At 40.1% G+C, this 232,345-nt stretch overlaps 2 protein-coding genes, 1 long non-coding RNA gene and 1 pseudogene across 4 annotated transcripts in view; 2 read left to right on the top strand and 2 right to left on the bottom strand.

Annotated features, from left to right (window-relative positions):
* Positions 1 to 3,838: 3,838 nt before the first annotated feature.
* Positions 3,839 to 139,738, top strand: PIGK (phosphatidylinositol glycan anchor biosynthesis class K). Of its 2 annotated transcripts, XM_072834115.1 has the most exons (11): positions 32,409 to 32,566; positions 37,686 to 37,739; positions 42,404 to 42,495; positions 68,896 to 69,031; positions 70,898 to 71,009; positions 74,121 to 74,217; positions 76,747 to 76,864; positions 77,866 to 77,976; positions 81,900 to 82,072; positions 103,295 to 103,379; positions 139,384 to 139,738. In XM_072834115.1, the coding sequence occupies exons 1-11, from the start codon at positions 32,471 to 32,473 to the stop codon at positions 139,498 to 139,500; spliced, it is 1,191 nt and encodes a 396-aa protein (XP_072690216.1). In that variant the 5' UTR covers positions 32,409 to 32,470; the 3' UTR covers positions 139,501 to 139,738. The 2 variants fall into 2 exon arrangements, with proteins under 2 accessions (XP_072690217.1, XP_072690216.1); XM_072834116.1 differs by lacking the exons at positions 32,409 to 32,566; positions 42,404 to 42,495 and adding an exon at positions 3,839 to 3,914.
* LOC140637706 (serine protease inhibitor Kazal-type 2 pseudogene) lies at positions 27,441 to 30,342 on the bottom strand (annotated as a pseudogene).
* LOC140637814 (uncharacterized) lies at positions 128,988 to 138,068 on the top strand. Its single transcript, XR_012034860.1, has 2 exons — positions 128,988 to 131,688; positions 131,727 to 138,068. It is a non-coding gene; the product is annotated as an uncharacterized lncRNA (long non-coding RNA).
* A 23,678-nt stretch (positions 139,739 to 163,416) lies between the features above and the next one.
* The window catches only part of ST6GALNAC5 (ST6 N-acetylgalactosaminide alpha-2,6-sialyltransferase 5), a 162,936-nt gene continuing 94,007 nt past the window's right edge, over positions 163,417 to 232,345 (bottom strand). Inside the window, exons 3-5 of the mRNA XM_072834119.1 lie at positions 182,550 to 182,959; positions 176,274 to 176,381; positions 163,417 to 168,398 (exon numbers count right to left, since the gene is read on the bottom strand). Coding sequence (XP_072690220.1) covers positions 168,167 to 168,398; positions 176,274 to 176,381; positions 182,550 to 182,959 — 750 coding nt within the window. The 3' untranslated portion in view covers positions 163,417 to 168,166. The remainder of the gene's footprint in view (positions 168,399 to 176,273; positions 176,382 to 182,549; positions 182,960 to 232,345) is intronic.

Genomic DNA, 232,345 nt, shown 5'->3' with positions numbered 1-232,345 from the left:
GTTTAAGTATCTGACTCAAAGTCACACAGCTAGGATACAGTGGAGACAAGTTTCCAGTACCCCTATTCTAGCTCTCCAGTCTGAGATCTTAACTACTTTGTTGTATCATTTCTCAGAAAATTTTACCTTACTGTTGGATAACTTTAAATAACCAGACATTTGTATAATGGTTTTACTTCATCCTTTTCCTTTGATTTATTATTTTAGAAGATTTTTTTGAAACAATCATGCTTCAAGAAGAGTGGAATTCAAATTTGTAAGTGGACCAAATAAAGAATGTTTCTTTCTTCTTGGTATACACAGTTAGGATTGAGAGGTTTGTTTTTAGCCCAAGGGCATCAAGGTGTTCATGGCCATTTGCAATATTAAAAGACTGGATCAGACTTCTCAGGTCAAAGGACCAGAACTTGTGCCTGTCAGACCTTGCAGTCTGATTTTCAGTGTGGGGAATATTGTCAAGTAGTCCTGATGAAAACAGAATAGCCTTGTTGGGTTTGACGGTCAACTCTGCAATTTGCAAATATTGTGACACCATGGGAAGAAAACTAATTTCCTCATCTGCAAAATGAGGCTCATTACACACATCTTGCCTATGACATTGTTGTACAGTGTGATTCAATGTAAATCATTATTACCAATGGATAATACATGAGTCAAATTGTTTTCTGGCTGCTGAAAAGATTAGAAATGAAATGGAAATAGACAAAAAGTATAGGCTGAATTCTCTCCATCAAGAAGTGATTTGTTTCTTTTAACGTTTCTATACACTCCCAACGACCTATCAGAGAGAAAACTTAAGGGTGCCTGAATGGCTCAGTCAGTTAAGCATCTGACTCTTGATTCTGCTCAGGTCATGATCTCAGGGTTGTGGGATCTAGCCCCATGTTGGACTTTGGGCTCAACAGGGAATCTGCTTGAGATTCTCCCTCTCCCTCCGACCTCTCTCCCTGTTCTGTCTCTCTCTCTCTCAAATAAATAAATAAATAAATAAATAAATAAATAAATAAATACATCTTGGAGGAAAGAGAAATTAAGAAAGCAAATCCTATTTACTATAACATTGAAAACAATAAAATACTTAATAATAAATTTAACCAAGGAGGTAAAAGATCTATACACTAAAAACTCTAAGATATTGATATGAGAAATTGAGGAAGACAAAACAAATGAGAAAGTACTGTATTTTCATGGATTGAAATAACTAATATTGTTATAAAGTCCATACTATACTACCCAAAGCCATCTGGAGATTCAATGTAATATTTATCAAAATTGCAATGGCATTTTCCCACAGAAATGGAAAGAAAGAATTCCAGAATTTGTATGGAACCACAAAAGACCCTGAACAGCCAAAGCAATCTTGAGAAAGAAGAACAAAGCTGGAGGCTCACTATTCCTGATTTCAAACTATATTACAAAGCTATAATAATCCAAATAATATAGTACTGGCATAAAAATATATACTCTACAGGCTAATGGAAAAGAATCAAGAGTCCAGAAATAAACCCACACGTATAAGATAACTAATATTTGACAAGGGATCCAAGAATAATGGGGGAAAGATGGTCTCTTCAATAAATAGTGTTAGTAAAGCTGGATATTCACAATCAGAAGAATGAAACTGGACCTCTGTCTTACACCATCACAAAAATTAACTTGAAATACATTAAAGATTCAAATGTAAAACCTGAAATCATAAGTCTATCCTAGAAGGATACATTAAGAAAAACTTGGCACTGGTCTTAGCAATGGTTTTTTGGATATGAGACCAAAAGAATAGGCAACAAAAGCAAAAATCAACAAGTGGAACTACATCAAACTAAAGAGTTTCTGTACAATGAAAGAAACAGTCGACAACATTTGAGAAGAAACCTACAGAATGGGAGAAAATATTTGGAAACCACAAATCAACATAATCACAAAACAATAAATAATCTGATTAAGAAATGAGCAGAAGACCTGAATAGACATTTTTCTAAAGAAGATCTGCAGGTGGCCAATAGGTACATAAAAAGATGCTCACCATCACTCATCATCAGGGAAATCCAAATCAAAAGCACAATGAGATATTGCATCACACCTCTCGGAATGGTTGTCCTCGGAAAGATAAGAGGTAACAAGTGTTGTCAAGGATGTGGAGAATGCTTGTGCACTGTTGGCAGGCAGGTAAATTGGTGCAGCCACTGTGGAAAATAGTATGGAGGTTCCCCAAAATATGAAAAATAGAACTATGATATGATTCAGCAAGTCGCCTTCTCCGTATATATCCAAAGGAAATAAAATCAGGATCTTGTAGAAGTATCTGCATATTCATTGTGGGATTACTCATAGTATTCAATACATGGGAACAACCTTAAGTGTCCATAGACAGATGAATGGATAAAGCAAATGTGGTAAATATGGAATATTATTCAGCCATAAAACAAAGAAGGAAATCCTGCCATGTGTGACAACATGGATGAAGCTTAAGGGCATTTGCTAAGTGACCTAAGTCAGACAGAGAGAAACACATACCGTACGATCTCACTTGCACATGCAATCTGAAAAAGACAAACTTACAGAAACAGAGAGTAGATTGGTGGTTTCCAGGAGCTGGAAGATGGGAGAAATGGGTATAAGTGGTCAAAGGGTACAAACTTACAGTTAAGATGAATAAGTTCTGGGATCTAATGTGCAGGGCAGTGCCTATAGTTAATAGTATTGTATTGTATACTTGAAAGTTGCTAAAAGTGTACATCTTACCACACACCCATAAAAGGTAATAATGTGAGGGGATGGATGTGTTAACTCGCCTTATTGTGGTAATCATTTTCAAATACATGCATGTATCAAATCATCACATTGTACACATTGAACTTACATATTGTATGTCAGTTATCCAGTTACATCTCAATAGAGCTAGATGAAAAAAAGCTAAAGCCTCAACTAAAACCTGGCAAGTTATTTATTTAATTACAAAACTGCTTGAATCTTTTTCTTAATATAGTAACCTCAATAATTATTTTTAAACTAATAATGTTACCTGTTAATATCTTTGCACTTTGATTTAGAAATTTCCTTAGAATGGATGTTTTTTTCTCTACATTTTGCTACTAACTCAATGTTTTCAGATGTAGCGAATGATGACATATTTCCTTTATTTTAAGTAATATGGGTTTTTTTTTTTTTTTAGAATTTCCAGCATTAAAAAAAGTATTTGATCCATTTAAATTACTAATCATGTATGTTATATGTATCGTTCACTTAAGATATTTTAAGTCCTGGTAGGAAAAAGCTCAAGCATTTCTAACTTTAATATCCCATTTTATCACTGAATTCTCTTATCCTTTCTTCCTACCCTTGTCTTTCTGCTTTAACTCCCACCCCCAACCCCACCCTCAGCCTCCTAGCACTGGATTGATATTTCTTTTTTTTTTTCTTTTAGAGTGGGGAGGAGGAAAGAGGGAAAGAATCTTAAGCAGGCTCTCCACCCAGCACCTCAACCCAAAGTGGGGCTCAATCTTAACAACCTGACCCAAAATCAAGAGTTGGACGCTGAATCAACTGAGCCATCCAGGTGCCCCTCCCCATGATATGTCTACATGTGTGGAAAAGGCAGTCTCCTGCACACAGTCTTTCAATCTCCTCTCAGCTGCATAAGAATGGCCCTTATCATACTTCCTTATCAAGTGATAAAGAGCACTCACAGATCATGCTGGCCTTATCACCTCATGCAAGAATATCTCTCCCTGTTTCACACTCCATGCGTACTCCTTTTTTGCATGTGCGTCAAATGGCACCTGGCCAGCCCCACTACTGGATCTGTCCTGGTGGGAGGGAGAGGAGGTCCTTCTGTGGTAGCGCACAAGGGGTGCATGCAGGCCAACCACCCTGCGGTGGCTGCTGAGAGCTGATCCTGCCTGTCTCTTCCCTATGTGAGTAAAGCACATGGGGGGGGGGGGCGGGGGGAGTCATTGCTGACTGCTGATTCTTGTAAATCGCATTTAAAACTCTCATCTGAAAAAAAAAAAACCTCTCATCTGTAGGGTTGGCACTGTGGGAGGGGGGGTGGTTGGGATCCCGCTCATTCACTCCCCCCGCCCCACGAGTCCATCCTTGGCACTGTGGGAGGGGGGTGGTTGGGATCCAGCTCATTCACTTTTTTCTCCCCCCCCCATCCACTCCCCCCCCCAGTCCATCCTTCTCCCCCGCCCCCCCAGGAGAATGCCCCCTCCCCAAGCCTTTAGTGTGTGCCGACAGGGGAGGGTGGGTACTGGGATGGTGAGTGAGTTCCATATATCAAACCCTTCAGTGGGCACAAGATTGAGTGCTTGGTTTTAGGTTTTATTTTTTTATGAATGTCCAAATCTGTGTTTCCCCCTGCCTTCCCAGACTTGTGTGGCCAGTTAGAAATGTCTGGTTTGTGTCCATCTCTCCCTCATTTCTGGAGCAGGGGCTCAGACCCCACCATATCTCCTATGCTCTGCATCCATGCCTCTTTTGGACATTAAAGGTCGATTGATGAAAAAAAAAAAAAAGCACTGTTCCATCCAGTGCTTGACTGTGCTATGTTTTCCTTGGTGACTCTGAGAGTAAAATGCACTGGACAGAAGTGTTTGGGCTTCTACTCCTGGTGATAGGCAACAGATGCCACTTGCTTGACGCCAGATCTTTAGAAAAATTACTGCTTCTTTGTTTTGCTTTATTTTGTTTTCATGGAAAGTATTGGTAGGCTGGAACTTTGTGTCCAAGTGCAGGAATCTGAGTAGAGACAGAGGAAGGATATAGAGAGGGCCTGTACTCACATAAGCCTTGAAATTAGGACATCAAGCCAAGTTTCCAGAAATCCCCAAGGGAAAGACAAAGCCTCAAATGATATTGAGTTACAACAATCTTATTGTAATCTCAAAAGAACAGTGAGAATATGCACTTACAGAGGGACTGCTATAACATCTTCGTAGTATTATGGCTAGCACCATCTTTTTGCAATCCAAAAAAGGGGAACTATGCCCTAGCCTGCAGTCCCCAGTCCTATCAGATTGCAGTTTGTATACACACTTCCCCAAACTAAAAATAACTCCCCAAGTATAATATAAAGCAAAAAAGGGAAAGCAATTCATAACAAGCTAGCATGTGGAATAGAATTTATCTAGCCAAAAGTTTACTTTGAAAAACTTAGGAGGAACTAGGTAAAAGTCATCTATTCATTTCTTTATTTTTAATTCACAGAAATGTATTTTAAATTTTTGCATGAAAAGAGAGGTAGCATAGCCTACTGGTGAGGAGGTGTGGTTCTGGAGTCTGAGGGCCAGGGTTTGAAGTCTCATTCTGCTCTTTCCATCAGGTTACTTAAATTCTCTGGCAAGTTACTCGAGCTCTCAGTGAAATGGCTTGAATGAGACTATTAGATATAACAACGAAGTAACAAAGTACTTCTACAAAGATTTATGCTGTTTTACCCCTAATTAAGCTATTTTCAAAGTATATAATTGACCCTTCTTCCCAAATTGAAGACAGCTTTAGGCCAGGGCTCTGGATGGAGAAAGAGAGGAGCTCAGATCACAAGGACATGCAGGCTAGGAAGCAGAAGTGACCACTAAGCCTGACTAGGAGGGACAATTTTGAGCTCATAAACTCAGAGTCAATGATTTAAAACTTCAAAAGGTGTAAACATGAATAGAAAAAACCTGCTTTTTTGCCTTCTATGCCAACATGCTATACCATCACCAACATGCTATACCAAGGATTACTACTATTAATCATGTCTTATTTTTCCTTCCAGAAAGTACCTATAAACACAAAAGCATATATAGTTTTATTTTACATAAATAACATGAAGTTTCTGCCTCTTTGTTACTGTAGTGTGCAATAACACTGGGATGAGATTCCAACGTGTCTGAGAGGAATTCATTTAGGATGGCTCGACATAAAATACAGACTTCATGACAGAGGCTCACTTTGGAGAGCCTTTGGGTCATCCCAAGAAGCCAGGTAGTATCCTCAAAGCAACTGACACTGAAGTGCAGGAAGCTTGTGTGCTGCCACCTGGGATAAGAAGTGCCATAGAGATGAAAAGCTCAAGGACTGAAAAACCAAACTGGGGATTCAGACATGGATCCCAAGTAGAAATTCACAGAAGGAAGCACTCCAAATTGCAGGTGTTGATTTTTGAGGAAGCTCTTTATTGTGTGATAGTTTTTTGTGGTATCCTTTAGGGTAAGTAGCAGTGGGGATTTATCTATTTAGTATCAGTTAATAAATACATTTCTCAAGCCACCCTGGGCAGGTTCACTAACTCTATATGGATCCTTTCCTCCCTCACATATGGTATTTTGCGGTGTACACAACAAATACAAATGTATTTGTACTCTATACAGGCATCATATTAAGTGATAAGGTTATAAAAACAACCAACACTTTGTCCTTGACCTCACAGAGTTCAAGTCAAATTAAGAAAAAATTTCCACCAATGGTCTGGAGAATATGTCAGGCATATTCCACTCTGAGCCTGAAGCTCTTAACTTTGTAGGGAAGAGAGCATAGAAAGGGCATCTTTGGATGCTATGGATACATTTTTAGAATAGTTTTTTATTGGTAGATATTCACTTATTTTAGAATTGTTGTTCCTCCAATTGTTGTTCCTCCAACAAATAATTACTTAGTACAAATATTTGGTTGATAGGCCCTGGTAGGTCATTTTGAGGACTTTGGCTTTTACTCTGGTAAGAGATTAGAGTTTTGTGAGCAGAGGTGTGACATCATCTGACTTACATGGTAGCAGGTTGCTGTACGGAGAAGAGTCTAGGGAGCAAGAGCAGAGGAACTTGGTAGGAGGCTATTCCAATAATCTCGAGAGAGGTGATGATGGCTTGGACCAGGGTAGTGATGGTATAAGGGATAAACATCATTTGTATTCAGGATATATTCTGAAGACAGGTTTGGTGATGGATTAGAGGTGGGGGTTAAGCATATTGTCGATGGAGAGCTGGATTTATCGGGGTTAGGCTTTAGGCAGGCAGATATGCTGTACCCTGGAATAGGATGAAGTGAAGATGAACACAGGCGAATTGATTGTAATGATTGAATATGGAGTATGGATAAAGGGGGCTGTGAGCACCTGAGATGAGGTGAAGGAAAGTGAAAAGGGGATAGAATCCACAGATCGTTGGTTTTGATATGGTCAGAGATCTTTGGAGACAGGGTTCTAAGAGAGTGAGCTAGGAAAGCGGGTGGTGGTGGAGAGATGGATGCTGGAAATGTAGATGACAGAGGGTTGCATGTTTGGTAATAATGAGGTCTAAGATCTACCAAAGGACTGAGTCACTGATGTAAGGTGATAGGCAAGGAGGAGAAGGAGTGGAGGAATATAGAGGCTAGACTATTAGAAGATCATCTACCTGGATTTTGAAGTTCTCAAGAATGAAGGCAGTAGTAGCGTTCAAGAGAGTGACAGTGGGCCGGGAATTAAGATCTGGCGAATGACTGCAACACAAAGAAGTACTGGGTGGTACAGTCAGGTGTTAGGAGATTCAAAGGCAGAGGCTTTCAGGGAGAGCAAAAGAGAATGACCTGGAGGTGAAGCAAGGGGACCCGTCCCACATCCTGTTTTAGCCGCAGGCCCATTATTTCCAGGAACATGGAGGGAAAACTGCCGCCATATGAGAGGATCTCAGGGGATAACCAGGTTTACAATAAGGCAAGAAGGTGAAGGAAAGGGGCACCTGGGTGGCTCAGTGGTTGAGCCTCTGCCTTGGGCCCCGGTTATGATCCCAGGGTCCTGGATCCAGTCCCACATCAGGCTCCCCAGAGGGAGCCTGCTTCCCCTCTGCCTGTGTCTATGCCTCTCTCTCTGTGTGTCTCATGAAAAAGTAAATAAAATCTTAAAAGAGAGAGAGAGAGAGAGAGAAGAAGGTGAAGGAAATGTTGAAAGAAGAGATTGGGGAAATAAGAAAGGTTGCTGATGATAATCCATGTGAACCCCAGCAGGCACAGGACCCTCCTCACTTTGGCCACTGAAAAGCAGAGCCTGGGAGCATGGTGGTCTTATTCCAGGAGGCCCTCCGGTGGGCATAAGCTTTCTAGGCTTTGGTAAATCATGAATCCGTGTTAGTGGAATATCTAATACTGTGGATTTTTGAAGTAGAAATGCCTTTTGCATTTTAGAATTAATACTCTGTGCTCCCAGGAGGCCCTAGATGGTGAACCAGTCCACGGGCCCACTGCAGATTTTCTGTAATGGGCACCTGAAGGGACTCATTAGGCACAGAGAAGGGACCCATTTGGGTTGATTAGCCCCCTAGGACTAAGAATATTAAGCAATTATCAGGGAACAGAGACTACCTGAAAAACTCAGTAAGAGCTCGGTTTGGTAAGGAAATTAACCCTAAGGTAGAAGGAGTTGTGGTTCCTGGAACATTCTGTGGTGCAACACTGATAGATCTCAGCAATTCTGCTAAGTAAAGTGCAGATCCAAAGACTGCATTCATTACCTAGTCTTTGCATGCTAACTCCCCCTTGATTTCTGCGATCTGGCTGGGGTGCCTGGAATGCCAGGACTGCATTCTTAAATTTGTCAAATCCAGCAAAACCTGACACTAAAGCAACTCACTGCTCTCTCTCTCTCTCTCTCTCTCTTTCTCTCTCTCTCTTTTAATGGAGTTAGGTTTTCTTTATAAAGCTTTTGTTTTTTTGGTATTAAAATAAAACATCACTATACTTCACTCACAATCCTCAGCTAGAATGATGTAATGGGTTTTTAAAAGCATTTTCTTTCCTGATACACAATTTTGGGGTAAAAATTGATCCTTTGTCCAAGTAATTTCAAAAACATTTAATTGACTTGTTTCTGGAAGATTCCTGCATTCTTAGAATAGAAATTAAATGGTATTCAACACACTTAAACTGTACAGATGATATTTATTATCCTTTATAGCTATTGTTAGGAGAGCAGTAATAAAAGTTGAGTGGATGTGACACTTAATTATATACAACAGAATAAAAAACTTTATTTTTCTCTGACACCCAGATCTTTATATATAATTCTCGTGGCATTATTACATTATTGCTTAAGTAGAATTTTACTTTTAAGTTTTAGCCTTTTTGTGCTTTTTGGGTCTGTATCGAAAGTAGGATATCGTAATTATTTAAGGAGCAAAATAGTTGTTAGGCTTGTATGTCCACAGGTGTCACAGACAAACTAATGTGTGCAAAAGATAACTCACTTTTTTTTACCCCATAACTAAATTTAATTTCCACTTCTAGTACTTGGTTCTATCTGATGACAGAAAGCTTTATCCTGTAATTTGAGGTTAACTCTGGCAAGTACAGTAATTTCTCAGTCATTTAGGTTTTTAATTTTATTTATTTATTTGAGAAACTGAGAGAGAGAGCATGCAAGAGAGATTGGGGGAAGACCAGAGGGAGAGGGATTAGCAGACTCCATGCTGAGCACAGAGCCCAACCTAGGACTCAGTTATGACCTGAGCTGAAACCAAGAGTTGGACGCTCAACCAACTGAGCCACCCAGCCACTCCCATGTAGGTTTAACATAATCCAGTTTAGAGTGCTGTCTCGTCTTCAACTTCCCCAGGATGGCATCTCAACTGAGCATGGACAGAAAGGAAGCGGCTGCTGGAAGGTCATATATAGTATCGTGGCATCGAAGAAGCAGAGAATTCTGCTCTGGATTTCTCTAAGGTGGCTGGTAATTGCTCGTGCTGACACGTACCAGGTCCACATCTGGTTCCCTGTTTGTTCGGTCCACACTGATGTCTGCAGATGGGATCTCTCTTCAGGACTCTAAGACTCTTTGGGCCTCTGGCTGTGTGCTTGGTATACTTTATTCTCTGAAGCAAGGAGAAGGTATGGCCATTGCCCCTGTCTTCTCCAGGGCTGATGAATGACCCAGAGCTGTCACTGGGCCTTTCTGTGCTATTGCCTTCACCCAGTTGTGGCTCAGGGCACTGCTTTGGGATCCTTTGTGTTTCATTTCTAGAGCTTTGACGTGAAGCAGACATAAGTCTCCTCTACCGAACCCCCTCAAAGTTTATGTGGCAAGTTTTTATCTGCCACCTTTCTCCAAGACCAGCTATCAGAAGGGGCAAAAGCTCTGTTGATTCTACTTTCAAAATGCCTCTTGAATACAACAAGGGAAAAGACCTTTTGGGAGGACTCACCAGAGTCTAAGCTTTTTCCTTTCCCTCTTGGAACTCTCCTCCCCGAGGACTGTGAATGGGTGTTATTCTGGCTCTTTTTTATTTTTTGGGAAAAATCTTAGGCCCCAATTCTTCTAGAGCTCAGACTTTTAAAATACAAAACCTACAATTTTAAAGAACCTACTTTGGAATTAAACATATGAGCGTTGACTACTTCTTTTTATAACCCTACTATCCTCTGAAGCAATGGGTGCCCTGATCATCCATCTTTAGCCTTCCTTCCTCCTGCCATGTCTATGCCTTTGCATATCTTGGTTACTTTTATCCTGTTTTGACTCTACACTTTGGCTCTTACAATTGATCTTGCTTCTTAGGTGGGTGAATAGATTTGGGATGTTCTAGTGGGCTCTGATCCTGAATGTCTTGCCGAGTATTTTTTCTTCAGTTTGTGTCCCAATGCTGCAGGCTGTCTTATTGGTGAGGATTCCAACAGACAGAGCCTCATCCCCACCTGACCCCTTTCTAACTGGAAAAGGGTTTCAAATGAACACATCTTGCTGCCTGCAGTTGGCCAAACACCATCCTTAGATTAATGGTAGTCTTATTTTGGCTCTTCCTTCTTTCCTAGTCCTCAGAGCTTCTTCATACCTACAGGAGAAGACTCAAACATACTGAATCTTGCATTTAAACTCCTCCATATTCTATCCCAACCAGCTTTCTAGCTTTATTGTTAATGACTGTCATAATAGGAATCCTTAGTCAGCACCACTAAATTGGCCCAATTACTGTATCTCCAGCATTTTGCGTTTAGACATCTGTAATTTTCTTTGTCTTTTCAGATATCTCATGACCCTCCCCCACCCCATTCCACCTGTAGAAAACATAGTCTTGTTTCCAATTTTGGCTTAAATTCCTTCCCACAGCTTTCCTACCAGCTTCCTGTATCTGTCCCAATGAAAACACAAAAACAGTCACAGGAACTGAAACAGTGAATCACTATAATCCTATAAGCAGAAACATGAAATATAAAGATATCCATACATAATAATTGCATGCAAATAATTTTACCTGTTGTTGCAGCAATTGGATCAGCAAGGCCCTGGATAGGTTTCCATGGAAAATGAGAGATGATTTTTCAGTTGCTCTAGCAAAGGTTATAATGACCTCTGAATCCCCATATCTAGCCCTTCTTCCCAGATCTCTTCCTTCAGGATGTTTTCTGCATTGTTCTCCCCAACCCTCTGCCCATCCTTCCCATTTCCTCCCTATTGATCCTTCTTCTTCCTCACTGACTGCCCCTTCTCACTAGTTTTCCACCTTTCTTTGCATTAAACCATGATCTGAAGATACTCCCTGGGTAATAGTACTATTGATTTCAAGGACCAGCTTATGACTCATACATAAGGAAGTCTATCCTTGACTCTTCTACTAGTAAGCACAGTTGAGATCTTTCTAGCTTGGAAGTTCTGCCAATAATTCAAGCTCTTAGTATCCCAAACTGAACTTACTGTTAGCCCCCACATCACCAGATTGCCCCTCCTTCTGTATTTGCCATCTGTGATGGAAACAGCATCATCTTCTCAGTCACTCATTCTGAAAGAATCCTCAACCACTCATCTGCTCTTCTTCCCCCAACACCAATTCACTCCTTTTCTTGAAATTTTTAGGAGCATCTCATTACACTCACACATTACATTTTGTTACCTTGGGCCAAGTTTCACCATGGCCTTCAACATCCTACACAAACTGGTCTCTGCCTTTCTCCAGCATCATCTTGAGCCATTCTTCTCTGTTTGCCAAACACTAATAATTTAGATGGTTAACCTCGGCTGGCTTGTTAGGATTCTTCACATCTTCATTTAAAGGCTATCTTCTGGGAGTCACAGTTAACCTAATTAAAGAGGTTCCCCTTCTATTTACTTTCTATTACCTATTATTCTGTTTCATTCTTTTCTTTGTACTTGCTATCAACCACATATTGTCTGCTCTTCAACTGGCAAACAAGCTTCATGAGAACAGTGTCTTGTCTTTTTTTTCTTATTGTTTAGGCTTCAGGTGCTTGCCATAGGGTAGGAACTCTATCCATCTTTGTTAAATTAAAATTAGTTATCAAAAGCTCTGTTGATTCTACTTTCAAAATGCCTCTTGAATACAACTTCCCTTTCCGCTCCTTTGCTTTTTCACTAGCTTGATTCTTATTACCTGAAAAGCAGTGAAGGGTAATGGTTAAATATGCAGATTCAAGAGTAAGACTTTCTGGGTTTGAATCTTAATCTCAACATGTACTAGCCATGGAACCTGAAGAAAATTATTGAACAACTGTATACCTAAGTTTACACATCTGTGAAATGGAGCTAATAATAGCATCTGCCTTATATGGCTGTTATAAGCATTAACGCACATAACTAGGTAGGCAATTAGCATATGTGCGTAATAAACAGTACGTCTTAGGTATTACTTCTTTTATCATAAACTATTATTGTAGCCTCCTAACTATCTCTAGTATCTTTACTGCTGTCTTTCTTTCTTTTTATATATATATATTTTTTTTTTTAAATTTTTATTTTTTTTAATTTATTTTTTATTGGTGTTCAATTTACTAACATACAGAATAACACCCAGTGCCCGTCACCCATTCACTCCCACCCCCCGCCCTTCTCCCCTTCTACCACCCCCAGTTCGTTTCCCAGAGTTAGCAGTCTTTACGTTCTGTCTCCCTTTCTGATATTTCCCACACATTTCTTCTCCCTTCCCTTCTATTCCCTTTCACTATTATTTATATTCCCCAAATGAATGAGAACATATAATGTTTGTCCTTCTCCGACTGACTTACTTCACTCAGCATAATACCCTCCAGTTCCATCCACGTTGAAGCAAATGGTGGGTATTTGTCATTTCTAATAGCTGAGGAATATTCCATTGTATACATAAACCACATCTTCTTTATCCATTCATCTTTCGTTGGACACCGAGGCTCCTTCCACAGTTTGGCTATCGTGGCCATTGCTGCTATAAACATCGGGGTGCAGGTGTCCCGGCGTTTCATTGCATTTGTATCTTTGGGGTAAATCCCCAACAGTGCAATTGCTGGGTTGTAGGGCAGGTCTATTTTTAACTCTTTGAGGAACCTCCACATAGTTTTCCAGAGTGGCTGCACCAGTTCACATTCTGCTGTCTTTCTAAAACAAATTTGATCATATTACTTTGGGACTTAAAAAATTGTAATGGCTATAAACTGTTCATGCGGTGAAGTTGAGCACTCAGCATTGAGTACAAGGTTCTTCACAATATAATACCATTTCCCACCACTCAGAAACATACTCTTATGTTCCAGCTGCTTGGGCTACTCATCCTTCCTCAAAAGCCTTTCACTTATTCTGTACATTGGCTCATGTCCTTACCTCTGCCTGGAATGCCCCTTGCCCCTTCCAGACAGCCAAGTTCTTATCCTTCCTCCCATCTCTGAACACCCTGTTCCAATGTTGCCAGCCATAGCCATAACCTTGCGTGGCTCTTCCTAGTGATTGTAGCAATACCAAAAGTGATGACAGTTAAAGTTAAACTTGAATACTTACCATATGCCAGACACAGTGATAACCACTTCATATTTATTATCTCATTTAATCTTTTTAATGACTCTAGAAGACAGAGATAATGTACTTTCCATATACACATTGAAAACCTCGGGTTAGCAAAGTTACCCAGAATTAGCAATTTCTCTGTATTTCTGTAGGACTTTAAAGATTTTTAAAATTTATGAGAGAGAGAGAGAATAAAAAAAGCAAGCACAAGCTGGGCAAGTGAGAAGGATAAGCAAGCTCCACACTAAGCATGGAGCCTGATGTTGGGCCTGATCTCATGACCCTGAGATCATGACCTGAGATCTTAATTGACTGAACCACCCAGACTCCCCCAGTAGGACATTAGATACACCTCTGTGATAGCTCCAGAACCCTGTCACACAAGTATTTATTCAAGCAGCTGCTCCCTGTCTCCTTTCCTGCAGAATGAGCCCCTTACAACTAAGAATTGTGTTATTCAATTCTTCATCCTTTAGGTTCACTGTGATGCCTGGCACATAGTAGTTGGTCAGAAAGCACTTTCTTTTGCTAGAATTGAGTCCTTCATTAAGGTGTCCTAAATCAGTTTTCGACAACTTTCTCTAATTATTTCTAAGGTTTCCTTTAAGTCCTCGAACCTGGCTTAAAATGATCTCATTAGCTTTTTCTGAGATAAATAATTATAAACCTCTTAAAGAAGGGATGGAGGGGCACCTAGGTGGTTCAATCAATTAAACATCTGCCTTTGGCTTAGGTCATGATCCCAGGGTCCTGGGATAGAGCCCTACGTCGAGCCCCACATCAAGCTCCACAGTGGGGTCCCAGCTCAGTGGGGAGCCTGCTTTTCCCTCTCCCCTCTCACTCATGCTCTCTCTCTCTCTCTCTCACTATCTCTCTCTCAAATAAATGAATAAAAATTTAAAAATCTCTTTAAAAAAAGAGATAAAGCAAGAGAGAGTCACATGAGGACATTAAAGTTTTACTGATTTGAAAATCAACTTAGATCTCAAATGATGAAAAGCCCCAACTATAAAAAGAGATAAATGTAAACAGAGCATTCATATTCATTTTCTGGTACTGACACAAAAGGAGTAAAAGTGCCTTTTATTTTGATTAAATTTGTTTAGGGACCTCTTTACCTAATGATGTCCTTAAGATAAAGTAATTTTTGTCTTGTATTTTCTTTAAACAGTAAGATGCAGCTATACAAGTTTACTGACATCATAACGCTACGTATCTTTCACTAATGGTTACTTCTCTATTCAAAACAATTTATGTCTTGTTTACAAAGAAGCTTTTGAAGTCACATGTGAAAAGATTAGGATTTTTCAGCAGAACTAACAGATAAAATTAGAAAAGTTGTGATCTATTTATGTGAAAATTTTAGTTAGTTTTTTTTATTTCAGAATAAGCCACTGTATAGAAAGAGATGTCTGGCAATGTGAATTATCACTTTATTTATTTGACTTTCCCCATGGACAGAAGCATTAGAAATTTTAATTTTGCAGAGATTTTCTTGAAGTTATGGAAAGAAACAAGAACATTGAAAATAAATTATTTTATTAATTAAGTGAAACTCGGGAAAGTAGCGGAAGTTTGCAGTGCAGTTACCAATCAGGCTACCAGAATAATTTCTCCCCCGTAGTCCTGCAATTTGGTTTTTTACTGGGGCAGAGAGAGAACATGCTAGAGAACTTGCTGGATCCCAGGAATAAGGCTAGTCCTAGGGGCTGGGAAGAAGGACATGTTAATAACTAACATTACTTGAGTACTCATTACGTATCACATGCTGAGCTGAGGGCTGTAGCACACACGTATATGCAGTGTCTCATTTGGTGGGCATTATTATTACCTCCACCTTATATTTGAGAAAACCAAAGCTCATAAGAATTTTGTAACTCGCCCAAGGAGACACAGCTAGTGATGGATGTCTAGCTGAGACCAAAACCCATGCAGCCCTGACTCCATTGCATTTTTAACCACTGTGCTGTAAATAGACTCAAGAGGCTAAAAGGTAGGCTCCAGAAGTTCTGTGTTCAGCTTTAGGATCCACAAATAGTAATTTGTGGTGATTATGTGTAAGATTGTTAGGTTCGACCTAAGAAACTGAACAAATAGAAAGTCGAGAAATGCATTTCTAATCAAGACTGATCCTCTTGGTCTTGGGGACCTTGCAAGGGCTACACATTAGGTAAGTTCCTTAGACAATAAGCAAAATTAATGTAATTAGAAAGAGTAAGTTGTACATATAGAATCACATGATTTTTGATGACAACTGAAGAAGTCTTACCGCCAAAACCATTAGGAAGATACAGTCTTTACAATATTCTCAAACATCTCCGGGGGAGGTAGTTCACAGCCTCCTGAAAAAACATTACAGTTATGAAATTCTTTCTGACGTATAACCTACATCTATCAAATTGAGACTTAAACCCTAATTTCCTTAAATGTAAATGATGAACAGTTGTTCATCTATATACACTCAAGGAAACTATACAAAATGCTGAGTATAACTCTGCAGGGCCATGATAACGGTAGGGCAAATTCAGAGTCACTACTGGGAAGAATTTTTAGGCTGGCGAGATATTCGATAGGTCTGAAAGAATTTGTTGTTGATGAATCTGTTAAGTGTTGCTGTATCAAAGGTCTAGGTAATGATTATGCACTTATGGATTACCCGTGTCTCTTTTCTCCTTCTCTCCTTGGCTGGCTGCCCCATATAATTACTCTGCTTATTTGTAATTAAAATCTACCATCTTGCTATTTGTTAGCTGCTGTGGTTAAAAATATTTGCTAGTAGTTGAAACAACCCTTAGTCAAAAGAAAAGTATATATCATACATAGAATCATCTTTTCAAAATAGTCACTCTTTTTCTTACAAATAATGGACTAATTTTGCTTTTTTTGACAGATTAATTCACTGAATTTGGCCCTCACCATTTGTCTTTTCTCATTTTGTGACAATGTCTTTTTACTGATGTCTTCTCTTCTTAATGGACTTTATTTCTTCAAAAAGCTTTAGGTTCAGAGCAAAACTGAGTGAGAAGTACAGAGTTCTCATATATTCTGTGCCCCTCATCCCCTTATGTACAACCTTCCTCTCTACTGGCATTCCACACCATAGTGGTACATTTATTAAAATTGATGAACCTGTATTGGCACATCCTTATCACCCAAAGACCATAGTTTACACTAGGGGCCACTCTTGGTGTTGGGCATTGTACAGGTTTTGGCATGTATAATGACATATATCTACCACCAGTATCATGTAGAATAGTTTTATTCTCCTAAAAATCCCATTTTTCCTGTTCATCCCCCTCTCTCCCTAATCCCCAGCAACTACTATATTTTTATAGTCTTCATAGTTTTTTCTTTTTCAGAATGTTGTGTAGTTGGAATCATATATTGATTTTACATAGTCTTTTCAGATTGACTTTTTTTTCACTTAGTAATACACATTTAGGATTCCTCTGTGTCTTTCCACAGTTTGAAAGCGCATTTATTTTCAGCAGTGAATAATAATATTTCATTGTCTGGATGTAACCACAGTTTATTTATCCATTCACCTACTGAAGGACATCTTAGTTGCTTCCAAGTTTTGGCAGTTATGAAAAGCTGCTATAAATATTCATGTACACATTTTTGTGTGAACATAATCTCTCAATCCATTTGGGTAAATACAAAGGAGCTCAACTGCTGTGTTGTATGGTAGGAATATATTTAATTTCGTAAGAAACCACCAAATTGTCTTCCAAAGTAACTGTACCATTTTGCATTCCCACTGGCAATGTATGAGAGTTCCTGTTGCTTCACATCCTTGTAAGCATTTGCTGTTGTCAGTGTTTGGATTTTGACCATCCTAATACATGTGTGATGGTATCTCATATTGGTATTTTTTTAATGATATTTTTGTTTATTTGGGAGAGAGAGGGAGCATGAGCAGAGGGGAGGAGCAGAGGAATAGGGAAAAGCAGACTCACCGCTGAGCAGACAGCCCAATGCTGAGCTCCACCCCAGGACCCTGAGATTACGACTTGAGCCAAAAGCAGAAGCTCAACCCACTAAGCCACCCAGACATCCCTCTCATTATTGTTTTAATTTGCATTTCCTTAATGATACATGATGTTGAACATCTTTTTATATACTATTTATCATCTTTGTATCTTTTATTGGTGAGGTGTCTGCCCAGGTGTTTTGCCTAACATTTTCTTCTGTAAAAAAAAAATTTAAGATTTTATCTATTTGAGAGAGAGAGGGAAAGAGAGAGAGAGAATGAGTGGGGGAGGGAAAGGAAGAAGCAGATTCTGTACTGAAAGCAGAGACCGACATGGGGCTTGATCCCAGGACTCTGAAATCATAACCTGAGCTGAAGGCAGATGCTTAACCAACTAAGTCACCTAAGCATCCCATTAGTTTTGATTATTCAAATGTCTTTGAAGTCTTATTTATTTATATATTTGTTCAAATACATTTATTGATCACATTTTAGTGGGTCCTATGAATAGGGCCAGGTTTTTGGCCTCAGAGAGCAAACTGTCCACCATGAGAGACAATCTAGCAATGGCTACCAGAGGTACATGTAGGGCGTTAAGGTAGCCAAAGATACTTAGGAGTCCTTCTGCAGTACAGAGGGTCAAATAAGTAGCTACAGCAAAAGCAATAATAATACCTAACATTTATTTATTAAGCTCTTATTTTGTACCTGGCACTATAGCCAAGAGTTTTATATACATTACCTTTTTATTTATGAGCAAGAGCATGAGAGTGCACAAACATGCTAGTGGGGGAGGGGAAGGGGCAAAGGGAGAGAGAAATTCCCAAACAGACTCCTCCTGAGCACAGAGTGCGTCACAGGGCCAGATCTCAGGACCCTGAGGTCATGACCTGGGCCAAAATAGAGAGTCTGATGCTCAAACGACAGCCACCCAGGCTCCCCAAATACATTATCAAATTTAAAGTTCACAATAATTCTGTGAGGTATGTCTACTTTAATCTCATTAAATTAAGGACTTCTGGGGGTGCCTGGGGAGCTCAGTGGTTGAGCATCTGCCTTAGGCTCAGGGCGTGATCCCGGGGTCCTGGGATTGAGTCCCGCATCGGGTTCCCCGTGGGGAACCTGCTTCTCCCTCTGCCTGAGTCTCTGCCTCTCTGTGTGTCTCATGAATAATTAATGAAATCTTTTAAAAAATTAAGGATTTCTGTTCAGTGAGGGACCAATAGACAAAGTTGAAAGACCAATAAGAGGAAGGGGAGAACTTATCTGAAATGTCTAAAACCAGTGAAGGATTAAATACCTCTACTTTGTAAGGAACTCCTGCAAATAAACAAGGAAGAGATAGAAAAATCCACCTTTAAAATGGGCAAAGAAAATGAGGAGGCAGTTTACAAAAGATGAAATTCAAGAGGCTAAAAAATGTCTGAAGACACATTCAAAAGTACTAGTAGTCAGAGAAATGCATATTAATAGATTAAGCTATCACTTTCCTCCTATAAGAATCGGGGGAAAAGTCAAGTGTGTTTGGAGGGATAGGAAGCCTCATGCACTACTGGTGGTAGTTTAGATGGAACATCTATTTGGGGGAGAAACCTGGCCCCACCTCACCAACTTAAATATGCAGATACTTTGCCCAAGTGATTTTGCTTCTTCTTTGCTCACAGAATCTTAGCTCTTTTTCTGGAAGCAATGTTACTAGCCATTAGGCACGAGTAATGATTGATCTTTGCCAGTCCTATCAATCCTGTACTTTTTTGCTGGGTCTGGAAATGGACATGTATTCAAGTCCTGTAAAGCATTCTTAAGGGAAAGCCTCCTGGAACAGCTACTAAGATGCTTTCCTTGGGATGCCTGGGTGGCTCTGTAGTTGAGCATCTGCCTTGGGCTTAGAACGTGATCCCGGGGTCCTGGGATCAAGTCTTGCATCAGGTTCCCGGTAGAGAGCCTGCTTGTCCCTCTGCCTGTGTCTCTGCCTTTCTCTGTGTGTCTCTCTGAATAAATAAATAACATTTTTTTTAAAAAAGTAACGGAAATAATGAATGTAGATAGCATAATACTAAAAAAAATATTGGCTATGAAAATAGGTACGTCAGATCCTGTTTAGGACTGCCATGACAAGTTACCACAAACTAGGTGGCTTAAAGCAACAGAATTTACTCTCACAGTCCTGGAGGCTGAAAATTTGAAATCACTGTTGGTAGGGCTATGCTCTCTCTTCCTGAAGTCTCTTGGGAAGAGTCTTCCCTTGCCTCTTCCAGCTTCTGGTGGTGCCTAGCAGTCCTTGGTGTCCCGCAGGTTGTAGTCACATTAACCCACCATCTTCTGTGACTCTGATCTCTGTGTAAGTCTCACTTCTTCTTATAAGGACACAGTTATTGGATTTCTTTTTTTAAAGATTTTATTTATTTAGTCATGCAAGACACACAGACAGAGACAGAGACATAGGCAGAGGGAGAAGCAGGCTCCCTATAGAGAGCAAGATGCAGGACTCGATCCCAGGACCCCAGGATCATGACCTCAGCTGAAGGCAGACAGGCAACAGCTGAGTTACCCAGGTGTCCCTAGTTATTGGATTCTGAGGCCCACTCTAATGCAGCATGATTTGTCATTTTCTTTCTTTCTTTTTTTTTTTTTTTTAGATATTATTTATTTATCCCTGCAGGAGCCCAATGTGTGACTCGATCCCAGGACTCCAGGATCATGCCGTGGGCCGAAGGCTAACGTTCAACCATTGAGCCCCCAGGCATCCCTGTCATTTTGATTCTTATCTTGATTAGATCTGCAAAGATCCTCTTTCCAAATAAGGTCACATTTTTTTTTAAAGATTTTATTTACTTATTGAGAGAGAGAGTGAACGAGAGAGAAAGAGAGCATGAACAGGGGCAGGGGCAGGGGCAGAGAAAGAAGTGGACTCCCTGCTGAGCAGGGAGCCCAATGCAGGGCTTGATCCCAGGACCCTGGGATCAGCCAAGGGAGAAGCTCAACCCACTGAGGCACCCAGGAGCCCCGTAATGTCACATTCTGAGGTTCCAAGCATTCATAAATTTTGGGGGGACACTATTCAACCCATTACAGATCCTAGATGTTTTATTTATTTCATCAATAGCAGGAATATCTGAACTCAATTTTATATAACATTCTCATTAATAGCTTTATTTATAGTCTCTTATTTGCATTTTAGCTGATATAAATCGGTTGCAAATAACATCATTTCTCATTATCTCATTTTTTTTAAAGATTGTATTTATTTATGATAGACATAGAGAAAGAGAGGCAGAGACACAGGAGGAGGGAGAAGCAGGCTCCATGCCAGGAGCCCGACACGGGACTCAATCCCAGGACTCCAGGATCATGCCCTGGGCCATAGGCAGGCGCTAAACCACTGAGACACCCAGGGATCCCCTCATTATCTCATTATTCTAAGTCAGTTCTAAGCTATGATACATTATTTGTTGAAAATAGGTCCCTTTATGCTGATTCTCATTAAAGGACGTTACCACTCAAAATGTTACAGACACCTCAGTGTACTGAGAAACAAATAAGCAGACAAAAATGATCACTTAAATAAAATTGGCAGTATTTTACTTATTTAGCGATTATGATGACATGGTATTTATTAATAGATTTGCCCTATTTTTCTTCCTTTTGGTTTTTCTAGAAATGTTAATCCTTAACAACCATCATTACAGCATATTTATTATAGATGTTATTCTCTCCTCTCGCCTTCCAAAGCTATCTCAAATTATAGTTTGGAAAATACTTGTGGAAATTGTAACAGAAGACTCTTATTTTGAGCAACTTGAAATTCCAATTTTTAATATCAAGTTATTTCATTTATGAAATTCCTTTGAGAAAAATTCCTTTAGTGATATATTGTGTGTTGATTTCAAAATAACTTCTGCCCTTTGTTCTTTCACTTGTGTTCCTTAATTTTGATCTGCTCAAAATAGAACTTTAACTAGCAAAGAAACTGGATCTTCTTTCCGTCAAGGTCAATGTTAAGTGCATTTCACAAACTCTCCTTGGTAGATCGACTATCAAAATTAATAAATTTAAGTTTTCTAATACAAGCTTTAGACAAGGAGGCTATTTAATCATTGTTTTATTTAAATTTTTTGTCTAGTAGGCTTTAATTTATTAACTTAAATATTTTATTTGAACGAAGTATTTGAGAGAAAGAAAGAGAGAGAATGTCTGATCATTAAACTAAATTTGGCTAAATCAATCAGTGAGCAGAGCATTTCCAGAACTGAGCAGCTGTTGTTACCAGATATAAAGAGAAGGAGAGATGTTAGTTATTCCTTTAAAAAACACTAAAAGTATTTATTTTTTATGAAAATAAAAGTGATATTTGCTCTTTGTAGAAAATTAAGAAAAGCGGCACCTGAGTGGCTCAGTGGTTGAGCATCTGCCTTTGGCTCAGGACATGGTCCTGGAGTCCCGGAATTGAGTCCCACATGGTGCTCCCCTTGAGGAGCCTGCATCTCTCTCTGCCTATGTCTCTGCCTCTCTCTCTGTCTCTAATGAATAAATAAATAAAATCTTAAAAAAAAGAAAATTAAGAAAAATTGTATTTTCCATTTCTTCCTGGAAAATTTCCACTTATCCTTGAGTTCTCAGCTGAAATTCCTCAGGAAAGCATCCTCTGACTAGGTTAGGCTGCCCTCCTACATGATGTCACCTGTACTTCTCCTTTATTGAACTTACCACAGTATAATTATTTAATAATTTGTGTAATTGTCTGTTTAATATCTGCCCTCCCTGCTATGTCTAAATTCCATGCGGGTGGAAATTGTGTCTATCTTGTTCCCATCTACATCCTCAGTTCTTAGCATATTCTCTAGCACAGAGTAGATGCTCAATGAATAACTGTTGAGTAAATGAATAGATAAATAGAAATAGAACATCCACAGTCTCAATACCCAGAACTAGAAACTGATAACATTATAGTAAGCTACCTTCTTATTTTTGTCTTTTCTTAAAGATGGTTAAGAAATTATTCCATATACAATTTTCTATATTCTTTTCACCTAATAGTATCCAGTTTTTCTTTTAATGATTATTTTTATTTAAGATGCTGTGTAAAGCCATGATAAAATAGAGAAATTCAACTAATACTGAGGAATAGAGAGTAAAAGCCCTCAAAGACCCCAATCTTCCTTCCTTCTCAGGTCTCCAGGGGATAATCACAGTTGATAGTTTAAGCACTAGTAGTAGTCCTCTTACTGCTATAACAAAATACCACAAATTCAATGACTTAAAACTAACAAATTTATTACCTTATAGTTTTGGAAGTCAGAAGTCCAAAATGGGTCAATAAAGCTGAGTTTCTTTTGGAGGTGCTAGGGAATATCCATTTTATTGCCTTCTCCACTTCCTAGAAGCTGCTCTCATCCTTGGCTGGTGGCTTTTCATCACTCTGACCACTGCTTCCATCACCACATCTTTTCCTCTCTGACATTCTTGCCCTCCTCTTATAAGTACCCCTGTGATTACACTGGGCCCACCCAGAAAACTCAATATAATCTCCCTTACTCAAGAATGTAGTCACATTTGGAAAGCCCCCTTTGTCCTGTTAGGTAACATATTCACAGGTTCTAAAGATTAAGACGTGGACATCTTTAAGGAGCCTTTATTCCTCTTATCATAGTATGTTTCTAGCAAGTTTCTGTAAACACACAACTCCTTCCTGCTCCTCCTCATCACCCCTATGTCTTCCTAAGAGAGGCCTTCCAGGATGTCCCACACATTATTAAAGAGTATATTTCAAATATTTATTAAATCTTTCTGGGACTTCAGAGAATTTCACAAGATGCCTATTGAATAAAAGCAATAGACAATTGAATAAAAACCAATTGAACAAAAGCGATTGCACTTACAGGAAATTTTCAGCTCTTGTAAAGTTGAACTCTATCAGTTAGTGTGGTACCCACAGAACCAGTGACTTCTTGATTGACAAGAGATGATTACACTACTGATGAGATACCAAGTTTTACATCACTAAACATTCAACATGACTTTCTGTCCAGGTCATTATGGCATTTTAATGACAACACAGAATTTCCAAAAATGAGACTCTGAAGGGCAATTGCTCTTACATTGAAGCAATGTTATTATGAGTTAGTTCTGAAGCTAATGAGAAGGTCATGAGATGGAAATTGATTACAACAGGACGACACGCTATTATTAAATGCCTTACTGGAAGGAGAGAGGGAAAGTATTTGAAGCCAAACTGAAATGGAATTGAGGGTGGTCCAATGTCAAAATCAGTACCAGGAAATGATACAAATACACTGGAAATAAAGCCCTTTTGCTTTATTTTAATTGATTTTTTCTATTTATCTTTTATTATATATCTCATTTCCTTTCTGAAGTTTACATTGCCCAAAGAGACATTTTGACTGTCAAATATGAAATGTACACATCAAATCCTTGTGGTGCTGATTGTTGTAGCAAACAGTTTTGCCTGAAGCAATTAAACTATATATAGTAAAAACCACATTGCAAAATCTCTTTCTGGGGCTGTGTTCTGATCTTGATTACATGTTTCCTTTCCACCCATTTTATTTTGTGACATTTATTTAGTTGCCACAAAAGTATTTAAGTTTATGGAAGTTCATCTTCCAAATTGTTTTGGGTAAATATTTAAACCAGATCTCGCTTGTCTAGTCATCCTAAACCCAGTTCACTTCCTGTGATCCTTATGTTAAACAACAACAACAACATGGCACTCTTAAACATTTCGGTGTACAATTTTGATATCCAAAAGTCATCCTTAAAATTGTCCTGTCTCCTGCTTTCCAAATATCATTCATCATCATGTTCTGTTGGTTGTGATCTGAAAATTCTAATTGGTCCTCTCCATTTCCATCATTTCCATCCTTCTTACCCTGGTCCAAACTCCCTTTGCCTGGACTGTAGCCAAGGCCTCCCAAATGTTCTACTTGCAGCCATTCTTACTGAAGCCAGCATGATTTTTGCTATTCCGAAGCTTTCCTTCACGTAACCCCCAAGGCTTTGAAGGGACATGACACCTGCTTAGCAATGCAGTTTCATCTTGAAGCATGCTCTCTTTCATTCTTTGAATTGCATGCGTGAGGTCATTTAAAAACTTCCTCTAATAACCCAAGCTTCCTTTGGTAGGTTCTTTTTTTTTTTTTTAAGATTCTATTTATTTATTCATGAGAGACACAGAGACATAGGCAGAGGCAGAAGCAGAGGGAGAAGCAGGCTCCATACAGGAAGCCCGATGTGGGACTCGATCCCGAGACTCCAGGATCATGCCCTGGGCCAAAGGCCAGGGCTAAACCACTGAGCCACCCAGGGATTCTTTCAGTAGGCTCTTTGTAAGAGCTGGCTCCCATCTTTATTTTATTTATTTATTTATTTATTTATTTATTTATTTATTGGCTCCCATCTTTAAAGCTCTTCTCGACATCTTTACCTCATTAACTCATTAATTTCAGCTTGATCCATTTCCTCAGGGAAGCCTACGCTGGTTTTTCTTACAAGGCTGGGTTCCTTACTAGGAACTCCCTTGTTAGACTTTTACATTTATTTAAGTGCTTCCACTATTGATATCTGTTTCCCCTAGACTGTAAGCTCCAATGAGGGCAGCAACTTGCTAAGTTTTGGCTCTTTCTCCTCTTGCCTATGACTAGCACTGTGCCCGGTACAGAACTGGTGCTTAATAAATATTCGCTCAGTGAATGAATAACACAATGGCGTTCTTGATGCAGATAGGAGGAGAGAGAAAAAGGTAACAAAAAAGTAGATATAGTAGGGGCATTAGTTAATAAAAGAGCAAGAATAAACACTGATATAACTCTAGACTCAATTGAATCAATTTGAGTAATAGCATGGATAGACTTTGTGGTAACTCCCTGTGAGAGTCCTGCATAAAAAATTTTATTAGAGATGCCATGAATGTGTGTGATTTTGATGTGATAATCAAATGCTTGTTTTCTCTTTTGGTTGCTAAGTACTTATTCACTAAATGAGTAATGTAATTGAATTCTAGTCTAAATGCAAACTCTGGTTAACATTTATTTTTTTAATTGAGATATAATTGACATAATGTTGCTATAGTTTTAGGTGTAGTTTTTTCCTTGTGATGAAAATTTTTTTTACATGTTTTTAAATTTAAATTAAATTAATTAATGTTTAATGTACTAGTGGTTTCAGAGGTAGAGGTCAGTGATTCATCAGTCTTATATAACACCCAGTGCTCATGACATCACGTGCCCTCCTTAATGTCCATCATCCAGTTACCCTATCCCCCATGCACCCCCCTCCAGTGACCCTCAGTTTGTTTCCTAGGATTAACAGTCTCTATGGTTTGTCTCCCTCTATGATTTTACCCTGTTTTATTTTTTCCTCTTTTCCCCTATAATTTTTTGTTTTGTTTCTTAAATTCCACCTATGAGTGAGATAATATGATAAATGTCTTTCTCTGACTGACTTATTTCACTTAACATAATACATGCTAGTTCCATGCACATCATTGCAAATGGTAAGATTTCTTTTTTGATGGCTGAGTAGTATTCCATTGTGTGTGTGTGTGTGTGTGTGTGTGTGTGTGTGTGTGTATCTCATATTTGTTGAAGAGACGACTGTCTTTTTTCCATTGGATATTCCTTCCTGCTTTGTTGAAGATTAGTTGACCATTGAGTTGAGGGCTCATTTCTGGGTTTTCTGTTCTGTTCCATTGACCTACACGTCTATTTCTGTGCCAGCACCAGATTGTTTTGATGATTACAACTTTGTAATAGAGCTTGAAGTCTAGGATTGGGATGCCACCAGTTTTGGTTTTCTTTTTCAACATTCCTTTGGCTATTCGGGGGCTTTTCTGGTTTCATACAAATTTTAGGATTTGTTCCAGCTCTGTGAAAAATGTCGATGGTATTTTGATAAGGATTGCATTGAATTTTAGTTTGCTCTAGGTAGCATAGACATTTTAACAATATTTGTTCTTCCAACCCATGAGCACAGAATGTTTTTCCATTTCTGTGTGTCTTTCTCAATTTCTTTCATGAGTGTTCTATAGTTTTCTGAGTATAGATCCTTTGCCTCTTTGGTTAGGTTTATTCCTAGGTATCTTATGGTTTTGGATGCAATTATAAATGTGATTGACTCCTTAATTTCTCTTTCTTCTCTCTCATTGCTAGTGCATAAAAATGTAACGAGATTTCTGTGCATTGATTTTATATCCTGCTATGTTGCTGAATTCCTGTATGAGTTCTAGCAATCTTGGGGTGGAGTCTTTTGGGTTTCCATGTAGAGTATCATGTCATCTGTGAAGAGTAAGAGTTTGACTTATTCTTTGCTGATTCAGATGCCTTTTACTTCCTTTTTGTTGTCTGATTGCTGAGGCTAGGACTTCTGGTACTATGTTGAACAACAGTAGTGAGAGTTGACACCCCTGCAGTGTTCCTGACCTTAGGGGAAAAGCTCTGAGTTTTCCCCCATTGAGAATGATATTCGCTGTGGACTTTTCATATAAAACTTTTAAGATCTACTCTCTTAGCAGCTTTCAAATACACAATACAGTATTGTAGCCAAGAAACAAGGACTTTTTGTGTTTGCTTGAATTATCAGTCACTGCATATAACTCTCTTCCACACCTCCTCTCAGAAAATGTTGTCTAACAAATCCTGTGCAAAGAAACACAGGAAAGGGAAAATGGGAAAATGGAACTCATCTAGCATTCTGATGAAGGTGGATTATCCAATTTCTCTTCTATAAACTGCTCCATCAACATGGTCTACTCTGGATTATTTTAATACCATGACCATCTTCCCTGATTTTCATGCACAGAGTACACTCATTGGGATAAGTGGACATGTTGTTTCCAAACACAGGGCTAAAGTCTGTCTATAGGGCATCCTGGTAATTTATACTGATCGCAGTTTGGTGTTTTGTATTCTTAAGGCAGGCCAAATGGAAGAGTTCCGAGTCCAAAGAGGCTGCCCAGTACCTGGCCAGGATGCCAAGAGCACCATGCTCCCCCTGTGGCTGGCTGTCAGGTTGCTGTCTACTTCAGTGCCAGTGGGACATGCAGTGTGACCCAAGGTTGGACAGGTGACAGGCTGGGGTGGGAATAGGGCTTGGTATTGTTTTTTTTTTTTTAATTTTTTTTATTTTTATTTATTTATGATAGTCACAGAGAGAGAGAGAGACAGAGACAGAGACAGGCAGAGAGAGAAGCAGGCTCCATGCACCGGGAGCCCGATGTGGGATTCGATCCCGGGTCTCCAGGATCGTGCCCTGGGCCAAAGGCAGGCGCCAAACCGCTGCGCCACCCAGGGATCCCCAGGGCTTGGTATTGTTAACTATAGTCACCATGCTAAACATCATATTCCCAGGATCTACTTATCTTATACAGTAAATAGAAGTTTGTACCTTTTGAGTGCCTTTGCTCCTTTTTTGTCTACCTTGCCCCTCACCTCTGGCAACCACCAACCTGTTCTCTGTATCCATGAATTAACAGTTCTAACCAAATTTTAAACAATGCAATTTCACATACTAACAGATAAAAAAAATTATTTCCTGTGTTGAGTGGTGTTTAAAACTGCTCGTGTGTCCTACACTTGGGTATGAAGCTGGCTCTTTTCCACACTTGAAAATCAGTGGTTCAATGAAAAGACAAAGAGAAATAGAAATCTACTTCTTTAACATGACAATGAGTATTTATTCTAAGAGCTAATGATAGACTTAATGGAAAAATGCTAAAGCCATCCTTTTAAAAACAAAATGAAACAAGAAAATCTTCTTGCTATCAACATTAATTCTTCTTGCTATCCAGACATAATATAAGCTAGAAAAAGAAATACAAGAAATAATATTGGAAAGGAAGAGACAAAAAGGTAAATTGAGGATAACATTACTTAAAAACTAGAAAAACCAAAACAATTTGTCAAACAAAAATCTTAAGTAATTATTAATTAATTCTTATCAAAATAGTGAAAAAGTACTTGGACAGAAAATACTATTTGAATATCAGCAATAACCGATCAGAATACATAGTATTATGGATATTACCTATTTATAATGATATATATGTATATATTTCCTATACAGTGAAAAAAGATCCATTAAGAATAACAACAAATGTTAACAATGCTTAGGAAGTTGCTTAATTTAAGTACCTCTGGCTTAAAGTTCTACCGAAAAATTAAAAAGAGGAACCGCAAATAGAGAGTTCCATATTCTAGGGTGAAGGACTAAATATGATAAAGATGCAGCTTTTCTCAAATTTATCAATAGATTCTGTAATAATCTCATTAAAAGTCAAAATAGTATTATTTTCTTATAACTTGGAAAATTATTATAAAATTCACTTGGAAAATGACCAGGCAAAAATCATAAAAATCAAAGAATTTTTGTGAAAAATTAAGTATACTGGGCAGCCCCAGTGGCTCAGGGGTTTAGCGCCACCTTCAGCCCGGGGTGTGATCCTGGAGACCCAGGATCGAGTCCTGCGTCCGGCTCCCTGCATGGAGCCTGCTTCTCCCTCTGCCTGTGTCTCTGCCTCTCACTCTCTGTGTGTTTCTCATGAATAAATAAATAAAATCTTAAAAAAAAAGAAAAATTAAGTTTACTAAAACGGTTAGCCCTAATGGCCAAATAACAAAGCATATTAAAGCAACAGTGATTAAAATAACACAGTACTGGCCCCAAAGAAAGACATATATTTTAACTGAAGTGGACAGAAAGCCCAGAAATACTGTATTTATGACAAGTGTTTAATAACAGAATTATTATGAGTCACTAGGTAAGGTAAGCATTGCCTGTCAGATGATGGAATACCAATTTTGATAAAAGTAGTAGATTGCTAAAGCAATGGCTCCCTAGAATCATGTCTCCATTTCTGCACCCTTGTGTCTCTTGCTATGGACACACTATAAAGTTTTGGGTGCTTTGTTATGCAGCAATAGATATCTCTTATAACATCTCATGGCATATACCAAAATATAGTCTAGATAGTTGAATAGTTAAATAAAAAATCAAAAGAAAATAAAACTTGATCTGAGACTTGCATGAACTTGTGACATTTCAGGTGTAAGACATTCTGGTAGTGTGCTCTCTTTACAAGGGAAAGCCTAAAAATTGAGCACCTAACATTAAATACCTCACGAGATATAGTAGCAAAGGAAACAAAATGGAAAGAGAGACAAGAAACTGGGAAAAGCAGTAGCATAAAATATGAAGGCTTAATGTCACTTCTTCATAAATGTATTCAAATTCATGTGTATAACAAAGCTATGAGCAGAATAGTTACATCAGCGTACATAAGACAGTTTATACACACAGGGAAAGACGTCAGATCTTGAGAGCAATCAAGGAAGTAGAAGTAGAACAACCCTGAGGTAACATTTTTGTAGCAAGAAATTTAGAGGGAAAAAAAGGTATAATTTGGTGTTAGGTTGTATTTTGATAGCACCATGAGTGTACATTTTGGAAAGCAATATATTGAAAGGCACTAACATTTTTCTACCTTTTGACTTAAGATTCCTGTTCTAGGAAATTATCCAAAGAGTATAATTCGACAAGTGTAAAAGGCCAAATGCACAAAGGTACGCTTTACAATATGGTTTTTATAGTAAAACTCGGAAACTTTGTATTGTCCAGTAAAGGGGCGATTACCTAGAGGCATTATGATTATATTATATTATTATTATTGTTTGAGGAATTATGATGATGATGACGATGATGATGGATATCCAAGTTACCATTCAAATACAAAATCATGAAGATCACAAAGTAGCATAAACATGTTTATGTCATGCTAGATACAGATAATTTAAAATTGAATGCTTATAATGAACATAATGGAACGAATCCACATGATCTTATCAAATTCTCAGACTCTCTTCGAAGTAAATTTTAGCTCCACAATTACAGAAGATACAAAAATTTAAACAATTTCTCTATGTTCAAGCTTTTAATGAGAAGACCCCATGCCTGTTAACTGCAGCATCCACCCATGTTTCCAAGTAACTCAATCCATCATCTTTGTGTGGCCAAAGGCTTGATCTTCCCACTATATCCCACTTTATCACTTCACATAATTCAAGGAATTGGCCACACTATGCAAACTAGGAAATAGCTTCTTAAGATTTATGGGGGGGAGGGTCACAGGTTTTTCTCCCCCACTTTTCAAATAGCCATTTAAGCGTTCTATTTTACAATACAAACACTGAAAATGCGGTTAAAGATCAAGGATCAAAGAAAAAAATTAAAAAAAACAATAAAAATAAGTAAAACTCAGTTACATGGGACCTACTCTGTACTGGGCACCGTACCAAGTGCTTCATTAATCATTTAATGCTCACAATCATCCTAGGGGTAGGAAACAAAGGTAGAGGAAAAATTAATAAATTTCCTTACTGCCTACAGCCCATTGACGGGTCCTTGAGATAGGCAGGGAGACCTTTCTCTAGGGACTCAACTGCCTCCGTGTTGATACTTTGCCAAGGGCAAAAAGAAATCTTAGCTCAACCCCCAGGACCCTGTAAGTCTACTTCAACATATAAAAGTTCTTTTGAAGACTTCTTTTATCTCTGCTCCTCCAAGGTATATGTTGGAAATCATCCCCCAAACATATGACCCACCAATATTCATTCGAAGGGTGTCATGACTCAGGTTTTATTAGACAGTAATAAATGAGATTTCCCCTAGAATAGCTAGCCCCCTCAAGGTCCTGGAAACCTTGCTTGCAAATTTCCTTAGAAACTTAATGCTGGGGCAGCCCGGGTGGCTCAGTGGTTTAGCACCTGCCTTGGGCCCAGGGTGTGACCCTGGAGACCCGGGATGGAGTCCTGCATCCGGCTTCCTGCATGGGACCTGCTTCTCCCTCTGCCTGTCTCTCTCTCTATGTCTCTCATGAAAAAATAAAATCTTTTCAAAAAAATCAAATTAAAAGAAAGATAAATGCCTGAGGGATTCAGAGGAGGAGTTAATACCCGTAAAGGGGTTTCTCCAATATCAGTAGGACTAACCACAGTGGGTACTTAGTATGCATATGAATCGTGAGTGAAGGAGGTATTATCTAAAATGCAAATGTCCAGGGATCCCTGGGTGGCTCAGCGGTCAAGCACCTGCCTTCAGCCCAGGGCGTGACCTTGGAGACCCTGGATCCAGTCCCCATAGGGCTCCCTGCATGGAGCCTGCTTCTCCCTCTGCCTGTGCCTCTGCCTCTCTCTCTCTCTCTCTGTGTCTCTCACTAATAAATAAATAAAATCTTTTAAAAGCCTAGGGGAGGTGGGTGGGGGGTGGGGGTGACCGGGTGACAGGCACTGAGGTGGGCACTTGATGGGATGAGCACTGGGTGTTATTCTATATGTTGACAAATTGGACAGCAATAAAAAATAAATTTATTTTTTAAAAAAAAATTTAAAAATTAGGCTCTCGGAGCTTGCAAAAAAAAAAAAAAAAAAAGAAACTTAATGCTATCTCTAACCATCTCCCAACTTGAAGGTACATAATGGGTCACTCCTCATGACTCTAGCGCAGCTCTTTCTGCCCATGAGTCCTGTCCCTGTGCTTTAATAAAACCACCTTTTTGCATTAAAAAAAAAAAAAAGAAAAAAAACGTCCCATCCACCCTGGCCCCGCGACCCGGGGAATCTTGAACTCAGAGCAAGCACCTGTTCACTGAAGGCCGGCTTCAAGGAGGTGCGGGTGGCGTCGCAAAAAAAAAAAAAAAGCGACGCAAAACCGCGCCGCGCTGCTTTCCGGCACTGGCTCCGCCCCCTCCGGGAGCGGGAAGCGGCGCCGGGATCATGGTGGCCGCCTGCCTTCCCCGCGAGCGCCTGAGGCCCCTGGCCGGGTGGTTGTTGCTTTTGTCCGTCGGCAGCGTGGCCGCTGGTCGGATCGAGGTAGGCGGAGGCCCCGCAGAGCCGATGCGCGAGCCCCGGCCGCCGCGGGAGCATCCTCGGGGCGCCGGGGACGGCGTCAGGCGGGGCGGGGCGGGGCCGCGGGGCTGTGCCTTCGCCCTTGACCCGCGACGAGGGGGCGGGGCGCGGGGTGAGGGGGCGGGGCGTGGGGTTAGGGGGCGGGGCGTGGAGTGAGGGGCGGGGCGCGGGGGCGGGGGCGGGCGCGGGGGCGGGGCGAAGCGCCTGCTCCTGGTTCTGCGTCGCGGGAGGTCGGGGCCCCTGCGCGCCTTTCCTCCCCCAGGACTCGGGGTCGGGCCTGCGCCTCCCGGGACCAGGCGGGATCATCTTCCAGTTCGAGAACCGTCTTCCGCCGGAGCCCACGTCCTCCGGGGTTGCTACTGAGTCACACACCTGTTTTGAAATTATTATTATTATTTTTTGCAAATAAATTTTTTTTTCTTTAATCGCACTTGGTGATCATGGCTAGATTGTGTTCTCAACTTCAAAAATTGCTTTCACGGAGTCACACACCTGTTTTGAAATTATTATTATTATTATTTTTGCAAATTTTTTTTTTATTTTTTTTTTTTATTTTTTTTTTTTATGATAGGCACACAGTGAGAGAGAGAGAGAGGCAGAGACACAGGCAGAGGGAGAAGCAGGCTCCATGCACCGGGAGCCCGACGTGGGATTCGATCCCGGGTCTCCAGGATCGCGCCCTGGGCCAAAGGCAGGCGCCAAACCGCTGCACCACCCAGGGATCCCTATTTTTGCAAATTTTTTTTAATCGCACATGGTGATCATGGCTAGATTGTGTTCTCAACTTCAAAAATTGCTTTCACTGTGTCACCTGTTTTGAAATTACTATTATTATTTTGCAAATAAACTTTTTTTTTAAATCGCACATGTTGATCATGGCTAGATTCTGTGTTTTGAACTTTAAAAATTGCTTTCAGGGAGGATCCCTGGGTGGCTCAGTGGTTTAGCACCTGCCTTCGGCCCAGGGCGTGACCCTGGAGTCCCAGGATCGAGTCCCACGTCGGGCTCCCAGCATGGAGCCTGCTTCTCTCTCCTCCTGTGTCTCTGCCTCTCTCTCTCTTTGTCTATCATAAGTAAATAAATAAATCTTAAAAAAAAATTGTTTTCAGTGCGGTGGGGCTCAGTGGTTGAGCACCTGCGTTTGACCCCAGGGCAAGACCCTGGAGTCCCGGGATCAAGTCCCACGTCGGGCTCCCTGCATGGAGCCTGCTTCTCCCTCTGCCTGTGTCTTTGCCTCTCTCTCTCTGTGTCTCTCATGAATAAATAAATTAAATCTTTGATAAATAAATAAACAAATAAATAAAATAAATTGCTTTCGCTTTCCCAGTTCCACTGGCTTCATGGGAGCCTTGGTCATTTCTTGCCTAGACTGTTTGCAAGAACTATCTCGTCTCCCTCCCCCCCCCCCCCCCCCCAGGCTTCTAGAGTCACTCACTTGTATGTTACATTAGGCTTCATAAAAGGCAAACCCACTCAGGTCATTCTTAACCATTTAATCCTTTCAGTGTTTTCCTGGTTGCTCACAGAAGAAGGTCTAAACACATCATAATCTGGTCTCTGCCCACGTTTTGATCTTTTTTTTTTTTTTTAATTTGATTTATTTATTCATGAAAGACAGAGAGAAAGAGGGGCAGAGACACAGGCAGAGGGAGAAGTAGGTTCCTCGCAGGGAGCCGGATGGGGGACTGGATCCCAGGATCACGACCTGAGCCAAAGGCAGGCGCCCAACCCCTGAGCCACCCAGGCATCCCCCAATTTGAATTTCAAAAACAAGCAAACTATACTAATGTATTACTCTCTTAAGTTCTTAGGTAACGAATCTACCAAAAAGTCAAAAGGAACACAAAATAATTCAACGTCATTAAAACCTGTTGAACAACCAATGATTTTCATGCAGCTAAATATCCAAAACACAGCAAGATTCTAAATTATAGGAATAATTAATTCAGTTTCGCTTTGTTTTTTGTTCTTTTTTTAAGATTTTATTTATTCTTCATGAGAGACACACAGAGAGAGAGAGAGAGGCAGAGACACACAGGCAGAGGGAGAAGCAGGCCTCATGCAGGGAGCCTGACGTGGGAACCAATCCTGAGACCCTGGGGTCACGCTGTGGGCCAAAGGCAGACATTCAACTGCTGAATCACTGAGAGGTCCCCGTTTTGATCTTATTGGAGTCCTTTCTTTCCACCTCCTAAGTACCTTGAGTTTAGACCGGGTTTTAAAGTTTTTAAATACATACCCTCCAGTTAGAAAAGCTAGAAAAGCACCCTCTCTCTGTATCCATAAATTACTGCTAATCTAGATAGTTCAATATTTATGAGGTGTATATATATTTATTTATTTATTTATTTATTTAAAGATTTTATTTATTCATGAGAGACAGAGAGGCAGGGACATAGGCAGAGGGAGAAGCAGGCTCCATGCAGGGAGCCTGATGTGGGACTTGATCCGGGGTTTCCAGGATCACGCCCTGGGCTGCAGGCGGCGCTAAACCGCTGGGCCACCCGGGCTACCCTATAAGGTATATTTTTAATATAATACAAGTATGAATAGAAGTTAGCTATTTTCCTCCTTTATTTTAGTGAATTATCTTGTATCCTTCATTTTGGATACCATTTTTTTTATAGTTACGTTGTTGCTGTGGTTTTTCACATTAACCATTAACCATGTTTTTTTTTTTTTTAATGCCTTTTGTTCTTCCCTTTTTTTTTTTTTTACTAAGATGCAGTAAAAGCATAACCTCTGTAGAGCCTTTCCTTATCCCTTGCCTTTGCTTATACTGTTGTTAATTTGTACACTTAGCTAGTATAGCACTCATCTGCTATAATCCATACATTATAGTACCTGTTATTCCATCATCGTTCACTTAAGAATGGAAAGGCTAGGAGCACCTGGGTGGTTCAGTCAGTTAAGCCTCTGCTTTCAGCCCCGGTCAGGATCGCAGGGTTGTGGGATGGAGTCCCGCATAGGGTGGGCTACCTTTGGGGAGCCTGCTTCTCCCTCTCTTTCTGCTGTTCCCCTGCTTGTGCTCTCTTTCTCTCTGTGTCAAATAAATACATTAAAATCTTTAAAAAATAAAAAGAGTGTAGTAGCTCCCTAACTGGTCTGCCTCAAGTTTCTCTTCCTTCCAGTCTATTTTTCAAGCTGCAGCCAGAATAATTTTTAAAAATGCAAATCAGATCGTGTCACTCATAAACATCTTAAAGCTTCCTTAAGGATCAAGAACAGAATCTTCAGTATGACCCATGAACAAGGCCCTGCATACTTTGGCCCCTGCCTTGCCTGCACTTCCAGTTTCTCTCTCTCTCTCTCTCTCTCTCTCTCGATTTCTTTGACTTCTAGTTACTCTAATCTTTCAGTTTCTCAAAACCTTTTAAGTTCCTTTCTGCCACTAGGGTGGATTTCCTTTTGTCTGAAATTATCTTCCCTATTCTCTTTATCTTTTGGATCCTAACCTAAATGTCACTTCTCGAAGGAAAACTTCCCTGATGCCTTCCCACTTCCCACTGCCAGAATCAGGTCAAGTCAGGTCTCTCTAGGAGTCTGTTATACTCTTTCATGATACTGTGTATCTTTTCCCTATAGGATTTATAGTTTGCCCTCATCTGCTTAATGTGTGTCTATCAAATTGGATAGTAACCTCTGGAGGCAAGTACTATGACTGTTTTGCCCATCATTATATTCTGAGCACTCAGGACAGCAGCTGGCACATGACAGCCAATAAATGGGATGAATGAATGCTACATTGGCGTGGACATGTTTGCATGCTTCTTTATTGAACTCTGGGGTTCTTGAGAGGAAGCAGCATGCTTTTTAGTGATTTTTGTATCACCGTACTTTACGTGTACCTGGCACGTAATGGGCCCTCCATTCATGAGATGGAGAATGAGTGAGTAACTTTGCAGTGCCTGTATTGTTTTGTTTAAACAATCACAAAAGAGTTTTGCCATATCGAATTCTTCACTGAAGTCTTAATGATGTAAGAATTTCCAGCTAGAAGGGACATTTGAGACTATTTGAGACTATTGAGTCAGATCTTACCTTCTGCATGAGGGAAGTCAAGTGACTTAACCCCAGTCTCACAGCCGTGTGTGCAATAGGATTGGGGCTGAAGTCCAGATCTTCAGATTTTTAAACTAATGCTTTATCTATTGTAGTGCATTGTTTTCTTTTGCATCTAGGTATCTGTTGAAAAAGGTTAAAAAATACATGTATATGTGTATATGATCCACAGATTTGAGGGAATTTTTAATTTTTTTCTCCCTAAAATTTTCTTGCCAGCTGAAAATTAAAACAGCTAATGTTTGTTATGCGATTATTATGTTCCCATCACCATTCCTACCTTCTATGTGTTGGGTAATATTACTATTTTATAGATGGGAAAATGGAGGCTCAGAGCTTTCCTAAGCTTTTAACGCTAGTAAATAATAGGGCCCAGATTGGAATCCAGGCAGGATAACTTCTCATAATTAATACTGTTTGGTAGCAGATCTGGGGTCATTAAGGCTTATATCCACTATTATTTTAATATATAATATCATGCTCATTAGGTATTTGGATGTTGGCTTTTGAGGTTTTGTAATACTCCACGATGGCAAATATGGTTCAGACTTTAACAGATTAGCCAAAGGATACATAACAATGTGCTAGAGAATGTGGTTAATCAAATATTTTGATGTGTTCAAATAAAGTAACTGGAACCATCTAGCACAGAGTAGGAAGAAGTAATGAATGAGACTTCAGTAAGAAGGGTGTTAATTTTTATGTGTAGCATCAAGGCATGAAAATAAGATGTTCGCGGTTTGAAGACTGAATGGAAAACTAGAAGCATATGAGGAAGAGCTGGTTGTGTTCGAGATAAAATGTATAAAAACAAGCAGTGCCCTAAGACCCCACTCCAACAAAAAATAAAACTTGGGTTCTTTATAAGATCAAAACACTAGAACCTTTATAAATGTGCATAGTGATAACTTACTCTCATTATATTATTACTGAAGACTCCATGAATCTTAACTGTTCTTTTTCAGTCTTTATTCTCAGAAATGTGGTTTTTCTAATGTTTTTGTTCTTATTTGACTTGTAGGATCAAACAGAACAATTCTTTAGAAGTGGCCATACAAATAACTGGGCTGTTTTGGTAAGTATGTTCTGTAAAGGTATATGTTGCTGTTCACATTAGATAGGTGAGAAAATTTTGTGTGAATCAAATTTCTGAAAAAAAAGTTTCTCATCTTACACGCCTTATTTGATTTGGCTGTATTTTAAGTTGTATGAACTAGTATTCTGTGCCTTCAGTATGCTGTGTGGTGATATGTAAATGAATATAAGAATAAATAGGGATGCTATTGTTAAAGGAATCATTTTATAAAATGTACAATTCATGATGGAAACTAATAATTGTATTATCTGTAATGTTTGTAAATACTCTCTACTTGGACTGTTTTTTAATTGTTTTCTTTTCTGGCTATAAAAATAAATGATCGTCATAGAAAATTCAAATTATACAGAAAAGTTTAGAAGAGGACAGATTAATTTTATATTGGGTGACTATCACCTCAATTTAAAAAAACGGAAGACAGAGAAAATATGTTCAAGTCCCACGCATGCCAGAATTAACATTTTGATTCCTCTAGCCTTCTTTCCCTCCACATATAAGCACAAAGATAAATGATTTTATGTAACTAGGGTCATCTTATACCTGTTTTTTTGCACCCCATAGCAGTATATCTTGGAGGTCTTTCCCTGTCAATGTAGAGATGCATAATCTACTTCCAAAGGCTGCGATATTTTCCATTTTATCAATGTACCATAATCTGTAGTTCATGGGTATTTAGATTCTAAATCTTTAATCATTTTAAACAAGGCTATGTTGGACAGCCTTATACCTACGCCTTTGTGAACCTGACTGATATGCTCTTTAGGATAAATTCCTAAGGCATTAATTTGGGAAGTTATGGAGCATAATTGCTCTCCAGAAGCACTGTACCTACCTCTTTTCTCTAATCCCAAAACAGCTATGTATTATGACTCTCTGCCTTTTCTTTTTGACTGCTAGGTAACAAATTAAGTTTTGTTTTAATATCATTTGTTTTGATTCTTAGTAAAGTTTACTTATTGGCCTATTTTTTTCTTCTGCCCTTTTTTTTCTTGGTGTGAATTACCATCTTAATTTATCTGGATTTATAAATTCATATTTTTAATTTCCCTAATAGAATAGAATACACGTCATCAATTCTGTTTTTCTTGCACTTGGAAAGTATTTGGATGATAGTTCCAGTCCCTGCTGGGGACTTTTTCATGACATTTATATGATTAGAATATATAATAAATTTGACTTAATGAAAGAAAATATATGAAAGGGTTGACTAGAAGAAAGAATGAGGAAATAAGGAGGCAAGAAAGAAAGTGAATTTTTGTGAAAAAGGAAGGGGGAGTAGATGACGCACTGCATGTCAAAGCCAGTAACTCATGTTGGAAAAGGAGAAAAACCGGATAATGAATTGTAGGACTACAGTGGGAGCGTAAAGGAGGTGGGTGGGTGGGTAGAGGACTTAGACTAAGAGCGTAGAACAACCGCATAAGACTATAATTACCTTTACTAAGGCTAAAGGATGACTGCATGTTTGGGGCCTTGTAGTTTTATTGAGAATAGTTTCATTAAAGTATGTAATTATCTCTAGGTTGCTAAAAGTAAATAGTGATTACATTCGCCATATATATCTGTATTACATACAATTTTATTGTGATTAAATAGAATACCCTAACGTGAGTATATGGATCGTTTTATTGTTCTTCAACAAACAACACCTCTGTGCTACTCCTCCAGAGAGATTTTATGAAGAAATTGAACAAAAGCTGCTCAAGATAAGGAGACAGGTTTTTGGTGGCCACTTAAAAGAGGAGGTAACTTACCAAGAGGCAGGCCACACTCCACCATTCCAGAGGATAACTTGCTCTCCAGGAAACTAAGAGTTCTTTAATGACTAATCTCTCTATGGGAATTCTTAAAAAAGGGTGTACCTGTCTACCTTTCAGACAACTAATTGCCAAAGGGCTCATCCTATGGAGTAAGAGCCTATTACCTATTAGCTTATACAGCATAAACACTGAAGCTTTTTTAGGCTGGGAAACCTCTAACTGAGCCCCTCTTTGGTCTCAGTAACTTGGGTCTCAGATAAGAAATTAAATGAGGATGAGAAAGAATTACTACGGAGCATTTCACAACAATTGCAGTTTTGTATTGTGTGTAATATTTTACTCATGGACTCAGACTTCGTAAAGTGAGACTTTAGTGAATTGTGCTTTCTTAAATGGAAAATTCTTAAATTTGACCAGGCCCAAGTTGGAAATACTAAGCATGCATTTTTTTTTTCAGTGTTATATAATTCACATTTAAAAAACATGTGTTTTTATTCTCTACCAATTTGAATTACTTTGTTTTTAGTCTTGACTAAATGATCAAACATAAATGAATGCCCTTTTGCCATTGTACTATGACTGAGAAACTTTGCCACCATAGGGAGATAGAAGGAAAATTGAATTTCATTTTAGTTTCAAGATCTGCTTTCAGTAAATCATTTTTGCTGCTGTTTATTTATTTTTAAAAGATTTTATTTATTTATTCATGAGAGAGAGAGAGAGAGAGAGAGAGAGGCAGAGACACAGGCAGAGGGAGAAGCAGGCTCCATTGCAGGGAGCCTGATGGGGGACTCGATCCCGGGTCTCTAGGATCACAACCTGGGCTGAAGGTAGTGCTAAACTGCTGAGCCACCCGGGCTGCCCTTTGCTCCTGTTTAATAAAAAAAAAAAAAAAAAAAGCTATAATGCTAATCCTTACTCATGGTTAAAAAAAGGTACAGTGATGAAGGGTGTAAACTGAAAAATCACAATATCCCTCTTTGACTCCCATTTTTAATCTCTGTGATCACTATTATTTTCTTGTGCATCCTTTCAGAAATTTCCAGTGCATATAATTGCATTCCTATGTACCCCTCCCTCCTTTTAAAAAGGCTAATGGATCATATCACATGCTCTTTTACAACTGGCTTTTTTTTTTTTTTTTTTTGTATTTCATTTTGAGAATATGAATAATTTATATTAAGTTGGTATGTCCTGGTCCTTCTCTTTTGCCACCTTCATTTCATGTCTAGTAAGTTGCTGGTAAAAATGAAGGCAGTCTCTCAGATTTATGCTTAAATAATAGCTGAGAAAAGGCTTTTGGGTATGATAAAGTGCACTGAATATACTGGTTTTTATTATGACTAATTCAGATGTAAATTAAGCTATTTCTGCTCAAGTTATGGAATCAGTAGATTTCTAGCTTTATTTCAATTTTTCCTAGTATAGGCAGTGTTATAGTGAAGATTCTTGAATATGTATTTTTGCATACTTATCTAAGATAAATCAAAAGATAAATATATATTCAAATTTGATGTATGTTGCAAATTACCTTCTTAGAAGGTTTATATTAGTTTAAATTCCCAACAGTAGAATATGGGTTATTCATTTTCCCACATGATTGCCAATACTATGAATTGTCATGAACTTTTGAATACTTATCAATTCGATTTGTGTTTTTTAAGTTATGACAAAAGTTGAGCATCATTAAGAGTTTTATTGTCCATTTTGAATACCTTTATTATGAAATGATTGCTCTCATCTTTTTCCCATTTTTGAAAATTGGATTGCTCATTTTTTTCTCATGGAGCTACAATTATTTCCAGTTTTTCATTTCATTTAGGACTTTATGGTATTTTTGACACATGGAATTCTACATTTTAATGTAGTCAAAAATTATAATCTTTTCCTTATTGGATTCCAGGTTGAAAATTCATCTTAATAAAACCTTGTGTTCTTTTCTGTTTGCAAGGACAGGAGTATTTATGCAATTCTCAAAGCTGTCATTATACCTACTACAAGCAGAGGCATGTTGTAGGAGGTAGGGAGGGTCTTTGGGTTATTTATTTATTTATTTATTTATTTAAAGATTTTTACTTATTCATGAGAGAGAGAGAGAGAGAGGCACAGAGACATAGGTAGAGCGAGAAGCAGGCTCCATGCAGGGAGCCTGACATGGGACTTGATCCCGGGACTCCAGGATGACGCCCTGGGCTGAAGGTGGCACTAAAGTGCCGAGCCACTCAGGCTGCCCTCTTTGGGGCTTTTAGAATGGATTTTCCAGAGGGCTGATTTTTGAGGCATGGCCTTAGATTTGCCCGGTACCTTTGATATAATTTTTAGGGATCATTTTTTTTTTTTAATGTAAAACTTATTTAAATTGTTTCTAGTTTTCTATCAGTTCAATAGTTTCTTTATGATGCATTCTCTTACGTCCATGTGAAAGTGGTATATTACCTGTCTCACATTTTTCATAACTAGAATTAGAAAGCAATTCAGAGTGAAAGGAATATTATATAACCCAAGGTAGTTAGTTTTCTATTTTATAAAGAGATTATGGGCTTGCTTTTGATTCTAAAGAATTTAATCTTTTTAAATTTAGGAACGTTATAGAATCATATAAATTGAGAGTAACTAAGTTGGTTAAGTACTTGATTAAATTCTTCCCAAATTTGGTTTCTCTTGAGCTGAATGGTCTTTTTAATTTAATAGCAGTTATGAAAGACTTCTTTCTAGAGAGATTAGTTTTATTGACAATTGTTCGTATGCTTTCCTGTTTGTAAGTCTGAATTATGATGTACTCTTTTTTAAGGGATCTGTAAATCCTACTTAAAGGGAAATAATTCTGTAACTTGGTGGCTTATTTTGATTCATAACAATAATATATTTGTTTTAATACTTCAGGTATGTACATCCCGGTTCTGGTTTAATTATCGACATGTTGCAAATACTCTTTCTGTTTACAGAAGTGTCAAGAGGCTAGGTATTCCTGACAGGTAAGAATTCTTAATAAAGCTTAACTCTGAACCTCAGTGAAAATTACTGTTAGACAGTTGTTATTATTTTTGCATGTTTATGTTGCTTTCAGAGATAAAGTGATTTGAAATTTTATTGTTGTTAGAGTATACCATCATGTATATAAAGTGGCTGTTACTTAAGACTGTTTGGCAAATTACATAAAACAACAATTAATACCTTAGAAGGTAAAAAGATTTAAGTATAATTGTTTAATGTCATTTATTTATTTATTAAATTCTTCAGTCTGGGTTTCTAATTGTAGGCAACAGAAAACAATTTTGACTGATTCAAGTAGAAAAGTAATTTATTGAAAGTATATTGTTAGTTCACCAAATTGCTGGGAAGGCTGTATACAGTCTTAAGTCAGGAACGTGTTAGACTAGGTAACAGGAAAGACATCTGAAAATCATGACATAAAACCAGCCAGTGACAATGATACTGCCACAAATTGCTGCCTAGACTCAACTACTGCATAGCTGCCACCATCACCTTTAAAAACTTAATGCTGCTGCTGCCTGAATGCAGCCCTTGTTGTCCTAGCTTCTTACTCTCTCTAGCTCTTAATTTAGAGTTCTTGGTGGGAAAGACATATTGGCATTAAAGTGCCTGTGCTCATGCTGAAGGGGTGACGGGAAGAATGACTATGGCATTTTTAGCTTCTATAAATGGAGGTAGGCTCTGCCTTCTAACGAGACTCATGAAGTGGGATATTTCCTATTTACATGAGGGAGTTCAGGTACTAAGCAAAACCCCTATGCCTCTGCCTGGATACATATTCTCTACCTTTGGTTTGTCAGATATGATCGGGCTAGTTTTGCTACTTCCAGTGTAGTTACAGAAGAAACTGTGTTCAATTTAGTGATTTAGGTTTGATTTATTTAGTCCTATGTTCCCCTCTTCCTTTGAGGCAATATGGAAAGAGCTTTGCAACCAGATAGATGGAAATTTGAAATCTGAGTTAGTAAGTGATTTTCGTTAAGTCACTTTATCATAGCCTGTTTCCTTGGTGATGTGGTCATAACAGTACCTTCTTTGCAGGACTCGGGTCCTTGCAATAAAAAGCAAATAGAGATATGTATAAAGTGCTGTAGGAGTAGAAAGGAAGCAGTGAATAACTCAGGAAACAGAGACATTACATTCTATGTAAATAGATCATGTTAGCCTGAGAAGCTGATGAGAACTGTAATTTAATTCCTGTATTTCATCTGGAAATTAAGGCAACTTGGTAATATTACCATTTTAAAAGGTATATTAAATTAAGTGTGAGAAAGAATGGTTTGCTATATCAAGTTTACAGGTATTATTCTTGCAATTAGCCAATTACTATAATTTGTCAATTGGTTCTCCTCTAATAGGGCTGTGTGGTTAGTCCTTTGGCTTTTAACTGCTGTTGCTTCTATACACTGTTTGCTCCTCCAGGGAGTTAGTATGCATACTTTGGCAATAGTTTTGACTTTAGTAAATGAATCTTTGTCTGGTTTGTAGGTTATTATGGTATGTTTAAATGCTCTAAGTAAGATTTAGAGAGACATTTTATTTTTTATTTTATTTTTTATTTTTTAGAGAGACTTTTTAAAAACAGAATATAACCATAGGCTGTATTTTATATATTATAATTGGTAGGTTTGCTCCAAGGTTTCTGAAGCATGTTCTTTAAAAGCTTATTATTTCGTGGGATTGCCTGTTTACCTCTCTGTGACATCTTTTATGGGGAATGAATTGGGGATTTAAACCCATTTGTTATTTTACAAACAGAGATCAATATAAAAGATTCGATTTGGCTTTTAGCCTATTTACAGTGAATATTCCTCTTACTAGTGATTTGTCTTAGCTTTACTCCTACCTGGAATTAAGTATAAAGATATTTCTAACTAAATTCTTAGGAAGTGACAAATTGTTATAAAATAACAGTTTGGAAACTTAAACCATTAAGAACAGTTTGTAGTTTTATTTTTATTTATTTATTTATTTTTAAAAAATATTTTATTTATTCACTCATGAAAGAGAGAGAGGCAGAGACATAAGCAGAGGGAGAAGCAGGCTCCCCACAAGGAGCCCCATGTGGGACTTGATCCCAGGACTCCGGTCGATCCCAGGACTCCAGGATCACGCCCTGAGCTAAAGGCAGATGCTCAACCGCTGAGCCACCCAGTGTCCCAACAGTTTGTAGTTTTAAAGCTTGAATTTCAAAATGCAGTTTGAATTTGTTTTTATATATTATGGAACATTTTTAAGTTAAAAAATATAATAACTTTTGTTCATATTTTAGGTACATATGTCAAGAAAAATGACTGTTCATTTAGTAAAAATTATGAGTAGGGCTTAGTTTTGTTTTTGTTTTTCAATTTGTTTCTTTTTCAAGGGAGTATTTCACCTTTGTCTTGAAATGCAAGGATTTGCATATAATTTTCTCATATACCTCAATAAGGAATTAGTTCATGTCACAAATCATTCATTGTAATACATGATACAAGTGATTGCTATTTATTTTGGAAGTTCACTTCAATTCCATAGGTTCTGTTTGAAATGTCACATTAGTCATGTCACTACCCTGGTTCTAACTTCTCTGATCTGTCTGTAATTTCCCACGTTCTGACCATATTGATCCATTCCCTGTGCCTGGAATGCTTGTCTGTACTTCTGGCTCATTTCTACCAAAACCTGGCCATGAATCCAAATCTCTTATGGTTAAAAATACAGATTTCTTGGCTCCACCTCTGGTGATTCTAATTCACTAACTCTTAAGTGAGGCCTAGACAGCAGCTCTAGATATGGTTCTGATGCACAGTCAAGTTTAGGAAGCACAGCTTTAACTTATACCTGACCTTCCAAATTTACCCTAATACTTTAAGAACATCTTTCCCTGCTCCCTTTCTCTGTTTATGTGGTATCCTTTTTTTTTCTTTTTTTAAGATTTTATTTACTTATTCATAGAGACACAGAGAGAGAGAGAGAGAGAGAGAGGCAGAGGCACAGGCAGAGGGAGAAGCAGGCTCCATGCAGGGAGCCTGATGTGGGACTCGATCCAGGGTCCCCAGGATCAAACCCCGGGCTGTAGGCGGCGCTAAACCGCTGCGCCACTGGGGCTGCCCTGTTTATGTGGTATCCTGTGTATACTTTGATTATGTCTCCCTCAGTAGATTATAAATTCTTTGAAAGGAATACAGATTATATTTTACTTCATTTTGTACTTGTAGCAGTAGCACAGTGCCTGACCTATATTAGGTTCTCAGTAAATATTGGGTGAATAAACAAGTGACTTGGAAATATTTTATCAGGTAGGCAAAGCAAACACAAGTTCATACTTTAAAAATAAAAACATTTCTCATTCCTAAATTGTGTTATTTTAGTTCTTAGCAAATGTTAATATGATATAAAAGACATTTTAATAAATAGTTTGTCAGAATTTTATAATACCATTTCAAAATGTTGACTCAGGGGAAAGGGGTTTTAATGGTTATGGGAGAAAATAAAGAGACATACTATTTTTATATTTATACCTAAGTTCCATGGAGGACAGGCATTTTTTACTTTGTGTCCATGCTTTCTGTAACCTTACCCACTCTCAGATACTTTGTTTTTATTTGCCTGGTTTTAATTCCATAAACATTTCACTTTTTCAGGAATTTTTCTGCCCTCAAATAATTCTTTTGGACTAAATCTCTGTTTTGCTACTTCCAATGTGCTTAATATGCTTAGGAGGGAAAGAAAAGGCATTAAGCAGAGGTCAGGCCCTAATATTGGTATATGAAACAAAACTTGAGCCAAAAGTCTTCTTTTTTTAAAAAAGATTTTATTTATTTATTCATGAGAGACATAGGCAGAGGGAGGAGGCTCCCTACAGGTAGTCTCAGCAAATTAAAAAAGATTGAAATAATATCATGTGTCTTTTCCATCCTCAGTGGTATAAAACTAGAAATCAATCACACACACACACACACACACAATCTGGAAAGAAGACAAATGCATGGAGACTAAATAGCTTGCTACTTAACAATGAATGTGTCAATCGAGGAATCAAAGAGGAAATTTAAAAATATGTGGAAACAAATGAAAATGAAAACATAGTAGTTCAAAATCTTTGGGATGCAGCAAAAGCTGGTCTAAGAGGGAAGTTTGTAGTAATGTAGGCCCATATCAACAAGCAAGAAAAATCTCAAACAACCTAACATTACACCTAAAGGAGCTAGAAAAAGAAGACACAAAGCCCTAAACTAGTAGTAGGAAGAAAATAATAAAGATTAGAGCAGAAATAAATAGATACTAAAAACAAAATAAAGCAACAATAGAACAGATCAGTGAAACCAGGAGCTGGTTCTATGGAAAGATCAAAGATCAACCAAATTGATAAACTTTTAGACTCATAAAAATAAAAAGAGAGGGGAACTCAAAATCAGAAATGAAAAAGGAGAAATAACAGAACCACAAGGGGCACCTGGCTGTCTCAGTCAGTAGAGCATGTGACTCTTGGTCTCAAGGTTGTGAGTTTGAGCCCCATATTGATTATAACGATTACTTAAAAAAACAAAAAAAATATCAATCAGAGAAAGACAATTATCCTATGATCATACTCATGTGGAATTTAAGAAACAAGACAGAAAATGATAAGGGAAGAGAAGAAAAAATAAGACGAAATCAGAGAGGGAGAAAATCTATAAGAGACTCAATCATAGAAAACAAAAACTGAGGTCACTGGAGGGGAGGAGGATAAAGGGTTGGGACAACTGGGTGATGTGATGTAATAGAAGTACTGGCATTATGTAAGACTGATGAATCACTGACCTCTACCTCTGAAACCATTAATACTTTATAGGTTAATTAATTGAATTTAAATAAAATTAAACATTTTAATAATAAAATAAAATATAGAAGATCAAGAAAAAACCATCATGAAGTTTTCTCAAAAAATTAGGAATAGAACTGTTATGTGATCCAGCCATTCCACTTCTGGTTGTGTATCCCAAGGAAATAAAATCAAGATCTCAAAGATCTATCTGCACTAAAATTAAAAGAAAAACCCAAAACAAAAAGCAACAACAGAAAAAAAAAAAAATAAAACAACCAACACCACGGAAGTACAAAGAATTATAAGAGAATATTATGAAAAACTATACCAACAAATTGGACATCCTAGAAGAAACAGATAAATTCCTAGAAATATGCCTTTCAAAACTGAATCAGGAAGAAATAGAAATATTGAATAAATTACTAGCAGTGAAATCAAATCAGTAATTAAAAAAATTACCAACAAACAAAAGTCCAGGACTAGTTGGTTTCACAGGTGGGTTCTACCAAACATTTTAAAGAAAAATTAAGGGGCACCTGGCTGGCTCAGTTGAAGTGTGCAGCTCTTGATCTTGGGGAATCCAAGCCCCATGTTAGATGTAGAGGTTTCTTAAAAATAAAGTCTTTAAAAAAAGAGTTCATGCCTATTCTCCTTAAGTTTTTACAAAAATTGGAAGAGAAAGGAAAACTTTCAAATTCATTCTGTGAAACTAGCATTACCCTGATACCAAAACCAGATAAAGACACTACAAGAAAAGAAAACTATAGGCCACTCTCTCTGATGCAAAAATTTTTAACAAAATGTTAGCAAACTGAATCCAACAACAATACATTAAAAAATCATTCACCATGGTCAGGTGGGATTTATTCCAAAGATGCAAGAGTGGTTCAATATTCACAAATCAATCAATGTTATACATCATATTAACAGAAAGAATAAAAACCATACAATCATCTCAGTAGGTGCAGAAAAAGCATTGACAAAGTACAACATTCATTCATGGTAAAAACTGTCAACAAAGTAGGTTTAGAAGGAACATATCTCAACATAATAAAGACCATATATGAAAAACCAATGGCTAATGTCATACTCAGTGGTAGAAAACAGAGCTTTTCCTTCAATATCAGGGACAAGACAACTATATCCACTCTCACTGTTTATTCAACATAGTATTAGAAGGAAGACCCAGCCACAGGAATCATTTAAGAAAAAGGAATAAAAGGCATCCAGATTGGTAAGGAAGAAATAAAACTTTCACTATTTGCAGATGACATGATACTATATATACAAACCTTAACAATGCCACCAGAAAACTGCTAACACTGGTAAATTAATTTAGTAAAATTGCAGGATGCAAAATCAACGTGCAGAAACCTTGCTATTCTATACACTAGTAGTGAAGTAGCAGAAAGAGAAATTAAGAAAACAATCCCCCCCCCAAAAGAAAACAATCCCATTTACAGTTGCACCAAAAAGAATAAAATACCTAGGAACCAACTTAACCAAGGATGTGAAAGACCTGTTCTCTGAAAATTACAAAATGTTGATGAAAGAAATTGAAAGCGATACAAACAAATGGAAAGATACTCCATGCTCATGGATTTGGAGAATCAATATTGTTAAATGTCCATACTACCCAAAGCAATCTGCAAATAATGCAGCCCCTATCAAAATTCTGTTGGTGCTTTTTTTTTCACAGAAATAATGAAATAATCCCAAAATTTATATGGAACAACGAAAAGATGCTGAGTCACCAAGGCAGGCAGACTTGAACAAGAACAAAATTGGAGTTCTCACAATTTTAGATTTTGAGATATACTACAAAGCTGTAGTATGTATACTATCAAAATAGTCTGGTTCTAGCACAAAAATAGACACATAGATCAATGGAACAGCATAGACAGCCCATAAATAAACCCATGGTTATATGGTCAATTAATCTGTGACAAAGGAGGTAAGAATACGCAATTGGAAAAAGAGAGTCTGTTCAACAAATTGTGTTGGGAGAACTGGACAGCTACGTGCAAAAGAATGAACTTACATTACTTTCTTATGCCATACATAAAAACAAATTCAAAATGGGTTAGAGACCTAGATGTAAGACCTGAAACTATAAAATTTGTAGAAGAAAACAGGTAATGATCTCTTTGGCATCAACCATGGGGACATTTTTGTATTTATGCTTCCTTTGGCAAGGGAAACAAAAGCAAAATTAAGCTATTGAAACTACACCAAAATAAAAAGCTTTTGTACAGTGAAGGAAACCACCAACAAAACCAAAAGGCAACCTACTGAATGGGAGAAGATATTTGCAAATGATATATTTGACAAGGGGTTAATATCCAAAATATATAAAGAAAGTACAATTCAACACAAAAAAACCCCAAATAATCCAAATAATCCAATTTAAAAATGGGCAGAGGACACGAACAGATTTTATTCCCAAGAAGACATACAGATGGACAACAGACACATGACAAGATGCTCAGCTTCACTAATCATCAAGGAAATGCAAATCAAGACAATAATGAGATATCACTTGGTAGTTATAACAGTGTCTAAAATTAAAAAAAAAAGTGGCTACAATTTAAAAAATGAGAAATAACAAATGTTGGCAAGGATGTTGGAGAAAAGCTTCATGCACTGTTGGTGGGAAGGCAACGTGGTGCAACCACTGTGGAAAACAGTATGGAGGTTCCTTGGAAAATTAAAAATAGAATTAATATAAGATCTAGTAATTTCACTACTGGGTATTTACCCAAAGTAAATGAAAGCACTAATTTGAAAAGATAGATGCACCCTGACGTTTACTGGAGAATTATTTACAATAGCCAGGATATAGCAGCAGTCCATGTGTCCATCTGTAGATGAATGGATAAAGAAGTGTGTGTGTGGTGTGTGTGTGTGCACGCACACAGTGGAATGTTTCTCAGCAAACAAAAAGAATGAAATTTTGCCATTTACAGGAACATGGAAAGATCTTGAGGATATAATGCTAAGCAAAATGAGTCAGAGAAAGAGAAATGCCATATGATTTCACTCATACGTGGAATTTAAGAAACAAATGAACTAATAAAAAAAGAATAAACCAGCATAGAGAACAAACTGAGCATAGAAAACAAACTAGTGTTTGGTTACCAGAGGGGAGAGGGTGTGGGGGCAGTGGGTAAAATAGGCGAAGGGGATTAAGAGCACACTTACCGTGATGAGCACTGAGTAGTGTATAGAATTGTTGAATCACTGTATTGTATAACTGAAACTAAAAAACACTGTATGTTAATTATACTTGAATAAAAAAGAAGAGAAAAAAGTAATAGTTACTCAGAATGGTTAAATGACTTGCTTAAGGTCCACTAAAGTTACCATTAAATAATAGAGCCAGAATTCGAATTCCGACTTTATGGCTGGAGCATTTCCATTATATCACAACTATCTCTTGCCTAAGAAATTGCAACAGATAATGTTTATGTGACATTTACAATTAGAAAATCCTTTTAATAACATCTAATTCCATTCTTAGGCCAGTCCTATAGAGGTTGATATGCACACTAATCATTTAATACCATATTAAAAAAAAATCTGTATCTACATGTTAAATGTAGTACCAAGATGTTATGAAAATAATTTAATAAATATAAGGATTGCCTCTTCTATTTCCTCGTTTACTTTTTCCCCCTGTAGTTTTTACCTTGTCTTAGTCTTCATTTGATGTGTCATGTACTTCATGCTTCTGTACGCCATCATGCTTTGTAGGTATAATACATGCTTTTGTACTTCAGCAGCTTTGTAGCTGTTTATTCCCTGTCTCTAGTCTCTTTCTCCCTCCAACTCATCCTACACACAGCTGTTAGAATTCTTTCTCAGACAGTGCTTTCATGTTTTCACTCCCACGATCAAGAACCTGCAGTGACTTTCTGTTGCCTTTATGAAAAATTAAAAAAATTTCACCCAGCTTTCAGTCTTTACTGCTTGTTAATTCCAATTTACTATGTTCATTTATAGATTCATTATGATATCTACTACATAATAGTCACTCTCATTTCTCTCTCTATATTATATTTATGTATATAGTTTTACCATTTATCCCACCTAAAACACTTTAATGTCCTCTGTTCCCCCTTTCCTACCCATATATCTTTCTTTCCGTTGTGTCACTGTGTAGAACATTGCAGAGTACTCTGTACGGGGAGATTACTGAATACTTAAAAAAAAAAAATTGCAATTTATACAGTTTTCTAAATAACTCTATATTGAAAATTTTATTGTTACTGTGTTTTATTTTATGATTTTTGTCTAATTTTTTATGAATAAAAGGACTGGAGCTATAGTTAATGTGCTTTGTAAATAATTTGCAATATATTGTAGTAATTATTGTCAAGGTAATATTAACTCATGCCTTTGATTGTTCTACTTCTTGTCTCTTATCACTTCCCAATGGTTTTTTCTCATATACTCTGTAAAAATATAAATAATAGTGCTTAAATATAGATACTTTGTGTTCTTAACAATCTGTCACTTTATTCTCATGTTGGCAGCCGTTCTGTCTGCCACTCCACATGATGTTCTGATGAAGTGTATAATATCTTAAATAGGGAAACATTTAGAATAGTTAAGTTGAAATGTGCTCTGAGGAGAATAGTGACAGGTATAAAGGAACATTTTGCCCCTGCCATCATGCTCTTGTCTTTAATAATTAAAAACCATTTGAAAGACTAAGAAGACTGTGAAGGATTTTATGGAGCAAAGGGGTAATTTCTTTATTGATTTGTTGTAAATACATAGGAAGGTTTTGGGATGTTGAAGAAGCAAGAGATTTATTTCTTTATCAATGCCACAGTGTTTTTATTACTGACATTAGCTACTTGATTTCCTTGACTTTGTTCTTTTTTAGAATTGTTTTGGCAATTTTTGGGTCTTGTTTCTTCCATATTGAGTTTAGAATCAGCTCGCCAAATTCTTAAAACTCTGTTGGGATTTTGATTTGCACTGCAGTAAATTTTAGATTAATTCAGAATGGGCTTCTTTATGGCATTAAATCTTTATTTATGTATAAGGTATATCTCCATTTAATTATGACTATAGTACAAAGCTACTCAAAACATTATGATATTGGCATAAGAATAAATACAGCCCAATAGAACAAAATAGAGAGCCCAGCCAGGAATAAATCTATACATATGTGGTCAATTTACAACAAAGGAGTGAAAAAAATATAAAACTGAAAGGACATTCTCTTCAATACATGATGTTGAGAAAACTGGACAGCCACATCCAAAAGAACAAAACTGGACCACTAACTTAACCTTGTACATAGTCATCAGCTCTAAATGGATGAAAGACTTGAATGTATCTGATAAGGGTTTAATACCCAAAATATATAAAGAACCCATGTAACTCAATAACAATAACAACAACAACAAAAAGAAATAGTCCAATTAAAAAATGGCCAGAGGATCTAAATAGACATTTTCCAAAGAAGACATGCTGATGGAAAGTAGATATGTGAAAACGTTCTTAATATTACTAGTCAGGGAAATGCAAATCAAAACTACAGTATCATCTCCCATCTGTTAGAATGACTATTATCAAAAAGACAGGAAATAGCAAGTGTTGGTAAGGATATGGAGAAAAAAGCCTCATGCTCTGTTAATAGGATTGTAAATTGTTATAGCTACTATGGAAAACAATAAGTAGGTTCCTCAGAAAGTTAAAAGTAAAACTAACATAAGATCCAGCAATCCTATTTCTGGGTATTTATCCAAAGGAAATGAAAACACTAACTCAAAAAGATACCTGCACTTCCATGTTCATTGTAGTATTATTTACAGTAGCTGAGACATGGAAACAATTTAAGTGTCTATGGATGAATGGATAGATAAAGAAGATGTGGTATGTATATACAATGGAGTGGTATTGAGCTATAAAAGAGGGAAATTCTGCTAATTGTGACAACATGGACAAACCTTTGAAGGCATTATGCTACGTGAGATAAATCAGAAGAAAACAAATACTGTATGATCTCACTTACATGTGGAATCTAAAAAAACTGAACTCATAGATACAAGGAACAGATTGGTGGTTGCCAGAGGCAGGGGATAGTAGGTGGGCAAAATAGGTAAAAGGAGTCAAAAAGTGCAACTTCCAGGGACAACCTGGGTGGCTCAGTTGGTTAAGCATCTGACTCTTGATCTCAGCTCAGCTCTTGATCTCAGAGTTGGGAGTTCAGACTCCATATTGTGCTCCACTCTGGGCATGGAACCTACTTAAAGCAAACAAACAAAAAGATACAAACTTCCAGTTATAAAATTAATAAGTTCTGGAGATATAATGCATAGCATGAAAAAAAAAAAAGGTACACACTTGAGTCAGGCCAGACCACAAAGTCTAATCTAACTTTAGAAATGGGGAGGAATGATGACTTATGTTGCTTTTGCTTCAGATTCCCACCAAACCAACAAAGCAGCAATGCAAAGTATATATAAGAATATGAGTAAGTGGCTGCAGTTCTCCTCTACTTGTTTGTTACCATGATGATCCTGAATTCGGTAGTTCATGCAGCCTGCAAAACTTGAGAAACCAGCCAGATCAGAGGGATCTAGAATAGTCATCAGTGGAAGGGCCACATTGTCATTCAGAAGTTCTGCTTGCTATCCCATAAGGCAATTTCTTGCTGTGCCTGAAATTTTGCCTACATGTTTTCTTTCCTACTATATCATTAGGCCTTCAGTAAACCTGGAAGGGGCCTGTAAAAGTCTCTACTAGTTTGTTCATCTTGGATTAAATAGTTCAGCCGTAGTGCCCTTGTGTGTAAGATGGGGAGAGGAGACCTATATGGATGATTTTTGTTGGCTCATCAATCTGGTTGGGAGTAATTCCCAGCTCCCTTTTCCCTTGGATCATTCCACAATTTCATGAATCAGCCTACATTTTTTCTGATAATTGCATTGGCTTAGCATAAACTGACTTGGCATTAATTTAATGATCCTAAATACTAGTTTTACTGTGACAGTCTTAATTACCACAAAAAAGGTCATAAAAAGGTACAGGTTTGTAAGTTGAGCCATTTTGAGTTATGAGTTACCTGTATAGACCAGGAGTAACATGCCTCTTAGTAAAAACAAAAAAAAAAAACAAAAAAAAAAGGTACACAGAAGCAGATGCTTGCAGAAGACCCAAATCACATTAGTGGCAAAACACAGGCATCCATAACATTTCACAGGTTTTTATTGTTAATATATCAAACTGCTTTCTGGTCTCTGTAAGTCTTTATTCTTGAATTTTCCTTGAACTGTGTGCCGTGCTATAATTTGTCTTCCTTCTTTGAACTAGCTTTAGTGATTCCTTCCCATTAAGTGAATCTAACATTTTAGGGTGTGAATTAAGGGATGACAAAGTTCTTCTGAAAAAAAAAAAGGGGGGCTTTTATTTGCTTTGTAACTCTCTTCTTTTGGATATCTGATAAAGGTGGTGGGCAATATTACTTAGGTAAAATTGTTCCCTTACTGATTCGATGACCGCAAGTGGACCAGGACAAGTAGATCATAAGTACTTGAGGAGAAAGCCATACCTTTGGACTTTTCTGAATGGGAGGATTCTCATAATTGAGTTTGTTCCTTGGAGGGATCTTGAAAAAGTATATCTGTGGAATTACTGCATAAGCTATTGTCTCTAGTTGGACATGAGGTTTCTGCCCACCCATATAAGTTTCATACCTCATCCTTGAGGTCTCTGAAGCACTGAAGAGAATCGCTTGGGAGGAGCACATACACGTATATACACTTATGCCATGCTATCAGCTACAGCTTCTTAGACTGGAAAGAGAAAGTCTTGGGCAACTGTGTATATTGCTAGAGACTGTTGTGAGGGTACTCCTGCGGAAGAGGAATGTCTAACACTTTTTATATTTTTGCTGCTGTAACAAATTCCCACAAATTTAGTGGCTTAAAATAATGCACACTAGTTTTGGATGTTAGAAGTCCAAAATGTGTCATCAGATCTGTGTTCCTCCTGAAAGTTCTGGGGAAAAATCTGTTTCCTTGTTTTTTTCCAGCTTCTAGAGGCTGCCTGCTTTCCTTGGCTCATGGCCCTGTTCTCCATTTTGAAAGTCATCAGCATAGCATCTTCAGTACCTCTTCTTCTATTGTCATATTTCCTTCTTCCTCTTTGTTTCTGCTGTTACATTACCTTCTGTAACTCTGATGCTCTTGCTTCTCTCTCTACCCTAGTGATTACAGTGGATTAACCCAGGTAATTCAGGATAACCTCCCCATCTTAAGATCCCTAATTTAATCATATCTGCAAAGTCCCTTTTATCTTTAAAGGCAGTACATATTCACAGTTTCTGGGGATTAGGACATAGGCATCTTTTGGGGCCATCTATGGGTCATTTAAGCCTACCTGTTTTATTGGCAAACATTGTTTCCTGTTCTGTATCCTCCTAACTGAATTTGATGCCAATAATGGTCATCTTGAATGTTTAATGGATCCTATCAGTGGATCCTAGTGTGTGTGTGACAGACAGGAGTGTTTGGAATACTGGAAAAGTGAGGAATCATGGAACCCAAGAAAAGTTTAACGAAGGAATAGTGCATAGTGTTAAATATAGAAATGCCATATAAGAGGTGCACTCAATTCGTTATGAATTAGAGGAATAGAGATCCCTGGGTGGCGCAGCGGTTTGGTGCCTGCCTTTGGCCCAGGGCGCGATCCTGGAGACCCGGGATCGAATCCCACGTCAGGCTCCCAGTGCATGGAGCCTGCTTCTGTCTCTGCCTCTCTCTCTCTCTCTCTCTCTCTTTGTGACTATCATAAATAATAAATTTTAAAAAATGAATTAGAGGAATAGAAAATATGATTATAATAGTTTGAAGACTTAATGGGAAGCAAAGAAGTAGAAAAAGTGACTGAAGGATGTTGACTGAGAATGAAGGAGAAAGGGAGCATAGACTGAGGGCACTCAGAACTGAAACAGATTTTTGATTTTCGAGACAGAAGGAATTTGTAGGGGTTAGGGGAAGATGCCAAAAGAAGGGAAATGTAAAAGCTGGAAGAGAGGGAATAAAATTAAATTGGGGGTTTTAGTATCTGCGCTGACTCTTCCATTTATTACACTGATTCTTTCTAAAGTATATTGAAAAGTTGAGGGAATCAATAAAATGCCTGATGCATTTGAGGTCATTTGACTGAAGTTGGTCTGAGAAATAGGAAGAAAGACAACTAGAGGGAGGGTGGGGTGGAGTATACACTAATTTCATTTACTTCTTTTCTCCTCTCTTACCCTTTCTCAACCGATAAGTCTATGTTGAGAGCCTATGGTATTTAAAATACACTTGCCAATTTGTATAATTTAAGCTGAAGTGAGGACACAGGGAAGATAAAAGAGCAGAAGAATAAACTGTAGCCTTTGAGAAAAAACATAAGTGTTTGGGTGGTGGCAATGAGAGTGACCTCAAAATAAGTCAGACTCAACTTGACATTTCACCATGGAAAGTGGTGGTAATAATAACTATTTCTAAGAGAGTTCTGAGGATTCTGAAGGAGAATTGATAAAAAACAATGTAATTCTCTGTCACTTTATATCTGACTCTTTCTGAGTGTTGAAAGGGTAAGTGAAATTAACATTTGTGGACATAATTTGATTTCTTTGGGGAAAAGATACCTCACAGACTTTTATATTAATGATTTCCAAGAATTTGACCTGAACATAAGTGGGAGGTTACTTAATTCAGTAAAAGATATCCTGACATTAAATCCTTATGCCCTCCCCTTAACTTTTATTTAACATCATATCCATGCCCAAGGCTTCCTTCCAATCTTGAAATTCAGATGTGTTGTGTTATTTTAGAAAGTAAAACTCTTATTAATCAGAACTTAATTTACCTAAAATGTCAGTTTTTCTCCACCATATTAGAAGCAAAGGAAATCAAGTAAGACTTTAATAGGGAGTTTGTTCTAACAACTATATTTTAGGTTTTATCCAGGCCATATAAAATCTAACTTAATTTCCTACATTTCACCAAATTCTGTTTATATTGTTATATTTAATAAAATAAATATTCAAATGTTAGCTTTCATATACTAATAAAGATTTTTGTTTAGTACATTGTTCTTATTTAGGAAAGTAGTTTAGGTGTTGTCTTTTTTTTGCGTTTCATTATTTATTTGGATGTTTAGCTCTCACAATACATTTTTACAAGCTGGTGAATCCTGATAAATTATTTCTCCCATGGAATTGTAACTACCCATTACAAGACAATATAAATATATGGTTGAACTAACATTAATACACATCGCTGTTTGATCAGTTATATAATAAATTATCAAGCATCTAAATACTGCGTTATGCAGCTCGAAAGGCGTATAAAAATTAAATGTCTGCTCAGTTCACTGGCAGAAACCCACTTCTTTTTTTTTTTTTGCAAGGGAGATTGGGAAGAGAAGGAAAAAGGCATACTTCAACAAAAATATAGTAGGTAAACAGCTTCCAATAGGTATGGAAAAATAATAATTTTATGATCAAGGATTGTTGTAGCAACAATAATAAAGCATCTTTGCCTTTAAAAAATATTTACTAGGGCAGCCCCGGTGGCACAGCGGTTTAGCGCCGCCTGCAGCCCAGGGCATAATCCTGGAGACCCAGGATTGAGTCCCATGTTGGGCTCCCTGCATGGAGCCCGCTTCTCCTTCTGCCTGTGTCTCTGCCTGTGTGTGTGTCTCTCTCTCTCTGAATGAATAAATAAATAAATCTTAAAAAATATATATTTACTAAATTAAAGAACATGTTCTACGTACTCTGCATAAGACAAAGATAGTATCATACTAGAAATACTGAATAGCCTTCTCTCATTCTTTTTTAGGTTTTCTTTGTTAAGTTATACCCAAAAGTGCAACCGTTAAATTAACCATAAGGCTTTTTTTTTTTTTTTTTTGCCTGGAGACATTAAAGATGTGCTTCTTTGCAATGTAGATTTTCAAGATAGAGACGTTTTCTATGACAGCACAAAATGAGATCTATAAAAAGGCATTAAATAATCACTATACGTCTTGATAACAAAAATCTAAAAAAAAATCAATGATAACATAGATCTGATATATACTAGTATGAATGTGGGTGATGTAAACATAAAGCGAGCAAATAACCTTTTTCAATAGTCTTTGATTCCAGTGTTTGAAATGACTAAAGGAATGAACCATCTAAGCTTTTGCATGTTCATAGTTACTGGATTTTAGTTCTATACAATACTAAAGATAATATATGAGTGTTATGTTGGATATTTTGGTACCTAATCTGTCTATATTTTTTATGTATTGATAAGATTCTGGCATGGGGATAGATTTAAAGACTTAAAGCTCAGTACCACATGATTTCAGGAAAGGTCAGCTGGTCAAATGATAAGCAAATTTTAACTACTGAACTGCTAAGTGTCCAGAAAGGTTGGCCGTCACCCAAGCATAGAGGTGTGGTGAAGCATATAACATGGTAAAACTGCTTTTCAGTATTTCCGTAAAAGTTTCATTAGCTTCTTGGCTATTATGCCCAACAAATTAGGTCCTGTCTAAAGTTCCACTTCCAAGACAGTAGTGTCAGGCACCCCAGTTTTATTAGCCATTGACATCTTTTGCAGTATAGACACATTCCATAGTGATACTTCTCTAAATATAAACGCTTGATGTTGAAAGCTCCATGGCTGCTTTTGCCTACAATCTGCTGGATCTTTCTGGTTCATTCTTAAGCACGCAAGCACTGGCCCTCTCCCATGGCCTGCAACACAGTGAACGGCAGCACAACAACCAGGTTCTTCACAAAACTTGTTTTTTGCAAGACTTAACGTGTTATCAGTAATCTAGTTAAATGGTGATAGCTCATCAAAAGGTTGCTCAAGAACTAGGATGCCTTCCTTTTCCATAAGAGCAGTGTCATACATTGCTTCATATATTCTTACATTGTGGTATGGCCATGCTGCTCAAGTTTCTCGGTAAACTTTGTTTAAGGTCTTATTAGTTGGATTGGGTATAATAAGAAATATATTCTTGTATGATTGACCTCCATGGGAGTTGAGCAGTTCATTCAAGCCATGGGAGTTGAGCAGTTCATTCAAGCTATGTTAATTTAGTTTAAAATACTCATTAAGGTCATGAACTTATTTTAAAAATTGAATACAGAAATAATGTAAAGAAACTTCAACATCCTCCACTTGAAATTCTCAGTGCTGTGAGTATAAAGTTGGGAGTAGAAAAGAGCCTCCTAATGAGAAGGAGGAAATCTTCAGTTCAGTGATATTGAGCAGTGGAAAGAAGTGCACGGAGGCTTACCCCATCTAGGTCAGAACTGGAAAATGCTTTGTGGATTTCAATTCAACACTTCTGTGGTCAGGGTAACTGCTCTTCTGTGGCTTCTTGGAGTGCTAATGAATTTCCATCGTTCTCTTGCCCCCATAAAAGTCATGCCATGCTTGGCAGTAATCTTTACTGTCTTTTAGGAATTTCATTAAAAAAAAAGGAATTTCATAAATATGTGATGATGGAAAAGATTGTACTTACTGAAGATTGTAGCTTAATCATACAGTGGGTACTAAGGTAGCAGCAGTACACCTCAGAGCAGGGTGTATGAGATGTCATTTGTAGGGTGGAGGTAGTACAAGGGTTGATGGGGGTACTGGGCTGGTATTGGGTTTTGAATAAGTTGAAATCAGATCATCCCAGTCCCCAGATTTTTTTAGTTGTATTTTATTGTAATTTTTAAAAAGGTTTTGGGGAATATTTCTTTTAGTTTTTTTTAAAGGTGAAAACAGACTAAAATCTATAACTCTGTAATTAAATGATTTATTAAAAAATTTTAAAATGTTGGTAATGAAGTTTAAAGCATAAATTTCATTGAGCCATGAAAAATAGAAATACTAAGGTGAGGCTCTTATGAGGAAAAGTGATGTCCCTTTAATATTTGTTGATGTGAGTATAGAAATTACTAAAGGTTTGTTGTTGTTTGGTTCTGCTTATTACTTGGGAGTGGAGTAAAATCCAGTGTATCCCATTGTGCCAAAGAATGCAGTAATGGATGGAAAGTTGTAGGCTTGGAAATAAAAAAATCTCAACTCCTCTGCTTACCAGCCTTGAAACTTTGGGCAAGTGGTTTCACCTCACTGAATTTCCTTATCTTTAGAATGAAGACAATAATAATCTTCAGGATTGTTGTGGTTTAGTGAGAATGCAGAATCTGACAGGACTGCAGCACAGTGCCTGTGACACAGTGAACTCCGCACATACTTGTTGCCACTGTCCTGTCTCTACCCCATTACCTCTAGCATATTGTGGCTACATTTTACATACTAGTAATCATTACTTCTGTGTTAGAACTGGAAGAAATTTTAGAAGTTCCATACTCAGAACTCTACCTTCCCCTTTTATTTTTAATATGCTTGTCTACTAAAATTCTGTGTTGAAATTTGTTTTTGGGATCAGTTTTCTCTTTTACTCTCAAGAAATGAAGTACTGTAGTTCATTCTGTAATCTTACTCTGTTTCCATTTTTCTATAACTTCTAATCTTATTTTTTGATAATCTTATTGAAATGTGAATCTAGAGATGCCTGGGTGACTCAGTGGTTGAGCGTCTGCCTTTGGCTCAAGTTGTGATCCTGGGGTCCTGGGATCAAGTTCCGCATCAGGCTCCCCACAGGGAGCCTGCCCCTCCCTCTGCCTATGTCTCTGCCTCTCTGTGTGTCTCATGAATTAAAAAAAAGTGTAAATCTAAAAAACAAAACAAAACAAAACAAAAAAAACAGTGTAAATCTATATTTGATAATTTGAATAAAATATAGTAGTGGGTACTTGCACAATTAAATATGGAATGGTTAAATCAAATTCACCTCAATGAACACCATTTTACTACTTTTAAAAAACAAATGTTGAATTACAATTGATTGAGATTTTTATTATATTCCAGTTAATTACTCTTTTTATATGTGATAGTCTCCATTTTGTATTTTTCTTTAGTTTTTGTCCTAGTTGATTCCTATGATCAAATTGAAGAGCAAAGTGTGGCAAAATACTCTTCACTAGTGTTTGGTCTCTCTAGCTTATCCTTTGCCAAATAGATTTTTTTAAGAAAATGATGAAACTGGGGATCCCTGGGTTGCTCAGCAGTTTGGCGCCTGCCTTTGGTCCAGGGCGTGATCCTGGAGACAAGTCCCGCGTTGGGCTCCCTGCATGGAGCCTGCTTCTCCCTCTGCCTGTGTCTCTGCCCCCCACCCTCTCTCTATGTCTGTCATGAATAAATAAATAACATATTTTAAAAAAAGAAAAAGAAAATGATGAAACTGATACCTCAGAAGACACATAGCCATTCAAGTCCTCTTTTTTTAAAAAAAAAATTTTTTTTTATTTATTCATGACAGACACAGAGAGAGAGGCAGAGAGAGGCACAGGCAGAGGTAGAAGCAGGCTCCATGCAGGGAGCCCGACGTGGGACTCGATCTCGGGTCTCCAGGATCAGGACCTGGGCTGAAGGCGGCGCTAAACTGCTGAGCCACCCGGGCTGCCCGCCATTCAAGTCCTCTTGATGAAAAGAATATCTAAACTTTTGCTTAATGCCCCGAGAAAGTTAAGAGGACCTTTGGTTTTCTTGTTATTTGAGAATAGACATGTACTAGAGAAGACGTATTATGGATGTTTGCCGGTATTTTTCAGTCAAAATATGCAGTTCAGGGATTGTGGTCAAGTATTAGGAGAGTGCTTCTAGCATTCTAAAATTTTTACTTGTAACTGTTAAAATCTATTGGTGCTAAGCAAGATTCCAAGATACTTGATGTAAAGTGATTGAACTGGGGAGACCTGAATAAAAGTAAGTACAAATCATTACTAGAAAAATAACAAGAGTAAAATTTCTGTTAAACATGAGGATATGTGAAAGATTGAACGTATTAATTCCCATTATGATGGACTGTGTGTGGCATATCAAGATTTAAAAATTTTTATTGTATGTATTTTGACAAATTATGCTTGATCAATGGCCTTTGTTAATGCAACATTCTTTATTTGACTTTTGACTATTTCTGTGACCCATCTATAATGGTTGAGAAATACAGTAACTTGTAATTTGGGTAATATACAGATTTGAATTCCAAGCCTTGAGGCTGGTGTGCTTGAGTAAATCAGTAAACTGGTTAGTGGGAAGCTGAGCAATAGAAAACGGGAAGAAAGATTTAAAAGAAAAGAACAAAAAAGCCACACACCTACAGGAAAGGGAAAGGGCATGGGTTAGGCATCACTGGGGCTTGCCCCCTCCCCTGTTATAGGAAGAATGGTTAATATTGGGGAGTTTTTGGAAGCAGAGATGCAGCAGTGAAGACTTAGGTATAGGCCACAGGTGCAGGTGCAGATGGTTGAGAGTGAAATGTCAGGCATGGTGGCTGAAGGGACCTGGTGAGGGAAGGGCCAGCAGCAGAATGTAATCCCATTGCCTTTCTGTAGAAAAGAGTCAGGCTTTGGAGAATTGATTGGAAACTGTAGAACATTAACCTCTATATCTCTTTGAAGTTCTGTTCTCCAATTTTTAATTTTAAGTGGGCACTTAAAATTTTAAGTTATACCTTACTGCATTCAAAGGAGAAGGTATATGCTCTAGTGCTATTCTTTAATTTGAAAGTTTGCTAAAGGGCAGCCCCAGCTCAGCGGTTTAGCACCGCCTTCAGCCCAAGACCCAGGATCGAGTCCCACCTCAGGCTCCCTGCATGGAGCCTGCTTCTCCCTCTGCCTGTGTCTCTGCCTCTCTCTCTCTCTCTCTCTCTCTCTCTCTCTGTCTCTCATGCATAAATAAAATCTTAAAAAAAAAAAAAGGAAGTTTGCTAAAGTCTCTGGAAGGTTCCATTTAGAATTTCAAGGGCCTATTTTATGTCAGTTTTGTGCTATAAATATTGAACAACAATGAGTTCAGGCATTTACCTTAATCATCTTGAGTTGATTAAATTATCAATAAAAAACAAAGCATATCGTTATATCCTTCCAAATCCTAGTTCATGTAATTTAAGGGTAATATAGGATTAAGAGCAAATAAATGATCATGTCAAACAAACTTGCATGGAATCTAAACTCTATTATTTAATAGTTCTGTGACCTGGGACGTGTTACTTAACTTCTATGTGCCTCAGTTTCATAACCTGTAAAGTAGGGATGATGTTAATAATACATATCTTGGAAATTATCTGTGAGATCATTCTTATAATGTGCTTATCTTATTATTGCAGTGCTTGAGATATACCAAGTGCTCAGTAAATGTTCTATTATACTAAACCACACCTGACTTTAAATATATGAGCCCACAACTAACTAGCTCTACCTTCATGTGACATGTCTGCTAATGATTTCCCATCTAGCAATGCAGTTTTTGAGTTTTATTTCTAATAATATAATTATAAAATACTTGGCATTCTATATGGCATTCTATAGCCTAGTAATGCCAGTTGTTTGACATTTGGCAAACTGAAACTAATTCTAATGTTCTAGCACCTGTGGCTAACAGATTTCTTATGATTAGTTTCATAGTGCATTGGTGATGAGATTTATTAACTTGGAGATTCCTCAAGACAGAAAAGGAGAAAAACCTAAAAGTAGATTATTCTGGCATCGAGCTAATGATTATACAACAAAGTTTGTTGAATTTACTTGGCCCAACAATCACTGCATTGCTACAGAAGCAGTGATCTACGGAGTATCCAGCATAATTTATGTCAGGGGTAAACAAAACAAAACAAAACAAAACAAAACAAAAAAAATGACGAAGACTAAAGCAAAAACAAAACAACACCTAGGAGCAGAAATGCAGAGATTTAAGAGAGCATCAAAGATCCCTGTGATTCTCAGATTTCCTGCTGCCTTAATTTCAGCTACTGTTTTACATTGGATGTTGATATTGCTGAAGATAAGCCTGGTGATCCTAACTCTGGGAGCTAAAGATGCTCTCAGGCCGAATTATCTGATTAGTAACATGGCTATAGGGTATATAGCGATTTTTAGGTGAACATTAAAAAAAAAAAAATTCTTACCAACACAGTAATTTATTTAAATTTAATTCAGTGAAAAATTTTTATTAAGGTAATACAGCCTATTAATAAATGAAGAGTTAGGCTTTTTGAAATGTCACACTCTAATGGTGTAGGACAGTGAAAAATTACTCATCTATTTAAAATGGTTTTTTTTCTTTAACCCGTTGGTTCCTAGTTCCTGATTGGGGGTCAAGGAAGAACATTAGGGAAGTGAGTAGAAGAATGGCCCAGCAGCCTGGTTGCAGGGTTTACCTGTTCCTTTAATGTTTGTCAAACACGATGGAATGTACTTATTTTAGACACCCACCCCCCCATGTTTCTCAAATTGTTTCATGCCTTCTTTTTTTGACAAGGTTTAAAATTTCATTTTTATTTTAGTTGTCCTTAAAATCTATGTAAGCATGATCAAGATATTCTTTTTAAATCATATACCAAAGAGTGGTAAGGGAAGAAAATATTAGTAGTTTTTTAATCTATAAAAGGAAAGAAATTATGCTCCACTAATACTTGTTATATATATTTAAAGTAGCAAATACATATGACATACAAATTAGTAGATATATATAGATATGTACTCATATTTTTTTAACAGGAATGCTTGATTTAAAATACATGGAGGGGGGCCTGGATGGCTCAGTCGGTTAAGTATCAAATGCTTGTTTTTGGCTCAGGTCATGATTTCAGGGTGGTGAGATCAAATCCCCCTCATTGGGCTTTGTACTGAGTGGAACCTGCTTAAAATAATCTCTCTGCCCCTCCCCCCTTCTCTCTTATGCACATGCACATAAAATAAAGTAAAATTAATAAACAGTGGAAACTATTATGTAAACAACCAATATATTGTTTGGATTCAAACTCAGTTTGAACTCTGTACAATTTCAGTGTTCACTTTTTCTTTTGGTTTTGTGTTGAGAGAATGCCATATTGCCATATGCTTTGTTGTGTGATGTAGGTTTTGCAGGCCCTTGAATAGAGTGTGAGATTTGAGTCATCACACATGGTAGTATAGAATTGCCAGACTGTAAGAATATCATATTCTTATATCAATTGGATGTATTTGAGGGATTTTTCTCTTAATTTTAATAAGATACAAAGCAAGTTGCTGTCATTATTTATAGGAATGTAGTAGTATGTCTTTAGCGTAGATTTATTTTCCTTGGTTTTAATTCCAGCAGTGATTGATTTGATACCCACTCAGTGAAGACTTAAATAACTGCTGGGGGCCACCTGGTGACTCAGTCGGTTAAGCATCTGCCTTCAGCTCAGGCCATGATCTCAGGGTCCTGGGATCAAGCCCCGCATTGGGCTCTCTGCTTGGCAGGGAGTCTGCTTCTTTCTGCCACTACCCTCCTGCTCATTCTCTCTCTTTCTCTCTCTGTCAAATAAATAAATAAAATCTTAAAAAGAAAAAAAAACTGCTGGGATGCTAACTGGGATTTTGAGTTAAAAAGATACTTTAAGGAGTCAACCAGTTAGATCTCATGTAACTGATGTTTGAAGAATGTTTATTGGCAAAGTCTTCGTTAAATATAAAATCTGATCCCTGGGGATCCCTGGGTAGCTCAGTGGTTTAGCACCTGCCTTCAGCTTAGGGCATGATCCTAGAGTCCTGGGATCAAGTCCCACGTCGGGCTCCCTGCATGGAGCCTGCTTCTCCCTCAACCTATGTCTCTGCCTCTCTGTCTCTCTGTCTCTCTGTCTCTCTGTGTGTCTCTCATGAGTAAATAAATAAAATCTTAAAAAAAAAAAAGCTGATCCCTGAACAGTCAAGTAACATAACAAGAATTCATGAATTGCATTTTGTGCAGTGTAACTTTTGTGAAGATTTTCTGTATTATTGAGTTATATTGTAGTGTAGATATCAAAATATAGGGAAAAAATTGAAGTGTAGAACCAGGCCTGATGTAATCTCTTTCTCCTGTTAAATATAATAGCAGTCACTGTTAGCAAAATGACATCCTCCTTCAAATGGAGTTAATGTTTTTAGAATATTATTAGTTTGATAATTTTTTTAAAATGTGATTTATAATTTTGTACTTATTTATAGTTTTATAAGAACTATAAGCCTAAGGAGTTAACTTTCATTTATATATGTAAATATCATACAAATAATTTAATACGTGGACCAAGAGAAATATTTATTCCTCCAGGAAGGAGTACTGAACATTTCTTAAGTTTTAGAAATAATGAGAATATGTGGTTGGATTTATAAACTTTGAAATCCAGTCTGTTTCCAGTCCTATTTTTTAAATTTATTATCTGCAAGTAAAATGGTTTTTTAAAAATGGTATGTTAAATGAGGATTATTGTACTTATATTGAGGCTAAAATTACCTGCAGGAAAAATGTTGGTTGAATTTATGATTTTTTTAAAAAGATTTATTTATTTATTTTAGAGAGCACCAGGAGGGGCAGAAGGAGAGGGAGCGGGGAGAAAATCACAAGCAGACTCCCCACTGAGCACAGAGCCCAAGATGGGGCTTAATTCCCTAACACTGAAATCATGACCTGAGCCAAAACTTAGATTGAGTCACACAGGCACCCCTGAATTTATAATTTTAAGCTGAAATTACTACTTTTTAAAAAAATATTTGCTTTATTTTTTTTAAGATTATATTTATTTATTCATGAGAGACACACAGAGAGAGAGGTAGAGACACAAGCAGACTCCATGCAAGGCCCAATGCGGTACTCGATCCCAGGTCCCCAGGATCACACCCCGGGGCTGCAGGCGGCACTAAACTGCTGCGCCACCTGGGCTGCCTAAATTACTACTTCTTTATGACATTGACATTGTATAGATATTTAATGATCATTTGATTTCATAGAGTAAAATTAACTATATGTCAAATAAATGACCTAAAGAATACTCTTACATTGAGATTTGGAGGTCAGTTCAGTCTTATTTAATAGTGACTTGTAACGAAAAAGATGATTGATAATAACCTAATGTAAGTTCGTCATCTTAAGTCATAAAAAAAGGAAAGATATTTTTTCCATTTTAAGAGGAATAACTGTCACCATTCTGTGAGCATGAATCAGTAACAGCTGAAGATCTGATCTTTGAATTTGGCAGGGTTGGAACCCTTTCAAATAGAAATCTAGCCAATTTTCAAGAAAAATCACAATGTTTCAGTTTTGAACTTTAATGTATTTGGAACATATGCAGCAGAACACTTTCTTCTTGCAATCTCCTGCCAAACTAATTATGTATACCACATTAGTTTTTCCCTTATGTTTGGGTAGCTCAAGTATATGGTAGAATGAAGAATTGCCTGATTCATGTTCATCGCTTTTAATGGTAAGATCAAGATGAGACGTATTTAAGATGAATTTTATAATTTTCTCTCGAAGAAAATATATGCAGAAATGAGAACATTTCATTCACTCAACATATATTTATTGAATACTTACTATATGCCAGCATCTTTTACTAAGCCCAAGTGTGAGTGATGCAGTGGTGAACAGGATAGAGAAAGCCCCTGTCCTCAGAGAGCTTATATTCCAGTAGGAGTGGTGGTAGGAGATGATGGGGATCTCCAATTCATAAATGACCTGTAGAAAATTAAACATGTAATGAGAATGGAGTAGCTTAACTGACACTGGAATGACAGGAAGATTTCGGAGAAGTCTGAATTTATTTGGTCAGTAGTCCCTAAAGCAGGAAAGGTGTGGCATATTCCTGGAACAGAAAGGCCAATGTGGAAGGAGCACAGTGAACGTGGATGGTAGGAGCTACAGTTAGGGAGGTAGACAGAAGCCACAATAAGGAAGCCTTTCAGACCATGAAAGGAGTTTCCGTTTTCCACTAATTTGTAATGGGGTGTCTTTGGAGGATTTTAAGTGAGAAAGTTTACTAACTTGCTTAAGAAAGATCATTCTGGTAGTTATAGGGAAAGTGACCTGAAAGAGGGCAGGAGTGGAAGCTAGACGCCAGGCAAGCAACCATTTCAGTATCTAGTCAAGAGATGGCGGCTGGTATTAGGGAGATGGAGTGGAGCCAGTGAAGAGTGATTGGACTGGGGATGTGTTCCTCTGGTGCCCCAGTTACACTTGCATGGTTTCATACTTAAGCATTTGGGATTCTGAAAGTTAAATTCACGGTTTAAAAAAAAAAAAAAAAAAAAAAAAAAAAAAAAAAAAAAAAAAAAAAAAAAAAATTCACGGTTTAATGTGGACTCTGTAAGTCTTAAATGTCAGATAGTCCTAAAATTGAGAAAAAAATATTTAAGGAAGGTGGTGGAGCTCTTTCAGCTCTCCTTTGCTGTATGGGATGAAATATATACTATGTTGGGAAAAAAATTAAGGTAGTAGCTTCAGGTTCTACAGATAAATTCATGCCATATTACTCTAATTTCTTTGCTTTAAAGCTTATACTGCATCAGGATATGAAAACAATTAAAAAGCTCTTTTAAAATATGTACTCAATAATTATTTTAAGTTATTTTTAATGAAAAGAATGAACATAATTGCCTCATATAAATAAAATGTGTCTGCTTTGAACTTTTGTGGTTTTATTTAAGTAGCATATTTACTGGATTTTTTTTTTTTTTAAGTCACATTGTTCTGATGCTTGCAGACGATATGGCATGCAACCCTAGAAATCCCAAACCAGCTACAGTGTTTAGTCACAAGAATATGGAACTAAATGTGTATGGAGATGATGTGGAAGTGGATTATAGAAGTTATGAGGTAATATTGTTTGATTTAGCAACATTTTTGAAATTTATCATGACTTTTAAATTCTAGAATAGTGGTAGAATGAAATAGTTTTCTTTTTCTTTCAACTTTGTATATACTTGTCACTGAAGCTTTGATATAATAATTCTGTCTCTGGAGTTCATATTAAAACAATACATGAGTGAGGCTAACACAGCATGAACATTTCATATATGTATCTTGGATAGGACAACTTTGTCTTGGCTTTTATGTTAGAGTATTTTAGTGAGGTTTCATATATCAACTTTTTTTTTTTACAGTAAATGCATTGTTCATTTTTCATATTTGACCTAAAATTTCAAGTTTGTATTTTTAGTAAATATATTAATTGGGGAAAAGTTAATATGATTAACAAAAAAACTTACCCATATTTCCACTACTTAGAGGTAATCACTTTTAGTATGCTTCCAGTGTTTTTATGCATATATAGTAAAAACTTAAAATGTAAATCTGAAAAATGGCATTATACTATATTTTTCCCTTTGAAAATTCATTTTAAATTTAATAGGTAGTGAGGATGTTTAAAATTTGAAGTCTTCCTTGGTTAAGTCTTCCTCAATAGTCCTTCACCTTTTACCAAGCCTACCAAAAGGAAGACACAATTTTCTGTGTGCCTAGACCGTTTTGAAACAATTAAAAAAAAAAAGATTTTATTTCATTCATTCATTCATTCATTCATTCATTCATTCGAGACACAGAGAGAGAGAGAGAGTCACAGACACAGGCAGAGGAAGAAGCAGGCCCCATGCAGGGACCCTGATGTGGGACTCGATCCGGGTCTGCAGGATCACACCCTGGGCTGAAGGCGGCGCTAAACCACTGAGCCACCCGGGCTGCCCTGTTTTGAAACAATTTTAAAATCATATCTGTTTCCTCCTAGCCTCTATGCTCCCTGAGGACATAACCTATATCTTATGTATTTTATACCTAGCAATTTCCTTATAGGCCTTTGAAGGCACTCAGAAATGTTTGTTCAGTAATTAAATGTGTATGAATGTTGGACTTTCTACTTGTTGATTTAGCCACCATAAAATAATTACCCAAAAAGAAATCCTATTAAAACTTTCAGCATTTTGCTGTTTTCTGGGGAAAATATAAACCAAACATTATGCACACTTACACAGAAACATATACATATACATATATATTTATATACTCGTGATCTAGGGAAGTGTTAAATAAGAAAGCTAGATAAATTTTCTATTTTTAAAATTTATCTGTGTAATACAACTTTAAATATGCTTTCAAAGAATCCTACAGGTCCACAAATTCCAGGTTGGGAAATCTGGTTTAAAGTGTGATGAATTTTTTACATGTTGAAAATATCCCTAACAAAATTTAAATAACAAAATACATTAAAAATTAAAGATACATAATTTGGGGATTATTAATGGAATTATCCTTATGGTTTTATTTTTATGATTCATTATGGACCTGTCTTTCAATGTTTATCTAGAATTCACTGGGTAGTTGTACAGATTAACTGTAATAGTTATAATGTTGCTGAATTTATTTACACGTTTCTATATTTTGTATCTTTCCAAAGAATTGCCTATGAAGACAATAATTTTTAAATTTTGGGCAATACTTTGCATAACATTTCAAGTTTTAAATTTAATTAACTGATTTTTTTCCCCCAGGGTAGTTTTGTCAGCTGTTAGTATTTAATGGAAGCAAGTTAATGCTGAGGTGTATATATTTAAATAAATATATTTTAATTGAGTTATATTTCACTTTGCGATTTATTTTCAGCTTATGCTGAGTAATGCATAAAGAAGAAGGAATGTTTTTGAAAATTCCCCTGGTTCTATTTCATTTTATTTCTTCTTTTTTTCCCAGGTAACTGTGGAGAATTTTTTACGGGTATTAACTGGCAGGATCCCATCTAGTACTCCTCGGTCAAAACGTCTTCTTTCTGATGATAGGAGCAATATTCTTATTTATATGACAGGTAATTTGAGAATTTAGATATTTAGAAATAGAATATATTGTGACTCTCCTCAAAAAGGAATCTTCGTGGAAAGAAATTTAAACACCTTAAATGAATTTTGTTGAAAATAGTTTGTTTTGGAGTTCTCTTTTCTTCTATGACAACTTGAAATGGTAACATTTATACAGCCCCTTGGTATATTATCTTTGTTTTTAATGTTTTTTTTTACTATGACTGGTAAAGCTTCTTACCTTTTACTTAGTATCCCTGCTATAGCCTTATTGCCTTCAGTTCTGTCTCCTGTTGAACATTCTACTAAACTAGTTAAAAACTGCAAATCTGTCCTTCCTCTGTGTAAAACCTTTACAGGGGTTTTCTGTTGATGGAGTCTCGAATTTTAGCGAATATAGGGATTATTTGAATGCAGATACTCGGGTCTTTAAAATTACTGATTTAGTTTTGGTCCAGAATGGGGCTTAAGAAACTGCATTTTAAATATACTCCCCACATACAAGCTGAAATAATAGTCTTTTGTCTATACTTTGAGGAATATTAGATATAAAGTCTTAATAATATGCTTTAGTTTTATTATTTATTTAGTCATATAATATAAAAAATAATAATATATTATTATTTAGTGATATTATTTATTTCATTTTAGTTTTTGCACTTTCTCTACTTCTAGGGCTGTTTTCTGTCCTCTAACTGTTTGCTTAAGCTATCACCCTTACTTATTGATGTCTTCTCAGTTCACTTTGCCTCCCTGATTATTCCTTATCTTGTTAGTCTTAGCTCAGGGGTCACTTCCTTTGGTGATTTTCCTCTGTAAGTCTAGGGTGACGCATGTCTCCACTTGCCTGAGACAGTCCTAGTTTACACCTGTTATCCTAACGTAATTAATAATTACAACATTTTTCCCCCAGAAGTGTCCTGATATATATTTTATAATTGCCCAGAGAGGCTTCTTATCTCCTTGGCTGGTGTAGGCTCCCCTCTTTATACTCCCGTGTTATCTGTAGTTTTTTTTTTTTAAAGATCTTATTTATTTATTTATTTATTTATTTATTTATTTATTTAGGAGAGAGAGAATGAGAGCAAGCATGAGTGGGGTGAGAGGCAAAGGGAGAAGCAGACTCCCCACTGATCAGGGAGTCCAATGGAGGCTTGATCCTGGGACTCTGGGATCATTACCTGAGCCGAAGGCAGATGCTTAACCAACTAAGCCATTGAAGTGTCCCAAATCTGTAGTTACTGTATGAGCATTCAGCTTACTGTTTTCTTGTTTGGATATTTATTGCCTTCATTAGATTTTGAAATCCAAGGTGTTGTTGATAATGGGGTTTTCATCTTTTCATTACCAGTGCTCTGTTTTATGGTGTATTCAGTATATATGAATGTTGACCAAATTATATTTAAAAATGTTTCAACTGATGATAAAACATGTGCAGAATGGTTTTTAGATGTCACACAGCAGGAAGGTAGCTGACCTCTACTTGGTGGTTTACTTTTCTTTTTCTATCATGTTGCATTTACTTACAGCTTTTCAAATTTGATCAATTTATAAGCTTTATAAGTTAGCAGAGCTAAGTTAGGAAAATTTTCATTTTAGTTAATGTGAAGTTATAAGAAATTTTCAAGCTTTTGTGGTAAATATTATAAAGTACAGTCTTAGAGCTTAGCTTTATCGAATATAATAAACTAAAGGTTTTAGAACTTTTTTTCTAAATCTATGGAAACTCTTTCAGGAGGACTCCAGATATGGAAGAAATTCCAGTAGTCAAAGATAGGATTTGATAAAGTATGGCCCATGGAAAGATTGCTTGTTTTAGAAATAAAGTTGTATAAGAGCCAGTTGTATCCATTTCTTTTACATATTATCTATGGCCACTTTATACAACAATGACAAGAGTCCAGTAGTTGCAAGAGAGCATATGGCCTGTAAGTCTAAAAGATTTACTACCTGGGCCTTTACAGAAAATTTGCCAACCCATGTAAGAGAGTAGGAGGGCTGACAATTACAATATAATAAAATGATAATAGCTAATATTTAATGAGGCTTACTGTGCCTCAGGCAATATTGTAAATCAGTGTGTGTATGAATTCATTTCATCCTTATAGCAATCCAGAGATTTAGGTACTGGTATTTGGGGCTGTGTTTATAGTTGTGTGGGTTATGCACTGCCTAAGTGTTTGGCTAGGGGGTTGAGTGGGAGTAGCATTCTACGATATGTTTACACATAGTAAGGTGTATGCCCTGCTATAGAGTTTTCTAATGGGAGGAAGAAGTATCATATTTCCCCCACAACGACATAACTACTAACCAATTTTGAGCTCACAGGACTGCATATATTCAGAGGGCCACTGAAATAGACAGATTTTCCTACTTTGATGCCCCAGGGGAAGTACCTTTTAAAATCCACACAAAGGACCTTTATAGGCGTGCTAGTGATGGTGCTGATATATTTCTTACTTCACAGCTAGGGAAACTGAGGCATAGAAAGATCAAGATATTTGCCTAAGTTAACACAGTCACAGTTAAGTGGCAAAACTAGCATTTGAATCCAGACAGCCTGGGCTCTATCCATGCATTCTAAATGTCACAGTCTTCTGGTCAGCTCTTCGGACAGTGGTTGATAGTAGTAGACACCTAAGTTTGAAAAAGTATAATTGTTTAGGAAAACAGGTTTTATTTTTTATGTGAGAACAACACTTCCTAGTAGGGTAGCATTCCAGGTGTACACCGTGAATAGTACTAACATACTATGGGACCAGCTAGTGTTTGTAACCCCTTTCTCACCCAAATGTTTGCCTGGTATTTATATTTGAGAAATTATCTATAGAAACTCACTTCTGACATAATAATGGAGCCAGTGCAAAAGTATAAATGAGCTTTTTTAGAATGGAACAATAGAACTTGTAGAGAAATCTGCTATTTTTTGCAGTCTTTCATTATTTTTAATTGGTGTAATGGAAAATCAAATTTTTTTTTGTTTTCATAGTACTTTTCATTTTAGAGTATAAAATAACAAATAATATTAAAATATTGCCATGAATGAAGTAAATGTTTATATCTGGATGTGTGCAGTTTGCATTTAAAAAGTGCATGTTTTTGATCTTTTTAACTCCTACAAGGACATGGTGGAAATGGTTTTTTGAAATTTCAAGATTCCGAAGAAATTACCAACATAGAACTTGCAGATGCTTTTGAGCAAATGTGGCAAAAACGACGGTAATTAGCAAATAACTACTTTTCATAAGATAAATTAGTACCTAATTTTCTATGGTTAGTAGACTTGCAGAACTTATTTTATGAGATTTTAACTTACTTTAATAATTTCTTCTACTCACTTAGACTTATGTTTGTTATTTCTACTATTTTTAAAAGAAACTTAAGTGTTATTAAAGAGCATAAAAAAAGTTAACTTTTTAAGGTAATCTCTGTTATTTAGCAATGTTTGTTTGTTTATTTATTTATTTAGCAGTGCTTTTGGAGGAAATAAGAGTCCCATCAATCAAGGTCCCTATTATGTAGGTGGATTGTGCACATATATTTTTTTTCCAACTTTAGCCTATTGTTAACTTTTTGTACATTTCTCTGACTCTCCACATGATAGCAATACATTATTTCTTCTTTAGAAAAAATGCTGAAATTATTATTAATATAATATTTGTAACTTACGTTAAGGATGATATATTGTTAGTAAGCCATGGGTAAGCACCCCTCTAGTTGAAAGTTGTCATATGAATGTAAGTGAATATAAAGCAGCAGAAGTGCTTTTAACTTGATTATCTTCAATAAGCACTTATGGGTTTACCTTCTAAACACATGGCACAGAAAGAAATATGTTTATTCTGCATTCAGTGTTTAAAATCTATTGGAAAAAAGAAATATGTATACAGCTATGCTACAAATTAAATGTAAATATTGAATTATATGCATAAGCAGGATGAATGGAAGTGTTGAAGGGAAAGCTTTTGCTAGGTACTAGTTTTATCTTATTCATAGTTTACCTTTATTGAATGTGTACTAGGTGCTAGGCACTGTGTTTTATGCATACTATCTCATTTAATTTCAATAACAACTCCATGAAGTAGATACTATTATTATTATTTTCACACATGAATAAATTGAGGCATAAATTGATTCAGTAACTTGCCAGATTTTGCACAACTAGTAAGTCCAGCACTGGGATTTCATTCCTAAGTGCTCTAGTCGTAGAGCTCTCTGAATTGTTTTACTGTACTGCCCCTCATAACCTTAGATGTTTCTGATCCTCAGGGGCCTCCACAGAATTTTGTCTCAGGACGAATATGTCATATGAATTGTTCCTTCTATCACCTGCTTAGATACTGTGGGCAAGATTGCTTGCTTGCTTTTCTAGGTGCAATGTTAGTTGTTTACCTAGATCAGGTGTCTGAAAGAAACTTTTGAAAAATATATCTGTTCCCTACTTTCTCCAGCTAGGCAGCCCATTCAAAAATAGAGAGCTGATTATGTTATTTTCAAGTAACAAAAGCCCTGGTTGGCTTCTCTAGACTTAGAGGATAAGATCCATACTTCATGTGGGGTACAATATAGATTGGCTCTATGTTACCTTTTAGAAACTAATTTCTTCCATTTCCCCAAATTTACTGTAAATCCTAACTACATAGTACTGTTCCCCTTTTCCCAAACAATTCATTCTTTTTCAAATTTGGGTGCCTTCGTACAGCCTTTATCCTACCCTGTAATGTGCTGTTCCTTCCTTGCTTGTTAAAATAACTCACCTTTCATTGCCCAAGCCAGACATCACCTTTCACTTACCTGCCTTTCTTTACAGTTTTTTTTTTTTTTAATTGAGTATTTTTATTGGGTCTTCAAGTTTGGGTCCCACAGTCTTCATCTGATGTCACTCTTAGCCCTGCACTAATTTCTCCCCTGACGTGCACATAGGGCTTGCCCAGGTAGCCTACTGCAGCCGTCCAAAGCTACCTCTCTAAGGTCTAAGGTTTCTATGGTAGAGTTTTATACAAGAGTTTTCTTTAAATTAAACAATTCTACAATTTGTTATTCCCAAACAAAGTAAGATTATGCTCCACACAGAGAAATTGGTTAGTCATTCTGAAGATGTCTAAAAACTATATCACTGCCAAAGAATAACATTTCTCAGTTCATATTCTTTCCTTCAGTTTTCGTTTGTACATCCACACTGTGGTTCACAAGTCATCTGTTTTCCATTATCTTATAATCAAATCAAGAGGACTTCCTTTCTCAGTGCTCTTAGAGAGCACTTTGACTTTGTTAGACTCTAAGCTCTATGAAGACAGGGACTGTCGTATCCCCAGCTTAGGGTCAAGCATACTATAGGCTCTAATAACTATTTGTAACTCTTAGCACATTCCATTTCGTTAAATGTTTATGTGTCTCTCTTCTAGTAGATATTAAGCTTTTTGAGGATGGTGACTAAATCATATATGTTTTTTCCTGAATCTGGCTCATATTCTAGGATAGCCTGAATCATGTGGCCAAGATAAGTTGGGGCAGCACTTTGTGGTACAACCTGTTGAGGTAGTTTCCTTGGACAGGATTATAATTTTAATATTTCTAATATCAGTTTTGTATTGGGAATTCTACCGAAAAGTCACAAATTTTTAACTAATGAAATGACTAAGATAGGACTTTAACATCTTATATTATGCAAGCAAGTATTGTAAAAATATTAATCAGTGTATGATTAACAGCATGATTCGTGTTAAATATATTACCACTTTCTTTCAGCTACAACGAGTTGCTGTTTATTATTGATACTTGTCAAGGAGCATCCATGTATGAACGATTCTATTCTCCTAACATAATGGCTTTAGCTAGTAGCCAAGTGGGAGAAGATTCACTCTCGGTAGGTACCTACTTCCTATTTGTAAACTGCATTGTCTTTGGAATATGTAGCTGTTTTGCAAATCACTTATATGCTTAATGAATATATCTGGGGTTTTTTATTCTTGGACTTTTTAATACCTTAGAAGGAAATTTTGATTGCATTTAAAACATATACTTCTTTTTTTTGGCTTTGCTTTTAAAAGAAATTTATTGAAGTATAATTGACTACAATATTATGTTTAGGTAAACAACATAATGATTCAATATTTGCATATATTGCAAAATAATCACAATAAGTCTAGAAGTCTAGTTAACATATATCACTAGACCTGCCCCCCTACCAAAGACAGTCACGATACATAGTTACAGAATTTTTTTCTTGTGATGAGAACTTTTAAGATGTACTTTCATAGTAACATAGTAATTTAGAGTTTTGTGGGTTTTTTTTTTTTCCTGTAATTCAAGCTAGTTAACAATAGTGTATTATTAGTTTCAGGGTGAGGATAATTTAGAGTTTTGCCTTAAATCTGCCCTCCATCTACCCTCCATCTCTCATCTCTGGCAACCACCAGTCTGTTCTCTGTATCTATAAGGTTGGTTTCTTTTTTTTTTTTTTTTTTTTTTTTTTAGTTTTTATTTATTTATGATAGTCACAGAGAGAGAGAGAGAGAGGCAGAGACACAGGCAGAGGGAGAAGCAGGCTCCATGCACCGGGAGCCCGATGTGGGATTTGATCCTGGGTCTCCAGGATCACGCCCTGGGCCAAAGGCAGGCGCTAAACCGCTGCGCCACCCAGGGATCCCTATAAGGTTGGTTTTTGTTCTTGTTGTTGTTGTTTTTAGATTACACATATAGGTGAGATCATACAGTATTTGTCTTTCTCTGACCTATTTCTTTTAGTACAATGTCCTCAAGATCCATCCATGTTGCTGCAAAATGGCAAGATCTCTCTTTTGTTGTCTTTTTTTTTTTTAAACGGCTGAATAATATGCCCATTGTATATGCTTTGTTTTTTCATAGCATCAACCTGATCCTGCAATTGGAGTCCACCTTATGGATAGATACACATTTTATGTCTTGGAATTTTTGGAAGAAATTAATCCAGCCAGCCAAACCAATATGAATGACCTTGTAAGTCTTTGCTTGGTTTGATCATAGCGCATAGGTATGCTTCCTGTGGCAAGTGAAGTCCTTTACCCGCCGTACTGCCACGGTACTGTTTCCCATGTTGAACCCTTTGAATTGTTTTGAATCTCCCTTTACAGTAATCTCTCTCTCTTTACTACCGGAAGCCTAAAGTCTAGCCCAGTTACCTTGTCTTTCCTTCATTTGCTCATGCTCTTTTCTCTACCAGAAGTGTACTTTTTTAGATCCACTTACTGAAATTCTACTTATTCTTTGGGAGTCAAATCGGATCCTCCCACCTCCTGGAATAACCCCATACCTCTTCCCTGTTGGAATTTAAGTAAGATTAAAAAGGTTTTTTGGAGCTTTATTTCTCTCTCGTGCCGTCTATAGTAGTCGCCTCTTTGAACTTACTGAATGTGACAGTAGGCATAATAGAAAGCTTGAAGCAACAGTTGTAGATTGGGTAATACTGTGCATTGATGACTTTCACTCTTTATTTCATTAACTTATGCCCTGTTCTTTTATTCATAAACATTTTTTTTTGAGTTTTGACTAATTGCCAGCCACTGACTATCCTATTGAAAGAGGCAGGCACTGTCTGCCTTCACAGAGCTTCAGAATGAGAGGGAGATCGAGTAGACTGGGCTTGGGGCTCTCGTACATCAGCCAAACAGCTTTGCATTGATGTCTTTTATCATTTAGATACATTTCAGGTAATTTTTTTCTTTTTAATTAAAGAAGTTTTGCAAAATTCTAAAAACCACTGTTAGAAGCTATCATATTTGATAACACAGAACTACTTGCTATATTTTGAAGGTTATATATTTTGATGCCTGTTAAATCTTAATATCAATTTAGATGTTAAAACAAAATTTGTTATAATGCTACTTTGTAAGAAAACTGTAGTCACCTAAATTCCAGTTACTTTAGTTTTTAAGTTTATTCCCATTTTTAATTATATATTATATTTTATTTAATATGCGACAGACACACTGTCTCAAAAGTTTACAACATATGTACTTCACACTTCAAATGTCTAATGGATTTTTTAAAAAAATAACTTCCATTGAAATCATACTGGAAAGACTGAAGAAACTTATGTTTTGTTTGATTATGTGTTTGTTTTTTCCCACAGGTGCTGTATGGTTTTTAATAAACATTCCTCACTAGTATACTTTTTTTTAATTGAATGATGATTATTTTAATCTTGTTCAGTAGGAATGATCCCTTTCCTTGAAGTTAAATATTCTAGTGATTTGATATAACTTAAGATGTTGTGGAATAATACCTATTTTGTTATATGTATGTGTATTGGAAAATTTGTTGGGTATCAGAGTATAATATTAGAAGCTTCAGGAGCAGCAAAATTAGAAGACAATGGCACCTGGCCTCTTAAAAACTTATAGTATCATTGGTAATAGCTAAAAAGCACATTTATACAGTATTACCTATTAAATGAAGTCTTAAGATCCTCCAGATAAAGTTCTTTCCTCTGTGAAAATAAAACTCTTGCTATGTACCTTTGAGATGCTTTTAATATTGCTCAGTCATGGTTTATATTGGTGGTGTTCCCTCGAGGCTTTGAGGTTCTTAAATAAGAAGTATAAGAACCATGCTTTATTCATCTTACTACCCACAGAACTTAATTATATAGCACCTCGTGTATTTGTAGATTCTCAGTGAATATTTTGAATGAATGAAAGGATATGACAACAATACACTTTTATATGATTCCTTTAAATACAGTGGGATCAGTGATTAAAATTTTCTTAGAAGAGGTAGATTTTCAGGTTTGGAAGAAGAGAAGTATAACATATTCTAGGAAAACGGAGTACCTGCAGAGGCACAGAAATTGGAATCCTTCTCTTCAATAGTAAGCATATAATCAATCCTTGGCTAGAGTATGAAGATTCTGTAAGTGAAGGAGATTATTAAAAATTAATGTTGCTAAAGCCAAGGAAGTCAGATTGATAAGATAAAATATTCTTGAAGGAAGGAATAATTTCATAGAAAGTAGAAGTATGATCATTTTAGCAGCAAAGAGGTAATATTTTTTATCTTGTTGCCCAAGCTCATTCTCTTTGCTTTTCCTGCTTTCTTCTCTTGGTGCCTAATAAAGCCCACCGCGTTGCTTGCTCATACAGGAATGCCTTTAGTATACATAGGACTTCAATCTTATCTTTGTGTATTTTATCTTTTATTGTGTTTCTTCAGCCATCCATCTGCATTGTCTTTCCTGTTTGGCATATTACTTACTTGTAAGTAAGTAAGTTTGGCATTTTACTTTCTCCACCCTTTTTGCCTTCACTGCTTCTTAATTTATTTTCTGATTCTTCTTTGTATTTCCTTTTACTGTTTTCCTGAACCAGGATGGCATTGTGATATTAGGCAAATTATTAATCTTTTTGAGCTTTAGTTTGAAGTAGAGATAGTAATCTTTATTTACCTCAAAGTTATTGGTAGGTTTCAATCAGAATATATACAAATTGCATTTGGGTCACTATGTTTCATAAATTGCTTGGGTCACTATGTTTCATAAATCCTGGCTGCTCTGCTCTTCCCCACTCACCTCCCGTCATATTGGTGATTATGTATACATATGGTCTTGTCTCCATCGGTGGGTAGGTGCTGTGGGCCCTAGGCCCTTGCTAGCAGGCCTGTTGTGGTTTTCTTCACATATCCTGTGCTTCTGCCAAACTAGGTTATTGGCCTGATACATCTTTGCTTCTTTATTAAGAATGTTATTTCCCATCCGTAATCTCCCTTTTCCTTCAGAAAGTAGCTTAAATCCTACTCCTTCTCTTTTCTTATCCTCAAACTATGAAAAGTTTATCCTTTTCTGAAGTAGAACCTGTCACCTTTCTTTCTGTCTTGTTATGTTTGTTTCTAACATAAAGCCTTGAGGATAGGACCATGTCCTATCAACTTTTGTGTCCTCTGTGGAAGATAACAGTATGAAATGTATGTAGATATTTTTTCTGCTTTGCTGAGTGAATGAGCACATATCTATCCTTGGCAATTCACTGATGTGGAATATCAGTGATAGGATTAACAGAAATTATCATGAGATCTGGGTGAGATGAAGTTGTGGTTTTCAGGCTGTATTCTTTCAGCACTGGAGCATCTGGAGATGCCTTGCTTTTTTTTCCATTATGGATAAACTAAGAAAGTTACTTAATTTATAGAATGGTTTTACATAGGTTCACAGCAGGAGAACAAGGGGTGTATCCAGTGAGGGAGGGTGTCAAGTGCCTCAGCTTTCTATCTTTCAGAGTAGCTCTGTTTTTAATCTTTTTTATATTTTGGGCTTCTGTATAATATTTAATTTGAATTTAAAATTTGAATGAAGGGTCATGATTATAAAATGTTTAAAAACCATTCTGGTAGAGCACCCCACTGAGATGAGTATAGATGTAGAAAAAAAATCAGTTCTTTTCATAGTGTTACATGTAAGTTCTCAGTAAATTTAAAGTTCAAAATATATTTTGTAATGTATGATTAAAAGAAGTGAATGTTTTTTTCCCTTCTTGGACAGCTCTCCTTTTTATTACCTGTTCTAATGTCTGTATAGCTTTCTTAGAATGTCAAGTACTACCATAGCAATGAAACTTGAATCTTTAGAATCAGTTGCTTCTTTAAGTTGGGAAAGCTTTAAAAATATACGACAATTGGAGTGCCTGGTGGCTCAGTCAGTTGAGTGTCTGACTCTTGGTTTTGGCTTGGGTCATGATCTCAGGGTAATGGGATTGAGCCCCGAGTCAGGCTCTGTGCTTGGTGGGGAGTCTGCTTGGCATTCTGTTCCTCTTCCTCTGCCTCCCTCCCCATTGATAAATCTTTAAAAAAAATACTGTAGTCTACTATTACTGATTTGATAAAAGTTTTATGTATATGTGTGTATTTGTTATTGTTATATATGTGTTTTTCAGTTTCAGGTATGTCCTAGAAGCCTCTGTGTGTCTACCCCTGGACATCGCACTGATCTTTTTCAGAGGGATCCTAAAAATGTCCTGATAACGGACTTTTTTGGAAGTGTACGGAAAGTGGAAATTACAACAGACACTATTAGTTTGCAGCCGGATTTAGAAATCACGGAAAGCAGGTATTCTTCTTGAATTATTATTTTATTAAAATGTTTTTATGTAACATGATGTTACATAATACTAAGAGATGAAAGTTAGTGTTTGTAAATAAAACTACATATTTCTACTCAATCCTCACTTTATGTAGGCTCTAAACTTTTCGGGTTTATGGGCAAAAGCCTTAAATATTAGGGGGAAGCTAAGATTATGAGCAGGATTATGTTGTAGCTGCAAAATACAGGGTTCATAGTAGTGATTTGAGGCTTGCTCAAAAGGACTAAAAAACTTTCCTTGTAACTGGTTTAAAGCCATACTTTTCATTAGTGGAGGTGTATATAATGGTTCAGAAGAACTTCATGAAAGAGTAGGTATGTGAATGTTTCAAACATTAATACTCTAATGAACATGTATGCTTTCACCTATTGCAGTAGAAGGCATTACCTGAAATGACACCTGGGCATTTAGAGTGTAATAAGGGCCCTAGGAATCTGGCAGATGTAAGACAGATAAACATAAAAAGGGGAAGCGAGTGCCAAAAGAATATAAGTGCCAAATACATACTTCCAACTATAATGCAGTGCTTCCATGTTCAGAATTTCTTTGGGTTTCACCAATCTGGTTACATCTCTGACTGCCATATATTTTGGTTCTTAGAGTTTGGGTGGTTTGTGAGCCTGGTTCAGTGGTATCTCTGGCTTTTCTCAAGTATTATATTCTATTAATCTGGAACAATTTATCTGGACCTGTTGTAAACTTGGAGTGACCCTCTCATCAACAGGTGCCAGTTACGGATTTATTTGGGGGCTCTTGGTAATTCATTAGGGAAAGGAAGAGAGGTATTCACCAGATAAGTCTCTCTTGGGAAGTAGATGTTATGTGAGTGTGCATGCATGCACACATGTGTAGGTGTGTGTATATATGTGTGTAAGCGAGTGCACAAGCAGGAGAGAAAGGGAAAGAGATTGGTTGATTTGGACTATGCGAATTTTAGAAGTATTTATGTTTCATTTGTTTCTTTCCCTAAACATTTTATTTTTTTTTAATTTTTTTTAATTTATTTTTTATTGGTGTTCAATTTACTAACATACAGAATAACCCCCAGTGCCCGTCACCCATTCACTCCCACCCCCCGCCCTCCTCCCCTTCTACCACCCCTAGTTCGTTTCCCAGAGTTAGCAGTCTTTACGTTCTGTCTCCCTTTCTGATATTTCCCACACATTTAAAATACTTTATTAGGATTAAATAGTATCTCAATTAATAGTCACTTTTCTTGAAATACATAGATGATTTATTCTACTAACATTAAACTTTGTTATTTGTGATTATCTAATGCTATCTATTCGAAACTCATACTCCTGGGAACTTTTCTGGACTGCTAACTGGCAACATAAATTACTCTCAATTTTGAAAATTCCATAGACTTGTAATTGAGCTTAACAAATGTTTCAGGAATAATTTAGAAACTAGCACAAAATACATCTTTTTTGAAGATTTAAATTTGACATTATTATTTCCTATTCTGAATATTCAAAGCCTTGGATCTTTTCCAGTTTCTCATACCTATTGGCTTAAAAATATTTTTTAAGGTATCAGATGATATTCCACAGCAGTGTCAGTTTTGTTATCTTGAATACTGAATTTCAGATTACTCTTGTAAAATAGCTAAATCATACCTTAATACTTAGCAACTAAAATTGAAATATGTCTTTTAACAAATTTATTTTGTAGTTTTCCTTTAATTTAATAAGCCTATGAAATGATAAGATACACCTTCTCTTAACCATCTGACTATTGCATTAATTTACTTTAAAGGCAAGGACCATCTTTATACTCTTCTGAACTTATTTTCTATTTTGTCCATTTAACACAATATTAAATATGCAGTAAGTATAAAATAAAAATGATTTCAGTGGAATCTACTGAGTTTCATTATATATCCTGGAAGAAAGGAATTCTGTCTCATAAAGTATCTCCATTTATTTGTTCAAGAGCAAAAATTGTTGGTGCTGAAAATTATCTTAATTTATCTATAATTGAGGAAAAAATTTTGAGCATCAGAGCGACACCAGGCACTGTTGAATTACAGCACCCTCTAGTGTTTATAAATAAATTTTATTTATAATATTGTGTACAGATGGTTTCATGATCACTGGTATATGTTATCCCGTTAATTTAGGAAAATTAAGCTTCCAACATGCTTCAGGAATTTTTAAATGGATGCTACAAATATTATCTCATTGTGTGTAGGTGGTACTTATATGCAAATATGAATGGCAATCAGATATTAGAGAAAATCAGATTCATGAGAGGTCAGATATCACAAAAATTTTTTTATTAAGAAAATTATGGGTTAGGATATATATGTATTTTTTCAGATCTTAGGTTAAAAATATCAGGGTAGTCATGGTTAAGATTGGCAGTTTTGCTTTTAAAAATATTACTATCTACATATGTTAAGGAAACAATGGAATCGATCCATTCAGACTATTCATATTTCATATTTTACACACAATAGTGTACTAGACTACACTCAGATATGGAGAACCTTAGTACATAAAATTGATATTGTTACGCTATGATATTGTTTTGTCTCCTGAAACAGATACTAAGGTTACAGTCATTAAGTTAGTAACAACACTTTGTTTCTGCATGTATCTTAGCAGTTGTGTGATTAATTTGTTTGCAAGAACAAGTGGCATAAAATAGGACTTGACTGCAGTCAGTTTGGCTTATATAACTTGATTGTACACTGCTTCATCTGAGTATACATAGGTTGACTCTGGATAACTATGTAGACAACAGCCTTCACTCCTGAAGGAGGTGGGCTTTTTAGAATCTAGTGATAAGTTCATGTTGGCATTACTCAGGTTACCAGTTTGGTATCTTTACTGTATGGGGAAAATAGCCTCTGGCTTGTGGATGTCAAAAGACAGGTACATCTTAGTGTTAAAAAACGTAGAAGTCTAAATTTAGTAGGCATTGCCCAAGAAAAGAAGGGAGTTCAGGACAGTTTTAACTGTAAAGATTCCGCTTTTATCTTGGTTGGTTAGGCGAAAACTTACAGAGTCTGATTTTTGCTTTAGGCTCTAAACTTAGGCATTTGATTCTGTTTATGAATGTTTCATTGTTGTAATTTGATTGTTATTCTAGAATTTCTTTCTCTTTTGAGCTATCTTTAGCAATTGGAATTTTTTTGGATCTAGCAGGAAACTTGAGACCGGACTGTTTTCTTACAGATTTCTTACAGACCTCCAACAGAAGGGTAGACTATGGCCTCCTTGAGGTCAGTCTGTGTTTTGAACACCAGCGTAGGCCTCTTTCAAGAGTTTGTTAAGGAAGTCTCCACTTCATGCAGATTAAAGATCAGACAGCTGCTGCCACTGTCATATTTTGAGCCCTTTCTATGTGCTTCATGCTTTATATAACACATTGGGTAGGATGGTTGAGTTATAAATAATGGGATCCAACCTGGACTACATGATTTTCATAAGGACATTTGTTATACATAGATATTCTTGTGTTTTATGGAACCTAAGGACTGACCCCAGGAAGGGACTGGAAACAGGAACCAGATGTCAGTGAGAAGCAGAGGCAGCACTCACTCCATTTCCCTGTTGTTTTAGTCTTTTCTTTCTCTGTGGTTGTGGCCATGTAGGGGGTAGAATGTGTGCGTACCACTGCTCTGGAGATTCATGTCTCTTCTGTTGATGATAAAGCCCTGACAGAGTGTGAACTTGCTCATTCCCAATTCTGAGCTCCCTGGAGGGCATTGTGATTAGCCTAGCTTGGGCCAGGTGTCCACCTTTGGTCGAGCTGGGCAATATTGGGGTTGTAAAACACAAAAGTATAGCTGCTACTGAGCCCACCCCACGTGTTTAAAACCCCCAAAAAGGTCTTGAGAGCTAGGTAGATATATCCTAAAGGGTGTTTATATAATCTCACGTAATTCACATGATAACTTGATGAGGCAGATATAATTTCATTTTGTAGATGAGTAAAGTGATGCTGAAAAAGGTAAGAAATGTGCCCAAAGTCACACATCTAATGAATGGTGGAGCCAAGATATGAATCTAGGAATGCCTTATACTTGTAAGAAATATATATTCTTATTCTCTTATAATTGACCTTGAGCTATTTGGCTTGCTTTCTTTTTAAAGGATATAAAATATAAATGATAGCTCAATGAATTATCACAAAACAACTACTCATGTAACCACCAGAAAAAAAGAATCCTGGAAAAACGAATAAAATGCTGGAAGTTCCCCAACCCCTGTGTCCTTCCCAATCTCTGCCGCCTTACTCCCCATCAAAGTCAATTACTATCCTTTTATGGAATTCTTGCTTCTTATTTTATACTGCCTTTTGCTAATATTATGTCTTTGGAATTCATTTGTGTTGTGTGCAGCTGTAGTCTATTCAGTTGTTTTGAGTTTTTAAAAATTGAGGTGTAATTTATTTACAGTAAAATCACCCTTTTTAATGTATTGTTCTGAGTTTTGACAGATGCATACAACTGGATAATCACCATGCTAATCCACCACCACAAGAAGTTTCCTTATGCCCTTTTCTATCCAATCCCTTAACCATATTCCTGGAAACTACAGATCTGTTTTCCAGTCCCATGGTTTTACCTTTTCCAAAATGTCATGTAGATAGAATTATATTCTATACCCTTTTGAGTCTGGCTTCTTTTATGGATTTCAGATTCATCTCTGTTGCTAAATGCTGCTCAGCAATAAAAAGGAACACCAACTACAGATACATGGGATGCAGGTTGGCCATTCACCAATTAAAGGACATTTGCTTTTGCCCACCAGTTTTTGGCAATTATAAATAAAGCCACTATAAACAATTACATACAAACCTAAGTTTTCATTTTACTTGACTGAAATACCCATCAGTAGGTTTGCTGGGTCATTGGTAGTGTATGTTTAACTTTGTAAGAAACTCTTGGGACACCTGGGTGGCTCAGCGGTTGAGCGTCTGCCTTTGGCTCAAGGAGTGATCCCCACAGTCCTGGGATCGAGTCCCACATCGGGCTCCCTGCATGGAGCCTGCTTCTCCCTCTCTCTCTGTGTCTCTCATGAATAAATAAATAAAATCTTAAAAAAAAAAAAAAAAGAAACTTTCAAACTATTTTTCCATTAGTCACGGTACCATTTTGCATTCCCACAAATAGTTGTTCATCATTCTTAATTATACTTGGTATTGTCTTTTTAATTTTAGCTCTTCTAGTAGGTATGTAGAAATATCATTATGATTTTAATTTGCATATCCCTGATGACTGAGGATGTTGAGCATCATTTCATGTGCTTATTAGTAATTCATTTTTCATGAAGTGTCTATTCACGTCTTCTCGTTTTTGAAAAATAGGGTTGTTTACTTCTTAATTATAAGATTTCTTTATACATTTTTGGATACAAGTTCTTTTTCAGATATATGTGTTGCAAATATTTTTCTTAGTCTTTGGCTTTCCTTTTCTATCCTTTATATCTTTTGAAGAATAGGAGATTTAATGTTAATGGAGTTCATTATTCAATAATATTTTCTTTCATGCTTAATGTCCTTTGTGCAATGATTCTTAACCTAATTCAAGATCACAAAAGCTTTCTTTCATTTTCTTCTAGAAGTTGTATAGTTTTAACCTTTATGTTTAGGCTATGCTTTAAGTTTGAAGTGTAGTGTTAAGTAAGGGTTGAAATTTATTTTTCCATGTGGGTATCTAGTTATTCCAGCACCATGTGTTGAAAAGATTGGATTCCTCATTGGATTATATAGGCACCTTTGTAAAAACTCATCCGACCACCGTGTATGTGAGTCTATTTTACGCTCTCTTCTGTTGTATTGAGCTGTATATCAGTTTACACCAGTATTATACTATCTTGATTATTGTGGCTTTACACTAAGTTCTGACATCAGTTTATATACACCCTACAAATGTTTTTTAAGGTTCTTTTGAGTGTTCTAGATCCTTTGTGTTTCCATGTAAATTTTAGAATTTCTTTTTCTTTCTTTCTTTTTTTTTTTTTTTTTGTCAATTTCATTTCTTTTCTTCTTTTTTTAGGAGGGTTGGGGGAGGGACAGAAGGAGAGAGAGAAACTTAAACGGGCCCATATGCAGCACAGAGCCTGATGCAGGGCTCAGTCTCACAACCCTGAAATCATGACCTGAGCCAAAATCAAGAGTTGGATGTTTAACTGACTGAGCCACCCAGGTGCCCCACCAGTTTGTCAATTAAAAAAAAAAAAAAAAAAAAATCCTGCTGACCTTTTGACTGGATTTGGATTGACTCTATATTAATTTGATGAGTATGGATACCTTAACAATATTGAATCCTCTGACCCTTGACCATACCTCTACATTTATTTAGAATTCCTATAATTTCTCTCTGTATTATTTAATTATTTCCTGTGTAGATGTTTTCTGTACTTTTCATTAAATTTATTCCTAACTATCTTTGTTTTTGATGCTGGTTTAAGTGATATTTTAAAAATTTATTTTTCATTTGTTGCTCAACTATAAAAGTGCAATTAATTTTTATATCGACTGTATCTTGGATCTCATTGAATCTGGGTGTTGATAAAATCATACCCAGTCAAAATCCCAGCAGTCTTTTTTGTAGAGATTGACAAAATGATTCCAAAATTTATAATGTAAAGAACCTATTTTAGTATCTCTTATATTATATTAATTCTAGTCTCTACTTATAGTGTTTACTAGGAAATCAAATCAAAATTTAAATACACATATGCAGTAGAATCCTCTGTTGTGGAGTTGGGTAAAACAGACTGAGGATTATGAAACTTTGTGATTAAATAGTTCACTATTGCTCATAGAAATTATAAAATGACTATGAAGCTTTATGAATCAGAGAGTCACCCAAATGGTTCAAGGAGTGGTTGACAGGGTTTCTCCCCACTATTCTGCATACTGGCATATTTTTTCAAAGTGATTATTTTAGTCATCAGTGTAATTCTATATTAAGTATCTTATTTGCCCACTTATTTTATATTGCTATTTATAATTGTTAGTCATTATAGTCATTCAGGAACTCATTAAATTAGAATTCGAGAGCATAAATTAGATGTGATTATTAGATTTATAAAGACAAAACTGATAATTTAATTATCCTGCTCATCAATTTGCATACATTAAAGTTTTATTGTTGCAGTTTGTTATTGTTTCAAATAATGTGTTGATCATTTCATGGACAGATTTTTTTAAGCAATTTATTTCACTACCTACAATTAAACAAAAACATCCATTGAATTGGTTTATGACTTTTAAGAAATCAATGTATGTGAATAGTATATAGCAGAATATAGTATTGTATCCTTTTGTGTAAGTAATACTTCTCTGAATATAAATTACTAAATATTATGTTTCCTAGGGATACTAATTTCCAACTAATATTTATTAATATTCAAAACTGATCAAAGCAAAGTTAATTCAAACTCTAAACATATAGGACCCAAAAAATGAAAATTGAAAAAACTCTAAAAATGTTATGGTATTATTTATAAAATAGAACATTAGAACTTAATCTATCGGATGTTTAAGGAATAAATTTTTGAATTATATGGGAAAGTAGATTGTGGGACCTTTAAGGTTTAACTCCTTGATTCTATGTTCTGTAACTCTCTTGGTCTCCTTATGAATTGTAATATTGTTGCTTTGTTCCACTAAATTAAGCTGTAGTGTCTTGAATGAGTTAAATCAACTCATTGTCTATTATCTGAATAGAGGATATTATAGCATAATAATCAAAGGCAGAGTCATTGGAATCAGCCAGTTCCTGAATTTAGAGTGTCTGCCCTTTACTAGCTATGTACTATGGACAAACCATATGACTTCTTGGATTCTCAGTTTCCTTATCTGTTAATGGGAATAATAATTTCACTTCATAAGGTTATTAAGATAGTTAATTTTTATTTTCCTAAAAAAAATTTTTTATTTTCCTTATAAGGTCTTAGTTCTATGCTCAAATACAGTAAAGTGCATAATAAGTTCAACTTAGTGAGAAAGCATATTATATATACTAATAAAAACTATTGTTAGAATTCTATTTTTAATGTATTTTTGGCCATTTGCAAAAATTATCTATTCTACTTTTAGTAATCTGGTACTAGAAAGTACTTATTTTATATCTGGTAGTTTCTTATTTGGAGTACTACAAGGAATTGGGAAATTGTATTTAACCAGAAGATGGCAGTAGAATCACATGTTTGTACATATGGAACAATTTTTTTTTTTTTTTTTTTTTTTTTAATGCTGAAGGTTGAAGTAGTTTGTATCTTCAAATAAATTATATTTGTTTCTTCAGACCAGTGTCAGGAGAAAAGGCTCTTGATGTTGAATTTTTAGTTTAAAAAAGAATGATAAAAATTTTTCACTATATGTGGGTTGCCTTGCTTTAATAAATGTGATAATATGGAATTTAAAAAAAAAACAGGTAAATATAGGATCTTTTTGAACTGCTGCTCTTCTGGCATATATTTAGAATATTACTAAATGCTTAATCAAGAAATTGAAGGGTCCTAAGAAATCTTAAGGTGTTTGTGAAGAGTATTTATGATTAATTAGTAATACAGATAGAGCAGTTTTCATTTATAATTTATCAGTGGGGAAAACTGAATTCAATATTTTAAAATCTGATTTATATATAACACTTTCAGGACTTTATGGTTATTTCATTGTGTTTTTATTTTACCAATAATTATCTTGTAAATATTAACTCATTGTTTAGAACTCACTCTGATAAAATAATATTAGTGTTAAACTATACAGATTTTACTGTGGGGGAAAAAAATGAACCTGGTAGGGAACCATGGCCTGAATTCTTTGCCAGCAGTATCCTTCATGACCGATATCAATTTTGGGGTATGGTTGTTAAATTTATTAGAATATTATTATTTTCTCAAGGCTCATTAATTGATAATTAGAAATTTTGTGATAATTTTTTAATAGAGCCTAACCGTACCTAAAAATTGCAAGTAAAGTCATTTATGTGAGTTTTCATTTAATCAATATAATATTATTTAAAATATGGAGTTTTTTTTTTTTCTTTCTTTTTCTTAGAGAGGCGTGAGTAGAGGGAATGGGAGAGAGAGACTTTTAAGCAGACTCCATGCCCAGTGTGGAGCCCAGCATGGGGCATGATCTCACAATCTGGAGATCATGACCTGAGCTGAAATCAAGAGTCGGATGCTTAACTGAGCCACCCAGATGCCCCTAAAGTACCTATATATGTATATATTTTTTCCTGTATATGTAATAGATAAATTCTTATAAGGTAGCAGGTAATTAAAAAGGTTTATTTCAAAATTAATTTTCTCATAAAAATAAAGAAAAAACAAGAAATTGATAACATTTGATTTTAACTATGTCTTAGTAATATAAATAGTAATTAAGAATTTATATGAAAAAGGGAACATTGTTTCTTCATGAAACAAACATAATTTTCATTTGAGCTACAGATGATATTAATTTATCTAACATTGACTAGTTCTGTTATTTCTCCATGTTTGTTTGAGATTCTGGTATACAAACTTCTTGTCATACTCAATGATATTCCGGACTTTGTCCCTTCTTTAATTCTATGAAATTGTCACATATTATTCTGAAAGTACTTACACTAAAAAAACCCCACATATTGTTATGGAATGCTTTTTTTCAGTAAGATTGATCAACCTCATTTTAACTTCAATATTAAGGGTCTTTCTCCCTCATCTCATGGGATCAGCTTCTAATGTTAATTGATGTTTTCTAGTATGATTTCTCAAAAGTGAAAAGCAAATGAAAATTAATGAAATAGGGGATTTTGAGGGATTTGATCCTAGAATATGTAAATTTGTCACCTGCAAGTAAGTGTGGATGCTGGCTGAGAATTAGTTTGCATCATACTGAGCTGTAGTGGACCTCGCTTAATGGATCTGAACAGTCAGAGATTCAGATACTTGGTAAGCAGTTAAAACTGGGTTGTTTTAAATTAGTATATTAATCTTTTAAATGTTTATTCTTATACCAAATATATGTATATTAAGCATATGTATGTTGAGAAATGGAGTAAGAGCATCGTATTTTACATTTCTGTTAGGTGATTTAAGGACTACGTGCTGTAGGACGATGTTTTGCACTTTTGCTCTAAGATACTGAGACAGGTAATAGTGAGCTCTATGGTGATACATAAATTATGAATATATGCATTCTGTGGCCTAGAAATACTACCTTCAGTGTCTGTTGCTTGCAATACAAGGAGTTATAACTGCTCTAATTACTTTGCATAAACATGATGTAGACATTTAAATCTTGTATCTAATGATAGGGAAAGCTCTAACTTACCCTTAAAAAATAGTTTAAAAAATAACTAATGTTCATAATGATTTCTCTTTAGTATGCTAAAACACTGTAGTATGTCTTCTAAGTCATAGAAAATGATTAAAATATATCTCGTATCATTTTAGGTTATGGGTGGGGTTTTTTGTATCTAGTTTGTTGAAAATTAGACATAATACAACTGAGTATGCCCAAAATAGGTAACTTCTAGTAGTAAAGAGTACATCAAAGTTGCCAAAGAGTTGGCTCTGAATATGAGAAATCCCATTTTTACCTTAGATGTAAAAACACAACTTGAATTTAATGGCCTTTGGCATTCATAGTTTGAAATTTCATCAGAAGGAAACATTTCTCAATAAAAGAATACCCTGTAATATTCAGAATTATATACATTTCACTTTCCCCAGAATAAGAAATGAATATAAATGAGTTAGAGAGGTGGTTTGAAGTTAATAATAAAGAACAATCAATTGACTTGAGTTGCAGAATTGTTGCTGACTAGTTTTTTTTAAAAAAACTCTTCTGTTATAAAATATCAAGATGCTTGGGGAAATTACAAAAAAAAAAAAAAAAAGGACACTTTTAAATACATATCTGAGCTGCAAAGAAAGTAGTTGCATGGAAACAATACCAAGGTGTGATGGATGGCATTTCTGGCTTTTCCCAGATTGAACTAGAACCGGTGGCATCCTCTTATTGAGTAAAGTGCTCTACTGGTTTAGTTTTATATATAATGTTTCTAGGTAGTTGCAGTTGGTATTCCAAGCATGCACCTTCCCTAGGCATTTGGCAACAAGTTCAGCGGATTGTCTAGGCCTACTTGACTTATTATAAATAGTATCAATGAGTTGGGTCCCGGTCCATGATGTGTCCAAGACACCTTAATCCATACATGCCTTTACCAGGAACCATGCTTTATCTTGCTTGCAGCCCCTTTTATCTCTGAGGCAGAAAGTATTTATAGGAACCCATTGCTGAACAGTGGCTCCCAATAGCTCCACTTTCCTCAGTGATAGGAAAGTCTGTAGGAGGAATACATTTAAGGAGCTAAAACACAAGGGGTAAGTAAACGTGGAAGATGAGGCTCCCGGAAATGATAACTCCTGATATGGAAATCTAGAGTTTTGAGTTAGAATGGGTTTCTGTGAAGGTCAGGACAAAAAGCTGTGGGTCCATTTGTGGGTAGTTAGGCTTAAGAAAATAACTCAGCTTAAAGTTGATTACCCAGCTAAACTGTGGTTAAAGAATGAAAAAAATAACATTTTCAAACATACAAAAGCTGAGAGTATATTGAATCAATACACCTTACTTAAACAACATCTAAAGTCGATGTACTTCTTGAAGAGGGTAAGGGAGCTGGAAAAGAGGTCTGAGTGGAAGGAAGGATGCTGAGCTCTTTAATTAGTAAAAATGGTAGGAAATTTAACAAAAATCGAGTATGTTTTATAATTATGATGGTAATGATGATGATAATTGGGGAAGTTAAAGCACTAATATATTTAATGACAATAATATATAAGAAGGAGAAGAGGAGGGCAGCCCGGGTAGCTCAGCAGTTTAGCGCCACCTTCAGCCCAGGACGTGATCCTGGAGATCCGGGATCGAGTCCCACTTCGGGCTCCCTGCATGGAGCCTGCTTCTCCCTCTGCCTGTGTCTCTGCCTCCCTCTCTCTCTCTGTGTCTGTCATAAATAAATAAAATATTAAAAAAAGAAGAAGAAGAAGAAGAGGAAATGTTGGGCTTTAAAGTATTCTGAGATTTTTTTGAGGGGGGAAGAGTAGTAAGTTTTAATAGTTTTAGACAGTAAAGTATGTATGCATTTTACTTTGAGATTGACAAATTAAAAGAGATTGACAAATTAATAGAAATAGAGGAAATAGAAATATTACAGGAGAAAAATGGAATTAAAAAAATGAGGCTGCAAAGAAGTGAAGGTGAAGCAAGAAAAGACAATAGAAGTTATGAAGTAAGGGGACAATTATAATTATGTTGCTTGTAAGAATACATTTAAATAAATTTTATTTAAAAACAGAGATCATCAATATTTAGGATAAAAAGAAATCTAACTGCAGACATAACACATAATGAATGACATTAAATAGCTGAGAATAAAAGGATCACCAGGCAACTGCTAACCAAAAAAAGTTTATAGGGGCTGTATTGGTATCAGACAAATAGACTTAAGGAAAGGCATTAGCAAGCATGAAGAAGGTTAAAAGTCTGGCTCGTTAGGAAGTCTAGAGGCATGAAAACTTTCAATTACCTAGTAGCAGAACTACAATATATTTTAATTTACATCCTTAAGAGTTTGATCAATTCACCATTGTAGAGGAAGATTTCAACATCATAGTATCAGAAACTGTTAAAAGATCTTCCCAAATGTTTTTAAAGATACAAACAACATGATTAATAAGCTTGATCTATAGATTCAGCAATTAGAGAGTAAACATTCTTCACAAGCCCAAATGTAATATTTTTAAAAAATGACCCATAGTAGGCCAAAAAAAGCACATCTTAAAAACAGTAAAGTGTTAGAATTCTTATGGGATATTTTTTTTTTGGATCACCATATCATTGTTAGAAAAAATACAAAAAATAAAAAATGTTTAAAAAATAGTATCTGTGGGAGTTCTAAAACACACTTTGAGTAATTCTTAGAGTAAATATATCAATGGAAATTTTAAAAACACTTAGAAATGAGTATAGGGCACCTGGGTGGCTCAGTGGTTGAGCATCTGCCTTTGGCTCGGGGCGTGATCCTGGGGTCCTGGGATCGAGTCCCACATCAGGCTCCCTACAGGGAGCCTGCTTCTCCCCCTGCCTATGTCTCTGCCTCTCTCTGTGTCTTCATGAATAAATAAATAAAATTTTAAAAAAATAAATGAATAATTATGAAAACATTAAACATGAAGAGTAGTAGGATACAGTTTCTGATTCTGGTTAGGATAAAATAATTTAATTTACAACAGGCATATGTGATCTCACCAAGAACAATTAGAAAAACTAGACAAAAATAATATTTTTAAAGACATCAGAGAAGTGCAGAAGCAATGAGGACCACGAAACCAAAAATCCAGATTTGGGAAAACTTCTCAGAGGTGAGCTAAAAATCCATAGCCACTTTGCAGTGGGTTAATTTACTGATTCTGGGAGTAGCAAAGTTGGAAATCTGAGTTTGATCCAGGAAGTAGGTCATTGCTTGTGGGTAGAGAGAAATCAGCAAAATTTTTGGTAATTGTGTGAGGTGGAGTAACACAGTTGTCACTCAATCACAAAACCAGTTTCCCTTTCAAAATATTTGCCAAATTCTGAAACTAAAGGAAGGCTAACTGCTAAGCAGGAAACCTCTGAAAACCAGAGCTCAATTTACTAGTCTTGTAATTCTGAGGAGATAAAGGTGGACCAAGAAGTGATCTAGAACTTGGAGTTAGTAAATGAGAACCTTACAAGTTCCCGTTAAACCATGCTTTTATTTTTATTTTATTTTTTCCATGTTTTTAATGTTTTTAATATGTTCAAGGAAAAGGAAAAAATTCTTGAAAACAAATGAAAAGATAGGGAAATACCAGAGAATATGAATATATCTAAAACAGTGAAATGAACATTCTCAAATTGAAAATGTAGTATTTGAACTAAAGAACTCAATGAATGGCTTGATATCAAATTGGATGGTCACAAAACAGGATTAGTGTACTTGAGGACAATTCAATAGAAAATCTCCAAACTGAAGCAGAGAAAGAAACAAACAGAAAAGAATAAGAAACAGTAGATTCAGTAAAACAGTTTAACATGTATAAAGTATCTTAAACTAGACTAAAGATTGAAAATAGAGAAGAACCAATAGTTAAAGAGATAATGAGCAAAACTAAGGAAATACATCAAAATACATAGAGTTAACTCTGCTGACCCTAAGCTAGGTGAACCACAACTTGGCACGTCATAGAATGCTGAAAAAATATAGAGAAAAATCTTTAAAGTCCACCAGAGAAGAAAAGACATGTTACCTTTAATACTAACCTAAACAGTGGAAACCAAAAACAATAAAATAACATGTTTAAAGTGCTGGAAGGAAGAAAACTTGTAATCTATAATTCCATACACAACAAAAATATCTTCTCAAAATGAAGGTGAAATAAGATGTTTTCAGACAGATAAAACAGGATTTGTTGCCAATGCACCTGCACTAAAATAAAAATAAGTGGAGTTCTTCAAGCCAGAAATAAAATGATCTTAAAGGGAAACACAGAAATTCAGTAAGGAGTAAAGAGAAACGGAATAGGTAAGTATATCATTTAATATAATCACATATTGATGAGACCCCTCCCCAAAAAGATCTCATTCAGTTTAAAAAAAATGTTTGTAGAATTAAAATATATAACGACAATAATGTAGAAGACAAATGGATAAATAGAAATGTAAAATACTATTCTCCTTGGAGAAATGGTAAACATAATCAGTTTGATTAGACTAACAAGTCAAAGTTAGGTGTTCTAATGTCCAAAGTAACCACTATAACGGTAAATATATGTATCACTACCATGTTAAAAGAGGAAAAAAGGATTAATATGATATTTGGTTACCTCAGAAGGAGAAAAGGAAGGAAAAAGGAACATCAAATAGATGGGAAATAGAAAATAGATAATAGTTCTAAATCCAGGTATATCAGTTATATTAAATATAATTAGACCAAATACCTCATTTTAAAAAATAGGTGGTCATACTAAGTTATGACCTAGCAAATCCATCTTCTTTTTTTTCTTTTTTTTTCTTTTTTTTTTATTTATTTATGATAGTCACAGAGAGAGAGAGAGAGGCGCAGAGACATAGGCAGAGGGAGAAGCAGGCTCCATGCACCGGGAGCCTGATGTGGGACTCGATCCCGGGTCTCCAGGATCACGCCCCGGGCCAAAGGCAGGCGCCAAACCGCTGCGCCACCCAGGGATCCCGCAAATCCATCTTCTAAATAATTATTCTAGAACAAGAGTTGACAAACTTCTCCTAAAGGACCAGATAGTAAGTATATTAACCTTCGTAGGTCATATAGTCTTGTTTGCAAATGCTCTGCTGTTACAGTGCAAAAGCAGTCACAGATAATGCATTATCAGATGAATGTCTGTGTCCAAATAAAAATTTGTGTATACTAAAGCCTGAATTTTATGTTTCATTTGTCATGAAATATTCTTTTTTATTAATTTTTTCAACTATTAAAATATGTACAAACCATTCTTTGCTCATAGGACATACAGGAACAAGTAACATGCCAGATTTGGCCTGTGGGCTATAGTTTGCTCCTGTTACAGAACATCTCTTGCACATGTTGACAAGAGAGTCTGAAATAATATTTATTGCAACATTTTTTTTTTTTTTTTTTTTTTTTTAGATTTTATTTATTTGAGAGCCAGAGAGTATGTGAGAGAGAGAGAGAGAGAGCAAGCAAGCACTACTAGGGGGGAGGGGTAGGAGGAGCAGACTCCTTGCTGATCAGGGAGAGTCCCATGTGAGACTGGATCCCAGGACCCTAGGATCATGACCTGAGCTGAAGGCAGTCGCTTAACCAACTAAGCCACCCAGGCACCCTGCAACATTATTTCTAATAATAAATAATTGGAAGCAGATGTCCATTAGTATTGAAATATACAAATAAAGTGGAGCATTTCGTATTATACCATACAGGTTTTAACAGAAACAAACTAGGTTGGTAATCATGTTGATGTACTTGGATCTCAAAAACATAATATTAAGTGAAAAAAGCAAGTGGCTCAATTATACGTGGAGTATAATTTATTAATGAAACTATAGAATTTCTACATACTTCTCATGTATACATAGATATGTATCTAGTAGCAAAATAAAATGGCTAGAATAATACACATAAAATTGTAGTTGTATGTACCTAATAGAGTGCCTATTGCAGGGTAAGTGCTTAATAATTTTGACAGGTTTTCCTCTGACCACCTCCACCACTACTATTTTATAATTGCTTTTGACTCTACAAAGGTAATTTCTTATATATACAAGCTAGCTGATTTTGTGAACTTTTGGTAAGCCTGCCTACAACTACTAGACAGGAGGTTACTCCTGAAGTCCCTCAGTGAAAGCTAAAGCTTGGTTTTCAGAAATTTTGTTAGAACCGCTTGACTGAGTTTGCACAGGAGGTATTCTTTCTAACGGGCGTGTGCATTTTTATACTGTACTGCAAGCTGACAGAAAGTAAGGTGCATTTCAGCCACTGGGCCATAAGTTAATATAACTTCATCCTCTTGGGAGTTAACTCTCTGTTTTGTATCTCACATTATATCTCTTTCCCCTGGTTCATCTTCTTCCTTGTACTATTTCAAAGTAAGTAGTAGTCAAGGTTCTGTTTTAATATCTTCTTTCACAAGTTTTTAGTTTGATAATTATAAGAATGATGATGCTGCAAGTTTGGAGGGGATCTCATTTCAAGGAAAAGGATGCATTAGACAGTCACCTCGTATAACCAGTATTCACAAAAATAAATTGCAGTGACTCTTGGGACCTTTCTGGAGTTGTAATAGCACTTTGTGTTTGTCGAGTACGTTTGAGCTTTTCTCCCTTAGAGTGTCTTTAAACTCTCATAATGTCGTAAGGCCCAGGTTTGTCATGTGTATCTTGTACAACAATATGTGTTGTCAATTACATGAATGCTTGGGCATTTTGAAAAATACAATTTATGAGTAGAAATTTTTCCATCTTTTTTTAAAAAAACAAGATTGTATTAAGAAATTAATTTGCGGGATGTCTGACTGGCTCAGTTGGTTAAGTGTCTACCTTCGGCTCAGGTCATGATCCCAGGGCCCTGATTTTAAGTTCCTCATTGGGCTCCCTGCTCAGCAGTGAGTCTGTTTTTCCCTCTCCATCCCTGCTGCTCGTGCTTGCACTCTCTTTCTCTCTCTTACCCTCTAAGATAAATAAAATCTTTTAAAAAAAGAAATTGATTTAGTTTTTCTATATACTTCAGTTTCAAGTAATGACTTTGAGTTATCATGTTCAAGAGGCAACACAAACTTTGGCTAGCTTCCTGTTTTTGATACATTTTGAGAATTTCTTCTTAGTTTTCTTTTTTTGGATTACCCAAGGTGATGTGTCTTGAATTATTTATTGATCTTCTTAATTTAAAAAAAAATTATTTATTTATTTGAGAGACAGAGCATGCACAAGCAAGAAGGAGAGAGGGAGAAGCAGTCTTCCCACTGAGCAGGGAGCCAGATGGCTCAATCCCAGAACCTTGGATCATGACCTGAGGCCAAAGGCAGATGCTTTAACCTACTGAGCCATCCAGACACCCCTTGATCTTCTTAATTTTTAGTTTGACTTGACATAGCACGGTGTCTCTGCTTTCTTCTTTGTTCTTGGCCGTATTTCTAGTGTTTGAAAAGGTGCCTTGGTGTTCTGCTCACAGTAAACTTTGTCATTTTATGCACAAATAATCTAATCTCAATATGGTGATAAAGAATTAAAATCAGAGATGGTCTCGTATTAGGACACAGTAAGTAATTTTACAGTGCTATTTCAGGAGTGCTTGGATAGCACAGAAAGATTTTTGAGGGCATCAGTGACAGAATAAAAGAACACAAGAGATGAGGGTTGTAAAGACTTCGTAGGTGTTGGAATTTTACCAGTAGTATTTTATTTAGTATGCAGAGGATTTGCATAATATTTAAATTTGAGAAGGTAGCATCACTATATTGGACCCAAAACCCTTTTATAATATAAACAAATTCCATTTACTATGGTTTTCTACAAAAGCACAGTTTAAAAAAAAATAGTTAAGTAAAAAAAGGAATATACAGCTTTTTCCATGCAGAAATTATTCCCTTGTTATTTAGTTAAATTTTAGTGAAGGATCTTGGAAAAAGATAATAGATATTATAGATACCATCTATAAATAACATCTTTTAGGAGGGACTCAAAGTATTAAATAAAAGAAATATTAGGATGGCTTTAAGAAAGACAACCTTACCCTTTTGCAAGAGAAAATTTCCCAGTTTCCTTAGGATGGCAGCCATATAAATTAGCATTTGTAGTTTTCTTACTTTCTGAATTAGACTAATGGCATGAACTACTTGATCAACAGCCTGATTTGGGAGATGAGGCTTAGAAAGTGGGGAAAGCACTCATTCTGCAAGAATGGAAATACCTTACAAGAAGTGGGGGGGGAGGTGTCCTTTGGAGGCTTGGTGGTGAAAGGAAAGAAAGAAGCAGCTGAAGATTAGAGTCCAAAGGAAATAAGATAAATTTTTTAAAAAGATAAATTCTGTTTGCACCACCTGTACCACAAAAAGTATCATTTATTAGTCTATACTTCACCATTGCCACAGAGGAGGGTGCTCTTGAACTGAGAATCCTTAATAAAGCCAAATTATCTCTCTTTTCCTCATCACAGGGTAACTTGCTATTGCTGATTCTGGAGCAACCCAATACAAATAATCTTTAACGTAAAAAGAAGCCAGGATCTGCATAAAGTTGCTGCTATAAGAAAACAAAATTTAAATAACACCTTCTTCACACACACACACTTCATAATGCAATTGCATTATGAAGGATGCTATGAATCAGAGTTCCAAAACTCAACAATTGAAATGGACAAACAAAAAGATGTATGAAACAGGAGCTGATTGAAGTCTGGAAGGAAATTGACAGAAAAAGACAAAAATCATTTCAGAAATGAAAACTAAATTACAAGGTACCCAAGGGAAGATAGATATTACCAAAAGTTCAATAAGACACATAAAGAATAGAAATGAAAAAGTCAAGAAAATGAAACTGAAATAAGAGAGCTGAAAGGATCAGAGAAAGAGTGATGGAGAAAATCCAATATATTTAGTTCAAGAACTCAAACTAGAAAAACAAATGGAAAATGGACAGATATAACGTTTAAAATTATAAAACTTTTCTGAAATAAAAGGAGATCTTCATCTCCATATTGAAAGGAGTCCTGTATGCCTGGGAGAATTAATCTAGAACAACTAACTTACCTATCTATATCTGAGTATTAGAAGTTAAAAGGATAAAGAGACCACCCAAGCCTCCAAGCCAAAACATAAAAATAAGTATAAAATTTAAAATATATTAAAAATGAAAATAATTAAATGGAAAGGAAGTCAGCTTTGATACTTCTAGCAACATATAAAGTAAGAATGACAGACATTTTTAAGAAATTCAAAATGAGAAATAATTGTAATTGATTGTGAAAACACTGAATAAGTAAAAACTTCTAAGTCCATAGTGATAAGTCATACAAAGATTACTTGTGAATTGTACTTTGAGTGACTTTTAAAAAATGTCCTGCAGTTATTAAAATTTTCATACCTACCCTTGGTTGATACATGCTAAACTGTTAAGATGTGAACTGTTGTGATATCTGCAACTTACTTTTCAAGTGTTTCAGAAAAAAATAAAACAACAACAAAAAGAAACTATAGAGATGTGTCTGGAATTTTCATACTAACTATTTGATACTTTTAAAAAGTCACTCAAGGGGTGCTTGCCTGGGTGGCTTAGTTGGTTAAGCATCCATCCAACTCTTTGTTTCAGTTCAGGTCTTGATCTCAGGGTTGTGAGATGGAGCTCCGCTTCACGCTTCACACTGGGTATAGAGCCTACTTTAAAAAACCATCTGTTCTCCCCACATTTGTCCTTGACAACCATAATTCTGCTTTCTGGCCCTATAAAGCAATGTTTTGAGTCGATTTTTTTTCATCATGAGTGAATCTTCAAAATTCCCCCAAATTAATTAATTTTATACTAATTCTGCAAGACCTACACAAGCTTTTACCTAGTTAAGAGGCTGTTTAAGCTCTTAACTAATTGTGTCCTTGTTTATCTGCCTTTTTCTCGAGAGAGATTCCACATTTCTCATCAAATTCCTTAACCGCAGCCCTAAAGACTCAGACCAGTCTGGTTTGTTTATTTTTCAAGACAAATCAAGGTTTCAATTTTTAAAATCTAATTTTTGTTGGTAGGTTGCTGTGTAGTTTACAGAAAAAATGGGTAAAGGAGGCTTAAATATGTTTAGGTCTTACTGTTTTGAAATATAATGATTTCTTATTTCAAATAGGGTCAATAATTTTTTTAAAACGTTTTTTCTAATTCTCATTTGGGGAGATTTTATTCTTTTGTCTATTTTAAACTCTATTAAGTCTGTATTATGTCAACTCTGCATCTCGTTAATGTAGATATTAAAATATTTTTTATATAAAATAGTCTCTCAGTTACTGTTGTCTTCATTTTATTCATATATTCATTTAGCAAACATTTATTGAGTATTATATAGTAAACATTGCATGTACAAGAAAGAATAAGACATGGTTTTTGTCTTGAGGGAGGTGAAAAATATATCTAGACAGGTCTAAATAATTATATTTGAAAGAAGAGTGAATAAAGAAGATTGGTGGTTGGTCCAAACAGGAAACAGAATGGGGAGCATCAGAGAGGCACAGAGCTGCAAGGCACACTGGCAGGTGGCCAGTAGTTGGATGTGGCTGAAACAGTAGACTGGTACCCAGAGAAGAAGTTGCTAGAGATGGAGGTTGAATGTGGTTGGAGCCAGGTTTTGAAGACCTTTAAATACTATGTTGAAAAGTACACCCTATAAACAGGGAATTCTTAAATATTTTTAAGTCTCAGAGTGAAAGAATCTGAGAATATCAGATGATATTAGCCAATCTTGTTACATCGTAATTAAATGCATTCTGAATGTACTTATAGCTGTGTCATTTAAAATGATCACTAGGTCGTTTTCCATAGATTTTACTAAATACTGATTATTTCAGAAACATTAAATATAGATTTTTAATAGTTTTAATGTTTGGCATATTTAAATATTGGCCATATTTTAAAATAGCATTTACTTTAGCTGTGTGTTTTTTAATTCCTTTTTTTTTCAGCTATAAGAAAGACCAGATGGATGAGGAACTAATGGAACCTCTGAAATATGCTGAACAACTTCCTGTAGCTCAGATAATACACCAGGTTTGCTTTCCATTTTATTCTTTTGAAAGAAACAAGATATTTAATCTTTGGGAAGTAATTGCCTTTGTAAGGTTTTTCAAAATCAATGTGGTATAGCTGAAAGGCATTTCAAGCCATCTATCCATATTTAGACTCCACCTATTACTGCTGGAAGTCTCATTCAAAGCACAATATTAAAAGGCTACTTGCTGTGTATAGTGGAATTCTTACTTATATAAAATACAGGGTAAAATCAGAATTATCTTTTGTTCATTACTTAACAACAAGACTTAATTTCAGAAAACTTTGATTTGAACCGCTGTAGCACTTGTTAGTGACAAGGAAAAGAGCTGAGAAATTGTCATTTGGTATAATTTTTTTGAGTAGCTAAAATAAGAAAACAATCTTTCCTTACTTCCTTCATCCTACTCCATTATCAACCCTTATAAAGTGTAATTCTAAATGTCATGTGGGCAGGGTTTTTTGTTTTTTCCATTTCCAATTATAATGATTCTATCATCCCTTCTGCATAACTGTAGTATTAGAGAAGACAGGAAGACAGTGTGGTAGGTATTTCAACTAAGATTTTATAGTGTGATTTTGAAGAATATAAAGTCTGGCTCTGCCCTGGCCAGAATCTGAGAATTTTAAATGGTCTGCTGATAAAAGAGTCATGGCCTTCAGAACTACTAGATTTTTTCAAAATCTGTAGATTATAGAAAATATAAAAAGCCCTTAAATATCAAAATACGTCAGAATCTTAGTGACTGTTAATTATTATTATGAGTCTTTCCTTACGTCTTTGTCAACCAAAAGAATTTTCGTTTCGCTAATTTGGTTAGAAGAAGTTCTGGTTTGAGAGCTTATTAAAAGAAACAGGCTTTTTAAATTTAAAATGTTGGCTATCTAGATCTTTTCATTGACATTAAAATCTAATATGAAATCCTATGAGAAATTACATATATATGTATATTATATATATATATATATATATATGTATATATATTTCATTCATTCATTCATTCATTCAACCAGAAATTTGCTGCTTTGGGAAGCCTATCTGTGTTTGGTAATCAGGTCCGGTCTGTATGTCAGGAATTCCCTGGTGTTGTCAGAGCTTAAATGACCTAACAGCCTGCAAATGTCACATTTAAAATTCTGTCTTCATGCCTGGCTCTCAGCATAAATGAATTAAACAGCAGAGCTGGCAGCAAGTCAATATGTTCTTAACAGTAAGAGTGAGCAACGAAACAGTTTGTGGTTTGTTCAGAATAGGTAAATAGAATCTGCCCGGAGCAGTTCACCTGGAATAAAATCTGAAACAGGAAACAAGAATTAACCTTTAGGATGGTTGACCAGACGAAATGTCAGTCATATTTTTGTAGCATGAAGGAACCAGTAAACTACGCTTTACGGAACAGCCGCATTTCACTATTATACACTGTATGAATTCACAGATGAAAACTTTTGACCCGGGAAAAAGTTTATTTTGATATCTTTGGCAGCATAAGAAGCTGTATTGATTTTAACACTGAATTATAACATTATAACGAAAATTGTATAGTACCTGAAGTTACAAAATCCCAATTTTTAAGAAATTTGCAGGGTGCAGATGTATTTTCTTTTATTTTTCTTGAATAAAATTAATTCTGTTCTCAAGAGGTAATCAGGAAAGGGCATTTTTAAACCAGGCTTATTTATTCTTCTTATTTCCTTTTACTGACAGTCCTACAACTTTGGGACTGTTACTATTACCTGTCCAAGTGGTTGTTAAGAAATATAGGAGTTATGTTGCTAGAAGTTCACTTATAAGTGAATTACTTGAAAACAGTTTTTTCCTCTAAGAAAATAGTAATACATGTGATAATTAGGCTCAGCCAATGTCTCAAAAGCTTTTTAATCTGTAATATCCAAATTATAGCATAATTGTCATATATATGTAACCTCCACCTGTTACTGTTTCTATACTATACTAAAATAACCATTTTCCCATAGAAAATAGTTGATACAGTATATATGACTTTTTAGAAGCCGTAATTCAGTAGAACAAATATATTTTTTCTATATTTTCTTAAAATTGGATTGATTTTCTCATCAACCAACCTCTTTCCTTTACTCTTGACTAATGATAGAAAGTTTAATCTAGGCACTTACACTCTAGATTTTTTCCCTCTTCTACTCCTTCTTGGGATGATGGAATCACAGTTTAGGTAACAGGGTTGGTTGATATGGCTTCACTGGGAGATTCAAAGTGTACCTATTGAGATATACTGTTATATTGTGTTGTTTGGGATCAGCATCAGTCTTTTCTAGTAATCACTGAGATGGTTAGTGTCCACAGCACACCTGTAATACTTAATATACAACCTCTGCACATGGCTAGAGCACTAGCAATGTTAGAGAAAGAAATCAGGGTTGACAGTGGCAAAGACCAGCTCTTTATTTGTTGTCATTCCTTATCTATCTTTTTTTTATCCCTCTTGCTGTCTTTCTCACTTTCCTTTCTTACTCTTTCCCCTATATTTCCTTCTGTTTGAGTCCTGTAAGCTAGAATTATATAAACTCTTCCCAAATGTTGGTGAATTTTGTTAGTATTTTCATTGGAAAGTGCATTTATTTATTTATTTTAAGATTTGATTTATTTATTCATGAGAGACAAAGAGATAGGGGCAGAGACAGATGCAAAGGAGAGAAGCAGACCCATGCAGGGTGCCCGATATGGGATTTGATCCCAGGACTGTGGGATTACTACCCGAGCGGAAGGCAGATAGATACTCAACCACTGAACCACCCAGGGATCCCTGGAAAAGTACATTTAAATGCAGTATCTGTTACATAGTGGATACTGGACAAGTATGATGATTATTGATTGTTGACCTTAAGGATCTTTAACATGCTAAACAGCTAAGAGAGTTAAAGGATCTCCAAAGATCATCCAGAGATTGTTGACAACTATTCATGATTTTCACATTCCTTTCATAGCCAACAATGGTAGTATTAATTAAACATTTTTGAGTACATATGCAAATTGTAGCATTCATTATATTAACAATTTAGGCAATCTAGTGTCCTACAACAAAATTTAAAAAGTACAAATCATAGGAAAGTGTAAATTGGAATTACTGATATAAGGAACATTACTATATAGGAAACTACAACTATCTTTTTAAGGATTTATGAAGTTTTTTAGGACTTAAAATATTATGAAGAAATAGAAAAACACATACAAAGAAAGTAGTTTGGTTAACTTTGTATGCTTATATTGGTAATTTCTCTTTAAAGGTGATTATTTGGGGAAAAAATTAAGTTGATTTATTTGGGGCACCTGGATGGCTCAGTCAGTTAAGCATCTGCCTTTGGCTCAGGTTGTGATCCCAGGGTCATGAGATAGAGCCCTATGCCCTCTCCCTTTACCCCTCCCCTTGCACTAAATATACAGAAAGAAATAATAAAATAAAATATCTAAGCCTGTACATTTAGATATACAAAATGACACTAATAGAAAAATGTAGGTAAGTCTCATGTACAGAATACACAGATCATCTTGTTACCCTAGAAACCTCAGAATGTATATGGATTATACAAATGATAAAGGTCATATCACAGACCAGTGGCAAAATAAAGAACTATTTAATAAATGATGCTAGGACAATTGATTATTTTTTGGGAGGACTAGATTCTTGCTTTATTACACATGGAAAAAGTAAATTCTAATTGGATTATTTATCAATACAAAAAAATTGAAAACATCAAAATAATGAGAAAGTATGTTGGTAAATATTTGTAAGTAAGGACTTTCTAAGCATGGAAAACTGAAGGAAAATGGACATATTTGACTTAGTAAAATGTAAAAGTTAAGACTATCACAATGAAAAGACAAATCTCAAGGTGGAAAAATTTTTCCTCACAGAATTAACATCTTTAAATATCACTTTAATAAAGTAATGAAAAAATCTAACCCTCTGATACAAAAGAAGCAAAGAGCTTATACAGACATGCTTCAGAAGTTTATTTCAACTTCAAAATAGCTAGTAAACTGATGAAAACATGTTAATATTTAATATTCATCAATACTCTAAGAATTGTTCATTTCAACCATAAAGTACCACTTTTAAAAAAATCCCTTAGGTCAGCAAAGATGTGAAGAGTAGTAATACTCAGTAATGACAAAGCATACACACTACTGTAGAGGAGTGTACATTAGCACAGATCAAGGACAATATGGTAATTTGTACCAAAATTTGTAAATATGTTTATGACTTATGTTTAAATCATCACATGGTCAGTTGAATACACATGGTTTATTCTTCTTCCTGAAAAACTCTACTAAAGTGATAGTAAAGACATAAAAATATATAAACTCCAAAAGACAAAATGTGAGAGGAGAGAATAACAGACAAGAGGCAGTAAAAATTGAAAGAAGAAATGTAGTTGAACAAATGGTGACCAACTTAGCAGAGTGGAAAAGCTGAGCCCTAACTTCCATCATGGGGAAGACCTGTAAGAGCAAGGCAGTTTGTCCTGTAGAACCCTGGAAAGGCAGGCACCAGGTTGTGTGCAAAGAGGAACTCCCAGTGTCCTCTTCCAATTTAGTTCTCAGAACACTGAGAACTCATTGCCATTAAAATTTCATATGCCATCAGATTGAAGGTTGGAGAATTCCTTCCTGAATATACTAGCCTAATAGAAAAATAATGTACATTTTAACTTCATGGGACCCTAAGTTCTTCATACTCAAGTCGTGCTGGTTTATCCCCCTGGTAGTCTCTGTGGTTGATAGGTGCTGCTAATGCGTGATTGCTGTTTTATTTTTTAACTCTGAATATACAACTAAGAATTACCAGACTGTTGAAGAATTTCCTTATTTTGAACAGAAGAAGAAAATTTTTTTTAAAGATTTATTTATTTATTCATGATAGACACAGACTGAGAGAGAGAGAGGTAGAGACATAGGCAGAGGGAGGAGCAGGCTCCTCACAGGGAGTCTGATGCGGGACTCGATCCTGCATCCTGGGATCACACCTGAACTGAAGGCAGGCGCCCAACCACTGAGCCACCCAGGCGTCCTGAACAGAAGAAAATTTAATAACACTACCAGCACCTTAGAAGGAAATGAGAAGATGTTTTATTTATGAAATAGGATACTATATAGAAAAGGAATATTCCAAAAACAAGGAAGAGCTCTTGGAAATTAAAAGTATGAGAGTAAAAATAATTTCAGTTGAAAGTTTTGAGGGCAAAATTGAAGAACTCTCTCGAAAGGTAGGACCACAAGACAATAAGGAAAATTGGAGGAAGGGTAAGAAAATTGGAGAAACAACTGTTGATAGTTCTGTATAAGTTTCTCATATTTCTTTACATCTTGTGAGCAGAGACACTGATAGGCTTTTGTTCTGGATTATGTTGTCAATGTTTGTATAGTGAACAGACTTGGGAAACAGAGATAGTGACTCCTTTAGGAACAAAGGGCAGATTTGTTTGCTCTGCAGTATGATAAAGATAAAGGTAAAGATGGGACAGATTTGTTGCAGCTTCTTTTTTTTTTTCTTAAGATTTTATTTATTTATTCATGAGAGACACACAGAGAGGCAGAGACATAGGTAGAGGGAGCCCAATGTGGGACTCGATCCCAGGACCCCGGGATCACGTCCTGAGCCAAAGGCAGACACTCAATCACTGAGCCACCCAGGGGTCCCTGTTGCAGCTTCTTATACAAAAAATTTAAGATTTCCTCATCTGAGGATTTCCTGATTTGTTGCATAAACTTACTAATTACACAGCATCTGCATAGGCCTGCCACTGCATTGTCCCTGTGGGACTTGGGATGCAAGGAGAACTGGCACAAACATGAAGAATTTCATGCTGCCATGACTAATAAAGTTCCTTGTCTCTGACCCAGGAGTTCTATGTCTTCTGCCATTTAATTGCTCCAGGCCTACCTGTTGCTCTGGAAGCAGGGTAAAATTTAACACCCTTTACAACTTTACAATAACTAGTGAAGTCCCACATCTGAGTAATCCAAGTACTAAAAAAAGAGGACAGAAAAAATGGAGAGGAGGATATATTAAAGAAATAATATAAGAAAACTTTTCCAGAACTCAGTGGCTTACTAACTGATGAGTACTATGAAACAAATAGACCTCAGATCAAGGAACATCATTTTGAAATTTTAAAACAGTAAAAAGTAAAAAGGAGACTCTAAAAATTTCCAGAATGGGAGGGGGGGAAAGGCTACCATCAAAAGAACAAGAATCAGAGCATGATTACACTTCTTGATAGTAACACTGAAGTGAGAAAGCAGTGGAGTAATGTCTTTGAATTATGTGAGAAAATATTTCCAACTTAAGATTCTATTCACTGCTAAATTATACTTCAAATATGTAGAAGAGGTATTCAGAGTTAGAAAAATATTTTTTTCATCCCTTCTCAAGAAGTTACTGAGGGACTTATTGAATGAATGAATGAATAAACCAAAAAACCTAAAAACATACCATCTAGGATACAAGAGACTGACTCATCAATGGAGATGCTAGTGAAACTCCCAGATTGATGGTGAAGGAAGTTTCAGGTGACAGCCATATAGAACAGAAGCTGTAGTCTTTAAATACAGACTCTTCAATCATATGTAAGTAAAACTTGCGGGGGTTGGGGGGAAGCTGGGGAAGGGGAGAGTATGAACTGAAACAGGATGATGGAGTGCTCCGAGATGATTGTCTGTGGGACCAGTAGAATGATGACAAATTATCTGATGTGTTTAGCCATACTAAGAGAAGGTTTAGTATTATCTTAAGAGTAGATTTAGTAATAGCTACACAGAAAATTAAGCCAACAGGGAGTTGAAGTAAATATTAACTTCAGGAAAAAAAGTCGTGTAAAAAAAGAGAATCAGAGTGTATTTTGTGGCTCAACTCAAACAATAGTTACATAGTTATAAAATGAAACAATTGACTGTTTTACCAGCAATTTTAATGTAAATATATGTGGAAGATAGGAAGAGGAGAACTGGTAAGGAGAGGGGATGAATAGGGAGCATGATGATATCAAGAAACAAACTTACTCGGCATAGGAAATTAGTAGTTACAGTGTCTAAGATTGCAAAACAAGTCAAATAATGGTATAAGCGTATTATCTAGAAAAGTTGGAGGTAAATATCAGAAGAAACAGATAACTCTGAGATGGTTAACTGAGGCAGGAGAATTGGCGATGAAGTAGTAATAGAACTATTAGTTTTTGTTATGAAGCTCTAGTTAGCTTCTAGAACAATATTCAGGCAATACTTTACTAAATACAAAATTTACTAAAAATAAAACTTAAAAAACAATAAAGACAAGTCAATGAAGCCTTATGTTATTTCTTTGAAAAGATAAAATTCATAGTACATTTAGCTAGCCTGAGTAAGAAAATAGAAGTTCCAAAATCAAGAATTAAAGAGGGAGGATCACCACAATCCCTTTAGAAATCAAAAGGATTATAAGTAAATTTTATGAAGACCCTTATCCCAACAAATTAGATGACTTAGGTGAAATGGACAAATTCCTAGAAAAATACAAATATTAAAAAATGTGTCTCTGCCTCTCTCTCTCTCTCTCTGTGACTATCATAAATAAATAAAAAAAAAAAATTTAAAAATGACTTGAAACAGAAAAGCTGGGCAGCCCCGGTGGCTTAGCGGTTTGGCGCCACCTTCGGCTCAGGGTGTGATCCTGGAGACCGGGGATGGAGTCCCACATCGGGCTGCCTGCATGGAGCCTGCTTCTCCCTCTGCCTGTGTCTCTGCCTCTCTCTCTGTCTCTGTGTCTCTCATGAATAAATAAATTTAAAAAAAAAGAAACAGAAAAGCTAAATAGACCTTTTCCAAGTCAAGCAATAAGTTTGTAAATTAAAATCTTACCACAAAGAAAAGTCTAGACAGTGATGGCATTAATGGTGAATTCTATGAAACATTTAAGTAAAAAATAATACACCATCTCAGACAAGTGAAGAGGAGAGAATGCTTCCCAACTCATTTTGTGAGACCAGTATACCCTGATATCAAAGACATCATAAGAGAAGAAAACCAGGGATCAATATCCCTCATGAGCATACACACAAAACTATAACAAAGTATTAGCACAGGAATAAGAGACCACTTGTGTCAGGTCAAACAGCTAGTCTGTGGTAAAGCCAAGAGTTGAACATGGTCAGTTTGCACCAGAGCTTGTATTGTACTCTTACACACTGATACATTGTGCTGTGAAGACAACAAAGATATGGTGTGAATTCAGTAAATACTGACTGAATGTAAACCTCCAATGAGTCTGTCTGGTTTTGGTCCTGATGATTATTGTCCCCATGTAGGAAATTAAATTTATCTTACTATCTCAGCCTATTTCTGATAAGCATATATATGCATGACTTAAACATTTTGATTAGAAACCTTTCAGTAGATGCTTTCCTGGAATTTAAGATGCAGGAGAAATCTAATTCTGGGACTCAATAGCATGAAACAATTTTATTTTCTTCATTAATTCCAGACCCTCCACTAAGGCAAAGGCTCTGTGTAAACAAAGGTACAAGCCATGTATGCTTTAAAAAACTTCAATTTACTCAAATGTTTTGTGTCAGTGAATACTTTGCCTTAATAGAGATGTATTATCCACTACCCCCCGACTGTGTTCTTTTTTTTTTTTTTTTTTAAGATTTTTATTTATTTATGACAGACACAGAGAGAGAGAGGCAGAGACACAGGCAGAGGGAGAAGCAGGCTCCATGCAGGGAGCCCAATGTGGGACTCAATCCCAGGACTCGAGGATCACACCCCAGGCTGAAGGCGGCGCTAAACCGCTGGGCCACTGGGGCTGCCCCCCACTATGTTCTTATTCATGTGCCAACCTTTCTCTGAATCCCCCAATTTCAATTATAAGGCTCCTTAGAATCCTTTAATATTTTTAAAGATTAGTTGGGCAGCCCCAGTGACCCAGCAGTTATATATATATAACCGGTTAATATCTATAAAAAAAAATATATATATATATATATTAAAGATTAGTGGATTGCAAGGTCTCTATTTTTTAATGCATCTCTGCACAGTGTACATGATGATGATGCAGTTTAACCCTACTATTCTCTTTCATTCACACAAGCTGCTCAAAAAATTACCATAGAACTCTGTATCCATTAAGGATTAAGTTTACTACAGAGAGGTATTGGAGAGTGGCCTATTAGGCCACGGTTTAAAACATAGAAGGTCATTGTGCAAATGTTTCATCTGTGCTTTTTTTTTTTTTAAGATTTTATTTATTTATTAGAGACACAGAGAGAGAGAGGGAGAGGGAGGGAGGCAGAGATACAGGCAGAGGGAGAAGCAGACTCCGTGCAGGGAGCCCGACATGAGACTTGATCCCAGGACTCCAGGATCACGCCCTGGGCTAAAGGCGGCGCTAAACCACTAAGCCACCGGTGCTACCCTCATCTGTGCTTTCTTAATTCCTTTTTAGTCCTAGATAAAAATGTTTCCAGTATAACCAGTTTATATAGTGTCCTGGTATTATATCCATTGGTTTTCTTTGGGAGTGCTCTTGGCATTTGAGTGGAACAGTTCTTTCACTGTGCAAGACTGGCCTGGGCATCACAGAATATTTGGCATTCCTGGTGCCATTAGTGCTTCTCAGTCATTTGATACCAAACAATGCTCTCACCTTTTCTGAACTCCTCCCCTTGTAGAGGGCAAGACTTCAGGTTGAGGATGACTATAAGTAATTATTTGCAATAATGCCCATAGAACCTTTTATTTGTCTAATCTAGTCTCTTAATCCTCTAATTATGATATTTAAAGATAAATATAATTAGGATCTCTGCTCACTTGTCTAAATTCTGAGATACTGTCTTAGACTCTGCAATTCTAGCTCTGTCACTATATGAAACGGATTTGTATCATTTTTCGTTCTTCTGTCCTTGTTTATGATTACTCTTCTTCATCTTGTTTTACTGTAGCTATTTCAGCATTTTAAGGTTTCTCTATTCCAATAATACCTACCTCATTAAAGCTAAACTTTACTAAAGTTTGACTGAAATGTCTATCAAGTGGAAAATCTGACACCTTTTTAGAAATGTGCCTATTGAATTATCGATATCTGGAAACTCATCAAAAGGTTGCTGAATCCATATCACTCTCTCTGCCTAGGGACTGACTAAGATTGCTTTCAAATCTTATAGAGCTTTCCCTAATGATTGCAAATTTAAAGCAGAAGCCTAATGGAAAATAATATACTGTTCATTTATTTTCATTCAAATTATAAGGCAAGTAATAAAAATTAAACTACTTGAAGGTCATGTGCTGTTCTTTTAATATCAACTGGGATATGATTTTAAATTTATATAAATTAACCTCTGCTTTCATATTATAACTTATGACAGTCACTTCCAGAATGTCACTTTTCAAGGGAGAAATGAAATGGTAAAGCTGTTTGAAAATAGTGATCAATATTTCAATACTGGTATTTCATCAACTTTATATAAGTTTGAAAAATTTGGTGCATCTATAAATTTGTCATCATAGTTTTTGATATATTAAATTTCTGTATTAGAAATGAAAAATGTGAGGGGCTCCTGGTTGACTCCGTTGGAGGAGCATGCAACTCTTGATCTCAGGATTGTGAGTTCAAGTCCCATACTGGGTGTAGAGGTTACTTAAATAAATAAATATTTTTTTAAAAAAGAAAAATGTGAGCCTCACTAGTCATTAAGTATTCCAAAATAATAATAATAAAAAATACCCATTTTCACTGAATTTGTAAAAGTTTTTTTAAATGAGAATAGTCGATTAGTGACAGTGTGATGGGTGATGAGCATGCTCATAAATTGCTGATGGGATTGTTAAATTAATACAGCCCTTCTCAAAAGTAGTTTGTTAGTGTGTAATTCTAAATAGTAATTCTACCTCTAGGATTTTATTCCAGAAGAAGGAATTAGATTAGGACAGAAAGATTTATGTTTAAAACTGTTACGTTTCTTATAGCATTTCTTAGGAAATAACATAATGTAATAGAGTGAACTGGAATTGAATCCAAGTTTCACCATTTAGTAACTGCCCAGTTTCTGGCAAGTCTCTGTCTTTTGTTGAAAGAGAGAGAGAGAGAGAGAGTGCACGCATATGCGAGTAAGCGGGGAGGGGCAGAGAGAAAGGAAGAGAGAGAATCTTAAGCAGGCTTCATGTTCAGCATTGACCCTAGTGCAGGCTGAAATCTGAGCTGAAATCAAGAGTTGGACACTTACCATCTGAGCCACGCAGGCACTCCTTGGGCAAATCTTTTTTTTTTTTTTTTAAGATTTATTTATTTATTTGTTTGTTTGTTTATTTATTTATTTATTTATTTATTTATTTATTTATTTATGAGAGAGAGAGAGAGAGAGGCAGAGACACAGGAGGAGGGAGAAGCAGGCTCCATGCCGGGAGCCTGAGTGGGACTCGATCCCGGGACTCCAGGCTCGGGCCCTGGGCCAAAGGCAGGCGCCAAACCGCTGAGCCACCCAGGGATCCCCTGGGCAAGTCTTTTAATCATTCTTTTGCAGATCATCCTTTGGAAATTTGAAAATGATGACAATGACAACAATAATGTCTTGACAGTGTCTTGGTGATAGCAAGACAGCAGACCACTTCATCTGAATAAAATGCTGCTGAATATACCTAGTTAGGTCTTGTTCAATTTCTCATACCATATGTTACAAATATTTGCTGTAGTCTTTATGCCTCTACTTCACTTTTATCCCTTTTAATGTTCAGCTTATGACTTAGTCTTCTACGTCTGGAGAAAAATGAGGTAATTAGGCAAACACACTGTCGGTGTACCTTTCCTGTACCTTCAGACTCATTCGTGTCTTCATGAGTCTTTATCTTTTCTGTTCATCTCAAAGGAAGAAGTGTATGAGTTGTGTTAGATACCTTGCTTACACAGTCAGGAACCTTGTTCTATCAGTTATGTCTCTCTTGTCTTTATACTCTCCACTGTTGACTTAGGTGTCTTTAGTCCTTAAAACGGTCTTCTTCTGTTCTGCTTTCCCTTCAAGCTTTACCTTTTTCTCTTTTCTCTCTTTTGATATTTTAAAAATAAACTAGCTCTCAACAGCAGAAAAACAATTGATCCCATTAAAAAATAAACAAAGGACTTCAGTAGACATTCCTCCAAAGAAGGTATACAGATGGCCAATATGCACATGAAAAGGTGCTCAGCATCATTAATCAGAGGGAAAATGCAAATCAGAACTGCAATTAGTTACCTCTTCATACCCATTAGGATGGCTGTTATGAAATAAAATAAAATACAGAAAATAACAAGTGTTAGGATGTGGAGAAATTGGAACCCCTGTGCACTGCTAGTGGAAATGTAAAATGGTGCAGCCACCAGGGAACATAGTATGATGGTTCCTCAAAAAATTTTAACGGAATTACCATATGAACCAGCAATTCTACTTCTGAGTCCATAACCAAAAGAATTAAAAGCAGGAAATAAACAGGTGTTTGTACCCCAAGATTTAAAGCAGCATTACTCATAATAGCCAAAAGGTTGGAACACCCCCAAGTGTCCATCAGTGAATAAACAGATAAAATGTGGCATATACATGTAATGGAATATTATTTAATGTTAAAAAGGAAGTAAATTCTGACACGTGCTTGAACTTTGAAAATGTTATGCTAAATAGAATAAACCAGACACAAAACTACAAATGTTGTATGATTCCATTTATATGAAGTACCTAGAATAGTCAGATTCAGATAAAGAAAATAGAATGGTGGTTGCCAGGAGCTGAGGGAGGAAGGATGGGGGAGTTCTTGTTTAATGAGTAGAGAGTTTCATTTTGAGAAGATGAAAAGTTCTGGAGAGGGATGGCGGTGATGGTTGTACAACAGTGTGAATATTCTTACTGCCACTGAAGTGTACACCTAAAAATGGATAAATTGGCAAATTTTATGTTATGTTTAGTTCACCACAATAAAAAAAAGAACATTTCTTCATTCCTGTTTCTTTTTCAGTTTATTCAAGCTTGTACTTCAGCAGCTGCACTGTAACTATTCTTGCAAAGTTTACTACAATTCCTTAATTTTCACATCATCTTAATCTTTCACTTCTTTGTGGTATTTGCTTCTGTTAATTAATCTCTCTGAAACCTTTTTTCTTTCCTCCTAAACCATCACTGTATACTGGTTTTCCTCCATTGTCTGATCACATCTTTCGAAAATCTTTTCAGATCTCTTCCTACCTAGACCTACCTCTAGGATTCTGTTCCTTTTACAAATTCCTACTGGACATATGCTCCCTACTGTTTGATCTACCCTACTGGCTTTTACATAGCCTTTATATGCCAGTGATCCCCCACATATCCTCATCTCCTTCTTGAGTTGCAGAATAATATTTTATTATTTGTATGATAGCTCCACCAAGATCTTCAACACATTGTCTAACAGAATTCACCCATTTCCTAAAGGGTTCTTCTATTATGTTTAGTATCTCAATGCCATGTATTCTCAGTAATGTTGCTTCAGAATCTTGGGCTTTTTTTTTTCTCTGTCTCTCCTCCTCCTTTGCTCCCTTCCTCTCCCCATCCTCTCTTTCTCTCCATTTATCTCTTGTCCCTCTCACAGTATTCATATACATTAGTTTTTAATTCTTACTTATTCTGTCCCTTAAATGTCTCTTAAATTCATCTGCTTCTTTTCATATTCATCTGCAAGTAGGTACACAGCATATTTTATGGTTAATCATAATTATCATCAGAAAATAATTAGTACCATTACAAAATTTATCACTCCCATTTCATGCATGAGTGAACTGAGGGATAGAATAGTTTTAAGTAATTTGCGTAAGGTCTTCCATCGTATAAGTGATAGAGCCAGAATTTGAACATAGGTCTGACTTCAAAACCCATCCCCTTAACTACTGTGCTGTAGTACCTCCTGTGAACATTGCAAAGTTCTTGCAAAGGAACTTTGTCCCCAGGAAATGTGATGAATGAGGTGTCAACAGATGTAATGTATGTCACAGTTAGTTGCAACCATATTTTGGAAGACATAAATATCAACAGTTAGTTCAATATTTAGTACATGAATATCCACTTATTTAGAAACTGTCCTAAAGAGAATTACTCACTTTCTTCACAGTTCTATTCCTGATTTCCTTCTCCAGCCCCGTTGTCCACCCCTTGTCTCCTCAGTGAGACCTTGAAACAAGGTAGAAATCGAAAAGGATATGGGTGCAAGAAGTGGTAGGAGAAGGTGCTAAAGGTTAGCTTGACTAATTTAAAATTTACCTGTCATTGACTCTTGAATCAAGAAAAGTCTCTCCTATGCGGCCACCCAGTCTGAGGGTCCATGTTTAGTTCTGATAGTTCATCAACATTAAGAATTTGATAGCCTTCTGTGACCTGTCCTGATCATCTAGTAACCATTTATAACAGTTTTAAAAACACCTTTTGTGGTCTCCATAAAACTGATTATAAGGATGTTTGTAATATAATTCATTCACTGTTAGCCTGTACTAATGCTTCATCACTTCCCCACCCCTAAGGGAGGCCTAACATATCATCGTTTCTGCAAACTATAAGAAAAATGAGTGCCACGGAGCCCAGATCTCTAACTTTTACGACTGGACCTTGAGAACTTGAGAATTTCCTAAATATGACTAAAATAAACAATCAGTGATTAAAAACAAGTACACATTTCTTTTATAAATTGAAGTAATTTTAGAGTTTGTCACATTTAGAAAGCAAATATCCCTAATGAATATTAGACATTTGACCTTATGTATTGCTTTAAGTATTAAGAATTCAGTAATAGTTAACTTTACTCCCTTTGCAGTACAGCTTTATCATCTTCATTACTAAGACAAAAGGCTTTCAGAAAACTTTTTGGTGTTTCTTCATAGAAAATACAAAATTTTAATTCTTCTTTTAAAATATTTTGTTGTTAAAATATATTTTATAATGAATTTTCATCTTATTAAGATGCCATGATATAATTGTAATGGTGGTTCTGCAGTCAAATGCTCTACCCCTGAGCTATACCCCCAGTATTGGTGGTTCTGGATGGAGTTTTTGTCTTTTAAAATTCATTGTAATTTTGTAAATATGCCAAATAAAAGAATATTTTCATTTTCTATATTCCATTATATCAAAATGTATCACATAGCTCCTGATATCCTCTTAGATTTTTCTGTTTGTCTTAAAGATTAAGTGTAGACCATAATATTTGGGGCATAAAGTGTGCTTTGGTGGAGGATTGTGGGTGAATGAATAATACTGGCTTTCTGGGGATTGAGGCAAACAGTACTAGAAGAGAGGAGATGTACCCTTTTTAAGCTCCAGGAAATGGAAAAGTAATGTGCTTCTTGGCTAGTTGCCTAGCTATATATTTGTACCAAATTTTAAGATAGAGGATCTGTACAAGGAAGAAAAAGTCTATTATACAGTGAAGCAAGTAGAACCAGATCACTCATGCCCAGTGCATCCTATGCTTCTGATAGAAAGGTTTTAATTTAGGGTGTAATAGATAAGTTAACATTTTAATTTTTAAAAAAGTAAGGGAAATACATCGTTGCTTGTATCAGTTGCTGTCATTGTTATATGCCTATCCTAATGAACTTGACAGCAGTTAAACCCAGAGATCCACTAAATCAGAAATAACATGGACTAAAAAGAAAATGAAACCCAAGAGGATCTCTTCCCATATAGATCCAGAAACTGGCTGTTTGGATATAGACGTGGTGAGATACAGTACCCTTCAGCTCATGCTACATACTTGGTGGTCGTTAGATACTGACTAGCAACAGATCAAAATAGTGTAAGAAGGAGTCATTTAATCTGTCATCCAAATTGACCTGAAATCACCTTGATGTGCTTCCCGATAGGAGTTTAGATTATCATTCTTTAAACTTTAAAACTGATATATACTGGTCAGAAAAGTCATTTTTTATATTAGAGGAATCAATATCTTTAGTTGCAGGCTTTTAACATTCGGGATTAACTTTCATTTCATTGTACCAGTCATACCTGGTGGGTAATTCATGTAGTATATTTCAATTATAATTTCTGATAACTTTTAGATAAGCATAGATTTCTTTCTTTTTTTTTTTTTTTTTTTTAAAGATTTTATTTATTCATGAGAGATACACAGAAAGAGAGAGGCAGAGAGAGACACAGGCAGAGAGAGAAGCAGGCTCCATGCAGGGACCCCGATGCGGGACTCGATCCCGGGTCTCCAGGATCACACCCTGGGCCAAAGGCAGGCACTAAACCGCTGAGCCACCCAGGTTGCCCATAAGCATAGATTTCTTTCAAAGATTGTTTTTACTTTGGTCTACATTCAGATGTATTTATCAATACCTGATCAAGATATTTAATTGTTTTATTTTGCTTGTGTATCTTTTTTATTTGCCAGTTCTGTCTCCAGGGTTATTATTAATACCTTGTAAAAACAGTAATACCATGTTACCTACCTAATTTTGATTAAGAGATATCTAGTTTAAAATGTGCCAATACGGGATGCCTGGGTGGCTTAGCAGTTGAGTGTCTGCCTTTAGCTCAGGGCGTGATCCCAGGTCCGAGGATCGAGTCCCACATCGGGCTCCCTGCATGGAGCCTGCTTCTCCCTCTGCCTGTGTCTCTGCCTCTCTCTCTCTCTCTTTCTGTCTCTCATGAATAAATAAATAAATAAATCTTTAAGAAAAAAGAATGTACCAATAGACAAACATCTTAATCTTGTGAAATAAGCATGTTTACATTTAGGTAGTCTACTAAATCTATAACATTGTTAGAGATCTAATCATTATAAACGGATATGTTAGGTGCTAATTAAGATTTTTATTCTGGTAAGTAGCTCTTTACCTAAAAATTGTTAAAGTCTGTGACAGAGTAGATTTAACTGACATGTTAACAACTGATTTTAAAAGTTTTCATACATCTTATTTTACTTCTTTCTTTCCTTGGCACATCTCAGTTGGCTGTTTCTTCCAAAAATAAATTAGTAATTGTAATAGACTATAAACCTTAGCCTGCTGTTTTCAACTAGTATAGAAGTAGAAAAGGACTGTTTGAGAGTATGGTCATTGATTAAACCATATACAGGGCCTTTCCATGGGCAAGATCATTACTAGTAGAGTATGGGAAAAACAATTCTAAGATTTTTGTTGTGCAAATACGTTAAACAATTTTATAGTGACCACCATGACTAAAAGTGACTACTTTTGTTAAAGTACTTTTTCAAACTTTATATCATTTATTTTAAAAGAAGTTTAACTTATAATCTTTTTAGGCACAAGTAAATGGTATTGCAAAAACATTAACTGAAATTAATTTTTGTCTCTGAAGAGTGACTTCACTTAAGCACAGAGGAGGCTTCCTGATTTGTTCTTTAGACTGTATATTTCAAAAGAGAAGATACCAATCCTCACACTTAAAAGCATTTTGATGATCCTCTTGGGAGACTCACAGAAGTTACGAAAATTCTGCCTAAAACCAAAGAGTTGGAATTTAAGTGTTTCTTAAACATAAAATAATGTCAGAATACCTGATTTCCCAGTGCTTTCATAGAATCATATTACCTCAATGTTAGAAGATCTAGACTTTTAAAAATCCATCCAATTCTTGAATCTCTTAGATGACATCCCTCCAAAAGATTGTCAAGTAAAGGACAGATTCAGACAACTCTAAAAGAAAATCACTATACAGTTAGGGAAGGAAAATCTTTCTTCTACTCTTAAGTTTTGTGGCTGGGCCTGAGAATTGAATAGAAATAAGACAGATAAACAGGAGAAAAACATACAGATTCTTACTTAGGATTTTTATGTGCACGTGAGGGTCTTCATAAGGAAAATGAATACCCAAAGAGCAATTGGGACTAGGAGCTTTATATTTTAATAAAGAAATGAAGCTTTTGTGGAGAAGTGATAAGACAAAGGGGCTTGAAATAGGGGCAGTACATTGAGGGAAAATGAGTAGGAAATTTAGGAGGGAAACTATTGTAAGATAAGGGCTATTTTAGTAGGTTAGTTTGTACAGATTGATTTTAGTGTTGACTGCCAGTATCCAGTGATAAAAATGTCTTCCTGGAACAAAGAGAGCACCTTTTTCATGGGAAAATTTTTGATGTGCTTTTAGGTAGAAAAGTGGAGATTAGAGAGCCCTTTCCTGCATCTGCTGTTTCTCAGGTGCCTTCAGTTCAAAATAATCAGTATGCCAAAGTGGCTGATTTTGAGGTGGCATGCTCTGAATCCATTAACAACCATTCTCTAGAGCATGGGTTGGCAACCCACAGATAAAATCTGGCCTGCCACTTGTTTTTGTAAATAAAGTTTTATTGGAACATACCTAAATCCATTTGCTAACTATCGTCTACAGTTAATTTTGTACTACGAAGCAGAGTTGAGTACTTGCAACAGATCCTATGGCTGGAAAAGCCTGAAATATTTACTATCTGGCCTTTTGCAGAGAAAGGAAGAAAGACCCCGCCTCCAAAATGTTTTCCTCATCTGTAAAACGGGGTAATGATATTATCTATCTTAAAGGCTGTGCTTTTAACATTCTTAAACTAATGCATGGCGTATGATAAACATTTAAAACGTGTTAGGCTTTATTACCTGCAATTTCTACTCCACTCTCGGGTTCTTCCCTTAGCATGCTTAGTGGTACAGATCCCTTTTGTTTTACGCTCTGACTGAAAAATCCCTTTCTTCGTTCTAGACTGAGGCTTTCCTCCTTTGCACATCCATTAGGAACGTGGAAATCTGTGTAGACTTTACAGAAACACATGTCTTTTTTACTCTCTGGCTTAAAACTAGATAAGATGGTAGTTTGTATCTTTTGAGGCATAGCACTGTCAAATTTATTGCCATAAAGTTATTTTTATATCCTCTTACTGTCTTTTGAATGTCTGCATAATCAATAATCATTTACCCTCTTTGATTCTTCTCTTTTTCTTTTAATCAGTTTTGCCAGAAGTTTTATCAATTTTACTGAACTTTCAAAGAAGCACTTTTTGGTTATTGATATTTTTCTGTATTTTTGTTTTGTTTTGTTTCACTCTTATTGAATTCCATTTTTTTCTTTTTTTCTGCTTACTAAGGGTTTCATTTGCTCTTTTTCTAGTTTCTTTGGGCAGAATCTTAGATTACTGATTTTAGAAATTTCTTTTTAATATGAACATATAAAGCTATACATATCTCTGTAGGCATATTTTATGTGCCTTGTACACATTTTGAAATGTATTTTCATTTTCATTCAGTTCAAAATAGTTTCTAATTTCCCTTGTGATTTCTTTTGGGTTATTTAGAAATGTATTTAATTTCCAAGTATTTTGGGATTTTCTGAATATCTTTTCTGTTAATGATTTTTTTTTTAAGATTTTATTTATTTATTTATTCATGAGAGACAGAGAGAGAGAGGCAGAGACACAGGCAGAGAGAGAAGCAGACTCCATGCAGAGAGCCCGATGTGGGACTCGATCCTGGGACTCCAGGATCAGGTCCTAGGCCCAAGGCAGGCACTAAACTGCTCAGCCACCCAGGGATCCCCTGTTAATGATTTCTAATTTAAGTTTACTGTGTAGAATACTTTGTATGATTTAAATTCTTTAAAATTTATTTAAACTTCTGTTATAGATCAGGATTTGGTTTGCATGGTAAATGTTCCATGTGTACTTGTAAAGAATTTGTATTCTGTTGTTACTGCATAGAGTGAAATAATATCAACTATATCAGATTGGGTGATAACAATCAAGTTTTCTGTATTCTTACTGATTTTTTAAACTTACTAATTCTGGGGCACCTCGGTGGCTCCGTTGGTTTAGCATCTGATTCTTGAATTCACCTCAGGTCATGATCTCAGGGCTGTGAGATGGAGCACCAGGTCAGACTCTGTGCTGGGTGTGGAGCCTGCTTAGGCATCTCTCTCTCCTTCTCCTTCTCCGCCCCTCCCCCCCATACATTCATACATACATAACTACTTATTAATTCTGAGATTGTGCTGAAATGTATAATTATAATTTTTCCTTTTCTGTCAGTTTTGCTTTGTGTATTGATGTTCTGTTGAAGTACATACACATTTAGAATTCATCTGTCTTTTTGACGAATCAGTCTATTTATCAGTATGAGAAAGTCCTTTTTATCCCTGTAATATCCCTTGTTCTAAAGTCTACTCTGGGGACACCTGGGTGGCTCAGCGGTTGAGCATCTGCCTTCGGCTCAGGGCATGATCCTGGAGACCCGGGATCGAGTCCCACATCAGGCTCCCTGCATGGAGCCTGCTTCTTCCTCTGCCTGTGTCTCTGTCTCTCTCTCGCTCTCTCTGTGTGTGTCTCTCATGAATAAATAAATAAAAAAAAACTTTAAAAAATAAAAAAACAATGAAGTAAAAAAAATAACAATAAAGTCTCTTCTGTTCTAACGTCAATATAGCCTGCCCAACTTTCTTTTCCATGATATCTCTTTTTCCATTTGTTTACTTTTAATCTATCTGTGTCTTAAATTTAAAGTAAGTTTCTTTTAGGCAAAATATCTTTGAGTTTTATATTTTTAGTCAACGTACGATCTCTTCCTTTTAATTGGAGTGTTAAGATCCTTCCACTTAATGTAATTATCAGTACTTAAAAATTGCGTTTAAATCTGGTTGGATTTAAATCTACCATATTGCTGTTTTTTCTCTCTTTGCTCCATCTGTTTTTAGTTCCTTTTCCCTGCTCTTCCTGCCTTCTCTTGCATTGAGTATTTCGTATGATCCCATTTCAAACCACTTTTGGTTTGTCAATGAATCTACTTTGTTGCTATTGTTGCCCTAAGATTTATAATATATACATCTTTATTAGTTTCTTCAAGTAATATCACACTATTTCATGTACAACATAAGAACTTTATAATGATATATTCTTAATCCCTCCCTTCCATCCTTTGTGCCACTGTTGTTGTATGTTTTGATTCTATATGTTATGATCCCGATACTACATTAATACCATTATTGCTTTAAACAATTATCTTTTTTAAAAACAATTATCTTTTTAAAAAAACATGAAAATGAGAAAAAAATTTTATATTTATCCACCTTTTTACCAGTTCTGTCCCTCCTCATTCCCTTGTGTAAGTGTGCATTTTTGTCTGATACAATTTTCCTTCTGCCTGAGGAATTTCTCTTAACATTCCTCCTTGTCCACATCCATGACAGGCATACATACCTTTTATGGTATTCGGTATATACTACTATAGAGTATAGGCCTGCTGAATTCTCAAAGCCTTTGTTTTACTGAATAATGCTTTATTTCACCTTCATCTTTGAAAGTTATTTTTTTTTCACTGGTACATTTTCCTTGGAATTCTAGGTTAACAGCTCTTTTCTCTTAGCACTTTAAGATGTCTTTCCACAGTCTTCTGGCCTCCTTCAATCATTTCTTTGTTCCTCTGTACCTTTTTCTTAAAAGGCCAGGTAGTAAATATTTTAGGCTTTGGGTCATCTAGCCCTTATTGCAACTGCTCAGGTTTGGCATAGTACAAAAGCAGCAATAGATAATATGAAAGTGAATGAGTGTGGTTGTATTCCAGTAAAACTTTATTTATAAATCACATGGCTGGCCCATGGGCTGTGGTTTGCTGAACCTTGCTCTCTAAAAACAAATCTCCTTTTATCTGACTGCTTTTAAAGATGTTCTCTTTATCATTGTTTTTTGGCATTTTGATTATGATGGTCCTTTGCGTGGTCTTCTCCATGTTTCTTATGCTTGGTGTTGAGCTTTGTGGGTTTGGTGGTTTATAGTTTTTAGAAATTTGGAAACACTTCAGTAATTATTTGTTTTAGATATTTTTCTCTCTCCCCACTTGGGACTCCAGTTGCCCAAATGTGATTCTGCTTGATATGGTGTTTATTCTTTTTCCTGCTCTTTTTCTTTCTATGCTTCATTTTGAATAATGTCTGTTGCTATCTTAATAGTTCTCTGCTAATCCTCCTGTAGTGTCTAACCCGTTAATTCCATTCAGTATATTTTTTCATTTCATATATCATATTTTTCATCTCTGGAAATCCTATATAGGCCTTATTTATGTATTCTCTTTCTCTCTTCATAGGTTCATGTTTTTCCTTACATCCAATTTATAATAGCTATCTTAAAAGCCCTGTCGACTAAATCCATCATCTCTTTCATTTATGACTCTATTTAGTTGATTGATTTTTCCCCTGGCTATGGGTCATATTTTTCTCCTTTCCATGCCTTTTTTTCCCCCAATGGATCCTAGATATTTTAATTTTTGTTGTTGTTGGATTTTGGATTTTTGTTTTATTCATGTAGCAGTGCTAGATTTTGTTCCAGTATCCGTTTGATCCCTTTAAGGACTGCTTTTGAGTTATCTGAGGAAGATCCAGAGCAGATCCTTCTTTGGGAGGTAGGGTGGGGAGATAGCCCCAATATTTCTGATTTATTCTAATTTAGACCCAGTATGAGCTGTGACCTAATGCTCTGCATATTATGAAGTTTAGGAAAGTGTTTGGCCTGTTGCTTTTGGTGTTTTGTGTTGTTTTCCTCTACTAGCTTCTTGTTTTACATGGAGAGATAAACATTGGGCAGAAGACTCCAGAAGGCTCTCTGCAAATCTCTGGAGCTCTGTCTCTCTGCTACCCTCTCCTCTCCAGTAGTCTCTGCCCTGCAAATTCTAGCTACCCAAACCTCCCTGAATTTGAATCTGTATCTCAGCAAGACTACCAGGTTCTGTTTGGGTCCCCCTCCTTGTACTGCAGCTTGGAAGCTTTCTTCAGGCAATAAGCTTGGGCACTCAAAACATTCATCTTATTTGTTTCCATTCTTTCAGGGGTAGAAAATGCTGCAGATTGTACAATATCTGAAAACCATTGTTTCTTACCTTCTGTATGATTTTCTAGTTGTTTGGAATGGACCAATAGTTCCCGTAGCATTTAACCCTACATGGGCAGAAGCAGAATTCTGATTACCCCTTAACAGACACAGATAAATAACTATTGATAAATGTACCTTTATTATCTATTTGTGGGAACAGTGGGTTTTAATTTAAGAACTGAAAAAGAGATTCATTCATTTCAAACTTCAAATTGTTTTCACATTTTTAAAATAATTTCTTAAAATTTCTAACCAGGTATTCTTAAGATAGATTGTACTGTTATTTTATTAATGTAATTCTTAATTTTTTCCATAAATAATAAAGCCAAGAGTATAAACTAGTAAATCAGAATTTAATATTTGAATGTTTGTATTTCTTATTTTCAAGCAGAAAATAGTATGTAACTAAGACAAATCAATTGCTCTATTATATTTAAAGCTTAGGAGACCTTGATAAGGTACAGAAACAGATACCCCAGACATCACGGTGTGGTGGAATCACACCCACCAATTGACTATGCTATAAGATAGGAGCCAATTACTGGGGACTAGAGAAAAAGAAAAGAAATGAATTCTTCCTGGGATATGAGAACAGGATTCCCCTGGAGATGACGTTTGAGCAGGGTCTTAGAGAATGAATAGATATGGAAGAGTAGGAGGAATTAGACTAGAATATTTCATTCTCTTCACTTCTGTTTTTTAAACGTATACAGTTAATATCTTAATCAGTTATTCACCCAGGGAACAGTTACCAGATGTGATGAATGGTTTCATTTCAAGTCTCTTTTGTAATTAGTTTTCTGTTGCTGTGTAACAAAGTCAGTGATTTAAAAGCATTATTATCTCAGTTTCTATGCTTTCTGCGTCTGGGTGGAGCTTACCCTAGCCCCGTGCTCAGGGTCTAACATCAGAGGTCCGACATCTTTGATGAAGGTGTCAACTAGGAAGGCAGTGGCATCTGAGGCTCACGGCCCTCTTCCAAGTTTACTGGTTATTGACAGAATTCAGTTTCCCGTGGTTGTAGGGCTGACTGAGGCCCTCAGCTCCCAGAGGCTGCTTGCTTTCCCTGCCTGTCCTGCTCTTCACAACACAGCTGTTTGATTCTTCATGAGCCGCAGGAGCATCTCAGTGGGTTCTAATATATCTCTGTCTTTGACTTCTGTCTCTGATATATAAGAGTCTCTTTTAAAGGGCTTACCTAATCAGGTCAAGCCTCCCCCCCGCCCCCAGAATAATCTCATTTTTGATCAGCTGAAAGTCAAATGATAAGGGACCCCAATTATATCGTCAGAATCCCTACATCTTTTCTATGTAATGCAACCTAATCGCAGAAGAGAGACCCCATCAGATTTACAAGTTCTGTCCACACTCAAGGGGAAGGGGCTAGACAGGGAGTGTACACTAGAGAGAGGGAATCTGGAGGCTGACTTAGAATTCTGCTGACCAGAGTTTGATTTATACTATTAATATAATTTGAAGAGTACAAATTATAGAGATACAGATGGACTGGAAGTACTAATAAACCACCACATATCAAACAGTTGAAAACAGCTATTTTCTAAAATAATTAGAATTATAGCTTCAGTGTACTGTATTTTTTTCCCTTTATTTAAAATATAGTTTAACTGAACTGATTGATCATTATATTTTAAGAAAAGAATCTCATTGAAACCTCATTGGAAGTTTTTTATTTGCTTCCCAGTGAACATGTACAATTTTGAAAATCCTCAGTTTCCTCTTTTTACATAATTTTAGTGCTTAGATCTATGATCTGAACTATTTTGCAATTCTACGGTAATGTTCTCCTAGCAACATGAAAGGGGAGACTGAATATTGTGCACAATTGGCAGTGCAGTGTTGCTTAGCTACCTATCTTTTTAATTTGAAATATTAGGCATTTCAATAATAGGTAGCCCTTAAGCTCTTAAGTGTTTGCTCATGACACGTTTGCAGTGTTTTATGTGTGCTTTTCACCTTTGTATTGTAGCTGTTACTGTGAAAGGCTAAAAAAAATAAGAATGTACTTAATAGCAGTCAGTAGACTACTTTAACTACATAAAATCAGTCATTTTATGAGAAGTTCTAATATGGACACAAGTGAAATTATAAGCTATACTTTAATATGAACCTACCTCAAATGCAGCTGTACTACCAAATGCAATAATTATACCAATCTGTCATTTGATTGCAAGGAAAATCATTGTAGAATGTCTAAAATATTACCTATAGTTGTTTTAAAAATAGCAATCTTGTTACACTCCAGAAGTATCATTAAATAGTCCTGGAAAAGCACTTTATTATGTTGCTGTCATGCTATTCATGTTATTTTTCCTTAAAGTAGGATATCAAGTACTAAACAGTATTATTGTAGTGCATCTTCTAATTTGGAAAAGATGAATATATGAAGATTCTTCTAAGTGGATTCTTTTAATAGAAGTTTTTCCTATATGTTCCTCTTCCGCCCCCCCCCACACACAAAATAATTTTAAAAAATACATATCCATTGTAGAAAATGTATTTTCAAAAGTATGGGTAAGTTTAGAGAAGACATTAAAACTACCTAATTCCAGTTTCTCCAAAGAAACACTATTAAGATCTTAATATGGTCCTTTTCTTTGAATATGTGGAGTTTTTAAAATATTTTATTTATTTATTCATGAGAGACAGAGAGGCAGAGACATAGGCAGAGGGAGAAGCAGGCTCCATGCAAGAAGCCCAATGTGGGATTCGATCCCAGGACCGAATTCCAGATCACACCCTGATCCAAAGGCAGACACTCAACCTCTGAGCCACCCAGGCGTCCCAACTTTGAATATTGTTATAGAAGATCATACTTCATACTTAATTTGAATTTTGCTTTTACTTTCTTATTATTATAAGTGTGTTTCCAAATCATTAAAATTGTTTGAAAACATTTTTTGATTATTATTTATGTGGATGTACCATATTTCCTGCATTGTTATTTAATATGGATTGTTTTCTGTTTTTTATTATGTAAATAACAGAGAAGAAAATCTTTGTGCATAACCTTTTATCAGCATTTTTTTTTTAAGTTTTTCAAAAATTTATTCATGAGAGACACAGAGACAGAGACACAGGCAGAGGGAGAAGCAGGCTCCATGCAGGGAGCCTGATGTGGGACTCAATCCCAGGACCTGGGATAACACCCTGAGCCAAAGGCAGATGCTCAACCGCTGAGCCACCCAGGTGTCCCTGTCAGCATTTCTTAATACAGATCCTAGCTCAGAGTATAACAGTTCCTATGAGTGAAAAAATATGAACATTTTGAAGACCTCTAAACATGTTAATAGATTATTTTTCTGAAAAGTTGACCATCCTCATTAACATTTACTAGTTAAAGTTTTAAAAGAGGAAGAAATAGTGAACATATTGTTTTTAATTTGTTTTTATGATCAAGCAGATTAAATTTTTTCAGTGTTAATTAGCCATTTGTAATTATTCTATGAAAATTTTCATTTTCCTGCTCCATTTATTGATAAATCTTTGTGTCATTGATTTTGAGAGATCTTCATGTACTAAACTTATCCCCCTTTGTGTCCGATTTTCCCATTTATTCACCTTTTGATTTTGTACACTTTGCAAAACGGAGCTTTCAAATGGTTCTTTTAAACATCTCTTCACATTTTTAATTTTCATTTATTGCTTTTAGATTTATAAATCCCTTTACAGTGCAAATTCTCCTACATTTTAACTCCTTTTACTCCATTCACCACCAGTGGGTGGGCACTGACTCAAGCTAGTAGAAACTTCTTGTCTCAAATCCCAACTCACAACTGAACATTTACAGAATGGATCTTTCTGGCCCTTGATGCTTACTTGCTGTGCCCAAAGGGCATCCATCCTTTCAACAGTATTTCCCAATTGCTACTGTCCTAGGGGACCAGCAGCAAATGAACAGATGTAAACCTCCACCATTGTGGATCTTCCACTGCATTCCTTCTGCCTTTCCCCAATGCCCGACTTTTCTCATCACCATGACTTCGCTTTGCTCTCCACCAACCCAACTGTAACACGTTGCTCAAGGGCCAGCTCTCCTAAGAAGTTCTTTCTGAGTCAGGTTGCTGGCTCTTAGACTCCTCTGTTCTGCTCCCCACAATGAGTTTTCTCTGCCACTGCTTTCCACTGGTACTTTTAACATAGCTGCCATTAGGATGTGTCCCTAGGTGCAACTTCACAAAGAAAATTTAAAAAAATTTTTTCTACATCTAATATTTCTACATCTAATTCTAAGCCATGTAAAGGGTATTTTTGGTTTATAGTGTTGGGCTAGAAACAAAACTGACTTTTTTCAAATGTTAATCCAAAGCATCAGTAAGAATGTTTTCTTGCCCACTGATCTTTGATAGCTTTTATCATGTACTAAATTCTTGGCTACTGGGCTTGATTGCCTGCTTTCTATTCTGTTGCATTGATCTTTCTATTTTGCATGAGAACAACATTATAGATTAGCTTTATCATATCCTTTTTTGTATTCAGGACTGTTTACTTGTTTTTATAGCATTATTTGGATTGTCTACCTTACATCTCATGCTATGGCTATTTCTATTACTTTGTTTTTTATTGCTGTTATGAATGGAATTTTTTTTCTGTTCTGCTTTTTGACTCATTTTTGCTAACATTGAAAGATTTTTTTTCATATTTATCTCAAATCTGAGCTCTTTATTCTTCATAATTATTGAGTTGATTTTGTAGAGTTTGTTGATATCTAATCACAGTATTTGCATATGAAAATTTACTTTTCCTTACTAGAAGTTATGTCTAGGTTGGCTGAAAATTCCAGAGCATTATTAAGTAAAAATCTTAACTGTGGATATTCTTGTCACAGGGAAACTAAAATCATAGTTAAGGAAAAACTGTGGTCACTTTTATATTTAACAAATTAGAATTAAAAAATAAAGCATCTTTAAATATCCTATATTACACTAATTGCTTTGCAAATTTGCCATGAGTAAGTTGCATGAAAATCCTGGGTGAAGTTTATTTTCCCAGCAGAGGGGCCACATTTGGGTAACATTAATTACTAACTTCGAAAGTAAAGGAACTAGACTTCCCATCTAGGTTGCAGGTGGGAGGAGGAAGCTTGGTAAATCAGTCTCTGGCTTCCCCTACTTCATTTCCTGGAGCAATTCCTGGCATGGTGGTGATGAAGTTTTGGGATATAGGTGAGGTCCGGTGCCGACAACCAAGAAAGAATTCTTGAGATGTCTTTGGTATTAAATGGTTGTTTTATTGAAGCACCAGGACAGGACCCATGGGCAGGACGAGCGGCTGCCCCGGGCCTGTGAGGAGTGGCTGATTATATAACCAGGAGTTGGGGGAGGTAAGCAAAAGGGAGATTCCAAAAGGATTTTCGTGTGCTGAGGAGGACCTACAAGATCCTTGGAGGCCTTGCCCATTGTCAAGTTAAAAATTGGTTTTCCCTCTAGCAAGACAGTAACATTAAGACAACTGAAGGTTTCTTTTTTTTTTTTTTTTTTTTTTTTCAACTGAAGGTTTCTGAAGAATGTCACAGATATCCGACCTTGGGTGGGGGTAGCTTTGTCCTCAGCTAGCCCTGTACCCTCATCAGTGGCAAGTGAAGTCAGTCTCTCTCCAGGAAGACCATAAGAGAGAGCTGAAAGAGCATCAATATAGTTCCTTTAATGGGAAGGGTGTGCAAAGGACATTCATGAAATTTGCCTTTAGAAGACATGTAGCAGGTATTTTTCCTGGATGGCTTCCTCAGAGGAGTCTGGCTCTAGAGAACTGTTCAGGTGTGACAGACGCTGGTTGAAGTCCTTTGTGAAAGTTAGATGAGTTAATGGGCCTGGATTTCTCAGTCAGAAGAGATTATCTTGACAGACCTCCCCCACCTCAACAAAGTTCATGGTGGACAAGAGGTTGATTAGTTGCCCTTATGCTGTTCTTATTTATACCGTTTTTGCAGAAATCTGAAGCCACAGTATGCAGATGGGAACTTTATTTTCTTATGATAATAAAGGATCAAGGTATTTCCTTCCACATTAATTATCACCTCAGTGGATATATCCCATAAGTTTTGATGCATAATAAACCACTTTAAAACTTAGTGGCGGGATCCCTGGGTGGCGCAGCGGTTTGGCGCCTGCCTTTGGCCCAGGGCGCGATCCCGGAGACCCGGGATCGAATCCCACGTCGGGCTCCCTGCATGGAGCCTGCTTCTCCCTCTGCCTGTGTCTCTGCCTCTCTCTCTCTCTGTCTCTCTCTCTGTGACTATCATAAATAAATAAATAAAAAATTAAAAAAAAATAAAACTTAGTGGCTTACAATAACAACCATTTACCTTAGCTCATAATTCTGCAGGTTGACAGTTTAGGTCGAATTTAGCTGGGCAGTTCTGTTTTTTGGCTGAGTTCCCTCATGAGTCTGATAGTCCTGGGTTGGTTAGATGGGTCTGCTTCTGGGAGTTGGCTCTTGTCATCTGGGGGACCTGAGTTCTTCTCCACATGGTGTCTTTTCCTCCAGAAGCCTTGCCTAGATTTTTTCTCATGGTGATAGCAGAGGTCTGAGAAAGCAGAAGCAAGCAAAGCCTCTTGAGGCTAGCCTTGGAATTAGGACACTGTTGCTTGTGTTGGATTTTGTTGACCAAAAGATGTCACAAGGCCAGCTGATTCAAGGAGCAAGAATATAAAATCCATTTTTTTTTTTTTTTTTTTTTTTTTTGGTGAGAGTTGCTGTAATGGCACATTTACAAAGGACATGGATACAAGGGAAGTTGGGAGAATTGTGCCCTTTTTTTTGTCACCAATCTGCCACAATTAGGTGAGTGAAGGACTCAAAGATATGCTTAGGACACTATTTTCCTCATCAACGTAAGATTTTAATTTTGCTCCCTTTTTATCTCAACCTGTTGTCCTTGTATAATTTTTCACTTTGTACCATTCTTTAATTTTTGATTTCTTATGCATCTTTATTTAAGTCAATGCCAAATAAAATTTTTTCTAAAATTATCTTTTGGTTCCTTATTAAATCTTATTCCAAGATATGTTCTCTGCGTCTTCAGGATATTTCTTTCTCATGTGTGGGAGTGTTTTTACGCATAGACCTCATCGTGTTTTTTCCTTTTTCTTAGAACGCTATTGGTATGTGCCAACAGACTGTGAGGATGCTTCTCACGATCTACTTAGGTTTGAATGCCTTCTTAGATCTGCATCTGAAAAATAATTTTGTTAGACATTTCCCATGATTGGCAGGCAGTCATCAAATGTGGTTTTGCTAAACTAAACCAGGATCATCTGCTCCTGTGCTACCTATGCCTGGTTTGGGGGCATTTTAAAAGGATAAAGTATATGGAAAAACCTATTTCTTAAAATGCACTACTAAAAGGGTTTTTCCTGTATTTTCCCTTCTCTTCAGAGCTTTTCAGGTAGATATTGAAACTTCTTAGATGCAGTAAACCATGGTCAGTGCCTCTCTACCTTCTGACTTTTTCTTTACTGGGAATTGTGTTTAAATGGACAAAGAGGGGATTTGCCTCAATTTGCCATTGAGGGGATAGGAATGAGTTACACTACTTGGGCTACCTCATAAAGCTACCCTTCTACTCTTGTAAATCCTATTTCTCTTTAACAGCAGGCAGAAAAAGGAAGAGAGCTAAAGTCCTTTTCTCAGTTGATAGAATTATTGTGTTTCACAGAGCAGGGCAATCCTTTGCATTGTGTGGACTAATCAGAAAACTTGCCCACTGTTAATTTGTTCATAAACCTGATTTCTGGGACTTTCAGATAGTAAATTATCTGAGGTTTCTCATCCAGAGGTTAAATTCATTTTAGTAAGATGTACTCTTGTCTTTCCGTGCCTTTATATGTATTTTCCTGAAAAGATGGGCAAGGCTGCAGTGGATGATTCTACGTAAATGGCATGTTAAGCTAAGAGTCCAAGTTGTATTTAATTAATAATTCATTTGCCATTCTTTGTTAATCAGAAATATGTAATGAATATACAGTAAAATATGGCAACTGCAAATAGCCATTTTGAAAGCTGAGATTTGCTGCTTTTGTTAGCCTGTACAGTGTTATAATGTAAGTAAATACAAAATTCCATTATAATTTTGGAGTGATTACATACATTTCTTTTTTTTTTTTTTTTTTTTTTTTTTTATGATAGTCACAGAGAGAGAGAGAGAGGCAGAGACATAGGCAGAGGGAGAAGCAGGCTCCACGCACCGGGAGCCCGACGTGGGATTCGATCCCGGGTCTCCAGGATCGCGCCCTGGGCCAAAGGCAGGCGCCAAACCACTGCGCCACCCAGGGATCCCTTACATACATTTCTTAGTCCTCCATTATTACATTCAAAGCTCTAGCACTTTGCTCTTCTCACTGGTCCTTTCCTGGGCATCAATAGTCTAAATATGGGACACATCTCATTGAAAGACCAGGAAGCAGTGCCTCCAGAATTCTCTGAGTCAGTCTTTGGAATAATAGATTAAAATAGCTGCCAGGACCAATCTTAGAAGAAATAATAGTGACTTCCAAAGAAGCTGTAGTTACCTTCTTTCTTTCTTCTTTTTTTTAAAGATTTTATTTATTCATTCATTCATGAGAGACACAGAGTAAGAGAGGCAGAGACATAGGCAAAGGGAGAAGCGGGCTCCATGCAGGGACCCTGACTTGGGACTTGATTCCGGAACTCTAGGAACACACCCTGGGCCAAAGGCAGGTGCTCAACTGCTAAGCCACCCAGAGATCCCAAAGTTATCTTCTTTCTGACAACTGTTCTAAGTTTAAGATCTAATGATACAACTGTGGTCTCAAGGAATCCATCTCATTGGAAAGTGACTAGAGTTTCTAGAGCTGCAGAACTAAGATTGCTATTAACTACTTGATTATTATTTCAGTAATCTCTAATGAATCAGAGAGCTTAAATTATGTTCACCTTTTTTTTTTAAAGCATGAGCTAGTTTAAGTACTACCTGAAAGTTACAATATTTTTAAACTCTGAAAGTTCACATCACTTGAAATCTTTTATTTTATTTTATTTTATTTTTCACTTTAAATCTTTTAGCACTGAAATTCATTAAATTGGTTTATGGAACAATGATCTGTATTATATATTATAGCCTGTTTTTTAAGGCCAGATTTTGACAACATTTATTTAAAATTTTAAAAATTAACCTCTGTGTGTGTGTGTGTTTAAATACCATATAAACCAGAGACTCCTGGTTATTGGGGAAAATGTGAATCTCCTTGATAAGGTCAGTATTCTTAAACTGAATTTCCAAGGAACATCCGCAAACTATTGTATAAAGGTGTGCTTTCACTAATAATAATGATAATCTTTTCCCTGTTTATGGAAAAGTAATTTTTGATTTTGCTTTTTCAACCCTTTGGTATGGATTACAAATTGTTTGACTAATAGAAAATAAACATGACAAAAAACAAACAGTAGTCAATCATGGATAGTTCAGCCACTTGCCTTTCATTGTCACATGCTTGTGATATTTACCTTACCTATCTTTAATAGAACTATGCTTTATATTAATCTAGATTTTGTACTGGAATTAAACTAAGATTTTTTATAGTGTTTCACAAAGAACATTGAGACTTCCAAAAGCTCTGCCATCTGAAATGCCACCGGACTTACCATCTTGTAAGATACTAGAGGGAAACAACTGCGTCATCATCATCATTTCACATATGATCACAGCCATTGTAGAGTTTTGAATAGAAGGTAATATGAGGGTGGGACGCCTTGGTGGCTCAGCGGTTGAGCATCTGCCTTCAGCCCAGGGCGTGATCCTGGAGACCCAGGATTGAGTCCCACATTGGGCTCCCTGCATGGAGCCTGCTTCTCCCCCTGCCTGTGTCTCTGCCTCTCTCTCTCTCTGTCTCTCATGAATAAATAAATAAAATTAAAAATTAAAAAAAAGGGGGGGGGTAAATAGGCCTCATAACAAAGGATGAGGTGGTCTCAAAAAAAAAAAAGATAACGTGAGGAAGAATTGGTGTTTGAGGAGATTTCTGGAAGGAGGTGAGAATAGACTTAGAGTGAGAGTGGCATGTAACCACTGTAAACAGTATCGTCAGTTGTGTCTATATTATGTAGTTAATTAAAACTCCAATTTTTATCATCCAGATGAAAATGGTAAGGTGGACTTCTTTCCTGTTAGGTTGACAAGTTAATTTTGAATTGAGATGTATACAAATTAAAATAACAAAACTCGGATTGTTTAAAACATTGTTCCTTATAACTAACAAACACAAAAGAAAGTTACCTAAAAAGTACTTTGCATTTCATATCATCACTTCTCTAGGTAGGAACAGGTAGTTTATAGACTACTTTTTTAACAAATACATCATTGCTAGAGTTGTGCCTTCATTTCATTCCGAGGAGGTTTATGTTACTATGCCCATTTTATAGATTGAGAAATTCAGCCTGGCAAGGTGGCTTGACAGGTAACATGGGCTTTAAGTGTTAAAACTAAACATGGGAGCCAAAGCAGCTGATTCTAAGTCCCATGCTCTTTGAACCATACCACACCGAGCCCTCATTTTTTAATTATTTATTTAGTTTTTTAAATTACAAAAGTAATGTGTGCTTAAAACCCAACAATACCTACAATCATACATATGAGGCTTATATACATATATATACACACATTATACAAATATATATTTGTATTTTAGGGAAATATGTCTAGCAGCAATATGATTGACAGATGGAAAAGAGAGGGCATCTTGGAAGAAGAGAAACTAGTTAGGACACTATTTCAGTAATCCTGACAAGAAATGATAAGAGCTGGAACTAGGGTAGTGGCAAAGGCAGGAGAAAACTTAGAAAGGACAGGCATGATGGGGGAGAAAAACCTGTAAGAATTAGTAACCCATGGAATTGGGAAGGTCTGAGAGATGAAGGAGCTAAGAATGACTTCCATCTTTATCACTTGGGCAACATGAAGATGGCCCTCATGTGGATGGAGAGATGGAAAACAGAAAAGAAAGAACAGAATCAGGTGGAGGACTCAGGAATGAATTTGCTCTTGGCTCTAGTAAAGTTTGTGATCCTTTAGAATATCCAATAGAGATGTCTGTTAATTGTACATAACCCTAGGGATTAGTATAGAGTTCCATGTTAGTGATAAAGATTTGGGAATCCTAAGCCGGCTGACAGAGGTCAAAACCAGGTTACAGGTGTCACCCAGAGAGATTATATAAAGGGAGAGAGTCCATGTCTGAGGGCAGAGCTCTAGACAACACTAGCATGTAAGGAGCAAAGAAGACTGAAAAGGAATAGAGAAGTGGAGGAAAAACCTGGGGAGAGTATCACTGAAGCTAAGAGAGGAGAACTTCAGAAGAGAAGGAAGAAGTTGCAGAAGGATCACCTAATTGAAAACCAGGCATTTCCATAGGTAACGTCTCCATTTATAAAATTAAAAGAAAAATTGAATTCCATTGTATCAAAATATGCTTTTGAATTCTTTTAGTGGGTTTATAATGTTGTGTACATTCGGCAACCATCAGATATTTTACAGCATAGATAATAAACATTAAGTAACTACAGAAATGTGAGAGGGTATTACTAGCATGGCCCTTACTGATGAACTCTGGTTGATTTGACTTGATTTGTTTAATATTTAAGCTTGCCTGCCTGCCTTGCTTCCTCCCTGCCTGTCTCCTTTCCCTTTGTAATGTGATGAGTTTAGGATTAAGATCAGGGGGAAGCCTTGGTGGCTCATCTCCGCGTGTGATCCCTGGGGTCCTGGGATCAAGTCCCACATCGGGCTCCCTGCAGGGAGCCTGCTTCTCCCTCTGCTTGTGTCTCTGCCTCTCTCTGTGTGTCTCTCATGAATAAATAAATAAAATCTTAAAAAAGAAAAAGAAGAACATTAGGTATCCTGGTTATGTATGGAAATCCAAAGTATAAGATACAGATCCCTTTAAGAGATTTATGAACCTTTCTTGGCTAGTTTACATGTGACTAAAGCAAATTTCAGATTACAGTTCCTCTTCACTTTATTCTACTCCAAAGTATGATTCTAGGGGTGCCTGGGTGGCACAGTCAGTGAAGCCACCAACTCATGTGTTCAGCTTGGGTCATGATCTTGGGGTTGTGGGATGGAGCTCCATGTAGGGCTCTGTACTCTCCTCAGTCTGTTTGGGTTTCTCTCTCTCTCTCTCTCTGTCCCCCCCACCCCACCCCCACTCTTTCTCTCTCTCAATAAATGAATCTTTAAAAAAAATATGATTCTCATATCATAACTAACCTTACAATATTGGCCAGCAGTTTATGAGTTTTTATGAGTCCAACTCTTAAAAAGATGATAGTCCTCGGCCTCCAATTTCAGGGACATAATGTAGCTGTTGCAATGACAACTAAATGGAGAGGACTGGTCTGTCTTTCCTCGCTGGACAAAGAAATATACAAGACACTTGGCTGGGTGTTGAGAGGTAGGGAGTAGACAAGGGGATGTAAAATGGACTCAGCCAGACTTTGCCCCCTGGAAGCTTGCAGGGAGATAAATGACATAGATAATTATATTACTAGAGAGATGTAAGAGTAGAAGGAGCTATACATTCAAAGAAAAGAATATATCAGGTCAGAAATTCTGGAGGAGTTGGCATTTCAATTTGTGAGTTTTAAATAGGGAGAATGGAGTAAGGAACATACTGTCTCAAGGGCTTAATATGACCAAAGGTATGGGTGCCCAAGCAATTATTTGTTGAATATTAGAACAAATGGAATTGAGGGCATTTGTTTTCCCACTGACTTCATCATATATATATTTGTCTCTTGTGTGCCAGGCACTGTGGCAGGTGGGTGCTAGGAGGGGGTCCTCCGACCCTCATGGAGCTACAGTCTAATAGGAGAGACAGACAAAACCAACAAACTAATGAATATATAAATTCAAAGCAAGAAGGATTGTTAGGCTACTGAATCACTCGGGTGAAGAGAGCGATCGGTTGGCTAGATAGGCAGGGAAGCCTCTTTGAAGGAACATAACGGCATCTGAAACTGATTTTTGTAAGAACCACATTGAAATATTTACCCAGTTAGAAGTTTTTTTGTCATTGTTGCTATCCTAATACATTTAATTTGGCTAAATTACTTCCCCGTCAAATATAGACTGAAATTTCTGTGTTCCATCAGTATCTGATCCATTGTTCACTTTACCATGTCCTCTTTGTTTTGCAGAAACCAAAACTGAAAGACTGGCATCCTCCTGGGGGTTTTATTCTGGGATTGTGGGCACTCATTATAATGGTTTTCTTCAAAACGTACGGAATCAAGCATATGAAGTTCATTTTCTAGACATGATGTGTGAAGAAGACTACATGGAAGACTACCACCTTGGATAAAATTTAATGTCATTATACTTTTTAAAAAAATACATTGTTCTTGTTGAATTGGGCACAAAGTATAGGAAACCAAATTTGAGTGAACTATTGATTTTATAACTTAAAGAAAAATAATTGTTAATGCAAATGCTAAGTGGCACTGATTATACTTGTTTTTTGTTGTGTGTGTTATTAAAAAGATGGGACAAAGATCAGTGTATATTTAATGGCTATTTTTGAAAATAAAAATTTCCCCCCATCTTAACTTCTTTCCATTCAGAAAAGAAAAAAAACGTGAACACATTAAATGCTCACTAGCCGAGGTAACTTCTTTCAGTGTTTTTGTGTGTGTTCTCCTAGTCTTTTTTTCTATATTTTTTCCCCAAATAGAGATCATATAGAATATTTCATTCTGTAACTTTGCTTTTCATTTTACAATATGTTATCAACCCTTTCCCTCTCCTTGGACATTTTTCAGAACACATTGTGAACGGTTGCACAGTATCCATTTTATGAATGTACAGTAAGTTATTTAATACACTTCTGTTGTTGGACCTACTTACCTTGTTCTCAGTCTTCCTTTGGTTTGATCTTTAATGTGTTAATATTTTACCATCAGCCATTCATGAAATTATGCAGCTTTAATCATAAGTAAATATGAAAGAATTGGTTCCTTAACTTACAGTATTGATAGTCTTTGGGACCTTACCTGCTGTCAGTTTATCTGGAAAATGTAAGGCCTTTGAAAATTTCATGTTACTGACTGCTCAAGAGAAACAAACTCTCATTTTTCATTTCTAAGCATTCTGTGATCATTAAGAATTGATTATGTCCTCTTCAGTTTCCATATCGAAAAAGATAGTTTCACGGCAGCCCAGGTGGCTCAGCAGTTTAGCGCCACCCTCAGCCTGGGGCCGGATCCTGGAGACACAGGATCGAGTCCCATGTTGGGCTCCCTGCATGGAGCCTGCTTCTCCCTCTGCCTGTGTCTGCCTCTGTGTCTCTTGTGAATAAATAAATAGAATCTTAAAAAAAAAAAGAAAAAGAAAAAGAAAAATATTGTTTCATTCTGTTTAGGGTAAACCTGGTTGGTTTATATACTGGCTGGATCTGTCTTTCTGAGATAATCCGTAGAGTGGATGGACTGTATGGAAATTACACGCTTATGCTCCTGCCTTCATGTTTGACTGATGCACCACATAAGGCAGAAAAGACCCTTCTGGTCTATGAGACGGTGCAAGAGCTTCTATCTTCATCACTGATGTTTTTATCTTATCAGCCATGTTCCTGTCTTTCTCATAACTGGAAATAGTATTGAGATTGTGTTTTGCCATCAGCCCCAGGTATTTTTTTTTTTTTTTTTTTTGCACACAAGGGGGAAAAAGATGCAAGTTAAGTGTGTCCCACAGGATACCTTTTTATATCTTATCTGGTTTTGTTCCAGAACTTATGTGTTAATAAATCTTTATTCATTACAAAGATCTCATTTATAATCATAGGCAACATTAAGAAGACAACTCTTCCTCCACAATAAAACCTCCTAAAATTAGTATTCCTGAGGACTTGTTTGCCTTTTAACACTTAAAATATTACTCTTTAATTACATGCAAAATGGTCATGCTTTTCACAGGCAAAGGATTAACTGCTGTCTCTTAGGTTAGAACAAATGATGTTAAGGCTTTTTGGCAGCTATGAATCTTCATTTTAATTGATCTTATTGGTGTGCTAGAGAAATTCAGGTATTTTATCTGAAAAATGGAGAGGGATTCTTTTGTACACAGAAAGAGGGAAAAGCAAACTTACTCCCGACTAGCCAGGTCATAGCAGCACTAAGAGACAAGAAAAGGTTGACCATAGCACGCTGCAGACACTGCCACAAGGTCAGGGACACTGTGGTGGGGCGGAGCTACTTAGCGTCAGAAGGAAATATGATTGATCTTGAGCCAAAGTAATTTAGCTTGAATGTAATGAAACGTACCCTGATGGTAAAGACTGCTGGAAAGTAAAAGGCTTCCTCTTCAGAGGCTGCAGAAGGTGCCCTTCTTAGTTAAAACCAAACTGGGAAAAGTAATACTGGATGTAATATACAGGATTAATTTTGCCCAGGCAGGGTTTCAAAGGGCAGTTATTTCTCTTTCTGTTCCACTATTGAATTTTCAGAATACAGTTAAAGCAGAAAGCTTAAACTATGCTAAATGTTCAGCTCGTAACCATAATCTTTTTGCATAAAGTATATTCTGCTTTCAATAATAAGTAAATCCTCTGCATGTGGTAAGTGGGTAATATTGTAAGTGCAATTAAATAGTCCAGACTTTAAGTTATACCATAAAAGCGCATCCTTAAATATATTCTGGAGTCACAAAGAGCTGAACATGGTTAAGAGGTTTTCTTTTTTGTCTTTCTCAGTGTTGTTGTGAGGATCAGATGAGATAATGTTACGACGAAACACTCTGGAAATTATAAATATATGGCGGTGCTATTCTCCTTATTTTGGCCTAGGAAGCCGCCAACGGAGAAGTTAACGACGCCGCCATCCCTCTTCCTGGTGCACGCACTCACCTGTGTAAGCTACTTACTGTGGGTCTTGTTCTCTTCGGTCTTCTTCGCCCCTTGCCAGGGTGTCCTTCAGGGAGACAAGGAAAATAGATAAATGGGTCCTGGCAGACATGGCCTGACCTTTTCGGGGAGGGACAGGATATAATGAGGCTGTTCAGCAAAGGCAGCCCGCAGGAGAAAAAGAAACCAAATGATGTGGATTTTGAAATTATGAAAGACATTCATTTGCAGTTTATGAAAGGGAAATGTAGTTTGGATGCAAAGCTGATTAAGTTGGATCAAGAAAAATTGGAATTAAATACATAAAATAATGCATGCATTTATGGTTTCAATTTTTATATATCCTCAGCTAGTTGAAAATGATGATTCCCACAACAAGCATAACTCAGCTTGTTTCTGCTTACTGAGTATTTTCTACTATGGTATATGTTGATAACATTCCTTCCATTATGTATGTTGTATAGCAGAGTTACAGTTACTGTGGGAATCATAATTTGAAATTTTGACTCGCGTGTTTCTGGAAATCTCTACAACAAATGTTGCATTAACATAGAACTTTTTCCATTGATTTTTACCAGAATTAAAACCATCTGTAGCAGTTTCTGTTTTAACTTGTGAAAGAAATATTTTATAAACATACCACAAGGTATGGCTATAAAATAATGAGATCAGCGTCCATTTTGGCTTAATGAAATCAGCCTCATGACCTCCTTGTCACATCTTGTACCCGGGGGCATGTACCCCAAAGGAAATGTTCTCCAGTATCGCCATCCTGTTGCCTGCCCTATCTGCACTTGCACTTGCTATGTAAATATGAAAGGCTTGCAATTCACGGACAGTACACCTGGGCAGTACCCAGTTGTTGTTTTCTCTCAGTCAGTGCAAAAATATTTTGGAAATGTGCTATAAAACATTTGGTTTATTTTAACTGTGTGGACCCTTGGATATGGATGGGATTGATGCAGTTGAAGGTGTAGACCAAGAAGACACTGGTTATGAAAAATCCACGTACTTCAAACATAGAAAAGTGGTAACTGTCATTAAAAGGTGCTTACTGTTTCATCCAGGCTGTTTGCAGCCTCAGAGACTTCAGAGGACTTCCAGATTTGCCCACGGAATACCCAGTCATAGGGTCTCCCGGGTGAGGCTCATGTGATGTGTCTCATGTTCTCAAGATCTGACCTTTTCTGGCTAGAAGTGCCAGCTGCCAACTGCTAGAATTTCAGGGACAGCTGGCAGGAGCAATGTAGGACACTTTCGTAGGGGTCATTGAATAAGGTCATAAATGTAAAGCACATCATACAGTGTCTAACGCAGGAAATTTTCACCCTTTTGTTCTTTGCTGGGCAGGACTCTATCTAGCTCCTGTCTTGACCTCCACTCTGGCCCAGGGGTCACTCTAAAGAACATCAGCCATGGTGCTCCTAGACTCTCCGGTTCCCTTCTCTTCCCCAAGACTTAGTTTTTTAATGTGTTTAACTCCCTCTGTGGTCTGTCCATTTTGTTAGAAACACACCTTTAGCGTGAGTTAATGGACAGGCTCTCCTCAGCCCAGGCCCCAGATGTCTGGATACTAATCCAGTCTGAAGTTTTCCATTGTTCCTCCATCACAGCAGGTACTGCATTCCCAGGAGACACCTGCCCCCCGACCCCCCCCCCCCCATGTTAGTTAGGACTTTGTAAGTTTCAAGTGATAGGAACCCAACTGGAACAAATTTAGACTGAGAAGGGAATTTAACAGGGGGAACAGTAGAATATCTCACATAATTTAGAAGGGGGTCTGGCCTGAGCCTCACCGGGGACTGGATTGGCGCCCGGATCATCTCTGCATTTCTCCTGGAGCCCGGCTTTCTCACATGGCTAGTAACACCGGAGCCTGTGTCCTGTACTTCACCACAAGGAGAGAGGAGTATTACTGTCTTCCTTTATTTCTATTCTAAAAGTCTTGCAGAAGAGCAGGCTAACCTTGCCAGAGTCAAGGATCCACTTGGCCAGGAGGTCAGGGTCCTGTGAGCATACCCCTGGCTGTTAGGGCCTCTCCCAGGGAAGGGAGGGACCGCGGAGCGCAGGAGCCGCGCAGTCACCCTTACTCCCTCCTTCTAGCTTGCTGATCCCGTATGGTCCGCGGAGCTCTCATAGCACCCGGGAGCTTGCGTAGAATTGCAGAACGTCAGGCCCCACCCCTTAGACCCACGGAACCAGAATCTGCATTTTAACAAAATCCCTGAGGAAATTCTCAAGCACATGAAAGTAGAAGCACTGATCTACTTCATCTTCGTAGACTAAACAACCCGAGTTTATCCTACAAGGAGACTGTAAAAGCAAGTTCTTGTAAAACAAACAGCCATAGGTAGCATATTTTACAGGTTAATTGGCTTCTCAGCATTATTATTGAATTCTAGTCAGACCTTTTAAGGCTGCACCACTCTCATTCTCTGTTTTTTTCTTCTGAGCCCTTTGCAAAATGTTTAATGGTTAAACAGGCATCTAATTAGCACTTACTGGGATCCCTGGGTGGCGCAGCGGTTTGGCGCCTGCCTTTGGCCCAGGGCGCGATCCCGGAGACCCGGGATCGAATCCCACATCAGGCTCCCGGTGCATGGAGCCTGCTTCTCCCTCTGCCTGTGTCTCTGCCTCTCTCTCTCTCTCTCTCTCTGTGTGTGACTATCATAAATAAATAAAAATTAAAGAAAAAATAATAATTAGCACTTACTGTATGTAGTACCTGCAAATCCTTTGGCACAATTCTCATCAAGTGGTCCAGATGGCCCTCCCCCTGAATGTGGGCTGGCCTTAGTGACTTAATTCGAATAAATAGTTTGACAGAACAGTACTGTGTGACTTACCAAGCTAGATCGTGAAAGGTGATCTAGCAACTGCCTATTTTTCTCAGGACTCTCGCTCACTGTTGGAACCCGGCCACCATCCCCTGAGGAAGGCCAGGCCACATGGAGAAGCCACGTATGTGTTTTCTGGCCAACAGCCCCTGGTAGGTCACAGCAAGTGGCCCACAGCAAGCTCCAGAGGCATGAGGGAGAGAGCCTGCAGGTATTTCCTGACTGCAACTCCTGGAGACACTGACCCCCAAGTGAGAATCACCACGTTGATCACCAGAACTGTGAGGTAAATAATTTGGGGAAAAATTACTTTATCCCATTAAGTTTAATATGGTTTGTTGTACAGGGATTGTTGCTGAAACACTGTTAATGTTACCCACTCTGGCCGATGCTTTGAGGGATACGGAAAAACAGAGTTCTCATCTTAAGAGTTACAAGTTAATTCTTGAAAGACTCACAGGAAGAAATGAAGTAACGGCACAGCAGCAGATGACAAGTGCCATGTAAGAGCTACCCTATATGGGTTTCAGGAAAAAGCCTTCTATTGCTAATTGAGATAGGCCTATGTTACTAATATTGTTAACTTCCAGGGGAGGGAACAGAGAAGACTCCAAGATGGAAGTGAAATGAGTAGATTTCTCTATTTCTTCCCCGCTCCGTTCACCACTACTGCTCTTTCAAAACTATAGATTTTCTTCGGTCCTGTCTCGCTGACTCAGACTTTCCAGTCATTGGAATAGTTTGCTCTGTAATCTGAAAGGGACATCGAAGGAAGGTAACCAGCTTACCTTCCTTCTTTACTTCCTGCAAATTGACCTCCATTTGCACCCCCATCTCCACTCCTTTGGTCTTGGTGATTGAGTCACTGACTCCATCTCTTCTGGGATTTTGCTTACTCATAAACGCACCTCTCTATCCATCCTGCAGTCTTCCTTTGCATGGATGTGATTTCCCTTGTTTTATAAGATGTTCAAGCTTCCTCATCCTAACAACTCAAAATTCTATATTCCCTTTTAAATGCAAATATAGAAGTGCTACGTAGAGTTCTTTTCCTCTTCATTTCATAACCTATTATTTTGAGTGAATGGGTGGCATTCGCTGCCTTGACTTCCCTGCCCTCTATTTGTGTGGGAACCTTTCCCCTAATCCAGCTTCTGCTTCCACCACTGCCCCAAAACATTTTTTTTTTTTTCTGGTATCAGTGATCTTGTAATTTGCCATATCTGGTGGAATTTTTCTGCCTGTATTTTTCTTCTCTCTCCTGTATATATACAATGGTCGATTACTTCCACTTTTCTTTATTTATTTTGGATTTTATTTATGTATTCATGAGAGACACACAGAGAGAAGCAGGCTCCCTGCGGGGAACCCGATGCGGGACTCGATCCTGAGACCTCAGGAACCTGAGCCGAAGGCAGAGCAACCCAGGTGTCCCTGATTATTTCCACTTTTAAGAACTTTCCTCTGCCTCCGTGATGCTGCACCCTCCCCAAGTTTTCATCACTCAGCCTCTCCTTTTTGATCTTCTCCTCCTCCGGTTCCTTCTCTTTGACATCACACTGCAGCTGTTCTGCAGAGTTCTGTCCCCAACCTCTTCAGGTTCAGCACCGTCCCTGAGTACTTGCATCCCCATCTGTGGGTTCCACGACTGCCCCTCTGTCACTGTCAGCCAAATTTCTCCATCTCAGAATCTCTCTTGAGTTTCAGAAAGGCCCTTTTATACTCGAAATCCCCTCAGGAATCTCAACTCCGCGTAGCCCAACCTGAATTTATAATCTCTCGTTATTGTCCCACTACCCAGCTCTTCTCGATTTCCTCGTGCTCAGTTAAGATCCTGAATCCTCTCTGAATAGGCACAGATTATAAAGATACCTGTCCCGTGTAAGGGCTCACCGTAAGCCCTTACTGCAGAGGAGGCTCTTAGTAATCGGGTGGGCTAAAGAACATACTGTGTAGATATTGGTTAGCCTTTTTGCCCAGCACTTGCTCAGTGGGCCCATGGGGGAATAAGTGGTTATGGGGGCCAGGATGGGGACCACGGGCTCAACAGGTCCTGTTTCTCCTCACTAAGGCTGATCTGGCTAATGCTACCTCTGAGTAGTGCTTAGTCTATCAACAGCAGAGACCGACGTTGAAACCCAGCCACGAATTGGTGCTTCCCTTCCCCAGCTGACTGGTAATAGGTTGATTATGTTGCCCATCACAGAGTGGGAGAAACCACCCACACAGAAGCAGGCACATATATTGGGTATGGATTTGTATTCTCTACTCTTAAAGCTTTGGCCTGCATCACCATCAATAAACTCACCGAAATCTTTATCTACCATCATGGCCTTCTGCCTGAGCAAGGAACTCAGGTCACAGCAAAGGAAGTGCATCCATGAGTATATGTGCATGGAATTATTTGAACGTACCACATGCCCCATGACCTGAGAGTGGCTGGCCTAATTAAAGACGGAATGGCTCACTGAAGATTCAGGTATGACACCATCTGGAGACAACACTCTGAAAGAAGGGAGTTCTCTTCGACAGAGTACAGACAGGCTTTGAGTCAGAGACCACTACGTGGCATTATTTTGCCCATAGCCAGAATCCACAGTTCTGGGAACAAGGCGTGGAAATGGGAGCAGCTCTTCTCACTGTTGCATCTAATAATCCATTCAGGAATCTCTGCTTCCTGTCCCACCAGCTTTGTGCTTTGCTAGTATGGAGGTCTTAGTTCTGAAGAGAGGAATGCTTTCATCCAGGGGACACACAGCGGTTCCATTAAACTTGAAGAGAAGACCACCACCTGGCCATTTTGGGTCCTGATAGCACTGAACATGCCAACGATAAGGGGTTACCCTACTGACTGGAGCGATGGAGGTCAATTACCAAAGGGAAATTGAGTAGGTGCTACTCCACCTGAAGGCAAGGGGAGGCCGTATGGCAAAGGGATCTCTTTGGGGGTGCTCCTTGCTAGTTCCATGACCAATAGCAAACATTCATGGAAAGCTATAACAGTTGCCCCCCACCCAAAAAAAAGCAGGATGATTGAAGACTCAGTCATCTGAATGAAGGTTTGGGTCACTCCACCAGATAAAGTACTGACCAATTTGGCTTCTGGCTGAGAGCAAGGGAAATAAACAATGGGTAGAGGAACATAGGAAGCTGCAGATCCAGAATACCCCATGGCCAACTACTGGAATGAGATTGTAATAGCCCCACATATCTCCTCTTTGTCCGTTACATGTTTATGTGTGCATGCTACTTCTCTCTTTCCCCACTTTTCTATTATGCTAGTTGGTGGTACTTAACCTTATTAATGTAGCATTTAGGGAAGAAACTATTCAATGGGGGACGCCTGGGTGGCTCAGTGATTGAGAGTCTGCCTTTGGGTCAGGGCATGATCCTGGGGTCCTGGGTCAAGTCCCACGTTGGGGTCCCTGCATGGAGCCTTCTTCTCCCTCTGCCTGTGTCTCTGCCTCTCTCTCTGTGTCCCTCATAAATAAGTAAATAAAATCTTTAAAAAAGAAAAGAAAATATTCAATGGGACAGATGGAATTCAGGGAGTAATTAATAGAGGAGCCAATAGTGAATATGGTACCAGTTGTGGCTGCGTGTCTCCTTATTTTGTGAAGCGTGAGAATTTCTTCAGTTGTATAAATAGCAGCATCTTGTGAGATGGAAATACAAAGTTGCATCACTGTTGTATAGTGTCAGCTGTGTGTACAAGAGTGAATGCAGAAGCTAAGTAGCCAAAGGGATATACTGGGCCCATGATCAATTCATTGTCCCCTAGCTCCAAACCCACTCATTATGCATCTGGGATAATGGAGCTGAACCCTTTAAGAATTTCTTTTGTAGTTAACATGATGCGAAGCTTTGTCAAGAGACGGTGCGGGGGGAACATGGCAGGAAGAAGGAGCTTCTCTTCCTGTTTCTGGTGTGCTCCTCCCTGCTGTCTGTGTCTCTGTGTGAGAGCATCCGTGTGTGTGTGTGTGTGTGTGCGCGTGCGTGCGTGTGTACGTGTTTTCTGCAGCACCTAGTGGCTGGCAGCACAGAGCACCTTTGTGTGGGCAGCTTCATAGCAAAGTTGCTAACAAAGCACCTTCTTATGAATGGCCACCCCAGGCAACCTGCCCCCAGCAGCTTTGCAGTGGGTACAAATACAGGGCACCTTCCCCCAGCACACACCCTTGGGCACCTCCATCACGGGGTGCTGCTGGCAGGGCACCTCTCTTGGACAACTTTCCCTACACCTCTCAGGTGGCTTTTCAGAGTTCTTAGGTATGCCTTCTTTCAGAGGATAGCTTTGCCTAGCAGTCCAGAGAATAGCTTTCTAGCAAGTTCCACCGAGATGGCCTCTTTGCCATCCAATGAGCCCCACTGCACCCTCTCTAACAATGTCTGGACCTCAGCCCTCTGGGGACTGGGGGGTTCCTTCTCTCTTGGGTCTCCTATCTCAACCTGGGGGTGGTGGCCACCTCTGACGCCTGCTGTTTTTCTATTCTCTTTCTCTCTCAGCAGCCAACTTCCCCTTATTCTTAATTCCTTGTTCAAATGGTTACATAATCTCTGTCTTCTCTTTGGACTTTGACACACCTCCTCACTGAACCTGATGGCATTAAATGGTGAGATGCTTGGCCACAGTCATTTAAATTGTTCAAATTACGCCTCTGGCGGAGTCAAAGAAAAAGTCCTCTTTCCTCCCTGAGAGCTGGACAAAGGATTGGAGCCCCTTCTTACCACCTCTGCCTAATTCTGAAGGCTTCCCTGGGAAACTTGCACTGAAGGTTAAAAGATGGAAGAAGTACTTCCTTGTGACACAGTCGGGCAGCTGGAGCCAGCCCAGGAGATGCACAGACTTATCATACATGTGGAAACCATCCCATAAGGGTCACATCGACTCTGTTTTTAAAACTCTGGATCCTTTTGGCTCTAGGCAGCTTCCTCTTGCTCTTCGTAATAAGTACATGGAAATGAAAAGATCTAGGCAACAGGATTTCTTGTAGCCCTGCCAGGAAAGAAGATGGATCGAAGGGGGAAAATATGTTAGAGGCACACTGGTGTGGGAAATATTCTAGTTTGCTTAGTTTAGGAACGTGCTTACGGAGTAAGAAGGCTGAATAGTATAGTGGTTAAGAGCCCGAGTTTTGCATTTCTGTAGCTTGCCAATCTCATTAATGCACATTATACAAGGAAAAGAATAATTAAACATTACGAATAAGAAAATACACTTACAAACCAATAAAAACCAAAGGTGAGGGAGAGAAATTGAGGCTGAAATAAGAGAGACCAAATAAAAGGAGTAAAAACAGTACACTACAGAAGTTAAACAACAAAACCAGAAGCTCAGTTACAAAGTATAACCAGGGAAAATGAGACAAAAAAATTAAACCTTTAGTTGTTAAAATCAGAAGCTTAGAATTTCAAGGATGTGTTTGTGAATAAAGCAAAAGCAGGAAAAGGAAACAAAAATGTTTTAAAGTGGCAACAATGGAGGCAAAATTTAAATGGAATACAAAGAGCAAGCGAAGTAGCTGGAATTATTCATTTTAAAGGAAGATTTAAATAAAACTGAAACTAGTCAAAGGAATCTAACATTCTCTAAGTGCTAAACATTTAGAGAATGAAACAAACTAAAAATAAATATGGAAAACAAGGGATGAACAATTTAAAACATGAGAAGAGCAACATTTTTTTTTTTAAAGCAATTTGCCTGCTTTTTAAGAGACACCTGGCTTTTGTTACTTTTATCCCCTAGGTAACTCCAGCATCCTGGAATTCTAGTAGATTGTCTCTGTAACTTTCATCCCCAAGGTCAGGTTTTTTGCAGAGCACACACCTTTGGGGCTCCTTTAGGCCAAAAGCCAAAGGTAACAATCAATTCAAAATGCTTAGCCTTTTTCTCCAAAGGCTCCTGGCTCCTGTGTCTACAAGGCTTTTACCTCATACCCTGAAGGGTTGGGCGTGGACACAGGCCAGCAGGTGCCTGTCACAGATCCTCCAGCAGCCCAGCGGGCGTTCTGCAAACATGCTGCCTGCCCCGTAGCTCTCGGGGCGCTTATGAAGCCTCTTTCCTTCTCTTCACTTTGGGGCTGTAGCTCCCACAATCCTGCTGTTTGGTAGTGTTTCTGGCCTTAGAGGAGAAGCAGGTAAGTGGTCTCCAAATTCTTCGGCGACCACCCACAATAAGACATGTACCTCTCGCTGTGACTCCTGCAGGATGTAGGGAAGGCGTTAGGGTTCGGCCAGAAAGAATTCTTGAGACCTCTTTGGTGCAAAAAGGTGATTTTATTTTATTTTTTTAAAGATTTATTCATTTATTTATGAGAGACAGAGAAACAGACACCGACAGAGAGGAAGAAGCAGGCTCCATGCAGGGAGCCTGACGTGGGACTCAATCCCAGGCCTCCAGGATCAGGCCCTGGGCTGAAGGTGGCGCTAAGCTGCTGAGCCACCCGGGCTGCCCTAAAGGTGATTTTACTAAAGCACCACAACAGGCCCCATGGGCAGAAAGAGCCAAACTGGGGTCATGAGAAGTGGTCCTTTAGCTACTTTCAATTTGGGGGCGGGGGGAGGGGGGTTAGGGAGAGTGTGAGTCTCTAAGGAATTTTGGAAGCAAGGTTTCCAGGACCCTGAGGGGCCTAGCTGTTGTTGGGGAAAGGTCATTTATTACCATCTAATAAAACCTGAGTCAGGAGACCCTTCAGATGTATATCGGTGGGCCATAAGCTTGGGGGATGATTGCCAACACGTATCTTGGGGGTTTAGAGATAAAGGAAGTTTCCAAGGAAATTTTTGTATGTTAAAGTAGACCTGCAGGATCCTGGGGGTCGGGCTAAGGTTGCCTTTTGCCTTTAGCAAGGTATGAACATGGAGGCAGCTGATGACCTTCCTAGAAGAAGGTCATGCTACCTGTTTCAAGGACTTGCCTATGGGCTGTAAGTAGTAAGGAACTTTAATTTTTCCTCTGCCTTGGTTCCCCATATCACTACATATGTACGTGCATCTATCTATACAACTAAAAAAGAAGTTATACAAAAATAAATAAATACAAAAAAAATAAAAAAGTTATACAAAGTAAGTACCCTCTCTAACATCATACACTGTTGTCTTCAGCCCCTTTATATTATAGGATTGTCTCAGGTGGGGGCCAGCTCAATGGTTTTCAAAAATCCTTTGCTTCCATCTGCAATAAGAAATGCATTTTACACTGTGACCTAATGCACAGACATGTATGTAATCCACGTGACAAAGTTTTACAGACAGTACCGACATCCTTCCTGAAACGCACCTTTTAATTTTCTGTCCTGTTACAGTTTTATTGATGGCTTCCTCGTACTATCTGGCTATACTTGCACCACCAAACTTCTACCGAGAAGACATAATGAAAGCCTGGAGAACCATGGCCACAAATAACCCCCAACAGGATGGTAGATCATTACGAACATCCTTGTACTGATAATGCACTTCACGGCTCCCTGGTGCTGCTCTGGGTCCCTACACTGTGTTGTTCTTCCTCCAACACTGCCGAGTATGAATACCTTCTGTGTGAGTGGCACAGCCTCTGTCCCTAAGGCATTTATAGGAGGGGAACCAGAACACTGGTGCAGAGCGCAGCGGGAGAGACTCTAGAAGGTGTCATTCAATTGAGAGTAATGACACAATTTTTTGGAAAGAGACAGAAACCCATATTGCTTAAATATGCTTAGAAATAAGCAGAAAATACGAATGAATAATAATTTTTAAAGCATTTTTGACCTACCTGAATGTTCATGAGAGGTCTGTCTTTAGGCTAGCCTGATCCAGGGCTAATGACCTTCTAGACTCTGTTACATCTGCTTCCCCTGGGACGGCTCCATGCACAAGGTGATTCCTCTTGTGGCAGTAAATTTGGGTTTGGCGTCTCACACCCTACAGCACCATGATCTGGGTGGGGGAAGAGTTTGTATCCCTGAATATTAGGGTCATGTTCCCAACCATGAACCAATTATTGGGTCGGGGAGACTAGGTATGCCAGTGGGTTTAAGCCAATTGGAGCCTATTCCTGGAGCTCCATTCAGAGTTAGTCCCTCGTTATCTACATAGTTAAAAGTGGAAGGATTGATTTTTCCAAAGAAAATATGGGGACCTATGGCCTGAAAGGTGACATGGAATATAGGCTACCAGGGGCAGTAGGTGTTTGAGCCAGGGAAGGCTTGTCCGTAGGTGAGAACACAGGGGAGGGGTGGCAGTCCAGGTGCAGGAGCAGCATGAGCAAACCTGGGGCCCTCCGAAATCACCTGCAATCACCTGGAGCTTCGGGACAGTCATGCAGGAGCCGTGGGAGAGGAGACAAGCCATGGGCTCAGCGTCCGGGCTCTGACAGAGACTAAATCTAGCAGCTAGTCAGAATTCAGAGAAAGGGTCAGAGTGAAATTTATATTTTATGATACTCCTTTGGCCTTGGGGAATGCACGCATGGGAGAAAGACAGTCCTGGAAGGCCAAGGTCGTCCAGGCAAGAGTTGGTTAGATGAGTAGGAAACGGGAGCAGGGCGGTGAATGGGGAGGGAGGGGACGGACTGACGCAAAAGCTCTGTGCTCCTTTTCTCTGAACCCTGTGAAATGAACCCTCAATTCTGTGGGCTCATGCAAAGGAGGGAGAGATCCTTTAATATTTAATTGACTTCAAATAAAGATCAAATAATTCCTGAAAGCTTTACTTTTCCAAAGGGAAGAAACTACTTGTTGGGGAAAAAAGCCACTTGTGATGTAAGTCTCCATATGAGCCTATCCCATCAAAGAGTTAAATGACTTTGTGATAAATGAGGTGGAATAAAGACACTTCAAACTCAGCAGACAGGCTCCGAGGCCTCCCCCGGGCCCTCGGGGCAGGATTCATCTCCTCCCTTCCCATTGAGCCTTGGGTTCAACCGTCTTGTTACCAGCTCTCCCCGTGTGCATCTTTATCAGCCACTAGATTATGAGGGGAGGACAGAAACCTTTTTCTGTTGACAGAAACAATTTCGCTTTTCCTCTCTCCCTGCCCTTTCCCAAGCACCTGTACTGGGATCAAGGCATCCCAACAGGTGCTGGAGCCATAGCATTGAATCCCAGCTGGACCTGAACCTCAACTCCTTGGGTTCCAGCGTGGGAAGTGAGTGAGACGTTTAATGAACGCTGGGAGAGACACTGATACAGAATAGCATGGGAGGAGGGGTCAGCTCCACGGGCTGAGAGCAGGAAAGGCTTCATCAGAGGCCACAAGCCACCTGAGGCTTAGGGCTAGTGGCCAGAGAAGGTGGGCAGGAGAAGGGAAGGGCATCGTGTGGGAAGCACTTAGCAGGGAGGCAATATTTGAACATGGGGAAGCCATAATGACGTTGACCTCATGGGTGCCTACAGACATATGTAGCCATTTCTTTCTTTTTCTTTTTTAAAGATGGTATTTATTCATTCATGAGACACAGAGAGAGGCAGAGACACTGGCAGAGGGAAGCAGGCTGATGTGGCACTCGATCCCAGGACCCCGTGATCATGACCTGAGTCCAAGGTAGATGCTCAACCACGGAACCACCCAGTGCCCCAGGTGCCCCTGGTGCCCCCATGTAGCAGTTTCTTTTAGGCACTTTTAGAGCACCTCTCTGCCCACGCTGGGACTGGGCCATCATGGACATGAGCCCTTCCTATATTCTTATTTAATTCTTACTACAATGGAAACAATTAGAGGGACCCCAATTTTATAGAAAATAGAGGTTTAGCTGAGAGGCACACAGCCGCTACCCTGAACTCTGTGAGCCACGACTGCTCCCTGGAGCCCAGTCACATGGACACCGAGGGCTCACTTTTCTGTCCTCACCTGTATCATTTCTCTATTTTATTTGCCACAATCAGGCCATCAGTTTTGAGACCCGCTTAAGGAAGCAGCCCGTGTAGACACAGGATTGACCGTATACGGGGACACACATACACATGGACACACATACAGCCACATCTGGCCATAACGATGGTTACAGGTTTGTTATTACTAAAATAAACCAAACCTGATTTTTTTTCTCTACATTAGACCCACTTACAATTAAATAGAGAAAGAAGAATAATCCTTTAGAAATTGAAACACTGATCCTTTAAAGTTATTTTTATGTTTTCCTTTAAAACATGATTCTTAGCAGAAGAAAAGTTTTCAGCATTCCCAGAAACCCATGAAACATTGCTTTATTCATATGACTTCCATGCTTAACAAGCTTCAGTGATACACGGCTGACATCACCAAGTCCACATCTTCATCTTGGAATTCAAGGTCGGCAACAATAATAAAACCAAAAGGACACTGAGGTAGCTATTTTAATGGCAGAAAAATAGAGACTTTAAGGAAAAGTCTAGAGTGGGGGGGGGAGTGGTTAATACCAAGTGATAGGTAACTTAACCAGGAAGATAAAATAATTGTAAACGTGTCTGCATCTCACAATAGCTAATGCAAAGTGTGTGTAAGACTACTGGAAGAAAACTCAGTGTCATCCTGGAGGACTTTAAAATGCTCCTCTATTGTTATTTGAGCAGACTAAAATTAGTAACAGTATAAAAAATTTAAACAACCCAACCGGCAAACTTGATTTAATGGACAAATACAGAAATCTGGACCACCAAAATTTTAAAAATACACAGTCTTCACAAGGACTCATGGAATACTTACACAACTCAGCAAATGTATTATATAAAACAAATACTGAACATTTCAAAGAATTAGCATCATGATTACATTCTCTAACTTAAAGCACTTAAGTTAGATATCACCACGCAAAAATTAATAAAACCTTGTATATTTGGAAATTTTTTTTAATTTGTATTTTATTTTACTTTGCTATTTTTTTTGTTTTATTTTGCTTTGAAGTGGAGATGGGTCCACCTTAAACTTCTTTAAACTGAAGTGTAATTGACACACAGTATTGTATTGGATTCAGGTGTACAACATAGTGATTCGATATTTACACACGTTGCAAAACCATCACCATGATAAGTCTAGTTACCATCTATCACCAGACAAAAAAAGTTTTTACAGTATTATTGACTATAGCCCCTATGCTGTATATCCCCACGTCTTATGTCTAACTGGAAGATTGTACCTCTTCTTCACCCTCACCTATTCGTCCATCCTTCCCCACCCCTCCCCCTCCTGGCAACTATCAATTTGTTCTCTGTATCTGAATGTTTTTTTTGTTCATTTGTTTTGCTTTTCAGATTCCACATATAAGCGAAATTACATGGCATATGTTTCCTCTGTCTGATTTATTTCACTTAGCATTATAACCTCTAGATCCATCCATGGTGTCACAAATGGCAAGATTTCATACTTTTTATGGCTGAGTCATATTCCTTTGTATATACATGCTGCTGCTTCTTTATCCGTGGACACTAAACTTCCTTCCATATCTTGGCCTTTGTAAATAATTCTGCAATGCGTATGTATTTCTCAATTCATGTTTTTGTTTTCTTCTGATACATAGCCAGAAGTGGCATTACTGGACCATGAGATACTTCTATTTTTATTTGTTAAAGGAATCTCCTTATTGCTTTCCATAGTGGCTGCACCTATCTACATCCCCATCAACAGTGCATTACTTTTCCTTTTTCTTCATATCCTCCTCAACATTTTTTATTTCTTGCCTTTCCCCCCTTCTTTTTAATAATAGCCATTCTGACAGGTGTGAGGTGATGTCTCATTGTGGTTTTGATTTGCATTTCCCTGATGATGAGTGATACTAAGCACCTTTTCACATGCCTGTTGGCCATCTGTATGTTTTCTTTGGAAAAATGTCTACTCAGGTCTTCTGCTCATTTTTTAAGATTTTATGTTCTTCTGGTGTTGAATTGTGGGAGTTCTTTGTATATTTTGTTGTTGACCGCTTATTGGATAGATCATTTGCAAACATTTTCTCCCATTCAGTAGGCTGCCTTTTCATTTTGTTGGTTTCCTTTGCTGTGCAAAACCTTTTTAGTTTGATGTAGTCCTATTGGTTTCTTCTTGCTTTTGTCGTTATTGCTGAGACCAGTGTCAAAGAGCTTACTGCCTATGTTTTCTTCTAGAAGGTTTATGGTTTTATTTCTGACATTTAAGTCTTTAATTCATTTTAAGTCTTTTTTTTTTTTAAATTTTTATTTATTTATGATAGTCACACACACAGAGAGAGAGGCAGAGACACAGGCAGAGGGAGAAGCAGGCTCCATGCACCGGGAGCCCGACGTGGGATTCGATCCCAGGTCTCCAGGATCGCGCCCTGGGCCAAAGGCAGGCGCCAAACCGCTGCGCCACCCAGGGATCCCAAGTCTTTTTTTTTTAAAATAGAGTATAAGAAAGTGGTCCAGTTCATTCTTTTGCATGTAGTTAGCCAGTTTTACCAGCACCATTTATTGAAGAGATTGTCTTTTTTTCATTGGATATTCTTGCCTCCTTAGTTATAGATTAATTTTATAAATGTGAGTTTCTTTGGGGGCTCTATTCTGTTCTGTTTTTCTGTGTGTCTGTTTTTGTGCCAATGCCATTCTGTTTTGATGACTAGAGTTTTGTAGTTTAGTTTGAAATCTGGGAATGTGATACTTTCAGCCTTGTTCTTTCTCAAGATTGGTTTGGCTAATTAGACTGTTTGTGGTTCCATACAAATTTTAGCATTATTTGTTGTAGTTCTCTGAAAAATACCACTGGTGTTTTGATAGGGATTGCATTGAATCTGTGGATTGCTTTGGGTTGAATGGACATTTTATCAATATTAATTCTTCTACTCCATGATCATGGTATGTCTTTCCTTTATTTGTCCACAGTATTGTATTTACATTTATTAATTTCTTTCATCAATGTTTTATAGTTTTCAAGGTATAGGTCTTTTACCTCCTTGGTTAAATTTATTCCTAGGTATTCTTTCTGACACAACTGTAAATGGGATTGTTTTCTCAATTTAAAAAATCTGAATAAATGGGGAAAATGGTTGGCTTTTTCCTATAGTACAATTCCTAATCTCAGGCAAGATAAATATAGAATAAGTGATGAAAACAGAAAAAAAAAAAAACCACCAGCATTTGTCAAGTACCAAAGAAACAATTATTATACAAGAATCATCTGTGGATGCTAAAATTAGTGCTTATGTTGAGAAACAGGAAATTCACATATTTAAAAATATCTTCCTGCAAGATTCCTAATAATTATAAAGGGGGAAATAGTAACTTTATAGTGAAGAAACCTGAGACATCACTTGTATGAGTCAGGCTTTTCCAGAGAAACAAAACCAATAGGATACATCTATATCTCTATATCTATCTATAGAGAGCTTATTTTTAAATATTTGGCTCACGTGATTGTAGAGGCTACTAAGCCTGAAATCTTGGGTAAGCTGGAAGGCTAGAAATTTAGATAGGAGTTGATGTTACAGTCCTGAATCTGAAATTTGCAGGACAGGTTAGCAAGTGGGAAACTCAGGCAGGGTTTCTATGTTGCAATCTTGGGAGAAACTTACTTCTTTTTCAGGAAATCTCATTCTTTGTTCTTATGGCCTTCAAATGATTGGACGAATGCCATCCATTGCCATCCATCTAATTCATCCTTCAAATGATTGGATGAATGCCCCCCCCCCCACATACCATGGAGAGTAATCTCTTTTACTCAAAGTCTACTTTGTCAGTGTTATCAAGTCTGAAAAATATCTTCACAGCAATAGCTAGACTGGTGTTTCCCCCAAACAATTAGGCATCACAGCCTAGCCAAGTTGACACATGAAATTAGCCACGACACTACCTTAATATAATGATCAAATTTAGCGTCACTGTTAATGAGGCATTGACATCTTGTACCTCCTCATACTATGCACTTAAAAAAGTACATCACTACTACATGGCCTTCATTTAAACTTGACAATTGCTGAGTTCACTTAGCTCTAATGCTGAATATAAGATCAATATACAAAAATCAATTGTATTTTTCTATATACTTACACAAACAGATAGAAAATTAAATTTAAAAAATTTATAATAGTACCAGACCTTTCAAACACCTAGAAACAGATATAAGGAAAGATGTGTAAGATCTCTCCATGGCAAACATATGTTCATGATCTGAAATACTTGATATTATTAAAATGTCAGTTCTCCCCAAAGTGATCCGTAGAATCAATCCAATCACAATGGAAATCTCAGCAGGTTTTATTAAATATGGAAAATGACACACTGATTCTAAAAATCTATGTGTATGTGGAAATACAAAAATGCCAAAAATAGTCAAAGCCATATTGAAGGTGAATAAACTGGATACTTTCAACTTCTAGATATTGAGATTTATGAAGTTATAATAATTAAGATAATGTGTTAATAGTATAAGAGTTTAAAAATGATACAGAACTCAAAGTTAAGAGACAATCCCACATATACATGGTAGCAGCCTATTTATTACCAAAGCAACAGCATCAGTGGAGAAAGGGGGTATATACAATAAATGGTGCTGTATCACTGGATTTCCTTAAAAGGGGTAGGGGGGAAACCCTTTGACTGTTACCTTATATCATATCCCCAAATTAATTTGGGATGGATCACAGATCCAAACACAAAAGGAAAAAAATATAAAGCTTTTAGAAGAAAACATAAGAGATGGCCATGGGCCAGGTAAGAATTCTTAAATAGGACACAAATTATATTATACATGAAATCCAGATAAGTTAGAATTAAAATTATTAGAATTAAGAACTTTCAGTCATTAAAATAGACCATTAAGACATAAACTGCAATATATATAACAAAGGAGTTGAATCTAGATTATATAAAGAATTCCCAAAAATAAATAAGAAAAAGCATGACAACCCAACTAAAAGAATGGTCAAAAGCATTGGTAAATATATGGAGCAAACGGATCTCTCAGTTATTGTTGATATAGGGCAACTAATTTGGAAAACTGACAATATCTAGTAAGACCAAGCACAGGTATATCTGTAACTTGGCAATTCCACTCCTTATTATATATCCAATAGAAGCAAGCTCTCTGTCCATCAAAATGCATGTACAAGAATGTTCATAACAACTGTATTCATGGAAGCCCTAAACTGGAAATAACCCCAAGATCACCTATATTAGAGTTGTTAGTTCTAATGCAACGTGATACTATCTAGTCCCAAAAAAGAACCACTGCTATATGTATCAACAGAGATGAATCTTACAAACATGCCTTTTTTGACTGAAAGAAGCCAGGGACAAAAAAAAAACACTACAAAACATATAATTCTATTTATGTGAAATTAAAAACACAGGCAAAACACATCTACATTGGTAGAGGTAAGAAAGTGCTCACCCTTGACAGGGAGATTGACTACAAGAGTTGAAGGAGCCTTCTGGGGTGCTGGAAAGGTACTATGTTGTCATCTTAATAACGGTGACATGGGTATACAGATTATAAAACTTCATCAATCTCTATACATAAAGTTTATGTACATTATTGGACAAAAATACTTTGGCAAAAATTAGTCATTAAAAAAAAGAATCAACAAGACATTCTTCAACATTCAATAGGGTGAGGGAAACATTGCCCTACAAGATACCAAGACTTATTATAAAGCTATAATAATTAAGACTGTATGGTATTAATACAGAGATAGACAATTTGGGTAGAATGAAACAATATAAAGGACAGAAATAAATCCTCACGTATATGGAAATTTGATTGCTGATCACTGGAGAAAAACGGATTCTTCTCCATAAACGGTGCTAGGACAGTTGGCATTTATATAAAACAAAAGGGATTTCTAGCTTGCTTTTATGCAAAAGTATAAATCCTTTACTGCCACAGAAGAGACAAAAACTTTGAAGTTTTTAAGAATAAATATAAGAAAATAACTATTGATCAGGAGATGGAAGATTTAGTAAAGAGGGTATAAGAAGCTCTAATCATATAAGAAGATGGAAAACATAACTACATTGATATTAAAAACTGTTCACTGAAAGTCACCATAGAGAAATAGAAAAGACAAGGCACAAACTGCAAGAAGATATTTGCAAACAGTCGACAAAAATTACTATCTATTCTTATATTAAGAATTCTTTAAGAGAAAAAAAGGAAAAGTTAACTATCCCGGCAGGAAGGTGGACGAAAGTGGGACAGGCATTTTACAGACGAGGTAATGCTAATAGAAGAGAAAACATGCTAAACCTGATAAGAAATGAGGGGAAATACAAGTCAAAATCACAATGAGATACAATTTACAGGTGCCAGGAGGGCAAGGTTTCACAGTCCGAAAAAACCAAGCCAAGTGTTAGCAAAGATGTGGACAGCCACTGATAGGAGTATAAAGTGTCCAGCCACTTTGGAAAACAATCTAGCGATACCGAGCACATGTGTACAATTTTACGCTATCGCTCTGTGATTTTATTCCTTAGGTGTAACTCTCCGTATAAAACTTCCTGCACACGTGTCCTAAAAGACTTTTCGAGGAATGAGCATAAAAACATTGTACATACTCTCAGCAAACCGAAAACCCGAATGTTCCCTGAAAGAAGGGATAAAAATAAGTTAGGGTATCGCCACACACTGGCATTCTGCAATCATGAAAATAAATTAGAGGAGCAGGCAGAGAAAATGGATAGAAAAAAGATACAGCAAGCTTGGAATGTCCTAAGTCTTTTTTTGTTTGTTTGTTTGTTTTGTTTTTTTTTTGTTTTTTTTTTTGGAATGTCCTAAGTCTTATGATATTTACTACTATGTGAAACTAACTAATACATTGTTTATTGATATATCTGTAGGTGATAAAACTATTTAGAAAGTAAGTAAATTGAAAATCCAAGACAACGGAAGGAACACTAAGGTGGGCTTCAAGGTTGGTGGTGATATTCTCCTAACGTTTGCCTCATAATTTATTATAATTGCCATTTATTTTATATGTATCAAATGTAACACACCCTGTGAATATGCTGAAATAGAGTATTTCAATATTCTAATAGAAATTGCTATCTATAGGCTAAATTTCTGCCAGCAAATACATGGTGACTGAAGGTAGAGGCTCCAGAGACAGACCCTGTGGCTTCTAACCTAACTTTCCTACTGATGTGCCTCAGTTTTCACATCTGTAAAAGGGGAATGATAAAAGAACCCATTTATTAGGGTTATTGTGAGGATTAGTTGCACTTACAAAGCTTTCAGAGGATGCCTGGGACATGGCAAGCCACCTGTTGACTCTCATCTTCATTGCCCAGGCGGCTGGATGAGCTTCTCTTACTCTCAGTTTACTTATCTGCACAACAGGATAATCAGATTATTGTGAAAAAGTATATACAAAGCACATGACACTATGCAGACCACTCAGTAGGTATTTAATGATAAAATGGAATCTTAAAGATTTTGGTTCAGTCTCATGAAAAACAAAACCTACATTTGGTTTTAAAATTAAAGAACTAGTTTCCCTGGTACAGAAGTAAAGCTGTTACGCTTGAGATGATTTACGTACACAGCAAAGACATTCTTTTATGTGTAGTTGGACATGGCATTTATCAGGTTTTTCCCAATCTCCCAGTTGGGATTCTGTTTGAAATCCTATTATTAATGTCTTTTGTAATATTTTATGAAATAATGTTTTGCAGTTACAATAAAAATTTTGAAAATGTGGGAAGATCTGTCCATTCAGAAAGAAGCATTCTCTCAGTTTAATGTAGTGTCCTAGCCCTTTGCCTACACTTTTACAAATGAAACTGAGATCACACAAATACGTGGAAGAACAGGCAATGAAAGAAGAAGGATTCCAAGGGGTCCACACGTTCAAGAAGGTAATGGTCATGGTTCCTTGAGGAGGCCCCCACTGGCAGCTGACTCACCTTGACTGACTGGCTTCCGTCTTGCCCTCTCTTGTAACCGGGAGGTAATTGGGCACCAGATGGCATCCAGGTGGGGACTCAAGATGGTGACTGGGATGCTCCACCTGAGGGCAGCTTCTCCTAAGAGCTCTCCTTTCCCCTCCTGTTCTGGAAGGGATACAAGCATTTGGGATCTGCCTCATGGAAGCAAAAGGGTTTGGGGCTTCTTGTCGGTTTCATTTTGATTTTAAGAAAAATGTGCCCTTAATTGACACAGACCCTCAGAAATCACCAGCGGATTTGCAGCAGATTTGGGAAGCTGTCACGTTGACGGCAGGCTACAACTCATCTCGTTACAGCCTCCCTTTTGTAGTTGAACCAGAGGAGTCAGAGCCCGGGCTGCCTCTACATATGGTATAGCATTTGTCAATATTAAATTTAATTTGTGCTACGAGCGGCCTGCTGACGGCGAGAACACAAGCCTGCTGAACTTCGCTTTGTGTGTTCAGCACAGCCAACATTAACAAACCTAATGAATTCAGCTACATTATCCTGCCCAATCTAGGCCAGTTCTGTTGATTAAAATCGTTACAGGTTTGAGGGCTGACCCTGGAAAATCCCACTTAAAATTTAACTACTTCATCACCAATCCTGTCTCCCGTACTTCTCCAATGGAAGGATACACCCCGCTTACAAAGCCAGTGGACCACCATGAAGAGGTCGTCATCAACAACAGACATTTATTGAGCGCCTATTGTGTGCAAGGCACTGTGCTAGGGACGAGGCTACAAAGACAAAGGAGAAACGGTCCCTGCTCGCAAAGAGCTTACAATCTAATTAGGCTAATAGGACACATACATAAAGAGACAAGAACAATCCAAGGTAGCATTTAATATTAGGGCACGGAGTAAAAACAAACAGGATTGCAGCCTTTTTTTTTTTTTTTTTTTTTGCTTTTCTATGGTGGCTCAATACCCTGAGTAGGTGAGGATGAGTGAGCTACAATAGAGGGTTTACTCCTGCTCGTTTTTGAAGCCTACAGACCCTCTCTCACCTCACTCCACTCCAGTGTCTTCTGGCAGGTGCTAGAACCTAGGCAGTGGATTCACTCTCCCCCCAAGGCCTTAGTATTCTGGTTCTCTTTGAGGTGGCCTTTTGATAGATAGGGGGACGCATTGTCCCAGTTTGTCTGGGACTTGTCCTAGTTTAAGCACTAGAAATCTGTCTTGAAGTCCCCACCCCCACCCCCACCCTCCACCCCAAGCCTGGGGGAAACAAGGACAGTACTTGTGAAGTACCTACTCCTGTAGCCAGATGGAGTCCTCCCACCTACTAGGGTCACTGCATCGCAGGGCCTACCCCAAATCTGTTCCCCAGGTAGGTCTCTAGTTTAAAAACCTACCAGACTAACTTAACAGCCTCCAAAGACGGCTGGTTCAAGAGCCCAGTGTAGACAAAAGACAGGAGAGCATGAAGGTGGAAAGATGGGATTGAGGTTTCAGAGAGAAGCAGTGAGGATGGAAGGAATGATTGGATCGGATCAGGTATGGAATGTGGAGGAGTGTTACCCTCCCCTCCTAACACCGCAGACAGAAGAGGAATCTCGGAGTAAGTCTGAATTAACAACCTGAATCACCCCCCACCCCAAGTGGGATTCAAGGTGTATTTCCATGAGGTCAACTCCTACACAAGGGCAAATACTAGGGTGGCTACTGGATAGGTGCGGATATGTTCCAACAACTCTGTATTAATCCTGACAAAATTCCGACGTGTTCCTTTCACTTCCACTTCGCATTCCTTTCACTTCCTAATCGATAATTCTAACCTTCGAGGTGAGTTTTTGTTCCCGAATGAGGTTATATCCTTCAATTTTAATGTAACCAAAATGGATCAGGAATGCAAAGTATTTCAGGACACAAGGGTAATCTGTCCGGAGAGGTGGTGGCGGTGGCTGGAATCTAAAGCACATACTTGGCAGCAATTTAGGGATTCCGAGAGACCACACACAAATTTCTCTTCCAGGTACAGTATTTTGCGGTTTGCTTTCATTTCTTTCTTTCTTTTATTTTTTTTTTTTAAGATTTTATTTACTTATTCATGAGAGGCACAGAGAGAGAGAGAGAGAGAGAGAGAGAGAGAGAGAGGCAGAGACGGGCAGAGGGAGAAGCAGGCTCCATGCAGGGAGCCCGACGTGGGACTCGATCCCGGGTCTCCAGGATCAGGCCCTAGGCTGAAGGCGGCGCTAAACTGCTGAGCAACTGGAGCTGCCCTCTTTCTTTCCTTCTTTCTTTTTCTTTTCTTTTCTCTTTTCTTTTCTTTTCTTTTCTTTTCTTTTCTTTTCTTTTCTTTTCTTTTCTTTTCTTTTCTTTTCTTTTCTTTTCTTTTCTTTCTTCTTTCTTTCAAGTATAGCTCTCACTCTGAAATCTCAGGACCTTGGAAGTTCCTGAATCACCCTGGTTTTATGTCTAGCCCTTAGGAGCACATACCAGGGTCAGTGAAGCACAGGGACTTAGTTACCAAACACCCATTAACCATAATGGAAATCACACAGCAAAGTCCCCACGCAGCACACTGAATATTTACCTCCTAATGTTCTTTTAATGTACGCTTTCTTGGGTGAATATTTACCGTACAATAATAAATGTAAGATTCCTCTTTTTATGGGCCATTTGAAGTGATTGATTTTGTTTGTGAATTCCTGTATCTTTGCCCATAATGGCTATCTATTGTAATGGCCTCTGCCAAATGTTCTTGCGTTGAAATAACAGACGCCATGGATCGGCCAGCTGTGGCTTTGTATTACTGTGGTCTTAAAAGCCAGGCGGTAGCTGATGACACAGCTGGGAAAGAAGAAAAGGTGTATAACATAACGAGTCCGACTAAGACATCCAACACAATGGGATATTGAAATCACTGAGGTCTGTAAACATGCTTCTGTAGTCATCTTTTATATCAGGGTTGATGTGTAATGGTGTTGAAGGGTGTTGAGACCGAGAGTCACAAAATGATAGCAGCAAGATAAGAATTCAATTGCCCACAGCCAGGTCCATCAGCATAATCTATCAGAATTCTAGGCTTTTTTTTTTTTTTTTTGCAATGGTATAATAAAAACCACTGCCCAAGTGATAACTCTGACACCTATTTATACCGTATTTTTAAAAATATAAATTCCCACATTCACATATCTTAGCTACGCTTAGACTGAAGCTATTTCCCAGTGAAGCCAGGGATTTCAGAATTTGGTTGCTTTGAGCTCTTCTGAGTATTTAGGAGGGAGGAAGAAGTTACAAAAAAGATGGAGTTATCATATGGTCTTTTTAAAAAAAAACCCACAAAAAACCGAATCCTAAAACCTAAAGATAACACAGGCATTTGAGATATTATTAGATTAGGTAATTTAGCTACATTTTTGCATGTCCCAAATATGCCTTTCCAAATTTCCATAAAAATAAAACTTGTTAAAGGAGCTACTTACATCTGAACAACATCACGTCTTCAAGTGATGGTAAAGGTAGCCAGTAAATCAATCATATGAAATTCATACTCTTTTTCATATGTTCATAAAGTATTGTGTGTTCAGAGTCCATGCTGCAGAAGAGATTGTGCTGGAATAAAATGCTACAGTCTCTTTTAAAACTAGGAGAAAATTTAAAAAAACACATACATTTGAATTGTACTGGCTTTTAACAGCTCAAGCTACACCACAATAATCCCAACTTTGTTCCTGCCATATAAATATCCGGACTGTGTTTGCATCCAACCACAGTACTCCCTAAAATTAGTAGTACTAGTTAGTGCAAGGGAATGGAATCTTAGGACTAATTAAGGAAAGGCAAAGGAAGTGGCAATGTGAGAAATCTTTAATCCCAGGTCAGGTCACGTTCTGTAAAACAACGTTGGTCTCCATATGTAATACGTGCTGGTGCCTTCGCATCAGAAAAACCACATGCCTTCTAAGTCATGTGTAAAAAAAAAAAAAAAAAAAAAAAAAAGACACACTGGTATATTTTTAAAAAGACTATTTTTGAAGAATATCACTTGCTTAAATGAATGTCCTATTTCATACTGGTATCTTGGCTCTGAATAGAAGGAGTCCTTCTTACTCCTCCAGACCAGGGAATGGCTAGGACTGCCATGTAAGACTTGCACCGAGGGAATCTGAATAGTTCACGGGACACATGAGTCGTATGATAGGGACTTGCGTTCTCTTCTCACAGACTCTCAGAAGGGCTGTTCCTTGCTCCTGTAGCCAGGAACCAACACCACAGAGGCGCGCTCTCTCTCTCTCTCTCTCTCTCAGGTTTTTTTTTTTTTTTTTTCAACCCTCGTTCCCCCTTTGGGTGCAAGAAATACCAGAAATGCAGGGGGTAGACTGTAGCCAATGGGGACCAGTTGAGGAAGTTAGCTGTTTAACCACAGAGGGAGATAGATAGTAGGGGAATAAAAAGACCCCCCAAAATCAGGCTTTTGCTGCTGCGGAAACCCCATCATTCCAAGTGCAATGCCCTCAAACGGGTCGAGAGGCTTACAGAATGTTAGATTTGGAAGGAAACTTAACGCAGTCATCTGGTACAGGGGCATAATTCTCAGACAAGGAAACTAGGGTTTACGCCAAGGAGCCTACACCAACTATTACTGAAGATGTATCTTTTTGTTGTAATAACACCGTTTTTGGTTATCAGTTTTGTCATCTGGAGCATTTTACGTTAGAAAATGTCACAGCTATTCTTGAAGCCTAAGGGTTCAAAAAATGCAATGGCACATTTCCAAGCCAACCACATGCTAACAATGAGCATCGTGAGCGTAGTCACTCATCAGCCCCATCACTAGGTGTTTTCCAACCATCATTCAGGGTTAAAGAGCTAAGAAGGAAAGATTAGCACATAATCAACATCTATAAAAATACTGGCCTAGAGTACACTAAAAAACTCTTAATAAATAAATAGTGGGCATTTGCTTTATGAAAGTCAGTGGAGATGTGCTCTTCAGAAATCATGTCCAGACGTCCGGACTGCTTTTTACAAATCACACATACAGAGCCCAACGGATGACAAAGATTATAGATCAGGTTAGGATACAACTTGATAGAAAACTGTCTTTCGATGTGGTATTTCTATAAAGGAACACAACTAACGTTGAGTTGCTCGTGTTTCGGTTTTGAAGGCAATACTTAAAGAGATCCAGAATGTTCTTTTAGCCATGGCAGCAGCATTGAAATGAGTGTTTAGCTCCGAAGGTCCCTTTTGAGAGGAATGACACTCATGGGGACATACTAATTCTTGAATTTTCTCCTTACACACCAACCGCACTGCTTTGTAGTCACGCCTCAGAGGCATCTGTACATGTTGCTTACTGAGGAGTTTCCTGCTTCCAGTCTGGTCCCTCTTTTGTGTCTGGTGGCTCAGGACGTCCAGTGCCCTGGCGTCTGATACAGTAGGTACGTGGGATTTCGGTCTGGCACACGCATTGCTCAGAAGACAGGTTTATTCTCAGGATGCTTTATAGCAAGTGACTCTGGTTTCCAGTCTGGTTGAAAAAAGTGAATGTTGAATGTCCGTGCCCAGTTCTTAAAGACGCGTTTCTCCGTGATGAAGCGGTGATGACTGCCCTTCCGTCCTCGCTCGTGGGAGAGGTACATTGTACATTCATCAGGTCCGAAAGGTTCATAATAGTGATAAGGTACTGAAGGGTGATTGGGGTCCCTGTAGGAGGAAAACGAGATGACTGAGTAATGGGGGAAAAAAATCCCTTTGACTGATTAAGCTGATGAACACAATGCAATATTTCCAAGTTAAATAAATTTCAACAAATGGTTTTTCTGATGGGTACACTTAAGCAAGGGGAAAGCTTTTGAGGTTCTGAAGTAAACGCACTGAGCATCATTATCAAAGAGATTATAGGGTGTTATATGAATTTGTTCTCTGTGGAAACTTCTCCTAAGCCAGCCCTGCCCACTGTGCTCCAGCCATACTGGCCTTTCTGGTCATCAGCTCTGCCAAGCTTGACCTTGAGGCCTTGGCACGTGAAGGCGTCCCCTGGTTGTAACCCACTCCTCACCAGTTCACTCCTTACCCCTGGGCATTGACTTAAATCTGTCCTCTTCAGAGAGGCTTTACCTGACACCCGTCCCTTTGCTCTCAGTCAGATTTATTTTCCTTACAGCATTAATCCCTCTCCAGAGTTGTTTACCTGTTTATTGTCTGTTTATGAGGGCAGGCCTTGGTCCTGTTCCTAGTAGGTGCTCAATAAATAATTTTTGAATTCCTGTTGTTAGGAGAAACTTATATGGAGTTAGCAGCTAAACAGCAAACCTCTAAAGAAAATTTCTCCTCCAGCACGGTAGGTTGACGATCCTGGTTTGATCCCATGGAACAAGCACAGCAAGCACGATGCCACCATTTTCTTCTTGTTGCTCTAGGTAAACAATGGACTCAAATCCACAGTCTCTGAATCCAGAAATTCCAAATCCTCAAATCCTTGCATTGTAGCCTGATAGCCCCAACATTTTTTTTTTTTTTCTGTTTCTCTATCCCTATTTCACCTCAAATGAGAAACACTGGCTCATTTCTTCAAGGTAGCTTGCAAAGGATTAACGTGTTGAGGAGGTTGGGTGCTCTGTTGTGCGGTTACTAAGATATCTGACCCCCAAAGAGCCCCGGTCCAGGCTCGTTTCCATTCTAGTCCAATCCACTCCACTTCTTCAGTCTTCAAGTCTAGATGATAAATTTAGTCAAGGTATCCCAGCAGGTCAACCTTCCTAATCTTGAACTACACTCACCAACCGGCTTTCACGAAGGGTTTAGTTCTTCTCTTAAAAGACCCAGGCAAACCACCTTTCCGTGCCTGGTCCCCTGGGGTCCCCACTCCGGTCACTCGGGCTCTATTCTAAGTACCAGTAACTTTGTTTCCCAGAGATGTTCATCCTGCGAGACACCTATTCGTCTCCTTCAGAGGAGATCAATACGCAGATAGCTTCTAGAGTAGCAACTTTACTGAGGTCAGGGATCGAAGTCTTTTATCAAGAGGGGTGTCAAGTTTGTGGCTCTGACAACAATAAACCTTTTGAGCTGCCTGTCCTCTGAGGTTAAAGTTCCTCCAGGAAGAGAGATTTATGATTTATTTTCGTCATGCAGCATTTAAGCGTTCCTCATCCTGGGTTGGATGCTATGCTGAATTAATCCTTTGCATCTCTATGACATCTCAGAGGTACCTCTGTTCCACGGTGAAACTTCAGATCCGGGCCTGTCTGGTTAATAAAGATTTCACTCACTTACTTCAGAAATAGGAATCCCCTTAGAATTTTAATAGAGGGTATTTTCGAGTCAGAAAATGCATTCTAGGAAGAAGTCAGGTTGGAACTGGCCACCATGGAGAAAAGAATAAACAAGAAAAGATAGTTTGTGAGACAAATGGCCCCAGAGTCATACGGCGTAATTTGGGGGAACCAAGCCAAATTCACTGTGCCACGGTCTACTTGGGGTTAAGCTTTTATTCCAACATGCATCAGGTGTTAAATCTGATTTATCTACACTTTGAACATATTACTGGCATCAATCTGATTAAAGAAACAATTAGGCTTCTAAAAATAGCATGAGATTGAGTTGGCACCTAGGAATACAGAGAAATTGGAAACCAGCGAAAGGATGCCCTAAGATCGATTTCCTGATTCAAGAAGACCTTCTCTTTGAATGAAAACTTATCTGGCTCCCTATTGATCACCTAAAGGGAGGATTAAATTTACACATTTGATTGTTATGATTTCCAAAGGGTCCAAATAAGGGATTGTTTCCACACTTTTAAAAATCTCTGTCCAAGCGGCAGAGGAGTGCTTTGCAGGCCTTGTGAGGTCAGAGCCAAGGCAACTGCAGGGACAGGCCCCCCAGGGAAGGCCTGCCACCAGCCATAATCCATAATCCACTGCTCGGGCAGGAAGGCCTTCCCAGTGCAAGGCCAGGACTCCCTGGGTCTGTTCTCAAACCCGACTTTGACTTCCCGAAGGCCGCCGTGGCTTTTCCTTCCACCACCTGACCCAACAGCAATTAAGGGCGGCAGGACTCCCACGCCAGGAGGCCACCCTGGTAGGGAGGTAGTGGCCCCAAGTGCCTGTCTGGGGACCCGGGGATGCTGAGGGAGTGACGATGTGGGGCCAGGGGTGGGGAGAAGCACATGGCTCCGTTTCCCAAGCGGCGGTGGCCTGTCATCAGCACTCCAAGGGCCACCTCGGGAATAAATCCTGCAAAAATAATGTACAGAAGGATTTATATTTCTTTAGAGAGGAAGCAGAGTGGAGCGGGGGCTGGGGGTGGGGGTGGGGGCAGTGAAAGCACAAACATTCAGCGCAGCAGGGAGCTTTGGGACAAACCATTGCCTGCGTTCCACCTCCACCGACCTGGCTTAATTGATCTGGGGAGGGTCCCAGGCAAGGCGATTTGAAAAGGGGCCTTAGGTTCGAGCGTCAGAATAAATCATGGTAGTATCGCATTATAAGACCCGTAAAATAAAAGAAGGATCCATGAGTCCATGATGATTTCAATAAATAATTGAATCTGGAAATAAGTAAGGAAGGAGAAAGAGCATTTCCTGGCAGAAGAGTTCAACCCGGAGAGAAGGGGGGACAGAGAAATCGCCACCAGAACAGCCCCGTGGTTGTCCGGGCAAGGGGCGCCGACGGATGGAACCCTAGTGGGGGGAGGACGCCGAAGGGAAACAGGGTATTGGCACGAAGGGTCTCCCCGAGACCTTTATTAATGACAAAGGGAAAAGGAAAACCCTGGAGGCTCAGCAGTGGAGCATCTGCCTTCAGCCCAGGGCGTGACCCTGGAGCCCCGGGATCGAGTCCCGCGTCGGGCTCCGGGCCTGGAGCCTGCTTCTCCCTCTGCCTGTGTGTGTGTGTCTCTCTCTCTGTGTCATGAATAAATAAATAAAATCTTAAAAAAAAAAAAAAAAAAAAAACAACCAAAGGGAAAAGTAATACCTTCACGGTGGATAGCACTTGGCTGGCGATCAAGGTCACCACCGCGGGTGACAAGACGATCGCTGGCAGGTGCCTCCTGCCGCGGGGTCTGGGGGTGCTGGGGGTGCGGGGGGGGGGAGTCTCTGTGAGGATGGAGGGGAGGCCCTGTGAGGAGGGAGGAGGCGGTGAAGGCAGACGGGGAGGCCAGGTCCCGGAGGCCCGTGTGCCTCGGGAGCCAGCGTGACCTCGGGAGCAGGGGAGGGAGGCCAGGGTGGGGCCGCGGCCGGGAGGTTAAGGCAGCACCGGCGAGGAAGGACTGTGCCCTGGGGCCGTCGTGCCTCCCGAGGCGCCCATGTGCACGATCGGGCCACCCGAAGTCTTCTGGCCCAAGGGGGACCCCCGGAAGTCACCCGGGCCCCGTGGGACAGGTCCAGGGGAGCTGGATGGAAAACGGGAGCTCGAGGCTTGTGGGGCGCCCGATCCACCCGTGTCTTGGGAACCGGTCACTCATGATGGCCTGGCTGTACCACGGTCCCCTCCTCGGGCCCCTCTGGGTCTGTCTGTGCCTTGGTTTCCCCAGCAATCAGAGGCAATGATTAGACGCTCCCGGAACGCGTGTGCCAGTCGGGTGTAGACAGGGAGGCGGCAGGACTGGGTGTAGACGGGGAGGCAGCAGGACTGTAGCTCAGGCCAGAGGAGGTCGGAGGTCTTGCAAGGCCGAGGGTAAAGCAGAGAAGCGGGGGGCTCTGGATGGAGCGGGGACGGGGGGCCCAACAGTCTTTTGACTGAATTGCGTCCAGGTGACCCCCAGGAGACCGAAGCCAGAGGCCCTCTGTCGCCTCCCACCATGTCCTCCGCACCCAACACGACTCGGTGGGGCGAAGGACGTCTCTGTGGTTACTTCGGCAAATAACCCCTTTTGAGGATACTCGTTGTGTCCTACGGTCTGAAAAAGTTAATTGACCAAAAATGAGCATTTGGCTCTTCCTTGCTTGCTGATCTGGCCCCAGGAGCCTAACTCTTCAGTCCAGGGAGCAACTGGGCAGCGTAAGGAAGCAGCGGGAGGGGCAGGTGCACCTGAGCTGGGCGCCCGCGAAGCCCACCCCCAGGGGGGCAGGGAAGCGGCGTCCAGTCGGTAGAGGAGGCCTTCGGCCGCGTCCTTCCCTTTCTGGCAGCCGGGCTCTCCTCACCACCTGGGCACCATCTGTAGAGCTCGCGGGACACCCCCTTAAAACGTGCTACCAGGTACCCCCACTCGCAGGTTAGCGAGTCCCGACACCCGGTGCACTCACGCACGCGGGTATACCCGGGGGGGGGGGGCAAGGCTTCCTCGCCTAGTGCCTTGCGTGTCACGTAGACTCAGGCTCAGCACTGCTGTCTCCACCACCTACAGACACGGAAGCCGAAGCTTCGGAGAGAGTAAGGAGCCTGCCCCGATCGCTAAGGTCAATACGGTCAAAGAACCTTCTCCAAGTCACGCAGTTTCTAGAAGCAGAGATGGCTATTTTCTCACCCACGTGAACACCCCTCTCCAGAGCGCTAAGGACGGAGTAGGGGACAGGGCCTTCGTTCACGTGGGATTTAGGGAGCCCCCGCTACGGGCCGGGATGGTCCACGTCTGTGGTCCTGCGGGCCAGGGCTCCTGTCGGGAGCCACACACACACCCCCCTGCCCCTGGAGAGTCTACACTCGCAGGTTCCACCTTCCACCAGCTTGAGCTTTGCCACCTCACAGAACCTTCCCTACGGATTTTGGGGCCCTTGGTGGTATCTCACCCTCACGATCACCAACCCCGCTTGGCCCGCGTAGTTCTCCACTTCTTTCCAAGTAAAAACGAAAGAGGGGAATGGGTGGACGAGCAGCAGGACCGAGAAGTCGCTTTGTCATCCTCGGGTGCTAGGTACTGTCCGCAAGAGTCATGCGACCCCAAGGGGCTGCGCTGTGCCCATCACAGTTTCGGGTGGATCGAGCTTACTCTGAGTTTCTGGGAGGCAAGAGCTGTGCCCTATTCTTTGAACCACCCCCCGGCCCCCCAAGTTCTTGGTACCTTTTGGGGCAACTCTCAGAGTACGGAGGAAAACTGATAATTATTATTATTTTTTATTTTATTTATTTTATTTTATTTTATTTTATTTTATTTATTTTATTTTATTTTATTTATTTATTTTATTTTATTTATTTATTTTATTTTATTTTATTTTATTTATTTTATTTTATTTTATTTTACTTTATTTTATTTTATTTTATTTTATTTTATTTTATTTTATTTTATTTTATTTTATTTAGATAATTATTTTATACCTTACAACACGATGTGATGTATGAGTCACAGTCCTCCCGCTAAGAGCCCTCCCTGAGCGCCGCCCGTGTGCTGGGCGCGGTGTCGGACACTGTCCATCCCTGATCTCGGCCCTATCCCCGTGACCCGCTCGCTCTTATCACCGTCTTCTTAGTCCCATCCTGCAGATGAGGGAAGCGAGGCTCAAGGTGACCCGGTTTCTCCCCGGGGCGGGGGGGCAACTAATGGGGAAGGTTAAAGGAACTGGGGGGTCAGGTTGTGCCGCTCCTGGTTCTCCCCCCTCTGCCTCCCTCAACAGGAGTTGGGACCGACCAGGACGCGCTCTCTCCGCGGCTCTGACGGGACGCAGTGTGCAGGGAGCCCCTGGGGAGGTCTTGGGGAAAGCTCCCGGGGGAGCGGCCACGGAGCCTTTGGGACGGTGGCTGGGGAGCAGCGTCTCGACTCCCTTGCTGGCGCCGTCATGATGAACTAACTCAGAGTAAGAGAAGTGACAGGTTAACTTGCCTTTCATTTGTTTTCCGTAATAAATGGAATATTTCCTTGAACACTCGGAGCCATTAACATTTCAATGCATTCATGCTCTTTCTCTCTGGCGTCCTAATGGCAATATTACATAATTACACCTGCCAGGGGCTATCAACGCCGCCGCTGTCTGCGTGGCCACGAGCGCCGCTCCCGCCCTCGTCAGCCTGGTGGGTGGAGGAGGCAGTTGGCTTCAATTTTTCTTTTTTTCTACGCTCTCCTACCTTCTTTTTGCACATGGATTGCTCAATAGGGAAACAAGGCCAGTGAGTGAGTGGTGAGGGACTGGGTGGTATCCCACCCCCCTAAGTCCTAGAGCTCGTGACCCACCAACCCCGCTTGGCCCACATATTCTCCACTTCTTTCCAAGTAAAAGCAAAAGGGGGGAATGGGTGGACGAGCAGCAGGACCGAGAAGTCGCTTTGTCATCCTCGGGTGCTAGGTACCGTCCACAAGTCACGCGACCCCAAGGGGCTGCGCCGCGTCCATCACAGTTTCGGGTGGATCTGCAGCCACGGGAGCCAACCGTTGCGGCGTCCGAGGCGCTGTTCCAAGCGCTTACGTGTATTAGCTTCTTTGACCACCTACGACCCCGGGGGCTGAGTCCTACTGGCATCATCACGTCCACTTCTGACGAGGAGGAGCCTGAGCCCCAGGGACACTGCACAACTCGCTCGAGGTCACACTCAGGAGGCAGCCGGGTGCAGCGCTGACCCTGGGCCGTCCGACTCCACGACGCACAGCCCTCCGCGCTGCATCACGTCGCTCCCGGGGACGAGTGGGCCCAGGCAGCTAGCCGAGGACGCTCCTGCCCAACCGGACCCTCGCCTAGAAACTGGTGCGGCTGCTGTGTTGGGCCCTTGGGTGAAGGGGAGCGCGGGAAGAGCGGCGCAGGGTAACAGCATGACCCAGTCCCCTCGTCCTGGCATCCAACCTCCAAATTGGCGACTTCGGTAAAGGCCCACGTGGCCTTCAAGAGCTGTTAGGTTTCGAACACACGAAGGTCTAAGCACGCATGGATTTTAACGAGCAAGTTTAATGCCCTCACCCTCGCTGTTGCCGTTTGAAGGTCAGGACCGAGGCCTTGCGCGGGTCATCAGGCGTTCCTGAAAAGCAGGACACTTTCTGAAGTGTCTTTTTTGCTGGCATCGCTGCTTTACGTCACAGGTGGATTTTCAATCAGGCTTCCACAAATGAGGCCCTGAGTATTTCTCAGTGCGTGTGTTAGCACACACCAAACCCCGGCCGGGCACACGCCACGAGGGGACGTAAGGCAGCAGCAGAGATGTGCGTATGCTCCCTCGGAAGTGGTACATCAAAATAATTATGCCGGTGCTTTTGGCCTTAGAAGCCCAAACCGGAGCTACTGATGTGGGGAGGAAAAGAGGCTCAGAGCAATATTTTAATTGAGAAAACAGGCCTTACCGTCAAAGAAATTGCCCTCTTTAATTCATTAAAAATTACCACATCCCTTTCAAAGGAGGATAAAACTAATATTCCTTAATGCTTGCTCATCATTAATATTATGCCAATTATTGCATTACATTTGGGTGATAAATATTCAGAGGATAAATGAAGCCCACAAGATGGATTAATTCTCCAGCAGTACAAACAAAAACTTTCAATATTTTATATCACATAATTAAATGCTGTTTGTTGTTTCTAGAACCAGAACTTGGGACGTGTTAATTAATTGCTTCAAGAAGACAGTTAGACATGTCTCAGGGTTGATATTTGGAATCAGATATTTATAAACCCCGCACAAGCCCTGCTGACGAATTACACTTGCAGGATAAATCCTACCTGCAGAAGTCGGGGGGCACCATGCCATAAACATTGATCCTGTCACACAGCTCCAGTGCAATTGTCATGGTGAACCAGCCAGTGCTGAGCCAAGTGTTAGAGATCTTCCTGGAAGGAACAACAAGTCCGCAAGCTGGTAAAGTGATCATTACAACCATTACCGTCTTAAATCCTTTGGGGAGCGAGGCTGGCGTTTGACACACACCTCCTGTGTCTCTCCAGCTGGCAAGTAGCTGGAACTTTACCAGGTAGGAGTCTCTTACCAACAGCCTCCTATTCCATGGTACGGTGACAAATGATATTCCGGTTCTATCACGGTGGATTCTGACACGAAAGGATGCTCAACGACTTCCACATCATCAAAGATGATGACCGGCGTGTCAGGATTTAAGTGCATGTGCCCGCAGCCCAATTTCTTGTAAGATGACAATCCCCATGTGTCAACTCTTTCTTTATTAACTAGAATACTCGACTCATTGGAAATAGTCCTTGTTCCCCAGGCAAGCTACAGAGGGAAGAGCTTATTAAATATGTAAAAACACACACATGTGTCTGTCTGTTGATTGATATCTACTGATCGATCAAACAATCTTAGGATAAAAGCTTGCCTTCAATGAGACTCATTAACACGGACACCCTGATTTTTTTTTTTTTTCCGGACAACCTGATTGAACGTCTTTCCGTAGGAAGCGTACATTCATTTGGGAAGGGGCAGGTTACCAGAGGAAAAAGAGCACAGCGATGGCGTGTGCTTAACTGAGAATTTGCTTTACTTTACCTCGGAATATCCGGAGCCCTCGAAAAGTTCTTTTCATTAGAAGACCAAATTGACCAAGTTTAAGGAATGAACCTGTGTGTTCCTAAATTCATTCATTTGCCCACTCAAACACCTGTCCTCCGCTCCAGCCCGTGCCAGGCCTAAGGATGACTGTACGGTCTGATTTGACCCTCTGAGGATAACTCGGTCTACCATGCTTTGCTGCTGTGGATATTAATTTCAATTCTTCGGGGGCTGCCGCTTTTGCTTTTTTCCCCCCAGTGCTTATGGCATGCCTCATTAGCCAGTTTCAAACACCTTATCCCCAAGGTCAGACTGTCTGACTTTGCCCGGCCACAGCACCATATGTGACGTGCATAACAGAGGTGCTGAGGAGCTTGCCCAGTTGCACTGTGCAGTGCCCCACTTTGAGGGGGAAGACTTTTTGTTAATCAGTTTGCATGATTTCCAAATCACACATGGACAAAAAAACCCCACAAGAACCCAAAAAACCCAGAGAGGCATATTAAAGAGTCCTTTGTCTTGTCAAGTATCTGACACGAATGGGTGATAGAGTTACTCCTGGGTTCATGGCCTCCCCTCTGTTGTTGTTGAGCCATGTTGTTACTCATTTCAGCTTTCCATTCCATGGTACCCCACCTCATATGAACCCAGGAAGGGGATTTTAAAAGCTTCTAAAGATGGAAGTAGCATGAGTTTGTGTGTTGGCTGTTCCATCACTGGCCAGCAGCATGACCCGTGAGGCAGGTTATTGCTAATCTCTGAGCCCAGATTTCCCTGGCCTGGGGAGCTCTACTTCCCGGGCTACTCGGAGGACTAAATGGGAGAACCCTATAAGAAGTATCTAGCATGGTGTGTTGATACACCGACACCCCTTCCTCCTCTCTCGGTTGCCAGATTGGAGAAAATGAAGCAAATAATTCAGCCATTACTTTCAGTGTGGGATTTTTTTTTTTCTTTTTTTTTTTTTAGCATCCAATACTCTGTTATTAGCTCTGGTGTAGGATCCATCCTCAATCATCAGGGCAGTACGTATGAACTTCTGGAGCCTCTAGCCTAGATAGCTATTAGCAACCCTCTTCTTCCTCACTAGGGCTGAGTATTCATAAGAACCCTGGGACTTGGGGCGCCTGGGTGGCTCAGTCAGTTGAGCATCCGACTGTTGATTTTGGCTCAGGTCATGATCTCAGGGTCGTGAGATGGAACCCTGTGATGTGCTCTGTGCTGGCCATGGAGCCTGCTTGGGATGATTCTCTCTCTTTCTTCCTCCTTGCCCCTCTCACTCTCTATAAAAATAAAAAAAGGGGGAAAAAAGGACTCTGGGCCTGAAGGAGGGGGCGCAGAGCAGAGCTAGCTGGAAGGAAAAGAGGAAGGAGAAGGGGAGAAAGTCTCTTGCCTCAAGTTAGATTCTTCACCTGTGTGGCTGTGACAGTGCAACGGCCAGTTGTTCCAGACTCACACTGGGTCGGCGAATAACTGGGAGCTCCTGAGGCCCAGGAAGAGGCTACGTCCCTATGCTTTTAGAGTTGTCGGAAGCCTCAAGAGGGCTCTCCCTGTGGTAGAAACTCCCCGTTCCTTTGGCTTTCTTTTGTGGGATACGGTAAGGTAAGATCGTTAAGGCACAGCCAGAGATACAGAAAAAAGGTTTCAAGGGTAAAATGGGGGAGGATACAAAGTGAAGGACGAAAGAAACTCAAGTGAAGAGTTCTTTAAAGTGCCACTTACAATTCCCCAGACTTCTTAAATAATAGCCTGTTGGGATCACGTGCTATCGAAATGCAACCGCTTTGTGCTGTCTTTCTAAAAAGATTTGAACTCTTTTTCCAACAAAGGAATATCTACTGTTTTTACACTTAATCAGCTATAATGAAGGAATATGAAGAGCTGTCATGTGCTTATTAGGGAAAATTATCAGATATTCTTTTATATGATGAAGTAACACACTGAGCTGATAATTCTATAGTGCACACTAAATTACAATTAAAGGCCTTTCTGCTCCACCAGAATCTCATTTATAATCTCTATGGAAATATTCTTCCTGCAGTTATTTCATTTATGCTTCCTTTATCTAATTACTATAATATTGGTTCTGAATCATATTTTCCTAATATACCCTTATTCAATTATAAAGTTATTTTCAAGTACAGTTACTTTCTAATATCAAAGAATACCACTTGGCCATCTTCTGTCATTTGTCATGCTTCTTAATTGCAGATTTTTCCTGAGCCATTTTCCCCTCTCCACTTTTAACGGTGAAACTTCTATAAATCAAAATCTATTGAATTATCCTGGGCTTTCTTTTTTTTTTTTTTCCCAAAATAATAGCCCGAAATGAATGTCCTGATAATGAGATGTACAAAATTAGACCTTCCACATTTTGTGTACCTGTAATACATCTTCCTGTTTGACTGGGTTTCAAGAAAAGCAGAGAGAGAAGAAATACTCTTAGACCCCCAAATGTTTTGTGTTTTAATTTTCAGAAACATGTTTGTCCTGAAGGGCTATTTCTCACTTGGTTCTTTTAGCTTGGAGCAGCCAGGTTAAGAATGTGGACACATGAGAATATTGAGTCAGTACAACATTAGCGTCTTTAAGGCAGTCTCCTGAAGGGAAGAGGCATAAAGACTCCAGAAGTTTGGCACCCTGCAAATCCAGACGTGTGATCCCCCTGAAGAGGGAATGTATGGATCCTAGTAGATGGGTGTATGCCCGTGAGAGGCCCAGCAGCCAATCCACAAAGACAGACTCACTGAACAAAGTTTTCAGTGGTCAGAATTTAATAAGCTTAGTCAATGGGGTATGTCTCCACGTGAGTGTGTTTCCTACAGATCTAAGTGACCACAGGGTAGAATGATGGTCTGCAAGTTATCAACTTAAAAAAATCCCTTAAGAAGATCCAGAGCAATGTGTAGTTATCTTAAATAGCTTAGACTGCAGCAGTGTTTCAGGAATTCTTAAATTTAGCAAACAACCATTAAGCTGAAAAGAGGGAAAGTGTTTTCTATTGAAGAGTGTTGCTACTTATTTCACATTTTCCAACCAGCAAAAATGAAACTGTAAATAACTCCTCTCATTCTTCTTCCCTTATAAAATGCTCTGCTGGTTAAATAACTCATTCAAGTGAGTGACAGTCTCTCTTATTTGCGGTTTTTAAAGGGCAATAGGTAACTGGATTTCATGATGACCAGGATCCCCTGTGTGATCTACTGGCGAGGCTAACCATGGAGTCCCCTGGGCCTCTAGGGAAGGAGGTCACAGGGTCAGCAGCCAGCCCTCCCCACTCTTCTGTCCACCAGATGCCATGCTTACCCTTGCCTAGATCTGCTCTCAAATGGTCACAAGGCTTCCAGGATTCAAAAAGAAGGGTCTTCCACACAAAGAAGTTGGGGTGAAGGTTTGGTCCTCCTCTAAGACCCTGTTCACTGACAAGGAGCTGCCCAACCTAGCCTATCCATAGATTCAGTACTTCATGATCTTCATTTCGTTTATCATGTGCCTTTAGTTTTAAGAAATCAACTCAGCAACAGTTTTTGTAAGGCAAGGGGGTAAATTACATCACTGAATGTATATTAACTATAAAATTACATAGTTTAGGATGAAGAACACAAATTTAATCATCAGACCAGTCCTATGAGCCTCGCTGGTCATTATGCCCTTTTCACATGTCAGGTCCCTGCAAGGTTGGATAACTGGTCCAAGGCCACACAACTAGTGAAGGATAGAGTCAGAATTCCAGCCTTGGGCTGTGTATTTGGACTACACTGCACTACCCCTTGGGATACCTAGCTGTTCTTTCTTTTTCACCTAGATCGGGCCAGCTCATGTCCCTTCATCTTGGCCTCGTCAAGGGCCCTTCCTTGCAGCCCTCCCAGCTGTAGCCACACAAGATTTTTCTCCAACCCCCTGCATGTTCTCTCACCTCAAGCCCTTGTGCCCATAAGGAGGCTTCTCTCCCCTTCCAGCTCCTTGTTTACCTGGATAAATACTTATTGGTCCTGATCTCAGCCTAACTACATCCTTTTGAGAAAGCCCTTTCCTCATGCCCCCATCTCCTAGACCAGTGCTTTTCAAAATATTTTGATATATAATGAGAAATACATTTTACCTCATGATTGAGCATATGTGTGTGTGTGTGTGTGTGTGTGTGTGTGTGCATGTATGGTCTTCATTTCACTTTATTTTTTAAGGTGTGTAATTCAGGGGCACCTGGCTAGCTAAGTTGGGAGAGCGTGACACTCTTGATCTGGAGGTAGTAAGTTCGAGCCCCACGTGGGGCGTAGAGATTACTTAAATAAATAAAGCTTAAAAAAATAAATAGGAGTACCTGGGTGGCTCAGTCGGTTGAGCGACCAACTCTTGGTTTCAGCTCAAGTCATGATCTCATGGGCCTGAGGATGAACCCCTGTGTCGGGCTCCACACTCAGCGAGGAGTCTCCTTGAGATTCTCTCCCTTTCCCTCCTCCCTGTCCCTCCCCTGGTCATGCACACATGTGCTCTTTCTCGCTCTCAAATAAAGAATGAATGAATGAATGAATGAATAAATAAATAAATAAATAAATAAATAAATAAATAAATGAAAGAAAATCTTTAAAAAAATTAAAGTGTGTAATTCAGTGTCTGTATATTCACAGGGTTGTGCAATCATCACTACTACCTAATTCCAGAACATCTTCTTATTTCCCAAAACCCCTAGATGTGTATCTTTATAGGTGCAAACAGTTACTTCATTTAACAATGGTTTGCCCTACTTATTATGGGTGATGAACGCTGATATTGTCTGTTCTATTCCATTCCATTTCATCCCATTCTATTCCACTACGGGAAAAAAAAAAATCTTACAGTGATTCATTACATTGGTGTCATGTGCCATTACCGCGCTATGCCTGATAGTTGGGAAAACAGCCCTAGACTACGGCGGATCCCTCTGTTCTACATGTCACGGCACCATTTCCTTTCCCTTGCATGACCTTTAGCACGTGGGCCACTACCTGGTGACTGCCCACCTGGTAGCACTTTATATCTCAGGAGGGCAGAGCCTAGATCTGTCTTGTTTTCGACTATATCCCCAGTGCCTGGTCCAGTGGAAGGGTAGCTACTCAGTAAACATCAGTGCACTGGAGAGATGGTTGCTTCGAAAGGGAAAAATAAATCCGTCCCCTCCTTTTGGTTCGTGTTCACACAGTACAAGGAAGTGCAATAAAGCGATTATCTTGCACTTACTACCAGGGGAAGCCAGCAGCTGCCTAGCCTGCTCCTCCAAAATAGGGACTTGGCCTTGAATGATCCAGACAGTGTCTCAGTGCTCCATTCATGTCGTCTTATAAATTGAGCAGCCGGGTGGCCGGGACCCTCCAGATGAGCTCTATCAGTGGCCCGAGCAGGGGGGCCCAACAGAAAGCCCCAGCAAAAGCTTTGCCTGCAGGGAACCGGCCAGCAGCGCTGGGTCCTCGCCCTCCCCAGGGGGCCCTACAACCCCCTCCCTCCGCCCGGCCCTTTACCTGTCTTTTCCCGTCTCCTGCTTGAAGAGCTCGTCGAAGTGCAGCATCTTGTGGCGTGTGGTCATAAAGGCCTTCAGCCGGGGCAGCACCTGGCTCAGGAGCTGCAGGTTGTTGTAGACCTGGCCCTTGCCGTCGCGCCGCATGTAGCTGCTGGGGCCCCAGAAGATGAACACGGTGCCCTGGCTCACGTTGAGCAGGTCGTGGCGGTTGCGGAGGATCCTCTGGATGCTGGAATGCGCGATGACCCGCAGGCTGGTGCGGTTGCCCACGTCGCGCCCGTAGCCACGGGTCGGGGCGTCATTCATGCGGATGACGCACTCGGTCTGGTCTATCTGGGGGCCTTGCCGGCTGCGCAGCAGGTGCCCCGAGCTGGTCACCAGGGCACAGTCCCTGCAGTGCATTTTCAGGGGCTAGAAGGCAGAGGGAGAAGGACACCGTCAGCAGACCGCCCTCGCTTGGCACCAATTCTCTCCCAAACTGGGGACAAGGAGCACATGACAAGAGGGACAGAGGGCTTGTGTTGACCTGTCAAACACTGGGCTCTGGGCTTTACTGATATCGAGAAACCAAATCCCCACGTCAACCCGCAAGCTTGCTGTCACCGCCAATCTACAGGTGGGAGTTCTCAGGCCTGCAGATGCGGAGAAATCGGCCCAAGGACGCAGAGCCAGCAAGTAATGAAGTCAGGCTCCAAACCCAGGTCTTTCTGAATCCAAAGTGACCCCACATGAAGTAAAGCCTGTGCGACAATTCGCTGTGACACTAGCTTGGAAGCTCTTAACTCACCGTATTGAAAGTTAAGCGAGTATCAATATTCTCGGATGCTGTACAAATATGTTTATCCTAAATAAACATCGTCTAAGAATCACACGGGGAAAGACATGCAAATCGTAATCCCTCGGATGCTGTAATTTTGAAATGACAACTAGGAGAGTTGCTCCCATTCTAAGAGGAAAATGGGGGGAGCCTGACTTGGTCCATCTTCAAAAACAATGTGTAAAAAAAAAAAAAAAAAAAAAAGGCAAGCCTCAAGCTCAGAGCTGCAGACTCCAGCCAGCAAACGCAGGCCCCGTGGAAGCCCTGGCTGGGTGGGGCCCACCGGGGACAGCCACGGTGACAGTGCGCATCTCGGCACCTTGAACCGATGCTTTGCTTTCTGAATGTTCCCACAAATTAAACATTCCCAGTCCATGTTGAGCGAGAAAGATCTCCGAGTTGCTGTTTGAAGATGGTGTAATTAGGGCCTGAGGCCAACGCCGGCAAGTGCACAAGAAAATGACGATCAAGAATGGTCTGAAATGGGCTGAAGGAAAGTTGCACGGGAGGTCTGCCCCGAGCCCCTGCCCTTCCTCCCTGTCCCCAGGCTGCCTGGGGTGGTGTCAGGAGCTAGAGCCAGTTTCGTGCTTCTAGTTACTCTGAGCTTCCTGAGCCAGAGCTCTGCCCCCGGAACCAGACCAGGGCACCTGGGGACAGCCACCTCCCTCACTGCACAGTGGCCGAGGGCACCGGCTCTGGGGCCGACAGGACAGGTCCAGCCTTGCCTCCGCTCCCTGCTAGCTGTGGGGCTTCGGCAAGCCACTGCCCCGCTCGAACCCCAGGTTTCTCATCTCCGGATGAGGAGAGTCAATGCCCCGTCCGACCTCGGTAGGGTTAAAATACAGTCGTAGACCGGGCCATTTGAAATTGCCAATATTTGACCTGCAAAACCAGCAATCGAGGGGCCTTGAGCCCAGTCCTCGCCATAGGAGCCGCACGGTGGTCATTCGGGAATGACGACTGGGGTCACCTGTCGGGGTGAAGTGGTTGCAGGCCCTCACGACGTCAGGACGCAGTACTTCAGGTTGATCGTTGACATATAAGCTTACGAAATGGGGATTCAATCATTGCAAATTCTCATCATTCACGTGACCCCCAGTTGCTCTTAGGTGACAGGCTCTATGATGGGCAGCAAGATGGCCAATGGGATGAAAACACGGAGCCCTTCCCAGGTTACGCTCTAGCGAGGGACGGTGGCTCAGTAAGGACGTGCAGTAGAGTGCGACAGGACGGGGAGGGGGACCGCGTGGAAGTGTTAGTAAGGGGGCTGTTAAGAGGGGCCAGTTTTGGTGATGAGAAGCCTCCAGGCGCTGTTCCGAGCTTTTTGTACAACTGCATTAAATCTTCAAAGAACCCTGTAAGGACGATACTACGCTATCACCCCGATTTTACTAATGAGGATATTGAGGGATAGAAGAGCAGGGAACTTGCTCAAGGCCCTACAGTTAGGAAGTGGTAGAGCTGGAATCCAAGCCCTGGAAATCAGACCGCAGGGCCCATGGGATTAACCCTCATGGAACCACATAGAATAAACAGAACAAGTGCCATGAGTTGGCGTCTTAACTCATGGCCTTCTTCCTTTCCTCTCTCAACCCTGCTCAGTGATGCTATTAAAGATTCTATTTATTTATTCATGACAGACACACACAGAGAGGCACAGGCACAGGCAGAGGGAGAAGCAGGATCCATGCAGGGAGCCCTACGTGGGACTCGATCCCGGATCTCCAGGATCACATCATGGGCCGAAGGCAGATGCTCAACCGCTGAGCCACCCGGGCATCCCGAGTGACGCTATTTCTTAACCAGTGCTGTTGCTGTTGCTTTTAGGGCATTGAGCTGACTGGATGCAGTGAAGTGACAAAAGTCTTGTTTTTTTTTTTTTTAATAAATTTATTTTTTATCGGTGTTCAAGTCTTGTATCCATATCTCCATTCCTTTGGAGCCCTGTTGACAACAGACCCATCCATCTGGAGCCTTCAGTTAACAAGAGTAAAACGCGCTCAAGACCAAAGCTTCCTTTTGAGGAATAGCCCCGTGACAGATGTGTAGGAAGTGGCCACTAGTCCCCTTGGGGAACTGCTGGAACCTGGACTGGAAGTCTTTCTGAATCCCCTGAATGAACTGCTGGGGGTGGGGGTGGGCCATTTCATGGGTCCGAAGGATGGAGCAAATCCTTAATTTTCCTTTTTTCGTATTTTTACCTGCACATCCCACACAGAAAGGATGAAGAGGGAAAATGAAACAAATCTGTTCAACCACGGGGTTCCCCTCATGTCTTAGGCACTGAACGTGCTGATGGAGATGTCCTTCCTCGCAAGGGCGCACACAAGCCACGGTGACGGTGCCCCCAGAGAAGCAATCCCAGGACCGTGGAGTAAGTGCTATGACACAATTAGGCAGGGGACGGGTGCGGGTCATGGGAGCAAAGGTGAGGGGACAGGGGAGCCCGTCTGGAGGGGCCAGAGAGACGGGAGGACAGCCCGGAAGGTTCGGTGTGGCGCGAGGGAAACCAACAGGTGAGATAACAGAAAAGGAGGCAGTGGCCGATGGGGTCACGAGGCACGAGAGGACAAGCGAAACCAGACTTGGAAAGCGTTCCCTGGATTCGGTGGCGATGGCCACAGTCCCCTCGGCTGGACCCGAGAGGCGGAGCCTGGGCCCGGCCTGCGCCAGGACGCGGAGGCGGGAGCTGGGCTGCCAAGGCCCAGGGAGGGCTGAGGGCAGAGCGGTGGGTGGCGGGGCTGGCCCGGCCTCTCAGGGTCCTTAGGGGTCACCTGGGTATCGCAGGGAACGTCCCGCCTCCTGGGCAACCTCTACTCGTGGGGAAGCCCAGGAGCAAAGTCCTGCAAGACAGACGGGGAGTGTCTGCAAATAGCACGTTACTCCGTGAGGGAGTCAGGAGACCCGGGGTGTGACCTTTGTAAGTCAGGCCCAGACAGCAAAGAGGAGATCAACCGGATCCCGGTGGCCCCGTGACATTCAAAGACACTCCCTGAGCCCTCAACACACGCGGGAGGAACCGTGTGACTCAGTACCCTGGTTTCATAATGTCACGTCGTAGGATCTCATTCCGCTGGACCCTAAGGCCGTTGGAATCTGCTTTTTCTCATCAGACTCACCTAGAACGATCCTCTTGAATTCTTCCAGCGTGACTGATCATTGCAAGACTCTGTGCTGACCTTGACTGGGGCGAGCCCTCGGAAGAAGAGTCCCCGCATCTCCCTCCCCCATAAGTAACGGTTCCGCGGCGATTCTCAGAGCACAGGCTGGTGGACAGGTGAGCCCTGTGTCCCCCGTGGAAATCCCAGTGCCTCGCGTCTCTCTCCTCGGCGCCACGAGGTCAGCGAAAGACCCTTCCAGGGAAGGCCAAGGCCGAGGCCAAGGCCCGCGCTGCGCCACTCCGAGCTGTGACTGCCGGGCCCCCCCCAGTCCGCGGCCGCCCCGTCCAGGAGGCCCTCCCTCAGGATCCCTGCCCTTCTGCCTCGGCCACACCGCCCCGCCCTCCCCGAGTTGTGCAGATGCACCCAACAGCGCGAAAAAGCTTCAAGTCTGAATTAGGCCTCGCGTGTCTGGGGAAGTGGTGCCGGGGAACCCACAAGAGCTGCTCTAAACAGACTGTCGCACTTCCCGCAGCGGCGGAGCGTGCCCAGGGCTGAACCGCTTCCAAGGGAGGAAGCCACGTCTGTTTCTCTGCGTTGGCAAGGGCTGGCGATGTCTTGGGAGGCAGGACTGGAAATCACGCAAACCCCGTGACCCTGTTTCTCAGGATGCGTGGCGGCCCTTGGAGACAGCCACGCTCCTCCGCACCTCGGGCCTGCAGTCCTCAGGGTCGCAATGACATGGGGGGAAAGGGGCACCCCTCGGTGGGTTAGGACTCCTGAGGCAGCCTTCCCACGTTCCCCGGAGCACTCGGATGCTGGGTTGATGAACCACCGCACCGAGCTGAGACTGAGACGGGAAGGGAACTCATGGCCCTGCTAGGGGCCCAGGGGAGGGGGGGGTCAAACTCCATGGAGGGCCTAAGAGCGGAGGCGACCCCCAGGGAACTCACTGGCTAGCAAGGCCTTCTCTCTGCCTTCCTCCTCACAGGGCTCAGTCTCCCTGATTCTGGGGGGACCTTTTCCTCAAAGCCCCATTTGGCGAGGTGGTCCATCCTTTTGGCACCCACATTAGGTGACTCCAATCTTGGTAACCTCTCTTGCTTCCTGGCCCGTAAGAGGCACTCAGTCAACACTGCATGGATGGATGCATGGATGGACACATGGATGGATGGATGGAGGGATGGATGGGCAACGGAGTGCATGACACCCAACCACCTGCCTTGTCTGTTCCTGAGCAGGCCGGCCTCCTGGCGCATGCAGAGAAGACATCACGTGGTGCCCTCACCAATCACCTGCCCGAAGGCCTCAGCCCTCTGCACCGATGGCACCGAGAGACAAAGGGGGGGTGTAATGTGGAAGCCTCTGTCTGCTGAGAAGCAGGCTGCGGCCCTTTGCCTCCGGACAGCCTCTCCGTCCAGGGAGCCATCGCGGCCAGAGCCCAGGACGCCACTTGGAATGAATGGCTCGCTAGGAAAATGGCCCAGGACACAGTGAGGGCCATTAAGCCCAGCCAGTTATTAATCCCCAGTAAGAGCTTGAAGCCAAGGTCATTAGAGCTGCTGTGAAGTAAAAACATGCCCAGGAAAACCTCCAGTGCACGAGGCCCCCGTGCTCAGAGCTGCAGCCTCCTGAGGCCCCGGCCGCGTGGCGTCCAGGAGCCGGGGGGTGGGGGGGTGGCGGCTGGCCCTCCCCAGGGTGCACCCAGCACCGGCCGCTCTATTTTTGCCATCACTTCTGTTCTTTGCTCACGTATGAGCGTCCGTCATCATCCCAGTACCTAGGGCGGTGTCTGCACCTTCGTAGGGGCTCGGGGACGTTTTATAATAATTCAGGTGTGAATGCGTCTCCCCTTTCCCCCTCCCCTCCCCAGAGCAGAGAGCAGGGGAGCATGACGACTTGCATCCCAACCTACTCCTCTGGGCTCAGGCGACAGGAGCAGCCCTTGCTTGAGAAGGCCCGCTCGGGGAATCGAGGTCGGATTCCTGCCACAGCCCGGAGAGCAAGAGCAGAAGGAGTTGTCCCCGTGACCCCGCGGATGCCTCCAGAGCCTTTCTTAAGAGAATAGACCAGGCCAAGTCAAATTAAACCTGACACCGAAAACGCTCAGTGATGTCCTTGCAAACATTTGCAGCATGGCAATCTCGGGCTTCACTTTTTAAAATTCTGATTTATTTGGCAGAGGGAAAGGTACCTCAGAGCATAATGTCCATTAGCTCGGTAATGAGACCAGTCTTGCTCTGGGAGCTGCTTGTTGGTCTGGAGCAAACAGAAGATATATTAAATGGCTTCAGGTGGTTCAAGAATCTCTGCACCTTTCAATCTGATGTTTTCCTGTAATTACTGGGCTTTTATTAGCTGTCAATCTCAGTTCAGCCTGACATGGGTATAAGCCACTCTGATTATTTAATGTGATTCCCTAGAAAAATGTTACTCTTTCAAGCTGCTCCTGTCTCTCGGTGACAAGCCCACCCACCAGCCTTCCCTGTGGAGAAGTCCTCTATTCTCCCCCAACGCCAATTCTCAGGATTTCCATCTCCCGGCTGCCTTAGGATGAGGGCTCGGCGGGCAGGGGCGGTACTGAGCGGAGTCACATGAAGGCCTTTGGAGTCACCAGCTGGAACCTGCTTCTTCCTCTCCTTAGGTGGATGATTTGGGGCAAAATGGCTTAGTTTTTCCAAGTCTCTGGAGTGTTATTACAGCAACGCCAATCTCAGAGGGAAGGCTTGCCATCCCAGTTAAAGGCGTACCTTCCATCCGGTTTCCCAAGACAAAATCCAAAGCTCACGCTCGATACCTTTCTCCCCACCTATTATGACTCTTGTTGCCCTACTGGGTCCAGCCTCGTCCACATATCCCAAACCCACCACTTACTTCTCCCTGCATAGTCGCAGAAACCTCAGAGAGAGCTCAGGCTAACACTTTTCAAGGTGTGGTTCCCAGACTGGCAGTGGACCACAGAGGCTCGGAACTTTCTAGAAATGCAAATTCTCAGACCCCATCCTAGACCTACTGAATCAGATGCTCCGAGGTGGGCCCCAACAATCTGTGTTTTAACACGCCCTCCAGGTGACTTCTGATGCATCCTTGAGGTTGAGAACCCCCAGACCAAGCCAGGATCCTCATTTTACAGGGGAAGAAACTGAAAGACAGGAGGTTCTGTGATTTGCTCAAGGTCACGCCCTAAAAGAAGCCCCTGGGATGAACCCCAGGTCTCTTCACTCCTAAAAAAAAATCTAAGAAAAATCTACCTGTATCTGTAGACTGTTCAAAGACACTGGGGACTCACTGGAAAGGAATCATGAGTTAGCAGTGCCCTAAAGACGGAACCTACAAATGGAAATGGTTTTGTGGAGACAGAGGAGTAAGAATGATCATTCTTTATGTGACAGGCTGCCCTCAGCAGGGCTCCCTGCCTCTGCACCACCTGCCTGCTCCTTTGGAGTAAGCAACCAGGAATAGCTTCCTAGCATGCAAACCAGGGAAAATGCATGTGCAAGGCTGGAGGCTGCCCCTGCCCCGGAAGGCGGGCCATGGCGGTTCTCTCCAGCCAGCGCAGAGCCTCAGAGGGGTGGCCAGACTCAGAGATCTGTTGTGGGTGGCGCTGTGCTCATTAAACAGCCCCGCTCCACGCACACGCAAAGCTCTGCTGAAGGCCTACCTGTGGGCCTGACCTTACTTGGACAAAGCATTTCTGCCAACATGATTAAGATGTAAGTCAAGAGCAAGTCACGTCAGCTGAGGGCAGTCCTGGCGTCCTCGTAAGAAGAAACTCAGAGCCGCAGGGACACACAGGAGAACACCCTGTGGCGAAGGAGGCAGAGGCGGTGAGGCGCGCACCGGCCGGTGGACACTGAGGAGGCCGGAAGGTGCAAGGTGGGATCCTGCCTCGGAGCTTGCAGGAAGAGCCTGGCTCTGCCAAGACCTTGGTCTCACGACTTCCAGCTGCAGGAACCGTGGGAGGATAAATCTCAGTTGTTTCAGGACAGCCAGGCCGTGGTCATTGGTCCTGGCAGCTCTGGAAATAAATACGCTGCTCCCTATGCGTGCTTCACCCGTCCCACCGGCACCCCCACTCCCTGGTGCTGCTTCTGGGTCTGGAAGTTCTCGCCCTCACAGTTCACGCCTCACACAGCGGCAAGGCTGTGAATTTTAATGCACAGAGCACGCCACTCCCCTGCCCCGCTTGAAGAGTAAATTCCAGATTCTTTCCCCGGTCGGAGCCATGCCCACTTTGTGGCCCTCAGCTCCATTCCCTGGCCATTCTCAGCCCCATAGGTGGCCGGCCTCCATTCTGCTGCTGGGGCAGAGATCAGGTGTTCCTTCTCTGTCTCTGGTCCTTGTGTCCCCAGTTCTTCACATGCCCCGCTCCTTCTCATCTCTCACGGCTCAGCTCGAAAGCCGTCTCCTCCAGGAAGCCCTCCCTGACCGCCTTCACTGGAAGGGGCCTCCCCCACTTACCACAGAACAAAGATATTAGCCACTAATAACACGGACCAAACATTGGGCTGAAGTGCCAGGCACGGTCCTAAACACGACACATACATCATCTCACTTACCTCCGAGAGCAGCCTTGAAAGGCAGGCTCCACCATGGTCCTCATTTTTATCAGAGGAGGAAGTAGAGCTACAAGTTCGTCACGATCCTCTTATGCACGATCCTGTGTGGCACTTACCACGGTCTCTAATGAGTCACATTTTTAATTTTTCTATTGTCTGTCCCTGCCACTAAAACACGAGATCGGGACGTGTGCATGGCCCACCGCAGCCACTCAAGACATGGTTAAGGACATACCTGACTGCCTTACTCTCTCGGCACGTGGTGGATGATTTTTCCCTGTCCAAAAAAAGGTGTGGAGGAGCTTTGTCAGAAACACAAACCGGGTTCTAGAGCCTGAGTCAGGACAAGGGTTGACTGTTATAGGATGGCTCATCTCACAGCCTTTCAAATAAGCCCCTGCTGTGCCTTCCCTCAAAGGGCACTCAGAGGCAATTCCTTCCTCTAGGAGGAGAGTGGCTATAAAGGCCCCCTGGGCTCATTAAAACCAACAAAAAGCTCCATTTTTATTAGCGTCGGGTGATCTTTAAGGCTTCCCGACAATCCAGATTCCACAAAACCAGCTTCTTGGGGCCCTGCTGCATTGGAAAGGGCCTTTGGGTAAGCACAGCACGGTCCAAATCCCGTAACTGATCATGGATGGTTAAAAACAAAGGGATTCTAAGAATTTGGGAGTTCCACGTAGAGCTGAATTAAATGGAGGGAGAAAAAAAGCTATGGCTTCAGTTGACCAAACGAGAAAAAACAAAAAAAAAATCTAACCATACAGAACATGAAATCTGTAGAGGTGGACCGGAAAGAGCACACCAGCACTGGGTTCAAATCTCAGTTCAGTCATTTACTGGTAGGTAACGTCCCTACTCTGAGCCTCAACTTCCTTATCTGTAAAATGGCACGGGAGACACTGGGTGAGGTGTAACGAGTACGACGATCACGGCGAAATTGTTACAGACACAAAAAGGGCCGACCGGAGGAACCTGTTACCTGCCTCCCCTTATGTGCAGTCTCTCACGAAACGTGCAAACTCAATCTGGAGTATCTCTGTGCACTCTGATCTCACCGAGCCACCTGTACTTTGCTTCCCACCGCCTTCACTGGATCGCCGCCAGGCCCCCCACACACGCTTCCAGCGTCCACATATGCCAGGGTGGCCTTTCTAAAATGCGTATCTAATTAGGACCTGCTTGTGCCTAGCATCCCTCAATCCTAAAATCCCCGACTAGCCTCCTGTTGCTTTGAGGATGAGGTCCGTCCAGTGGCCTATGAGGCCCTCAACCCTCACCCAGCCCTTCTGTAACCCCCATTGTCTCGTGGCTCTCCACATCCAGGTGCGCTGACTTTGACTTTGGAGCTCCAAGACGCACTACTCATTAGGCTTTGCTTTAGGGCCTGTGCACATGCTGTCTCTGGAGGTCGAGCTGGCTCCGTTATGAGGCGGAACAATAATACCTACGTCGCAGTGTGGTTTTGTGGCTGAACTGAGATAATCGGAACATTCAAAGTCTCCCTCCCCTGCCTCCTCTCTCCTGACTTTTGTAACTCCTTCATCAGTCGTTCAAAGCCTCACATCCTCAGAGAACCTTCCCTAGACTCTAAGACTAGACTTCCCTGGACTCCAAGACTAGCCTAGCACTGTTTCTCCCTTTCTAATTCTCACCACGTCTGGAATCTTCAAGTCAGTGCCGCTTTTGCCCACAGAATGGCAAGGTTCTTAACAACTGGGTTCACGTCGGTGTTGGGTTTAGGTCACCATAACATCCCCGGGACCTAATACATAGTGGCTGCTCACTAAATATTTGCTGTACAAGTAGCTAAGTTAGTTCATGCAGGTGAGAAGAGCCTTCTAGAACCACGGCCTCACCCAGGCCCTCTCTTTGGTTTTCATTTCCATTTGGTATACTAAGTGTAGACCAAGAGACAAAAATCAACCAAAACTGAATATTTAATTTGGTGCAAATACTTAATCTTCTCCTAGAAGACTGAGTAGTACAAAGTAAGCTGATTACACTATAACCTTACTTCTATCCACTTTATTACCTAAGCATAAGGGAGTTTTCGAAACGAGTCATTATTGGGGCTTTGGACACTGACTATTGCCAAGTAGCAAATAACCAGATTGTGTCAGTGTTGACACTTTGGTTCTCGAGCTGATGGTTTGTTTATTGAACTGCCTACTTTAGGGGCTCTGAGAGTGGAAGAATGGTCATCAGCAGCCTGAATAACAACTCAGCACCCCAGCTGGAAACACATGAGTAAACAAAATCATAATTTTTAACTTTGCCAAGCTCAGTAAACACCATCATGATGCGCTACCAGTAAGGCAGCCATTAGTTAAATAAATAAAGCACGAGGCTAAGAACAGGATTATTGATGTTGGCACAGTATACTCATTTGCTGACCACTGATGGACATCAGCTGTGATGTACACACTAGGGAGGTACTTTGCCACCTGCTTTAATTTGCTAAACATCGTGCATCCTCTGGGCCACAGAATTACTTACTTTGTATTAGTGAAAAATCACCTTTTCTTCTTTTCCCTTTTCATTTGCTCAATACATAGTTATTAAGTAGCTACTCTCTGTGTAATGGAACCTCTTGGGCATGCTGCCCGGTACACGACTGCCTTTGCTCCCTGGCTGGACCTCCACTTGGAGGGGCTGTAAACTACAGGGACGCTGTTCCTGGCAAGAGAGACAAAGGCATCCCAGCTTTTTCAAGAAATCTGGGAGTGGATGAAGGCAGATCCGATTGATAGCTTAAGAGACTTGCAGCTCTATTTTTTGAGAGAGGTGGCTTTTTGGTCAAAACAAAGCGAAACCAAACAAAACCAGGGAAGATGTTTACCCAGTCTCCTTTTCTTGATGCTCCTCTTTCGGCTTCATCCATATATGTTAGATCTCTTTTCAGATTACACTCCAGAATATTAGCACATCCGTAACTCCTTGGAGACGTTCAGGACCCTGACTGATTGCTTCAGTATGAGACGTCATACTCGGTGGAGTATGTTCAGGGGAGACGTCTCCGATATTCCAGTTCTTGGAGTCCAAATCCTTGGAGTCCGGTGGACTGTTTTTACTTCTATTGATATGACAGTGCCACTAAAAACCAGGTCCCATAAATGCTAGAATAACAACAATAATGGCTACCAATTGTTACAAGGAAATAATAATAATAATAATATAATAATAATAATAATAATAATATATTAATCTCAGTTAATTCTAATGTAAACCAGCAAGATATGTATTACCATCGTGGTCTATATTTGAGGGAATAGAGGTTTGAGGTTAAATCACTCAAGGTCATAGCGTTTCTAAGGCACAGGCTGTATTGGCACCTGGGTCAATCCCACTGCCAAGTGTGTGCATGCTCTGTCCACCGTAACAGGCTAAATAGAGTCAAGTGGAAGGTTTGCCAAGAAAAGAAGATTGAAGAGTCTCAAGAGAAGGAAAAAGAAAATCTACAGAGGGGGCGAACTAGTAGATAACAAGAATGGCAGGAGACTGTAGAAAGCATTGGAAAACAGACATTAGAGGCACTTGGATGACACAGTGACTGTAAAACTTCTTAAGGGGACAGAAAGATTAAAGAGAACATTTAGCAGAATGGCCTAGAATTCTGGAAGCATTCGGTGCAGGAACAAATATTTCCACCATTCAAAAGCCATCTGTATACAACACAGTCCATTATAATAAGTGACATTCATAACGGGGACCCTAAGTCATCAAGAAAAGCTTAAATTAAGTTAAGCTCTGTTCACTTAAGTAGGAAAGTATAAAATCAATTTGGAACCTTCAAGAATAATTTAGACAAATATGATTTGGTGCTAAAAGGGACTATGCTTATGTTATTTTATTTTAAGCCTCATTTGTTCTTAAGACTCATTCCTCAACCATGCTTCAAAATGGGGGGCTAGACTGCTCAGAAAAGTTATTGCTGACGGGGAAATCAACTTTTCTTTCTCCATTCAAGGGTGATAGATTTTCCAACAGAAGTCATGCTTCCTTCCCCTAGGGCAGTCTTAGATGGAAGTGGCTGCTCCGTCAGGGACCACGGTCCTCGTGCCCACGCCTCTGGTGGTGGTTGGGGGACACAGGACGTGCCTCCCAGTGAAATCAGAGGAGAGGTCACTGGAGAACTTGAGAAGCAGGTGCCTTCCCCACGGTCTCACTCTTTCTTATGTCCTGATATACTTGGAACCTATAAGCCACCTGTCAAAAATGGCAAGGCCAAAGACTAAAAGGAGACCAAGCTCTTGCATCATTGTCTATCAGAACTCTCACTTTTTTTGACTATATGAGCAGGAATGAAGAAACTATACATTTTATAAAGCAGGCAGCATCACTAGGATTGTTCTATCAGACAGCCAGGGATTATTTTATTTTATTTTATTATTTTATTTTATTTTATTTTATTTTATTTTATTTTTTGGTTTACTTATTTTACGAAGTGGCTAGAGTACAGGAACCACATTTTCTTTTTTAAAGTACGGCTCTGATCATATCACTCCAGCTCAAAGACCTTCCATAACCCCCTATCACCTGTAGAGGGAAGTCTGCATTTCTAAAAGTGACCCTTCATATCTCATTTTTTACTGATCCATCTCGAGAACTCTAAACCCCCCCAAATGGGACCACCATTCATTTATCCAAACATGCCATGCCTTTGTCTTTGCCCACAGAGTAGCTTCCTTCTGGAATGACCCTAGTCACTGAAAGCTAACCCACCACTCCTAGTCCTACGTCAAGGCCATGTGACCCACAAAGTGTCCTTCCTTCTAAATGCTTGGCTTCAGATCCCATCTCTTATCAACTGCTGACTTTGGCAAATTTCTCAACTTGCCTGTGACTTAATTTCCTCATCTATAAAATAATGGTGCTGATAGAAACCACCATAGGAGGCTGTGAGGGCTCAGTGCGTAGTCCACAAAGGGCCCTTCAATTGCTGTCTGCCATCAGTGGAACCCACTTCATTTTTTTTTTAAGATTGTATTTATTTATTCATAATAGACAGAGAGAGAGAGAGAGGCAGAGACACAGGCAGAGGGAGAAGCAGGCTCCATGCAGGGAGCCTGACGTGGGACTTGATCCCAGGACCCCAGGATCGCGCCCTGGGCCAAAGGCAGGCGCCAAACCGCTGAGCCACCCAGGGATCCCCTGGAACCCACTTCATACTGCAAATTACTTCCTCATCAATCTTTTTTTTTAAATAAAGATTTTATTTATTTATTCATGAGAGACACAGAGAGAGGCAGAAGCAGGCTCCACACAGGGAGCCCGACGTGGGACTCGATCCAAGGTCTCCAGAATCAGGCCCTGGACTGAAGGTGGCACTAAACCGCTGAGCCATCGGGGCTGCCCTTCCTCATCAATCTTGACCAGTCGCGTGTCACCTCCCTGGGAGGCAGAGGAACTTCCCATTGTTGTGTCCCATACTGTCCTACAAAGTGGCTTAAATATAGAAGATGCCTAGTAAGTGTTGCTTGAATGAATGGATGTATGAGTTTCTAAAGCTGCAAGAATTGGGTTTCTTTTTTCCATTTACTCATGGTTTGCTCAGAAGACTGTGATATTTTCCTCCAGCTTGAATTCTACTCAGAGAAGGATAAATTTTTTTTTTCTTTAACACAGATCTTTCTTGACTTATGAAGGGATTACCTACCAATAAACCCCTTGTAAGTTGAAAATACCATAACCCAAAAATGCTTTTCCCCAAAAAAATGCATGTAATACACCTAACCTATCAGACACCATAACTTGGTCTAACCTAGCTAAATGTGCTCAGAACACTTATATTAGCCTGTAGTTGGGCAAAATCAGCTCATACAAAGGCTGTTTTATAATGAAGTGTTGAATATCTCATTTATTGAATGCTGTACGGACAGTGAAAAATGATAGTTGTCTGGGTACAGAACGGTGGTAAGCGTGTTCTCATGGTCATGTGGGTGACTGGAAGCCGCCAGCGCCCAGCATCACCAGGGAGCATCGTACCACATACAGCTGGCCTGGGAAAAGACCAAAACTCAGAGTTCCAAGCAAGGCTTCTACTGACTGTGTATTGCTCTCCCACCACTATAAAGTAAAAAAAAAAAAAAACAAAAAACGATTGAGTCGAACCATCTGAAGTGGGGGACCATCTGTATCCTGCAGTTCTGCAGAGGCTCTGATCATTTTTCTGACCGCTCATGAAAACGTACACCCCTTGAGCATGGGGACCTGTTTTACCAGGAAGTTTTATTTCAGCTTGGAAGGCAGGAGACATCGAGAGACACGCCGGCCAGGCTGAGCAGAGGCGGACACTCTCACCTTCCGTGCTTATTCGTGGACATGCCTGAGGTGTCCGAGAGGCCCAGGATTTGTTGTGAAAGGGCCGTAGGAGGGCTAAATGATTTGAGGCTGGAAGGACGAGCTATCCTTCGGAGCTGAGAGTGCAGAGGCCAGAGCAGGGGTCACTGAGGACGGGCGCTGGCAAATACACAGCCAGACGAGGCCCTACTCCCCACTGCCCTGGCTCAGCTCATTTTCGGTTGTACTCAGGGCTGATGTGATGTTTGTTTCAAAGATAAGACCTCGGAGGGACGCCGGGACTATCAATCAGTCTTCCAAGGAGGAGGGGTCTCTTTAGAACATTACTGGTGTTTATAAATATTAAAACAGTGGCGCTCTCCCATTCCGTAAATGATAGCTGGTATTAAATGAGGTCCCTTCCCGATGGACCTTCCCCCCTGGAGGCCACATAGGAGCCTCACCCTCCCTCCATCTAAAGTGGAACTCTTCCATCTCCCCCAACCTCCCATTCTTCCTCTCCAGCGGTCAAGGTCCCAGCCCCACCCAGCTGCCCAAGCCCCAAACTTGGGAGTCACACTAACCCCGGCTCTCCTCCCCCACCTCAACCAATCTCTACTCATTAAGTCTTGTTATCCTTCGCCTCAAGTTCTTCCAACTCTGTCACTTTGCTCCATTTCTTCCTGGGAACGCCCCCATTCAGGTCTCCACCATCTCTCACCTGACTTCCTGCACCCCTGTCACCACCTTGGTTTCTGTGTCAGAACCCCCTGCTGGCCCACAAATGCCATGGGGATGCTGTGTTAGCCACAGAGCTCACTCTGCGTCCAGCCTACGGTAGATGCTCAATAAATGGTCGCTCATCTCAAGCATACGCTTCCGGCCTTTGGAAGAGGCCAAGGGAAACTGAAGCAGACCTTCACCCCCTGTCCCCAGAGGCAGGTCCTCTGAGGCTAGGCCATAAGTGCCACACCCAAGTAGAGAGGAAACGGAACACAATGCAACCCACCTCCAGTATAAAAGAGAACACTGGTTTCTGTTGTAAATGATGAGAGGCCGGGGAATGGATCTGCTGGGATTAGTTACATTATGGCACCGTAGAGACCCACAACCACCGTGCGGTGGGAGCCGGCACCTTTTTGCTCTCCTTTAGGTCATGAACATTTATTATTTTCTGTTTTGGGGTGGAGGGGAAGGAACTCTGTCAGCATCACTCCTTCCTCGGCTCCTTCCATCACCTGGGGGGACATTCAGTGGACAAATGATTACCCAAACTACTGTGCCTGCCTTGCTCTTGGTCAATGTAGGGGACGCCTGTGGGGCAAGAGTCAGACTCCCAAGAGTAGTATGATCTGCAGCACAGCACTTGTACCAGACACGTTCTCATTCATTCACTCGTTCATTCAAAATAGATTTCGTGGTAGTTTACTATGGTGCAGGGCCATCCTACATGCTAAGGGTACACGAGCGAGCTAACCAGCTGTGCCTTACCCTCATGGAGGCTATGTACAAGCTGGGGAGGCAGACAGTACGTGGATAAATAGGTAAAATGTGCACAGGGGTGGACACCTGCTGTGCTGTGCCCTTTCTGCGGACTTTGGGGAGCCCTGGACATCATGCTGCTCCTCGGGCACACAGAGCCCACCCTGGAGAGTCACTAATGTCAGCCCTCCCAAGCCCTCCCAATGCCACCTCTGCAAGCCGGTGCCAAGGCCGGAATTAGGCGTCTGAGACAAAGCAGTCCCAGCCCTACATAAAGGCAGCCAGCCCAGCCAGGATGCATGTGTGCACCTTTTAGAAAGCAATTTTATATGCAATCTGCCGTGCTGTGCCCTTACACGGAGACGGCGGGATTGCTGAGAAGAAGGTGGAAATTAAGACGAGAGGGGCTGATCCAAAGAGCTCGCAGGGTCTGAGCATGAAAGTCCCCTCCTCTGGCTAAGAGGCCTGGAGCCTCTCCTTAATCGCATTTCCCAGGGCGCTTTGCTCCCGCAAAAATCGCAGCAAACAAGTCCAAGGTGGCACGACATTGACATGAAAGAAAGAGCCTCTCCAGGACGCGAGGGAGCGTGCCCAAGGTCGCACAGCGAGTCAGTGGCCATGTGGGGAAGAAAATCTTCCAGCCCGCCTTCCTGCCCATTACGCAATGGCATCTCTTAACCGAAAATCTGGGGGGGATAATCGTCTTTCCTGGAAATAGTTTGGACAAGTGCCGGCCTCTTAACAGAAAACCTTGGAGGATAATATCCTTTCCTGAAAATGGCCTGAACAGGTGCCCTCCGCCCCCTGGAAGGGAGCTCCACGATCCAAGACTGAGTCCCTCTACCTGTATTTACGTGTTTACCATTAACCGTCTGCTGAGGCCAGTTAGGTCTCTGGGCCAACGGTGTTGGCAGCAGGGGCTCTGCAGTCGGAGGGGAGGCTGCTTGCCTGGAGTGGAGGGCGGCACGAGGGGGCGGCCGGTGGTCTTGACGCAGTGCACGCAGCTGTGAACTGGCTGGCCTCGGTCTCCCTTTTGGCTTTTCCTACCACTTATCTTGCTCGCATCATCACCTCCAGGAACCGCCCCCCCCCATTCCCACCCTACCATGCAGCCAGCACCCTCAAGCTGTCTGCCTCCTGGCCACCCAAGGAGGTCATGTTCCAGACCCTCTTCGCCACATTTCCTGGTCAAAAATCCATCTGGCCCACGACCCATTTTTTCCCAAGTATTCCAGGTGCTCAGAGAAAGCTGGTTCACCAAGTAAATGATGCCCAGATGTAAGGAAGTTCGGTTGTAATCTCTTTAATCCCTTCAGGCAAAGGAGTGAGTGTGTTGGACGGTCAGGCATTTTAGCATCCTTGGGGTGTGGTGTGTCTGGGTGTGCGTGCACGTGTGTGTGCACGAGAGAGAGGGAGACATTTCGGAATCCATGGGGCTTTTTCAGTAATTTTCAATGCCTATGACGTTTATGCCAAGGACAGAGAGAATCCACAATGAGCCGGGGACTAGAGGCAGGGTACAGGAGCAGAAAGGGCAGAGGGGCCTGAGCGATGGCTTGCCAGTGCTCCGGTGACATGAAAGGTGTCGCAGCAGATGGAGCGTGAGGATAGGAAGGGGCTCTGAATCCTGCGCCAGGCAGCTGGGGGGCTGGTGCTCTGCAGACTGGGGTGGTCTTTGCTCCAGGACGGCAGGTTTACAGTCCGCTGAACAGCCATGTGGGCCCCTCCTCCTGACTGGGGGGATCGTGGACTTTCTGGACAAAACTACCTTCTGGCCCGGTCTCCACGGCTCCTCGTCTCTTTGCCGAGTTTTGAGTTCTCACATGTCAAAGTCTTTTCTGAAATCACCAGAATCAGCCACTGAGCTCTTCCCCGGCCTTCCAGGGGGAGACGCTCTCCCGATCCACACCGGGGCCCCCGTCGTCCCAGGCCCTGAGGCCACCTGAGGGCACAGGCTTCTCAGCTCACCCTGCGGAGGAGGCGACTTCCTGACCTTGACCTTCCATGCACCCCCCAGGGTTCCATAGCAGAAGTGAGGCTTGGGGGCATTCACATGCACCAACCCACTCTTCATTCATTCGTTCATTCATTCATTCATTCAACAAGTATGTCTTGAACACCAGCTGCTGCACGTTAGGGCCACATGAGGTATCTCGAAGTCAATGGGAGGCGAAATAGCCATCGTTTCTGCCCTCATAAACCATATGGTTTAGTGGGGGAAACAGGTGTCAGATAATTGCACAAGTACCTAATTACAGACGGTAATAAATGCTACGGAAGAAAAGCACAGGGCGCGAGGAGAGTATTTTCTGGGGAAACTGATCCAGGCCGGTGTCGGGGTGTCCGCATGCGATGTGGCCCTGGCTCGTGGGGCGCTCCCAAGCTCCCAGCCCAGCCGCCGTGCGCTCCTGCAGTGCGGGGGCGCGGGCTGCATCCGGGCCCTGGCTCCCTTCAACCTCCTGCCCTGGCTGGGACCCCTCGGCCCACGGGCTGTGTTGGGGTCAGCACATGCCACCGCCTCAGGGACCCAAATTACTTCTGTTTTTTAAAAACCTTCCCCTCTGCCTTGTGGCCGACGCTTGTCCCGTGGCCTCCCTGCCGGGCTGTGTACTCGCCAACACCATGCAGCGGGGCGGCGGGGGGGGGGGGGGGACACCCCAGATTCCACCCTTGAAGGCTCCCGCCCCCCTGGGCCTGACCTGGGTCTCAGGCCTGCGTTTGCGGGGCGCCCTCCCGGCCAGACGGTGTGGTCCCCCGTTGGGAAGGGCTCGCTGCGGTGTCAGCACAGCCCCTGGCCGCGGTCCCTGCCTCTGCGGGGCCTCTGTGCCCGCGGGCCCCCGGGCCTTCTCCCTCCCCCAGGCCTGGCAGCCTTGGCCCCTCGGGGCGAACAGGTGCCGACGGCTTCCAACAGCTCAGGCGCCCTGTGACGCTCCGAGAACCCAAGGCCGCCAAGACAATTTCCTGTCTGCTGGGCGACGCGGGAGGGGCCCTATCTCCCTCCCCGCGCGGCGTGGGAGCCTAACTTCCTTAACCCCCCACCTGGGTGCCACCCGCCGGCTCCGCCTTCCTACTTTGGCAGCTTTCCACTTCCCCGACTGCACGGAGGCCGCGCACAGCCATCCCGGTGCCCTTCCCCTGCCTTTACAATGCCCTGTTGGGGCAGCGGGGGGCTCAGCGGTTGGGCACCTGCCTTCGGCCCAGGGGCCCGGGATCGAGTCCTGCATCAGGCTCCCTGCATGGGGCCTGCTTCTCCCTCTGCCTGAGTCCCTGCCTCTCTCTCTCTCTCTCTCTGTGTCTCTATGAATAAATAAATAAAATCTTCAAAAATAAAATAAAATAAAATAAAATGCCCTGTCATCTCTGTACAGATCCACGGGGAGTCGGGCTCGTGTGGGGACGCTTTCTCTGTTGTTGCCCTATTTAACCGGCGTCCTTATCATTGTAACCATGGCCCAGCTTTGTGCATCCTTGGCACCGTGAAAGCAAGGACTGCCACGGCCTGAGCTCTAAATCAGGAGCCCGGGCCACTGCCACCTTGCCTGGAGCTGTACCTGCACATGTGCAAGGCACTTTGAGTCAGTTACCCGGAAAAATGAGTGTCCGCTACATGCAGGAGAAGCTCCATGGGTTTGTTGGCTAGGACTGCCATGACAGGACACCAAAGGCTGGAGGGCTTCAACAGCAGTCATTTATTTTCTCACAATTTTGGAGGCAGGAGGCCCCAAGGTCAAAGTGTCTGCAGGTTTGGTTTCTTCTGAGGCCTCCCTCCCTGGCTTGCAGAGGGCCTCCTTCTCACTGTTTCCTCACGTGGTTGTCTCTCGTTCTACGTTGTCTGAGTCCTAATCTCCTCTTCTAAGACTGTGGGTCAGATTGATTGAGGGGCCGCTCTGAAGACCTCATTCTAACTTAATTACTTCTTTAAAGGCTCTATTTCCAGATAGTCGTTCTGAGGTCCTGGGGGTGAAGACTTCAACATGCAGATTTGGAGCAAGGAGGAACACAGGTCAGCCCATAACACTCCATTTGCACAGAAATATTTTAATTCAGAGAGAGCACAGATGTAGGAGGAAGGAACCAGAAGGGCTGTGAGACATCCTAAAGGGGTCAATCCGGAGGAGTGGCGTTATCAGATGTGAGAACAAGATTGGCGGTGAGATCCAACTACTTGGAAGAACAACATTTTCATATCTTTATTTTCTCCTTAGGTATAATTATGTCTGAATTTTTTTTAGATGTATTTATTTATTTGAGAGAGAGACATGTGCATGTGAGCCGGAGGAGGGGCAGAGGAAGAGAGAATCAAGCAGACTCTGTGCTGAGCACGGAGCCCTGATGTGGGGCTCGACTCCATGACCCTGAGATTGTGACCTGTGCCAAAACCAAGAGTTGGACGCTTAACTGACTGAGCCACCCAGACACCCCGAGTCTGAGGTTTTGGGTTATAATAGAAAACAAACCCAATTTTCATAATGATTAGTTCTACTGGTCCGTAGGGTGACTATATTGAAGTTTCAGAGACAGAAGCGTCCTTCCTTGAGTTTCACGTAAACTAATGAACGAATCATGAATCAGCTTGGGTTGCTTAAGCTCTGAGTCCAGAGGTACCTCTCGTTTTCTGGATGCAGGTGTTCATTTGAAGAGCACACGGAACCTAATACCGTTGCAAGCAAATTCTGCACTACATTGACTTCCTTGGCTTGCACACTTTAGGGGTACCAAGTTCACATGAGGAATCAACACTTTTTACAGAGCATTTTTTTTGGGGTGTGCAAAAATAGTTTCAGCTCAAGCATGGGTCAAGGAGAGAGGGCAACATGCTGTGTCTGTAAATCAGGAGTTCAGTTTTCCTCGGAGAGGTACAGTTACGTTATGTAGCAAGGCTTCTCTTCAGTGAGGTGTTTGCAACCACCCTAATTTTCTGCTTTTATGGGATTGATGGCAAGTGAAAGCTTTTATTAGCATAATTAAAATACCACTCTCCTCGGGAGAAACGATGCATGCTGAGTTTCTAGGAACTGGACTACGTCCCAAATAGCACTAGATGTGCATCTTGTTGGCTAGAGGAAAAACAATTAAAAAAAAAAAAAAAAGACAAAGAGGGGCATAGCACAGACTGCTGAATGGCATGACAATGTCTGTGTATGAAAGGCATTTCTGTTCTTATTAGGAGGTCTGATTACACGGTTCTCAAATTTCCCCTTCAGCTTCCCAAGACGAGTGTGAGGTGCAACCCCGTAAATTGTCAGCACATATAAAGCTAAGATTTAGAGAGTGGTTTCCACTGTGCATCCTATAAAATGTGTCCCGTGAGGAAGATTAGTATCAATCACAGGCTTATTGGAGAGGGAGATGGGATCCAATGATAACCTGGCGCTATCAAGTAGAGTAATGGTCTAAGAAGAAAAAGCAATCAGGGAGGAGAAAGGAATATCCAGAAAGAAAGACAGAAGTAGAAAATCAGAGTGCAATGTATCATATTGATGAACAGGAGCTGTTATCCAGGACAAAGGCTCATGCGAGCAGTGCCGCTTCTCAGACAATGGATGGCACCGAATGCTTGGCTTCGAGAAGGCTCGAGGAGCCTCCCCCGGCACACGCAGCGGCCTGACGCCGGGCACGGCAGCACCAAAGGGTAATGAAGTCATTACCCCGCGGGGGTCTTACCTGTCCTGCTTCAGAGTCATTTGCTTATTTCAGAAGCTTCTGAACGATCTCTCGGAAAAGATCAAAGCGACATCCTCCAGAATCCGGTGGTTGGACTCCGGCAGACGTCGCTGAGTTGCTACTCCTCAGGACGCGAGCGGATGAGCAAAGGATGGAGGAAAAATGTGACACCTTTTCAAAAGGGAAGCTGGTATGACTAGTTGTTTTTTTTGTTTGTTTGTTTTTTAAAACACTGACCAGCAGGTCTTCATATCCTGGAATTTGCTGACACGCCTCCTATCAAGAGGCACACTCTGCTTCTCTTTCATCAGCCTGACCCGAGTGCCTCACCTCCCCTGAACGGAATGTACTGGAAAGTGTCACCCTGAGACTCCTGGAGCGAGGTTAGAAATGGTGATACGCCTTCTGCTCTGTCTTGGGATGCGTGACGCTGGAGCACAGACGCCCAGGCAACAGGAAGAGGCTGTTGGTAGGTGCTCTGGTCAACAGCTCCACGTGAGGCCCCCGCCAACAGCCAGCATCAGCCCTCAGGGCTTGAGACAGCGGTAGAGATTCCAGCCCCAGCCTCTCTCTGACCGCAACCATACGAATCATAGAAGTCACTTTGAGGGAGACCAGCCTTGCTCCCTCTAGTCAACCCTCAAGCCTGAGAGGTAATGGTTGTAAGTGATTCTTGTGGCTTTACGTCAACCCTCGAGCAGGTGGTTACTGAGACATCCCATAAGAGGCATGACACCACTGCCCGCTGCCTCCTAAACTACAGGCCTCTGACGAGGAGGAGGCTGCAAATATGGGGGAAGTGGCCTCATGAGTGCAAGACCAGTCTCGGATGCCTCTCAGAACCCCACTGCAGGCACATTGTACGTATTGGTTCAACTTGAGAATCCCCTCTAAGGCACAGCTGTCAACCTGTCCCACAAGAATCCCCTCTAAGGCACACCTGTCAACTTCAAATGGCTCACGAGGAGAGCTCACATTTGAAAAAGCATCCCAGTCTATACAGTTCAGAGCTCAGAGGCCACTGCTTAATGGTTTCCATGAAAGTCTTCTTCATCATCAAAATAACCCGGATACTTAGCTCCATTTTTTTGCACCGTTTTGAGAGCATAGCGCAACCCGAGGGGTTTTCACGTAGAATATGGTCTGGGCCTTTTTGTTACAGGATCGTGTTGGAGACGTGGCCTGACGCCTGCGGTCTGACTCCACGACCTTTTAGCTTTCAGGCCTGTTTAAAGGAAAAGACAGGCATGTGGAGGAGGAAGAGGAAACACGACCCACGCCCGCATTGCCGAAACTGCACAAAATGTCAGGTTCTTGGTGTGCTGAACACATTATTTTTGTGTTTTCTTACTCGTGTCCAGGGACTGCCCGCACAGCCCAGGTGGGGTTTCCAGCAGAAGGAACCAGCCCCCCAAGCACCATGGCTGCAACTGGGCAAGGACTTGCGGGAGGCCTCCTGCGACTCCGATGGGGGCCAGTGAAGTGTCCAGGCGGGACGTTCCCATCGGGCCAGCTACGCATGCGGTCTGGCCGAAGATCCTGCAGGCGCGGCCCCGGAGGTCCCAGGACGTGGGAACGGAGTAGGTGCTCCCCGTCCTCCCGTCCCCTTGGCTATGAAGGCGCAGATTCCCCGGCGAGAAGTCGGGGCTCTGGGCGCCCGCACCCCAGCAGGATGAGTCAGGCAAGGGCCTGTCCTCCCTGCAGCGAAGGGCTCCCTCCTCCTCACCTGGGTCACATGTGCCCCAAGGCACTGCTGCGGTGACACCACGCCCGCCCGGCTGCAGGAGGAGGAGGGCCTCCTTCTCCTTCCTCGAATTTTATCTAGAGAAGGGACGCGTCCTTCACCGTCCCCGCCACCGCCACCGCCACGGAGCCGCGGGGGAGCACTTGCTGCTTCTGCCCGGAGTGAATCACGTTCGGGGAGATGCAGGTGTCGTCTCCGGCTCCCCGTCTTCAGAAGGTGTGATTCCTTTACCATGGAACCATTTAAGCAGAGGGAGCGTTGTTTCTCTTTCCAGAAGCTCGAGGGAATTTAGGAGGTTTCCCTGCCTCGCCAGAGCTTCTGGGCGCCCACAAGCCCGGTGGGCAGGGCCACGGGGCAGCCAGGGGGGTGGGCGGCCCTCGAGTTCTTCTCTGGCCCCTGTCTCTGGCTCCCCGGGGGTGGGGGGTACACGTCACAGTCACCTGCTCTGTGCTGTCCTCGCTCTTCACCTTGACCGGATGGTTTCGCAGCCTCTTCGGACTGTTCGGTGGGAAAGAAGACAATAGAGCATAATAATGGACCGATCGCAAGGACCGCCCGCGTTTATTGAATGCTTACGAGGCCCTGGGACGCCTCGCCGAGCTCACTCGACCCTCCGAACCTGCGCAGGTGCTCTAACTCCTCCCCATCGCAGGTGAGAGACGCGAGGCTGGGAAGAAATCAAGCGACGTTTCTGCAGGACAGGGCCGGACTCCCAGAGCACGAGGGGCAGCGCAGGCCCTGGCCCCCGGCGGCGTGACGCGGGTCTGGGCCTCTGGACTCCGAGCCCCCGCTGGGCTGCTTCCTCCTCACCGTGTTCTGCACAAATGGCTTTTCCCCGTCTAGCCTCGTTCTCCCATCTGCAGGGGAGCCCAGCACCAGTTTCTAGAAACCTAGAGCTTGGGGGGCTCGGAGGAACAGGAGCCTTTGCAGCCGGGCTGCTCACTTCTGCTCCAGGGTTCTTGGTCCCTAACTGTGGTCAGGACTCCTCACCGTTGAGCGGGGCCTAGCTATCATCCGCAAAATGACCAGATCGCGCAGGGCAGGCTGGATAAAACCCTGAGGTCAGAGAATGAGCGTGCAGCACCGAGGGGCGGCTCTTTCTGGGACTCTCCTTCTGCCCTTTGCAGAAGTTCCTAATATTCTCCGCACCCCTGGCGTCAGAGACTCTTCTGATTCTTTCTTCCATCATCAGTACGTCCGAGAAGGGAACACGAAATCAGAGCGACACAAATGCTCAGACGGGGGGCATCTCTGACGAGGTGCCGCACAGATTACCCTGGAAGGGGGTGGTGGGAGGTCGGGGTCACGGCGAGATGAGCGTTCAGGTAGGAACGGGATCCACTCTTTGGCTTTAGAGACGGAGACACCGAGGAGGGTCTACCGAAGAGCCCTGGCCGTGGACACACGGAGACTCAGGTCCTCACTGCAGAGCACGCTCCTCCCGCCCTACTTGTGTCTCCGCGACGCAGCTTCCACGTCTTGAACAAGCCTGGCTTTTAGTATTTAATGCAAGGGCCTTGCGGCACGCCTACCTCTTCTCATGCTGTTGACATGTAGGGACACTACACAGCCCTACGGAGGGACATGTGCGGCCACGAGGCCTCTTCCCCGACCAGCTGGGGATAGAGCCGACGGTCGGCAGCGCTTCGGAATCCGGAGCTTTCCAATTTAAGGACATAAAGGAAACACGCAAAACACGGAATTTTAGCTTTCCCTGAGAACGCACAGGACCTGGGGCACCGGGTCCCCCGTTCCCTGGCGGTCCCAGCCAGGCAGAGAGCTAGCAGCCCCGTCATGTGAGTGTTGGGGGGCGCGGGCCCCTCGTGCCCTTGGCTCTCACGAGGCCAGTCTCACAGGTACGAGCTCCTTCCCGGGGCCTCGAGACGTCTCTACCTGCCCCCCCACCCCGTGCCAACTGCACAGCTCAGTGGGCCAGTGAGGAGAGAATGAGACTCTCACTTCATAGCTTGTGGGAACACCCCCAGTTCTACTTCACTGACGTCGTGATGCTGAAGGACATAGAAACGGACGTCATGCACGTCAAGGGCAGCCTGGGGACGAGCACCTGCAGGGAGACCCCCTGGGGGATGCGCGTGGGGGTACCTGCCTCCGTCGCCTCCGCTCCTTTGGGCCTCTTCCCGGTTCCGGAGTCCGCAGCGCACGGCCAGGACCGGGTTGGCTCCCTCTGGGCTCCCCCACTCGCACACAAGAAGGCCCGGTGTCCCTCCTTCTGGATGACCTACTCAGACTTGTAGCACCGAATGTCCCATTCATGTCATCGCCCGTTTTCCTTCTTTCCGATTACTCGCGGGAGCCAGAAGTAACGGAGTCGTGACCATGAGGCTTAGCACGGGGTTTCGGAATCAGTTATGAGCATGTCACTCGCACGCAATTAAAAAGGAAACATTTACGAAGGTGCTGAGGCTCCCGATTTCAGGGCAAGACCCCAGCCCCCTTTTGTGCACGTTCAAAGGCCTGAGAAGGGCACCCTCTGCTCCAGGATGCAACAGTCGGAAAAAGAAAATAATACAATCAGGAGAGCGTGCATCCCGGCGGGCCTGTGAGCCGAACGACGGACAAAGAGGCCAGAGGGAGTGTTTAGGGGCCCCTCGGGGCGCAGCTGGCACAGGAGGGCTGGCCGGCGACCTCGGCCCCTCCCTCGACTAGCACCAAGGGACCTTCATCAGATGCCTGAGCCTACAGAGACTTTGTGCAGAGGGGGATGGGGATGTTTGAGGGAGTGGTCGCCACCGTGCACTTGGAGACGGAGGCATTACCTGCGCGGTGGCCACTCCAGAAATGCTTGTCGATGACGAAAAGTCAATTGTCTTTCTTCCTGGAGAGAAGGACGAGGAGGCCCCAAGGAGCCAGGGACTTGGCTGGGGCTGAAGCGGAGCCCCTGCCTTCAGGGACGCTGGTCCCGGAAGCCTGGCTCTGTGGGAACAGCCACTTACAAGCTGACCAGTTCCTCTGCGAATAGGCTGGAAGCCTCTCCAGCCCACCCCTCCTCTTCCCCAACTTGCGTCCTAAGCTCCAACCACCTGCCTGGTAAGCTCTGTCTTGCCTCTGGGGCTTTGCGGATGCTGTTCCCTCTGCCAAAAAGTCCTTTCCACCTGGGGCCTCATACCATTTTGTGTCTTTGAGGCTTTACACCATTTCTTCAGGAGAAACTGGGCTAGGCCACCCCCCCCCGGGATTGAAACAGGCACCCCCTTCTTGCGTCCTCCCAAAGCACCCACGCGTCAAGCACTTCAGTACTGGCCGCCCCGGGTCATTGTGCTTACTCGCTGCTCTCCCTCCTCAGACCGTGAGCTCCTGAGGGTCCTCCAGGCACACAGCACACCGGGAGCTCTCCGTACGTACGTGTTGACTGGACAAGAGAATAAAGAGCGTGTATGTGTATGAGGACATTAGTAAATGGAAATCTATGGACTGAGAAAATATTCTGTAGAGAAAAAGGTATCTTGCCCTAGAGATTTGGGCTCTAGAGATGCCCTGCCCGGGTGACTCAGTAGTTGACCTTCGTCCCAGGGCCTGATCCTGGAGACCTGGGATCGAGTCCTGCATCGGGCTCCCTGCATGGAGCCTGCTCCTCCCTCTGCCTGTGTCTCTGCCTCTCTCTCTCTCATTCTCTGCGTCTCTCATGAATAAATAAAGTCTTTTAAAAAAAGAGAGAGAGAGATCTGGGGTCCAAACCCAGCTCTGTCATGAAGTAGCCACATGTGAAGGAGGGTCACTCAGGTTTCTAAACCTTAGTTTTCAACCCTGTAAAATCGAGATTTAAAAACTCCTACCCTGGGATGCCTGGGTGGCTCAGCGGCTGAGCACCTGCCTTGGGCTCAGGTCATGATCCCAGGGTCCCGGGATCGAGTCCCAGATCGGGCTCCCTACAGGGAGCCTGCTTCTCCCTCTGCCTGTGCCTCTGCCTCTCTCTGTGTCTCTCATGAATAAATAAATAAAATCTTAAAAAAAACAAAAAACAAAAAAAAAAACCTCCCACCCTTTGCACTTCGCAAATCATTGTAAGAAACACATGACAACTTTTGCACACGGCCATGCTTCTCAGGAAATTCCATTCCGGTGGTTTTCTGGCGGCTGACCTGCAAGGTCCCAGAGGCCTTCTCTGCCTGAGGAGGGTCCATCAGGTCCCACAGCACAAGGACGGAGGTGGGTGGTTTGGGGACAGGGGCTGGGACACATGCAGATCTGAGTGTGTGGCCCTGCTCTCTTGGTGATCCCCCAGCCCGCCCGGTGAAGCTCTACCCAGATGGGCCCTGGGCGGCTTCTGGAAGCAGCCCGTCACCTAAGACAAGAGCACATTCCATTTTTATAACATCTTCTGAGAGGGCAGTGGCTAAAGTCACAAAATTCACTGCTTGGATCATTCCAAGCCTTTAAGGGGGTGGTAATCTGCTTCCTCATATCCCTCATTCCTAACTTTCAGAAAAGCTCCACTAAATCTGCCACTGCCTTCCGCTAATTGCCTGTAAATCACCCATGTGTGAAGTTCCACAGGCCCTTCCATACGCCTAACAGTGAAGGGCCCCACGCATTCGGAGGTCCTGATGGGGGATCCTGTCATTTGGCCGACGGAGCAGTAATAGATGTGGAAGCAAGTGATGCATAATGGATCATGGGATTTAAAATCCAACCTCCACAGCCGAGCCGCCTGACAAGGTTAGGGGATTATATGGCTGCAGCCGCATCAATTATGAAATAGCAAATCCTCTCCCCTCCTCTCGCATCTCAGAAGGCGGTAAACATTTTATACCGGGTCCCTCTGTAAGAGCAAGATACTTGCTTTTATTGATCAGCCTGGGGTCTAAGTAAGTGGAAGGGATAGGGACACATGGTCCCAGGAATAGCAGGCAATGATGCCTTACTTATGACTTCATCCACAATTTGGCTTGACAATTGATGGGAAATGAAGTGTGATCGGTTTCAGCCGACTGTACATCGTTTCCCATTGACTGACCTGCCAAATCGTTGATTGAATAATTAGCTAAGGTTTGGTCTGAGCAGCCATTTTGCACAACCCTGTCTACCTCAAGTCCTCCTGGTGTCCCAGGAAGGCCAACCTGCTGCCACAAGCTGGGACATTAATTGTTTATCCTTTCCCTTAAGGTGGTGAGCCACCATGTCGGTGTAAATAAATGCTAATAGTCCCTAAGGGATGAGTGGCAGCTGGGAAATACGATTTAGAGGTGCTTCTCTTAGAGGGAGGCGGTGTGTCTAAATGCAAATAGAACCCCGGGGAAAACGAGTCTTGACTCCTCTCTGGTTAAAAAAAGAGGATGCTTCTCGGTGATTCTTAAGGCCAGCTGCTACAGTTTGGTGAACAAGTTGATGGTAAAGACAGTAAAAATACCAGCCCCTGCCCCTAAAACCAAACCAAACCAAACCCAACAACCCAAAAGGCACCTAGCCTGGTGCCTGGAACAGACACTGCCCAATATTAGCTTCTTTCCTCCTTAGCGATTCTAGTTTTGCAAAAGGAGCTGAATGGCTTTTAGTATCACCCACTGGCCAGGTGGTATTAGTATGAAATTACAGATTCACGGGAGCCTCTAGAGCCAGGGACTCTGACTTCGTACTGACACGTAGACCCGGCTTGGGGTTCTTTAAGGCTCTAGGTCCGGTTTGAGTACTCCATCAAAGATCTCCTAAGAGTCCGGCAACCTGTTGGCTAGTTCTGGTTGTTCGCAAGGCACCTAAGGAATGTGGGGTGTACCCTATGTTCTGTTACACACAGCTCCCTTTGCCTGGGAGACTCTCCACATTAGCCAGGACAACTGCTAATCTTCCACGACGTCGTGCAAGGCCCCCTTAGGGGATTTTCTTGGACTTGACTTCCCCATCCCTAAGAGGTTTTAAGTGCCTTGGCTTCACTGATAACTCTCAAGTAACTCTCAAATAGGTCTACGGAAACTCTCAAATAGGTCTATGGGAAATGACATGAAGAAGTTTCTTGTCTATCTCTACTCCTCAAATTGTGAGATTCTTGAGGGAAAAGAACCGTTTTTTCTTCATTTCTACATCCCCTCTCATTATATATCCCTGTCTGTATCCCCTGGAGCACTGCCTGGTTCATCTAAAGCACTTAATAGATGTTTGTGAATGAATAAATGAATCCTAAGATGTATTAGAAAACCTCTTCTAATTAACCCATGATCTTCTGGAAGCACCTAGACTAGACTATTGTAAAAGCCCTTCCAATGGCTCGCAGTGTCCACGGGCTCCACGACCAAATGAAAGTCCATTCAATTCAATTAGGACTTGTCTTCCTTCCTCTCGGTATAGGAGGGTTTTCATAAAACAGAAACCTAACAAGCCTTTTAATCGGAACTTTAGTTTGGCACATTTTGTACGTCTTCCTCTACTGTCCCTAGTTTTAACTGGCATCAGAAGCAACACCTCCTCCTGTTCCTAAGCTGGGTGAGGCCCAAGAGCTGCTTCGTATTATGCTGTTCCTTTCTCACCTCCAGAGCTAGCACTCATCTGGGGTTGCTGTGACTTTCACGTCCTCCTCGAACTGGTTGCTGAGGTTCTGCAAAGTCTGTATTTCTACGCACTTGGACGTCAATTTACTAAGCATGCTCCTGGCCACAGACAGATGGTCTATGTGTATCTAAGGCTCAAAACACTCCTAACCATCACCTCTGCAGAGAAGGCCTTTCTCTCTCTTCCAGACTCTTACACTTCTCTGCTGCCTAGGGCTGATGCAATTCTCTCCAATTGAATTTCCAAAAGCTTTTGGTCACTTTGATCAGTGCAGTGTGGTAGTTAAAAGTTGTCAAATCACCAAGTTGAACACCTGAATCTAATGTAATTGTGTGTCAATTATATTAAAAAAAAAAAAAAAAAAGTCTCAGACACCAGAATTAGCAGGTCAGAGGTAACTCCCAGCCCACTACTTGCTAGCCATAAGACCTCGGGTAAATCTCTTAGCTTTTTTGTGCCTCTTTTTTCTGATCTATAAAATGGTGATGGGGCACGTGACTGGCTGGGTCGGTCGGTAGAACATGCATCTCTAGCTCTCCAGGTTGGGAGTTTAAGCCCAACATTTGGCCCAGAGTCTTGTTAAAAAAAAAAAATTTTGAATCACACATTTTACGTGGGCCAACCGTATGATATGTGAATTATATCTCATTAAAGATGTTATTAAAAATAAAATACTGGGCAGCCCGGGTGGCTCAGCGGTTTAGCGCCGCCTTCAGCCCAGTGTGTGATCCTGGAGACCTGGGATCGAGTCCCGTGTCAGGCTCCCTGCATGGAGCCTGCTTTCTGCCTGTGTCTCTGCCTCTGTGTGTGTGTGTGTGTGTGTGTGTGTGTGTGCGTGTGTGTCTCATGAATGAATAAATAAAATCTTTAAAAAAAAATAAATAAAAATAAAAATAAAATACTGATAATAATATCACCTCCTTCAAATAATAATTGGGAGAATTAATGGTGATAATGTATTTAAAGCACTTGGAACAATATCTTGTATATGATAAGCAGTCCTTATACACAGCTAATCTGTTATCATTACCATATCACAAAATAAAAATACAATAGAAAGATACTATATACAAAATAATTATCTTGTATTATTTACTACATATACACAATATAAAAATTAAAAATAAAACATGCTTCTATAGGACATAAAAATAAAACAAGTGGTCTGAGGTACAACCATGTAAACTACACATGGGAGGTTGCTCTCAGAAATAGTTATTTCCAAACTGTTGTGCTTTAAAATCATTTGGGGTATCTCTTAAAAAACAAAAATAACTGGGCCATGTCCCTGGAGACTATTTCTCATGTTTTTTCTGCCCCCTGACAGTGAACCTGTGCCCTGTCACTCCAGGGGTTGCCTCCGCTAATGACACCGCAATGTCCCTAAGACTCCACTTCTGTTTGGACATGTGGGTGACCTTGTACAGGCCAGAGACGCTGACACGTAAAACAAAAATGTGGGACGCCTGGATAGCTCAGTGGTTGAGCATCTGCCTTCAGTTCAGGGTGTGATCCCAGGGTCCTGGGATCGAGTCCCTCATCGGGCTCCTTGCGGCGAGCCTGCTTCCCCCTCGCCTGTGTCTCTGCCTCTCTCTTTCTGTGTATCTCTCATGAATAAATAAAATCTTTAAAAAAATAATAAAATAAAATGAAACAAAAATGTTTCTCCATCTCTTAATTCTGCTTGGGGCGTCGATGCTCCCCACAGTAAAAGCTCTCATTGTTCTAATCACTGTCGTTCTACTGAGAGTTACTCCGAATGTACTGCTCCAGTCATGTCTCACCCTTAAAAAAAAGGCAGAGCTGGGGCACCCAGTTAGCTCAGTCCGTGGAGCGTGTGACTCTTGATCTTGGGGTTGTGAGTTCAAGCCCCACGTTGGGTGTAGAGATTGCTTAAAAATATAATATTAAAACAACAACAACAACAACAACAAAAACAAAAAACAAAGCTTATTCCCAGCAAGGGATCACTTACCAGCCAGAAAATGCTAGGGCATTCTGTTCCCTGCTTTACAGAGGCCAACAGCAGTAGCTTTAGACTTCAAGGAAAATGATCAAAGTTTCTTATTTGCACTGAACCATCAGGGGATGAAGAAATTTTTGCCTGTTGAGGGTCTTCAACATCTGAATGACATGCATATTTCTTGGGGCAAGATAGAGGCATCTCAACATGCCTTTCAAGCATCATTTTTAGGAGAACTGGTGAACTAAATCAATTCGTCCCCAGGTTGCAGTTGCTTTTAGAAACAGTCTGAGAATTTCCATTTCCAAACTAATTAGAGTGTGATCTTTGACATATTTAAGGAGAAACTGGCCAGGTGTTCAGTCTAGAATGCCCAGGTGTCCTGGAGCCGTAGGTTCAGATGACTGTCACACTTGGGAGTCTTCAGGCTACTGAGGGTGGAAACCATGAGCCACATGTGCTCCCAATGGTTTCAACTGTATCTGGCATGGTTATTATTTACATCATAGATAATCTCTCTAATCAATGAATAAACATTTACTGAGCACTGATTATATACCAAGCTCTATGCTTGTGCTTGAACAAAACAGCCATAATAAAGCTCCATGTCTAGCGAACTGTCACTTCATGGATGGTCACTGGTAGAAATGCTCAAGGACTTTGCTTCAAGGACTCTGAGAGCAAACATTTTGAGCTCTCTATGTAGCTATTGCCACCAGGCTGACAGCCCCTTCAATTCAACTTTTTCTAGTTCCTGTCTAGAAATTAGAAAGAACAGCAAATGGGAAAGGATCGAGGTCACCCTATTAAAAAAAAAAAAAGTATTTTAGTATTTTCCATAAAAGAGGAGATTGGCAATTTGTCCTAAGAAAATACTCTAAGACTAGTAAGAAACTTGGAGCCACCTCAATTTCCACAGTGATAGAATTATGATGTTCACAGGGGGAAAAAGATCACCTATAACAAGGTAGGAGGTGAGACAAAAGTGAGGAGTGAAATATAGCCATAGAAGGAAATAAATCTAGGCAGGCAGATCAGCTTCCCGTCCCATGGGGGAGGCCGAGGAGATGGTATTTCTCCTTACTGCATTACAGTTAATGTTGCTCATAGAACTCAGTCTAAAAATTTGCCTTTTACCCTCATTCATTTCCTCTCTGGATCCCTCCTCTACTCCTGATTTCTGAGTTCCCCTGCTCTCCCCAGAACCAACTCCTTGCAATCCCCCCACCCCGGCTACCTACAGGTAGCATCTTTTCCCTAGTATCTCTTATGTTTATGGTGAAGTCATGTTGTTTCAGAAAATGCAGATTGCATTGTTCCTCTACCCACAATCCAAAATTCTTTCTTCTTTCTCTTACTTCAGAAAACTCCATTCCCATCCATCAAAGTCTACTCTCGACCAAACTCCCACTGGGTCCAGCTGCTACTTTCATCTAAGCCCAAAGTGGAAAACATGAGATTGAATAAATTCACATTTTCATAGTGGGCTCTTCCAGAAAGTCTGGGGAAAGCTGCCCAGGAGATGTTTGGGGATTTCTTTCTAGCAACCCTAAAACCATTCCAGGCAAGGTGCTACCATTTGAAGTGCTGGGTTTTGTTTTTTTGTTTTTTGTTTTTTTTTGCCGTTGTTGGGGGAAGATTGATTTGGGACTGCATCTATGGCAACTCCAAGTCACTGAAAAATTGCTCAAATAATGGGCAATAGCCCAGGAAGGAATCCCTGACTGGCTGTGAATAAACAGCAAGCTTCGATTCCATAAATATCCTTGTCTCCACTTGAAATGGTGCTGGGATGGTTCAAAGAGCACTCCCCCTGCAGCTTAATTTCTGGCACCGAGAGCCAGGTCAAAGGCACTTCTCTGTCATGATGAAAGCGTAGATCATAACAGCATTTATTAAGATAACAGCCCTTAGCTAGTAGTTTTATCAAGTGCCTACTACAGCTGCTGTGCTAAGAGGTCCACATGCATTCTCTTGACGTTTCCAAATTTCATGAAGTAGGTAGAATTATTGTCCCATCTTACAGACAAACAAGCTGAGACTCAAAGAGGTTAAATCTTTTGCCTGAGGTCAATGCTAATAAACTGACACATCTGTCTGTCTGGCTCTGAAGCGCAGGCTTTGAACCCTTCCACAGGCGATCTTCTGGTTCTCTCCCACTGTGAGGTCTGCTTACACGAAGAAACTCGAAGCTTGGCTCTACTCACAAAAAGCTCTTGTGCATAAAGTGAGGTTTCTTTAGCGACATTACTTAGAACTGTCTCTGCACCTCCCAACCACTGGCTGGACATTAGGCGGATGTCACTTTTAGACTATAAAAAAATCAACCTTTCCAACAAAGTAGTGCTGCTCAAAAACTACTAAATTCCATTCTACTCCCACAGGACCAAACACACACAATAATAAAAAAGAAAGAAGTGTCCAAAGAAAATGTCTGTCCTAGACATTCATCGCTATTCAGCTGTATGTGACCCTTCAGTGCCCTTTGAGCTGTGAAGATCAGGTGTTCTCCCCTGGGCAGCCGGAGGGCCAAAAGTTTTAGCCACAAAACCTTGCAGAAAGCATTTTATGAAGTGAGAGACAAACCCGCCTGTCTTATATCAAGATTGCAGGGTGAAAGTCAATTCTCAGGTCCTACAGAGCTTTACATCTGCCTTCTGGTAATCAAATATCTGGAAATTTTAATTAACCAAATTATTTTCCTATGTTCAAATACTCATGAAAGCACAAAGGGTGGAGAATGGGAAATAAAGCATATTCTCCACGCTTCTTTTTTTTTTAAAAAACAAAAACAAAAAACAAACAATATCCTGGATATGTGTGGGGGAATCCAAACACATTTATTCTCACTCCTAAAACTTTCCACCTACAGTAGAATGTAAGTTCTATGAGAATAGGAACCTGGGCTATTTGTTGATGGCTTTGTATCCAAGGCCTAGAAGAGTCCGAGACACAAGTAGATGCACAATAAGTATGGATGGATGTATTTTTTAAGTAAACTCTACCCTCAACATGGGCCTTGAACTCATGATCTGGAAATTAAGAACGCCATGCTCTACTGACTGAGCCAACCAGGTGCTCCCACAATACGTATTTATTAAATGAATGAATGAACACACAAATGGAGCGCATTTTGGAGCAGTTGAGACATGTAGCTCTGAGACCTGTGTGCAACCTCAGAGGCTATTATGTTCCTTTCACTGATCTCCAATGGCAAGAGAAAGTTTTTGGATGACTCAGAGTTTATCAGACTATTGAATTAAGCAGGTAAGTTGTGGTGAATGATAATAATAATGGTCTCAGTGATTTTTCTGCCTCGTGAGATCCACACGCATTGATAGTGTCCTCCATACTGTCTCTGGATGTGGCCAGGTGATGTACTTGGGCCAATGGGACAGGCAAAGTAATGCAAGACAACGCTTTAAAAGAGCTTGTGCATTGGGGCTGGCTGTCTTACTGTTCCTGGAAGCTTCCACTATGTGAACAAGCCTGGACTAGCCTGCTAGATAGTGAGAGATTCTAGGTCCAGTCACTTCATTGCTCCCACCAATAGCTGAACAACCAACCACTACTATTCACATGACCAAGGGTAAATGGGACGAGGTGACACCCAGCTGACCAGCCACGTGACCACAAAAGCTTGAGCTAGATCCTAAGAGGTCAGATAAGCCCATCCCAGCTCAGAAGAGCCACCCAGTAGAATTATGAGCATGAATGAATATGATTTTAAGCTATTAATTTTGGGGGGTGGCTTGTTTTGTAGCAATATGTAACCAATAAACTAGTGTTTCCCAAATTATCCAATCATAGGACCATCTGGCGTATTGGTTAAAAACTAGACATTCCTACATTATGGTGGTTCCTCAAACAAAACAAAACAAAACATAGAATTAACATATGACCCAGCAATTCCATGGCCAGATATATCCCAAAAGAACAGAAAGCAGAGACTTGACCAGGTCTCTGTTGACAGATATCCCAATGTCAATGGCAGCATTATTCTCAATAGCCAAAACACCCAAATGTCTATTGATGGAAGAATGGATAAACAAAGTGTGGTACATATTTACAATAGAATATATTCAGCCTTCAAAAGGAAGGAAATTCTGTTGTGCTACAACTTGAATGAGCCTTGAAATCATGCTATGTGAGATAATCCAGATACAAAAGGACAAATATTTGTATGATAACACAAGTTCACTCATATGAGGTATCTAGAATAGTCAAATTCACAGAGATAGAAAGTACAGCTGGGGGAAGGAGAAATCGGGAGTTTTTATCTAATAGGTACAGAGTTCCAGTTTGGGATCATGATGGAGTTCTCGATAAGGACAGTAGCGTTGGTTGCACAACAACATGAATGTACTTAATGCCACTGAATTGTACACTAAAAAATAGTTAAGATGGTAAATCGTATGTTACATAAATTCTACCAAAATAAAGGGAAAGCCCCCCTATGCATTCCTGAAGCCCACCTTAGGCCTACTAAGCACCATATCTCCAGGGAAGGTACAGGTTTGTGCTAGATCATTCCATCTCCCAAATTATTTTAGTGTATGATTCCAAAGAACATACTTACACACTAGATCAGAATTAAAGTTTAAGTCTCTTCCTCTTTATGACCAGGACAATATCTGAAAAAGTCACAAAACATTGGGTTTGTTTGAAGGATTAAGCTCAGTATCTAAATCCCTCATTATGGGGATCCCTGGGTGGCTCAGCGGTTTAGCGCCTGCCTTCGACCCAGAGCATGATCCTGGAGTCCCAGCATTGAGTCCCACGTCGGGCTCCCTACATGGAGCCTGCTTCTCCCTCTGCCTGTGTCTCTGCCTCTCTCTCTCTATGTCTATCATGAATAAATAAATAAGATCTCTTAAAAAAAAACTTAAAAAATAATAAATCCCTCATTATTATGGAAAAGCACCAGATTTCAGATAGCACAGACTACAAGGGAAATGGCTTACTGTCCTAGAGTCTAGGGCTGGCAAAGCTGCTTGTCTTCCATTTGTTTAGGCATCAAGGGGAAATACCACACCGACTCCAAAAGGTGATTCTAACCTTTTTATTTTCCTACAGTATTGGAACAAAAATAAATTGAATCACTCTGTCTGAAAAGAGCCAGCTGTGTGAGTTTACTTCCCTTCCATAGTCACTAGATCTAAATAATAATGAAAAAAATGTTGCATGGAAATGATTCTAAAATAATTTCCATTCCAGGTATGAAAACACCACCACACTTTTATAAGAGGCTGACTGTTATTTACGCAAGATAGAACTTTCAAATGGTATCCTCAGGTAGGTAATTCACACGAAAGAAACTATTCCATATTCTGCAGTGTATAATTACAAAAGGGAGTTTCATCTTCAAACATTTCACACATATTAGTCACAGAACTTTTAATGCCTCTGGATTTTTGATGGATTACTCAATGATGGCGCAAAGTCTCTGGAGAATTTTAAAACTCTAAACTTTAAAAATTTAACTTCTCATCATGAGGAGAAAAAAATAAAACCCAGTAGGCAAGTGGTATGTGAAGGAAACTAGATTTTCTTTTCTTGTGGATAATGCCCTTCATTCTGCTCAGCACAGAACGTGATTCATCTCCTTGTCCATACTCCTTGTGGATAGTCCCTGGATCTGAAATAAAAATACACTTGGTCCAATTACACAATATAATTGTCCTAAACATTTTTTTCCTTTAAAATGTGATTTTTAGAATGTTTCTATGCCAGATACAACCCAAAATGGTTAGTTTCAAATGCAACCTATATTATAGCTATCTAATTTTATTTCTTTAGTACAAAATGAACGAAAAGACTGAATCTTGACATGATATTCACTCTAGTATTCAGAGTGGTGATTTAGTTGCCTGGATCCTGTTGAAGAGGGATTAACTAATAAAAATCCTTAAAAAAGTTTCAATCCATGTGGCAGGGGTTTCTATGACCAAGTCCTGTTTGGTTGAAAACTTTGTATTGAAGATTTTCAGGTTTTGAACCAAAGCTGGCCTAATCTGTTGCTGCCATGCTTCATGTTTCATATCAAACTACTCCCTCTAGACCCCTGGCAACCTTGTCAGGTTCCTTCATGCTCTGGACCACTGCTCTTAATGGTCTCCTCCCTGACTATTCTTCTCCTCTGTCTTGAAGCTAGAAATTATTGCCTCCACAAACCCATACACACCGTGTACCTCTTACATGTGAAAACAAATCCTTTATCACTGACTATTTCCCGAATTTCTACTCACTTACACGGTGGTATTTCTCTTTTCGTTTCCAAGTCATCAAAAACAATGGATTTATTTTGTAATTTGTACCACGCAGAACCTCACTTCTTCTGGCTCTGCTTCACCCAGCGCACTCCCTCCGAGTGTGACAGCCCAACAACCATCTATCTTCTCCAGGGGCTCAAGTGACATTCCTGAAACTGACCCTTCTGGGAACTCTTCTTGTTAAAATATAACATATCCTGGTACAAATCCTAGAAGATTACTCTCCTGCGTTCAAGTGCCATTTCCTTCCCCATCATCTCTGAGGATCTCACCAGCTCGAATGTGATAATATGATTTCCACCTCACACCTTTGCGGGTTCTTTTCTTACATGGAATTCAATGGAACTCTTAACACTGGAGTAAGGACAAAAAAAGACAAAATGCGCTGGCTGACAGGATTTTCCAATGCAACTAACTCGTTGACGATCCCATCCCAGCTCTAACTGTACGTGCTGCAAAAGGTCCACAGTCATTTCATAAATTTAAGCCTTCTGGCCCCAGCTCTGCAAATAAGACTATCATGAGGATGGCAATCATATGTGCAGAATGGTTAAAATCTTGTTTCAAACCTGAAGCAATAGTTGTTAATATATGTGCAAGCCACCAAATCTTGCTTTTCCTCCCATTTAACCTGCATATTATTGTACCTGCCGGCAGGGTAGGATTTCAACCACAAAAAAAAAAAAAAAAAAAAAAAAATTCAGCAACCTAAGTTGAAAGTTGACATGTTCAAAAAACTATGCTGGTGTGAGATGGTGAGTATTTTTGAGGGCAAGGACAAAAATCTCATGGACATTTGCCACCTGAAAGCTCTGCGCACTGTAGAGTGGCCTGGCTTGGGCTCAGGAGACAGATTCAGAGTCTGTTTCTGCCATGAGTTAGCCACGCACCTTCATGCCAATTGCTTAACCTCTCCAATCTCTCAAGCTCTTCCGCAGGTGGGGTAGGGGTACTCATGCTTGTCATCTTTGCAATAAGAACATGTTTGTGAAAGTTTCTTGTTGATAAAAGCGCCTACAGCACTGCAACATGATCGGGCCACATTTACTAAGAGCAGAACTTCTAAAGACAGTGAAACCTTCTATTTATCTCTTCTATTTATCGATTCATTTAATATATACTCATTCTGCTCTTCCTGGGCTCTCTGCCAGTTGCTGGGATGAAACAGCAAGCCAAAAGAGACATGGTCCCTTCCCTCATGGGACAAGCTTGTAGATGACACAGAAATAGGTTTAATAAACACAAATGTAAATGTCAATTAGCAATGGTGGCAAGAACTCCAAACAGGAATTTACAAAAGAGAAGAAGGGGAGAAGAGAGGAGAAATACTAATTTGAAAAGCACAGGTACCTTGGCGGTGGCTGAGGTAGGGTCCATGAGTCTGCTCTTTCCTTGTTCTGTCCCAGTTACCCTGCCTCTCAAAGCCATGTTGAGATTTCACGTAACCTACTGATTTCATGGAACAGGCCCAGCTGCAAGCTGACTCATCTGGTGCTCAATCTGAGAGCATTGATCTGTACTAGTGGTGGGGGATTTACCAATTGGTGGCTAATTCTGACCACAGGCAATTTTCTCTTTAAAGTAGACTTTAGAATCAGTTTCAGTTTTGAGGTACACTAAAAAATTTGGGAGTTGAGCTAGGGTGGACAGGAAAGGAGTCTTCTGAGGCTTCTCCTTTGGGCAAAAGCCCTCAGCCCTGCAGGGGGCAAGACTACCTTTCTAATAATCTCTTCTGGAGTTTGAGCCAAAAGTCTAGCAAAAAATAAAGCAGGACTTTCTTGCCTTTGGCTGATTATTGTCCCGTGTGTGTTTTTCTCTTGACAATTATAAGAAATGACTGGAGTGGCCTGGAACAGTATGGGGACATTCCCAAGTCCTCTCCTAGTTGGTAGTCCATAAACAGCATCTCAGAGTCATTCCGATTTCTAAAATTTCATGTACAAGTTACCTAAAATGGAGGTTCTAGGTGTGTGCTCGTGCTTTTTTTTTTTTTTTAATAGACGTCATTTGCATTCTTTTTCTCTTTCACTGAAATGAAATTTAAGAAAAGGTGTACAGCTTATTCGACAGAAGGCCACCACACAAACAGCTCTGAGGAACTTTGAAAAATCTGTTTCCCACCCCAGGCCATGTCATTCTGAATTTAGTTGTGAATGTTTTAGTTACAGAAAAATTCTCACCTTACTGAGTAAAACAAAGTCATTTTGTAAAGAGAGCCAATGACCAAATTAATTCTTTTATGGAGCTGTCTGATTTGATTAAGTTGTTGTACCACATTTAAAAACTCATTAACAGGAGCTATCAAGCTATTTTGTAAGTGATTTTTTTTCCTAATGTCTTCACATTTACTGTCCTGGAAGGCTTTTGGTGTCAATCAAAATAGATGACAATGCTAAATCACTGGCTTCATAACATAATTCAACAGTGGGTGAATTCAGCTGTCTCTATGAAATATGACCTTGCCAAGGTGGCTGATGTGCCTGTTGCCTCCTCTGATAAGAAAATATATTTATAACAACATTGTGGTGGCACATACATTTTACAGTGTATGTTATTTTATAAAAACTTTGTTTAATCTTTTTTTTTTTAACTTTGTTTAATCGTAAAGAAATTTCTTCCAATTAGGTGAAAAGAGGGAACCTTAAAAAACAAAGTTCTTTTCCTCTTTCTCTTTTCAGCTAAAGTTTCTTCAAATAGATTCTATGTCAGAAAGCTCTAGAGAAGAGAAATTCACAATTGAAAACAGAAGGAACACGGCTTGACTAAGAGTTTCACGAAAGAAAGAGGAGGCAGTTGGATAAATCTGCACAAAAGAGGTGAACAATGAGCATTTTCTAGAGCTGAAAGCTAAACATAACGCAGTAGAGAATTAATTGCTCAGATACATGGAATAGAGCCTGGCAGAGTCAGGCTTGGCACATTTTTCTAACTGTAACAATTTCCTGAAACATAAATCTCGGAGATTTGCCCTTGTAGGGAAAGTCATTATTTCTAGTAATACAAGAAAAATATAAACAGGAATTAAAGTCCCATATGATCACAGGATACTGTAACAAGAGTCCATATTTCTCACAAAATTCATTAGAGAAAGCTTCAGTGAAACATAACACTGAGACATTAGAGAGATGGTTCTGTTTATTTATTTATTTTATTAAAGACTATTTACCTGGTTGGTGTACTTTTTTTTCCTTCAAGATTTTATTTATTTAATCATGAGAGAGACACACACACACAGGGCAGAGACACAGGCAGAGGGAGAAGCAGGCTCCACGCAGGGAGCCCAATGTGGGACTCGATCCCGGGATTCCGGGGTCATGCCCTGGGCTGAAGGCCGACCCTCAACCACTGAGCCACCCAGGTGTCCCAAGATGGTTCTGTTTAATAGGTACTAAGACTGCTCAATAAATTAGGTTAGTAAAGTATTCTTTAATTTCACAAACATTGATGAAGCCCTTGCTTATTTATTTATTTTAAAAGATTTTATTTATTTATTCATGAGAGGCACACAGAGAGAGGCAGAGACACAGGCAGAGGGAGAAGCAGGCTCCATCCAGGGAGGCCGATGTGGGACTCGATCCTGGAACTCCAGGATCACTCCCTGGGCCGAAGGCAGGCACTAAACCGCTGAGCCACCCAGGTGTCCCTGAAGCCCTTGTTTATCGTCCAAATTTGGCATTGAGAGGAGGAATGACAAAGAAAAACTATTATACAGTCCAGGCCTTTCAGGCTCATAAAGTAGCTGAATAGACAGAGACGTCAGGATGTATTTACTGTGCATCTCAGAGATAGAGCACCATAAAGTCACAGAGGGAGCAGTAGCTAATGTCAGAGAGTTCTCGAAGGCCATGGTGGTGGGGGTGATACTTGAGGCACTTCTTCTTCAAGTATGAGTTGGAACTCCTCGGGGAGACAAGAGAGTGCATGGCACCCAGAAAACATTTTAGGGAACCGTGAAAGGTTAAGGTGTCCAACTTCTAAGGCAGGGGACAGGTTGGGAGGGAGATGAGGCTAGAAAGGTAAGTTGATTTCCATGCTAAGGAGCTGGGTCTTTATTCTTAGAAACAAGAGGAAGTGAACTGGAAGGTAGCTCATGGGCCAGTGAGTAACTAGAGAGGACCCACCTTGCCTGAAAAGCCTGCAAATCCAAATGTACAGTACGCTGCCAGGCCCACACATGCGAATCATTCGTGCGCCCAGCAAACAAGGAAGAGCTAGCTAGTGGCAGTCTTTATTTCATTTTACTATTTAAAAAGGAGGATGGTGGGACCAGAATTGCATTTCAGAAAGGTAATCGGTTGCAGTGAAGACAAAGGATTGGCAGGGGTGATTCCTGGGAGGCAGGAAGAACCAGGGAAGGCTTGTCGGTGTTCTAGGAAAAAGATGAGGATCTATGTCAGGATGGTAGCAGCAGGGAGGGAAGTGGAGAAACTTAGGACCATCTGGGTATGGGTAACGGAGGAGAAGGTGTTGAGAATTCCCTTTGGGATGTGCTTTTGGGAAACTGACTCCTACATAGACTATAGACATTTCTGACTTCTGCTTCATTTTAGTAGGCACCAGTGAAAAGATTTTGAAAATGTACTTATTTCTCTGCTAAAAAAAAGAAATCCCTTCCATATACTTATCTATTTTTGTTAGAAAACAAACATTATAGAGAGCATGCCACGTTACGTAAGTTTGAGAATGCAGAAAGAGGCACAAGAGTGTATGTCGAAGGGAGGGGTGTTGGGAGGACTTAAGATAATGAGTCGGGTTTTCAGCATATATATTAAAAGCATCCAAGTGAAAATGTCCAGGAGGCAGCTAGATCTGTGGGCTTGGAGCTCCTGAGACAGAGCTGTGCTCCAGAAATAGTTCAGCATCTCATTTGAGAAGTTGTAGCAACTGATATCAAAGATCTGGAAAAGCCCACCCAGGAGATAGAGTAGAACCGGTGGAGAAGATAGCCAAGGAAGGAAATCCAGGCATGAAAATTAGGGTGGGAAGAGGTAGACTGTTTACGGAGAATGAATGAGCAGTGGTTGGAAGATTCAGGATAAAATGGTGATAAAAAGTTGATGATTTTCAGATAATGCTCAGTGGGCGTGTGTTTGAACATTTCCATGCTTTAGCTTTTAAACCTAGAGATTTGTTCCTTTGTTCATAATGAGGCATAATTGTGTTGAACCCTAAAACTCATCTTCTAATTGACATGTGGCCTCAGATTTGAATTTTCCTTAGAATAATTTTGTATTTGCTTTCTGCAAGCCAACGATCTCTGCTACAGAATAAAGTCCCTTTCGAATTTTGTTTGATCAACTGGTGGATCCATGGAGTGCTGTTTGTCTTCTCTCTGCCCCTCCAGATCCACTGTCCACTCTCTTGCCCTCTGCCGTGGGAGGCTGATCTTTACAGATTGATCGATGGGCTCTATTTGCCATCTGGCTTTTAATTGGGTTTGACCTATGAGAGCAACGCAGGGGCTGAGATGGTGAGAGAAGAGAGGCCAGGATTATTCCCTCTGCTTCCCTCCTTACGTGGTCTGCCTCCCTCGACTGAAGGCCACCGTTCCCTCCAGGAAGCCCTCTCCGGATAATACCCTGAAGGGCTCCCATAGCACTCCCACTCTTCAGGATGTCGCACTACCCCTTGACTACTTTCCCCAAGCCCCAGTGGACGGTTCACAGTTCCAGGAGGTTAAGTAATAGTCCCTTTATTAAATCCTCAAATCACCCACTCTGAGTGTGCTCTCTGGTTCCTGCTGCCAGGAGAGGTTAGTTCATAATCAATTTGTCAATTGTCAGTGATCCATTTTCCCACTGGCTCCTGGCGTAAATGGGGAGCGTGCGTGAGGTTCGGTGGGAGAGAGGGCAGGAGGGAATCGGGGAAGGCACAGGTTGCCTCCTTTCGGAGTCTGGCCGGCTGTATAGAGCCATAAAGCCAGCACCAGGATTATTCCTCGGCGCATTTCTACGCACCCACTTTGAAATGAGCAACAGAGACAGCAGAAGGCTGAGAAGGCCCACATTTCACCCTGACAGAACTGACAGATTGGGGGGATGAAACCTCATGTGTCTGGGTTTTCAGGTAACTGCTGTTTGAGTTTATGCTCAGAACCATCAATTCTGTGGTAGAGAAGTTCCATAAATCAGGTTGCCATACAATGAGCAATGCCTGCAGTTGCAAAGAAGATGTTCTAAAAGTAGTTTTGGCTACTGTTCAAGAAACTCAAGTGGCAGGAGAAAGAATCTTCAAAAGAATAAAAGAATATCCTTTAGGTGGAGGTTGGGGATGGGGGTAGACACTCAGCGTATACCCCACCTGGCTGTGTAAACCTGCCTTATACCTTCTCTATCCAGAAGCCGCCCCAAAGCAAATGAAAAATGGAAAGGCAAGACAAAAATAGTTTTTAACGAAACTTTGAGAGAGATTCAAACACATTTTAAGTATTTTCTGAAAGCAACTGAATTCTCTCGTGAGGAAGTGGAGAGAGGCTGAGGAGAGGTCTTAAGATCTCAGTGGTCAGAGCCCAGGCTTGACAGATCTCAGGAAATGCCTCAAAAAAAATTCCCTTCTTGAAAGTGTGAGATGCTCCTTATGAAGGAAAAGAAGAAAGAAAAAAAAAGGAGAAGAAGTTGGACCTCTTCCTGGCCAATGTCCGTGCGGAAACAAAATGTCATTTTCTCCCCCAACAGAACCATAGTGAGTTCAATGAAAAGGAGGACGCAAGGCCAAGAGAAGTTCCCGACAGACAAGGCGCACTTTCAGGAGGCACTCTGTGGTTGTGGAGGCCCTGGGAGGAGAAGCCTTATGGAGCTGTGCTAGAAAGGAATGCCAACCTGGACTCGGGCAAACGCTGAATGAATGCCTGGTCGAGGAAAAGGAAAATCATTCAGTGATGAATGAAATAAAAAATAAAACCACAAAAATGATCACGCCGTCTACACAAAGGTTGTGTAAGACAAAAGGCAAGAAGCAAACTCTTCCAACATTCTTTTGTATGTCTTTTTGTAATTTCTTACCTAGGGAAGATGGAATTTGTGAACAATGTTTTGCCATGAATTTGGAGGGGGAACACCCTCCTAAATAAAGGGGTCACCTGGATGAAAGAAGAGACATAATAATGCAGAAATGGCCAAAATCAGGGAAAATATGGTGGGAGTATAGGAGGAAAGAAGATACAGACGGGCAGCACTTAGGAAAGGTACGTAAGGGAAAAAAGATGGAATTTAAGAAATAACAGCAACAAGAAGCAAAAGAGTGAAGAGATGCCATGAAAACAAAGTAGATTCACAGAGAATAGAAATGAGAAACTTACTGAAATGAAATAGAGATAAAGGAAGACCCAGAATGATCAATGAGACACAGCCCAGGAAAGCTACCGTTCTTAGAGGATGAACAAATCTTTCAGGCAGACAGGTGAAAAATCAAGCCAATTTAATTAGGGGGAAAAAAAAATCAAGCCAGTTTCAAAATTTTATACAGAATAGCTGAATACGAGATACAACACCTACAAAGAGTCTCAAGAAAAGAAAGTTTGCGGGAAGTACCGTATCTCCGTGCAAACTGTTCTTTAAGTACAAAGATTACACACGATCACTTTAAGATGCAAAAACTAGAGAAATATCATTTTGCTGATCTCTTTTTGTGGAAATGAGTAAAGGACAAAATTCAGTCAATCAAGAAGTTTGGGGGAAGAGACTGGAGGAGCCTGAATATATTAAACAATACCACTAAAATCAGAAGAAATGTGGGTTGGAGAGGCCAATGTAGTATTGCACAACGGAATGACTGGGGGGGAATGAGAGAAAGGAATCAGAAGGAAGAATAAATATGTTGTTGTCTCGTGCAAGAACTGGAAGTCAAAGGATTTCATTTAAAATCGACAAATCAAGGGAAACCTGGGTGGCTCAGTTGTTTAAGCATCTGCCTTCAGCTCAGGTCATGATCCCAGAGTCCTGGGACGGAGTCCTTAGTCAGGCGTCCTGCTCAGCCGGGAGTCCGCTTCCCCTTCTGTCCCTCCCCCTGCTCATGTATTCACTCTCTCTCGCTCTCTCTCTCTCAAATAAATAAAATCTTAAAAAAAATTAAGTTGACAAATCAAGAAATAAAGACTTAAACATGCCTAACTGTTTCAAGGCAAATACCAAGAAAAATAATACTGACTAAAATCAATATGGTTCAGGAGAGATGACGGGGAGAAGAGGAGGAAATGCATTAAATGTTAACTATTCACAGTTATAACTAGTAAAAACAGACAACCACTGAACAGAGGGCTAAGAGGAATTCATAATTAAAAATAACTATAGAAAAACTATAAACCTTTCAAGAAGAGCACACACAAAAAACTTCACAAAGAAAACAAAGTGAAGAAAATTGATCATAGAGTGACCACTTTAATTTTTTAAAAAGATTTTATTCATTTATTCATATGAGAGACACAGAGAGAGAGAGAGGCAGAGGCACAGGCAGAGGGAGAAGCAGGCTCCATGCAGGGAGCCTCCCTCACACAGGATTCGATCCCAGGACCCTGGGGTCACGCCCTGGGCCAAAGGCAGATGCTCAACCGCTGAGCCACTAAGGTGTCCCAAACACTTTAATTTTTAAAGTTCTATTTATTTAAGTAATCTCCACAGACCGTGGGGCTAGAACTCATGATCCTGAGACCCAGAGTCAAGCACGCTTCTGACTGAGTCAGCCAGATCCCCCTGTGAACACTTTAAAAGAAAAAAGCAAGACTATATTATGTAAGATAAAGTGATAGGACTAATACAAAATATATCTAACTTTGCCAAAATTACCTACTAAATGAAAATGAATTTCAGGTGTGATATACAGCATACAAGATATACATCTAAAATGAAGTGATTCAGAAAAGTAAGAAACACAAACCAAAAATGGACAGAAGTATATGAGCCAAATGCAAACTAAAAGAAAGCACCGAGCTTACCAGCACACGATGTTTAACCTGATATTTATACAGCACCTACTGGATGCCAGGTATTGTTTTTTTTTTTTTTTTTTTAAGATTTTATTTATTTGAGAGAGAGAGAGCACAATCCAGGAAGAGGCAGAGGGAGAGGGAGAAGCAGACTCCCTGTTGAGCAGGGAACCCAACAAGAGACTCAATCCCAACATCATGACCTGAGCCGAAGGTAGATGCGCAACCGACTGAGCCACCACGTGCCCCCAATCCAGGTATTGTTTTAAGTGCTTTACATTTATTAACTTATGCAATCCTCCCCCCCCCCAAAAAAAAGCAATGAGATAGTTGCCATCACTATGTCCACGTTGTAGATGAAGAAAGTGGGGCACAAAGCTAGTAAGTGTGAAAGTCAGAATGTAAACCTAGCCAATCCAGAATCTGTGATCTCAGTGACAAGACGTTGTCTAGCTGGGCAAAGATGCATTCAAGGAGAAAAAAGAATATTGAAGGATATGATTCACAATGCAGAGTATAAGTCACAAACTGCAAAGGCACCCAAAAAAGTAGGAAAAAACCTTTAAAAGGGATATTTACACGCAGGAACGCCGTAGGAGAGGGGACTTTAGTTTTTGTTTTTTTTTGTTTTTTAATTTTTTTTAATTTATTTATGATAGTCACACAGAGAGAGAGACAGAGGCAGAGACACAAGCAGAGGGAGAAGCAGGCTCCATGCACCGGGAGCCCGACGTGGGATTCGATCCCGGGTCTCCAGGATCGCACCCTGGGCCAAAGGCAGGCACCAAACCGCTGCACTACCCAGGGATCCCGGGACTTTAGTTTTTAACAGCTATATTGAGTAGTAATTGGCATACCATACTTTTCACCCATTTAAAGTGTACAACTCAATGGCTTTTAGTATATTGACAGAGTTGTGCATCCACCACCACAATCAATTTTAGAACATTTTCATTACCCCATAAGGAAGCTCTGCACCCATTAGCTATTACCACTGAGATCCACCTATGGTTTTTTTCCTTTTAAAAACTGTTTTATTTTTTCAATAAAAATTGGATGTATTTATGGTATACAACATGATTTGATGCACATACACAATGCGAAATGATTACGATCGTCAAGCTAATTAATTAACAAATCATCTCTTCACAGAGTTACCATTTTATGTTTGATGAGAGCATCTGAAACCCTATTCTCTTAGCATGTTTTCAGTATTCAACACAGTATCATTAACTATGGTCACAGTGTTGCATGTTAGATCATTACCCTTACTCATCCTATGTAACTACAACTTTGTACTCTTTGATCAACATCTCCCTATTTGCCCCACTCCCTTACCCCCGGTTACCATCATTCTACCCTCTGCTTCTGAGTTTGACTTTTTTTTTTTTTTTTGAGATTCTACTAACAGTGACATCATGTAGTATTCGTTTTGTGTCTGGTTTATTTCACTTAGCACAATATCTTCCGGTTTCACCCATGCTTTTGCAAATGACAAGACTTCTTTCTTTTTTTTTTTAAAGACTAAGTAATATTCCAATATATATCTTAAAAATAACACAAAAGCAAGAGAAAACATCTGACTTCGCAATAGTGATGCAAAAATCATAAATCAACTATTAGCAAGTAATTTAAAAACCTTTTCATTATCCAATATACACATATTGGAAAAACTGCATTATATATAAAGGTAAAGCTCCATAAATTATAAAACACATGCATGCTATGCAAATACTACCTAGATCAAGAAATCAAACATCACCAGATCCTTAGAAACCTCACTGGTAACTGCACCCAACTACCTTTCTCTTTTAAAGGTAACCACTATCAAAACTTTTGTGATACCTGTTTTATCTTTGTCACCTACGTATGCACTCCTAAACACTATAGTTTGATTTCCCCCATTTGAACTTCATATATGTGAAATCATGACATATATTATATATTAATATATATTAATATTTATTACATATATGTATATACATATATATTATATATATCTTTCATATCTCGCTTTTTTGGGGGAGTGAGAAACTCAAAGTTGTGTTTGTGAGATTTGTTTGCCTTAATGCACGTGTTTGTGATGTTTTAATTTCCATTAAATATTTTGTGTATGAAAGTACTCCAATCTGTCGGTTATTCTGTTGATGAACTCGTAGATTATTTCCAGTTTTTGAACATTATAAATAACGCTGCTCTAAATATTCTTGCCCTGAATAATTGAAAATCATTATGACCAGGTGGAATTTAGCCCAGGAATGCAAAGATGGTTCAATATTGGGAAATACATAAAAATAATTACCATTTTAATGGGCCAAAAAGGAAAATGATATGAAAATCTTCATAGATATGAAAATATTTGAAAGACCCAAATCCATTCTTGATGAACACTCAATAAGATCGTAATTAGAAGTGGGTGGCTTAACAGGAGATAATGGGTTACCTCTGTGCCAAAGTCAGTGTTATTGTTTTTATTTATTTATTTATTTTTGAGA

This window comes from Canis lupus, chromosome 8, assembly GCF_048164855.1.
Source record: "Canis lupus baileyi chromosome 8, mCanLup2.hap1, whole genome shotgun sequence".
Taxonomy (NCBI): Eukaryota; Metazoa; Chordata; class Mammalia; order Carnivora; family Canidae; genus Canis; species Canis lupus.
This window is presented reverse-complemented; position numbering and strand designations above follow the sequence as displayed.

Excerpts from the sequence above, each read along its gene's own strand:
- PIGK (XM_072834115.1), top strand. The coding sequence starts at position 32,471 with ATGGTGGCCGCCTGCCTTCCCCGCGAGCGCCTGAGGCCCCTGGCCGGG. Across the intron at positions 74,218-76,746 it reads CAAATGTGGCAAAAACGACG|CTACAACGAGTTGCTGTTTA; the intron begins GTAATTAGCAAA and ends ACTTTCTTTCAG. Across the intron at positions 77,977-81,899 it reads AAACCAATATGAATGACCTT|TTTCAGGTATGTCCTAGAAG; the intron begins GTAAGTCTTTGC and ends TGTGTTTTTCAG.